Below are 286,972 nucleotides of genomic sequence, written 5' to 3'. Positions count from 1 at the left end.
ACGTGACCATTGTGGCCGACAGCCTCAAGTTTCGAGGCCACAAGGTCATCTTAGCCGCCTGCTCACCGTTCCTGCGGGACCAGTTCCTGCTTAACCCCAGCTCGGAGCTGCAGGTCTCCCTGATGCACAGTGCACGCATCGTGGCCGACCTGCTTCTCTCCTGCTACACGGGCACCCTGGAATTCGCTGTTAGGGACATCGTCAACTATCTTACAGCCACCTCCTACCTGCAGATGGAGCACGTGGTGGAGAAATGCCAGAATGCCCTCAGCCAGTTCACTGAGCCCAAAATAGGCCTCAAAGAGGATGGGGTCCGTGAGGCTAGCCTTGTGAGCAGCGTCAGCGCCAACAAGTCCCTCCTCCCTCCAGCCAGGACCCCAAAGCCAGCCCCGAAGCCCCCACCCCCCACCTCCTCTATCCCCTCCACTCCTGCGGCCAGTGAAGCTGGAGTTCCCACTGGATGAGGACTTGGAGCTGAAAGCCGAGGAAGAGGATGAGGATGAGGACGTATCTGACATCTGCATCGTCAAGGTGGAGTCGGCCCTGGACATCGCACACCGGCTCAAGCCCCCTGGAGGCCTGGGAGGGGGCCTGGGCATTGGAGGCTCCGTGGGTGGCCACCTTGGGGAGCTGGCCCAGAGCAGCGTGCCCCCCAGCACTGTGGCCCCACCGCAGGGTGTGGTGAAGGCCTGCTATAGCCTGTCGGAGAACGCAGAAGGGGAGAGCCTGCTGTTGACTCCGGGAGGCCGGGCCAGCGTGGGGGCCACCTCGGGCCTGGTGGAAGCAGCAGCGGCGGCCATGGTTGCCCGGGGGGCGGGGGGCAGCCAGGGACCCCTGCCTGGGAGCTTCTCAGGTGGAAACCCCTTAAAGAACATCAAGTGCACCAAGTGCCCGGAAGTGTTCCAGGGCGTGGAGAAGCTGGTCTTCCACATGCGGCAGCAGCACTTCATCTTCATGTGCCCTCGCTGTGGCAAGGAGTTCAACCACAGCAACAACCTCAACCACCACAGGAACGTGCATCGTGGTGTCAAGTCACACTCGTGCGGCATCTGCGGCAAGTGCTTCACACAGAAGTCCACCCTGCACGACCACCTCAACCTGCACTCGGGAGCGCAGCCCTACCGCTGCTCCTACTGCGACATGCGCTTCGCCCACAAGCCTGCCATTAGGCGGCATCTCAAGGAGCAACACGGCAAGACCACCGCCGAGAACGTGCTGGAGACCAGTGTGGCCGAGATTAATGTCCTCATCCGCTAGCCGCGCAGGCGTGGAGGCCCGGAGGCTGGGGTCCCTGGGCTAGGTGGGGAAAGGGCTCTTTGGCCCAGGAGAATTGGTGGGTGGGGGGTCTGGGGCAGAAAGGTAAGAGTGGGAGGCTGAGCAGATGCACACATCCTGAGAGAGGGAAGATGATTCCTTGGAGAGAAGACTGTTGTTGCTCTTGAGAGTGCAAGAAGCTGGAGCGGGGGACAGGGTTCTTGGAGTAGGCCAGGGGAATACGGGGTCCCAGAGAAAGATTTCCTTCTCTTAGAGGCGCATGTGTATGTGGAGGGAGGGAAAAGGGTCCTATAGAACGAGGGAAGACAAAAATGTTTTATTCCTGGCTAAGCCTGCCCAGGGGAAGGTTCTGACATTTCTCGAGATAAGAAGGGTGGGGGGGTGGGTGGGAACAGGGAGGGAATTTGGCAGGAGGACATGCTCCTGCTTATAATAGGCCTGGGGTGAGGGAGTGGTAAGGGGAAAAGATTATTGAGTCCCAGAAAAGGAAGGGGGAGACAGTTCTTGCATGCTGGCGAAATGAGACTGCAAGTATGAGGCTTGCTGAAATTTGAGGGAGAAAAAAGTAAGACGCCAGGTAAGAGAACATGGGGTGCACATCCTGGATAGATATTGGGAAGTGGGGGCACAATAGCAAGAACAATGGATAGTCATGGGGGTGGGGGGGTAAGGCACTTAGAAAAGAACACAAGAAGGGCTGTTGGGAGGGAGGGAGAGGAGTAGAGACATACAGTATTTTTTAAGAAAAAACATTTTTTAGGATTTTTTCTGGAGTTTGGGGTTTTAGTTTTTCTACTTTTGTTTTCCACAAAATAAAAAACAAAAAACAAAACGAAAAAAAAAAAAAAACAAAAAGAAACTCCAGGGTTGTTTTAACAGGTCCTCCAGGTGATTCTGATGCACATTAAAATTTGACAAATACTGTTAATTAGGGTGGGCATGGTGGCTCATGTCTGTAATCCCAATACTTTGGAAGGCTGAGGTGGGCAGATCACCTGAACTTGAGGTCAGGAGCTCGAGACCTACCTGGGCAACATGGCGAAACCCCATCTCTACTAAATACACAAAAATTTTCTGGCCGTGATAGTGCACACCTCTAATCCCAGCTATTTGGAAGGCTGAGGTTGCAGTGAGCTGAGATCATGCCACTGCACTCTAGCCTGGGTGACAGAGTGATACTCCATCAAAAATAGATAAATAAAAAACAAACCAAAATGAGATATCACCTAGCACTCGTTAGAACGGCTACTATAAAAACAATGAACAAGTGTTGGTGATGATGTAAAGGAAAGGAAACCCTCGCACACTGCTGGTGGGAATACAAATTAGTACAACCATTATGGAAAAACAGTATGGAGTTTCCTCAAAAAATTAAAAATAGGACCAGGCACGGTGGTTCATGCCTGTAATCTCTGTACTTTGAGAGGCTGAGGCAGGAAGATCGCTTGAACCCAGGGGTTTGAGACCAGCCTGGGCAAGATGGTGAAACCTCATCTCTTTTAAATGCACAATATTCTTTTAAGACATGAGTCAAAACAAAAAGCCAAACTCAGTCCTCAAATGTTCATTCTTGTCTTTCTACTCACCATTTTTTACATTTTTTTTTTTTTTTTTTGGAAACGAAGTCTCACTCTGTCCCCCAGGCTGGAGTGCAGTGGTGCAATCTTGGCTCACTGCAACCTTTGCCTCCCAGGTTCAAGCAATTCTTCTGCCTCAGAGCCTCCTGGGTGGCTGGGATTACAGGCGCCTGCTACCATGCCTGGCTGATTTTTTTTTTTTTTTTTTTGGTAGAGACGGGGTTTTACCGTGTTGGCCAGGCTGGTCTCAAACTCCTGACCTCAGGTGAACCGTCCACTTCTGCCTCCCAAAGTGCTGGGATTACAGGTGTAAGACACCGCAATGGCCCGTCTTTCTAGTCTCACAATAACAAGGGGAAATTCTTTCTCTAATTTCATTTGATAGTTTGAGTAATTTCAAAGAGAATGTTTAAAGGCACATACATATCAAAAGCTACCTAGATGTTATCAGCATAAAGCTGACTTAAACCACCAAAAATAACATAAGGAACACAAAGACAAAATATAACCAATGAAATATACAACACTTAAGTGCACTATTTAATTTTCCAATGGACTTTCTAAGCAATCTAATTTTAAAATCCATGGTGTCACCTGAAACAAAATCTTATGTAATTTTTAATAAAATTATTTATTTAAAGGAAATTTACCTGAATAGCAAAGAAAAATTTTCACTCAAAGGAAGTATTTAATACTAAGGCAACTATTAAACTCATAATATTTATTTTAATTTGAAAGAAAAACATAAAGGCATGTAAAATAAAAGCATCTAAATCTTGCAAGTCCTTCATACTATCACATAGGTAGTCTAACATATATCTCAACAAGGCAATAAACACTTTTCTTGAAAACTGATAATCCTGGGCCGGGCGCAGTGGCTCATGCCTGTAATCCCAACACTTTGGGAGGCCGAGGTGGGTGAATCACAAGGTCAGGAGATCGAGACCATCCTGGCAAACATGGTGAAACTCCGTCTCTACTAAAATACAAAAAAATTAGCCGGGCGTGGTGGCAGGCGCCTGTAGTCCCAGCTACTCTGGAGGCTGAGGCAGGAGAATGGCGTGAATCCGGGAGGCAGAGCTTGAAATGAGTCAAGATCACTGCACTCCAGCCTGGGCGACAGAGCCAGACTCCATCTCAAAAAACAAACAAACAAACAAACAAAACACACACACAAAAAAAAAAACAGAAAAAAAGAAAACTGATAATCTCTCAAATTAGTGAAGCTGGACCCTTACATTATACCATATATAAAAATTAACTCAAAATGGATCAAAGACCTAAATGTAAGAGCTAGAAAGCAAAAACATAAGGGAGAAAACTTCATGACACTGAATTTGGCAATGATTCCTTGGATATGACATCAAAGGTACAGGAAACCAAAGCAAAAAATACGAGAATATGCACGACAATTTTATCAAAGTTAAAAACTCCTGGCCGCATGCAGTGGCTCACACCTGTAATCCCAGCACTCTGGGAAGCTGAGGCAGGTGGATCACCTGAGGTCAGGAGTTCGAGACCAGCCTGGCCAACATGGTAAAACACCATCTCTATTAAAAACACAAAATTAGCCAGGCATGGTGGTGCATGTTTGTAATCCCAGCTACGTGGGAAGCTGAGGCAGGAGAACTGCTTGAACACCCAGGAGGCAGAGGCTGCAGTAAGCCGAGATTGTGTCACTGCAATCCAGCCTGGGCGACAGAGCGAGACTCTGTCTCGAAAAAAAGAAAGAAAGAAAATAATAAAAATTAGAAATAAAAATAAACACTCCTGTGAAGCTGGTGTGGTGGCACACACCTGTAGTCCCAGCTACTTGGGAGGCTGAGGTGGGAGGATCACCTGAGCCCAAGAGTTCGATGCCAGCTTGGGCAACACAGCAAGACCCCACTACTTAAAACAAAAAAACTTCTGTGTTGCAGGAGAAAATATTTCCAAATCATTTATCTGGTGAGGGCTTAATATCCATAATACATAAAGAACTCCTACAACTCAATAACAAAAAAAAAAAACCTGGTTAAAAAATCGACAAGGGATGTGAACAGACGTTTCTCCAAAGAAGATATATAAAGTGTCAATAAACACATAAAAAGATGCTCAACACCACTAATCATTAGGGAAATGCAAATTGGAACCACAATGACCTATCACTTCATATCCATTAGAATGGCTACCATAAAAAAAATGGTAATTGTTAGCCAGGTTGTGGAGAAATGGAACTCTTGTGCACTACTTGTGGGAATGTAAAATGGTGAAAACTCTATGGGAAACAGTATGGCAGTCCCTCAAAAAAAAACAAAAAACAAAAACACACACAGACAAAAACACACACAAAAAACACAGAGTTACTATATAATCCAGTGATTCCACTTATGGGTATACATCCAAAAGAACTGAAAGCAGTAACTGGAGTATTAATATATAAATGTTCATAACAATATTATTCACAATAGCCAGAAGGTAGAAGCAACTTAAGGTTTCCATGGATGGATGAATGGATCAACAAAATGTTTGGCTTTTGTGTATGTGTATGTGTATGTGTGTGTGTGTATGTATGTATGTATGTATGTATGTATGTATATATATATCCTGACTTCAGGTGATCCATCCGCCTCGGCCTCCCAAAGTGCTGGGGTTACAGGCAAGAGCCACCACGCCCAGCCTACTTACTTATTTATTTGAGATGGAGTCTCCCTCTGTTGCCCAGGCTGGAGTGCAGTGGCACAATCTTGGCTCACTGCAACCTCTGCCTCCCAGGTTCAAGCGATTCTCCCTAGTAGCTGGGACTACAGTCGCATGCTACCAGACTTGGCTAACGTTTTTGTATTTTTGGTAAAGACAGGATTTCACCATATTGGTCAGGCTGGTCTGGAACTCCTGACCTCAGGTGATCCATCCATCTCGGCCTCCCAAAGTGCTGGGATTATACGCGTGAGCCACTGCGCCTGGCCCTGCTTATTTGAGACAGGGTCTCACGGTCACTTAGGCTGGAATGCAGTGGTGTGATCACAGATCCCTGTAGCTTCAACCTCAACCTCCTGAGCTTAAGCGATCCTCCAACCTCAGCCTCCCAAGTAGCTGGGACTACAGACTCACGCCACCATGCCTGGCTAATTTTTGTATTTTTTGTAGAGATGGAGTTTCACCATGTTGCCCAGGCTGGTCTTGAACTCCTGGGCTCAAGCGATCCACCCACCTTGGCCTCCCAAAGTGCTGGGATTACAGCAGGCATGAGCCACGATGCCTGGCCTAGTAAATTTTATGCTGTGTACTTTACAAAAATTTTCTTAAAAAGTTTTAAGTAGGCCAGACACAGTGGCTCACGCCTATAATCCTAGCGCTTTGGGAGGCCAAGGCGGGCGGATCACGAGGTCAGGAGATTGAGACCATCCTGGCTAACACGGTGAAACCCTATCTCTACTAAAAATACAAAAAATTAGCCTGGAGTGGTGGCAGGTGCCTGTAGTCACAGCTGCTCAGGAGGCTGAGGTAGGAGAATGGCTGAGGCCAGGAGGCGGAGCTTACAGTCAGCCGAGATCGCGCCACTGCACTCCAGCCTGGGCCACAGAGTGAGACTCTTGTCTCGAAAAAAAAAAAAATTAATAAGTTCTTAGAGATTCAAAAATCCTTATTATAAATACTGTCTATTTCCTCTATTTGCACTGTCTTCCTATTGTGACGACACAATCTACTACAGACTCTAGATTACCATTTCAAGAATCAGAAACTTGAATGAAGAGGAGGTTAAAGAAAAAGAAATCAGCCGGGGGCAGTGGCTCATGCCTATAATCCTAGCACTTTGGGAAGTCAAAACAGGGGTATTGCTTGAGTACCAGCCAGCATGGGCAACATGGCAAGACCCATCTCTACAAAAAGTAATTTTAAAAAATTAGCCAGGCATGGTGGTGTGCACCTGTGATAAGCTGAGGTGGGAAGAATGCTTGGGGCCTGGAAGGTCAAGGCTGCAGTGAGCTGTGATCGTTGTCACTGCACTCCAGCCTAGGCGACAGAGAAAAACCATGTCTGGCAGGGGCAAAAGAAAAAAAGAGAAAAGAAAAAAAAAAAAAGGCAGTTTGCTCTCAAAACCCTCAAAATTGAAAAAAAATCTAGAGCTGCAAATTTAGATACAATTCATAACAATGTCAAAGAGAAAACGTTGTCACTTTTCTGCCTGATTGAATTTTCACAGAATGTGTGAACACGGCTCACTGCAGCCCTGACTTTCAAGGCTCAAGTGATTTTCTCACCTTAGACTACAGGCACGCAACACCATGCCCAGCTAATTTTAAAATTTTTTGTACAGACAGGGTCTTGCCATGTTGCCAGTGCTGGTCTCAAACACCTGGGCTCAAGCAATCCTCCTGCCTTGGCCTCCCAAATGCTAGGATTACAGGTTTGAGTCACTGCACACAGCCAGTTTTAATAATTAATTGTAAGAAAATTAGTTCAATAATTGAGGTCAGGCACGATGGCTCACGCCTGCAGTCTCAGCACTTTGGGAGGCTGAAGCAGGTAGATCGCTTGAGCCCAGGAGTTTAAGACCAGCCTGGGCAATGAGGTGAAACTCTGTCTCTACAAAAAATTAGCCAAGTGTGGTAGCACGTGACTGTAGTTACAGTTACTCAGAAGGCTGAGGTGGGAAGACCAATTGAGCCTGGAAGGTTGAGGCTGCAGTGAGCCACAGCACTCTAGTCTGGGTGGCAGAGTGAGATTCTGTCTCAAAAAATAAAAATAAAAATAAATATCCAAACAAAACCTATTGATATAGTTTGGATATTTGTCCTCTCCAAATCTCATGCTGCAATGTAATTCCCAGTGTTGGCGGTGGAGCCTGGGGAGAGGTGTTTGGATCCTGGGGGCAAATCGCTCATGAATGGCTTAGTGCCACCCCATTGGTGATGACTGAGTTCATGTGAGAGCTGGTTGTTTTAAGTGTTTTGGCTGGGCGTGGTGGCTCATGCCTGTAATCCCAGCACTTTGGGAGGTCAGGTGCACAGATGATCCGAGGTTGGGAGTTCGAGACCAGCCTGACCAACATGGAGAAACCCCGTCTCTACTAAAATTACAAAATTAGCTGGGTGTGGTGGCACATGCCTGTAATCCCAGCTACTTGGGAGGCTGAGGCAGGAGAATCACTTGCACCCGGGAGGTGGAGGTTGCAGTGAGCCAACATCGTGACATTGCACTCCAGCCCGGGTAACAAGAGCGAAACTCTGTCTCAAAGAAAAAAAAAAAAAGTGTTTTAAGGCTGGATGCAGTGGCTCATGCCTTTAACCCCAGCAATTTGGGAGGCCAAGGCGGGTGGATCACTTGAGCCCAGGAATTCCAGACCAGCCTGGCCAACATGGCAAAAGTCTATCTGTATTAAAAACACAAATATTAGCTGGGCATGGTGGCACGTGCCTGTAATCCCAGCTACTCAGGAGGCTGAGGCATGAGGGCACGAGAAGTGCTTAAACCCGGGAGGTGGAGGTTGCAGTGAGCCAAGATTGCACCATTGTACTCCAGCTTGGGCGACAGTCTCCAAAAAAAAAAAAAAAAAAAAAAAAAAAGTGTTTTTTGGCCGGGTGCGTGGCTCACGCCTGTAATCCCAACACTTTAGGAGGCCGAGGGCAGATCATGAGGTCAGGAGTTCGAGACCAGCCTGGCCAACACAGTGAAACACCATCTCACTAAAAATACAAAAACTAGCCAGGCGTGATAGCACGCACCTGTAGTCCCAGCTACTCAGGAGGATGAGGCAGGAGAATCGCTTGAACCCAGCAGGCGGAGGCTGCAGTGAGCCAAGATTGTGCCATTGCACACCAGCCTGCTCAACAGTGTGAGACTGTCTCAAACAAAGTGTTTTAAAAGTATGTGGCAACTTCCCTGCTCTCTGTTGCTTCCACTCTATTTTCTACCCTCATGATGTGAAACAGGCTCCTCTTTCATCTTCTGCTGTGATCATAAGCTCCCTGAGGCCTCACCAGAAATTGAGCTGATGTTGGCACCACACTTCCTATACAGCCTGAAGAATCAGAAGCCAAATGGAACCTCTTTTCCTTATAAATTACTCAGTTTCAGGTATTCCTTTATGGCAATGCAAAAACAGCCTACCACACCTATTTTTCTAACCCTAAATACTATAGACCAGGAGTAGGGGGTCAAGTCTGTAATCTTAGCACTTCAGGAGGCCAAGGTGGAAGGATCACTTGAGGCCAGGTGCTTGAGACCAGCTTGGGCAACATAGCAAGACCCCATCTCTACAATAAGTAAATAAATAAAATAAATTTCAAGATTTATTATTATTATTATTATTATTATTTTACTGAGATGGGAGTCTCGCTCTGTAGCCCAGGCTGCAGTGCAGTGAGGCGATCTCGGCTCACTGCAACCTCTGCCCCTCCAGGTTTAAGCGATTCTCTGCCTCAGCCTCCAGAGTAGCTAGGATTACAGGCGCATGCCACTACGCCCGGCTAATTTTTTATTTTTATTTTTAGTGGAGACGGGGTTTCACCATCTTGCCCAGGCTGGTCTTGAACTCCCAACCTCGTGATCCACCCACCTCGGCCTCCCAAACTGCTGGGATTATAGGCATCAGCCACCACATCCGGCCAGCAACCGGCCTAAAACTTTAAAAAAAAAAAATGAATACTATAGAAACTGTATCTTCGATAATATAAAGAAATGTGTGCAATTTTGGACTGCTCTAATCTAAATTCAGTAATGTGAAAAAGTATATAACTGAAAACATGCTTTTGTTCCATTTCTTCTTCTATTTACAAAGTAGTGATCAAATCTATATTGTACTGATATCTTTAGGATCAGTATATACAATCAACTTAAATCTATTATAACAAATCCTAACAGGCAAACAGGAATATGAAATTTCAAAATGTGTCAATCTTTATAATTTAGAAGATAATATGAATAAATCAGTACCTCATAAATCTATGTCCGGTAAATAAATTTTGCTCAAGTCTCAAATCAGTAAGACATAGTTAATGTGGCTATGTAAATATTCATATATTCATTCATAAGGACTCAGGCCTTACTATGTAGAATAATCATGTGAATTGTTCATACCGTTGACTAACTTTTCTGTTAAGGATCTTCCAACAGATCATCAATAATTAAACCACGTTCATTCAAAACACTAAATGCTACTTAAAGAGGATGGCAGCTTTTATACTAAAGATTTTATTTTTTAAAGAGATTGGGTTTCACTATGTTGTCAAGGCTGGGATGCAGTGGCTATTCACAGGTGTTATCTCACTATTGACTAGCACAGGAGTTTTGACCTGCTCTGTTTCCAACCTTGTCTGGTTCACGTCTCCTTAGGCAATCTGGTGGTCCTCTGTTCCTAAGAGGTCACCATACTTATGCCCAACTTAATGTGGACACCTGACTGGCATAGCACACTTCAGCCCAGACTTGCTGGTCTTAAGCAATCCTCTTGCCTCAGCCTCCTGAGTAGCTGGGACTACAGGTGTGCACCATTGTACCCAGCTGCTATAAATTTTTTTGTTAAAGTTTAAGCAAAGTTAAGATACCATGCAGCTGGATGAATTTTTATATCTGTATATATCCATGTAACCACCGCCTGGATAAAAATAGAGTATTTTTAGCATTACAAAGCCTCACTTCTGCTCCTCCTACTCACAACTCCTGCCCACCCTCACCACTATCGTATTTTTTTATTTGTTTTAATTTTTTTTAATTTTAATTTTTATTTTTTGAGACGGAGTCTCGCTGTAGCTAATTTTTTGTATTTTTAGTAGAGACGGGGTTTCACCGTGTTAGCCAGGATGGTCTCAATCTCCTGACCTCATGATCCGCCCGCCTCGGCCTCCCAAAGTGCTGGGATTACAGGCGTGAGCCACTGCGCTGGGCTATCGTATTTTTTATCACCATAAATTCTGGTTCATCTTCAATTTCATAAAAATTGAACCATACAGTATGTATTCTTTTGTGTCTGGCTTTTGTCACTCAACATGACTGAGTCTCATCCATGTTGTTTGTGTCAATGATAGGCTCTTTTTTACTGTTTATGTAGTGCTCCAGTGTGTGATCACAATGTATCAATTTTCTTGTTGATGAGACATCTAAGTTATTTCCCGTTGGGGCTATTAATAAATCTGCCATAAATATTCTTTTATACATGTCTTTTAAAAAGTAGGCATAGACACTAATTTCTTTTAGATATATACCTAGGAATGAAGCTGATAGGGCATACTGAAGGTGTATGTTTAGCTTTGGTAGATATTACTGGCTTTAAGTGGTTAAACCACATTATTTGTTTTTTTTTTTTTTTCTGTTTTTTTTTTTTTTTTGTGACAGAGTCTCGCTCTGTCACCCAGGCTGGAGTGCAGTGGCGCGATGTCGGCTCACTGCAACCTCTGCCTCCCAGGTTCAAGAGATTCTCCTGTCTCAGCCCCACGAGTAGCTGGGATTACAGGTGCCCACCACCCACGCCTGGCTAATTTTTGTATTTTTAGTAGAGATGGGGTTTCACCATGTTGGCCAGGCTGGTCTTGAACTCCTGACCTCAAGCAATCCACCTACCTTGGCCTCCCAAAGTGTTGGGATAACAGGCATGAGCCACCGTGCCCTGCCTGGTTAAGCCACATTCTTACCAGCAATGCATGAGGTATTTGTGTTTACAGGCATGTAGTAGTTATCTTATTGTGATTTTCATTTGCATTTCCCTGATGAGTAATGATGCTGAGCATACCTTATCGACCAGGCAGATATTCTGTGCCTGTTTGTGTCTTTTAGAAGGGCAGCGTCACTGAGTGAAATTTTTATGTGTTGCCATTTTCTTCCCCAGGTAAGTAGACACCATTAGTCATAGTAAGTGTCAGTGGAAAACATTAGAAAATAGTTTCCACACAGCACAAGTTGTGGAATTAAGAAATAAACCAGGGGCCGGGCACAGTGGCTCACGCCTGTCATTGCAGCACTCTGGGAGGCCGAGGCCAGTGGATCACCTGAGGTCAGGAGTTTGAGACCAGCCTGGCCAACACGGTGGAACCCTGTCTCTACTAAAAATAGAAAAAAATTAGCTGGGCGTGGTGGCACATGCCTGTAATGTAATCCCAGATACTTAGGAGGCCGAGGCAGGAGAACTGCTTGAGCCCGGGAGGCGGAGGTTGCAGTGAGCAGAGATGGCACCATTGCACTCCAGCCTGGGTGACAGAGCGAGACTTTGCCTCAAAAAAAAATAATAATAATAAACAAATATACTAAAATAAGTTAAATATTAATAAAGGTATATCATCACCCCTAGATGCATTAATAAAAGACCAAGATTAACCAATTATTTTCTAGTATGCCTGCTGAAAATTATTTATGTAATTCATTTTTCCTATGATTAAGACTCTGTATTTTTCTCTATCAAATTCCAGTTCTGAAACCTAAACATCCACATTTAAATATGGATATGCACTAAATGTCAATTATACCTCAGTAAAGCTCTGGGAATAAAGTAATGACTTCATGAATATCTAGTCTCACCTATTTTATCTAATGTGTCTTTGGTATATTCTAATATTTCAATTGTACAGATAAAAAACAAGATTATTCACCTGCCTTAGGAAAAGGGAATAGTTGATGTAAAAAATGTTTTGTTCCTGCACATCATATTAGGAGAAAATGTTTTGGTATAAAAATTCAACTTCTCTCTCTATATATACACACCATAATCTTTCAACTAGCTATATAGGAAGATAATTACAAGTAATAGTACTGTTGGCTTAACTCTGGGCAAAAAGAGAAGTCAATGGGAAGTTTTCATCTGCAAACTTTTTCTTTCTTTTTTTTTTTTATTTTTGAGATGGGGTCTCACTCCGTCGCCCAGGCTAGAGTGCAATGGCATGATCTCTGCTAACTGCAACTTCCGCCTCCCAGGTTCAAGCGATTCTCCTGCCTCAGCCTCCCAAGTAGCTGGGATTACAGGTATGCACCACCATGCCCAGCTAATTTATTTATTTTTGGTAGAGATGGGGTTTCACCATGTTGGCCAGGCTGGTCTCAAACTTCTGACCTCAAGCGATCTGCCCACTTCCGCCTTCTAAAGCGTTGGAATTACAGGCATGAGCCACTGCACGTGGCGGCAAGCTTTGTTTTCAAAGTTGTCATTCTGGGTGCTGGGAATAGCCTGAGTAGGTAAAAGCCAGAAGCAGGGAGGCAGACTAATGCAATCATGCAGGCTAGAGGTAATCCGTTTGGAAAAGTGTGGTAGTAAAGCTGCTGTTAAGATGTTGGGAGGTTTTGCCAATAGATCTGCAGACAGGGCATGGGGTACCAGAGAAAGAAATGCCAAGGATCATGATGTGATTTTGGCCTGAGAAAATGCAAGGACGTATTTGCCAATAACTTAGTTGGGGAAGACTATAGAAGCAGGTTTCAGGTTAGGAGACTATCAGTTCAGTTTATGTTTGATATGTTCGTTATATAGTCAAGTAAAGATGATAAGCAGGCAGCAGGATAGGAGTCTCAAGTTCAGGGAAGATAATTTGTGAGTTTGCAGTATGTAAAGGTGAAGTTATGATGAAATCAGATGAGCTTACCAAGGAAGTGAGTGCAGCTAGAAAGGAGCAGAAATCCAAGACTTATCCCTGAGGCATTCTAATACACAAAGATGCAAGGAACTGGTTAAGGAATCTGGGAGTGAGCATAGGAAAGGGAGAATAGAAAATCTAATGTCCTAGAAGCCAAGTGAAAACAGTACAATGTCTCTAATACTGCAAATATGTATTCATATCACTGAATCTTAGAGCTTTTAGAGGCCTTGGCGATAACCTAATGGATTAAAAACACTGACACTTAAGAAGTTCAATAAATTGGTAAAAGTCACAAATCAAAAGAGTAACAGAGAAGATAAAAAGTAAGTCTATTCCACACTGCTTTATGTTAGAAAGTCTTGATCTATATGGAATATAGAATATATTGAAATACAGATCAAGAAACCAGATCCCAAGAGATGATCTACTGAGGGACAGGATTTACTCAGATATACTACTGGAATAGAAAAAAAAAACAAAACAAAACCTGTAACTCTAGTCTGTTCATCCAGTTACTAAGTAAACCACTGGCCATACACTAAATACTGTCATTCCTATTTGATTTTCTTTCAGGTACCTTTTTTTCTCCCCTTTCTTAACAAATCAATCACATAGCTTAGGCCGGGTGTGGTGGCTCATGCCTGTAATCCCAACACTTTGGGAGGCTGAGGCAGGTGGATCACCTGAGCTCAGGAGTTTGAGACCAGCCTGGCCAACATGGTGAAACCTCATCTCTACTAAAAATACAAAAATTAGCTGGGCATGATGGCGCACGCCTGTAGTCCCAGCTACTCGGGAGGCTAAGGCAGGAGAATCGCTTGAACCCGGTAGGCAGAGGTTGCAGTGAGCCAAGATCGTGCCACTGCACTCCAGCCTGGGTGACAAGAGTGAAACTCTGTCTCAAAAAAAAAACAAAAAACAAAAAACAAAAAACAAAAAAAAAACACCCAAAAAAACATAGCTTAAAAATTCTAGTACCAAAAATAATATATAATCTTTAGAAGATTAGGCAGCCAGGCTGGGCCCATTAAACACAGTTTTGGCTCCAAGTCTTCTTACCAACTGCTGTTCTATTTTGTTCTGTTATACCTTCTCTTGTAAAAGAGTAAAATCAGAAGGAAAGGTCATAATAGACACTCACTTAATTGATTTTTTCTAGTTTTATGGTTTTCTCCCACTCCAATTACTTTTCATACCTTTGGTCTTAGTTTTTCCATCTATAAAATCATGTGCTAAATAATTAACTATCATCTTTATCATTGTCAGACTACACAAAGCTTCCAGCCTGGGCAACAGGAACCCTGTCTCTAAAAAAAATACAAACATTAGCCAGGTGTGGTGGTATGCGCCTGTATTCCCAGCTACTTGGGAGGCTGAGGTGGTAGGACTACTTGGGCTTTAGAGGTCAAGGCTGCAGTGAGCTGTGATTGCGCCACTGCACTCCAGCCTGGGCAACAGGGCAAGACCCTGTCTCAAAACAAACAAACAAAAACAAAAGCAAAGCTCTATTCTAAGGGAATTACATAAAGTAACTTATTTAATCCTCTGAGCTCTATGAAGTGGGTATCAACCCATTTTGCAGATGAGGACACTAAGGCACACAGACTTTAGGTAATTTGCTCATAACCATGCAGCTTGGTAAACTGGAGAGCCAAGATGTGAACCTGGTGGCTCCAGAGTAGGAACTCTTAAAACATTTAATGCTGTGCAGAGCAAATCAGACAAAAAAAGTGAAAGCACAATACCGCTATCCAAATGAAGACATCACCTACAAAGGTGCTCCTTGTTAGAATTCATAAACCAAAATCTTAACTGTGCTCAATTAACACAACCTGCAACAATTTTGTAACTTACATTCCATCTAAGGGGGATATGACTACTTCAATACTTACTTTCTACTTTTTTAGTCTTTCACAAATATCTTCTTAAGATAGCAAAGAATCAAATTTACCAAAATAACAAATGAAATCCAAGGCTTTTCAAAGTGTAAAGCTAGCATCTAACATTATCTAACAAGTTTCTATTTAAATATGGATTGTGATCTCAATTATAATGCATTTTCAGTTATGCACTTAAGAGACTTTTAAAGTTACTGCCCAAACAAGATAAAGTATAATATATGTTTTGAGGCAATTACACATTTAACACTCTTACAGTCTTGGTATTCATATGAGAAGGAGAGAAGGTGAATTCAAAATCTCTTACCATTGATCTTTCAGGATATCCAAACAAATAGCCCCTGTGACGGAACTAATATTAGGATGCCATATTTTAGTGATAAACCGGACCTAGAATATAAAGCACACTTGAGTTTTTCAGTAACAGAAATAAAACAGTTTAAGTAGAACTACAAGAAAATGAAATCTTCAAACTAAAAAAAGAAAGGTCCCTATATCTATTACATCATTTTGCCTAGGTGAAAGAAGGGGTGTAGAAGACAAAGGATCCAGTAAGCTGAATGTTGTCACTAACATATGTTGTTTTCAAACTCTTTAATAAATGTTCCGCCTTTAAACAAACCCAACAATTACTAGGAGCTTACAATTTACCTAGAATAATGGTAGATGCTATGAGAATACAACAGAGAATAAAATCCATTTTGGTAAATAAAATAGTACATAAAATAAAAACATAAATAGTAAATGGCACTTTTCTTCATGTGAGGCAGGGTGCAGAATAGGTTTGAGGAAAAAAGTAAGTAAAACCAGTGAATGGAAGCACAAATAGTAAGTGGCTGTGCTTCTCTTAATTTTTCTGTAGAATTTTTTCTCAAATTCTTATTATTGAAATGCCTATTATGATGTAGCAAACACTGAGGAGATACTAAGGCTTAGAGTTTAAGAAATCTAATTAAATAGCTAAACAGAGCACAATGTAAACTCCCACAATCTGATTCCAGATTCTGAGTCCAATCATCTCATTATTTGTCTCATTATGGAAGAATAACAAACCAACAAGTGAAAATGCTAAAACTCTAGGGGAACACCATGAAATTAAAGAGTTCATCAGCTCTTACTCATGAACTTTTGGAGGATCTTGTATTCCTATCTCTGACACATATGACAATGACCAGCTGAGCCCATATTCTTTGACACTTAGTAGATTAATTACTATGTGCCAATTAATGTTCTAAGAACTTCACAAAAATTAGCACTCACACACTGTAATCTCAACATTTTGGGAGGCTGAGGCGGGAGGATCACTTTAGCCCAAGAGTTTGAGACCAGCCTGGGCAACATAGTGAGACCATGTCTCTACAAATAAAAAAATTAGCTGGGCATGGTGGCACACACCTGTACTCCCAGCTACTAGGGAGCTGAGGCATGAGGATTACTTGAATCTGAAAGGTTGAGCTGCAGCAAGCCGTGATCGTGCCACTGTACTACAGCCTGGGCAACAGAACACGACCAACTGGAAAAAAACGGACTCTTTAATATATGCTCCTAAGCTATTTATGGAAAGAAGCTAAGAGTTTCCACTTCTCTCTTCTCTTTGTGACTTCTTGATTTGTTTACACTACCTATTTCTACTTCCTTACCTCCTGCTAACTCATATTCAATCTAAAAAGGCACTTTAATTCGCCAATGACTTTAAAATACCGAAAATAAGATACTTTCCATTCCTTCATTCTTGCTATGCTTGATTCTTTTCAGTCTTAATAATCTTACTACTTTCAAAGATACCTACTTCTCTCCATCCACCTTCTCATTAAAGGAGACAATCATTCATCATCTAGGTTACTACACAGTCTCCTGACTTTACTGCCTTCCCTTCTGTTCCCTCCAATTTATTTTCCGCACCAAAACTAAAGAGAGCCCTTTAAAACAAATCTGATTTGCATCACTATGCTGCTTTAAGGACCATTAATGACCTCTCATTCCCTTCATGTGGGCCCACTCTCTCTCTCTTTTTTTTTGAGAAGGAGTCTCGCGCTGTCGCTCAGGCTGGAGTCTGGAGTGCAGTGGCGCGATCTTGGAGCGCCAACATGGCAAGATGGGGTTTCGCCATGTTGGCCAGGCTGGTCTCAAACTCCTGACCTCAGGTGATCCACCCGCCTCGGCCTCCCTAAGTGCTGGGATTAGAGGCATGGAGCCATCATGCCCGGCCAAGCCCACACTCTTAACCTGGCCTTAGACTACTCCTGAAATCTCAATTTTTACCTCTATCCCACACTCCACTCTCCTGCTCAAAAAGTCATATTAAACTTTTCCCCTGTTCTGGGCCTTCATACATATTTGTTTTCTCAATAACATACCTCTGTGCCCTCTTCTCCCAACTAATTCCTACTCTTCAAGTTTCACTTTCCATATCACTTCTTCCTGATCTATTCCACACACCTGCAGTTTCCTTTGTCATAGTATATTAATTACACTTCTGTGATTTCTGCCTTGTTTGTCCGGTCTTCCCTAAAAGACACTGTATCCATCCTACTTAATAAAGCATCTCCAGATGTAAGCGACTCACATGGAATGAATGTGCACTTAATATTACGGCAAAAATGTTATTATAAGGCTAAATATCAAATACAATGCAAGCTAAGTAAGACAGTAATATAGGGCTTATGTACAACAAACATTTCTCCCTTTTTTCCCCCCCAGAGAAGGTCTCACTGCTGTGGCTCACTGCAACCTCAACTTCCCAGACTCAGGTGATCCATCTTAAAAGTAGCTGTGACTATAGGCACACACCACCACACCCAGCCAATTCTTTTATTTCTAATAGTGTTGGGGGTTTCACCATATTACCCAGGCTGGTCTTGAACTCCTGGGCTTAAGAGATCCACCCGACATAGGCTCCCAAAGTACTAGGATTATAGGCGTGAGCCACTGAGCCCACATCAAACATTGCTTTGTAAGAGATATAACCACACATTTCACATCTTAATACAGGTTGAGTATTTCTTTTTCTTTCTTTCTGTTTTTTGGAGACAGGGTCTCACTCCCGTTGCCCAGGCTGGAGTGGAGTGGTGCGATCATGGCTCACTGCAGTCCTAACCTTCTGGGCTCAGGCAATCCTCCCCTCTCGGCCTCCCAAACTGCTGGGATTACAGGCATGAGTGGGCCACAGTGCTTGGCCCATGCTGAGTATTTCTTATCTGAAAATCTGAAATCCAAAATGCTCCAACGAGCATTTTCTTTGAGTGACATGTAAACACTCAAAAAGTTTCAGATTTTGGAGCATTTCAAATCTCGGATTTTTGAATTTTGAATAATCAACCTCTATTTACTATTGAGTTCAATTCATAAACAAGCATATGCCATAATGTCAGAACTCAAGGAATTCACAGCATTTTATAACTTTAAAATGGTGGCTGGGCGCAGTGGCTCATGCCTGTAATCCCAGCACTTTGGGAGGGCGAGGCAGGTGGATCACAAGGTCAGGAGATTGAGACCATCCTGGCTAACACGGTGAAACCCCGTCTCTACTAAAAATACAAAAAATTAGCCGGGCGCGGTGGCGGGCGCCTGTAGTCCCAGCTACTCGGGAGGCTGAGGCAGGAGAATGGCGTGAACCTGGGAAGCGGAGCTTGCAGTGAGCCGAGATTGTGCCACTGCACTCCAGCCTGGGCGACAGAGCCAGACGCCGTCTCAAAAAAAAAAAAAAAAAAAGAAAAAAAAAGAAAAAAAAAAAAATTAGCCAGGCGTGATGGCGGGCGCCTGTAGTCCCAGCTACTGCAGTCCCAACTACTCGGATGGCTGAGGCAGGAGAATGGCGTAAAGGGAGATGGAGCTTGCAGTGAGCTGAGATCGTGCCACTGCACTCCAGCCTGGGGGACAGAGCGAGACTCCGTCTCAAAAACAAAACAAAACAAACACATACAAAAAACCCCATGTGGTTTAGTATTTTCAACAAGATTAGAAAATATAATTTTAAAACACTATTGAAGATGTCAGAAGGATTACGGTTCAGTCAAGTGAGCTGAAGATATGTGAAGTGTATTTTGCCTTTTGTTTTAATCTTATTTTTTTACTTTTATTGAGACAGAGTCTCACTTGGTTGCCTGGGCTGGAGTGCGGTGGTGCGATCTCGGTTCACTGCAACCTCTGTCTCCCGGGCCGAAGTGACTCTCCCGCCTCAGTCTCCCCAGTAGCTGGGACTACGTGTGTGCGCCACCACACCCGACTAATTTTTCTATTTTTTAGTAGTGACAGGGTTTCACCATGTTGGCCAGGCTGGTCTGGAATTCCCAGTGATCCGCCCGCCTCAGCCTCCCAAAATGCTAGGATTACAGGCATGAGCCACTGCGCGTGGCCTTTTTTATTTATTTTTGAGACAGGGTCTTACTCTGTCACCTTGGCTGAAGTGCAGTGGCGCAATCTCGGCTCACTGCATCCTCGAGCTCCTGAGCTCAATTCTTCTGCCTCAGCCTCCTGAGTAGTTGGGACTACAGGCGTGCGCCATCACTCCTGGCTAATTTTCATATTTTTTGTGGACACAAGAACAGGGTTTCACCATGTTGCTTAGGCTTTTCTCGAACTCTTGGGCTCAAGTGATCCACCCACCTCAGCCTCCCACAGTGCTAGGATTACAGGTGTGAGCAAAAAGCAGGATATGGCGTTCAGCACTGCTTTTTAAAGAAGGGTCTTCTATACAGAATTCTCTGTAGATACATAGGAAAAAAGCCAAGACCCAATTAAATTACTGAACTAATTCTTACTTTGTACTATAATCTATAGTTAGAAATAAATAATTTTGAATTTGGGCTGGGAATGGTGGCTCATGTCTATAATCCTAGCAGTTTGGGAAGCCAAGGCAGGTGGGCTGCTTAAGCTCAGGAGTTCGAGACCAGCCTGGGCAACATGGTGAGACCCCGTCCCTATTTGAAAAAAAAAAACAAGAAGAAAAGAAAAAAGAATTTTGAATTTGCAGATGATCCAATAAAGAATTTAATCTTCAGGGGCCAGGCGTGGTGGCTCATACCTGTAATCCCAATACTTCAGGAGGCTGAGGTGGGTGAAATCACTTGGACCCAGGAGTTCGAGAGCAGCCTGGGCAACAAGGTGAAACCCCATCTCTACAAAATACAAAAAAATTAGTCAGGCATGGTGGGGTATGCCTGTAGTCCAAGCTACTCGAAGGCTGAGGTGAGAGGATCGCTTGAGCCCAGGAGGCAGAGGTTGCAGTGAGCCATGATCATGCCACTGTACTCCAGCCTGGGCAACACAGCAAGACCCTGTCTCAAAAAATAAAATAAAATAAAAATTTTGTAAAAAAAAAAAAAAAGAATTTAATCTTCAAGATTATCTCCGTGGCCCAGCACAGTGAATCAAGCACGTAATCTCAACAATTTGGGAGGCCAAGGTGGGAAGACTGTTTGAGGCTATGAGTTTGAGACCAGCCTGGGCAATGTAGCAAGACCCTGTATCTATTAAGAATATAATAATAATGTCTCCTTATTTTTATATACAAAACTAGTAGTAGCGTTGTCTGGGAACTTCAGAACACTCACTAGCTTTGGGAAGCACTCAATGAATAAAAACGGAAATCTGAACACTATGTAACAACAGATTCTCAATGTTCCCAGACAGAAATGAAGGAAACTATTCTTAAATTATCAATATTGGCATAGCATCAACGGTTCTTATCTCTTCCTACAGGATGCACTGTAAATTTCATTCACTCTTTAGTTTAACACTTCAGCTCCCACTTCATTGTAGATGTGAGTTCATATTTCCATCTGTAACTTCCAGTTTTAAGACCTGAAGATATGTGAAGTGTGTTTCTTGCTTTTTTTTGTTTTTGTTTTTTTTGAGATGGAGTCTCACTCTGTCGTCCAGGCTGGAGTGCAGTGGTGCGATCTTAGCTTACTGCAACCTCCGCCTCTTGGGTTCAAGCGATTCTCCTGCCTCAGCCTTCTGAGTAGCTGGGATTACAGGCACGTGCCACTACACCTGGCTAATTATTTTTAGTAGAGATGGGGTTTCACCATGTCGGCCAGGCTAGTCTTGAACTCCTGACCTCTGGTGATCCACCCACCTCGGCCTCCCAGAGTCCTGGGATTACAGGCGTGAGCCACCGCGCCTGGCCGTATCTTATTTTTATTTATTTTTGAGACAGGGTCTCAAAGCATATTATATTATTAAGCCAGCTTTAACTCCCTTATCATACAAAAGAAAATGCTATTTTGAATATGCATGTACAGATGAGCATACGCTCATTAAAGATTATTAGCATTGGTATGTATATACAACTTAACATGTAAAAAGTATGATGATAACACCAAAGAAAAAGAGCAAAATTCACAACTTAATTTCTTTTTTTTTTTGAGACAGAGTCTTACTCTCTTGTCCAGGCTGCAGTGCAGTGGCATGATCTCGGCTCACTGCAACCTCTGCCTGCCAGGTTCAAGCAATTCTTGTGCCTTAGCCTCCTGAGTAGCTGAGACTACAGGCGCATGCCACCATACCAGACTAGTATTTTTTGTTTTGTTTTGTTTAGTTTTTGGCATTTTTAGTAGAGACAGGTTTTTGCCATTTGGTCATGAACTTCTGAGCTCAAGCCATCTGCCTGCCCCCTGCCTCCCTAGGTGCTGGGATTACAGGCGAGCAAACCACCGCATCCAGCCTGCTCTATTCAAGCAGGATACACCACTGGACTATATTTTTACTAATGATTTTTTCACTAACACAATATACATTGCAATTTAATGCTAGAAATCATATTGGTTGTATGCATTTAATCAAATTCCTTCTACACTATTATCACCTGATTCAAAGATATATTTTCTCTGTTTTAGAAGTAAGCCTACTCTTCCGGTCAATAATTTATTGCATAATAATAAACACAAAACATTCTGTGACCATGGTAAGACAAATGTGAATTTTTCATCTTTTCTCAAATTTTAGCTGCACAGTAGTAATGAGAATATAACCAGCTACCTTGATAATTTTACCTCATAAGACTTAAAATTAAGCCTGAGTCCAAACACATGTGAACACACAATTCAGCAAGAAATTTACATAAATATTCCCCATTCTTCTCATTTTATTTACCAATCAGTAAAAATTCAAATCAACGTAGTATACATCTAGAACATATTTATCATGTTCATTAACATTTACTGCAAGAGCGTAATGCCACAAGTAGGGTATATAACATTTTCTTGTTTGTTCTTTATTTTTTTTTGTTATTTAAAAAAATTTTATTTCATATATACCGTATTTAAAGAACACTAAACTGCAACTATGACTAATTGGTTGAGGTCACAGTAATACAAATTGGGGTTGAACCTAAGAAGATGTTTCTAAATGTCAAAGCTACCTCCAAACGGAACAGCTAGAATTAGAGATGTAGAGGCTTTTCTTTTTCTTTTTTTTTTTTTTTGGGACTAGAGACAGGGCCTTGCTATGTTGTCCAGGCTGAACTCAAACTCCCGAGCTCAAACGCTTCTCCTGCCTTGACTTCCTAAAGTGCTGGGATTATAGGCGTGAGCCACCATGCCTGGCCAGGTAACAGTGGCTTCAATAGCAAGATGAGGTAGTAGCAAAAACATCAGACATACTTCAGTTATTATGTTTTGAGTCTATTTTTCTCGCTTTAATAAAACAAGGGAGTGGATGTGGTGGTTCACGCCTGTAATCCCAGCACTTTGGGAGGCCAAGGTGGAGGGATCACTTGACCCCAGGAGTTAAAGGCTGCACTAAGCTATGACTGTGCATGCCACTAAACTCCAGACTGAGCAACAGAGTAAGACCCTGTCTCTAAAAAAAAGTGGGGATGAGGTGGGAGAGATTTAATAAAATATTTATTTCAAAAATTAAATGAAGTTACAGGTTGAACTGCCTAAAACAGAGCCACAACTATGCAATTACTTTGAAGCTATTATACACTATAAAGGCTACACCTTTACTGAGACATAATTCACCCACTTAATGTGTATGACTTCCTTTTCTTTTCTTTTTTTCAGATGGAGTCAGTAGTTCAAGACCAGCCTGGCCAACATGGTGAAATGCCATCTCTACTAAAAATACAAAAATTAGCTGGGCTTGGTGGCGGGTGCCTGTAATCCCAGCTACTCAGGAGGCTGAGGCAGGAGAATTGCTTGAACCCAGGAGACAGAGGTTGCAGTGAGCCGAGACCGCGCCACTGTACTCCAGCCTGGGCGGCAGAGCGAGACTCCATCTCAAAAAAAAAAAAAAGAAAACAACAACAACAACAAAATTAGCCGGGCGAGGTAGCAGACGCCTGTAGTCCCAGCTACTTGGGAGGCTGAGGCAGTAGAATGGCGTGAACCCAGGAGGCAGAGCTTGCAGTGAGCTGAGATTGTGCCACTGCACTCCTGCCTGGGAGACAGAGCAAGACTCCATCTCAAAAAAACAAAAAACAAACAAACAAAATCCAAATATCCATTAACAGCTGAATAAGAAAACAAAATATGGTCTATACTTATAATGGAGTATTATTCAGCCTTAAAAACAAAGAAATTCTGACACATGCTTTAACATGAATGAACCTTGATGACATTATGCTAGGTGATATAAGCCAGACACAAAATGACATTTTATGATTCCACTTACATGAGGTTTCTGAATTAATCAAACTCGGAGAAACAGAAACAGTGGTTACCAGAAGCTGGGAGCGGGGAATAATGGGGAGTTATTGCTTAATGGGTACGAAGTTTCAGTTTGGGAAGGTGAGAAAGTTCTACAGACAGATAATGGTAAAGGTTAAACAACAAGGTAAATACACTGCCACTGAACTGCACACATAAAAATGATTACAATGGTAAATTTTATGTCATGCATATTTTATCACAATAAAAAAATCGACCAGACTTATCAGAAAATAGATGTACATAAACAATAGACTAATAGGCAGCCCATAATGCTAAGTGAGCCAAAATCACCCTGGAACTTCCATTATCATATCTATTCTTAAACTGGAACAACCAATAGGTTGAATGAACAAATTCTAGAACATTCTGAGTGACTGCTATCATATGCCCAAGGGACACTATACTATTGGGAATTACTGATAATATATAGGTGTAAAAGACCTATATGACTCAGGAGCATAAAAGCTAGAGAAAGATACATATCCAAAATAATACATGAGTTGGAACTATATTTGTGTTGCCACTATATAAATTGTATAAAATGCTACTGAGAGAGGAGAGGGAGAAACATTTGATGAACTCAGCTTAATGAAGAAAGTGATACTCGGGCCTCATAGAAAACTAGAATTTTAAATAATAGGGACAAAGATTTAAGTGAAACTGATAGAAAGCTGTGGAAGAATAAGCATCACCTACAAATAAACAATCTAAGATGGAAAATGAGACCCACATTGTGGGTGGAAGTGGTAGAAGATTAGAGTGGGAAACAAGACTGGGGTCAGGTTCTAGGTTTCAAGTGCCAAGCCATGGAGTTTAGACTTTATTCAGGGAAAGAAAAGCAGCATGATCAAAACTGAACTCTAGGAAGATTTCTAGACCAACAGTGCAGAGAATGAGTAGAAATGGAAAAGATGGAAGGGTGATTAAATAATAGACAAAACAGGGAATAAAGTTGAATGCCTAAAGTGCTGATGACAGTAAAAGCAGAGACATAAAGAAAGTGGTTCAATCCAAAAATAAGTTTAGGTTGGGTCCCCCTGTTATACATGATCTTAGGGTATTCCATACTCCCTTTCAACATTTATCACAGTTGCAATTCCATGCTCAGTTTTTTTTCCCCACTATAATGTGAGCTCTATGAAAGCAGGAACAGTATAAGTCTTAGTTACTGCTATAGTTCTTGGCACAAAGTACTCAAATAATGACTGAATGTAGAAGGTACTCTCCTAAAACACATACTTCTTTGAGTCAAGTAAGAACCTCTGTCTATGTGTAAAAGGGCTCTCTAAATTTGGGAACACTGCCACGTATTTCTAGATCTAGTATATGAGCCATTGTCAGATGTACATCCTATTCCAGTTTTGAGCCATTACTGGCTGCCTTTGGGTGAGTTTGCTTTTCATTCTAATTTCAGAAGCCAGCCACCTGCCATTATCTAAAATCCTGTCCACATCAAGTTTACACAGTAAGCAATTCATAAAGCTGTGACTTTAATAAGCCCTAAAATATATATTAATAAAATGAGGTCAGAAATATAAAATATTTTGTAACTTCATGCACAAAAATAGGCTTACAATACCTTAGGGGGATTAAATGGGTATGTTTCTGGTATTTTTATCTCTAGTTGGTATCTTCCTCCTAAAAAAATGGGGAAAACAAAGTTAAGAATGCTGCTCAATTCAAATATATAAGACAAATATACTGATGAGCTTTTCAGAGCAGCTATTTTATATTCAATTATAAAAATTCATTTTAAAGTTGAAATCCAGAAAGAAAGTAATCAAAAGCACTAGTTTTTAATTTAAAGGTTGTTTAAAGCATACAGAATATCCATTTCATACAACTGTATTAGTTTATCAGTGAGTAACAAGGCCAGAGATAAATACATTTAATCCAGACAATGCAATGCCAACATTTCATCAGGACAATTAACTATTGGAGTTTTAATCTCCACTGTGTCCTCTAATCCATCCTGTTAAGAATTGCTAAATAACAACAACAACAAAAGGGTCAGAAAAAAAAAAGAAGGCAAGGAGGTATAAAAGTACAGATGATACAAAGGACAGAGATTATGCCATAAACAAAATTCTACTTCTAGCTGGTTCTCGCAAATGAAATAAGGTCCCAATCTTTTCATTTGTGCCCTAAATTAAATGTCAATACTTATTTGTTAATATTTGTGCAATTAAACTGCAATTACTTTTGCACTAGCCTAATAAAAACAAGCTGGGTCCATGGCTAATGCCTTGTAATCCCAACACTTTGGGAGGCCGAGGTGGGAGGACTGCTTAAAGCTAGGCCAGGAGTTTGAGTAGAGCCTGCTCAATATAGCAAGTCCTTGTCTCTATTTTAATATAAAAAACTTTAAATATATTTTTTATTTTTTAAGCAAAATTCAACAAGAGAGATAGACATAAAGACAAACTATTCCTTCATTTATTTATTTATTTATTTATTTTATTTAATTTATTTTTTTTTTTTTTGAGACAGAGTCTCGCTCTGTTGCCCAGGCCGGAGTGCAGTGGCGTGATCTCGGCTCACTTCAAGCTCCACCTCCCGGGTTCACGCCATTCTCCTGCCTCAGCCTCCCAAGTAGCTGAGACTACAGGCGCCCATCACCACGCCTGGCTAATTTTTTTGTGTTTTTAGTACAGACAGGGTTTCACCATGTTAGCCAGGATGGTCTCGATCTCCTGACCTCGTGATCCACCTGCCTCAACCTCCCAAAGTGCTGGGATCACAGGCGTGAGCCACTGTGCCCAGCCCAAATTATTCCTTTAAATGGGTATATAAAATGCAAAATTTTACCAAGGAGCTTTTCTAACCAGTAATATACAAACAGAAGGCAACTTTTTGTTTCGTTTTGAAGTTATCTTGAGCAACTAGCAGCTATACAGCATTTTTAAAAAGCTTATCTAGGCTCGGCGCGGTGGCTCATGCCTGTAATACCAGCACTTTGGGAGGCTGAGGCAGGTGGATCACGAGGTCAGGAGATCGAGACCATCCTGGCTAACATGGTGAAACCCCGTCTCTACTAAAAACACAAAAAATTAGCTGGGCATGGTGGCGGACGCCTGTAGCCCCAGCTACTCAGGAGGCTGAGGCAGAAGAATGGCGTGAACCTGGGAGGCGGAGCTTGCAGTGAGCCCAGATTGTGCCACTTCACAATCTAGCTTCTCACAACTGGGGTACTCAAGGAAAGGATAACTGCCTCTTAAGAAACTCTGGGCTGCGTGCAATGGCTCATGCCTGTAATCCCAGCACTTTGGGAGGCTGAGGTGGGCAGATCACTTGACGCCAGAAGTTCAAGACTAGCCTGGCAAACATGGCGAAACCCCACCTCTACCTAAAATACAAAAATTAGCCGGGTATTGTGGCATGTGCCTACGATCCCAGCTACTCAGGAGGTTGAGGCACAAGAATCGCTTGAACCCAGGAGGTGGATATTGCAATGAGCCAAGTTCGCACCACTGCACTCCAGCCTACGTGACAGAGCAAGAATCTATCTCAAATAAACAGAAAAGAGAAAAAAGAAAAGAAAACACTGAAGGGGTAAGTCTTACACTGGATGAGAGGCTGGATTCAACTCTTAACTCTAAGATTAATAACATAGAATACTATTACAAAATATAGTAAATAAAACTGTTCTATTGAAATATTTATTTATAAGACTATGAGATTTTGTTTCAAGATAATCAAAGAATAAATTAGATCACAGATGGCCGTGAGCTGATAGTTATTAAAGCTGGCTGAAGAGGTTTCATTATATTCTTTTTTTTTTTTTTTGAGACGGAGTCTCGCTCTGTCGCCCAGGCTGGAGTGCAGTGGCGGGATCTCGGCTCACTGCAAGCTCCGCCTCCCGGGTTCACGCCATTCTCCTGCCTCAGCCTCCCGATTAGCTGGGACTACAGGCGCCCGTCACCACGCCCGACTAATTTTTTTGTATTTTTAGTAGAGACAGGGTTTCACCGTGTTAGCCAGGATGGTCTCAATCTCCTGACCTTGTGATCCACCCGCCTCGGCCTCCCAAAGAGCTGGGATTACAGGCATGAGCCACTGCGCCTGGCCTATTCTTCTTTTTTATATATCTGAAATTCCCTGTAATAAAAAGTAAAATAAAAAACTGTGTGCTAGGAACATTATCTTCAAAATTCTATACACTCAGCTCTTCAAAAAGTCAAACAAGAGACTTTCTTCAGTATATTCTAGACTCTCTCAAATGTATCTCCTCACTCCTCCATTGTTATGAATGGATGGATGACTATGAATCTGAGGAAAAAATAAAAGTGGTACTATTTTCTTCAAGCCCTTTTTGTTTCGAATCCTTCTCTTTTTTTTTTTTTCCTGAGACAGGGTCGTTCTGTTGCCCAGGCTGGAGTGCAGAGGCACAATCTTGGCTCACTGCAACCTCCACCTTTCAGGTTCCAGCAAATCTTGTGCCTCAGTCTCCTGAGTAACTGGGTTTACAGGTGCCCACCACAATGCCCAGCTAATTTTTGTATTTTTAGTAGAGATGAGGTTTCACCATGTTGGTCAGGCTGGGCTTGAACTTCTGGCCTCAGGTGATCCGCCTGCCTCAGCCTCCCAAAGTGCTGGGATTACAGGCATAAGCCATTGCGCCTGGCCTCTCTTCTGGCTACTTTTTATTTGAGGCGGATTCTCACTCTGTTGCCCAGACTGGAGTGCAATGGTGCGATCTCGGCTGACTGCAACCTTCACCTCCCAGTTCCAGCAATTCTCCTACCTCAGCCTCCTGGGTAGCTGGGACTACAGGTGCGCGCCACCATGCCTGGCTAATTTTTTAATTTTTTTTTAAGTAGAGACAGGGTCTCAGCATGCTGGCTAAGCTGGTCTCAAACTCCTGACCTCAAATAATCTACCCGCCTCAGCCTCCCAAAGTAATGGGATTACAGGCATGAGCCGTTATGCCTCGTGGCTAGTTCTTTTTAATAGAATCCCATAGTGATTCATGCATGAGTTGAACTAAATGCCTGAATCACAGAACATATAACAATAATGAAATTTAAAGAAAAGTAGTGGAAAGAAAAAAAAAACTGACAGGTAAGAGAAGGGTACCTGAAGAAATTTTGTGACAATAACTGTCTATACCCAGAATTAGAAATGCCAGCTTCAAATATAGTTATAATAAATTTGGCTTCAGCACTACATAGGCTTTTCTTTTTCCTTCCTAAGAATTTTTTTTTTCTGATTAAACTCCAGATTAAACCATCTCTATAACCCATCATACAAAGTTCTTTGTTAATGGCCAAAATAATCTCTTAGGAGCAGTGTGAGGGCCCACAGATATTATATAAATAATGCTGGACTCGAGAGTCTCTAAAATCTTATTTCTATCCCTTATGTTACACGCTCTGACAACTTTCAATATATGACCACTTAGCATTAATCATAGCATTATTTGATCAGGGTAATACAACTAAGGAATCCTTATGATAACTATATTATTCATATTATAATAGTTTTTACTTTAAAACATTAACTTCTTGAAGAATAGCTTTTAATATTAAAAATTAACAATCTTTAAATTTAACTTAACCCAAAGAGGAGATGAGGAAGGAATGAGAATTTTTAAGCTGTCAACAATGATTCCATAAACCTAAAAGAAATTTTAGGAAGAAAAGCTCAAGAACTAAACTGTTCCTTTGTCATTGAATTATTAAGGCAAAAGAAGTGAAGAAAATTGAGTTAAGTAACATCCACAATATGGCATTTTCCCGTGAGTACTCTACTTCACAATCTGATTCTTTAAATACTACAAAAACAGCTGCCTCATTACTTAATAATGGTTATAAATTGCTTAACATTCCACATGTAAACTTTTGCTTTAGCATTTAAGTTTAGATTTTTAAAAACTCAAAAAACTGCAACATCCTTGCAATAAACATTTAACCTATCGTCACATTTAAAAGAAAAAGCATTAAAGTTTATGTCCTTGAATGGTGTTTTCCTTAACAAAATGAACTTCTCTCAATAGTTTTATATAAAATAACAGAATTCAAGTTACTCTACCTCAAATATATAAAAAGCATATTAAATCTAATCTTATCAAAATATTCATTTAGCAGCAGCAGCAGCAGAAATAAGCACTTTTTTTTTTTGAGATGCAGTCTCCCTCTGTCGCCCAGGCTGGAGTGCAGTGGTGCGATCTCAGCTCACTGCAACCTCCGTCTCATGGATTCAAGGGATTCTCCTGCCTCAGCCTCCTGAGTAGCTGGGATTATAGGCGCACGCCACCACACCCAGCTAATTTTTGTATTTTTAGTAGAGATGGAGTTTCACCACGTTGGTCAGGCTGGTCTTGAACTCCTGACCTCGTGATCCACCTGCTTCAGCCTCCCAAAGTGCTGGGATTACAGGCATCAGCCACCCCGCCCAGGCAGATATAAGCACTTTTAAATGACCAAACTTTTGGTCCCATTCTCGGTATCGGGAAAAAGAAAAGAAAAAAAATGACCAAACTTGTTTCTAACCAATAAAGAATATATCTTTTTTTTTTTTTTTTTTTTGAGACGGAGTCTTGCTCTGTTGCCCAGGCTGGAGTGCAATGGCACAATCTCGGCTCACTGCAAGCTCCGCCTCCCGGGTTCACACCATTCTCCTGCCTCAGCCTCCCAAGTAGCTGGGACTACAGGCGCCCACCATCACGCCTGGCTAATTTTTTTGTATTTTTAGTAGAGACGGGGTTTCATCGTGTTAGCCAGGACGGTCTCGATCTCCTGACCTCGTGATCTGCCCGCCTCAGCCTCCCAAAGTGCTGGGATTACAGGTGTGAGCCACCGCACTCGGCCATAAGAATATATCTTAATGTATCTTTTTTTTTTTCTTTTTGGGACAGAGTCTCGCTGTCGCCCAGGCTGGAGTGCAGCAGCGCGATCTGGGCTCACTGAAGGCTCCGCCTCCCGGGGTTCACGCCATTCTCCTGCCTCAGCCTCCCGAGTAGCTGGGACCACAGGCGCCCACCACCTCGCCCGGCTAATTAGTGTATCTTAATATATCTTAATGTATATAAGTATACATTATCCAATTAAAAAAATTAATCTACCTATTAAATATTGCTTCTATCTAATTTAGCTCAGGAAGTGCCTTGTTTATAAAAATCAATGAAAAAATTTAAAACTTTGCTGACAGACCTCTAGAATAATGTCACTGCCCTACTATCTTCCAAAAATACTTCAAAACAACCTAAAAAAAAATTCAAGAATAACTATAAGGTCTGACTTCAAGAAGAAGCTAGTATATTATTATATAAAAACATCTGCTATTAGGACAAGCATCTGATTTTTTAAAGATAACTAAAGGTCTCCTCTACATTTAATGATTGCAAAAAGGACTAAATGAAACAGCATCCATGAAAACTGCCAGACCAAGCCAAGCAGATAGGAAGCACTCGATAAACAGCATAAAAAATTAAATATCTAGAAATGGCTCGTATGAACTATAAAACAAAAAATAAAATTTTATCACTTAAGAATTGGTACAAGGTTGGGCACAATGGCTCATGCCTAGAATCCCAAGACTTTGGGACACCAAGGCAAGAGGATTGTTTTAGGCCAGGGGTTTGAGACCAGCCTCGGTAACTTGGCAAGATGCCATCTCTCCAATAAAGAAAGAAAAAAATGGGCTGGGTGCGGTGCGGTGGCTCACGCCTGTAATCTCAGCACTTTGGGAGGCTGAGGTGGGCAGATCACAAGGTCAGGAGTTCAAGACAAGCCTGGCCAATATGGTGAAACCCCGCCTCTACTAAAAATACAAAAATTAGCCGGGCATGGTGGCGGGCGCCTGTAGTACCAGCTACTCGGGAGGCTGAGGCAGGAGAATTGCTTGAACCCGGGAGGCGGAGGTTGCAGTGAGCCAAGATCGTACCACTGCACTCCAGCGTGAGAGACAGAGCAAGACTCTGTCTCCCAAAAAAAAAAAAAAAAAAAATGAATAAACAGAATTGGTATAATATGCTAAAGACATTCTAGGGTCTTAAAAAATCTGGATTAAAAACAAGAAAATATTCAAGAATATTAGATTTTTAAAAAGTGTTTTGGGTAGCCGGGCACGGTGGCTCACTCCTGTAACCCCAGCACTTTGGGAGGCCGAGGCTGGCAGATCACGAGGTCAGGAGATCGAGACCATTCTGGCTAACACGGTGAAACACCGTCTCTACTAAAAAAATACAAAAAAAATTAGCCGGGCATGGTGGCGGGTGCCCGTAGTCCCAGCTGCTCGGAAGGCTGAGGCAGGAGAATGGCGTGAATCCAGGAGGCGAAGCTTGCAGTGAGCCGAGATCGCGCCACTGCACTCCAGGCTGGGCAACAGAGCGAGACTCCATCTCAAAAAAAAAAAAGTGTTTTGGGTAACTGTTCATTACAGAATTATAGAACCACTCGAAAGTATTTAGCTGGTGGCCGGGATTGGTGGCTCACGCCTGTAATCCTAACACTTTGGGAGGCCAAGACAGGCGGATCACCTAAGGTCAGAAGTTCAAGACCAGCCTGGCCGTTATTGTGAAACCCTGTCTCTACTAAAAATACAAAAATTAGCCGGCATGGTGGTGCGCCTGTAATCCCAGCTACTCAGGAGGCTAAGGCAGGAGAATCACTTGATTCTGGGAGATGGAGGATGCAGTGAGCCAAGATTTCACCACCGCACTCCAGGCTGGGTGACAGAGAGACTCAGTCTCAAAAAACAAACAATCAAAAAATGAACAACAAAAAACACACACAAAGTATTTAACTGGATATGGTGGCATGCACCTGTAGTACTAGCTACTGAGGAAGCTGGAGGATTACCTGAGCCTAGGAATTCAAATTTATAATGAGCTATGACCATGCCACTGCTCTCCAGCTTGGGTAACAGTAAAACTTTGCATATAAAAAAATAGATAAAACAAAACAGACATCACCACCACTTCCAATATTAAGTCAATTCTGATTTACATAAAGTGATTAAAAGCACAGGCTTTGAAGACAAAGGCTATCAGTTGTGCTACTTAGATGGTTGACCTTAAACAAGTTACTTCTCTTAACTTGTTTCTTCATCTATGAAACAGCAATCGTTGTATTTACCTAGTAAGATTTGCTGAAAGGATTAAATGAGAAAATACATGTAAAGACTGTATAATTAGGGTTACCATATATTGTTATATGTTTTCTAATAAACAAATATTTGAATAGTTATTAATGCAAGAGCCTTGGTTATATGCTATATAATCTAAATTTACAGTAATATTAATTAATGAAGACTCACCTAATAAGAAAGTAAAATGCTATAAGGTTTATTTCTGTATCTTACCACCCGATTCCATGGTCTAAAGTAGCTACAGACTTAATTTGTGAACACCAAGTTCAGCAAAGCCACCTCCTTTCTATGGCTTGAAATAATCACTAAAAGCTTTCCTGAATAAAGAAAATAAACATTTGGACTACAGCCTGTATGAAGACATGAGTGAATGAAATGCTGAATGACAGAAAGAAGAACTTTAAAAACAAAAGCAACATTTTACCAATGAGATATTTAAGGCAAGGTCTGTTTTAGATACCATATGAAGGGTAACTGAGTGTCTACAGTCCATATGATTTAGAGGTTTACCATGCCAGATCTTTTATTCTATTAAATTCTAACCTATAATACCTGTAACAAAGCTCTGCTAAAACTGTTTTATGGAAAGAAAAAAATTAGCTAAAATTCAGTAAGAAATACCAGTCTATATTCAGTATCTAAATTTAGTATTTTTTAAATTGCTGTTTATCTAAACCAAATGAAGTTACCCTCCATATAATTTATAGATGTTTAAGATTATTCTGATTAAATGTTTCAGACAAGTTCTAATACGCACAATATTTTGATACAGAAAAAAGTACTTGCCTTCATATGGTGTGTCTGGAGGTCCTGCTATTTCTCCTCTTAATTCTGTAAAATTCTCATCTACAAGATCTACTTTAATTTGATTTTTGCTCGTCTTAAAAATAAACAGAAAATAAATGTTAGTTATGTCAGCAAGAAAAACGCCTAAAGTATTACCTATAAAAAATCTTGAAACCCCCTCTTTCATAAGCTTGATTATCTGCTCTAGTAAAATAAGTCTCGGCTTTTCTAGGACTTAATTATCCAGTTTTAAGAATATTTAAAACAAACTAATAAATTCTAACTTCATTGTTTTAAACGAAATAACACCACTATGAACAACAATACAATGGCTTCTTGACTTTCTAGGAATGTTATTAGGGAAAAATAGTATAAAAGCTATTTTATGTTTGCCAATTCCATGTATATCAGGCCCAAAGCGATAAATCTAATCATCCACAGATGAACACTAAGATATTATATTCTGCACTATACCCCCACGATACATGGGTTCTGCTTAAACAGAAAATTCAGGGTCATTAAAAGCCATTTAGGCCATAAACTCTCACTTGAACTAACCATAACAACTTTAAATGTTTAGTTTAACTGACTGAAATAGTACACTATCCACCAGAATGGTGAAAGCTCTAGCTACCTAACAGATTCTCCTTTCCATGAAAAATTCCAGAGGACTAAATGCCTCAAAAGAAAAGGCCTTCTTCAATTTGTTTTTCTGCTTAGTTTATTAAAACGGCAACTACCTACTTCAAAAAACCAGATTTCTACTTTAAATTTATCTACATTGACTTATTTTGCACTTTAAACTACTCCAAGTACTTTCCTATCTATAGCATTACTGAGTCTCTTAACCTTATGACAGTCCATTCTCAGAGCCATGATAACCTTAAATGATTCAGAAAACCATCCAGTGGGACTCACATTAACATTCGTAAGTGCCTGCCAGCAAATGGGCTCTCCACTTATATTCTCAAACCTATGTTAAAAATACAGTAAATCCTCTCGATTTTTTAAACCAAAATCCCTAAAGAACAGGTTACATCTTCCTTTTTTTGAGACGGAGTCTTGCTCTTGCTGCCCAGGCTGGAGTGCGATGGCACGATCTCGGCTCACTGCAACCTCCACCTCCTGGGTTCAAGTGACTCTCCTGCTTCAGCCTCCTGAGTAGCTGGGATTACAGGCACCCACTACCATGCTCAGCTAATTTTTGTTATTTTTAGTCAAGACGGGGTTTCGCCACGTTGGCCAGGCTTGTCTCGAACTCCTGACCTCGCGATACGCCCGCCTTGGCCTCCCAAAGTGCTGGGATTATAGACGTGAGGCACCGTGCCCGGCCTATATCTTCATTTTTTTTGGTTAGAATTCCATATTGTTACCTGATTGACACAACATATCTACTCTTATGTTTTTTGCTTTTAGACTGACTTTCTTAAACTTGATTACTAGATGAAACAGTGTAAGAATTACTGTCTTTGGCTTCCTCCTCCAACCCAAAAAAAAAAACCACAATTTTTACTCTTTTTCTATGTTAAATATTTTTTAGTACAGAACGTTTAGTTCATAAACAATACATGACTTAAAACCCATATTTTTCAAAGTTCACATCACTCCAAATTAATCCTGTTTTTTAATAAAAACATAGGATTTAAAAACTTACTTTCTAATTAGTACTTTTTTTTACATTTTTCTGAAAATATTTTTTATCCAAAAACTAAATTTAACTATAAATATGTACAATAAGAAACTACTTCTTATGCCCTAAAAAATCATTAACAACTTTGGTATTTGTGGTAGAGGAGAAAATGTACATTTTAGCAACAGTAAAACTACTCTGATGGCCGGGCGCGGTGGCTCATGCCTGTAATCCCAGCACTTTGGGAGGCTGAGGCGGGCAGATCACGAGGTCAGGAGATCGAGACCATCCTGGCTAACACGGTGAAACCCTGTCTCTACTAAAAATACAAAAAAATTAGCCAGGTGTGGTGGCGGGCACCTGCAGTCCCAGCTACTCGGGAGGCTGAGGCAGGAGAATGGTGTGAAACCAGGAGGCGGAGCTTGCAGTGAGCCGAGATCACGCCACTGCACTCCAGCCTGGGTGACAGAACGAGACTCCGTCTCAAAAAAACCAAAAACACAAAAATTTAGTTGGGCATGGTGGTGCACACCTGTAGTCCTGCTACTCGGGAAGCTGAGGCAGGAGAATCACTTGAACCAGGGAGACGGAGGTTGCAATGAGCCAAGATCGTGCCACTGCACTATGGCCTGGGTGAAAGAGCGAGACTCCATCTCAAAATAAATAAATAAATAAAAATAAAAAATTGTCTAGTATCTATGCATAATGTTAAAAGAAAATTGGAGGCATCCAACTTTCACTGACCAATTTAAGAAGCCAGTGTTAACTTACACTTGCATTTCTCCTCTTAAGGCTTCTTACAGGAATAATCATCTTGCTAATCATCAATGCTTTCAAAGATCTCGATAGCTTTCCACAATCCCCCCTCCAAAAAGTAGTATGTAAATAACCCAAAGATGATAGGATACTAAAGGATCTGATTAAAGTTTTTTGGGAAAGGAGAGGGAGATTAGAAAAGCTGCTTTTTGGGACTGCCCAAATCTCTGGCTAGTAAAATGCTAAATAATTATTCCTTTTCATACCTCTGTCCTTATTTCTGTCTACATCACCCCCAAATTATTATTATTTGTTTAAGACACGGTCTCACTCCCATCACCCTGGCTGGAATGCAGCAGTGCGATCTCAGCTCACTGCACCTCAACTTCCCAAGCTCAGGTGATTCTCCCACCTCGGCCTAACCAGTCGCTGGGACGAGAGGTGTGCACCACCATGCCTGGCTAAAGTTTTAAATTTTTAGTAGAGAGGGGGTTTTGCCATGTTTCTCAGGCTGGTCTTGAACTCCTGGGCTCAAGTGATCCACCACCTTTGGCCTCCTGCCTTGGCCTCCAAAAGTGCTGCGATTACAGGTGTGAGGTACCGCATCCAGCCCCCAAATTATAAGTCAGAAAAAAATTGCTCTTTTTTTCACTCTATAGAAAGAACATTATTATTGTATGAAAAAATGTACTAAATAAGCTCAAGAAAATACCATCATCATGATGAATTACATTATGAAAAAGCATTCTGGTCAGGTGCATGCGGTGGCTCGTGCCTGTAATCCCAACAGTTTGGGAGGCCAAGGCAGATCACTGAGTCAAGAGTTTGAGGCCAACATGGTGAAATCCGGAAAAATTAGCCGGGCATGGTGGTGTGTGCCTGTAGTCCCCGCTACTTGGGAGGTTGAGGCACGAGAATCGTTTGAATCCAGGGTGTGGAGGTTGGAGTGAGCCGAGATTTCGCCATTGCACTCCAGTTTGGGTAACACAGTGAGACTCTGTCTCAAAAAAAAAAAAAAAAAATTCTAGAGGGCTTAGAATAGGGTCTTTATTTGCACAGAACTAAAGATAAAAAGAAAACAAAGTTAAGCCAAAAATTTTTCACAGCTCAATTTTCCATCAAGCAACAATTATTCTTTATACCACCACAGTTTAATTCAAACATCCAGTTATTTCACAATCTAAAACTCCAATCCCCCTGCTCCCACAAGCGAACTTAAAGTCTTACTTTAAGAGTCAGGAACTATAAGCAAGACATGGAGAATGGTGAAAGATGACAGTATTACAAAAGTCATGGCCTTTGGAGTAAGACATATGTGTGCTGAATCCTAGTTCTGTCGCTTACTTGTGGTATTCATTCAGGTATAACACTTAACACCTAACTCTCAATTTTATTACTGTAAAATGAGAATACTTTCAGAATTAAGTTTCTTGGATAGAAGTAAGCAGCATAGTTCCCCTTTCCCTAACAACATTAACTATAAAACCTTTAATTTGGCTGGGTGCAGTGGCTCACGACTGTAATCCCAACACTTTGGGAGGCCAAGGCGGGTGGATCATTTGAGGTCAGGAGTTTGAGACTAGCTTGGCCAACATGGTGAAACCCCATCTCTACTAAAAATACAAAAATTAGCCAGGTGTGCTGACAGGCACCTGTAGTCCCAGCTACTCGGGAGACTGAGGCAGAAGAATGGCTTGAACTTGGGAGGTGGAGGTTGCAGTGAGCCGAGATTGCACCACTACATGCAGCCTGGATGATAGACCGAGATTCTGTCTCAAAAAAAAAAAAAAAAAAATTAAAGCCCGATTTTACAAAATTAATTTCACAGTCCTGTTTCCACAGTCTAAGAAAAAAATGTAGTATCTAAAAATAAATAATAAAATAATGTGTTATTCACTTCAATGACTGCAACAACCAAGGCAGCTGTAGCTTTTGGGTGAAATTCTGAAGAATTGTGTTATCACTGTAAATTTTTCATAAGGATAGGTCAAAGATTGCTTTTCTAAACTTTCTTCTCCCAACTCAGCTAAACACATAGCGGGACCTCTGGTTGTTTTTTTTTTTTTTTTTTTTTTTCCTGATGTTCCCTGGGGGCTTCAAGGCATTTCTAATGCACAAAAGGAACAGAGATATATAAAAGCTATAGCAGCTAGGCCAGGCAGGATGTTTCACCCCTGTAATTCCAGTACTCTAGGAGGCCGAGGCAGATGAATCATTTGAGGCAAGAAACTTGAGACCAGCCTGGCCCATATGGCAAAACCCTGTCTCTACTACAAATACAAAAATTAACTGGGCATGGTAGCACATGTCTGTAATCCCAGCTACTCAGGAGGCTGAGGCATGAGAATTGCTTGAACCCGGGAGGCAGAGGTTGCAGTGAACCAAGATCACACCACTGCACTCCAGCCTGGGCTACGAAGCAAGACTCTGTCACCAAAAAAAAAAAAAAAAAAAAGAGGGAAGAAGCTATAGAAGTTAGCAATTTTCAAATCAACTATTTTATTAAGATATACATGAAGCATGCAAAATAGCACATAACGTTGAAGCTAATTTGAATGAGATAAAAAAAACATTATTGTCAACAACCAACAGTGAAGAACTCAAAGCGGTTCTAATGTATTTCCAAGGCCATCTCTCAGTGAAATGATATTGTCATTGTTACCATCATCACTGTAAAAATTCTTTCAAATAATGACTAGGTTCTAGTATATGCTATCTCAAATGTTAGTGAACAAAACCTAAGTCCCTGCCCACTTGGAGCTTACATTCTAGTGGGAAAAACTAAACACTGGAAGATTTTATCATTTAAGGACTAAATACAAAGTATATTGTTGTTTAACCTTTTTAAAACTTACTAGCTATGAACAAGTTAATTAACTACTTTGTACTCCAGTTTCATCCTCTGTCAACTAAGGATAAGATAGTTCCTCATAGGGTTCGCTGGTGAATTTAACGAATAAAGTATATAGAACAATGCCTGCCACACAGTAAATGCTAAATTTATCATTGTAATATGCTGACTCTTGATAATGATGTTGGGGCAGAAAATTTTAACCCAAAGCAAATACTGTATTTTTTAAAGAGAATAATTAACAATATTAGCCTCACTTCTATTTATTTTTTAAAAAATGCTCTAAAATAAAATTTAAATCCAAATCTCAAATAAGACAAATATAATTCTAAATGCCCCCTAAAGTTACAAGTAATTCTTATTGATATAAAAAAATTATTATTTGTTTCCTAGTCAAGCCACAACTGTTTTAGGAGCCCTGCTCATCATTGTCATGCATATGTAAAAGTGAAATTTAGTTCTTCCTAATTTAGTTGGAAATAATACTTTAAAAGCTTAACAGTTGCCATTATTTTCTCATAATTTAATATAAATGACTTATCTTTCCCCTATTATTCAAAGGCCTAAGAAATACACTCGATTTCTACCTTCTAGGCAGTTAAATTTTTTTTTTATTTTTTTGAGATGGAGTCTTGCTGTGTTGCCCAGCTCACTGCAACCTCTGACTCCTGGGTTCAAGGAATTCTCCTGCCTCAGCCTCCCAAGTAGCTGGGATTACAGGCGCCCGCCACCACGCCTGGCTAATTTTTTTGTATTTGTACTAGAGACAAGGTTTCATCATGTTGGCCAGGGTGGTCTCAAACTCCTGACCTCTGGTGATCCACCTGCCTCGGCTTCCCAAAGTGCTGGGATTACAGGTGTGAGCCACCGTGTTTTCTGAAGCTTATGGCACATAACAGTCCCAAAGCAGAAGTGACATGAAAACAAAGGGATTGGGAGAATAATGAAAAACTGAGGCCATGGAGACACATGTATGATCCTTACTAAAAACAAGTTCTAGACGAGCAGTATCCAATACAATATAATGTAAGCCACTATGTAAATTTAAAATTTTCTGATATCCACATTGAAAAGAGTACAAGATGGCCGGGCGCCGTGGCTCATGCCTGTAATCCCAGCACTTTGGGAGGCTGAGGCAGGCGGATCACCTGACGTCAGGAGTTCGAGACCAGCTGAGGCAGGAGAATCGCTTGAACCCGGGAGGCAGAGGTTGCAGTGAGTTGAGATCGTGCCACTGCACTCTAGCCTGGGCGACAAAGCAAGACTCTGTCTTGAAAATAAAAGATAAAAATAGTACAAGAGACTGGACATAGTGGCACACTCCTGTAAATCCCAGCTACTTGAAATTCTAAGGCAGGAGAACTGCTTGAACCCGAGAGGCGGAGGTTGCAGTGAGCAGAGATCACGCCACTGCACTCCACCGGACAACAGAGTGAGACTCTGTCTCAAAAAAAAAAAAAAAAAAAGAAGCTATAGCAGCTAGCAATTATTATTATTATTATTTTTTGAGACGGAGTCTCACTCTGTTGCCCAGGCTGGAGTGCAGTGGCGCAATCTCAGCTCACTGCAAACTCCACCTCTTGGGGGTTCAAGCGATCCTTCTGCCTTAGCCTCCTGAGTAGCTGCAATTATAGGCGCCCACCACCATGCCCGGCTAATTGCTGAATTTTTGGTAGAGATGGGGTTTCACCATGTTGGCCAGGCTGGTCTTGAACTCCTGACCTCAAGATCTACCAGCCTCAGCCTCCCAAAGTGCTGGGATTACAGGCTAAGCCACCACACCAGGCTGCAGCTAGCATTTTTTAAATCACACCTGTAATCCCAACACTTTGTGGGGCAAAGGAGGGAGGATCACTTGAGCCCAGGAGCTTAAGACCCGCCTGGGCCATATAGTGAAACTCCCATCTCTACAGCGTGGAAAAAAAACAAAAAAAACAAAAAACGTGTGTCTGTAATCCCAGCTATTCAGGAAGTTGAAGTGGGAGAATCACTTGAGCCCAAGAGGTCAAGGGTGCAGTAAGCTATGACTGTGCCACTACACACCAGCCTGTGTGACAGAGTGAGACTCCATCTCTTAAAAAAAAAAGTTAAGTTCTGGACTTCTGTCAAACTTTACTCAATCTACAATGAAGAGTAATTCAAGTCTGAATTTATCAATTCCATGAATATTTACTAAGTACTTGCTATTTGCAAGGCATTATAACAGATATTGGTAGTATAATGATCAACTAGAAATTTTCTCTAACCTGTATCAATAGTTATTTCATTCTAAGGTACTGAAGAACTAATTATATAATTTTTAAATGAAGTACAGGATACTATGAAGAACATTTAGCAGACAGAAAATCTAGAAAGTAAGAGGAAGCTTCCTTGAGGAAATTAGTTTTAAAAGACTTAACTTTAGGAAAAGCCAGCACTTAAGGCAGAGCGTACACGCTGTGCAAAATGGAGGCAAACGAGGACTTGACAGGTTTAGGAATTGAAATGCCGCCAATGTGACTACAATACAAAGAATGAAAATGATGAAATGAGGCAGGAGAAGCAGTCAAAAGCCAGATTATTCAGGGTCATGAAGAATAATAAAAATTTGAAGTGTTGTAACAATCAGATCTGGGTCTCTTAGAGATCACCTGGCTGGAGTAGGGGGAAATGGCTGGAGGGGGATTAGAGAGAATACTTAGGAAACCAGTGAGAGATGCCAATAAAGTCCAGTGCAATGAAAAGAAGATGAATTAAGGCAGACAGGAAGTAAAATCTAAAGGACTTAGTTACTAACTAAAAGCTATGATCTTAGAAGAGGGGATTTTTTGCTGGGTGGATGACAGTATAATAAAGATAAGGAAACAAAGAATTGAGAAGTCAGGGTTTGAGGGAGAGGGGAAAAATCAGTTTGAGACATGTTGGATACAAGGTATCTGTGAAAATCCAAAGAACCAAGTAGGTAAATGAAAAATTCAGGTCTCGGGTTCAGGAGTGATCTGAAGATACAGTCAGAAAGATAGGAAAGACCGGGCGCCATGGCTCACGCCTGTAATACCAACACTTTGAGAGGTCAAGGTGGGCGGATCATCTAAGGTCAAGAGTTCGAGACTAGCCTGGCCAACATGGTGAAACCCCGCCTCTACTAAAAATACAAAAATTAGCTGGGGGCATGGTGGTGCGTGCCTGTAATCCCAGCTACTCTGGAGGCTGAGGCAGGAGAACTGCTTGAATCCAAGACACGGAGGGAGCAGTAAGCCGAGACAGAAGCACAGTACTCCAGCTTGGGCGACAAAGTAAGACTCCTTAAAAAAAAAAAAAAAAGGTGGGGGGCTGTGCGCGGTGGCTCACGCCTGTAATCCCAGCACTTTGGGAGGCCGAGGCGGGTGGATCACGAGGTCAAAAGATGGAGACCATCCTGGCTAACACAGTGAAACCCCGTCTCTACTAAAAATACAAAAAAAAAAAAACAAAAAAAACAAAAAAAACCTACTAGCCGGGCGTGGTGGCGGGCGCCTATAGTCCCAGCTACTCCGGAGGCTGAGGCAGGAGAATGGCGTGAACCCAGGAGGCGGAGCTTGCAGTGAGCCGAGATCGCACAACTGCACTCCCCACCTGGGGGACAGAGCGAGACTCTGTCTCAAAAGAAAAAAAAGAAAAAAGGAAAAAAGGAAAGGCAGGAGGAAGGGGAGGGAAAGGGAAAAGGAAAGAAAGGAAAGAAGAAAGGAAGAAAAAGATATTTGGATAGTCTGATATCACTGACACTACAGGAATAATATTTCAAGGAAACAGTGGGTAATGTTGCTGAACGATCAACAATAATACCTAATACATCGCTTTATCATCCAGACAGGAGGTACAGTGGTACAATCATAGCTCACCGCTGCCTCAAACCTCTGAGCTAAGGCAATTCTCCCGCCTCAGTCTCCCAAACTGTTGGGATTAGAGGCGTAAACCACCACTCCCAGCTCAATATCTATATATAATTTACAGGCAATATTTTAACTGATGTACATGTAATAACTCAATCTTAAAACAAACTTACGTGCTTACCAATAAGGAAGCTGAGGCAACAAAGTCACAAAGCTAATAATCAGTGAAGCCAGGTTTTAAAACTGATTCAAGAGTCAAGACAGAGCTTTTCTTTTACTTATTTTTTTTTTTGAGATGGTGTCTTGCTCTGTCGCCCAGGCTGAAATGCAGTGGGGCAATCTCGGCTCACTGCAACCTCCACCACCCGGGTTGAAGCGATTCTTCTGTCTCAACCTCCTGAGTAGCTGGGACTACAGGCGCACAGCACCACGCCTGGCTAATTTCTTACATATTTTTTAGTAGACACAGGGTTTCACCACATTGGCCAGGCTGGTCTCGAACTCCTGACCTTATGATCTGCCTGCCTCAGCCTCCCAAAGTGCTGGGATTACAGGCGTGAGCCACTGCACCCGGCTCACTTCTAAGATTTCAGTTAGAGGACATCTCAATGTATGCCAGTAAGAAAAAAACACTGCCATTTACACCATGACACAATACTTTATCACTCAGTTTTTATTATACACTTACTCAACTTTTAGAATTTATATACTTCAATCCTAAGATTAGGCCAGGCACAGTGGCTCACACCTGTAATCCCAGCTCTTTGGGTGGTGGAGATGGGCTGATCATTTGAACCCAGGAGTTCAAGACCAGCCCATCTCTATCCTTATGGAAAAAAAAAAAAAAGATCAGTCCAGACAACATGGTGAAACCCTGTCTCTACAAAAAAATTAGGTAGGTGTGGGTGTGGTGGTGCATGGCCATAGTCCCAGCAATGCGGGAGGCTGAAGTGGGAAAATCACCTGAGCCCAGGAATCCCAGGCTGCAGAGAGCCGTGATCTTACCACTGGCACTCCTGCCTGGGTGACTGTGGTGTATCCTGTCTCAGCGCTCCCCCCATAAGAAACCTTTAAGATTATTAAAGAGAAAAGAAAAACAGTCAAAGCTACTCCTCAAACTTCTTCACATCAAGTCCTACTCTCCAGTATCACCTTTTCAATTCAGTCTTTGTTGTCCATGTTTTTCCTACACAATACAATCCTCTGTATGTGATATAACATTTGTACTCTAAGACTGCTTGTGACATAAAAGGACTAGAAAGTAAACTAAATGATTACAACCATTAAGAAGAATAATGTAACTGTAAAAAGGTAAGTCAGAAGTCAAGGAAACCTGAGCATGTACTGTGTCATTACATATTCAAAAATTAGTGTTTCTTTTGTTGGACATAATAAGACAATTGATTTGGTTTCATAAAAATGTCCTTGTATGTTAAAGATCCACAATGAATTATTCACTGTACAATGACAGAATTCTGGGGTTTGCTGCAAAATAACTCAGAAGATTTGTTTCAAAATAATCTAGAAGGGGACAGGTACATTGGCTCACGCTGGTAATCCTAACACTTTGGGAGGCTGAGGTGGGTAGATCACCTGAGGTCAAGAGTTTGAGACCAGCCTAACCAACATGGTGAAACCCTGTCTCTACTAAAAACACAAAAAATTAGCCAGGTGTGGTGGTGCACGCCTGTAGTCCCAGCTACTCAGGAGGCTGAGGGAGGAGAATCGTCTGAGCCCAGGAGGCAGAGGTTGCAGTAAGCCGAGATCGCACCATTGCACTCCAGCCTGGGAGACAGTGAGACTCCATCTCAAACAACAAACAAACAAACAGCAAAATAATCTAGAAGGGAGTGGGAATCTGACAGACAAACTAGCCACATGTTCATAACTACCGAAAGTGGAGGCCAGGAGGAGTGGTGGCTCACACCTGTAATCCCAGCACTTTGGGAGACTGAGGCAGGAGGATTGTTTAAGCCCAGGAGTTCAAGACCAGCCTGGGCAGCAAAGTGAGATCTCCGTCTCTACAAAAAAGAAAAAGAAAAAGCAACTGGGTGATGATATCTATTATGCTATTTTCTCAACTTCAGTACAAGTTTAAAAATTTTAGCAGAAAGTTAAAAAGTAAAAACAGGCCAGGCACGATGGCTCACGCCTGTAATCCCAGCACTTTGGGAGGCCAAGGCAGGTAGAACACCTGAGGTCAGGAGTTCGAGACCAGCCTGGTCAACATGTTAAGACAGACATATAGGGAGGATGCCACATAAAGACAGATTATTGGGGTGATGCATCTACAAGCCAAGGAACACCAAAAACGCTGGCAAACCAACAGAAACTAGGAAGAGGCAAGGAAGGATTCCCCAGAGGTTTCAGAGGCAATCTGACCCTGCTGACACCTTGATTTCCAACTTCTAGCCTCCACAACTCTGAGAATAAATGTTTTATTTTAAAAACCCAAATATTTACAATACTATTTTAAAAAAAAAGGCCAAGTGTGGTGGTACATGCCTGTAATCCCAACACTTTGGAAGGCCAAGGTGGACAGACTGCTTGAGCCCAGGAGTTCAAGACCAACCTGGGCAACATGGCAAAACCTGCTCTCTACTAAAAATACAAAAATTAGCCAGGTATGGTGGTGTGCACCTGTAGTCCCAGATACTCAGGAGGCTGAAGCAGGAGGGTCACTTGAACGCAGGAGGTTCTCACAGTGAGGATGGAAGAAAATTCCCTGCATGCTTCTGGCAGGGGGAAGGGGGAAAGTAGCCATTCTGAAGTAATTCCAAAGTAATCTGTTCTTTTTAAAAAGGCCTGCCTTCAAGAGAAAAGATTTCACCAGAGGTTAACCAACTGGAGTTTTATCAGAGCTAACTGACCCAAGGGAAGTGAAAAACCCAATCCCAGCCTTCCAATCTCAACTAAGGAGGAAGTGTGAACTGAGAAGCAACTGTGAATATCACAGCCCAGGTACACAGATTCACTAAAAGACTACAACAGAATACTGAAACCTTACTATCAAGAGGTGTTTTTTTTTTTTTTTTTTTTTTTTTTTTTGAGACAGGGTCTTGCTCTGTCACCCAGGCTGGAGTGCAGTGGCATGATCATGGCTCACTGCAAACTGCCTCCCGGGTTCAGATGATCCTACCTCAGCCTCCTGAGTAGCTGTGAGTACAGGTGCATGACACCATGCCTGGTTAATATTTGTATTTTCTGTAGAGACGGTTCGCCATGTCTCCATTTGTCTACAAATCTCAAATTCTTGGGCTAAAGCAATCTGTCTGCCTTGGACTCCCAAAGTGCTGGGATTACAATTGTCAGCCACCATGCCTGGCCACGAAGGCTTTTGTATAACAACAGGACGTTACTCAAAGAACTGCATTTGTGCAATACTTGCAAGGAATTAAAAAACTAAAAAAGAAAAATATATAACTGCATGTCTCAGATCTTATTTAAGAAGTCTCTAAGGAACCCCAAGACAACAAAGTAAACAAAAATAAGAACACTGGAGGAAATATTAGTTCTCACACCTACAGCTACAAAAAATGTTAATACAAAACACAGCCCAATCCTAAGTCAGATAAACGTAATGCCTCACACTAAAGGCTTATGTATCTCAGTTACTTTTACCTAGTAAAACATGCCCAGCATTTTTTTTTTTTTTTGAAACAGGGTCTCACTCTGTCCCCCAGGCTGAAGGGCAGTGGCGCCATCTCAGCTCATTGCAACTTTTGCCTCCGGGGCTAAAGTGATCCTCCTGCCTCAGCCCCCCCAAGTAGCTGGGCCTACAGGCATGCACTTACCATGCCTAGCTAATTTTTGTATTTTTTTTTTTTTTTTTTTTTTTTTTTGCAGAGACGGGGTTTTACCATGTTGCCCAGGCTGATTTTGAACTCCTGAACTCAGGCAATCCACCTGCCTCAGCCTCCCAAAGTGCTAGGATTACAGGCATGAGCCACCATGCCCGGCCCATGCCCAGCTTTCAATAAAAAATTACAAGGTGTACTAGAAGACAAAAAAATACAGTTTGGGCTGGGTGCAGTGGCTAATACCTGTAATCCCAGCACTTTGGGAAGCCAAGGCAGGAGGATTCACCCAGGAGTTTGAGACTAGCCTAGTCAACACAGCAAAACCCCACCTCTACAAAAATACCACAAAAATTAGCCAGGTGTGGTGGTGCGTGCCTATAGTCTCAGCTACTTGGGAGGCTGAGGTTGGAGGATCACTTGAGCCCAGGAGTTCCAGGTTGTAGTAAGCCATGATTGTGCCACCGTACTCCAGCCTGGTGACAACAATTAAAAAAAAAAAAAAAATTAAAAAAGGACTGGGCATGGTGGCTCATGCCTGTAATCCCAGTACTTTGGGAGGCTGAGGCGGGTGGATCACCTAAGGTCAGGAGTTCGAGACCAGCCTGACCAACATGGTGAAATCCCATCTCTACTAAATACAAAAAAACCAGATGGGTGTGGTGGTGTGTGCCTGTAGTCCCAGCTACCTGGGAGGCTGAGGCAGGAGAATCGCTTGAACCCCGGAGGCAGAGGTAGCAATAAGCCGCGATTGTGCCATTGCACTCCACCCTGCGCAACAAGAGAGAAACTCTGTCTCAAAAAATATATTTTTTAAAAAAGGAAATTAATTGTACAGTACCCATTATTAACACAGAGAAACAATTATTTTAAATGTTATTATTTTCCCTTAACAAAAATTTAAATTACAAAGACATTCTGAGTTTTCCCTCTAATTTATTAATCTCTTTAAGAGCAGACAGGCCACGTGCAGTGGCTCACGCCTGTAATCCTAGCACTTTCGGAGGCCGAGGCAGGCGGATCAGGAGGTCAGGAGATTGAGACCACCCTGGCTAACACAGTGAAACACTGTTTCTACTAAAAATACAAAAAATTAGCAGGGCGTGGTGGTGGATGCCTGTAGTCCCAGCTACTCGGGAGGCTGAGGCAGCAGAATGGCATGAACCTGGGAGGCAGAGCTTGCAGTGAGCAGAGATCGTGCCACTGCACTCCAGCCCGGGCAACAGGGCGAGACTCAGTCTGAAGGAAAAAAAAAAAAAAAAAAAAGAGAAGACAGCAGGGCTGGGTACAATGGCTCATGGCTCATGCATGTAATCTCAGCACTTTGGGAGGTCGAGGCAGGTGGATTGCTTGAGCTTAGTTCGAGACCAGCCTGGGCAATATAGTGAAATCCTGTCTCTACTTAAAAAAAAAAAAAATTATCTAGGTGTGGTGGCATATACCTGTAGTCCCAGCTACTCAGGAGGCTGAGGTGGGAGGATTCCTGGAGTCTGGAAGGCAGGGGGTGCAGTGAGCTGAAGTTGTACCACTGCACTCCAGTCTGGGTGACAGTGAGACACTGTCTCAAAAAAAAAAAATTAAAGAAAAAAGAGAGGTGAGTGGATCACCTGAGGTCAGGAGTTTGAGACCAGCCTGGCCAACATGGTGAAATTCCATCTCTACTAAATTAGCCGGGTGTGGTGGTGCGCGCCTGTAATCCCAGATACTTGGGGGGCTGAGGCAGGAGAATCACTTGAACCTGGGAGGCGAAGGTTGCAGTGAGCCGAGATCATGCCACTGCACTCCAGCTTAGGTGACAGAGGGAGACTCCATCTCAAAAAAAAAAAAAAGAGAGAAAAAGAGAATACAGCAGGTCCTTGGATAACATCATTTCCTTATAACATTTATGAGGAAAAAAAAATCCCACACGGGCTGCTGTCTTATGTGGAGCTTGCCATGTTCTCCCCACGTCTTTGTGGGTTTTCTCCGGGTACTCAGGTTTCTTCCCAAATTCCAAAGATAAACATGCTAGATTAACTGGCATGGTTAAACTGTACCAGCATGAGTGAGAGTGGGGGTGTGTGTGAGTGCACCTGGTAAAAGGATTTTGGGAATAAGATTATTTCCAGGATGCCAAAGAAGTAATCCATCCTTTACTTGCTAATTGCAAAGAGCATAAAATGTACCTTTACAAAGAAATCTTGTAGTTCCCACCTTAATCAAATGATTAAACAAGTGACCAAGCATCAATAACAGTAAGAAAATCTGATATTACACATGTACTAATATGATTCAATATGAAGTATACAACATCACTTGGGATCTTCTTACCAAAATGTTTAACCTGAAGCTAATCAAACCTTTACACCTAAACTAGGAATCACAGACATCAGGATTTTCAGTATTAATGAGATGAGAAAAAAAGAAAGGTATGTGAAGGGGTTAACAATCATAAATTGTAAAAGACCCAAGAATACAATTATATACAATCTGTGAACGTTACGTAGATAAGACTTTTTTTTAAGTCAACTGAAAAATAGAAGTTTGGGGTTTTTTTTGGAGACAGGGTCTTACTCTGTCACCTAGGCCGGACTGCAGAGGCTGCAGTGAGCCATGATCATGGCACTGTACCTACTGGGCTCAAGCAATCCTCCGACCTCGGCTGCCCAAGCAGCTGGGACCACAGCCACATGCCACCACACCCAACTATTTTTTTCTATTTTTGTCGAGACGGGCTTTTGTCATGTTGTCCAGACTGGTCTCAAACTCCTGGGCTCAACTTATCCTCCTGCCTCAGCCTCCTAAAGTGCAAGGATTACCAGAGTGAGCCACCATGCCCAACCAAAAGAATATTATTTTTAAGAGATGCATGCTCAAGTTTTTGGTAGTGAATTATATTCATGAGAGCAACATGATCTTAGCTAGTGGGGATACAAGTGTACTGTCCTTTCGACTTTTCTCTTCAAAATTTTATTGATAAAAAGTTAAAAGTTGACTGGGTATGGTGTCTCATGCCTGTAATCCCAGCACTGTGGGAGGCCGAGGCAGGTAGATTGCTTGAGCCCAGGAGTTCAAGACCAGCCTGGGCAACACGGTGAAACCCCATCTCTACAAAAAAAAATATGAAAATTAGCAGGGCGTGGTGGCACGTGCCTGTAGTCCCAGCTACTCAGGAGACTGAGGTAGGAAGATCACTTAAGACCAGGAGTTTGAGGCCGCAGTGAGCTGTGATTGAGCCACTGCACTCCAGCCTGGGTGACAGAGGGTCTCCCAAATACTTATAACTTCTCTTCGGCTCCCTATTCAACTCTAGCCCCATACTACAATAATTTCTTGCCTAAGCTACCTAAAAAGGTTTCCTAAATGATCCTGAGTTCATTCTTGCCCCTCTACCCTCTACATGGCTAGTTGTCTAATCAACTTTCTTTTTTCCTTCTTCCCTACTAAAGAAACTCTCATTTTAATTGAGGAGTACTGTGCTCAACTAAAGAAGATTTCCTAGCCTCCCTTAAACCAAGAAGAGGTTATGACGCAGTTTTGGTTAAAAAAATAAAAACAGTCGTAGGACAGTCCATCAGGAAAAGAAAAAAAGAAAAACAGAAGTTGGCCAGGCAGGGGCTCAGGCCTGTAATCTCAGCATTTTAGAAAGCCAAGGCAGGAAAATCACTTGAGGCCAGGAGTTCAAGACCAGCCTGGGTAACATGGCAAAACTCAGTCTCTACAAATAATTTAAAAATAATTAACTGGGCACAGTGGTGTCTACCTGTAGTACTAGCTACTCGGAAGGCTGAGGCAGGAGAATCACTTGAGCCCTGGAGTTCAGGGTTACAGTGAGCTATGATCATACCACTGCACTCCAGCCTGGGCAACAAACTGAGACCTAGTCTCTAATAAATAAAAACATATATACATAGAAAAAAACAATAAAATGTTTTTCCATTATTCATTGTAAAATGATTATTAACTATCTATACGTATACAGAGTTGATCATGGTCATTCTAATTTATCCTGTAAGTATCAGTTACCGGTTATTCCCAAGAAACTCTTTCCCTGAGGCTAGAATACCCAACTTCCATAGGTCCCCTTACTTAAAGTCAACAAACACACTTATTAGCTGTTCAATTTCTCACTGCCTTACTGAGCCATAATTTATTCCATAACAGCAAGGATCATGTCCATTTTATTAACATAGGTAGCATTCAGTAAATATGTGAATAAATAAAAAATGTAAAGTTACACTAAAGAATTGAACCACAGATGATGTCATATATACTAAATAGATGCCAGTGAGATCTTCAAAAGGGAAAACTACAGAAAAAAAAAAAAAATTACCTTCCCACTATCTTGTTTCCCAGTTTTGGGCTTGGACATTCCATCATCCTAATTCAAGACCTGACTACATTATTAACACTTACATGCAACAGAAATCCAACTTTACCTGGAGGCCACCTTTATCAATATATTCAACTCTTCCTAGTCCCAGAATCAGGATGAAACTTTCACAATGGTTGGGGATGAGCTCTCTAGAGCTTAGGAATATCCTTAAACTCATTCAGGAAAACAAGTATCTCCTGCTTAGCAGGCAATGGTGCTAAGCAATGGGGAATGGAAGATCAGTGAGAAAGAACTCTGCTTTCAATGACTCACATTCACAGTGCCTATGGGCAGATGGAAAGAAAGCACCTAACAATATAAACACCTAAAATTTCATCCAACACTCAATGACCACTCAGTATGTATCACTTTCAGAGATATACACTCAAAATTCTCACACATGTACACTATCAAGAAACTGGAAATAACTGAATGTCTAATAGGAGGCAAAAACTGTGCTATATTCTATACAACAAAAACTAAGTCACTACAGTGATTTAAGAAAAAGCATAAAATGTTTTATTATCAGCTCGCTGAGAAGCAACAGCATCAGACAACCCAAAATTGGGTATGACAAAACCAAGTAAGATGCTTCACTTGAAACAAAGAAACCTAAAAGCAAGACACCCATAGTTAACTGAGAGAAAAGAGTACATAGACTAGCTGGTCCTACATTTCTAATCACTAGAAAAATCCATAATCACACATTTGCTAAAAGTAACGGAAGCCTGCCCTAAACCTATGTCCTAAGAGCACTTTTAGCAGCAGCTCCTCAAAATTAGATACCTATCAAAGACTTTTTTGGTGTGCTTTAAATTACTAAGGCTTCTACATTCAAGGAACCCTACAAGGTGCTAAAGAGAAAAAAATGAATATGAGCCCTCAAGGAGTTTAATCTACCAGGAGTAGAAGGACATATGTACAATTATCAATAGTAAGATAACTGCTCTCATGAAGTCTGACAATGAAAAACAGAAGGAAACTTTGGCTTCAAGAAAGGCTTACCAGGGGTGGTATTTTAGGACAAGTAGGTTTCGAAAGGTAAAGAAAAAAGATAAGGGCTTATTCCAGACAGATGAAACAACTAAATAGCAAGCAATTTTGTATTGCTGAAGGTTTGAGGGAGACTGAAAGTCTGAGGTATGTGTAGGAATGCAAGTGTGTATCTGTGACTTAACAGGAAATAGGTCAGGAAAGGTAGGTCAGAATGAGAGGTGACAGCGTGCTGGCAGCCCTCACAGCCCTTGCTCACTCTTGGTGCCTCCTCGGCCTCAGTGCCCATTCTGGCCACACTTGAGGAGCCCTTCAGCCCACCGCTGCACTGTGGGAGCCCCTTCCTGGGATGGCCGAGGCCGGAGCCAGCTCCCTCAGCCTGCAGGGAGGTGTGAAGGGAGAGGCACGGGTGGGAACCGGGGCTGCGCACGGCGTTTGCAGGCCAGCTAGATTTCCAGGTGGGCGTGGGCTTGGCGGGCTCAGCACTCTGAGCGGCCGACTGGCCCTGCTGGCCCTGGGCAGTGAGGGGCTTAGCACCCAGGCCAGCAGCTGCGGAGGATGCGGCCGGGTCCCCCAGCAGTGCTGGCCCACCAGCGCTGCGCTCAATTTCTCACCAGGCCTTAGCTGCCTCCCCACGGGGCAGGGCTCGGGACCTGCAGCCCGCCATGCCTGAGTCCTGCCCCCCTGCCGTGGGCTCCTGCGTGGCCTGAGCATTGTCCCCTGCTCCACGGCACCCAGTTCCATCGACTGCCCAAGGGCTGAGGAGTGCAGGCGCATGGCGCAGGACTGGCGGGCAGCTCCACCTGTGGCCCCGGTGCGAGATCCACTGGGTGAGGCCAGCTGGGCTCCTGAGTCTAGTGGGGACTTGGAGAACCTTTATGTCTAGCTAAGGGATTGTGAATGCACCAATCGGCACTCTTTATCTAGCTCAAGGTTTGTAAATGCACCAATCAGCACTCTGTGTCTAGCTCAGGGTTTGTAAATACAGCAATCGACACTCTGTATCTAGCTAATCTAGAGAACATGGAGAACTTTTGTGTCTAGCTCAGGGATTGTAAACGCACCAATCAGCACCCTGTCAAAACGGACCAATCAACTCTCTGTAAAACAGACCAATCAGCTCTCTGTAAAATGGACCAATCAGCAGGATGTGCGTGGGGCCAGATAAGAGAATAAAAACAGGCTGCCTGAGCCAGCAGTGGCAACCCACTCGGGTCCCCTTCCACACTGTGGAAGCTTTGTTCTTTTGCTCTTTGCAATAAATCTTGCTACTGCTCACTCTTTGGGTCCACACTGCCTTTATGAGCTGTAACACTCACCGCAAAGGTCTGCAGCTTCACTCCTGAAGCCAGCGAAACCACGAACCCACCGGGAGGAACGAACAACTCCAGACGCGCCGCCTTAAGAGCTGTAACACTCACCGCGAAGGTCTGCAGCTTCACTCCTGAGCCAGCGAGACCACGAACCCACCAGAAGGAAGAAACTCCGAACACAACCGAACATCAGAAGGAACAAACTCCGGACACGCCGCCTTTAAGAACTGTTAACACTCACCGCAAGGGTCCGTGGCTTCATTCTTGAAGTCAGTGAGACCAAGAACCCACCAATTCCGGACACAAGAACAACAGTATAAAGGTTTTGACTTTATCCCCATAGGCACTGGAAAACCTAACAGAGAATGATGTAACATTGTATTTTTAAAATTAAATCCAGTGGCATGGCACCATTAGGGTTGACTAGAAAAGCTGGGAGAGGCTGGGCGTGGTGGCTCACGCCTGTAATCCCAGCACTTTGGGAGGCTGAGGTGGGCGGATCACAAGGTCAGGAGTTCAAGACCAGCCTGATCAACGTGGTGAAACCCTGTCTGTACTTAAAACACAAAAATTAGCCGGGTGTGGCAGCATGCATCTGTAATCCCAGCTACTCAGGAGGCTGAGGCAGAATTGCTTGAACACGGGAGATGGAGGTTGCAATGAGCCAAGATTGTGCCACTGCACTCCAGCCTGGGCGATATAGCGAGAGTCCATCTTAAAAAAAAAAAAAGAAAGAAAAGAAAAGCTGGGAGAGACTGAAGGCAGAAAAATAAATGTACATAAGCAAACTTTTATTCTATTTTATTCTTTAAAGACAGGGTCTTGGCTCTGTGAAGTGCAGTGGCAAAGTCAAAGTTCACCGCAGCCTCGATCTCCCAGGCTTAAGGGATCCTCTCGCCTCAGCATCCAGAGTAGTTTAGGACTACTGATGCGCACCACCCACCCCAGGCTTTTTTTTTTTTTTTTTTTTTGAGATGGAGTCTCACCCTGCCACCCAGGCTGGAGTGCAGTGGCACGATCTTGGCTCACAGCAACCTCCGCCTCCCGGGTTCAAGTGATTCTCCTGTCTCGGCTTCCCAAGCAGCTGGGATTACAGGTGCACACCGCTGTGCCCTACTAATTTTTTGTATTTTAGTAGAGACAGGGTTTCACCGTGTTGCCCAGGCTGATCTTGAATTCCTGAGCTCAGGCAATCCACCCGCCTTGGCCTCCTAAAGTGCTAGGATTACAGGCGTGAGCCACCGTGTCTGGCCTCATTTTTTAAATATTCTGTAGAAACAGGGTCTCACTATGTTGCCCAGATCGGTCTCAAACTCCTGGGCTCAAGCAATCCTCCTGCTTCAGCCGTCCAAAACGCTGGGATTACCGGCTTAAGCTATTGCAAGTTGCCAGGAAACGTTTAATACAAATAGTCCATCTGGGCTGGGCGCAGCGGCTCATGCCTGTAATCCCAGCACTCTGGGCGGCTAAGGCGCATGGATCACTTGAGCCTAGGAGTTTGAGACCAGCCTGGGCAACATGGCAAAACCCTGTCTCCACAAAAAGTAAAAAAAATCAGCCAGGCATGGTGGCAAATGCCTGTAATGCCAGCTACTTGGGAGGCTGTGGTGGGAGGATCACTTAAGCCCAACAGGTTAAGACTGCGGCGTGAGCTGTGATCACAACACGGCACCCCAGCCTGGATGATAGATAGACAGACAGACACCATGTTTCAAATAAATAAATAGTCCATCCTGAGATATAAAAACCTGACCTATGGTATTAACAAAAGGAATAAAAAAGAGAAAACAAACATTCCAGAGACAAGTGGAGGATGAAAGGTAAATCAGTGACAATATTTTATAAAGGATAGTAACAGAGGTTAGAGGAAAATCAGAAAAGAGCAGTATCAGAGCAACCAAAGGAGGAGAGTTCTAAGATGGAAATGGAAATGCTGAAGGAACATGTACAAAATGGATGATCACGAGAACTCACTCTGTGTTCTGTAATTGGGAAGGTACTGCCTGAAGGAGCAGTTTCAGTATGACATGGTAGAGAGAGAAACCTGAGTACAGAAGTTAAGAAAATGAATTAACTTTTAAAAACCAAATACAGAAGAATGTCTTTAAAAAAATAAATAAAAAAAAACGGGTCCTCCGGCACAGTGCCTCCAGAGCAGGAGGTCAGGCCAACCAGTGACCTGGGTCCGAGAATGCCTTTATTAATATCAAAGTAGGAGAAGACTTCTTAAAATGCAAAAAACACACCATGTAGGAAAAGATAAAATCTGAATACCTTAAAATTAAACTTCTGTAAGACAAAAAGGAGGACAATAAGTAAAATACACCAGAAAAAAATTGACTACTTTAAAATTAAACAGGGCCAGGCACGGTGGGTGACACCTGTAATCCCAGCACTTTGGAAGGCTGAGGCGGGTGGATCACTTGAGATCAGGAGTTGGAGACCAGCCTGGCCAACATCGTGAAAAACCCTATCTCTACTAAAAATACAAAAAAGCAGACGGGCATGGTGGCCCACACCTATAATCTCAGCACTTTGGGAGGCTGAGTTGGGAGGATCCCTTGAACCCACGAGTTCAAGATCAGCCTGGGTAACATAGGGAGATTCCCATCTCTACAAAAATTTTTTTTAAAAATTAGCTGGCCGGGCGCGGTGGCTCACGTCTGTAATCCCAGCACTTTGGGAGGCCGAGGCAGGTGGATCACGAGGTCAGGAGATTGAGACCATCTGGCTAACATGGTGAAACCCCATCTCTACTAAAAAATACAAAAAAAAATTATCCGGGCGTGGTGGCGGGCGCCTGTAGTCCCAGCTACTCGGGAGGCTGAGGCAGAAGAATGGCGTGAACCCAGGAGGCAGAGCTTGCAGTGAGCCGAGATCGCGCCACTGCACTCCAGCCTGGGTGACAGAGTGAGACTCCGTCTCAAAAAAAAAAAAAAAAAATTAGCCAAGAGTGGTGGCTTGTACCTGTAGTCCCAGCTACTCAGGAGGCTGGGCTGAGGCATGGGAAAATCACTTAAGCCCAGGAGTTCCGGGCTGCAGAGAGTCATCATTGCACCATTGCACTCTATCCTGGGTAAGCGTGTGAGTGAGACCTGTCTCTTAAAAATAGAACTTCTGGGCCAAGCACGGTGGCTTACGCCTGTAATCCCAGCACTTAGGGAGGCCAAGGTGGGCACATCACGAGGTCAGGAGATCGAGACCATCCTGGCCAACATGGTAAAACCCGTCTCTACTAAAAATATAAAAAAAAATTTAACTGGGGGTAGTGGCACATGCCTGTAATCCCAGCTACTCGGGAGGCTGAGGCAGGAGAATCACTTGAACCAGGGAGTCGGAGGCTGCAGTGGGCTGAGATCACGCCACTGCATTCCAGCCTGGCAACAGAGAGAGACTCAGTCTTAAAAAAAAAAAAAAATATATATATATATATATATATATATATATATATGAAACTTCTAAAAGACAAGGAGGACAGTTAAGTGAAATAAACCAGTCACAAAAGGACAAATAATGTGCTCAGAGGATAATTCTGCATAAGCCAACTCGAAAAGCTGTACAAAAAATAAGCAGAAGTGTCCCAGGAGCCCTATTCTGACAGGCGTGCATGACATAATCCTTGAGGGCTTGGTCTTCCCAAGTGAAATTGTGGGCAAGAGAAACTGGATGGCAGGCAGCTCATAAAGGTTCATTTGGACAAAGCACAGCAGAACAATGTTGAAAACAAGGCTGAAACTTTTTCTGGTGTCTGTAAGAAGCACAGGGATTTGATGGCTCCGGTGGCTCATGCCTATAACCCCAAAACTTTGGGAAGCAGAGGCGGGAGGATCACTTGAGTTTGACATCAGCCTAGGCTGAGACCTCATCTCTACAAAAAGTAGTGTGAGACCTCATCTCTACAAAAAATACAAAAATTAGTCAGGCATGGTGGTGTACCTGTAGTCCCAGCTACTTGGAAGGATGAGGTGGGAAGATCACTTGAGCCCAGGAGGTTGAGGTTGCAGCAGTGAGCCATGATTGCACCATTGCACTCTAGTCTGAGCAATAATAGAGCAAGACTCTGTCTTAAAAAAAAAAGCTGCTCATGGGCAAGGATGTTATTTTTAACTTCCAGAGTTTCGGTTTTAAACAAAAATGAAGAAAGTATACTCAGAGTTTTTTTTTTTAAAGGGACAAATAATGAATGATAGAGCAGTCACACAGATTGAGATACAAAGTAGAAATGTGACTGCCAGAAGCTGGGTGGTAGGGGGATAGGGAGTTAGTAATATTGGGTACAGAGTTTCAATTTTGCAAGATGAAAAGTTCTGGAGATGGATGGTGGTGATAGCTACACAATGTCCTTAATGCCACTGAACATTTAAAATGGTTAGAATGATAAATTTTATGTTATGTGTATTTTACTACAACTTAAAAAAAAGCATAAAAAGATAAGCCAAAATTAAAAATCAAGCCACATAATGTAAGATAGACAATATCATATAAATAACATAAAGAATTCCTACAAATCTGGCTGGGCACAGTGGCTCACGCTTGTAATCCCAGCACTTTGGGATGCCGAGATGGGCAGATTGCCTGAGGTCAGGAAGAGACCAGCCTGGCTAACAAAGCGAAACCCTGACTCCAGAACAAGACTCCAGCCTTACTCCAGAGCAAGAACTGTCTCAAAAAAAAAAAAAAAATTTCCTACAGAAGAAGGAGAAAACTACAAACCACCTAATTTTCTTTTTTGAGATGAAATTTCACTCTTGTTGCCCAGGCCAAACCATCCAATTTTTAAAAAAGCAGTTAAAGAATGTAAACATGGCCGGGCATGGTGGCTCACGCCTGTAATCCCAGCACTTTGGGAAGCTGAGGCAGGCGGATCACCTGAGGTCAGGAGTTAGAGACCAGTGTGACCAGTATGGCAAAACCCGTCTCTACTAAAAATACGAAATTAGCCAGGCTTAGCGGGGCATGCCTGTAATCCCAACTACTTGGCAGGCTGAGGCAGGACAATCGCTTGAACCCAGGAGGCAGAGGTTGCAGCGAGCCAAGATCGCGCCACGGCACTCCAGTCTGGGCGACAAAGCGAGACTCCGTCTCATTTAAAAAAAAAAAAAAAAAAGTAAACACTAAATTTACAAAAGCCTAATGGCCAATAAACACAAAACATGCTTAATATCTCTACTGACTAGGGAAGTAAAAATTAGAATAAACCACCATTTCACATCCATCATAGTGACAAAAACATAAGTCTTAAAAATGTAGGCCGAGTGCGGTGGCTCACGCCTGTAATCCCAGCACTTTGGGAGGCCGAGGTGGGCGAATCACAAGGTCAAGAGTTCAAGACCAGCCTGACCAACATGGTGAAACTCTGTCTGTACTAAAAATACAAAACTTAGCCAGGCGTGGTGGCATGCGTCTATAATCTCAGGAGGCTGAGGCAGGAGAATTGCTTGAACACAGGAGATGGAGGTTGCAATGAGCCAAGATTGTGCTACTGTACTCCAGCCTGGGCGATAAAGCGAGAGTCCATCTTAAAACAAAACAAAATAAAACAAAAAAAACACGGAGAAACCCTGTCTCTACTGAAAAAAAAAAAAAAAAAAAAAAAAAAATTGGCCGGGCGCAGTGGCGGGTGCCTGTGGTCCCAGCTACTTGGGAGGCTGAGGCAGGAGAATGGCATGAACCCAGGAGGCGGAGCTTGCAGTGAGCTGAGATCTTGCCACTGCACTCCAGCCTGGGTGACAGAGCGAGACTCGGTCTCAAAAAAAAAAAAAAAAAAAAAAAAGGTTGTCGGTGCTATTGCACTCCAGCCTGGGCAACAGAGTGAGACTCCATCTCCAAAAAAAAAAGGGGGGGCGGTTTCAAGTAACTACGTTTTTTTTTTCCCTTCCTCTTTTTTTCCTGAGATAGTCTTACAAAAAATAGTGACTATTTTTTTTTGAGACAGAGTCTCCCTCTCTTGCCCAGGATGGAATGCAATGGCGCAATCTCGGCTTAATGCAACCTCTGCCTCCCCAGTTCAAGCAATTCTCCCACCTCAGCCTCCCAAGTAGCTGGGATTACAGGCATGCACCACCATGCCTGGCTAATTTTTTGTATTTTTAGTAGAGAGACGAGGTTTCTCCATGGTGTTCAGGCTGGTCTGGAACTCCTGACCTCAGGTGATCCGCCCGCCTTTGCCTCCTAAAGTGCTGGGATTACAGGAGTAAGCCACCTCTCCCGGGCAGAACTCTTTTAGTGGGAATGTAAATTGATTCAATCATCTGGAGAACAGTGAAGCAATGTCCAGTCAGGCAGAAGCTGAAAATACGCTCAGGTCTTACAAATCTACTTCCTAGAAAAACTCTTACATGTTCCCCAAAAAATTATAAAAATGTCCAGTACATCCTTTTATCTAAAAGTTGGAATTAAATGCCATCAATAGGGAAATAAACTTTAAAAACTGACATGGAATACAATATAGTCTGTATTAAAGAACTAGCACAACATGCACTATCACAGATCTTTAAAAAATAATGCTGCCGGGCGCGGTGGCTCACACCTGTAATCTCAGCACTTTGGGAGGCCGAGGCGGGCGGATCATGAAGTCAGGAGATCGAGACCATCCAGGCTAACACGGTGAAACCCTGTCTCTACCAAAAATACAAAAAATTAGCTGGGCTTGGTGGCGGGCGCCTGTAGTCCCAGATACTCGGGAGGCTGAGGCAGGAGAATGGCATGACCCCGGGAGGCAGAGCTTGCAGTGAGCCGAGATCACACCACTGCACTCCAGCCTGGGCGACAAAGTGAGACTCCGTCTCAAAAAAAAAAAAAAAAAGAGAAAAAGTTTCCAAGAGACATACATTACAATCATTCATAAAAACTGTTTTTAAAAAAAACTTTAAAAAAAAAAGCAAAAAAGTATTTTATTTTTAAATTCAGGAGATATTAACAGTAAAAACAAAAATATGAAGGGGAAGGATATACACTAACTTCACATAGCAGATACTCCTAGAAAGAAAGAAAAAATGGAATAAGAAAAAAGTTATCCAGTGAGCTTTACCTCTATGTTTTACAGTATTTGGGTAGAGGCAGTTTAGCCCACAGTATGAGAAGATTACTATCTGTTAAATATGGACCACAGATATAAAGATGTTCACGTATTACTTTTAAAACTTCTAAGTATAAAGTATTTCTTAGTTTTAAAAAAATCTTCAAAAATGTAGGGAGCAAGCAGCAGATATGAGTATAACTCTTTCTACCATAACCACCAATATTTTGGACGCACAGACCTGGTTTCAAACCTCTGTTCCACCACCAAGTTACTGATACTGAGAAAGTTACTTAATTTCTTCACAGCTGCAACTGTTGGATCTGTGAAACAAGAATACTATCAATCCCATAAAGCTGCCATATATAAAAAATGTCAGATAGGCAGGGTGCAGTAGCTCATGCCTGTAATCCCAGGACTTTGGGAGGCTGAGGCAGGAGGACTGCTTGAGCCCAGGAGTCTGACACCAGCTTGGGCAATATAGTGAGAACCTCAACTCCACAAAAAATTTTAAAAAAGATAATTTAGCCAGGTGTGGTAGCTACTAGGAAGGCTGAGGCAGGAGGATCACTTGAGCCCAGGAGTTCAAGGTTACAGTGAGCTATAAGGTCTTGCTCTGCTGCCACTGCACTCCAGCCTGGGCAACAGAGCAAGACCTTGTGTCTTAAAATCAATCAATCAATCAATCAATCAGACAGTAGGCATTCAACTGTAGGCAGTTATTCTAAATTTGGAGTAAAAGCAAAGAACTAAAGGGAAGAGAAAGAAAAAAAGGGTTTTGCAGTGGTGTTTACAATTAATTGATCATAACCAGTTACAGACTTTTTTCCTTTTCCATTTCCACTGCTTCGTTTGACTAGCCTTAAAAAAATAAAAAAATTTTAAAAAAGCATGTTCAATGAAATAAAGTTCTCCCACCTTTTCAGATTTATGTAAGAGAATAAAATGGATGTCAGATGAATGAGACTGCCTATTTTCTGGCTCCCAAAGCCCACTGAAAAAGGGATTTGCAAAGGGATCCAAGATTATACACCACAGGATTAGAATCTAGATTCTTTGGTCTAGTTTCAGGAAACCCAGAGCCATGTCAAGAAATTCAAAATAATCCCATTATCTCTATATCATTTGAGAGTTTCCCAAATGAACTTTTTCATTCAGGAAGGCAACATTTTAACACAAACTTTGAACGATTTATAACTGTCTCCTAAAGAAAGATTAAATAAATCACATCTGGAGAACAGAGCCCACATATATTCCTTTGTATTAATATATCCCCTCTTATCCACAGGGGACACGTTCCAAGATCCCTAGTGGATGCTTGAAACCACAGATAGTACCGACCCTATACGTACATACATATCATAAAGTTTAATCTATAAATTAAACACAAGAGATTAACAATGGAGTAATTATAACAATATATTGTAATGAAAGTTACGTGAATGTGCTCTCTCAAAATACCTTATTGTACTATACTCACTTATTTTTGGACGATGGTTGACAATGGGTAACTGAAACTGCAGAAAATCAAACTGCAGATAAGGGTGGACTACTTGGCCACTAGCCCCATGGATTATTGGCACACAGGTGACAAAGAAACACTATTAGAAGTACCTTAACCCTCATCTTGAGCTTTTCTTGAGGCATATTTACATCCAATAATCACTAAACCATTGAACAATACCTTTATAATCCAAGAATAATAAGCACGACAGAATATGAAAACATAGCTAATTCTGACATCTAACAGCTATCCGTTTACTGAATGTTTAATTATGTCCCAAGGTTGTTCTAAGCACCGCAAGGACTCTCCTAATCTTCCCACATTTTTACAGATTAAAAAAATCGAGATACAGAGCCAGTACTTCAGGTTTTAAGAAGAAAAGCCAGGACTCAAAGCAAATCTAATTCTAAAGCCCACGCCCTTAATTACTAAGCTAACTTAACTAAATTATGCTTCAGGAGTTAAAAAATCTCTACCTCCTTGGCAAGTTCAAGTTCTCATACTAAGAGGAAAAAAAAAAAAAAAGACACAAATAATACTGCATTGTTATCCCCTTCTGTAAAGTTGTATTAGCAGTCAGCTTTTATACTATCATTTATGAAAAGGATATTCCCAAAAACCAACTACTTATTATGACTAAACTGGTATGCAAAAAGCCTGGGTTCACCATTAACCAGCTCTGTTTCTCTGAGAAACAATCAACCTCCTTGGGCCTCAATTTCCTGATTTTATAGATGAGAAGTTTGGCCTAGATCTGTTTCAGCTCTGAAATTCAATACATTTTGGCACATTTTCTAAGACACTATATTTTTCTTAAGAAAGATTTTGAAAAGCATCTTTTGAAAACTTTCAAACTTAAAATACATAATATATACTCACATCTATTCTTTTACTCAAACATACTCAAAACTAATCGGTTATTAGAAGTCAGGAAAGTAACTAGAAAGGCAGGCAGATTCCCATGGTACTGGGAAGGGTCTGTTTCTTGATTTGGATGCCAGTCACACTTTATTACGTACACATTTTACTTTAATATGAAAAAGGGTGGTTTTCCTCCCCAAAAGGTAACCATGAAGAAAGTTAAGATCATGATCTAACTCTAAAACTATGTTTGAGTATGTAAGAGCTGTGCAACCTTTCTGTTCTAAATATGCAAATGTGCTTCTTGAATAATTGTATCAATAATCTCTTTGTTCCATAGTTCCAATTCATGTGCCTAAAGAAAAGTTCATTTACTTAAGAATCTCGGCCAGGCGCGGTGGCTCACGCCTGCAATCCCAGCACTTCGGGAGGCCAAGGCTGGCAGATCACCTGAGTCCCGGAGTTCGAGACCAGCCTGACTGACCACCATGGAGAAACCCGGTCTCTACTAAAAATACAAAATTAGCTGAGCGTGGTGGTGCATGCCTGTAATCCCAGCTTCTCGGGAGACTGAGGCAGGAGAATCGCTTGAACCCGGGAGGCAGAGGTTGCAATGAGCTGAGATTGTGCCACTGCACTCCAGCCTGGGCAACAAGAGCAAAACTGTCTCAGAAAAAAAAAATTGCAATATTACCAGAATTCCTTTGGGACTGTCTCCTGAAATTTGAGGTCAGTCTTAACTTTCCTCTAGAACTCAGCTCAAGAAGGCTGGGTGAGGTGGCTCATGCCTATAATCCCAGCACTTTGGGAGGCTGAGGCAGGAGGACTGCTTGAAGCCAGGAGTTCAAGACCAACCTGGGCAACACAATGAGACCCCATCTCTACAAAAAATAAAAATTAGCCAGGTGTGGTGGCACACACCTGTAGTCCCAGCTACTCGGGAGGCTGAGGTGGAAGGCCTGCTAGAACCCAGGAGGTCAAGGCTGCAATGAGCTATGATTGTGCCCCTGGGCGACAGAGTGAGACCCCATCTCAAAAAAAAAAAAAAGGCACCTAGCTCAAGAACCTCCCTCATACAGTCATACAGGCCAGGCACGACGGCTCATGCCTGTAATCCCAGCACTTTGAGAAGCCAAGGCAGGCGGATCACCTGAGGTCTGAAGTTCGAGACCAGCCTGGCTAGAAACCCCATCTCTACTAAAAATAGGAAAATTAGCTGGGTATGGTGGCATGCGCCTGTAATCCCAGCTACTGGGTCAAGCAGGAGAACTGCCTGACCTGGGAAGCAGAAGCTGCAGTGAGCCAAGATCATGTCACCGCACTCCAGCCTGGGTGAGAGAGTGAGATTCCATCTCAAACAAAACAAAACAAAAAAACTCCAGGTGGGGTGGCTCACACATGTAAGCCCAGCACTTTGGGAGGCCAAGACAGCCAGATCACCTGAGGTCAGGAGTGTGAGACCAGCCTGGTCAACATGGTGAAATCCAGTCTCTACTAAAAATACAAAAAAAATTAGCCGGGTGTGGTGGCGCATGCCTGTAATTCCAGCCATTCTGGAGGCTGAGGCCTGAGAATCACTTGAAGCCAGGAGGCGGAGGCTGCAGTGAGCCGAGATAAAGCCACTGCACTCCAGGCTGGGTGACAGAGACTCTGACTCAAAACAAAACAAAAACAAAAAAGAACCTCCCTCATTCAAATACCCTCAGAATCCCATAGCATTTACACTTTGCCCCTCCCATTTTTATCTATCCTTTGTCCTGTATCTCCAACCAATTAAGCCTTTTGGGGCTGTGGTCAACATGTTCGGTAACTGTTAATAATGTATTCACTGGGAAATAAGAGTATATAGTCTTGGCTGGGCATTGTGGCTCACACTTGTAATCTTATCACTTTGGGAGACCAGCCTGGCCAACATCATAAAACCCTGTCTCTACTAACAATATAAAAAATTGGCTGGGCGGTGGGGCGCGCCTGTAATCCCAGCTACTTGGTAGGCTGAGGCAGGAGAACCGCTTGACCTGGGAGGTGGTGGCTGCAGTGAGCTTGGATCATGCTACTGGACTCCAGCCAGGGTGACACAGTGAGATTCCATCTGGGAAAAAAAAAAAAAAAAAGTCCAGGCATGCCAGGCATGGTGGCTCACCATTTAAGCCAAGCACTTTGGGAGGCCCAGGCAGGCAGATCATCTGAGGCCGCGAGTTTAAGACCAGCCTGGCCAATACAATGAAACCCTGTCTCTACTAAAACTACAAAAATTAGCTGGGTATTGTGGCCGGACAGGGTGGTTCACACCTGTAATCCCAGCACTTTGGGAGGCCAAGGCAGGCAGATCACGAGGTCAGGAGATCGAGACCATCCTGACTAACACGGTGAAACCCCGTCTCTACTAAAAAAAAAATACAAAAAATTAGCTGGGAGTGGTCGTGGACGCCTGTAGTCCCAGCTACTCAGGAGGCTGAGGCAGGAGAATGGCATGAACCTGAGAGGCGGAGCTTGCAGTGAGCTGAGATAGCGCCACTGCACTCCAGCCTAGGTGACAGAGCGAGACTCCGTCTCAAAAAAGAAAATTAGCTGGGCATGGTGGCGCATGCCTGTAATCCCGGGATCCCAGCCATTCCAGAGGCTGAGGTATTGGTTGAACCTGGGAGGCGGAGGTTGCAGTGAGCTGAGATCGCGCCACTGCACTCCAGCCTGGGTGACAAAGCGAGACTCCGTCTCAAAAAAAAAAATTAGCTGGGCGTGGTGGCGCATGCCTGTAATCCCGGGATCCCAGCCATTCCAGAGGCTGAGGTATTGGTTGAACCTGGGAGGCGGAGGTTGCAGTGAGCTGAGATGGAGCCACTGCACTCCAGGCTGGGTGATAGAGCCGAGACTCTGTCACAAAAACAAAACAAAACAACAACAAAAAGGAATCTCTCTCATGCAGATACCCTTTAGAATCCCATAGCATTTACTCTTTGCCCCCACCATTTTTATCTATCCTTTGTCTGCCCTGTATCTCTAACCAGTTAAGCCTTTTGGGGCTATAGTCAATATTTTCAATAACTGTCAATAATGTATTCACGGGAAATAAGAGTATATAGTCTTGGCTGGGCACGGTGGCTCACGCCTGTAATCCCAGCACTTTGGGAGGCCAAGGCAGTTGGATCACTTGAGGTCAGGGGTTCGAGACCAGCCTGGCCAACATGGTAAAACCCTGTCTCTACTAACAATACAAAATATTAGCTGGGCGTGGTGGGGTGCGCCTGTAATACCAGCTACTCAGGAGGCTGAGGCACGAGAGTCGCTTGAACCCGGGAGGCAGAGGCTGTGGTGAGTTGAGATCGTGCCACCATACTCCAGCCTGGACAACAGAGCAAGACTCTGTCTCCCAAAAAAAAAAAAAAAAAAACCCAGGTGCAGTGGCTCATGCCTGCAATCCCAGCACTTTGGGAGGCCGAGGCGGCAGATCACAAGGTCAGGAGCTCGAGACCAGCCTGGCCAATACGGTAAAAACCCGTCTCTACTAAAAATACAAAAACAAAAACAAAAAAAAACAAAAAAAAACATTAGCCATGCATGCTGGCACATGCCTGTAATCCCAGCTACTCAGGAGGCTGAGACAGGAGAATTGCTTGAACCCGGGAGGCGGAGGTTGCGGTGAGCCGAGATGGCGCATTGCACTCCAGCCTGGGCGACAGAGGGAGACTCCGTCTAAAAAAAAAAAAAAAAAAAAAGGTGTATAGTCTTTAAGAAGGGGTGACAGGCCAAGCATGGTGGCTCACGTCTGTAATCCCAGCACTTCAGGTGGCCAAGGCCGGAGGATCACTTCAGTCCAGGAGTTCGAGACCAGCCTGGGCAACATGGTGAAACCCCGTCTCTACAAAAAATTACATAAATTAGCTGGGCATGGTGGCAGACGCCTTTAGTCCCTGCTACTTGGAAGGCTGAGGTAGGAGGATCATCTAAGCCTGGGGAGTTCAAGGCTGCAGTGAACTGTGATCACGCCACTGCATTCTAGCTTTGGTGACAGTGAGACTCTGTTTCAAAAATAAATAAATAAAAAGGGAAGAAGCTAGGGAGCCCAGATGTGTCTAAACCTACGCCCAATGGACAGAGCTCAAAGTCTTTGTAACACTGTATACAAGGAATTCACCCCAAACATATTACCTGCACAGACTTTGATTTTTTTTAACCCAATCTATAGGCTTTCCTTGCTCAACCCATTCCAGAAACCATAAGAAATACTATTTAAATATTACATAAAACTGTAACTTACATAACTTTCAAACACACTTTTGAAAAAATAAAATAAAAATAAAAACTTTAAAAACCACTTTTTTACTATTTGGAGACAGTGTGTTGCTCTGTCACCCAGGCTGGAGTGCAGTGGCACAATCACCGCTCACTGCAGCCTCGACCTCCCAGACTCAAACGATTCTCCTGCCTCAGCCTCCCCAAGTGCTGCAATTACCGATGTGAGCCACCACGCCTGCCTCTAGTCTTAGAAACAACTGTTCAAATTCTCGTTACATTCATTTTTGGTAGAAAATTTTACCTTTTTATTAAAATCAAAAGCGAGAAATTTTAAAAGAAAAACACTAAAAACGGGAAACAAACTTAAAAGTTTTAAAAATAAAACATTCAAAGCCAGTATATATTTTTTGTCTTTACTGTCTGTGTCCATTTATTCTTTAGATAAATTATCTTACACATCTGATACAGTTAAGTCTCAAAGTATTCTTTTTTTTTTTTTTTTTTTGAGATGGAGTCTCGCTCTGTCGCCAGGCTGCAGTGCAGTGGTGCCATCTCGCTCACTGCAACCTCCACCTCCCCGGTTCAAGCAATTCTCCTGCCTCAGCCTCCCAAGTAGCTGGGACTACAGGCACTCACCACCATGCCCGGCTAATTTTTGTATTTTTAGTAGAGACGGGGTTTCATCATGTTGGCCAGGATGGTCTCGATCTCCTGACCTCGTGATCCACCTGCCTAGGCCTCCCAAAGTGCTGGGATTACAGGCGTGAGCCACCACGCCTGGCTGTGTTCTTCTTATATAGTTAATAAATAGCCAGGAATCATTTTCTTTTTTCATTTATGAGACAGGGTCTCGCTGATGCCCAGGCTAAAGTGCGGTCACATGATCACAATTCACTGCAGCCTTGACCTCATGGGCTCAAGCATCCTCCAGCCTCGGCCTCCCGAGTAGCTGCCACTATAGGCACATACCACCAGGCCTGGCTGATTTTTTTTAAATGTTAGTAGTAACAAACTCTCACTATGTTGCCCAGGCTGGTCTTGAACTCCTGGCCTCAATCGAGTCTCAGCCTCCTAAAATGCTAGATTACAGGCATAAGCCACCCCACCTGGCCATAAACACTCTTTTAAAGAGTTTTGTCAGGCCAGCCTGGCCAACATGGTGAAACCCCCGTCTCTACTAAAAATAAAAACATTAACCGGGCATGGTAGTAGGCGCCTGTAATCCAAGCTACTCGGGAGGCTGAGGCAGAATGGCTTGCAACCAGGAGGTGGAGGTTGCAGTGAGCTGAGATCGTGCCACTGCACTCCAGCCTGGGTGACTGAGCAAGACTCTGTATCAAAAAAAAAAGTTTTGTCTACATAGTTCTCAACATATGGCAGTCTGGGGACATTTTTAGTTGATGCATCCAGCAAGAAGAGATAGTGGGGACATGCGCTGGGGCTCTGCAGTGCTACCTGCATATACTGGTAGAGGTCAGGGATGTTGCTAAACATCCCACAATGCACAGGAGAGCCACTCAACAAAGAACTATCTGCCCAAAATGTCAGTAGTGCCAAGGTTAAAAAATCCATGGTCTACAGAAATCAAAAGACTTACTTTTAGAGATTTACAACTACTTCTATTACAGAATAATCTAGATCAAGCTAGATCAAGTACATTAAAATTTTAAAGGAAAATAGACACAAAAATCTATTTAAATGATGAGGGAAAACTTAATGTACTATATAGTAATTTTCACGAAACCAATTTGTTTATGCCATAGATTTAAACACGCCCTATGAGACTAGAAAATGTTGGCCAGGTGCAGTAGCTCACTCCTGTAATCCCAGCAATTTGGGAAGTCGAGGCGGGTGGATCACCTGAGGTCGGGAGTTCAAGACCAGCCTGACCAACATGGAGAAACCTCGCCTCTACTTAAAATACAAAATTAGCCAGCCATGGTGGTGCATGCCTATAATCCCAGCTACTCAGGAGGCCGAGGCAGGAGAATTGCTTGAATCCAGGAGGCGGAGGTTGGGGTGAGCCAAGATCGCGCCATTGCACTCCAGCCTGGGCAACAAAAGCAAAACTCCGTCTCAAAAAAAAAAAAAAAAAAAAAAAAAAAAAAAAAAAAAAAAGAAAAGAAAAGAAAAGAAAAGAAAATGTTACCAAAGTGCAATTACAACATGAAAAACCAACAGGTGCCATATAGCATAAGACCAACAAGAGAGTGCACTGATTTAAGGGTGTTTTATTTCATTAAGTTTCAAATTTTAAAATATTTGGTATATTGAAATTCAAGTAAATCTGGCTGGGTGTGGTGGCTCATGCCTGTAACCCCAGCACTTTGGGAGGTTGAGGCAGGCGGATCACTTGAAGTTAGGAGTTCAAGACCAGCCTGGCCAACATGGTGAAACGTCGTCTCTACTAAAAATACAAAAATTAGCTGGGCGTGGTGGCGGGCACCTGTAATCCCAGCTACTCAGGAGGCTAAGGCGGCAGAATCTCTAGAACCTGGGAGGCAGAGGTTGTGGTGAGCTGAGATCGCACCACTGCACTCCAGTCTGGGCGAGACAGCGAGATTCCTTCTTAAAAGAAAAAAAAAAAAACATGAAAGAAAGAAATTCAAGTACATCTTAAAGTTAATTATAGGTAACACTTATTTCAATGAGTTTAAACTAGCAAATTAAACTGTGTTTAAATCCTTTAACCAGTAATACAAACCAGGCTCGATTTTTTAAATTAATTAAAAGCATGCCTATCCTTAGCAAGTCATGACAGCGTGGGACAATATGAACACAAGCAGACCTAGATCCAAATCCCAGGCTCTGTGATTGCAGACAAATAATTTAACTTCTCTAAATCTCTATTTTCTCATCTAGGAAATAGGACATCTAAAGAACTGTGCTTAAGAATTAGCAATAACGTAAAAACAAATGATACTAAGAACAACTAGCCATTCTACAAATGGCAGCTAGTTATTAACAGCAGCAATAACTAATAGTAAATAATAAAACTTATGAATAAAACATTGATTATGGGTTTATATCCTCACAATTAATAATTTACTTATGTAATCCTACTCATAAAATAACTAATTATAAAATGTACTTTACATCAATATTCCATGCCTAACAACTTTGGAATATTATTTAAAACTACTTAAAATTCACACTCATATTTAAAAACAAACATCTAAAACAAAGAAAATAAATATTAATTAATAAAAAGAAACATCTGACAAATTTCCAAACACTGTCTTAAGGGAAAGAGGCCAAATGATGCCTTTAAGTAAATCACATTTGTATGACACAAAATTCAAAAAATATCTATACCCCAGACACCCAACTCTCTACACAGAAAGCAATCAATTTTACCAATTTCTCATGAAACCTTTTACCCATACAGGCAAATACACACATGCCCTTCTTTTTGACACAAATGGCCTCTTCCACACTATTCTGCACCTTGCTTTTTCACATTTATCTTGTTGGCTGTATTTTAACACACTCTAAGAACGGCCACTTATAATCTCTCATAACCAGAATCCAGTAAGCGTCAGCTATCTTTACAAAGGCTCTTATAAGGCCACCCCAAAAAGTCCTTAAATCAACCAGTGTTCTTAGTAAACACAAGCATACAAACACATGAAATAAACTTCGGTAAAGTGCTGATTTACCAAAAAAGTGACATGATGAAACATTTATTTGATCAGCCATTCAAAAGACTGTATTTACACCCTTAAAAAGGAAACACATGGACTATACTACAAGTCTTCAATGAGTTGAAAATAACAATACACTTATAGAACTGGGGCTACTAAAATATCAAAAAATACTGGTGAAAATAAGCTATTTATTGGTTATATTTATTCCAAGATTAAATGATGTGACCCTTTCCTAAATGTTCTTTCCAACTTATTTTCCCAGAAGTTTCCTTCCATATTTATACAGGTACTGTTCTAAACAAAACAAAACAAAACAAACAAACAACAAAAACAACAAAAAACCTGTCTGTTTGCATTTCCTGTTTTCTTCTTCTGAAACACTTTTGATGCTTATCTGAAGTAAGGCTTCAACATCCCTTACGTATAAAGAGCAGTGTTTTTTTAATATGCATTACTAGAGAGCAATACAAGTATTTCTGGTAATCTTCAACTTAGTACTAAGAATACCACGGTGAAAAGTCAGCTCATAAAAAGCAAAGAGACCACATTAATTACCAGAGCAGTAACTTACTGTTTCTGTTACCGTAAGTAACAGAAAATAAAGCATTAAAAGTCTATTAAGTTTCAGGCTTGTACAACCTTATTAAACAAGAAATGTTTTCAGTTGTTGGCAACAACAACTGCTTTCATTAGGAGTATATATGTCAACTAACCTGGAATACATTTTCATATTAAATAAGTTAAAATTGCTGTTTCATTGTATCAGTACAGACACTTATGACTCTATTTCTGCATTGTACCACAAAATACAAAGTCATCCTTCCATTCAGAGTTTTGGCATATGAACAAACATAGAGGTCAGAGTTCATACACATGCTCTGTAAAACCGACCATGACTTATATACTACTTTCAATAAGTCTGTTGTCATTTTTGAATTTTAAATAATTTTTTCTCCATGTATACTCATCACATACTTAGAATGCTGAATTTCACAAATTATTATTGACACTATTAAAGTACTAACTGTAAAAGAAAAACACAAATAGCAATGATATATTCAATAATGGTATGTGAATCTTGAAAATAATCATTTTCTGTATTACTTTTTGTTTAATTCATGTGGGGAAGACAATCTGGCATTCTTGTTGATCTTGGTATGAGAAACTGTACTAATACTTGCATAATTTTGAGTCAAATTACTAGAGCACTGTGAATATCTTACATAAATAAACGTAGTACAAATGTATCTAAATTCTGCAGGACTTAAGAGCAACGGGAGGCAACTTTTTTGAAAATCTGTTAAGTCGTGATAAATCTCAATAAGGAGATGAAACAATGTATTAATCTGGTGAAATTTCACATTTTTAATAGGTCTGCTTTTCAAAAGTAAGAATCAAGTTAACTATGAGGGACATCATAATGAAGTTTCGTGGCACAACACGAGTCACAGAGGCACTGTCTTAAGACAGTCTCTCTGATCTGTAACTTGTAAACAATATTTTGAAATAAGCTACTCATACATTCCATTATTTGTTTCCTAACTAAAAATATTTACATGTCTTTAATACACCAAACACCTTGCCTTTGCCCACTCAAAAGATTGAGATGTCAATAAAGATGAGGCCTAGGAATTTGGGGGTTAAGTGGAAAAGAGATAATTATCTTATTTGGAATTAACTTGCTAACTCAGGTGAAAATTCCCTTACCCCTGCCACCAAATAAGACAGTATTCTATTATGTCTCCCTTTGACTCCTAACACCCAACTAAGAAGGACTAACTCTGAATGTCCTTCCTTTTTAATCAATACCTAAGGACTCACTGCTCCTTCCCCAAGAAAAGAACAGTGAAGGCCTGACAGGCAATAACCCCGAATACCCTCAAAAGTGTGGGCCTTCGAGCAGCACTGCTCTTGGGATCCAGTTACCACCTTTCCCCTTCCCCCAACCCACTTCCCGGGTTTTCTCAGGCTCGGCCTGCTCCCTCCCCACCCCACAGCCACATTTCCAGCTGCGGCCACCGCCTCGGGTTCTCTTGTGAGCTTCCATCCCTCCGAGGAGTTGCCCCCTGTCCATCACCTCCCCAAACCATGTTCCACCCCAGACCACCCGCCCGCGAGACCGTCCATCCTAGCGCTCTGGGAGGGGAGGGGAAGGCGGCGGAAGGAGGAGGGGAACACTGCTGCTTCCTCACAGGCAGAAGGGCGGCCGCAAGGAGGACCACCCAGGGACTACCGGGGATATCGGGGTCGCAGCTGGGAGGACCCTCCCGCCCCAGGCAGAGGTGGGGGATATCCGGGAGTTCATTTCTGACCTCCTCGCTCTTCAGCACCTCCTTGAACTCCCGCTTGATTCGCTGCACCGCGATGTTGGCCATGTCTCCGCCCGCAGCTGATTCGTACCCGCCTCCTCCGCCACCGCTACGACCACCGCCACCGCCGCCACCTCTTCCTCCACCGCCTCCTCCCTCGGCGATTCAGACCTGAGCACACGAACACTGCCACTACCACCCCGGCCGCCGCGCTCGCCTCAGTGTGGAATCACCTCCGCGCCCGGCCACCAAAATGGCGCCGGGTCGGCGCATGCGCACGACGTTGACCCGGCCGGGCGGCGCAGCCGCTCCCGTTGGAGCCCCCATACGCCCGAGCCACGAGCTCGCGTCTCGGCTGGGGCTGCGGCCGCGTGGCTCCGCCCTGCCGGCGTCTGGGGCCGCGAGGGTGCGGCTTCCAAGCTGGCCGGCCCTAGCCGGCCCCCCCGGCCCTTCCCGGCGCCTCCGCTCCTGTTTAAACCCGGGTGCTGTGGTCTGGGCTTCCAGCGCTGGCCTCTGACCGAAGGTTCGGGCGCAACCGAACGGGTTTCCGACGCCGCACTCGGCTGGAACGCCGCCCTGACTCAGCTAGACCCGGAACCCGGAGGCTGAACGCCGTGTCTAGCGCAGGAAAACGCTCTCCCGGATCTCGGTCCGGCCCATTTTCAGTTGGTGTAGCCCCAGAAAATCTACTGCAGTCGTTTTTGTTCTGCAACATTTATAGTACCACGATTATTCCCATCATCTCAGGTAGCACAGATTATTGAATTAAGGCTGGTTATTGTTGGATCAGATTGGGTTTGAGACAGGTACTCGGTGGAGAGGCCTGAGGGTGGGTTTAGAAGCCAGATGTTGCTCTTTGACCTATTTAATACCGAGCTTGACACACACACACAATCTCTCTCTCTCTCTCTCTCTCTCTCTCACACACACACACACACACACACACACACACTCCTATGCCCATCCCTAGAGTGTAGGGTGGGCCTAAGACTGCGCTTCTAACAAGTCTCCCAGTTGCTGCTGCTGTTGGTGCTGGTTCCGGGACCACATTATGAGAACCACTGAACTGAATGAAGCATGTGAAAATTCACATATATTAAAGTGAAAATTGGAGAAATGGAAACAATTACAGTACCCTTCAGGGGACTCGGGGTGGGGGAGGGGGAGCCTTATTTCTGTAAACCTAGGCCTCAAAGGTGCCTGGTGATAGTAGGCACTCAATAAATATTGAATGAGTAAATGAGTACAGATAAGACTAAAACGTTTTTGCTGGCGCGGCGGATCGCTTGAGGTCAGGAGTCCGAGACCAGTCTGGCCAACATGGTGAAACCCCATCTCTACTAAAAATACAAAAATCAGCCAGGTGTGGTGGCAGGCACCTGTAATCCCAGCTATTCTGGAGGCTGAGGCAGGAACATCGCTTGAACCTGGGGGTCGGAGGTTGCAGTGAGCGAGATCGCGCCACTGCACTCCAGCCTGGGCCACAGTGCAAGATTCTGTCTCAAACAAAACAAAACAAAACAAAAAGTATAAAATATTTTAAGTGGAAAGTAAGTTTGAAAGTGGTTTCTGGGCCAGGTGCGGTGGCTCACGCCTGTAATCCCAGCACTTTGGGAGGCGGAGGCGGGCGGATCACGAGGTCAGGAGATCAAGACCATCCTGGCTAACACGGTGAAACCCCGTCTCTACTAAAAAAATATAAAAAAAATAGCTGGGCGTGGTGGCGGGCGCCTGTAGTCCCAGCTACTCGGGAGGCTGAGGCAGGAGAATGGCGTGAACCCGGGAGGCGGAGCTTGCAGCGAGCGAGATTGCGCCACTGCACTCCAGTCTGGGCAACGGAGCGAGACTCCGTCTCAAAAAAAAACAAAAAACAAACAAACAAAAGAAAGTGGTTTCTGGTCGGGCGCGGTGGCTCACGCCTGTAATCCCAGCACTTTGGAAGGCCGAGGGGGAGCAGATCACTTGAGCCCAGGAGTTTGAGACCAACCTGGGCCCTATGGTGAAATCCTGTCTCTAAAGATAATAATTTTTAAAAAAGAAAGTGGTTTCTAAGGTGCATAGTAATAATGGTTTGGTACTGAGAAGCATTTTGAATAGAACATTTTGGAATAAGTAATAAGGGTGTCATTTCAGAAGTTTATACTTCATGCACTTTCTTCACCTAGCCAATCAGTAAAATATCTATTATAAAAATATCACAAATACATGGTTTTACCAAAAGTAATTAAAATTGTGGTGGCAAACATGGAAATAGCCAATGGAGGCGAATCAGTGGGGGCACAAGGCAAAAGAGAATTTCTTAAACTCCCGCCCCAGGAACCAAGAGGAGATTTTAAAATTCCAGTTCTCTCCCATGGCAGTTCTCTTGCCAGCTTTTATTTCCTCATCTACGAAACGAGAAAACTGGATTAGATTATCTCTCTCAAGTTTTAAGAGTTCAGAATTCGAAAATATCATCTCAAAACATTTCCCCTAAGTGGGCTGACATAAATTATATAAACCCTTCTAGCAGAGCCCCCTAGTGGTCCTAAGAGGACTCAACCATATACGTAGGTCATGGTACAAGGAATTATTGGTGTAATGTAAATCACGCAATGCTATATGTATTTGTGCCAGTAGACTTAAAAAAATTATTTTGAAGAGTGCAAAAACTTTTTGAGCACTTTACATTATCACTGTCCAATCCTAATCTTGGAATGTGAAGAAACTTGGAATACTCAAAGGGGGACCAGTTAGAAGGGTCCAGGCCGGGCGCCCTGATTTATGTCTGTAATCCCAGCACTTTGGGAGGCCGAGGCGGGCGGATCGCTTGAGCTCAGGAATTCGAGACCAGCCTGGGCAACATGGTGAGACCCCCGACTCTACTAAAATACAAAAACTTAGCTGGGTGTGGTGGCGTGCGCTGTAGTCCCAACTACTTGGGAGGTTGAGGCAGGAGAATCGCTTGAACCCAGGAGGCGGAGGTTGCAGTGAGCGGAGATCACACCACTGCACTCCAGCCTGGGTGACAGAGGGTGACTCTGTCTCAAGAGAAAAACCACAAAAAGACAATTCCCCCTCTCCAAAAAAAGGTCTGGTAATTTCTTTCTTTTTTTTTTTTTTTTTTTTTTTTGTCTTTTTTCCCCCCTTTCTGTGGAGAACGGGGTCTCGCTATACTGCCCAGGCAGGTCTCAAACTCCTGGGCTCAAGGTATCCTCGCGCCTCTGCCTCCCTGAGAGCTGGGATTAAAGGTGTGAGCCACTGCACCGGACAAGGGTCTGGTAATTTCTTCAAGGGAGAGGGTTTGGTAATCTTTAAATGCACATAATCACTGCTCCTGCAATTTCACTTCTAGGAATTCATTCTGTAGTCCTTCTAATGAGACAACTGCATATTAACTGATATGAAACAATCTCCAGGATATATTTTAAGTGAATAAGAAGCGCCATGCGAGGCCAGTCACGGTGGCTCACACCTGTAATCCCAGCACTTTGGGAAGCTGAGGTGGGCCGATCACTTGAGGTCAGGAGTTGGAGACCAGCCTGGCCAACATGGTGAAACCCTGTCTCTATTAAAAATACAAAACATTAACTGGGCATAGTGGCGGGCACCTGTAATCTCAGCTACTCGGGAGACTGAGGCAGGAGAATTGCTCAAACCCAGGAGGCGAAGTTTGCAGTGACCCAAGATTGCACCACTGCACTCCAGCCTGGGCAACAGAGCCAGACTCTGTCTCAAAAAAAAAAAAAAAAAAAAAAAGAAGCACCACGCTAAATGCAATGTGGTATCCTGAATTGGATCCTAGAACCAAAAGGGCATACCTAGTGAAATATAAATAAATTCTGTAATTTAGTTAATGGTATTATAACAATGCTAATTTCTCAGTTTTGACATAGCCATATGGTAATGTATGATGTTAACATTAGTGGAAGTTGAGTAAAGAGTATACAAGAATCTCTGTACAGGGCCGGGTGCGATTGCTCAAACCTGTAATCCCAGCACTTTGGGAGGCCAAGGCAGGCAGCTCACCTGAGGTCAGGAGTTCGAGACCAGCCTGACCAACATGGAGAACCCCGTCTCTACCAAAAATACAAAATTAGCCAGGCATGGTGGTGCATGCCTGTAATCCCGCCTACTCAGGAGGCTGAGGCAGAAGAATAGCTTGAACCCAGGAGGCGAAGGTTGCAGTGAGCCAAGATCACACCATTGCACTCCAGCCTGGGCAACAAGAGCGAAACTCCGTCTCAAAAAAAAAAAAAAAAAAAAGAATCTCTGTACTATCTTTTCAACTTTCTTGTAATCTAAAATTATTCCAAGGCCAATTGTGATGGCTCATGCTTGTGATCTCAGCAACTTGGGTGGTGGAGGTGGGAGGATCACCTGAGGCCAGGAATTCTAGACCAGCCTTGGCATCACAGAAAGACCCCATCTCTAGCCAAGTGCGGTGGCTCATGCCTGTAATCCCAGCACTTTGGGACGCCAAGGTGGGCAGATTACGGGGTCAGGAGTTTGAGACCAGCCTGGCCAGCATGGTGAAACCACGTCTCCACTAAAAATACAAAAAATTAGCCAGGTGTGGTGGTGCACGCCTGTAATCCCAGCTACTCGGGAGGCTGAGGCAGGAGAATCACTTGAACTCAGGAGGCAGAGTCTGCAGTGAGCCGAGATCGTGCCACTGCACTCCAGCCTGGGCAATAGAGACTCAGTCTCAAAAAAAAAAAAAGACCCCCATCTCTCTCTTTTTTTTTTTTTTTTTTGAGACGGCATCTCGCTCTGTCGCCCAGGCTGGAGTGCAATGGCGTGATCACGGCTCACTGCAACCTCTGCCTCCCGGGTTCAGGAGATTCTCCCACCTCAGCCTCCCGAGTAGCTGGGACTACAGGTGCCCGCCACCACGCCCAGCTAATTTTTTAAAATATATTTTTAATAGAGACGAGGTTTCACCATGTTGGCCAGGATGGTCTTGGTCTCTTGACCTTGTGATCCGCATGCCTTGGCCTCCCAAAGTGCTAGGATTACAGGCGTGAGCCACCACACCCAGCCAAAAAGACCCCCATCTCTACAAAAAAAGTAAAAAACTAGCCAGGGGTGGTGGCATGTGCCTGTAGTCTTAGCTGCTTGGGAGGCTGAAGTGGGAGGCAGGTTTGAGCCCAGGAGTTTCAGGCTGCAGTGAGCTATAGTTGCACCACTGCATTCTAACCTGGTGTCAAAGTGAGATCCTGCCTCTAAAAAAGATAAATAAAATAAAATTATAAAATAAAATTATTCCAAAAGAAAAAGTTTACTTATTAAAGGGTATGTCACAGCCCATATGTATATAGTATGCCACCATATTTGTAAGGAGAGAAAGGAATATGCCTGTATATGTAATGTTTGTGAACCATAAAATATCACTGGAAAAATGTGGAAGAAACTGATAACAGTGGTTACCTCTCAGGAAGGAACTTAAGTACTTTGGGGGAAGCAAAGTGGGAGAATTTTCACCATGTCTCCTGTTGTATTTTTTATCCATCCAAAAACAAATTTTTAAAAATGTGTTTCCAATAATGGAGAACATAGCTCTTCCGTAATATGATCTAATTCTGATTAACTTCGTTAACTAAATAATTAAATAAGTATTTATTGAATGCCTACTATGGGCTAGGCCCTGGAGGCATATCAGTGAACAAGAGATTAAAATCCCTGCAATCGTGAAATTTACATTTTAGCAGGGATGAAGAAAATTAACCTCAAACTATAGTCTACAGACACCTGGGCAATCCCTGAGATGTTTTCAGGCAGTCAATCTACCATCCTTAAAGTATGGCTTTTTTTTTTTTTTTTTTTTGAGATGGAGCCTTGCTGTATCGCCCAGGCTAGAGTGCAGTGGCGTGATCTCTGCTCACCGCAACCTTTGCCTTCAGGGTTCAAGAGATTCTCCTGCCTCAGCCTCCCGAGTAGCTGGGATTAAAGGCACGTGCCACAATGCCCTGCTAATTTTTTATATTTTTAGTAGAGACAGGGTTTCGCCGTGTTAGCCAGGATGGTCTCGATCTCCTGACCTCATGATCTGCCTGCCTCGGCCTCCCAAAGTGTTGGGATTACAGGCATGAGCCACCGAGCCCAGCCCATGCTTGAACTATTATTATGATACTAAGATATTATCTGCCTTTTTTCCACTTTGACATTTGCACCAATACTGTAAAGCAATAGTACTGTACAATTACTGTACTAGTAACAATTAATGTAACACATTCACTGTTTAAAAAACTGCCAGTTTCACTTTGGAATGTCTTGATGGAACAGTAGGAATTATTAATTTTATTAAACCTAGTGGAGACTAAAGCAGCTCCATCTTGGATACTAATCTGCCACATTAACTTCCAATTGACCCCAGTTCCAGAAATGCCTCTAAGATTTATATTTTATCCTTTTTAAAAATTTTTTTCAATTTTGAAACAGAGTCTCACTCTGTCACCCAGGCTGGAGTACAGTGGTGCAATCATAGCTTATTGCAGACTCAAGCTCTTGGGCTCAAGCAATCCTCCCACCTTCGCCTCCCAAAGCACTGGGAATACAGGTAAAAGACATCACACTGGGCCTCTAATCCAGTGTTAGTTAATTTTTTTTTTTCCTTTTTAGAGACAGGGTCTTACTCTGTCATCCAGGCTGGAGCACAGTGGCATGATCATAGCTCACTGTAGCCTCAACCTCCTGGGCTCAAGTGATCTTCCTTCCTCAGCCTCCCAAGTTGCTAGGGCAACAGGTGCACACCACTATGTCTGGCTATTTTTAAAAATTTCTTGTAGAGTCAGGGTCTGATTATGTTGCCCAGGCTGGTCTTGAATTCCTGGGCTCAAGAGATCCTCCTGCCTCAGCCTCCCGAAGTGCTGAGATTACAGGTGCCCTGCCACTTTAATTTTTTTTTTTTTTTTGAGACAGAGTCTCCCTCTGTCACCCAGGCTGGAGTGCAGTGGCATGATCTCGGCTCACTGCAACCTCCACCTCCCGGGTTCAAGTGATTCTCCTGCCTCAGCCTCCCAAGTAGCTGGGACTACAGGTGCACGCCACCACGCCCGGCTAATTTTTCTATTTTTAGTAGAGACGGGGTTTCCCCATGTTGGCCAGGCTGGTCTCAAACTCCTGACCTCAGGTGATCCACCCGCCTCGGCTTCCCAAAGTGCTGGGATTACAGGTGTGAGCCACTGCGCCCAGCCCCATCCCAAGCTTTTAATACAGAAAGTTATTGTAACCTTTTCTTCCCAGACAAAGCTTTATATTGAAGAAAAGCAGCTGTAATTATCAACATTTATGGAAGTTCAAGTCACTATGTTAGATGCTAGGAATGCAAAGAGAAATGAAATACATACTCTGCTCATAAAATTAATAACTTATTAGGGGCTGGGCACAGTGGCTCACACCTCTAATCCCAGCATTTTGAGAGGTCAAGGTGGGAGAATCACTTGAGGCTAGGAGTTTGAGACCAGCTAGGGCAATATACTGAGACCTCATCTCTACAGAAAATTTAAAGATTAGCCGGGTGTGGTGGTGTACACCTGTAGTCCTAGCTACTCCGGAGGTTGAAGTGGGAGAATCACTTCAGTCCAGGAGTTCAAAGCTGCAGTGAGCCATGATCACAGTACTGCACTCCAGCCCGGGCAATAGAGTGAGACTCTGTCAAAAAAAAAAAAAAAGCAACAAAAATGAATTTATTGCAGGAGGCTGGGCCCAGTGGCTCATGACTGTAATCTCAGCACTATGGGAGGCCAAGGCACAAGGATTGCTTGAGTCCAGGAGTTCAAGAGCAGCCTGGGCAACATAAGTGAGCCCCCATGCCAGGCATGATGATGTGTGCCTGTAGTCCCTGCTACTCAGGAGGCTGAGGCAGGAGAATGGCTTGAGCCCAAGGAGTTTGAAGCTGCTGTGAGCTATGATTGCACCACTGCACTCCAGCCTGGGTAACAGAGTGAGATCCTGTCCCCCATTCCCCCTCCACCAAAAAAAAAGAAAAAAACTAGTTTATTGGAGAAGATAGAAAATTTCATTGTAAGACAAATACAGGATAGCATATGCCAATTTTTAAATAAGTGGCAGAGAAATTGTGTGTCTTGGGAGTTCAGAGGTTGTGATTTAATAATGGGCTTTGTATATATATACACACACGCGTGTGTATATTATATATACATATGTGTGTATATATATTATATATACATATACATGTGTGTATATATTATACATACGTGTGTGTGTATATTATATATACGTGTGTGTATATTATATATACGTGTGTGTGTATATTATATATACGTGTGTGTATATATTATATATACGTGTGTGTATATATTATATATACTTGTGTGTGTATATATTATATATACATATGTGTGTATATATTATCTATACATATGTGTGTATATATTATCTATACATATATGTGTGTGTATATATTATCTATACATATATGTGTGTGTATATATTATATATACATATGTGTGTGTATATATTATATATACATATGTGTATATATATATTTATATATATATATATATATATATATATTTTTTTTTTGAGACAGAGTCTTGCTCTGTCGCCCAGGCTGGAGTGCAGTGGCACAATCTTGGCTCACTGCAGCCTCTGCCTCCCGGGTTCCAGCGATTCTCGTGCCTCAGACTCCTGAGTAGCTGGGATTACTGGTGCACACCACCACACCTGGCTAATTTTTGTATATTTAGTAGAGACGGGGTTTCACCATGTTGGCCAGGCTGGTCTCGAACTCCTGACCTCAGGTGATCCACTCACCTTGACCTCCCAAGGTGCTGGGATTACAGGCGTGAGCCAGCACACCTGGCCGATTTTGTATATTAAGATACCAATCAGCTGAGCACAGTGGCTCATGCCTGTAATCCTAGCACTTTGGGAGGCTGAGCAGGAGGATCGCTTGAGGCTAGTTCAAGACCAGGCTAGGCAATATATAGCAAGACCCTGATTCTATCAAGAAAAAAAAAGAGAGAGAGAGAGAGAGAGCCAGGTGTGGAGGCGTGTGCCTGTAGTCTCAGTTACTTCGGAGTGAGGTGGGAGGATCACTTGAGCTGAGGAGGTCTAGGCCACAGTGAGCCAGGATCGCACCTATCTCAAAAAAAAAAAAAAAGATACCAATCAGTATGTACACAAATGTTCATAGCAACATTATTTATAATAGCCAAAGAGTGGAAGCATCCCAAATGTCTAGCAATGATGAATACATGGTATATCCATATGATGGAACATTATTCAGCAATTAAAAGAAATGAAGTACTAATACATGCTGTAATATGGATGAACCTTGAAAACATTATCCTAAGTAAAAGAAGCCATCACAAAGGGCCACATATTGTATTATTCCATTTATATAAAGTATCCAGAATAGGGAAATTCATACAAACAGGTTAGTGGTTGCCTAGGCTAAGGGTAGGAATGGAAAGTGATATGACTGCTAATGGGTACAGGGTTTCTTTTTGGGGTACTAAAAATGTTTTAAAATTGATTATGGGGGCAGTTGCAGAACTCTGTAAATATACTACAAACCATGGAATTGTACGCTTTTTTTTTTTTTTTTTTTTGATACGGAGTCTTGCTCTATTGCCCAGGCTGGAGTTCAGTGGCATGATCTTGGCTCACTGCAACTTCTGCCTCCTGGGTTCAAGCAATTTTCCTGCCTCGGCCTCCCGAGTAGCTGGGATTACAGGTGCGTGCCACCATGCCCAGCTAATTTTTATATTTTTAGTAGAGACAGTGTTTTCCTGCTTTGACCAGGCTGGTCTCAAACCCCTGACCTCAGATGATCTGCCCACCTCGGCCTCCGAAAGTGCTGGGATTACAAGCGTGAGCCACTGCACCCGGCTAGAATTGTACACTTTAAATAGGTGGCTTGTATGGTACGTAAATTGTATCTCAATGAAGGTGTTATTAAAAATTAAAATAAACAGTCTCACCCAGCCCCATTACTCCTTTAAAAAAATGTGAATTTTATTGTATGTGAACTACATCTCAATAAAGTAGTTGACAGAGAGAGACAGAGAGAAAATAAAAAAAATACCAACCAGTAATCCATAAACAACTATTGTCTGGACCAAATGAGCTGTTTTCCTTAGCTTTATAGAATCCCCAAAGTTTTTGATTAATGTAGTTATGTACTGAAACTCTGCTTAGGAGGATTAATACTGGCAGCTCTCAGTAGGCTAGACTGAAATGGAGAAGAATTGGAGGAAGAAAGCCTGCCTGGTATCTGTTAAAATATTCTAGAACAGCACCAGCATCAACTAGGAAATTGTTAGAAATGTAAATTATTGGTTCCCACTCCCGAACTACTGAATTAGTTCTGGGATCCGGTAATCTGCATTTTTATTCTCCAGGTGATTCTGATGCAGAGAAACATTTAGGAAGCACTGCTCTAGGAGACAAGTTATGAGTACCTGAAAGAGGGTGGCAATAAAGTAAATAGAGAAAAGCTTATGATGTGTAGGCAGATTATTTCCAGTATGTCTTGCCAACTATTTGGATTTAAAGGGCAAGGGTAAGGAAGGAAGCAAAGAAAATGCACAAGTTTTCTTTGATACCATTAACAGAAATACGGAAGATAAGAAGAGGTGCAGGTGTAAGAGGAAAGACAAGGAATTCAAATTTGTATACATTTTGAGTTGATACATGAAGCAAACCCTGTTAATTGCCTACCCAAATCCATTTCCACCACCTGCCCATCCCCCTTCTTCGCAGAGTCTCAGTTTGTTCATGTGTTCATTCTCCATGTGACACCCCTCCCAAGATCCAAAGGTGAATGTTGATTGGCCAAAGAATCATAGGTGTCTTAAGTATTTTTGTGGGTAATTAAATTAGGCATGAGCATACGCCATAATTCTGGCCAGGGAGCCATGAAAAGAAATCTGATGGGGGACCCATATAAGAGAAGAAGTCTTCCAGAGCACAAAACAAGTTATTTTCTTTTCCCTGCCTCTGGATATCAAGCTGAAACTGCAACAGCCATCTCATGACCATGAGAATACTATTTAACAATGTTGAAGTTCTATACAGTTCAAAATTCCAAGAAAAAAGTAACATTTGTTGAGTGTTCATTTAATGTCAAACATGTGTCCAAGAGCTGTACATATGTAATTAAGTTACAAAATGTAAATTAACTCATTTACTGGCCATGAGGAAACTGAAACTAAGCAAGTTAAGTAACTTACCCAACCCCAAGTTAAACACTAGGGACTGAAAGAGACAGAATTCTCACAGATCTTTTGACTACAGAGCTTACACCCTTAACTTCAGTGCTCCAAATTACAATGATCAGGAAAAGGGACAAAATTACCTTCTTTTTTTTTTTTTCTTTGCTTTTCTTTTTTTGGCAGGGTCTTGTTTTTTCACCCAGGCTGGAGTGCAGTGGTGCAATGACAGCTCACTCCAGTCTCGACCTTCCAGGCTCAAGTGTTCCTCCTGCCTCGGCCTCCTAAGTACCTGTGACTACAGGTGTGAGCCACCACACCTGGCTAATTTGGAGTTGTTTTCTTATTGCTCAGTTTTAAAAGTTGGTTGTGTATTTTACATACAAGATACCAGATATATACGATATATCAATATATCTGTTATATCAGATGTATGTTTTGCAAATTTTTCTTCCAGTTTATGACTTTTCATTCCCTTACTAGTGTCTTATACAGGGCAAAATATTTTACAATTCATCTATTGTTTCTTTTATAGATTGTGCTTTTTATGTTGTATCTAAAATTTTGCCAGGCATGGTGACTCGAACCTGTAATCCCAGTAATTTAGGAGGCCAAGGCAGGAGGATCCCTTGAGCCTGGGAGATTTAGGCTGCAGTGAGCCATGATCACACCACTGCACTCCAGTCTAGGTGACAGAGCAAGACCCTGTCCCCTAAATAAATAAATAAATAAATGCCAGGTGCAGTGGCTCACGCCTGTAATCCCAGCACTTTGGGAGGCTGAGACAGGAGGATCACTTGAGCCCAGGAGTTCAAGACCAGTTTGGGCAAGATGGTGAGACTCTGTCTTTGCAAAAAATTTTAAAATTAGCCAGGTGTTTTAGAGACAGCAGCTATCATGATGCCAATGCACTGCAGCCTGGGCCACAAAGCAAGATCCTGTCTCTAAAAATAAAAAATAAAAATGAAAATTCAATGCCAGATAAAGAAAATATGGAATACTATACAGCCATAAAAAAGAAGGAGATCACGTGGTTTGCAAGAACATGGATGGAACTAGAGGCCATTATCCTTAGCAAACTAAGACAGGAACAGAAAACCAAATACCACATGTTCTCACTTATAAGTGGGAGCTAAATGATGGGAGCATATGGACACATAGACAGGAACAACACACACTGGAGCCTTTCAGATGGTGGAGGGTGGGAGGAGGGAGAGGATCAGGAAAAATAACTAATGAGTACTAGGCTTAATACCTAAGGTGATGAAGTAATCTGTATAACAAACTCCATGCCGTAAATTTATCTATATAACAAACCTGTATGTTGTAGCCCTCAACTTAAAAGTTAAAAAAAAAATGTAATGCCAACCCAAGGTCACCTAGATTTTCTCCTATGTTATCTTCTAGAAGTTTTATGGTACTGAAAGATGTAAGGTTAGTGTCTAAGTGCATGTTTTTGCAACTAGATGTCCAATTGTTCCAGCATTATTTGTGAAAAGACTATCTTTTCTCCATTGAGTTGCCTTTGCTCCTTAAAAGATCAGTTTACTGTATTTGCATGGGTCTATTTCTGGACTCTCTATTCTGTTCCATTGATATATGTATTTGCCTTTTCTTTCTCCAAAACCACACTGTCAATCCTTGTAGAATTGTTGTAAGTCTTTAAGTGTCTTTAAAGTCTTTAAGTGTTTCTCCAACTATGTTCTCCAACTTTGTTCTTCTTCAGTATTGTGTTGGCTATTCTGTGCTAGAGCATTTTTTAGAGCATTTTAAAATAAGGCTGCCCAAGGATCATCTGACTCAGAAAATGTAATTCCGACTAATAATTGATTAGGGACTAGATGCCTTCCAATCCTCTAACAGTAGAGCTTAATTTATAGAAATGAACAGGGATGCAATATTTTTTTTTTCTTTCTGTTGGTAGTGAGGATGACCATTTACAAAGGTTGTGTTTTATTGCCCCTTAGAACACTGATCAGTTTTAGGGCTGGGCGCTGTGGCTCACGCCTGTGATCCCAGCACTTTGGGAGGCCGAGGCGGCCGGATCACGAGGTCAGGATATGAGACCATTCTGGCTAACACGTGAAACCCCGTCTCTACTAAAAATACAAAAAATTAGCCGGGCGTGGTGGCGGGCGCCTGTAGTCCCAGCTACTCGGGAAGCTGAGGCAGGAGAATGGCGTGAACCCAGGAGGCGGAGCTTGCAATGAGCCGAGATTGCGCCACTGCACTCCAGCCTGGGCGACAGAGCGAGACTCCAACTCAAAAAAAAAAAAAAAAAAAAAAAAGAACACTGATCAGTTTTGTATCTAATGTAGCAATCCTATTTCGGCATTCCGAAATAGGATTGACTCTGTATCTGTATGATAATTTTAAAAATCAGTTTAACAATTATGTCTTCGTCTGTAATCCCAGCACTTTGGGAGGCCGAGGTGGGCGGATCATGAGGTCAGGAGATCGAAACTATCCTGGCTAACACAGTGAAACCCCGTCTCTACTAAAAATATAAAAAATTAGTCCCGCGTGGTGGCGGGCGCCTGTAGTCCCAGCTACTCGGGAGGCTGAGGCAGGAGAATCTCTTGAACCCTGGAGGCAAAGGTTGCGGTGAGCAGAGATTGCGCCACTGCACTACAGCCTGGGAGACAGAGTCAGACTCCATCTCCAAACAAAACAAAACAAAACAAAAAATAATTATGTCTTCGCAAAAGAAAACTAAAAGCTGGGTGCTGTGGCTCACACCTGTAATCCCAATACTTTGGGAGGCCAAGGCATGAGGATTGCTTGAGCCCAGGAGTTCAAGACCAGCCTGGGCAACACAGCAAGACCCCATCCTTACACACACGAAAAATTAAAAATTAAAAAATCAGTCAGGTGTGGTGGCACACGCCTGAATTCCTAGCTACTGAGGAGGCTGAGGTAGGAGGATGGCTTGAGGCTAGGAGTTCAAGGCTGCAATGAGCTATGATAGTGCCACTGCACTCAACCTGGGCAATAGAGCAAGATCTTGTCTCTAAAAAATAATACATAAATAAAACTTAAATAATTATCTCACAATAAACATTATCATTTTGCAGTACATACATTAAAAAAAACATGAAACTTTACTGAGAAGCCTTGAAAAAATAAAAGGCACATTTCCCTATCGGAAGACCCAAATTTTTAAAGATTTTCACATCTCTCTCAAATAATGTACAAATTTCATACCCAGTGGTTCACACCTGTAATCCCAGCACTTTGAAAGGCTAAGGTGCATGGATCACTTGAGACTAGCAGTTTGAGACCAGTCTGGGCAATATAACAAAATCCCACCTCTACAAAAAATACAAAAAATTAGCCGGGCATGGTGGCATGCTCCTATAGTCCCAGCCATTCAGGAGGATGAGGTGGGAGGATTGCTTGAGCCCAGGAGGTTGAGATTGCAGTGAACGTGATTGTACCACCGCACTCCAGCCTGCGACAGAGAGAGATCCTGTCTTTAAAAAAGAAAAATGGGTGGGCCAGGCGGGGTGGCTCACGCCTGTAATCCCAGCACTTTGGGAGGCTGAAGCGGGTGGATCACAAGGTCAAGGAGATCCAGACCATCCTGGCTAACACGGTGAAACCCCGTCTCTACCAAAAATACAAAAAAATTAGCCGGGCGTGGTGGCAGGTGCCTGTAGTCCCAGCTACTCGGGAGGCTGAGGCAGAAGAATGGCATGAACTCGGGAGACAGAGCTTGCAGTGAGCTGAGATTGTGCCACTGCACTCCAGCCTGGGCAACAGAGCAAGACTCCATCTCAAAAAAAGAAAAAAAAAGAAAGAAAAAAGGGCTAGGCACCGTGGCTCACTCCTGTAACCCCAGCACTTTGGGTGGCTAAGGCAGGAGGATTGCTTGAGGCCAGGAGTTGAAGATCAACCTGGCCAACAAAGTGAGACCCTATCTCTAAAAAAAAAGAAGAAAAAAGAAACACACTATTAGATATCAAAGTATACTTTAAAGCTGTTAATCAAACCAGGGCTGGGCGCAGTGGCTCACGCCTGTAATCCCAGCACTTTGGGAGGCTGAGGCAGGGGGATCACCTGAAGTCAGGAGTTCAAGATCGGCCTGGCCAACATGGTGAAACCCCATCTCTACTAAAGTAAATACAAAAAAAAAAAATTAGCCGGGTGTGGTAGCACAGGCCTGTAGTCCCAGCTACTCAGGAGGCTGAGACAGGAGAATTGCTTGAACTCAGGAGGCGGACATTGCAGTGAGCTGAGATCGCACCACTGTACTCCAACCTAGGCGACAGAGCAAGACTGTTTCCAAAAAAAAAAAGAAAAAAAAAAAAGAATCAAACCAGACAATATAGCCAGAACAGACAGAGACACCACTAATAAAGTTTTAATATGTGATAAATGTGGGATTTAAATTTGGTAGATAAATAATGAATTGTTTAATAAGCAGTGTTAGGATAATTTGGGCAAGCCAACAATATCTTCCACCCTACAACGTGCACCTTGAACAATGGCTATGTCATTGTATTTACTGCTTACCAGACATTACCAGAGATGCTATTTTCATGCTTCCATACCATTGCTTATGCTGTTCTCTCTGCCTGGAATTCTTTCTCCCTTTCATCCCCTTGTTGAAAGCCTATCCTTCTTTCAAGATCCAAATTAGTCATCTGTAGCCTGGGCAACATAGTGAGATTGCGTCTCTACAAAAATTTTTTTAGAAAAATTAGCTGGGCATGGGGGTGCACGGTTGTAGTCCTAGCCTCTCAGAAGGTTGAGGTGGGAGGATAGCTTGAACTTAGGAGTTCAAGGCTGCAGAGAGCTGTGATCTCACCATTGCACTCCAGGCAGGGCAACAGAGTGACACCCTGTCTCGAAATAAATAAATAAAAATAATCTGTGAAACTTGCCTGACTTCTCCAAACAAAGTTACATCCTCTTTCATGTGGCCACAACATCTGCCACATATCTCTACTGTAGTACTCATCATGTTCTGTTGCAGTTATTTATTTATATTTCTGTACCCTTTACTAGGCTGTAAGCATTTTATAATCAGGAACCAAGTCTTTTCATTGTTGTATCCTGATACCTAATACAAAGTTCTTCATAATGAGTGCTCAGTAAGTATTTGATATGATAGGGTTAATAATGAATGAAATTAAATGTGATGGTACTTTGAGAGTATAAAGTGATAAATAAATGAAAGGCTATCAAAAGCCCATGTGGTAGTCATGACCATGGGCTCTGACACCAGATTGCCTCAGTTTGAATCTTATCTCCCTACTTACTAGCTGTGTGATCTTGGGCAAATAAGTTAACTTCTCTATACTTGAGTTCCCCTATCTGAAATGGGTCTAATAGTGATTACTACATAGGATTATTAGGAGGATTTTAAAAGTTAACATAGGCCGGGCGCAGTGGCTCACACACTTTGGGAGGCCGAGGCAGATGGATCACCTGAGGTCAGGAGTTCGAGACCAGCTTGGCCAACATGGTGAAACCCTGTCTCTACTAAAAATACAAAAATTAGCTGGGTGTGGTGGTGGGTGCTTGTGATCCCAACTGCTCAGAGGCTGAGGCACGAGAATCGCTTGAACCCAGAAGGCGGAGGTTACAGTGAGCCAAGATCGTGCCATTGCACTCCAGCCTGGGGGACAAGAGAAAAACTCCGTCTCAAAAAAATAAAAATAAAAATAAAAACAAATAAATAAATAAAATTAACATAGACTTCTCCTTCTAGGAAGAAATTGAATAGATGCACTTTTCCCTATTTCTTCTATTAGTTGCAACTAAGATCCTTGGACATTGAATATAAAACAAAATATAAGAAGACACTTAAAAGTCTAGCAGAGAAAGCAGACCAGCTAGAGACCTTGATACCCAAAGAACAACATGGTACTGAGTTCCCTGGGTTTTCTTTTACTGCATATATCCCAGACTAGACACTGAAAAAGCAAGCAACCTAGAAACAGCAATGGCCACAGACAAAAAAGAAGGCATAAGAAAAGCCTGCACAAGCCCCGCCCTCCCCTCTCTTTTTTTTTTTTTTTTTTGAGACAGGGTCTCACTCTGTCATGCAGGCTGGAGTGCAGTGGCACAATCATAGCTCACTTCAGCCTTGAACTCCTCTTCCCTATCTCAGCCTCCCGAGTAGCTGGGACCACAGGTGCATGCCACCATGCTCAGCTAATTTTTGTATTTTTTGTAGAGACTGGGTTTTGCTATGTTGCCTATGGCTGGTCTCAAACTCCTGGGCTCAAGGGATCCACCCACCTCGGCCTCCCAAAGTGTTAGGATTACAGGCGTGAGCCACTGCATCTGGCTAAGTCTGCTGTCTCTAACCAAGGGCCAAATGATCAGGAAAGGAGTGGCCTAGCAAGACAGAAAACCTTTAGATCAAGCTTGTCCAACCCATAGCCCACAGGCCACATGCAGGCCAGGACAGCTTTGAATGTGGCCCAACACAAATTTGTAAACTTTCTTAAAAATACTATGATATTTTTATGCAATTCTTTTTTTTTTTTTTTTTTTTTTGAGACGGAGTTTCTCTCTTGTTGCCCAGGCTGGAGTGCAGTGGTGCGATCTCGGCTTACTGCAACCTCTGCCTCCCTGGTTCAAGTGATTCTCCTTCCTCAGCCTCTCAAGTAGCTGGGATTACAGGCACCCACCATCACGCCTGGCTAATTTGTGTACTTTTAGTAGAGACGGGGTTTCGCCTTGTTGGCCAGACTTGTCTTGAACTCCTAACCTCAGGTGATCCACCTGCCTCAGCCTCCCAAAGTGCTGGGATTACAGGCCTGAGCCACTGCGCCCGGCTCCTCTTTTTTTTTTTTTTAAGCTCATCAGCTATCATTAGTGTTATTGTATTTTATGTGTGGCCCAAGACAATTCTTTTTCTTCCAATGTGGCCCAGGAAAGCCAAAAGGTTGGACACCACTGCTTTAGATAATAGATGCTCTACTCTAGTAAAGCATAACAGAAGAAAACAAAACAAAACAAAACAAAACAAACAGAAAAACAAAAAAACCCAAACTGTGGCCACCTACATGATTAGCAGCAAAAGCCCACTGGAGAGCCTAGACTTCTATTCTTTCCAAGCTGTGATGTGTCAGCCCAGCTCTCCTGTAGGGTAGTGTTAGAGAAAGTCAAATGGAAATTGACTTTCATCTCTGCCTGGTGGTAAAGAATATTGAATGCCCCATGGTGTCAGTGGAGACCACACAGGGAGCCTGGACTTCCATCCACACCCGTCACCCTTCTTCCTTGTAAGTGATGTCAGAGGAAGCCTAGTGGAAAGTCAGGACCACTAGGTCCTTTCCCCATCTCTCACTGGTAACAAGGCCACACATATCCTTACTGTCTCAGTGGAGACCATGTGGGGAGCCAGCACTCTAATGAAATGTCCCTCTTCCACCCATAGTATCAACAGAGGAGAACCGGGACTTTCACCTGGTTCTCCTCTGTTGATACTGTGAGCGGAAGAAGGGACATTCTTCCACCCACCTTAACCCACCCTGTGTCAGAGGTAGGGCTGATCCCAACATGAGATTTAATTAAATAAATAAGATCTACTCCAAATACCCAGGTCTCAATTAAAAAGTCACTCATCAAAACCCAAGAAGATTTCAAAATGAATGAGAAAAAGACAATTAATAGATGCCAACACCAACATGTCACAGATGTTAAATCATTTGGCAAGGATTTTAAAGTAGGCATCATAAAAATACTCCAACAAGCAATTATGAGCATGCTTAATGCAAATGAAAAAATAGAAAGTCTTAGCAAAGAAATAGGAAATCTTAGAAAAGAAATAGAGTATATAAAAGAGAACCAAGTGGGAATTTAGAACTAAAAAAATGAGGCCGGATGCAGTGGCTCATGCCTGTAATCACAGCACTTTGGGAGGCCGAGGCGGGTGGATCACTTGAGGCCAGGAGCTTGAGACCAGCCTGCCCAAAATGGTGAAACCCTGTCTCTACCAAAAAAATTAGCCAGGTGTGGTGGCTGGTGCCTGTAATCCCAGCTACTTGGGAGGCTGAGGCAGGAGAATGGCTTGAATCTTGGAGGCAGAGTTTGCAGCCAGCCAAAATCGTGTCACTGCACTCCAACCTGGGCAACAGAGGGAGACTCCATCTCAAAACAAAACAAAACAAAACAAAACAAAAACACAAATAAAAATCTTAATGGGTGGGCTCAACAGAAAGAATGGAGAGAAGAAAGAATCAGTGAACTTGATGACAGAGCAGTTGAAATTACCTAGTCTAAACAACTGAGAAAAAATGGGTTTTTGTTAATTAACAGAAACTTGGGGACCTGTGGAACTGTAACAAAAAAATCTAAACTTCATCTCATAAAAGTCTCATAAAAAGAGGAAGAAAGCAGCGCTAAACAAGTATTTGAAGAAATAATAACTGAAAATGTCCAAATTTGGCAAACAAACCATAAACCTACAAATTAAAGCTGACTGAACTGAAAACTGGATAAACTCAAAGAAATCCATGCAAGGCACGCCATGGTTAAACTTCTGAAAACTGAAGACAAAGAGACATCTTGAAAGCAGTCAGAGAGAAATGAAACATTACCTCCCAGTGGGAGAAACAACTGGAATAACAGCAAATTTCTCATCAGAAACCAGAGGCCAGAAGGAAGATGGCACAACACTTTTGAATTACTAAGAGAAAATAACTGTCAATCTAGAATTTTATATCCAGAGACAATATCCTTAGATATGAAGGCAAATTAAGACATTCTCAGATAAAGGAAAACTAAAAATTTGTCACTAGTAGACCTACCCTGAAAGAATGGCCAATGATCGCCCCATTGCACTCCAGCCTGGGCAACAAGAGCGAAACTCCGTCTCAAAAAAAAAAGAAGTTCTCTAGACAAAAAGGAAATAGTAAAAGAGAACATCTTGGAACATCAGGAAGGAAGATAAAACATGGAAAGAAGAAAACTGTAGGTAAATACAATAGACTTTCCTTCTCTTGCATTTTCTAAGTTATGTTTGGCAGTTGAAGCAAAAATAATAACCCTTTCTAATGTGGTTCTCGATGTACATAGAGGAAATACTTAAGACAATTAAATCATAAATGAGGGAGGGTAAAGGGATGTAAAGGGAGGTAAGGTAAAATCTCAGAACTAGTGACTTGATTGTAGTGGTGGTTACACAAATCTACATATGTGATAAAATGACATAGAACTATGCACACGCATTGCAACAATGTCAAATTCCTTGTTTTGATATTGTACTGTATTTATGTGAGAGGTAACCACTGGGGGAAACTGGGTGAAGGGCACATGGAACCTCGCAACCTCCCATGAATCTATAGTTATTATAAAGTTAAAAATTGTAATCCCAGCACTTTGGGAGGTCGAGGTGGGCAGATCACTTGAGCTCAGGAGTTCGAGACTAGCCTGAGCAACATGGTGAAATCCTGTCTCTACTAAAAATACAAAAATTAGCTGGGCATGGTGGTTTGTGCCTGTAATCCCAGCTACTTGGGAGACTGAGAAGAGAGGATCACTTAAACCCAGGCAGCGGAGGTGGCAGTGAGCTGAGATTGCACCACTGTACTCCAGCCTGGGTGACAGAGCAACACTGTCTAAAAAAAAATTAAATTAAAAATTATTAAAAAGTTGGCCAGGCACGGTGGCTCACGACTGTAATCCCAGCACTTTGGGAGGCTGAGGCGGGTGGATCACGAGGTCAGTTCAAGACCAGCCTGGACAACATGGTAAAACCCCGTCTCTACTAAAAATACAAAAAATTAGCCAGGTATGGTGGCGTGTGCCTGTAGTCCCAACTACTCAGGAGGCTGAGGCAGGAGGATTGCTTGGACCTGGGAGGCAGAGGTTGCAGTGAGCCGAGATCATGCCACTGCACTCCAGCCTGGGTGACAGTGTGAGACTGTGTCTCAAAAAAAAAAATTATTAAAAAGTTAACCTTATATATGCTCCTGTCATACAGTAAGCCACTATAAATCTGTTAGCTACCATTTTTTTCTTCTAGACAGAGTCTTGCTCTGCGTCCAAGCTGGAGTGCAGTGGCGCCATCCTGGCTCACTGAAGCCTCTGCCTCCTGGGTTCAAGTGATTCTCCTGCCTCAGCCTCCCGAGTAGCTAGGACTACAGATGCACACCACCACGCCCAGCTTATTTATTTATTTATTTTTTTGAGATGGAGTCTCAATCCATCACCCAGGTTGGAGTGCAGTGGCACGATCTCGGCTCACTGCAACCTCCACCTCCTGATGCCCAGCTAATTTTTTTTTTTTTTTTTTTTTTTGAGACGGAGTCTCGCTCAGTCGCCCAGGCTAGAGTGCAATGGCGCGATCTCAGCTCACGCAAGCTCCACCTCCTGGGTTCACTCCATTCTCCTGCCTCGGCCTCCCAAGTAGCTGGGACTACAGGTGCCTGCCACCACGCCCGGCTAATTTTTTTTTGTATTTTTAGTAGAGACGGGGTTTCACTGTGTTAGCCAGGATGGTCTCAATCTCCTGACCTCGTGATCCGCCCATCTCGGCCTCCGGAAGTGCTGGGATTACAGGTGTGAGCCACCGCGCCCGTCCGATGCCCAGCTAATTTTTGTATTTTTAGTAGAGACGGGGTTTCACCATGTTGGCTAGGATGGTCTTGATCTCCTGACCTCGTGATCCGCCCGCCTCAGCCTCCCAAAGTGCTGGGATTACAGGTGTGAGCTACCGCACCTGGCTGCTACCACTATTAAGAAATGTTTGCAGCCAGGCGTGGTGGCTCATGTCTATTTTCCCAGTACTTTGAGAGGCCGAGGTGGGCAGATTACCTGAGGTCAGGAGTTCGAAACCAGCCTGACCAACATGGCAAAATCCCATCTCTACTAAAGATACAAAAATTAGCTGGACATGGTCGTGGGCACCTGTAATCCCAGCTACTTGGGAGGTTGAAGCAGGAGAATCGCTTCAACCCAGAAGGCGGAGGTTGCAGTGAGCCGAGAACGCAACATTGTGCTCCAGCCTGGGCAATAAAAGCAAACTCTGTCTAAAAAAAAAAAAGAAAAGAAAAGAAAAGAAAAGAAAAAGAAATATTTATTTGCAAGCATATTATTAGCTGAGCATCATTAAACCAAACCAGGGAAAATTATTGGTCACTGCCACTTCTTTGGTTCTACTTTTAGTTTGCTTATTTTTGTGTGTGTGTATTTATTTATTTTTTCCAGACAGTCTCGCTCTGTTGCCCATGCTGGAGTGCAGTGGCACGATCTCCGCTCACTGCAACCTCCACCTCCCAGGTTCAAGCAATTCTCCTGTCTCAGCCTCCTGAGTAGGTGGGATTACAGGAGCGGGCCACCATGCTCGGGTAAATTTTGTATTTTTATTTTATTTTATTTATTTATTTATTTATTTATTTATTTATTTATTTATTTATTTATTTTGAGATGGAGTCTCGCTCTGTCACCCAGGCTGGAGTCCAGTAGCGTGATCTCAGCTCACTGCAAGCTCTGCCTCCTGGGTTCATGCCATTCTCCTGCCTCAGCCTCCAGAGTAGCTGGGACTACAGGCGCCCGCCGCCACACCTGGCTAATTTTTTTTTTTTTTTTGTATTTTTAGTAGAGACGGGGTTTCACCACGTCAGCCAGGATGGTATCCATCTCCTGACCTCATGATCCACCCACCTCGGCCTCCCAAAGTGCTGGGATTACAGGCGTGAGCCACCGTGCCCAGCCAAATTTTGTATTTTTAGTAGAGACGGGGTTTCGCCATGTTGGCCAGGCTGGTCTCAAACTCCTGGCCTCAAGTGATCCACCTGCCTCGGCCTCCCAAAGTGCTGGGATTACAGGCATGAGCCACTGCATCCGGCCCTACCACTTGACTTTACGCAAGTTTCTTAAAACACTCTAAACTTCAGTTTCTATACTTTTTGGTAAGGATTAAAATAGATAGATTTCTTGAAATAATTTAACACAGAACCTGACACATAGTAGACATTCAGCAAAGCTTAGTTCTTGCTCCTCTCCCTTCTGCTTTCTGTAATTCATCGGCCAAGGCTGGCTTTCACATCCAAATCAAGTAACCAATTTCAAATCTTACTTTTTTTTTTTTTTTTTTGAGACGGAGTCTCGCTCTGTCGCCCAGAGACTGGAGTGCAGTGGCAGGATCTCGGCTCACTGCAAGCTCCGCCTCCTGGGTTCATGCCATTCTCCTGCCTCAGCCTCCCGAGTAGCTGGGACTACAGGCGCCCGCCACCACGCCCGACTATTTTTTTGTATTTTTAGTAGAGACGGGGTTTCACCATGTTATCCAGGATGGTCTCGATCTCCTGACCTCATGATCCGCCCGCCTCCGCCTCCCAAAGTGCTGGGATTACAGGCGTGAGCCACCGCGCCTGGCCGTCAAATCTTACTTTTAAACCTTACTATCTTAGTGTGAATATCAGGGTTCCCAAGGCTCAGCTGAATCTCTGTCCTTCCCACTGTTTCACTGCTTAACCATTTCTTGAATTCTAAGAGCCTATAGAATCCTGTTTTGCCTGCAATAATTTGAATTGGATTTATACCATTTACAACCACTAATGTATCCATTATCTAAAATGGCAATCAGTTAATCTGCTAAGCTAAATTGCTTAAAATAACTAGTGGCTTTGAATTAAATAATTGAAATATAATTTCATGGCCAGAAGTTTTTTTCAGAAATAATTTAGTCCTGGCCAGGTCCAGTGGCTCATATCTGTAATCCCAACAATTTGAGAAGCTCAGGCAGAAGGACCCCTTGAGGCCAGGAGTTCAAGACCAGCCTGGGCAATATAGGGAGAGTCCATCTCTCCAAAAACTTGAAAAAAATTAGCTAGGCATCATCTGGCGGGTGCCCCTCTGGGATGAAGCTTCCAGAGGAAGGAACAGGCAGCAATCTTTGCTGTTCTGCAGCCTCCACTGGTGACACCCAGGCAAACAGGGTCTGGAGTGGACTTCCAGCAAACTCCAGCAGGCCTACAGCAGAAGGGCCTGACTGTTAGAAGGAAAACTAACAAACAGAAAGGAATAGCATCAACATCAACTAAAAGGATGTTGTCCACACAGAAACCCCATCAAAGGTCACCAACATCAAAGACCAAATGTAGATAAATTCACGAAGACGAGGAAACACCAGTGCAAAAAGGCTAAAAATTCCAAAAACCAGAACGCCCCTTCTCCTCCAAAGGATCACAAGTCCTCACCAGCAAGGGTATAAAACTGGACAGGGAATGAGTTTGACTAATTGACAGAAGTAGGCTTCAGAAGGTGGGTAATAACAAACTCCTCTGAGCTAAAGGAGCATGTTCTAACCCAATGCAAGGAAGCTAAGAACCTTGGAAAAAGGTTAGAGGAATTGCTAACTAGAATAACCAGTTTAGAGAAGAACATAAATGACCTGATGGAGCTGAAAAACACAGCACGAGAACTTCGTGAAGCATACATGAGTATCAATAGCTGAACTGATTAAGTGGAAGAAAGGATAATCAGAGACTGAAGATCAACTTAATGAAATAAAGTGTGAAGACAAGATCAGAGAAAAAAGAATGAAAAGGAATGAACAAAACCTCTAAGAAATAGGGGACTATGTGAAAAGACCACACCTACGTTTGATTGGTGTACCTGAAAGTGACAGGGAGAATGGAACCAAGTTGGAAAAGACTCTTCAGGATATCATCCAGGAGAACTTCCCCAACCTAGCAAAACAGGCCAACATTCAAATTCAGGAAATACAGAGAACGCCACAAAGATACTCCTTGAGAAAAGCAACCCCAAGACACATAATCATCAGATTCACCAAGGTTGAAATGAAGGAAAAAATGTTGAGGGCAGCCAGAAAGTTCAGGCTACCCACAAAGGGAAGCCCATCAGACTAACAGCAGATCTCTCTGCAGAAACCCTACAAGCCAGAAGAGAGTAGGGGCCAATATTCAACATTCTTAAAGAAAGTTATTTTCAACCCAGAATTTAACATCCAGCCAAACTAAGCCTCATAAGCAAAGGAGAAATAAAATCCATTACAGACAGGCAAATGCTGAGAGGTTTTGTCACCAGCAGGCCTGCCTTACAAGAGCTCCTGAAGGAAGCACTAAATATGGAAAGGAAAAACCGGTACCAGCCACTGCAAAAACAAGTTCTGAAATTGAGGCAGTAATAAGTATCCTACCAACCAAAAAAAGTCCAGGACCAGATGGATTCACAGCCAAATTCTACCAGAGGTACAAAGAGAAGCTGGTACTGTTCCTTGTGAAACTATTCCAAACAATAGATAAACAGGGACTCTTCCCTAACTCATCTTATGAGGCCAGCATCATCCTGATACCAAAACCTGACAAAGACACAACAAAAAAAGAAAATTTCAGGCCAATATCTCTGAAGAACATTGATGTGAAAATCCTCAATAAAATACTGGCAAACCAAATCCAGCAGCACATCAAAAAGCTTATCCACCATGATCAAGTCGGTTTCATCCCTGGGATACAAGTCTGGTTCACCATACACAAATCAATAAAAGTAATCCATCACATAAACAGAAGCAATGACAACAACCACAGGATTATCTCAATAGATGCAGAAAAGGCCTTTGATAAAAATTCGACAACCCTTCATGCTAAAAACCCTCAATAAACTAGGTATTGATGGAATGTATCTCAAAATAATAAGAGCTATTTATGACAAACCCACGGCCAATATCATATGGAATGAGCAAAAGCTGGAAGCATTCCCTTTGATAACTGGCACAAGACAAGGATGCCCTCTCTCACCACTACTATTCAACATAGTATTGGAAGTTCTGGCCAGGGCAATCAGGCAAGAGAGAGAAAGAAAGGGTATTCAAATAGGAAGACAGGAAGTCAAATTGTCCCTGTTTGCAGATGACATGATTGTATGTTTAGAAAACCCCACTGTTTCAGCCCAAAATCTCCTTAAGCTGATAAGCAACTTCAGCAAAGTCTCAGGATACAAAATCAATGTGCAAAAATCACAAGCATTCCTATATACCAATAATAGAGAGCTAAATCATGAGTGAACTCCCATTCACAATTGCCAAAAAGAGAATAAAATACTTAGGAATCCAACTTACAAGGGATGTGAAGGACCTCTTCAAGGAGAACTACAAACCACTGCTCAAGGAAATAAGAGAGGACACAAACAAATGGAAAAACAGTCAATGTTCATAGATAGGAAGAATCAATATCGTGAAAATGGCCATACTGCTCAATTTATAGATTCAATACTATCTGCATCAAGCTACCATAGACTTTCTTCACAGAATTAGAAAAAACTACTTTAAATTTCATATGGAACCAAAAAAGATCCTGTACAGCCAAGATAATCCTAAGTAAAAGAACAAAGCTGGAGGCATCACGCTACCTGACTTCAAACTTACTACAAGGCTACAGTAACCAAAACAGCATGGTACTGGTACCAAAACAGATATATAGACCAATGGAACAAAACAGAGGCCTCAGAAATAATGCCACACATCTACAACCATCTGATCTTTGACAAATCTGACAAAAACAAGCAACGGGGAAAGGATTCCCTATTTAATAAATGGTGTTGGGAAAACTGGCTAGCCATATGCAGAAAACTGAAACTGGACCCCTTCCTTATACCTTATACAAAAATTAACTCAAGATGGATTAAAGACTTAAACATAAGACCTAAAACCATAAAAACCCTAGAAGAAAACCTAGGCAATACCATTCAGGACATAGGCATGGGCAAAGACTTCATGACTAAAACACCAAAGCAATGGCAACACAAGCCAAAATTGACAAATGGGATCTAATTAAACTAAAGAGCTTCTGCAGAGCAAACGAAACTATCATCAGAGTGAACAGGCAACCTACAGAATGGGAGAAAATTTTTGCAATCTATCCATTTGACAAAGGACTAATATCCAGAATCTACAAAGAACTTAAACAAATTTATAAGAAAAAAAACAAACAACCCCATCAAAAAGTGGGCGAAAGATATGAACAGACACTTCTCCAAAGAAGACATTTATGTGGCCAACAAACAGATGAAAAAAAGCTCATCATCACTGGTCATTAGAGAAATGCAAATCAAAACCACAAGGAAATACCAGTTAGAATGGCAATCATTAGGGCTGGGCATGGTGGCTCATGCCTGTAATCCCAGCACTTTGGGAGGCTGAGGCGGGCAGATCACAAGGTCAGGAGATCAAGACCATCCTGGCTAATATGGTGAAACCCCGTGTCTACTAAAAATACCAAAATTTAGCTGGGCGTGGTGGCAGGCTCCTGTAGTCCCAGCTACTCGGGAGGCTGAGGCGGGAGAATGGCATGAACCCGGAAGGCAGAGCTTGCAGTGAGCCAAAATCGTGCCATGGCACTCCAGCCTGGGCAACAGAGGGAGACTCCGTCTCAAAAAAAAAAAAAAAAAAAAAGAATGGCAATCATTAAAAAGTCAGGATAACAATAGTTGCTGGAGAGGATGTGGAGAAATAGGAACACTTTTACACTGTTGGTGGGAGTGTAAATTAGTTCAACCATTGTGGAAGACAGTGTGGTGACTCTTCAAGGATCTAGAAACAGAAATACCATTTGACCCAGCAATCCCATTACTGGGTATATACACAAAGGATTATAAATCATTCTACTATAAAGACACATGCACACGTATGTTTATTGCAGCACTGTTCACAATAGCAAAGACTTGGAACCAAACCAAATGCCCATCAATGATAGACTGGATAAAGAAAATGTGGCACATACACACTATGGAATACTATGCAGCCACAAAAAAGGATGAGTTCATGTCCTTTGCAGGGACATGGATGAAGCTGGAAACCACCATTCTCAGCAAACTAGCACAGGAACAGAAAACCAAACACCACATGTTTGCACTCATAAGTGGGAGTTGAACAATGAGATTACATGGACACAGGGAGGGGAACATCACACACCAGGGCCTGTCAGGGGATGGGGAGCAAGGGGAAGGATAGCATTAGGAGAAATACCTAATGTAGATGACAGGTTGATAGGTGCAGCAAACCACCAAGGCATGTCTATACCTATGTAACAAACCCGCATGTTCTCCACGTGTATCCCAGAATTTAAAGTATAATTAAAAAAAAAATTAGCCAGGCATGGCTGGGCATGGTGGCTCACGCCTGTAATCCCAGCACTTTGGAGGCTGAAGAGGGTGGATCACCTGAGGTCAGGAGTTCGAGACCAGCTTGGCCAACATGGTGAAACCCCATCTCTACTAAAAATACAAAAATCAGCCGGGCATTGCAGCGCGTGCCTGTAATCCCAGCTACTAGAGGGGCTGAGGCAGGAGGATCGCTTGAACCTGGGAGGTGGAGGTTGCAGCAAGCCGAGCCCGTGCTACTGCACTCCAGCCTGGGCAACAGAGAGAGACTCTGTCTCAAAAAAAAAAAAAAAAAAAAAAAATTAGCCAGGCATGGTGGTGCATGCTTATAGTTCCAGCTACTCAGAAGGCTGAGGCAGGAGGATTGCTTGAGCCCAGGAATTCAAGGCTGCAGTGAGTTATGATTGAACCACTGCACTCCAGCCTGGGTGACAGAGTGAGACCCTGTCTCATTCACACACAAACACACACACAAACACAAAGTAATAAATTAGTCCAAACTCTCCTCCCTACCTCTTTTGAATTTCAGGGTTAAGACTCAGAAAATTTCACCAACATGCCCAAGGTCATGCAGCTAGTAAATGCTGGAGAGCCAAAACTAGAACGTGGGATCTTCAGGCTATGACACCACTACTTGATGCTGTAGGGAAATAAGAACATAGGCTGGGCATGGTGGCTTCATGTGTGTAATCCCAGCACTTTGGGGAGGCCAAGACGGAAGGATTGCTTAAGCACAGGAGTTCAAGACCAGCCTGGGCAACACAAGAATACCCCATCTCTATTTCCTTTTTAATTAAAAATTATTTTAGAAAAGAAAAAAAAAAAGGAAATATTCTGTGTGTAGGGCCATCATTGTTGCAATTGCTATTTAGCTTTTATACAACGACAGATGGTTCATTTTTGAGCTTGTAGTCAACAAGATGTTCCAGTATTTTTTCACTTGCAATACTAGTAAATCCAAGTCTCATCATTCTGTTTTTATGCAGCAGTTATGTTTTTCAAGCACACATACTCAGCTTTAAATTCCTTCTTGGCTCAGCCTTTTTAGATCTCCTGAAATGTGCATTCTGTCATTCAGCCGTTCATCCATCAAGCCCTCCCTGTTTTGTATTATCTGCAGATTTGACAAGCATGCTTCCTCCATGCTTGTTCATGCCAAGTCATTCATAAAAAGGCTTAACAGTAAAGGGTCATAGAGGCCTTTGACAAATTGCTAGAAATTTCTATTTCAACCTTTGCATAATCTCAGCTTCCAATAAACTGTGCTATCATCCAGCCCTCCTTCTTCATGAAGATTTGTCAAATGCCTCTAAATAAGAAGGACATAGGTTCCACACCATTTTCTTGATCTACCACAGTAGTAAGAACAGTAATGAATAATAAAAACTATCATTTATTGAGTGGCCAGATCAAGCTTTAAGTGTGTGTGTGTGTTTGTGTGTGTTTGGGGTTTTTTTGAGACAGGGTCTTGCTTGCTCTATCATCTAGGCTGGAGTGCAATGGCACAGTCATGGCTCATTGCAGCCTGAACCTCCTAGGCTCAAGCAATCCTCTCGCCTCAGCTTCCCAAGTAGCTATGACTACAAGTGCATGCCACCACACCCAGCTAATTTTTAAAATTTTTTTATAGAGGCTGGACATGGTGGCTCTTGCCTGCAATCCCAGCACTTTGGGAGGCCGAGGCAGGTGGATCACTTGGGATCAGAGTTTGAGGCCAGCCTGGCCAACATGGTGAAGCCCCCTCTCTACTAAAAATACAAAAATTAGCTGGGTGTGGTGGTGCATGTCTGTAATCACAGCTACTTGGGAGGGTGAGGCACAAGAATCGCTTGAACCTGGGAGGCAGAGGGTGCAGTGAGCCAAGATCGTGCCACCGCACTCCAGCCTGGCTGACAGAGCAAGGCATTGTCTCAAAAAAAAAATCTGTATATATCTATATATAGATATATATAGATATAGATATATATTTTGTAGAGACAGCGTGTTAGTGTGTTGCTCAGGCTGCTCTTGAACTCCTGGCCTCAATCCGTCCTACGGCCTTGTCCTCCCAAAGTGGTGGGATTATAGGTGTAAGCCATCACACCTAGCCTTGATAGATTACTTTTAACTTAGTCCCCTCAAAAACTTTCTAAGTATTATTGTTTTAATTTTTATTATGGGAGAAGGATTGAGGACCTGTAATGCCTACATGAGTGTGGTCTAGTTTTAGCTAACCACGTTTGTTTTTCCAAATATTGTTGGCTGCCTTTTCTTTTAATGACCACTGGGAAAGCAGAAAGAGAAGTATGCCTGGAGAAGTTGTAGAGAAAGTAGTAGCTGCTTTTTTTTGTTTTGTTTTGTTTTTGTTGTTTTCAGGGAGTTAAGAGGTGAAGGAAATGATGTAGATTCCTAAGGGAAGAATTTTAGGGAAGGAGTCAGGTTCTATTTTTTGCTCTGTTGCCAAGCCTGGAGTACAGTGGTGCAATCACGGCTCACTGCAGCCTTGACCTCCTGGGCTCAAGTGATCCTCCCACCTCAGCCTCCCTGGTAGCTGAGACTATGGGTGCCCACCATCATACATAGCTTTTTTTTTTTTTCCGAGACAGAGTTTCACTCTTGTTTCCTAGGCTGGAGTGCAATGGCATAACCTTGGCTCACTGCAACCTCTGCCTCCTGGGTTCAAGGGATTCTCCTGCCTCAGCCTCCCAAGTAGCTGGGATTACAGACATCCGCCACCAGTCCTGGTTAATTTTAGTATTTTTAGTAGAGACATGGTTTCACCTTGTTGGCCAGGCTGCTCTCAAACTCCTGACCTCAGGTGATCCACCTGCCTTGGCCTCCCAAAATGCTGGGATTACAGGTGTGAACCACCGTGCCTGGTCTAATTTTTGTATTTTTGGAAGAGACGGGGCCTTCCTATGTTAACCAGGCTGGTCTTAAACTCCTGGGCTCAAGTGATCCTCCTGCCTTAGCCTCCCTAGTGCTGGGACTACAGGCACCCACCATCATTCCTGGCTAATTGTTGTATTTTTTGTAGAGATGGGGTTTTCCTATGTCGCCCAGGCTGGTCTGGAACTCCTGGGCTCAAGCGATCTGCCCACTTTGACCTCCCAAGGTGCTGGGAATACAGGTGTAAGCCACTGCACCCAGCCAGACCCAGGTTATAGAAGATGATTTTTATGAATATTTTGCTTTGTTATGTATAATATAATCCCCATTATTTATTAATGCCTCCAAAATTGGGGTTTTTGTTGTTACTGTTTTGTAATGAGACCATGTGTGAAACTGGTCTCAAGGAAGGCCCTGGGGGAGAGAGAGCTAACCCCAAAGTAGCTCCACTAAATTTGCATTACAGGAGGGTCTCAGAGAATTTGGTGTCCAAGTGTCACTTTTGGAGTGGTGGAACTGGAATTGGAATTCAGCCTCAGCTGACTCCAAGGCCCATACTTGACCCTGCAGGTGTCAGACCAAGGAAAGTAGGATTCCTATCAGGAAGAAAGAATGCTTAGTTTAGGTCCACTTATTTTTTAGTGAATTTATGCTGTGCCTTGTTTTTGCCACTTTTCTAAAGATTCACAAACCATTTGTCTAATTATCCATTCCAGAATTTTGCCAAAGAAAAATGTGCTCAGAGACTTATAGGTTCTTCTTTTAGAAAACAAGGAGATTAGTCCATCTTCAAACTTCTGGCACCTCTCCTGTCCCCAGTAAAGCTACCACCACATTTCACATTCTTTCGGTAAGACAGAGAATGAAGTTGTGTGAAGGGGCTGGATGCTCTCTTACTTCCTCATCTGCCTTGCACGTAAATTTTTTCTTTACCATGTAGGTCCTACTCCTTCTAATTTGAGGATAATTCTCTGTAACGGAAAAATGATGGAAAAGTAGGAGTTGATTGAGTCTGCTTTTTCCTCTCTCATCTGTTATCATTATACCTTCTGTTCCTTGTTCTTCTTGCTCAGAACATTGACTTTCCTGAAATTGCCATCACATATTAGTGTTACTAAACACTTTTATTACAAGTTAATATTTTTATGACAGGTGCTTTGAGCTAAAAAAAAGAAAAAAGAAAAAAAAAAGAAAAGAAAACCAAGTTAGTATTTTTGGACTAACCTATTACAATGCATCACAGACAGTTCAATACAAAATCTTGCTTTTCAAAATGTCTTACCTATTTCGATGCGTTTTTATAGCTGTTCCTTTATGTAACAAGTAACTGCAATTCACAAAATATCCTATTTATAATATTTCATCTAAAATGTAGAGTTTCAGGCAGTAATTCAACCAATTTACTGCTAAAATAGAGGCCTTATAAAATGGTAGGAACAGAAAGTGAGTTCTATCTCTTAGAAAATACAAAATGATAATGCAGGAAAAAGAAGAGATACTATCCTAATAGAAATTTTTAGACCATTTTTTCCTCTTCCAAGTTATTCATTCTCTCTGAGGAGGTGAACTAGCCTTACATTTTAATACTTGATTTGAATTTCTATATATTCTTTATTTTAAAAAGATATTTGCATCATTTTGTATTTTCCTGAATGGCTAGCAAGAAACCCTCTTCAAAGTAAGTGGTTAAATTCTATGTTCAGTTGCTTCATTTGTGTGATTTTGAACCTCAAAAGAGGTGACTCAGAGCTGACTCTTTGGGTGAATTTCTTACAATTCAGCCACTGCAAAGTTTATGCTTGGCATTTTCAGCATTCTATCTCTTCTCTGTCCTTCCTAAGCTCTCTTTATGTGGCAGGATTTTCAGTTCAGTTCAATAAACATTTCCATAACAGCACTGTCCTTTGCATTAGATTGTGACTGGCGTCAGTCCCAGCCTTTAAGGTGCTCAGAGCCTAGTTGTGAAGACAGCCATGTCAATACGTAACACAACAGTGTGTGATGTATGAAACAAATGAACTATGTGCAAGGTCGTGAAATAGTGCAGAGGAGGATATTCTCACTGTGAGATTCAAGAAAGTGTCACAGAACACCAGCAAGTGGTTGCAGGCACCAGATTTGAAAGGATGAATAGGTATGCAGCAAGAAGTCAAGGTGGAAAGGACATTCCAGGCAGCAGAACACCATGTACAAGAGCATGATGTGTGCAGGAAACAAAGAGATTTACAATGTTCCAGTGCAATGCATAAGGTGGAGAATGGGATTCAGATGTAAAGGAATTTGAACTTTGTCCTGTCCTGCAGAGGGTTTTAAATGGGGAAATGACATAGTTAGAGAAAGATCTCAGAAAGAACACCCTGGCAACAACACACAGGATGATTTGTGAAGAGCTGACTCTAGGCAGAATCACCAATTAAGAGATTATTTTATTAGTCTAGGCAGTGATCTAAGAATTGGTACTGAAAAAGAGAGAATGCCAAAACTTAAGCTGACTTAGAAGTTACATTAACAGGATTCAGTGATTGTTTGGATGTGGGAAAGGGAGCTGGTAAGATGGTGTGATAGTTAATTTGGGGTCAACTTGGGTGGACTAAGGGATGCCCAGATAGCTGGTAAAACATTATTTCTGGATGTGTCTGTGAGGGTGTTTCTGGAAGAGACCAGCATTTGTATCAGTTGACTGAGTAAAGAGGGTCTGCCCTCATAAATGTGGATGGGCATCATTCAATTCATTGGGAACCCAAATAGAATAAAAAGGTGGAAGAAGAGGCTGGGCGCGGTGGCTTACGCCTGTAATCCCAGCACTTTGGGAGGCTGAGGCAGGTGGATCACTTGAGGTCAGGAGTTCGAGACCAGGCTGACCAACATGGTGAAACCCTATCTCTACTAAAAATACAAAAATTAACTGGGTGTGGTGATGCACACCTGTAGTCCCTGCTACTCAGTAGGCTGAGACAGGAGAATTGCTTGAATCCAGGAGGCAAAGGTTGCAGGGAGCCGAGATTGCGCCATTGCACTCCAGCTTGGGTGACAGAGTGAGACTCCGTCATGCGCGCGCGCGCGCGCACACACACACACACACACACACGTGGAATAAGGGCAAATTCACTCTCTCTCTTTTTGAGCTGGGGCATTCATCTTCTCCCATGCTTAGACATTGGAGCTCCTGGTTCTTGGGGTCTTCAAATTCCAGGACTTTTGAATTTCTATATCTTTATTTTTGCCTTGCTATATTTGATAAGACCTCTGATACAATATAATGGAAGTAGTAAATGTGGTTATCTTAGCTTTATTCCCAGTCTCGAGGAGAAAGCATTCACTATTTTACCATTAAATATACTAGTTGTAATTTTTGTACATGTTTCTACTTAAACTTCAAAGGAAGTTCTCATCTATTCCTAGTTCCCTGATAATTTATGTCATGAATGGTTATTAAATTTTGTTGAATGTTGGGCCGGATGTGGTGGCTCACGCCTGTAGGCCCAACACTTTGGGAGGCTGAGGTGGGAGGATTGCTTGAGCCCAGGGGTTCTAGACCAACCTGGGGGTAACATACTAAGACTCCATCTCTCTCTCTAAACAAAACAAAACAAAAAAGGCCAGGTGCAGTGGCTCACACCTGTAATCCAAGCCCTTTGGGAGGCCGAGGCAGGTGGATCACTTGAGGCTTGAGGTCAGGAGTTCAAGACCAGACTGACCAACATGCTGAAACTCCATCTCTACTAAAAGTACAAAAAAAAAAATAATTAGCCGGGCGTGGTGGCGGGCGCCTGTAGTCCCAGCTACTCAGGAGGCTTAGGCAGGAGAATCACTTGAACCTGGAAGGCGGAGGTTGCAGTGAGCCAAGATCATGCCACTGCACTCCAGCACGGGTGACACAGCGAGACTCTCTCTCTCAAAAAAAAAAAAAAAAAAAAGCATCTATGTAGTGTGGGGAAAAAAATGAAAAAAAAAAAAAAGAAATTTTGTCAAACGCTTTTTCTGTGTTGATAAAGACTTTTCTGCATAGCTTGGTTCCTCTCTAATGCCTTGCCCCAGAGATTTCACTTAGCTCAGTGGTCCCAGACTCTCGTATCTACAACCTCAGTCAGCAGGACCGCTATGCTCTGCTCAGAATCAAGCCCTCTGCATTATAGTTAGGGAGTTGTCCCCAGGCAGACAGCTGATCAATCATGGGGCTCACCTCATGAGTTTCCTTTCTCTCAGAAATTGCAGTCTTCTGCTGTTTACTTTATTCTGCCTGAATATAGTTACTACATATGTTTTGTCCAGTTTTACAGTTGATTTCAGTGGGAGAGCTATCCACTATCAATTGTTCCACCATGGTCAGAAGTATAAGGCAAACACAGCAAAATTTCTTTTTGAGACAGGGTTTCACTCTTTCACCTCGGCTGAAGTGCAGTGGAATGATCATAGCTCACTGAAGCCTTGACCTTCTGGGCACCAGGCCCGGCTAATTAAAAAAAAAAAATTGACCGGGTGCGGTGGCTCACACCTGTAATCTTAGCACTTTGGGAGGCCGAGGTGGGCGGATTAGCTGAGGTCAGGAGTTCAAGACCAGCCTGGCCGACATGGTGAAACCCTGTCTCTATTAAAATACAAAAAAAATTAGCTGGGCATGATGGCGGGTGCCTGTAATCCCAGCTACTCAGGAAATTGAGACAGGAGAATCGCTTGAACATGGGAGACAGTGGTTGCAGTAAGCCGGGATCCTGCCACCACACTCCAGGCTGGGCGGCTGAGCGAGACTCCCATCTCAAAAAAAAAAAAAAAAAAATTATAGGCCGGGCGTGGTGGCTCATGCCTGTAATCCCAGCACTTTGGGAGGCCGAGGTGGAGGGATCACAAGGTCAGGAGTTCCAGACCAGCCTGGCCAATATGGTGAAACCCCGTCTCTACTAAAAATACAAAAATTAGCCGGGTGTGCTGGTGGGTGCCTATAGTCCCAGCTACTTGGAGGCTGAGGCAGGAGAATCGCTTGAACCTGGGAGGTGGAGATTGCAGTGAGCTGAGATCACACCACTGCACTCTAGCCTGGGCAACAGAGCCAGACTCCATCTCAAAAAATATATATAGAGAGAGAAAGATGAGGTCTCACGACATTGCCCAGGCTGGTCTCAAACTCCTGGGCCCAAGCAATCCTCCCAGGTTGGTCTCCCGAAATGCAGGGATTACAAGGCTGAACCAACCACCGTGCCCAGCCCAAACACAGCAAAATTTCAAAGATGGTTTTCTCCTTCTCCTAATTATGGAATGACAAGCTGCTGCTGCTTTTTTTTTTTAATTTTTTATTTTCCTGTATTTTCAGTTCACTGCAGCCTCCACCTCCCAGGTTCAAATGATTCTCCTGCCTCAGCCTCCCGAGTAGCTGGGACTACAGATGCATGTCACCACACCCGGCTAATTTTTGTATTTTTAGTAGAGATGAGGTTTTGCCCTGTTGGCCAGGCTGGTTTTGAACTCCTGAACTCAGGTGATCTGCCCACCTCGGCCTCCCAAAGTCCTGGGAATACAGGCATGATCTACCATGCCTGGCTATGGTTAATCTTATGTATCAAGTTGATTATGCCATGGGGTGCCCAGATATTTGGTAAAACATTCTCAGTGTGTCTGTGAAAGTGTTTCTAGGCACATTTGAGGGCTGGGTGAGGTGGGTTATGCCTGTAATCCCAGTGCCTTGGGTGGCTGAGGTGAGAGGATCACTTAAGACCAGGAGTTTGAGACCAGCCTGGGCAACACAGCAAGATCCTGTCTCCCTAAAAAAAAATTAGCTGGACATGGTGGCACGGGCTGTAGTCCCAGCTATTTAGGAGGCTGAAGCAGAGGATGGCTTCAGCCCAGGAGTTCAAAGCTGCAGTGAGCAAGGATCATACGACTGCACCACTCTGGCCTGGGTGACAGAGCAAGACTCTGTCTCTTAAAAAACAAACAAACAAACAAACAAACAAAAAACAAAAAAAAACAGACTGGGTGTGGTGGCTCACGCCTGTAATTCCAGCACTTTGGGAGGCCAAGCGGGTGGATCACGGGGTGAGGAGTTCCAGACCAGCCTGGCCAACACGGTGAAACCCTGTCTCTACTAAAAATACAAAAATTAGCCGGGTGCGGTAGTGGGCGCCTGTAATCACAGCTACTCGGGAGGTTGAGGCAGGAGAATCACTTGAACTGGGGAGGTAGAGGTTGCAGTGAGCCGAGATCGTGCCACTGTACTCTAGCCTGGGCGACAGAGCAAGACTCCGTCACAAACACACACACACACACACGAAATTAATATTTGAATCTGCAGGCTGAGTAAAGCAGATTGCCTTCCCTAATGTGGGTGGGTCTCATCCAATCAGTTGAAGGCCTGAACAGAACAAAAAAATTCACCAAAAAAACTATCTCAAATACAAGATAATTTTTCTTCCCTTTAGATTCAAACTGAAACATTGCTGTCCTGGTTCCCAGGCCTTCAGACTCTGACTGGAACTACACCATCAGCTCTTCAGCTTGCCACCTCATCCTGCAGATCATGAAACTTGTCACCCTCCACAATCACATGAACTAATTCCTTATAATAAATCTCTTTATATATCTGTATGCATATATATACATGTATATACACACCCTATTAGTTGTTTTTCTCTGGAGAACCCTGCCTAATATTATGGATATAAACACACACATACCTCTTCTCACATTTTCATGATAGTCAACAAGTGAGAATCCATTTCAGGGAATGCTTATACAAACCCACAGGAAGCTGGGAAATACAGGGCTACAACTAAATTCTCACATCTGGTAAATCTCTTAAGGAATATGTCTGCTTCTCTGAGAGCGTGGTTCTTTTCCAGAGAAACATGACAGTTCTAGGAGAAATAAAGGTGACTCAGGAGCAGCAGAACCAAAGAAGACATATCTTCAATCACTCCTAAAAGGGTTACCTTGAGAGATTAGAGTTTGAGCAACCCTCCCATAACATTTCTTGTTCATGCAACTGTCCTCCAACAATCAGCTTTTGCAATTCTCTTTCTGTGGCATCATCTTCGTGGGTTTGGCATTATTATGAATCATATTTTTGTGATCTGTCTTCTCACCATTTGATGACTGATGGCAGCTGAGTGGGGAATGTTTTACAAGAAACGCATCTTTTTTTTTTTTTAATGAGACAGAGTCTTGCTCTGTCTCTCAGGCTGGAGTGCAGTAGTGCAATCCCGGCTCACTGCAACCTCCGTCTCCCAGGTTCCAGCGATTCTCGTGCCTCAGCCTCCCAAGTTGCTGGGATTACAGGCACACACCAACATGCCTGTCTAATTTTTGTATTTTTAGTAGAAATGGGGTTTCTCCATGTTGGCCAGGGTGGTCTCGAACTCTTGACCTCAGGTGATCTGCCTGCCTTGGCCTCCCAAAGTGCTGGGATTACAGGCGTGAGCCACTGTGCCCGGCCACATTTTTTAAACCCTTTCATATGTTTGGTTTAAGTGCTATCATCAACTCACTAATAAATAAATTTGTTTTTTGATTAAGACATGGTCTCTCTCTGTTGCCCAGGCTGGAGTGTGGTGGCACGATCATGGCTCATTTTAGCCTCAAACTCCTGGGTTCAAGCAATCTTCCCACCTTAGCCTCCTGAGCAGCTGAGACTGTGTGTGCCACCACACTCAGCTGATGTTTTAATGTTTTTGTAGAGATAGTATCTCCCTATGTTGCCCAGGCTGGTCTCGAAATCCTGAGCTCAAGTGATCTTCCTGCCTTGGCCTCCCAAAATGCTGGGATTACAGAAGTGAGACACTGTGCCCAGCCCCTAAATAAATGTTTTATGATTCTAGCTTTTTATCTCTAAAATGGAGATAATAATGGTATGCATATATTTAATAAATATGGCAGGAGAACTTCAAAAAGCATAAAACTTTTTTTCTAAAAAATATTATTTTACTTTTCAGATGAACTGAAATGGTGCAAATACAAATGTTATTGCAATAGCCTGGTATGGTGGCTGGCTCATGCCTGTAATCCTAGCACTTTGGGAGGCTGAGGCGGGCAGATCACATAAGGTCAGGAGTTCGAGACCAGCCTGGCCAACATGGTGAAACCCCGTCTCTACTACTAAAAATACAAAAATCAGATGGGCATGGTGGCAGGCACCTGTAATCCCAGCTACTAGGGAGGCTGAGGCAGGAGAATTGCTTGAACCCGGGGGCAGAGGTTGAGGTGAGCCCAGATAGCACCACTGAACTCTAGCCTGGGCGACAAGAGCAAAACTCCGTCTGGAAAAAACAAAAAAACAAAAACAAACAAAATAAAACAAAACAAAAAGAAAACCCCACAGATTGTTGCAAACACTAGAAGGCACTATTTCTCTACAGAGGCAGAAAATGAACCTAACACAAATTTCTTATATCTTAAACTTCTCCTCTTGCCCCATTTTTATTCAAGACACAGAACAAAAAGTGCAGTGTGGCAACTTTTTAAATATAAATATCTACAATGTAATAAGCAGTGGAAAGAAAAATGAAAAGGAGGACCAGTGAGACAAAGAACATATTGAAAAAATGTAAATCCAATAAAAAGAAACAAAAAAAGCTGTAGGCCGGGCGTGTTGGCTCACGCCTATAATCCCAGCACTTCGAGAGGCCAAGGTGGGCGGATCACGAGGTTAGGAGATTGAGACCATCCTGGCTAACACGGTGAAACCCTGTCTCTACTAAAAATACAAAAAAAATTAGCCGGGCGTGGTGGTGGGCACCTGTTGTCCCAGCTACTTGGGAGGATGAGGCAGCAGAATGGCGTGAACCTGAGAGGTGGAGCTTGCAGTGAGCTGAGATCGCGCCACTGCACTACAGCATGGGCGACAGAGCAAGACTCCGTCTAAAAAAAAAAAAAAAAAAGCTGTAAAAGGTGATAAAGGAAAAAAGGGATGAGAAGAAAGGGAAGTAGAAGCAAATTTCCTCCATACAATATAATATATGGGAACTGTTTTCCCTGTCATTGCCCTATGTCATATGTTGAAAATGTTAATTTATAATTACTCAGTGGTTTTCTAGGTCTGCATTGCCTCCCCTTTCCAATCTTCTCACTCATCCTATTTCTCTCAACCATACCTTTCAGGAAGGTTACTGGATGTGTATCAGGACCCATAATGGAGTAAGACAAGGATGAGGGATTTGGAGTTACCATGGAAATGCAAAAATTGTTTTGAAAGTACTGTCTAGCGGCCGGGCGCGGTGGCTCACGCCTGTAATCCCAGCACTTTGGGAGGCTGAGGTGGGTGGATCACGAGGTCAGGAGATTGAGACCATCCTGGCTAACACGGTGAAACCCCGTCTCTACCGAAAATACAAAAAATTAGCTGAGTGTGGTGGCAGGCGCCTGCAGTCCCAGCTACTCGGGAGGCTGAGGCAGGAGAATGGCGTGAACCCGGGAGGTGGAGCTTGCAGTGAGCTGAGATCAGTTTACTGCACTCCAGCCTGGGCGACACAGCGAGACTCCGTCTTGAAAAAAAAAAAAAGTACTACCAGAAAGCAGAAGCAGACAAATTCCTGCTTATTCTTCCCTCCATGGTCATGTCTGGACACTTACCTGGGTGAGACTTACAAAGTGATTGAGATTCTGAGTGATAGAGAACTAGACTATTTGGTTAGGGACTTTTTTTTTTTAACTTCATGGAACTTTAGGTTTCACAGTAGCTTGACTTTCATTTCCTCTCTCTCTCCCTCTCCCCTTCTCTCTCTGAAGAAATGCCTTCTACACCTTTTAATTCTTGACAATTAAAGGAAACCAGGACGAGGCAGCAGAGAACTGGCTGTTTAGGTTTTGATCTCGGTTTAAAGAGCGAACCTGAGGTTGACTTCTATTAGTCCATCTTTGTTAATCAACTTAGGGTGAAAAAAAAAATCCCAGAACTTGAAAATCCCAGATGTATCCAAATCAAACACATGGCTTGTAGCTTTACCTCAGAATAGTGAGAATTCCAAGAGCCCAGGCAATAGTTGTTTGAGTTTCCAATAAAATTTTGCTGGCCGGGTGCGGTGGCTTACGCCTGTAATTCCAGCACTTTGGGAGGCCGAGACGGGCGGATCCCTTGAGGTCAGGAGTTTGAGACCAGCCTGGCCAACATGGTGAAACCCTGTCTTGAGTGAGCATTACTGCCTGAGTTCCACCTCCTGTCAGATCAGCGGCAGCATTAGATTCTCGTAGGAACACGAACCCTATTGTGAACCGTGCATGTGAGGGATCTAGGTTGCGTGCTCCTTATGAAAATCTAATGCCTGATGATTTATAGTTGACAGTTTCATCCTGAAACCATCCCCCTCCCCCTGTTACCCCTACCCCAGCCGGTGGAAAAACTGTCTTACACAAAACCAGTCCCTGGTGCCAAAAAGGTTGGGGACTGCTGAGCTACAGCATTATTGGGAAAATTATATACTATGCCCAACGCATAGCACAAGACCTGGCACATCAAAATTGCTCAAGATGGCCTGGGGCAGTGGCTTACGCCTGTAATCCTAGCACTTTGGGAGGCTGAAGTGGGTGGATTGCCTGAGCTCAGGAGTTTGAGACCAGCCTGGGCAACATGACGAAACCTCATCTCTACTAAAAATACAAAAAATTAGCTGGGCGTGTTGGTGTGCACTGTAATCCCAGCTACACAGGAGGCTGAGGCACAAGAATCACTTGAACCCGGGAGGGGAAGGTTGTAGTGAGCCGAGATCATGCTCCAGCCTGGGTGACAGAGTGAGACTCTGTCTCAAAAAAAAAAAAAAAAAAAGGCCAGGTGCAGTGGCTCACGCCTGTAATCCCAGCACTTTGGGAGGCCAAGGCGAGTGGATCACTTGAGGTCAGGAGTTCGAGACCAGCTTGGCCAACATGGTGAAACCCCCTCTATACTAAAAGTACAAAAAAAATTAGCGGGTATGGTGGCAGACACCTGTAATCCCAGCTACTCGGGAGGCTGAGGCAGGAGAATCGCTTAAACCTGGGAGGTGGAGGTTGCAGTGAGCTAAGATTGTGCCACTGCACTCCATTCTGGGTGACAGAGCAAGACTCCATCTCAAAAAAAAAAAAAAAATTGCTCAACTATTGCTGGCTAATGACTATTAAGTTTCACTTTACCCTGTCCCTGATGGTCTATTTACTCTGCTTGCAAACAACTGGCGGGCAGAGTCATCCATAATTTAATGGCAGTCATTGCTTATGATTTTCAGTATTTGGGTGGAGAACTACTTATCAAAGCCAAGTACTGTGTGTTCTGTTTCTATGTCATGTTTATTCAATCACTAAATAACCACAGTTTCTGTCCTTGGCCTTATATTACTCAGTAGTTCTATGATTTAATCATCGAAATTGTATCTGGTCTTAAATTATGTTTGTAAGTAGTCTTCCAGTAGGAAAAGCAGGCCTCCACCCGTTATAGATCATTCTGCCTAGAAATTTTAGTCATAGATTTTGTCCAGTCCAAATACAAATATTAATATATTGTTTTCTATAATTTTAAGGTAAGACTGCTTAATACTATGTTTTCAAAATATTGCCAAATATCATCTCTTTCATTCTTATCTGCTGGATTCAACTGATCTTATGCTCTCTCAAAACTTTTGCTCTGGCCCTAGTTAATTAATACTCAAGAACTAAAAGTGATTTCTTGGTAGGTTTCTGTTTCCAACTTCTTCCCATTTCAATTCACGTTGGATGCTACAAAACATTTCACAAAACATACCAATTTATCCATGAACACCTTTCTTTACATTTTCTCACACTCTCAGTTTAGATATGAACCATGATGCCCTTAGCTTGGAGTTAGAGGAGACTCTAGATTATGTTTAAACTATATTGTATGTTTGACTATCATAACATCATTTTTTGGAATCTGACCACACTCTTGGCCAACTACATCCTGATATCATAGCAACTGAAAGTGTAGCCAAGTATTTTAATGTCAAGTAAACTGCTATGTGTTGAGGATGGTTGGAATTGGAATTGGAACAGCCAGTTTTGACTTCCCTCTTAAGTAGTGGGGTTCTGAAGTCAAAATATTCTGCTTATTAGTTTTTCTCCATTTCCCCCTAAATTAGGTAATATTCTATCCTTAATATATTTTACCTTTTTTTTTGTTTTCCTTTTTAAAAAAAAAAATAATAGACACAATGTTGCCCATGTTGATCTCAAACTCCTGGGCTCAAGTGATCCTCCTGCCTCAGCCTCCCAAAGTGCTGGGACTATAGGCATTAGCCCAGACTTTTTAAATCTTTTAAACAGGGCACTGATGATAATCTAACTGCATGCCTGTATTGTCTTAGAATATTTTTAGTTAATATTGCTGGGCGCAGTGGCTCACGCCTATAATCCCAGCACTTTGGGAGGCTGAGGCGGGCAGGTCACGAGGTCAGGAGATTGAGACCATCCTGGATAACATGGTGAAACCCTGTCTCTACTAAAAATACAAAAAAATTAGCCGGGTGTGGTGGCACATGCCTGTAATCCCAGCTACTTGGGAGACTGAGGCAGGAGAATCGCTGGAACCCAGGAGGCAAAGGTTGCGGTGAGCCAAGATTGTGCCATTGCACTCCAGCCTGGGTAACGAGAGTGAAACTCCATCTCGAAAAAAAAAAAAAAGAATATATTTAGTTAATATTAATATCTGGCTGGGCACGGTGCCTCACACCTGTAATCCCAGCATTTTGGGAGGCAGAGGTGGGTGGATCACCTGAGGTCAGGAGTTCTAGACCAGCATGGCCAAAATTGAAAAACCCCATCTCTACCAAAAATACAAAAATTAGCCAAGCTTGGTGGTGGGCACCTGTAATTCCAGCTACTTGGGAGGCTGAGGCAGGAGAATCGCTTGAATCCAGGAGGCAGAGGTTGCAGTGAGCCGAGATTGCACCATTGCACTCCAGCAGCCTGGGAGACAACAAGACTCCATCTCAAAAAAAAAAAAAAAAAAAGGAATCATAACCTATCATTAACCAAGTCTATATCTTCCTTAGGCAAATTCTCCTCTAGCAATAATGTCCTGTGAAACAAAAACCAAAAGACATACCCACATTAGCATTTTCTATAGTCATAGTTGGAGCTCCCCTTTTTTCATTCATATTGAAAATATAGACTACTCCTGATAATTTTTGCTGTTTTCATTCAGCTTACTTCTTGGCTCTTCAAAAGAAGTTGTTTTGCTAGAGTTCTTCTCCCCAACAAACATGTGAGTCCAAGCTAAGACTATTCTCTTGTTCTAAGCCTCTCTTTATGCCTCACCAAAATTGTTAGTTTTTTCCTTTTATACAACACATTTATTGACTTTCCCTTCAGCAACAATTTCACCTTTCTTTCCTTAATCATTAATTTTAATCTGAACATTTTCCCCTAAGTAGGTCCCTCTGGCTCAGCCACTGGACTAGTCCATATGTCTGGTAGTAAGATGAGATACACACTGACTTCCCTTCTAGTCCATTATTAATCATAGAAGGCAAATTGGATAAGTGGAGAAAATGCAGCTATCCTCTCCACTAGGCAACAAAACATTTGCACAGTTAGCTCCAACTCTGCAAGACTGGGGAAGGAATAATCTGTCTCATCAAGCCCTTTAGGATTTTTGCAGTTAGGTTCAAATGAATACATATGGTACATTGTTTTAGAATACTATCAAACCTCTGGGACCCTTAATTACAGACCCAGTCCAGTGACTACTGAGTTAGCATTGAAAAATAAACTTGTAGTAAACTAGGAAAGTCTTGTATTCAAGTTCCTGTATCATCCCGGTCAAAGGACAAATTACAACAAATGCAAAGATCTCAACTGACTTTATTGCAGTTCTAGAATTGGGCAGGCTGAGTGTGGTGGCTCATACCTGTAATCCCAGCACTTTGAGAGGCTGAGGTGGGACAATCTGTTGAGTTCATGAGTTCCAGACCAGCATAGGAAACATGGCAAAACCCCATCTCTACAAAAAACACAAAAGTTAACCAGGCGTGGTGGTGAGCACCTGTGGTCCTAGCTACTCAGGAGGCTGGGGTGAGAGAATTGCTTGAGCCTCGGAGGTGGAGGTTGCAGTGAGCCAAGATGGCACCACTGCACTCCAGTCTGGGTGACAGAGCCAGAATTTGTCTCAAAAAAAAAAAAAGGCTGGACATGTTGGTTCACATCTGTAATCCCAGCACTTTGGGAGACCAAGGTGGGTGGATGGCTTGAGACCAGGAGTTTGAGACCAAACCAGCCTGGGCAACATGGCAAAACCCCATCTCTACAAAAAATACAAAAATTAGCTGGATGTGGTGGCACACGCCTGTGGCCCCAGCTACTCGGGAGGCTGAGGTGGGAAGATGGCTTGAGCCTTGGAGGTGGAGGTTGGAGTGTTCCAAGATCGTGCCACTGCATTCCCGCCTGAGCAACGGTGCACGACCCTGTCTCAAAAAAAGCCAGAATTGGGTAACACTTCATTCCATAAAATAGAATAAGTGGGCCAGGTGTGGTGGCCTGGGCATGGTGGCCCCGGCACACTTATTCTATCCCAGCACTTTGGCAGGCCAAGGAAGAAGGATCCCTTGAGGCCAGGAGTTTGAGACCAGTCTGGCCCACATAGCAAGACCCTGTCTCTACAAAAAAAAAAATTTTAAAAATTAGCTGGGTATAGTGGTGCAAGCCTGTAGTCCTGGCTGCCAGGGAAGTTGAGGCAGGAAGATTGCTTGAGTTGAGGAGGGTGAAGGTGCAGTGGGCCAAGACTGCATTAGTACTCTCCACTCTCCAGCCCGGGTGACAGAGTGAGACATTGTCTCAAAAAATAAAAATACAAATAAAAATAAGTGTTGCAGTGAGCTGTGCAAAAGAAGCTGGCTTTACAGACAGAGAAGGGCTGAAGAAAGCAGAAGCAAAAAACGAATAATGTTATTAGTCCTTTCAAAGTCACTTTTCTTGTAAAGTGGGGACAGAAAGACAAAATGATAGAAAAATAACTGATGAGTGGCCAGGCGCGGTGGCTCACACCTGTAATCCCAGCACTTTGGGAGGCCGAGGGGGGTGGATCACAAGGTCAGGAGATCGAGACCATCCTGGCTAACACGGTGAAACCCCATCTCTACTAAGAATACAAAAATTAGCCGGGTGTGGTGGCAGGCACCTGTAGTCCCAGCTACTCGGGAGGCTGAGGCAGGAGAATGGCGTGAACCCGGGAGGCGGAGATTGCAGTGAGCCGAGATTGTGCCACTGCACTCCAGCCTGGGTGACAGAGCAAGACATTGTCTCAAAAAAAAATAAATAAATAAAAATAAAACTGATGAGTTAATATCAGGTTATTTAAGGCTACTTTTTCGTGTGTAAGGATTAAATCAGAGGGAACTTCCTTATCATGCTTACAGGAAGATTTAAACTGGCCTGTTTGGGAAACTGGCAGTTATCTATCTCTTCTCATTTCCAGAAGGTCAGATAACAACTTAGTTTAGGTTTGGTGACTTATAGGTATGAACCACTGTGTGGACCATTTGAGTTTTTGTTGTTCCAGCTGCAGAGAGACCATTTGCTCTTTGACACAGATGGTGGTATAGAAACATTTAAAACATTTTGACTGGGCGTGGTGGCTCATGCCTGTAATCCCAGCAGGCTCCCTGCCTTGGGAGGCCAAGGCAGACAGATCACTTGAGGTCAGGAGTTCGAGATCAGCCTGGCCAACATGGCAAAACCCTGTCTTTACTAAAAATACAAAAATTAGCCGGGTATGGTGGCGGGCACCTGTAATCCCAGCTACTCGGGAGGCTGAGGCAGGAGAATCGCCTGGGGGGCAGAGGCTGCAGCGAGCAGAGATCGCACCACTGCACTCCACCCTGGGCGACACAGCAAGACTCCATCTCAAAATAAATAAATAAATAAATAAATAAACACATAAATAAAATAATAATAAAAATACAAAACTTAGCCGGGTATTGTGGCACACGTCTGTAATCACAGCTCTTTGGGAGGCTGAGGCAGAAGAATTGCTTGAACCCAGGAGGCAGAGGTTGCAGTGAGCTGAGATCACACCACTGCACCCCAGCCTGGGTGACAGAGCAAGACGCCATCTGAGAAAAAAAAAAAAAAGAAGTTAAAAAGTCACAAAGCTATCATCTTTTTCAAAAACAATCTTTCTTTAACACCAGTAAATACCTGGTCAGTGTTCATATTTCCTCAACTTCCTCAAAAATTTTTTAGCAGTTGGTTTATTTATACCCTCTTACAAATTTTTGACTATTTTTGTCTTTCCCCAACTTTTAGATCTATTTAGTCTTATCATATTTTCTTTCAATTTTAAAACAACTTCTAAAAACCTCTAAACTGGCTGGGCACAGTGGCTCACACCTGTAATCCTAGCTCTTTGGGAGGCTGAGGCTGGTGGATCACTTGAGGTCAGGAGTTAGAGACCAGCCTGACCAACATGGTAAAACCCTGTCTCTACTAAAAATACAAAAATTAACTGGGCATGGTGGCATGCGCCTGTAACCCCAGTTACTTGGGAGGCTGAGGCAGGAGAATTGCTTGAACGTGGGAGGCAGAGGTTGCAGTGAGCCAAGATCACACCACTGCACTCCAGCCTGGGTGACAGAGTGAGACTCCATCGCAAACAAAACCCAAAAAAAACAAAAAACAAACAAACAAAAATCCCACCTCTAAATCATACAAAATTATCTTCCCTTTAACAAAAACCACACTTTCATGTCTTCATAAGCAAGTATCAAAAATATCATAGAAGCAACAGTTTTATGGCATTAAAACATCTAGCAGTGACAGCATAAACCTACCTAAACAATAGAGCCAGGCAAAAAATACCTGAATTAAAATTTGAATATGTTTTTATTTTATTTTACCAACAATTTAAAAACTATATTTACTGACTTTGGGAGGCCGAAGTGGGAGGATCACTTGAGCCCAGGAGTTTGAGACCAGCCGAGGCAACATAGCGAGAGTTCATATCTATAAAAAAGTAAATAAATAAAAATGTTTTTAAAATAAAGAGAATACAAAACAATGTTTATTTACCAGAGATTGCTAAAATCACACTTGAAAAGCATTTGGGCTTATTTGCTTAATTAACGAGGACTTCTTTATTTATAAGCCCATTTGGTACCATAGACAATATACAAACAGATATACACATAAAGATACAGACAGTTGTGTCCTGCATGAGGGGAAAAAAAAAAGGATACAAACAGATGCAAACGAAGACTCTACAGCCTTGATTTCAAAACTCTAGCCATGAGACTGGCAAAACTCACTAGTCCAAAAGGACAGTTGGATTCAAACTATGCCCCTGCAAATATAACAAGTCAAAGTTCACTTGTCCCACACAGCCCAAGTCCTCAATGAGCCCCAGAGAAATCAGAATAGCAATCCACATCTCTTCTTTTTATTATTATTATTATTTTGTAAAGACAAGGTCTCACTCTGTTGCCCAGTCTGGTCTTGAATTCCTGGCCTCAAGTGATCCTTCTACCTCAGCCTCCCAAAATGCTGGATTTATAGGCATGAGCCATCATGCCCAGCCACAATCCACATCTCAAAGCAGAGAGAGAGAAAGAATCCAAGTGTCTTCAAGAAGGAGTCTGGCTGTGCTAGTGGAAGACTAAGAAAGGACACCAAGGCAACACAAATCACAGAAATTCACCACAGGACTCTACAAGGAGACCAACTTCATTTAGATAAATAGCTTTTAATTTAGCCTGTTTCTCCAACTGGACCACTGAGCTCCAGACAGAGCCCATTAAGGAACAGGGCCAATTAAGTACTTGCAGCTTTTAGGGCCCAACTATCCAAATATGTGAAAAATAGTCAAAGTTGGAAGGCAGAACATCCAGGCCTTTAAAAATCAAGGACTTTATACTGAATCCCAAGTCCCCCAAAAGAGGGAAATGCCACGACACTAGGCTGCACAGTGCCTTCACAGCACACCTGCCATGAAGAGCGCTCTTCTTAAACAAATGCACAAGGAAAGGAGCAGCCCCCTGTGGCAATGACCATCTGCCACAAACAGTGGTTGTCAGCCACCTCTAAAACTGCACAGTCTCATCAGCAACAGCAACCTCCAGCTCTCCCAAAGGACCAGCTCCGAGTACAAGAAATGTCCGCAGAATTTCCCCAGGGCAGCTCCACAGCCACTCTAAAGGTCCAGGTGGACAAGCCTCACCAAGATTCAACTGCAGCCATGGCTGACATCCATAGCAGCGCCTCTTGATATGCCCAGGGTGCCCACAAAAGAAGCAGGCACCCTCTTCACCCAGAGCCAAAGAACCAGTTGGCACCTGAGGAGACTGGAGGCCCACTGAAACTGCTGCAACAGCAGTGCCACCAGGCGGGCTCCACACTCCTGGTGCTCCCCCTCCATGGTTCCTGCCAAGCAGCCAGCCAAACCAGCAACCTGACAAGGGGTTCCTGTGGCCCAGTTAGGGCCATGTTGCCTGAGGGTACAGCTTTATGTAATCCTGAGTGATAGAGATCTGGACATCCATGTTAAATTATAAACTAAATTCCTACCATGGGTAGCTTGGCTTTTGCCCAGGAATGAGCAAAGATAGCCAGCAAGGATAGCAACAAGATGGAGTCAACCATGTTAGACTTCTCTGTCATAATCTTTGCAAAGGCAGTTTCACTAAGGTTACTGAGTGTTTAAAAATTATAATATATGTAAATAAAACTACTAGAAATAGGGCTGGATGTAGTGGCTTATGCCAGTAATCCCAGCACTTTGGGAAGCTGAGGTAGGAGAATCACTTGAGACCAAGAGTTCAAGACTAGTCTGAGCAACACAGTGAGACCTCATCCCTACAAAATTTGTTTTAGTTAGCTGGGCATAGTGGCACATGCCTGTAGTCCTAGCTACTTGGAAAGCTGAGGCAGGAGGATCATTTGAGCCCAGGAGTTCAAGGTTATAGTGAGCTATGATTGCGCCACTGCACTCCAGCCCGGGTGACAGAGCAAGACTGTCCCAAATAAAACAAACTAAAAATGAGGAAAACAATAATGCACACAAAATATACAAGAAAAGTAAGACGTTGTTTTTAAATTTTTATTTATTTTTTTAGAGATGGGGATCTTGCTATGTAGTCCAGGTTGGTCTCAAACTCCTGTGCTCAAGCCATCCTCCCACATCACCCTCCCAAGTAGCTTGGACTACAGGTGCATGACACCATGCCTGGTGTAAGATATGTCTTTTTTTTTTTGAGATGAAGTCTCAGAAAAAAAAAACAACAACAACAAAAAACCCCTCCAGAGTCTCACTCCATCACCTAGTCTGGAGTGCAGTGGTGCGATCTTGGCTCACTGAAACCTCCACCTCCTGGATTCAAGCGATTCTCCTGCTTCTGCCTCCCGAGTAACTGGGACTACAGGCATGTGCCACCACACCCGGCTAATTTTTGTATTTTTAGTGGAGATGGGGTTTCACCAGGTTGCTCAGGCTGGTCTCGAACACCTGACCTCAAGTGATCCACCCACCTCGGCCTCCCAAAGTGCTGGGATTACAGGCGTGAGCCACTGCGCCCAGCCCCCATCAGCTTTTTATGTAAGTGGTTTGCAGTCATTGATAACCATTGTCTGGATCCATTATTTCATTAGGGGTTGCAAAATGATGACATTCAAACTCTGTCATTTCTTCTTTATTTTTAAGCTGGAATTACTTTCCTTTACCAACTATTTATTCTGGGGTGTAGTTAATACAGGAAAGTCAGGACAAATACTTGATTGTTTACATGTATTTAAATTTCAGAATGGGTTTGTTCCCTGGTCCCTCACAAAGGCAACCAAAAAAGTTTTTGAAATGTTTTAATATTAGGAACACACAGAGTTTAATATATAAGATATGTTGCAATCCAAAAAAATTATTTTGTCTGCTTTTTTTTTTTAAACCTGAAAAATCTCATGTCTTTTTTTTTTTTTTTTTTTTTTTAAACAGGGCCTCACTCTGTCGCCCAAGCTGGAGTGCAGTGGTGTGATAATAGCTCACTGCAGGCCAGGCGCAGTGGCTTGTGCCTGTAATCCCAGCACTTTGGGAGGCCGAGGCGGGCAGATGACCTGAGGTCGGGAGTTCGAGACCAGCCTGACCAACATGGAGAAACCCCGTCTCCACTAAAAATACAAAATTAGCTGGGCATGGTGGCGCATGCCTGTAATCCCAGCTACTAGGGAGGCTGAGGCAGAAGAATCACTTGAACCCAGGAGGCGGAGGCTGCGGTGAGCCGAGATTGCGCCATTGCACTCCAGCCTGGGCAACAAAGAGCGAAACCCCGTCCCAAAAAAAAAAAAAAAAAACAGCTCACTGCAGCCTTCAACTCCTGGGTTCAAGCAATACTCCCACCTCAGCCTCCGAAAGTGCTGGGACTACAGGAGCACACCATCACACCTGGCTAATTTTTGTATTCTTTGGTAGAGATGGAGTCTCACTATGTTGCCCAGGCTAGTCTTGAACTTCTGGACTGAAGCAATTCTTCTGCCTCAGCCTCCCAAAGTGTTGAGATTACAGGCGTGAGCCACCAAGCCTGGCCAAAAGTTATTCTGCTTTTTGATTCTCAAATTGACATATCATTGGTCAATGTGAGACGCTTCAAGTTGGACCTTATGTCCTTTTAACATGATCTTGATAGCTTTGATAGCTTCATGGTATAACAAAATGTTTTGGGCCCATGTGGAACATTTCCTTCCCTAAGCTTGCAAGGAGTTCAGTGGGAAATCATCTTCAGAGACCATAATCAGGGTGATTGGGGTGCTTATCACCACTGAGTTGATGACTGTTTCCAAGCTTGTTCAGTGGTCTACAAACGACTGTTTAGGTTCAGGTCCATTAATGTGTAATGGAGGGAAAGTCTGAGCAATAAGATTTAGTTTAAATAAAAGAGGTAGAAATTAGGGATCTGGAGCTGGGCAAGGTGGTTTATGCCTGTAATCCCAGCACTTTGTGGGGCTGAGGAGGGAGGATTGCTTGAGCCTACGAATTCGAGACCAGTCTGGGCAACATAGTGAGGCCCTGTCTCTCTTATATAAAAATAAAAAATAAAATAAAATAAGGAAATTAGGGATATGGCTATAAAAGGCAAAAATTTAAAGATTATGTTATCTTTCTTTCTTTTTTTTTTTTTGAGATGGACTCTCACTGTCACCAGGCTGGAGTGCAGTGGTGTGATCTCTGCTCACTGCAACCTCCGCCTCCTGGGTTCAAGCGATTCTCTTGCTTCAGCCTCCCGAGTAGCTGGGACTATAGATGCCCGTCACCACACCTAGCTAATTTTTGTATTTTCAGTAGAGACGAGTTTCACCATGTTGGCCAGGATGGTCTCCCTCTCTTGACCTTGTGATCTGCCTGCCTCGGCCTCCCAAAGTGCTGGGATTACAGGCGTGAGCCACCGCGCCTGGCCCTTCAATTTCTATTATAAAAAAGCTTGAAAATTATTCTATTACTGGTTTAGTTTAATTTTATTACTTTCTAAAAGGTTGATAAACAATATTGTCTATTACTATACAGCAAAAAAAATGAATGTATAAAATCTTGTGGCCGGGTGCAGTGGCTCATGCCTGTAGTCCCAGCACTTTGGGGGGCCAAGATGAGCAGATAACCTGAGGTCAGGAGTTTGAGTCCAGCCTGAACAACATAATAAGATTCCATCTCTAAACAACAACAACAAAAATCCTTTAGGTCTGAGATAAAACATCAGTCTCATATACTCTTTGGAACAGACGGGATTAATTTTAAGAATGATAACCAATACCTTAGAATATTACTATTAAAAACACAATAATTCTTAATATGCTAAGTTCCAACTATAGTTCAGCAACTGAAATATTTTTAAAATTCCAAGGGGAGGGTGGGAGGAGGGAGAGGATCAGAAAAGATAACTATTGGGTACCAGACTTAATATCTGGGTGATGAGCCAGGCGTGGTGGCTCACGCCTGTAATCCCAGCATTTTGGGAGGCTGAGGCAGGCGGATCACCTGAGGTCAGGAGTTCGAGACCAGCCTGGTGAAACCCTGTCTCTACTAAAAATACAAAAAAAATTAGCCAGGCATGGTGGCGCACACCTGTAATCCCAGCTACCTGGTTGGCTAAGGCAGGAGAATTGCTTGAACCCAGGAAGCATAGGTTGCAGTAAGCCAAGATCGCACCACTGCACTCCAGCCTGTGTGACAGAGTGAGACTCCATCTCAAAAAAAAAAACCAAAACCAAAACAAACAAAAAAACCTGGGTGATTAAATAATATGTACAATAAACCTCTGTAACATGTGTTTCCTATGTAACAAACCTTCACATGTACTCCCAAACTTTAAAGTTTAAAAAAAAAAACTGGCCTGGCGCGGTGGCTCATGCCTGTAATCCCAGCACTTTGGGAGGCCGAGATGGGCGGATCACGAGGTCAGGAGATCAGACCATCCTGGACAACATGGTGAAACCCTGCCTCTACTAAAAATACAAAAAATTAGCTGGGTGTGGTGGCGCACGCCTGTAGTCCCAGCTACTTGGGAGGCTGAGGCAGCAGAATCGCTTGAACCTGGCAGGTGGAGGTTGCAGTGAGCTGAGATTGAGCCACTGCACTCCAGCCTGGTGATAGAGTGAGACCCTGTCTCAAAAAAAATAAAAAAACCAAACCAAAACAAAAAAAATCCAAAACATGATAAAATGAAGATGTATCTCATTACCGATTTTCACTTGCCTTCTTTAGCATTTATCCATCTGCAAAATATGTATATATATAATGTATATATATATATAGTGTATATATATACACACACACACATACATATATATATATACATTTTTTTTTTTTTGAGACAGCGTCTTGCTGTGTCGCCCAGGCTGGAGTGCAGTGGTGCAATCTCAGCTCACCATTCTGCCTCACGGGTTCAAGTAATTCTCCTGCCTCAGCCTACCGAGTAGCTGGGATTACAGGCATGTGCCACCACGCTTGGCTAATTTTGTATTTTTAGTAGAGATGGGGTTTCTCCATGTTGGTAAGGCTGGTCTCGAACTCCCGACCTCAGGTGATCCACCTACCTTGGCCTCCCAAAGTGCTGGGATTACAGGCATGAGCCACCGCACCCGCCTGCAAAATATTTTTTACCCAGATGTAGTCATAGTGTGCAAGTTGTATCATTTTTCCCCTTAACAATATGTCCATAACATTTCTCCATATGCTGTAGGGTATTTGTAATTTCAAATTATTTAATGATTTTTTTTTTTTAAGGAGACAGAGTTTTGCTATGTTGCCCAGGTTGGAGTGCAGTGGCTAGTCATTGGTGTGATCCTACTACTAATCCACCAAAAAAAATTTAGAACTAATAAATTCAGCCAAGTTGCAGGCTACAAAAGCAATACTCAAAAATCGCCTGCATTTCTACATACTAACAATGAACACTCTGAAAAGGAAATTAAGAAAGTGACCAGGTGATGTGGCTCAATGCCTGTAATCCCACACTTTGGGAGGTGGACGTGGGCGGATTACTTGAGGCCAGGAGTTCAAGACCTTGGTGTTCAAGCCCATAGTGAAACCCTGTCTCCACTAAAATTACAAAAATTAGCCGGGGTGGTGGTGCGCACCTGTAGTCCCAGGTACTCAGGAGGCTGAGGCATGAGAATTGATTGAACCTGGGAGGTAGAGGTTGCAGTGAGCTGAGATAGTGTCATAGCACTCCAGCCTGGGTGACAGAGCGAGACTCTGTCTCAAAAACAAAAAACAAGCAATTCCATTTATAATATCATCAAAAAGAATAAAATAGGCTGGGTGTGGTGGTTCATGCCTATAATCCCAGCACTTTGAGAGGCCAAGGCGGTGGGATCACTTGAGCCCAGGAGTTTGAGACCAGTCTAGGCAACATAGTGAGACCCTAGCTCTATTTTCAAATATGAAAAAAAGAAAAATTTTTTGAGATAAAGTCTGGCTCTATCGCCCAGGCTGGAATACAGTGGCGCAATCTTGACTCACTGCAACCTCTACCTCCTGGACTCAAGCCATCCCCTCCCACCTCAGCCTCCTGAGTAGCTGGGACTATAGGCACCACCACAATGTCTGGTTAATTTTTTTTTTTTTTTTTGTAGAGACAAGGTTTCACCATGTTGTCCAGGCCTGGTGCAGTAGTTTGCACTTCCCTTGAGGCTAGGAGTTGGAGACCAGCCTGGCCAACATAGTGAGACTCCTGTCTATTAAAAGAAAAAAAAAGGCTGGGTGGCACATGCCAGTAGTCCCAGCTACTCAGGACGCTGAGGTAGGAGGATTGCTTAAGACCAGGAGTTCAAGGTTGCAATGCACTGTGGTCACATCTGTGAATAGCCACTGCACTCCAGCCTGGGTGACAGAGCAAGACCCCATCTCTAAAATAAGTAAATAAATAAATATATTTCCTTAATGTAGTAGCCAAAAAAGAAAATCATTTTAATTTGCATTTTTTGATTACTAGTGAGATGGAAGATTTTCAAATGTCAAACATTTGTATTTCCTTTGTGTGTGTGAACCATCAGTTCATACTTTATACCTATGCATGTGTGGCAGGCATTAATTTTCCCTATTGATTTGTATGAGCCCTTCATATATTATGGTATTTCTCCTTTAACTATCAGTATTTGTTCCAAATTCTCCAATTGGTGTTTCTTTTTTAATTCTGTGTCCATTCAACAAATATTTATTCAATGTTTACTATGCTCTCGGTTGTATGGTAGGAATTCTATGTTATTCTTTACACATAGAATTACACACTTTTTAGTTCTTCCATTGTTTAGTTTAGAAAAACTGCACTTAGGGGCCGGGCACAGTGGCTCACGCCTGTAATCCCAGCACTTTGGGAGGCCAAGGCAGGCGGATCACCTGAGATCAAGAGTTCGAGACCAGCGTGGCCAACACGGTGAAACCCCATCTCTACTAAAAATACAAAAATTAGCCAGGTGTGGTGGTATGCACCTGTAATCCCGGCTACTAGGGAGGCTGAGGCAGGAAATCGTTTGAATCCAGGAGGCGGAGGTTGCAGTGAGCCAAGATTGCACCACTGCACTCCAGCCTGGGCAACAGAGCAAGACTCAAAAAAAAAAAAAACAGCCTGGCGCAGTGGCTCATGCCTGCAATCCAAGCACTTTGTGGGGCCGAGGCGGGTGGATCACCTGAGGTCAGGAGTTTGAGACCAGCCTCAACATGGAGAAACCCTGTCCCTACTAAAAAATACAAAATTAGCCGGGCGTGGTGGTACATGCCTGTAATCCCAGCTACTGGGGAGGCTGAGGCAGGAGAATTGCTTGAACCTGGGAGGCGGAGGTTGTGGTGAGCTGAGATCACACCATTGCACTCCAGCCTGGGCAACAAGAGCAAAACTCCGACTCAAAAACAAAAACAAAAACAAACAACAAAAAAGGGAGAAAAAACTGCTCTTAAAGATCAGAACAAAAAAGCATATAATATCCCATATCAGTGTCTGTGGGTAAGAGCTAGCCTATTCTAGCTCTCAAAAACTTGCAATCAAATGTTGGGCAGGGATGCAGTCATCTGAATGCTTGATTAGGGCTGCAGGATCAATCAAGTTAGTTCACTCACATGGCTGGCAAGTTGGTGCTGGCTGTTGGTGGAGGCTTTTTCTCCTCTCCACATAGGCCTCTTCATAGAGCTGTTCGAGCACAGTGGTGTGGAGACTGCCTTCCTCCAGGGCAAGCAATCAAAGAGAATGAGAGGGAAAGCTGCAATCAGTGTCTTTGTGACCTAACCTCAGAAGTCACACACATTCAATTGTATTCTATTGGTAAAACATAGTAGTCCTGATTCAAAGGGTTGATGCAGACCACCAGCGGTGACAATCACTGGGGGTCCTCTTAGAGGCTGGCTACCAAGGATCCCAACATCTTTTTTGTTTGTTTGTTTCTGAGACAAGGTATTGCTATGTTGCCCAGGTTGGAGTGCAGTGGCTATTCAAAGCCTCTAACTCCTGGGTTCAGGCAATTCTCCTGTCTCTGCCTCCTGAGTAGCTGGGACTACAGGCATACAGCACCTCGCCAGGCTAATCCTAACATCTTGGTTTTCCTGTAATTTACTTTATAAAGCAAGTACTGGGTGTGCACAGTGACCCATGCCTGTAACCCCAACACTTTGGGAGGCTGAAACAGGAGGATCACTTCAGACCAGGAGTTCAAGACCAGTCTCAACAATATAGCAAGATCCTATAACAAATTAAAAAAAAAAGTAGCTCACTGTGGTGGCATGTGTCTGTAGTCTTAGTTATTCAGGAGGCTAAAATGGGAGGATCACTTCAGCCCAGGAGTTTGAGGCTGTAGTGAGCTATGATTGCACCACTGCATTCCAGCCTGTGCAACAGAGCAAGACCCTATCTCAAAAAAAAAAAAAAAAAGGCCAGGCGCGGTGGCTCACGCCTGTAATCCCAGCACTTTGGGAGGCCGAGACGGGCGGATCACGAGGTCAGGAGCTTGAGACCATCCTGGCTAACATGGTGAAACCCCGTCTCTACTAAAAATACAAAAAATTAGCCAGGCGTGGTGGCGGCGGGTGCCTGTAGTCCCAGCTACTCGGGAGGCTGAGGTAGGAGAATGGCGTGAACCCAGGAGGCGGAGCTTGCAGTGAGCCGAGATCGAGCCACTGCACTCCAGCCTGGGCAACAGAGCAAGACTCCATCTCAAAAACAAACAAAAACAACAACAACAAAAACAACAACAACAAAACCAAGTACTGAGAATTTTGCAACAACCAGTACAATTCTAGTTTTGTACCATACTGTTCTCTTAAACACAGCTGTGTTCTCAAACACATACGTGCCCATGGGTGCACTCAAGCATAACAGATTTTGTTTGGAGTTGCACAAATTAAAGACCCTTTGGTACAGTGTCAGCTCATTAGGGCACCAGATTCCATCTCAAACTCTGAATTTGAGTAAGCAGAGTTCAAGGTTGCAGATTAAGGGCCAAAATCTTTATTCTTTGTATCTACTTTGCAATTAGTTAACTGGGAAACACTTCAAGTTTTACCAGAAACCTTTAATTTTCTAGAAACCTTTACCTGTGTTCAATATCCACTTTAATTAAAAAGCTCTTGTAAATGATACTTATTTGGGGAAGGTGATTCAGCTTGTCGAGGGGTAATTAACCAAATTGCTGAGGTGGAAGTCTGGGTAAGTGAAAAGGTCATCAAATCTGAGTAAGAAAGCTTGCAGCTTTCACCTCTCCGTCAAGACTGGCAGAGAGGCACTTTCGTAAAATCTTTGTTTGGGATTCACTTTTACTTCGCCACTTGTCCCATTTTAATTAAAGCTTGCCAACTGAAGGACCTAAGAAAACAATATAGTTCTGCATTTTGCCAAATTGGGAAATTTCCAGGGCCCCCAAAATTTAGCGGGGAGACTCAGAGACTAGAATGGGAGAATAGGAAGCACCAACTTGCTCTAAAAGGAAGATTGGGTAAAAGCAGCACTCTTATTCCAGCTCTACAACCAAAGCAACTAAGACTTGGGCTGGCTGGCTGCCTAGCCACAGCATTCCCTCCTACTTCCCCATTATCTCCTGACCAGCAAGTCATCTTTGGTCACATATCTTTAATTATTTAGTTTGAGACAAAGTCTCACTATCACCCAGGCTGGAGTGCAGTGGCGCGATCTCGGCTCACTGCAACCTCCGCCTCCCGGGTTCAAGCGATTCTTCCACCTCAGCCTCCCGAGTAGCTGGGACTACAAGCGGGCACCACCATGCCCGGCTAATTTTTGTGTTTTTAGTGGAGATGGGGTTTCACCATGTCGGCCAGGCTGGTCTCGGACTCCTGACCTCAAGTGATCCGCCCACCTCTGCCTCCTGAAGTGCTGGGATTACAGGCATGAGTCACCAAGCCCGACTACATATTCCTTTTATTAATATTCCTGTTGAACTTAATTTTGGTCGTTTCCGGTGCAAAAATGTTAAGGTAAAGGGAATCAATAACAGCCACATTTGATGTATTTTTGTAATCCCCATCTCCAATTTCCATCCGGGCCTGAGTAACCAAAAACACTTTACAGGGGTAGACTGTCTCAACAGACATCAATTTGTAACCGCGTCTACCTCTACCACGGTATTCTAAAGACTCCGTCGAGGAAAACCTTTAGCTCGGGCAACGGGAGACACATTACAGAACACTGTCCGCCGCCGAAGAAACAGACGATACGCGGGAGAGTTGAACAGACACCCGGCCTCGCCCCGATTGCTTCACAGTCCTCAGCCACGCCCCTCCCAACCGGAACTACATCCCCCGCACTCCGCGCCCCCACGCACAGCGTGTCGTAGGCGTCCGAAGCCGCAGGCTCCCGCCCGGCTTCCCGGGACGCACAGGGCAGGCGCTGGGCATGCGCATGCTCGGCAGGCGGGGCAGCTGGAGTCTCCAGGCGCTGCAATCTGTTGCGCCGCCGCCCGCGGGAGCCGGCAGATCCGGGTCTTGTGGCTAAGAGTGACGTGGTCACTCGAATCAAAACAGAGGAGGGGGAGGAAGCCGGCGGCCAGAAACGGCAGTGGCAGCAGCGTCCGGAGCAGCCGCAGCCTTCTGGAAGCTCCAGGCGGTCTTTCTGCCGAGCCTCGGTCCCGGCCCCCATCCTCCCCGCCCCATCGGTTGTTGTCTGGGCGGGTGAGTGTCTCCCCCTCTCCCACCAGCGTTTGCTGGCTCACCCTCCCCTCGCCCCAGTTTTTCCTGGGGGCTCCTCAGGCTCTCGGGGACTGCGGCGGCTGCGGCAGAACAGGGCTGTTTCTCGGGCTTGGCGTTTCCTCGGCCGGGCTGGCGATTCTGCACCGGGAGAAGCTCCGCTGCTGCCGAGCCCGCGTCCCCCGCGAAGAGCCTGCAATTGGGTATTCTCTGCAGGATGTCAGAGTCGGGGCTTTGCAGGCAAGGGCAAGGTAGCCACGGGTGGTTTTATTTTTAGGATCAGATTGTCGACGGGTGGAGGCGTATCATGGAGTAAAAAGAGAGTCGTAGCTGGAAGGAAAAACTCACAAATCCTGAAATCCACACTATCTTGTTTACCGTCTCCCTCAGCCCTTTCTGGGTACGGTGAAGTCACTAGGATGCGTCCTTTGTTGTGATAAGTGAGACGAGAAAGCTGACACCCTGAAAGCGAGAGCTTTTTAGCTCCTATTGTGTCGCGAATTTAAAGGATCCCCTTTTTCTGTTTGCTCAGTAAGTGGAACCAAGGCTGACAGTAAAGAGGTAGCAGCACCCTTTATTGGAACTAATAGTGTGTGATAAACTGGTTACCGGCTCTACCCGAAGTCCCGTGTTGCTGTTTAAAGGCAGACTTCACCAAAGTGGCTGTTTATATGTGCCAGGATTTTAGCCGAGATGGTTTGCTAGCTGTAGAGAGTCGGTAGGATGTTTTCAGTTGCCCCAGTTGGCAAAACCGAGGCTGTGGCCTTAATAGAATGTGTTACTTTTGCATCGAGAGAGTCGGATGAGCTTCACACACGTAATAGCTACATTTGCAGAAGAGACCTTCCAGTTTGTGTGTGTTATTGTCAGAAACAGCAGCTGTACATATTATAACTTGGAAAGCGTAAGACCTTCCAGGTGTTGGAGTGTTGGGACGCTTAGGAGGCATTCTTGCTGCCCAGCGCTGTGGAGGTTGCAGGAGGCTTTGCATTCCCTTCCACTTAGGGTGGCTGGCCGCGCAGATTCCTTTAGTGTAGCCTGCTCCGAACTTGCCGCTCTCCGCGGCCGTCGACAGCACTGCGACCAGAAAACCAAACCTTTTTGTCCTAACTTTTTTTTTTTTTCCAACGTGGTGTTTAAGAACACCGCTTCACCCCCGAGAACTCATTAATTGAGGTGTTTCAGTGGTTAACAGCAAGAAAGAACAACAGTACGTGATAGTTAATTGCTCCTTATCAAACCCAGGAAGAGTTATGAGTTTAGATTATTTCCTTGAAGGGTATGTCCTTGTGGTATAACATGAACCCCTTAACGAATCTTTTCTCCAGTGTTTGCCGTTGAGATATTTTTTCTTACTACTGTAGTTGGAATCCTTCTGATTTAGAAGAAGGAAAGATTTCTTGAAGTTCTTTTTCAGCTTTTTACCTTTTATGCTAGCCTATAACTAATATTTTTGGTTATACGAAATACTTTGTGTAATAGAGAAGATGTTGATAAAAGCAGATAGGAAAAAAAAATCAATAATCCTGCCACCCAAAGATCACCAAAATGTTAGTTTATACCCTTCTAAACTACTTTTTTGCATTTATATATTTTATACAAATATGGTATCATACCACATATGCTTTTCAGTACATAACCTGCTTTTTCACATTCTAGTACTTCTTTTTTGAGTAATAATTTAAATTTTTCAGACATGGACTTTGGACCTTAAATTTTAGAGCGTATTCACTACACAGTAGTGCCCCCTTATCCGTGGTTTCACTTTCAGGGGTTTCCCGAGTTTCAGTTTCTGTGGTCAACCGCAGTTTGAAAATACAATCATATTTTCAGAGACCACATTCACATAACTTTTATTATAGTATATTGTTATAACTGTTCTATTATTAACTATTGTCAGTCTCTTACTGTGCCTAATTTATAAATTGAATTTTATCGTAGGTGTGTATAGGAAAAAAACAGTCCATATATAGGGTTCTGTACTATATGGGCTTTAGGCATCCACTGGGGGGGGGTTGTTTTATAATTTTTTAATTTTAAAATTTAATAGAGACGAGATCTCACTGTGTTGTCCAGGCTGGTCTCAAACTCCTAAGCTCAAGTGATCTTCTGGCCTCAGCCTCCCAAAATGCTAGGATTACAGGGATGCTGAGACACCAGGTCCAGCCCACTGGAGTTTCTTTGAATGTATCCCTTGTGGATAATGGGGGACTTCTATGTTTGGCAAACCATAATTATTAAAAGCATGGTTTTAAAAGATTTCCTCACAAATCTCTATGATAATGTAACATTTAAGAAATTAATATGCATTGTGTGGCAAAGTAAGACCTCACTTGTTTGGCTCTTGGGAAAGAAAGCACAGCCTGAGGATAATATGAAAGTTTAAGTAGTTTTTGCTACTCAGTGGTTTGATTCGGGTAAAGATTTAGTTCTGTTCCATAGTTATACTCTATTCCAAATGCTGATCAGATGTTCAGGCCCCAGGCAGTAAGGTCCTGGAAGATTTTAACTTTACACGTCACACTTTTTTTTTTTTTTTTTTTTTTTTTTGGGAGATGGAGTCTTGCTCTATTGTACAGGCTGGAGTGCAGTGGTGGATCTCAGCTCACTGCAACCTCTGCCTCCCGGGTTCAAGTGATTCTCCAGCCTTAGCCTCCTGAGTAGCTGGGATTACAGGTGCACACCATCACGCCCGACTAATTTTTGTATTTTTAGTAGAGACGGGGTTTCACCATGTTGGCCAGGCTGGTGTCAAACTCCTGACCTCAAGTGATCTGCCCACCTTGGCCGCCCACGGTGCTGGGATTACATGCGTGAGCCACTTCACCTGGCCCACATCACACTTAATATGCATTGAGTCTTGGTGTGTGCCCATTTAGTCCAGTGCTTTACCAGTTGGCACCAAAAGAGCCTGCTATGGAAGGAAACGTCCTCTTCATCTCAACTTCAGAGGATAAGTACATGCCATGAACTATCCTAAATCTGCTAATAACCTATTTTGAGTTTGAGCCTCATAAACTTACCTAAAATCTTTAAATCTCTATTTTCATTTTGCATCTCTTGGATGATTAGTCCTAGATGTTTACTACTTATTACATAATCTAGTTTCTTTTTCTTTGATTTGGCTTATAGTATTCAATATGTATTCTAAATTTGTCCACTTCTTCCCATCCCTACTGCCATCAGCTTTGCCAGGCTATCTTCATCTCTTACCTGATCTGTTGCAGCAACTCCTGGTCTCCCTGCTTCCACTTTGGCTTTTTATTATGCATTTCCCTTACCAGCCTAAGAGATCCTTTAAAATGTAAATTACCTTGACACCCCCTTGTTGAAAGTTTTCCATCCATATTCAGAATAAAATCCAAACTCTACCAAAGCTTGTCAGGTGCTACATGTTTCAGCACTGCCTTCCTCTCTTATCTTACCTTGTATCCTTCTACTTAGTTCAGTACCCTGGAGCCTGGCCATGTGAGTTTCTTCCTGTATTCTAATCCCACTTGCATTTTTGTCCCTGGAACTTGCCAAGCTGGTTCTTGCTGTAGGGCCTTTGCATTTGCTGAACGCTGGGGCTTCAGTACTCTTCTCCCAGATCTTGCTGTGGTTGATACCATTGTGTTATTCAGGTGTTAGGTCAGATGTTGCCTCTTCAAGGAGACTGACCAATCTCTCCCTTGTATTTTATTTTCTTCACAGCATTTATCAATATATGGAATTTTAAAAAAATGTTCCGTCTCCTACCCTGGAAATTAAGCTCTGTGAATATGGAACCTTGTCTGTCCTTTTCACTGCATAGTAGGTACTCAGTGAATGTTGATTGAATAAATGAACTTAGTGAACATGTCTGTATTCCTCTTGAACATACTGTCTATTGTAGGCCATTTTTTTTTCCCATGGAAAAGTCCTAATTTTCAGCCTCTTTATTGGGCAGTGCCTTATTCTCTTTGGTGTTTGGGTCAGAGTACACTTATATTCTACTTTAGACCTGTGGAATTAATTTCTGTGAGAAATGGGTTCTTAGAATCTGTATTTTCAATAAATCTGTCAGGTGATTTTAATGCATATCAAACTTTGAGAATCTCTCAATGTTTTAGTGGCTTTTCCTTGGAAGATTGCTTCTTTATAGTAGTAATGATAGCTACCATTTTTTGGGAACACTACTTTATATGTCAAGTATTATGCTAAAAATTACTGTTACATGTTTTCATTTAACTGCAAAGCAACTCAGATATGTAGGTATCATACAAATGAAGACAATGAGACACAGTAAGTGGCAGAAACTTGAATTTGAAACCCAAATCTTTTTAATCACTGTACCCTACTGCTTCTGAACTACAGAGTTTAGAATTGTGTTCAGTACTTTAAGAGAGGCCATGTTTTTGTTCAGGACAGGATAGTGTTTTCTGTCCCTTTTCCAATCCTGTCCTTAATGAAGTCCGTTGTTTTGTTGGTCTTTTTGCCTGAAGTTGCACAGACAGATGACCTTAAAAAACATTCTGCGGCTGGGCGCGGTGGCTCATGCCTGTAATCCCAGCACTTTGGGAAGCCGAGGCCGGTGGATCACGAGGTCGAGAGATTGAGACCATCCTGACCAACGTGGTGAAATCCCGTCTCTACTAAAAATACAAAAATTAGCTGGGTGTGGTCATGCGCGCCTGTAATCCCAGCTACTTGGGAGGCTGAGGCAGGAGAATCACTTGAACTCGGAAGGTGGAGGTTGCAGTGAGCCATTGTGCCACTGCACTCCAGCCTTGCGACAGAGCGAGACTCCGTCTCAAAACAATAAACAAACAAAAAACATTCTGCAAAGACTCCTAGGTCTTGCATTGTTGTATTGAGTGCTGAGAGCCTACCAGGCTTCAAGTAAATTTGTAGCATTTTCTTCTTCCTTTTGTATTACCTGCTCATTCCCCACACCCAAAACCTATTACTTTGTATTCGTTGATACAATCATCAGAGTTCTTCCTACATTTTCTCCTTTGATTTGTGTTTTACTATTTGAATTTAGTGGCGTGATCATGGCTCACTGCAGCCTCAACCTTCTGGGCTCATGCGATTCTCCCACCTCTGCCTCCTGAGTAGCTAGGACCACAGGTCCATACTACCACACTAATTTTTTTTTGTTTGTTTTCTGTAGAGACAGGCTCAGGTTGGTATGGAATTCCTGGGCTCAAATGATCCTTCTGCCTTGACCTCCCAAAGTGCTGGGATTACAGGCATGAACCACTGCATCCAAAGATATTTTAAATAAACAGATTTATTTGAAGTTTTCCTTTAATATTGGGCATGAATGTAGTTTCCAGTTTTTCACAATTATAAATAATATTATGGTGAACCATGGCCTTAAATAGTTAACCTAAAAACTGAATAATTACAGCAGCCAGTCTAATTACAAATAGAAGCTATATTAAAGACTTCTTAATTTTTTTTTTTGAAACAGAGTCTCACTTTGTTGCCCAGACTGGAGTGCAGTGGGGTGATCTCGGCTCACTGTAACCTCTGCCTCCCGGGTTCAAGCAATTCTCCTGCCTCAGCCTCCTGAGTAGCTGGGATTACAGACGTGCGCCACCATGCCCAGCTAATTTTTGTATATTTAGTAGAGACAGAGTTTCACCATGTTGGCCAGGCTGGTCTCGAACTCCTGACCTTAGGTGATCCACCTGTCTGGGCCTCCCAAAGTGCTAGGATTACAGGCGTGAGCCACTGCACCCAGCTGAGACTTCTTAAATTATTTTAATCATAATTCAACAAGTATATATAGCATATATATATATATACATACTTGCATATGCTTAGAAAATGTTACATGAAGTTTTAAAATATTTTTTTAATTTATTTATTTTTGGTATTTTTTGAATTCTAAAATCTTCCTGAGACATAAAGGTTTTTCTTTTTCTTTTGTGTGTGTGTGTGTGTGTGTGTGTGTGTGTGTGTGTGTGTGTGTGTGTGTGACGGGAGTCTCACTCTGTCATCCAAGTTGAAGTGCAGTGGGGCGATCTCGGCTCATTGCAGCCTCCACCTCCCAGGCTCAAGCTACCAACCCACCTCAGCCTCCCTAGTAGCTGAGACCACGCCTGGCTAATTTTTGTATTTTTTGTAGAGTTGGGGTTTTGCAATGTTGCCCAGGCTGGTCTCGAACTCCTGAGCTCATGCAGTCCACCTGGCTTCGCCTCCCAAAGTGCTGGGATTACAGGTGTGAGCCATTGCACCTGGTCAGACATGAAGGTTTTTTTTTTTTTTTTTTTTTTGAGACGGAGTCTCGCTCTGTCAGTAGGCTGGAGTGCAGTGGCCCGATCTCTGCTCACTGCAACCTCTGCCTCCCGGGTTCAAGTGATTCTCCAGCCTCAGCCTCCTGAGTAGCTGAGATTACAGGCGCGTGCCACCATGCCCAGCTAATTTTTGTATTTTTAGTAGAGACGGGGTTTCACCATGTTGACCAGGATGGTCTTGATCTCTTGACCGCCTGCCTTGGCCTCCCAAAGTGCTGGGATTACAGGCATGAGTCACCGTGCCCAGCTGACGTGAAGATTTTTAATAGAAGCTATCTCTGAGGAGAGGAAAGTACCTGCATTTTTCCATTTTTTTTTAACTTTTGGTATTTAAATTTTAAATTATAAATGCATATTTTATTTTTAAAGAATTAACTCTTTGGAAAAGTACATTTTTCTAAACTAAACCAATTTTTAGGTGTATAGTAGGGCTTACATATGTATTTGATAACATTTACGACCTCTGTTCTTTTGTTTTGGAGAAAGTTACCTTCTTATTGCTTATTTTCATATTGAATTTTCATTTCCTTTTTTTTTTTTTAAATTTAGGCCAAAGCACAGATGTGTCTCAGCTTTGTAAAAATACAGAATGACAGAATGAAGCTGGTTTATGCCTGACTGCACTCATTGACAAGTATTACAAGTGCAGAGCTTTCAAAATTTAATAGCTAATAAAAGTATTTCAAATTGAATTAGGGATGCAGTAAGCATCTTCCTGGTATATGCACCAGACTTAGAAGTCAGTGTTCTGGCTGCTATCATCTTTTATCTTTTAACATATTTATTTTTTTTTTTTTTTGAGACGGAGTCTCGCTCTGTGGCCCAGGCTAGAGTGCAGTGGCGCAATGTCGGCTCACTGCAAGCTCCGCTTCCCGGGTTCATGCCATTCTCCTGCCTCAGCCTCCCGAGTAGCTGGGACTACAGGTACCTGCCACCATGCCCGGCTAATTTTTTTGTATTTTTAGTAGAGACGGAGTTTCACCATGTTAGCCAGGATGGTCTCGATCTCCTGACCTCGTGATCCGCCCGCCTTGGCCTCCCAAAGTGCTGGGATTATAGGCATGAGCCACTGCACCCGGCCACAACATAGTTTTTAAAAACAAGTTTGCTCTTTTTTTTTTTTTTTGAGATGGAGTCTCACTCTGTCACCCGGGCTAGAGTGCAGTGGCACGATCTCAGCTCACTGCAACCTCCACCTCCCGAGTTCAAGCGATTCTTGTGCCTCAACTTCCTGAGTAGTTGGGATTACAGGCACCTGCCACCATGCCCGGCTAATTTTTGTATTTTTAATAGGGACGGGGTTTCACTCTGTTGGCCAGGCTGGTGTCGAACTCCTGACCTCAAGTGATCTGCCCACCTCAGCCTCCCAAAGTCCTGGGATTACAGCTACCATGCCCTGGCAAAAACAAGTTTGCTTTTTATACAATATATATTTTGCTGCTTTGTTACTCTTGGGAAAGGTAATGTAGAAGAAACTGACTTGCTTGAAATTTTGAACAGACTTTTAAAATCTGTTTGTTTATTTTATTTGTTAATCCTTGCTTGCTTGCTTGCTTTTCTTTCTTTCCTTCTTTCTTTTTTTTTTTTTTTGACAGGGTTTTGCTCTTGTTGCCCATGCTGGAGTGCAGTGGCACAGAGCATAGTCTCGGCTCACTGCAACCTCCACCTCCTGGGTTCAAGCAATTCTCCTGCCTCAGCCTCCCAAGTAGCTGGGACTACAGGCACCCACCACCATGCTCAGCTAATTTTTGTATTTTTAGTAGAGATGGGGTTTCACCATATTGGCCAGGCTGGTCTTGAGCTCCAGGCCTCAGGTGATTCGCCTGCCTTGGCTTCCCAAAGTGCTGGGATTACAGGTGTGAGCCACCGCGCCTGGCCCAATAATTGCTTTCTTTATCACAGTAGTTCTAAGCATTTTTCCCAGTATGACTAATGATGTTTATGCGCATCTTTGTGCACATGTCATCTCAGCTATGATATGGAAGAAAGAGGCTGTGAGTTACTTAGTTTGGAGAGCAGTAGCCATAGTCCGCTTCTTTCATTTTTATTTTAATTAGAAACAGGGTCTCTGTCACACAGGTTGGAGTGCAGTGGTGTGATCATAGCTCACGGTAGCCTTGAACTCCTGGGCTCAAGTTATCCTCCCTTCTCAGCCTTCTGAGTAGCTGGGACTACTACATAAGAAGGCACATGCTAGCATGCCTGGCTAATTATTAAAGTTTTTTGTAGAGACGGTTTCACCACCTTGGCAGGCTGGTCTCAAACTCCTAGGCTCAAGCAATTCTTCTGCCTCAGCCTGTCAGAATTGGTTTTACAGGTGTGAGCCACTGCGCTCAGCACTCTGCTTCTTTCTGCTCAGAGAAATCATATAGACAAGCATGTGAATGAAATATTAAGGAAAAGTCTTGATTCTGTTGTAATTTATTTAGATAACATTCATCTTTAACAAACTGGTACCATTGCTTGTAATATACCTCTCAAGTTTAGAACACACCAGTATTTTGTAATACAGCTGTTAAAAACTGCTTTCTGGCCAGGTATGGTGGCTCATGCCTGTAATCCCAGCAATTTGGAAGGCTGAGGTGGGGAGATCACCTGAGCCCAGGAGTTCAAGACCTACCTGGGCAACACATCGAGACCCCCTCTCTCTACAAAAAAGTAAAAAAATTGGCTGAGTGTGATGGCATGCACCTGTGGGCTCAGCTGCTCCGGAGCCTGAGGTGGGAGGATTGCTTGAGCTGGGGAGGCTGAGGCTGCAGGGAGCTGTGATCACGCCACTGCACTCCAGCCTGGGCAACAGAGACCCTATCTCAAAACAAAAACCTACTGCTTGCTTAACATTTATAAGCGAAGCCATTGTGGTGGCACACACCTGTAGTCCTAGCTGCTTGGGGGGTTGAGGTGGGAAGATGGCTTGAGCTCAGGAGGTCAAGGATGCAGTGAGCCATGATTACACCACTGCACTACAGCCTGGGCAATAGAGACCCTGTCTCCAAAAAAAAAAAAAATCATTTATAAGTTACTTGTATGCACTATTATGTGGGATCAACATAGTATGGAATATATATATATATGTATCTTTTTTTTTTTTTTTTTTGAGACAGAGTCTTGCTTTGTCACCCAGGCTGGAGTGCAGTGGCACGATCTCGGCTTGCTGCAACCTCTGCTTCCTGGGTTCAAGCGATTCTCCTGCCTCAGCCTCCCAAGTAGCTGGGATTACAGATGTGCACTACCACGCCCAGCTGATTTTTGTATTTTTAGTAGATATGGGTTTCCACCATGTTAGCCGGGCTGGTCTCGAACTCCTGACCTCAGGTGATCCACCCAGCTTGGCCTCCCAAAGTGCTGGGATTACAGGCCTGGCCTGGAATTTTTATATTTTCTGTTAAATTTTTCTGTTTCTGATTTATGGAAAACATTTTCCTGGTCGGGCACAGTGGCTCACGCCTGTAATCCCAGCACTTTGAGAGGCTGAGGCAGGTGGATCATCTGAAGTAAGGAGTTCGAGACCAGCCTGTCCAACATGGCAAAACTCCGTCTCTACTAACCATATAAAAACTAGCTGGGTGTGATGGCACGCACCTGTAATCCCAGATACTTGGGAGGGTGAGGCAGGAGAATCACTTGGACCCAGGAGGTGGAGGTTGCAGTGAGCTGAGAATGTGCTGCTGCACTCCAGCCTGGGTGACAGAGGGAGACTCCGGCTCAAAAAAAGAAAAAAGAAAAAAAAAAAAAAAGAAAAACATTTTCCTGAGTTTTTGTTTGTTTGTTTGTTTGAGACGGAGTCTCGCCTTGTCACCCAGGCTGGAGTGCAGTAGTGTGATCTCGTCTCACTGCAACCTCCTCCTACCAGGTTCAAGCGATTCTCCTGCCTCAGCCTCCCAAGTTGCTGACTTGGGACTACGCGTGTGCCACTATGCCCGGCTAATTTTTTTAAAAATATTTTTAGTAGAGACGGGGTTTCACCATGTTGGCCCGGCTGGTCTTGATTTCCTGACCTCGTGATCTGCCCGTCTCAGCCTCCCAAAGTGCTGGGATTACAGGCGTGAGCCACCGCGCCTGGTCACATTTTCCTGATTTTAAAATGTTAAAATTTAGAATATGACTAGTAAATATTCTTGGGTAGAATTTTTTTTCTTTTTTTTTTTTTTGTGATGGAGTCTCACTCTGTTGCCCTGGCTGGAGTGCAATGGCTTGGTGTTGGCTCACTGCAACGTCTGCCTCCCAGGTTCAAGCAGTTCTCCTGCCTCAGCCTCCAGAGTAGCTGGGTGTACAGGCATGTGCCGCCACACCTGGCTAATTTTTGTATTTTTAGTCGAGGCGGCGTTTCACCATGTTGGCCAGGCTGGTCTTGAATTCCTGACCTCGTAGTCCTCCTGCCTTGGCCCCGCAAAGTGCTGGGATTATAGGCGTGAGCCCCCACGCCTAGCCTTTTTTTTAGGATTAAAAAATTTTCTCTCCATGACACAGGAGGTCCTGATGACATGTGCCCTCTTGGGTGGAAATTTTAGAAAACGTTTTCAAATTATGAAACTTATGGTTATGATATTGAATACAAACAAAGATGATTTAATTGAAAAGCTTTCCTTTGTTTGACTCTTTATGATCAGTTTTACCCCTGGACCTTGACCAGGCACAGAGAGAATTCTTAGGATTGTACAAGAGTAAACTGCGGCCAGGAAAGGACAGGACATTAGTAGGTGAGAGACCAAGATTAAGAACAGAAGACTTCTTTCTTTTCTTTCCCTTTTATGCAGATGAGTGATAACTTTGGCCCCAGTGGAACACACACACTCCAGAGCACTATACAGAGAACTTGGGCTAAGGGTTAAAGATACTTTGGTCTTCAACTGACCCCAAGTTTTAAAACTTTTTCAGTTTATTAAGTACTGTTACAAATTCTCACTTGATCTTTGCGCAACTGTTTAAAATGAATAGTTTCAATTATCACTCTTGTTTTATAGATAAACTGAAGTCACAACAAGGCTAAGTGATTTATCTATTAATATTTCTCAGTACTGCCTTAAGTTTTTTGTCTAAGGATGTTCTTTCTGCTGTCCCATGATGTTTTGGCAAGTGTTGTCTAAAGTGATCCTAGAATAGGAGTCAGATAGAGGTAAAGAAAAAAGGGTCGCCAAGGAAAGAGAAGGTAATGTTTAAGACAGTCCTTTGGTCTGAATGCTTGTGTTCCCCACAATTCATATTTGAAATCCTAACCCCCAGTGTGATAGTATTAGGAGGAGGTGGGCCTTTGGGTAGTGATTAAGTCATGAGGGTGGAGCCATCATCATGAGGAGTAGTGCCCTTATAAAAGAGGGCTCAGAGAGCTGCTTGCCCTCTTCCACCATAGTAGGACACAGTGAGAAGGCACCATCTACCAACCAGAGAGTGGGTCCTCAGCAGACACTGAATCTACCAGTGCCTTGATCTTGGACTTCCTAGCCTCCAGAACCGTGAGAAGTAAATTTCTGTTTGTAAGTTACCCAGTCTGTGTTATTTTGTTTAAGCATCCCAATAGACTAAGGCACCTGAGAAAATAGGGTCACATTTAATGAGAATTTCTAGAAAAATGGTGGCCACCTGGGGGATGAATCTTAACAGAATCATGTGTTGCAGAGAAATGGAAACATTAAGGAGATGAGGAAATTCTCTCTGACCTTGAAGAGTTAAGCCTAGTAGTGATGGAATAGAAGGTCAAGGAGAAAAGCGTTCTCCTTTCCTTGAGTTTTGAGCTTTCTCCAAAGTAGTGATCACAAAGGTAATTTGTAACATTTATTTAGTTGTTAATTATCTATTGGTATGCAATTATTTAATTTAAATTAACAGTTAACTTGATTGCAAGCTCTTGATGGTAAAAGCTACCTTTGTTTCTTCTGTATCCTCCTCTGAACTCTCTTGCTGGTTACTTTGTCCCCTGAGAATTTGTTAGATACATCCTTTTCAAGAAAGGAGAAGTGAGAGAAGACAGGGCGTTTGAATCCCACCTCCTGTGCTGTGTGACTGGGCAAATTACTGAAGCTTTCAGAGCCTCAGTTCTTTCCTCTTTCCAATTCAAGTGATTCTTAATTGAGTGGGCGAGAACTGCTGTATCTCCAAAGTTGTAATAGTGCCACTTGTGAAGTTGTGATTTGTTGAATATAAATAAATGAAGACTTGGTATACTCTAATCCAGTGGTCCCCAACCTTTTTTGCACCAGGGACCATTTTCATAGAAGACAGTTTTTTCAGTGGGCTGGGGCAGGGGTGGGGGGCGTGGGGAGAATGGTTTTGGGATGAAGCTATTCTACCTCAGATCATCAGACATTATTTTTTCATAAGGATCGTGCAGCCTAGATCCCTCGCATGCAGTCGCTCCAGTGAGAATCTAATGCCACCGCTGATCTGATAGAAGGCAGAGCTCAGGTGGTAATGCTCAGGTGGTAATGCTTGCTGGCCCGCACCTCACCTCCTTCTGCTGTGCTGCCAGGTTCCTAACAGGCCACAGACCAGTACCAGTCCATGGCCTGGAGGCTGGGGACCCCTGCACTAATCTATACCTGATCTATACAGTGGCCTCTGGCCATGCTGACGTAGTTGCTTCTGTATATTCCTGTTGTATTCTGTGGAAAATAAACTTCTGTTGTCCTTTCTTGCCTGCTGTAGTCTCTTCCTTTTGAATAGTATGCCCTCTGAAAAGGGTGTCTTTAAGCTTTCACTTTCTTGTAAAATTATAAGAATTTCAGGGATTGGCTGGGTGCAGTGGCTCACGCCTGTCATCCCAGCACTTTGGGAGACTGATCACCAGAGGTCAGGAGTTTGAGACCAGCCTGACCAACATGGTGAAACCCCGTCTCTACTAAAAGTACAAAAATTAGTTGGATGTGGTGGCGCGTGCCTGTAGTGCCAATTACTCGAGAGATTAAGGCAGAGAATCACTGGAACCCGGGAGGTGGAGGTTGCAGTGAGTCTAGATTGCGCCACTGCACTCCAGCCTGGGCAACAGAGCAAGACTCCGTCTCAAAAAAGAAAAAAAAAATTGTAATGATGAGTTTCAGGGAGTTTTAATCCTGCGTGAGTTTAGATCACAGAGAATTGTGACATCAAGGGCATGTAATGGGGTTTATTTCAACATTTAAATTTTGTATGTCTTTAACTTCTCCCAGGTATAGCTTTAGAATAATTTTTAGCAAACATTAATTGACCAATTTGAACTTGAGTCTGCATCCTTTTCTTTTTCTTTCTTTCTTTTTTTTTTTTTTTTGAGATGATGTCTCACCCTGTTGCCCAGACTGGAGTGCAATGGCATGATCTCAGCTCACTGCAACCTCCACCTCCTAGGGTCAAGCAGTTCTCCTGCCTCAGCCTCCCGAGTAGCTGGGATTACAGTCATGCACCACCACACCCAGCTAACTTTTGTCTTTTTTTTTTGTATCTTTAGTAGAGATGGGGTTTCATCTTGTTGGCCAGGCTGGTCTCAAACTCCTGACCTCATGATCTGCCTGCCTCGGCCTTCCAAAGTGCTGGGATTATAGGTGTGAGCCACCATGCCCAGCCAAGTCTGCATCCTTTTCTTGCCTACTTCCCATCAGAGAAGCAAATGTAGTTTAAGAGAAAAGTATTTCGTTACTAAGAACGAATAGGAAGTTTTTTTTTTTTTTTTTTCGAGATGGTGTCTTGCTCTGTTGTCCAGGCTGGAGTGTGATCTCAGCTCAATGCAACCTCCGCCTCCTAGGTTCAAGCAATTCTTCTGCCTCAGCCTCCCAAGTAGCTGGGATTACAGGGACACACCACCACGCCCAGCTAATTTTTGTATTTTTAGTAGAGATGGGGTTTCACCATGTTGGCCAGGCTGGTCTTGAACTCCTGACCTCAGGTGATCCGCCTGCCTCAGCCTCCCAAAATGCTGGAATGACAGGCATGAGCCACTGCGCCTGGCCAAACTAATAGGAAGTTATTTGATAGTTATCTAATTTCTGTACTGCTCTAAAGTTGTCTTTGTAAGGGTGAAAGAAACATAACTAGCATGATTGGTCATATCTGGCAGATGGGGAATGAGTCCTGCTCAGGATTTTACAATGTGACTTCCTGTATAAGATCTGTCATATACTAGATGTGCGATCATAGTGAAATTACTACCTTAGCTGGGGCTATGTTCCTCATTTTAAAAACAGAAAATTTTCCTGCTTTGATTTTTATCAGAAGGGCTTTTGTTAAGATGTGAAAGTAGTAAAGCTACATTAGAACATAAACTAGGTGTGGTAATATTTGAGAGCCATTTGTGTTAAAAGAATAACCAGTTTTGAGTATTTTGTAAAAAGTATTGTGTATGAGTAGGTTTGAACACCTCATTATACTGAGACTTTGGGTAATCTGATAAAAGTCATCCCAACTACTTATTGATGCTTTTTAAGATAAAAATGCATAGAATGCTTCCTCTGGCCTCCCATTTCATTGACCAGTATCTCTGTTTTCTGTTATGTAAAAACTAATTGCATACGTTCTATTTTTTTAAACTTTCTTTTTTACTGACCAGACAACAGTTATGAATAATTGCATACATTCTAAATTGTTACTGTGCATTTTCTTCTTGCTGAGGGTTTTTATTTTTTCATTTTTTCAGATGGAGTCTTGCTCTGTCACCCAAGCTGGAGTGCAGTGGTGCAATCTCTGCTCACTGCAACCTCTGCCTCCTGGGTTCAAGTGATTCTCCTGCCTCAGCCTCCCAAGTAGCAGAGACTGCAGGCATGCACCACCACACCCGGCTAATTTTTTTGTATTTTTAGTAGAGATGGAGTTTCACCATGTTGGCCAGGCTGGTGTTGAACTCTTGGCCTCAGGTGATCCAACCTTCTTGGCCTCCCAAAGTGCTGGGATTACAGGCATGAGCCACCGCGCCCGGCCTATTTTTAACATGGAAAGAATTATGATATTGTTCTTCATCACTGTGAAGATTTGGCTGGCTATGTGAAAAGTAATTTTATTATAAATCATATTCTTTAAAATCACAATAAAAGAATTTTCATATTCTGACCTTGAATTAGCCAATGTTATCCCTGCCTTCTCAGGAAGAGCTCTGTTTGCATGGAGTCGGGGAGAGGGGAAGAGATAATTGTTTGTTTTTCTATAAAAATGTATTTTTAAAAAACCTTTTATGTATTAATAATTTGAAATTTTTAGCACTAAAAGGTAGAATGGTGTAATGAATCTCTGTGGACCCATCACTTGCCTTCAACAGTTAAACTCATGGTGGTTTTGTTTCATCCATACCTCTCCCCCCTTGGCAGGTTTATTTTAAACTAGACCCCAGGTATTGTATCACTTTAACTGAAAATACTTAGTGAGATTCCTAAGAGATAAAGACTCTTTTTAGATGTGATCGTTGACATTGTACGTATGTAACAATGTCATTTAAACAGTGTTCAAAGTTCCTGATAGTTCATAAATGTCCTTTTACTAGGTTGGTTTGAATCAGGATTGGTATCTCTTAATTTTGTTTTAATCTGTAACCGTTCCCCTGCCATCTCTTAAGATTTATTTATTTTTTGCCATTTATTTGTTGAAGAAACTGAGTGACCTTCCCTGGATTTAGCTGCTGCATCCAAAAATTTTTTTCCTGATTATAAAAGTTAATATGTAACCATTATATGATATTTGAAAACTGTACAAAGTGAAAAGTAAAATCCTGCCACCCAGAGATAACAGATGTTAAAGTTTTATGTTTTCTTTCAGCCTTTTCATTTGTATGTGTTTTCCTATGCCTTTAAAAACGAACATTTGCAGGCCAGGCGTGGTGACTCATGCCTGTAATCCCAACACTTGGGGAGGCAGAGGCGGCGGATCACTTGAGGTCAGGAGTTTCAGACGAGCCTGGCCAACATGCTGAAACCCTGTCTCTACTAAAAATAAAAAAATTAGCTGGGTGTGGTGGCACACACCTGTAATCCCAGCTACTTGGGAGGCTGGGGCAGGAGAATCACTTGAATCCGGGAGGTGGAGGTTGCGGTGAGCCGAGACCGTGCCACTGCACTCCAGCCTGGGCAAAAAAGCGAGACTCCGTCTCAAAAAATAAATAAAAATAAAATAAAACATGCATTTGTGGCCGGGCGCGGTGGCTCACGCCTGTAATCCCAGCACTTTGGGAGGCCAAGTTGGGGGGATCATGAGGTCAGGAGATCGAGACCATCCTGGCTAACACAGTGAAACCCCGTCTCTACTAAAAATACAAAAATTAGCTGGGCACGATGGCGGGTGCCTGTAGTCCCAGCTACTCGGGAGGCTGAGGCAGGAGAATGGCGTGAACCCGGGAGGCGGAGCTTGCAGTGAACCGAGATCGTGCCACTGCACTCCAGCCTGGGCAACAGTGCAAGACTCCGTCTCAAAAAAACAAAAAACAAAAAACAAAAAAGTGCATTTGCTATGTTTATTTTTATGCCCTTTTAAATATACTTTTAACATTATGTTGTGATCATTTCTCCATATTATTAAGAAAGAAAATGAGGCCGAGTGCGGTGGCTCATTCGTGTAATCCCAGCACTTTGGGAGGCTGAGGCAGGAAGATGGCTGGAGCCTGGGAGTTCGAGACTAGCCTGAGAAACATAATGAGACCCCGTCTCTACTTAAAAAAAAAAAAAGCCAAGCATGATAACATGCGCCTCCGTAGTCCCAGCCACTCGGGATGGGATCACTTGAGCCTGGGAGGTCAAGGATGCAGTGAGTCATGATTGCTCTGCTGCATGCCAGCCTGGGTGACAGAGCAAGAGCCTTTCTCAAAAAAAAAAAAAAAAAAAAAAAAGAAACGTTTGGCTGTATAATACTTTACAGTGTATATCACAATTTAAATATTTCTTTTTAGCTGGATATTTAGATCATCCCCATTTTTCACTACTTTAAAGCCATGATAACCATCTTTGTATATAAACCTTTGTATTTCAGATTATTTTCCTTGATAGTCTTAGAACTGGAATTATTCAGAGGGCATGCACGTTTTTTTAACATCTGGATTTGTATTGCCAGAAAAGTTATCATAGTTTGTAATTTCAAATGCAGTGTATAAATGGTTCCATCTTACTAAAGAATTGGTTTGCATATGCTCTGTATTTTTAAAATGTCTTTGCCAGCTATATTAGTGGAATGTTTGGAGTTTTTTTCCCCTAATTCTTTTGCTCTTTTAATTTTACTTGGGATTTTTTTTAAATGCACAGTCTTATGTCCTAAATTTGATATTTTTCATTGTATTTATCTTTTTTGTTTTCTCTCTGTACTTTAATGGATGGAAAGTTTGTATGTATCTGTAGGGGGTCCTTCCCTGAAGATCAAATAAATGTTAACCTTACTTATCTGGTAGAATTGCTGATTTTTTTCCTCCTTAACTGCTAGTAGGTTTTTTCTTTTTGGAATTTTTTCTGGGGAGCTTTCCAGCAAAAACCGGAAAGCCTGCTAGACAAATTCTAAAAGAGCTGTAACACTGTAGGTTTTCCTAGCACTGAATTTATTGAAATTGCAATCCCTTCCCCATTTATTTGTGATTCCAATTTTGATATATAAATATAAATAGATATATTTTGAGGTGAATTTGTTCAGAAAATTCTATAATCTGATTTGCTGGTTGTAATTATGTATGTGTGTGTGTGTGTTTGCACACCATTTTTGAAAAACTTGTTTATTCCTGCCAGGACCAAAGAAGACATTTGGCCTTAAAGATTTAACACAGGGTCATCAGGACTTACTCACCACTTCCCACATAAAAGTGAATTGTTGTAGAAACAGTAATAGTAAAATATCGTTTTCATTACATTCCTATAGTACATAGCAGCTCACAAGCACTTTTATATTCAGCATATTCCAGCCTGGGCACAATGGCTCACGCCTATAATCCCAGCACTTTGGGAGGCTGAGGCCAGAGGATCAGCCTGGCCTTGCTATGTCGACCAACCTGGGCAACATAGCAAGACCTCTGTCTCTACAAAAAAAATTATTTTTATTTTTAAATAATTTTTTTTTTGATACAGTCTATCTCTCTCGCCCAGGATGGAGTGCAGTGGCGCGATCTCCGGCTCACTGCAGGCTCCACCTCCCAGGTTCACGCCATTCTCCTGCCTCAGCCTCCCGAGTAGCTGGGACTACAGGCGCCCGCCACCATGCCTGGCTAATTTTTTGTATTTTTAGTAGAGACGGGGTTTCAGCGTGTTAGGCAGGGTGGTCTCCATCTCCTGACCTCGTGATCCGCCCGCCTCGGTCTCCCAAAGTGCTGGGATTACAGGCGTGAGCCACAGCGCCCATCCGAATTTTTTTTTTTTTTTCTTAATAGAGATGGGATCTTGCTGTTTCCCAGACCAGTCTTGAACTCTTGGGCTCAAGCAGTCCTCCCATCTCAGCCTCCCAAAGTGCTGGGATTACAGGCATGAGCTACCATGCCCAGCAAAAATATTTTTTTAAGTAGTTGGGTGTGGTGGCCTGTGCCTCTAGTCCCAGCTCCTCAGGAGGCTGACATGGGATGATCACTTGAGCCATGAGTTTGAGGCTGCAGTGAGCTATGATTGCCATTGCACTCTAGCGTGGGCCACAGAGCGTGAGTCCCTATCTTGCTCTTAAAAAAAAAAAAATATATATATATATATAAATATATATAAATATATATATACATTTATATATACATATAAATATTTTTGAGAAAATTGAGATATATATAAATATATATAATAAATTATTTATTGATATATATATAATAAATTATATTTATTGATATATATAATTATATTTATTGATATATAGAATAAATTATATTTATTGATATATAGAATAAATTATATTTATTGATATATAGAATAAATTATATTTATTGATATATAGAATAAATTATATTTATTGATATATAGAATAAATTATATTTATTGATATATAGAATAAATTATATTTATTGATATATAGAATAAATTATATTTATTGATATAGAATAAATTATATTTATTGATATAGAATAAATTATATTTATTGATATAGAATAAATTATATTTATTGATATAGAATAAATTATATTTATTGATATAGAATAAATTATATTTATTGATATAGAATAAATTATATTTATTGATATATAGAATAAATTATATTTATTGATATATAGAATAAATTATATTTATTGATATATAGAATAAATTATATTTATTGATATATAGAATAAATTATATTTATTGATATATAGAATAAATTATATTTATTGATATATAGAATAAATTATATTTATTGATATATAGAATAAATTATATTTATTGATATATAGAATAAATTAAATTATATTTATTGGTATATATAATAAATTAAATTATAATTATCTCAATTTTCTCATATATATTTAATTATATCTCAATTTTCTCTTGAACTGAACATGCTAAATTATCTAAACCCTGTCTTACCCTCTATCATCACTTAATTTGTTGGTTAGAGATAGTATATCACATATATTCCAAAGACAGGCTTGTGGAATATAAAGGATCTATCAGCCAGGAGAGGTGAGTATGTGGTGTATATGCATCCCTGCTGCCATTTTATGCCCAAATCTCTACTCCATAATGCTGCTTCCTACTGAGTCTATTCACACTCACTTTCTTCTCAACAGGGGGCTTGACACCCCTGCAAGGTCCAACATGCAGGTTGAAAAAAGTGTGCAGTCCTTTCTGTAAATTACCAGACCTAAAAAATATAAAAGCTATTATGCAATGGTACTTGCTGCTTGGGAAGTGTAGTCAGTGAGAGTGGGTAAAAGAGAATGAGAATGAGTGAGTTTCATTACACTGGGCTTTGGTTTTTTTTTTTTGTTTTTTTTTTTTTTTGAGATGGAGTCTCGCTCTGTCGCCCAGGCTGGAGTGCAGTGGTGCGATCTCAATTCACTGCAACCTCTGCCTCCTGGGTTCAAGCAAGTCTCTGCCTCAGCCTCCTGAGTAGCTGGGATTACAGGTGCCCACCAACCACCAAGCCTGGCTAATTTTTGTATTTTTAATAGAGATGGGGTTTCACCATCTTGGCCAGGCTGATCTTGAACTCCTGACCTCGTGACCCACCCACCTCGGCCTCCCAATACTCTGGGGCTTTCAAGTGCAGTTCCTGGAGCCCCATTTTAATTAGACTGAGGTTATCTTGAGAGTGGTGATCACATCTTGCTCATCGTTTTTCCCATGCCTGTTACAGTGTTCAGTATCAAGGTGTTCAAATGAGTTGGGCTCGATTGAATGCATTTTCCTTTTTCTTTATGGTGTAAGTTCTCCTCAGCAGCCCCTGGTGATAATTCCTCTCTTGATGTTTTGGGGGCCTTTTCTGTATTTGCCAAGACTTGAGTAGATGTCACTGATAGTTTAGGTTTCTATGCTGGCTTCACTTGTTATTTCTGAAGAAGTGGGCTTGCTTTGGCAGGAGTAATATTCTCTCTTACTTCTCTCCTCTCTCTACCATTTTTTCCGTTTGTCATCTCAACTATGGTAAGCATCCAGATGATGTCTTTGATTGCAGATGCACCTTGGGAGAAGATAAAAAACAAAACTAGTTTAGGCATTGTCATTTTCCTGATTTTTTTCCGTCTTATATGTTTTTAAAATGAATTTCCATTTGCTTTTATTTTAAACTTAATTTAACAAAATACTATACCAACATTAATAGTTTATGGTAGATACACTGTTTTAGATACACTGTTTCATTGTTTAGATTCTCTTCCGCTGTTAAAGCTTCCACCAGAGAGTGAGTAGGGCAGGGAAGAGTAAACTTTGAAAACTGATTTTTGCAAACAATGTTTGCCTCAGATTTAGGTGAAAGGCTGACTTTAGAAGTATCCATGATAGGGCCTGTTTACATACTTTTTAATATCTTCATTGATGATGGGATATGGTTAATTTTGTTACATTTACCTATGGAGTTACAATCCCTTTTATGCTATATTTAACCAACAAATTCAGTGATGATAGAGGGTAAGACAGGGTTTAAACAATTTAGCATATTCAGTTCGAGTAAATTGAGATATAATTATTTTTCCCTAGAGCTAATGGCTATGGTTGAGAGAACAAGAAACTTACTGTAAGATTATTCTTTTACAAAGTTAATACTCTTTGAATAGTTAAAATATTCAAATGGTGTAATTTCAGAAAACACATAATCGTATACAGTGAAAAGTCTCCTTACTAATTCTGTCCCCAGGCCACTTAGGTCATCTTTCAAAAACTAAAATCTTAAGGTTTGGGACTATTTGCAAACATCTCTCCATAGATAAAAACTTGGCCTTAAGTTACTAATGTTATTGGAGTTTTGACATCAGCATTTATTTTTATTTTGGGTAGTATCTGTTGTTTACACATGTATGTAATTTTGTACATATATGTAAATATTTACACATTCATATGTAAATATGTAATTTGGTTCAAAAAGTAATATGTATAGAAACATAGGAAAACAAGAAAAAATCAGTATCTGATCATCTTAACAATAACCGGTATAATGAGTTTAATGTACAATAATTCTTCCCCAAGTTTAAATTCTAGGTAGATAGTAATTCTAAATACTTTTAAAAACCTTAATCACAGGAATTTCACACTGAGCATACTGGAATTCTGACTCATTTCTTAGGAGGGAAATGAATATCTTAGTATTGTTGCTCTTGGAAAAAAAGCTGGGAACTAACCTTTTTGAAGGAGAGAGGAAACCAGGGATTGGCAAAAAGAGTAGAGAGGTTTCAAAGGGTACATATTTTTATACTACAGCCTTGAGAAAAATAAGGAAAAAATCCAGTTGCAGTAATTCTGGGTCCTTAGAATCCTGCTTTTCTTTTTTCTTTTTCTTTTCTTTTTTTTTTTTTTTAAATGTAAGGAATGGATTGGAAGATGTATAGAGAAGATAAGCTCACAGTCAGGTTACACTATTCTGTTACGTTTTGATGTGGGTACCAGGGAGGATTAACTTAAAAAGGAAAGGAAAAGAACTTTCCAAATCATGCTTTCAGTTTATGTCTGTTAGCACAATGGAGTCTGAGAAGCAAGAGTCAGAAACTCCCAAGTTATAAAATGTGGCCAGGCGCGGTGGCTCACTCCTGTAATCCCAGCACTTTGGGAGGCTGAGGGAGCAGGTCACTAGAGGCCGGGAGTTTGAGACCAGCCTGGCCAACATGGTGAAACTCCGTCTTTACTAAAAATACAAAAATTAGCCAGGTATGGTGGCACACGCCTGTGTTCCCAATTACTTGGGAGGCTGAGGCAGGAGAATTGCTTGAACCCAGGAGGTGGAGGTTGCAGTGAGCCAAGATGGCGACACTGCACTCCAGCCTGGGTGACAGAGTGAGTCTCAGCCTCAAAAATAACAACAACAACAACAAAATTGGGAATATTTAACCCTTTTCAGGGATGTCCCTTCCTTGTTTTCAGTGGAATAGCCTAGCAGAATAAGCCAAATCTACTATAGAGATACTATTAGCAAGAGGCCAGTTTTGCTAGCTATACCATGTTACTACATAGTATGTTTCATTGCTTGAATGTACCATAGCTTTAATTACTAACATTTGGGTTCTTTATAGTTTTTTAAATTTTCAGTAATCCACAATTCAGACAGTCCCTTAGGACAGAGTGATAGAAATATAATTCTTAAGGATACAAGCTTTGTAAAAACACTTTTTATTATAGGTTTAAAAAATATACACAAAAGTAGGCTCAACAGTTTTCAGTTACCCATGATCCAGTTTCAATGGTCTTTAACTCCTGGCCAGTCTTGTTTCATTGATCCACATCCAGTTTTTTAGTTTATTTTTTTAAAATATCATTTTTTTAGAGCAGTTTTAGGTTCACAGGAAAATTGAGAAGAAAGTATAGAGTTCTCATATATCCCCTGCCCCCACACATGCATAGCTTCCCTACTATCCGACACCAGAGTGTTAAACTTTGTTATATAGTCAACGAACCTAACATTGAAAAGTCATTGTTACCTAAAGTCCATAGTTTACATTAGGGTTCACTCTTGGTATTGTACATCCTATGGGGTTTGACAAATGTATAATGACATGTATCTACCACTGTAGTAGTATACAGAATTGTTTCACTGCCCTAAAAATCCCCCCATTCATTTATTTATTTTTTAAAGTTCTTTTGGACTTGACATTTTTTAAGTAAATATTTTTATTTTGGGATAAATTTAGACTTACAGAAAAGTTGCAAAGGTAATACAAAGTTACAGTATACTCCTCACCCCGCTTCCCTTAATATTAATATCTTACATTCGGGCCGGAGGTCGTGGCTCACGCCTGTAATCCCAACACTTCGGGAGGCCAAGGTGGGAGGATCACTTGAGCCCAGGAGTTCAAGATCAGCCTGGGCAACACAGCAAGACCCTGTCTCTATAAATAAATTAAAAAAAAAACATTTTAGAGACTCTATCGGCTATTTTAACTCCCTCTGTCTCTTAGAGACTTGCATGAGCTGGAGTGTTTAAGGTTCTAACAGCAATGATAAATTGGTTAACAGCACTGGAAAATTCCCTCACCACATATAGCAACAGTATGACTCAACTGAGTTATTACTGCCAATCCCTACCAGGAAAGGTTGTATTAGTTGTAGAGGAGAGAAAATGACCTGGACCTGCAGAATAAGGGGAATTGCTTTTTGCCTTCCCAACATTCATGTTCTTTCACTGCTTTTCTGTGCTAAGAATTGTTTGAGAGCTTCAGACATGTTTGTTTATTTTGCCCTTAATGCTACATAGAAAGTCACTTATAAACCATGTTGCTTAATATATACCTGGAGTCAGATTGCTATCACAAAAATGGGAAAATGCTGACATATAAATTAAATGACTATTATGGAAATATAAAAATATTTTTAAAAAGTAGCATAGGGGCCGGGTGCAGTGGTTTACGCCTGTAATCCCAGCACTTTGGGAGGTTGAGGCAGGCAGATCACCTGAGGTTGAGAGTTCAAGACCAGCCTACCCAACATGGTGGAACTCCATCTCTACTAAAAATACAGAAAATTAGCCGGGCGTGGTGGCACACACCTGTAATCCCAGCTACTCTGGAGCTGAGGCAGGAGAATCGCTTGAACCTGGGAGGTGGAGGTTGCAGGGAGCCGAGATTGTGCCACTGCACTCCACCTTGGGCAACAAGAACAAAACTCTGTCTCAAAAAAAAAAAAAGTAGCATAGGAACTCCCCAGAACCTATAACCCAACTTCAATAATTATCAACTTATTGTCCGTTTTATTTCATCTATGCCTATGTTTGCTTCCCTTACTGCTCCTCGATTATTTTGAATTTTCTTTTTTTTTTTTTTTTTTGTAATGGAGTTTCGCTCTTGTTGCCCAGGCTGGAGTGCAATGGTGCCATCTCGGCTCACTACAACCCTCCCAGGTTCAAGCAATTCTGCTTCAGCCTCCCAAGCAGCTGGGATTACAGCCGTGCACCACCATGCCCAGCAAATTTTTGTATTTTTAGTAGAGACTGGGTTTCACACCATATTGGCCACACTGGTCTCAAACTCCTAACCTCAGGTGATCTACCCACCTCGGCCTCCCAAAATGCTGAGATTACAAGCATGAGCCCACCGTGCCTGGCTATTTTGAATTTTGTTAGTAAACTATTTATGTTTTCATGACTTAGACCTTTGTGACCTGTTGCACATTTTTGAGAAACAAGTCTTGAAGCTGCTTGTCCTCAAGGATCAAGCCCCCCGTGACTTTGGTATTAGCATTGTTCTCTAACATTAGCGATATATATCGGGGAGATGAACAAGTCAATGAAACATACAAGATGAAACTTTGTTTTAAATTACTTTCTATCAAAGACCTCATTGAGGCAGATGTACTAAAATTCTGATTCAGTAAAACTGTTCTGTCTTGCCTAGGATAGAGCAGCTTCTTAATGTCTCTGGAGACCAAGGGATTTAAATGTGCGGTGGGACTGGTTAAGTTTTTTTCTTCTAGTGCCTAGCTGCTGGTTTGTGTTGACACTTGTTCTTGGGTCCTCACCAAAAGAGAACTGTGTTCATTCTATTTTCAAAAAAACCCCCAGTGATTTTAAAATGGAAACTGTTAACTGAAAACGGAGTAGTACTTAAAACAGCTCAAGTGTACAGGAAGAAAGTTCCACAGAAGTGTAGCACTATTGAGGAATGTCCTATTTATAAATATACTTTCTCATTTTACTGGAGGCTAATTAAGACTGAAGTATAATTTAAAATTCTGGTTGATTTACTTGTTCCTGGCACATATAGATGTAGAGAAAATAAACATTGTCAAGAATTCAGTAAATATTTATTCTATGAGTGCTGTGGCTAAGCAATATAGGTGGTGTTCAGAGATGATGATGACTAAGATTTCTGCCCTCCAGAAGCTCTGTTTTTTTTAGGGGTGGTGGTGGAGTCTGATTTTGTTGATTTAATGAATTAAAAAGAGATTTTAAAATAGCCATGTTTTACAATTTTGATGGATAATACATTGATAAAAACAAGTCTCCCTTTCTTTATAAAAGCCAATGTGCTTGTGCTTTCTTAAATTTCTGTGTTCAGAGGCTACAGAGGTGGTCATTTCTGTATTTAATTTCTTTTATAAAAATCTTAGTAAAAGGCCATGCTTGTTGGTTCATGCCAATAATCCCAGCACTTTGGGAGGCCAAGGCAGGTGGAGTTCTTAACCTCAAGAGTTCAGGACCAACCTGGGCAAATGGCAAAACCTCGTCTCTACCAAAAATACAAAAATTAGCCAGGCATGATGGCAGGTGCCTGCAGTCCCAGCTACTGGGGAAGCTGAAGTGGAAGGATTGCTGGAGCCTGGCAAGTCGAGGCTGCAGTGAGCCATGATTGTGCCACTGCACTCCAGCCTTGGTGACACAGTGAGACCCTGTCTCAAATTTTTAAAAAATAAGAAAATCTTAGTAAAATATCTTTTCATTTTAACCAACACAGTATTGGCCTGGGGGGATACACGTCAGGAGTAAGGAAGGATGGACTAGTATTTCATTTTAACCAACACAGTATTGACCTGGGGGGATATACATCGGGACTAAGGAAGGATGGACCAGTATCTGTAGTTAACACTTGCTTATATCCAGACCAGCATAGCGCATGTGTGTAATCCCAGCTACTTGGGAGGCTGAGGCGGGAGAATTGCTTGAACCTGGGAGGTAGAGGTTGCAGTGAGCCGAGATCACACCATTGCACTCCAACTGGGGTAACGAGTGCAACTCCATCTAAAGAAAGAAAAAACAAAAAAAGAAAAGACAGTTGAGAAACAGGAATTTACTGGTGAACTTTACATATAAGGGTAGGTTATATTTACTTTCAGAGTTTTCTGTGTTGCATATGTACAATCAGTTCTCTAATGTGAAAGCTAATCACCCTTTTTTTTTTTTAAAGGTGTTGACAGAGTGGCCTCAGACAAAACTGTGAAGTAGAGTTTGCATATGGTGTTGCTTACCTTCTGGAAAGTGAGCCTCTCCAGCTCAGGCCGCATCTCCATCTCCCTTTCCAATTCTCACCTCCCCTTCTCCCCTTAGCTCAGGCAAGCAGATCTAGAAGGATATTAGATGGAAAGGTTTGCCCTGTTTACAGCTTGATTTCATCTCAATATATGTTGGTTGGTTCACCAAATCACCATGTAGAAATCTACCTTATTCTTTCTAACAGCTGTATAGGATCTCATGTACTCATTGTATCATTTAATTGGAACAACACTGATAAATACTTTGCATTACTTTTTTCTTTGCTGTTACAGTATTCCAGTAAACATGCTGTACAGAAATTTTGCATACTTGTTTGAATATGAATATTCAAATTAACCAGGATGAATTATTATTATTATTTTTAGATGGAGTCTTGCTCTGTTGCCCAGGCTGGGCAATCTCGGCTCACTATAACCTCCACCTCCTGGGTTCAAGCGATTCTCCTGTGTCAGCCTCCTGAGTAGCTAGGATTACAGGTGCATACCACCATTCCTGGCTAATTGTTTTTTTTTTTTTTTTGAGATGGAGTCTTGCTCGGTTGCTCAGGCTGGAGTGAATTAGTGCTATCTTGGGTCACTGCAACCTCCACCCCCCGAGTTCAAGCAATTCTCCTGCCTCAGCCTCCTGAGTAGCTGGGATTACGGGTACCTGCCACCATGCCCAGCTAATTTTTGTATTTTTAGTAGAGACGGGGTTTGGCCATGTTGGCCAGGCTGGTCTCGAACTCCTGACCTCAGGTGATCTGCCTGCCTTGGCCTCCCAAAGTGCTGGGATTATAGGCGTGAGCCACCGTGTCTGGCTGGATGAATTAATTTTACCAATCTCCTGATAGGTATAAGATTGTTTTGATTTACACTTCCATTTTTTATTTGCTTATTGGTTCTGTATTTTCCTGTGAATGTAATCTTCGCTCACTTTTCTTCTAGGTTGCCATTTTCATACTGATTTTTTCAGAGTTCTCTGTAAATTAAGGAAACTAGCCCTGATATTGCACATGGTTTTTCAAGTTTGTTGTATTTTCATTTTATGGTGTATTTTTGGTTTTATAGAAACTTTTATTGGTTTTGGTTGTTAAAATTATTGGTCCTTTCCTTCATGGTTTCTTGGACTTATATTCTATATGTATCCCAGTCATCTTCTTGTAGTTATGTATGTGTGCCTTTTTAAAATTAAAATTTATATTTTAGAAGTCTTAATGCATAAATACATACTCATAAGAAATGTAAAAATTGACAACGAAACTCTAGTCCCTAAAATTTTATTCTCTTCCCCAGAGCTATTCACATATTAAGTCTGTTGTATGTTCTTTCAGTTTTTTTTTTTTTTTTAAGAGACCAGGTCTAGTTCTGTCACTCAGGCTAGAGTGCAGTGGTGTGATCATAGCTCACTATGGTCTCAATCTCCTGGGCTCAAGCGATCCCCCTACTTCAGCCTCCAGAGTAGTTAGAACTACAGGTACACGCCACCACACCCAGCTAATTAAAAAAAATTTTTGTGTGTGGAGATGGGGTCTTGCTATATTGCTCAGGCTTCCAGTGCTTTATGTATGTGTCACAGTTTACTTTAAAAAAAAAGACAATCACCCTGCCATTTATTAAATAATCCATGATTTTAAATGGCACCTTTTGCATATTTTCAATTTCAGTAAAATCATGGGTCAATTTGTGGATACTGTGTTCTAATCTGTTGCTGTAGTTGACTAATTTTATGTGTGACTTCATTTTTAAAAGTTAAATTGGACCAGGCGCGGTGGCTCACACCTGTAATTTCAGCACTTTGGGAGGCTGAGGAGGGAGGATCACTTGAGCTCAAGAGTTCAAGACCAGCCTGGGCAACATAGGGAGACCCCGTCTTTACAGAAAATTTAAAACTAGCAAGATGGGGTGTGTACCTGTGGTCCCAGCTACTTGGAAGGCTGAGAGGGAAGGATCACTTGAGCCTGGGAGGTTGAGGCTGCAGTGAGGTGTGTTCGCGCCACTGCACTCCCACCTGGGTGACAGAGCCAGACACTGTCTCAAAATTAAAAGTTAAATCACTCATGCGTCTAGAATTTATTTTGGCATAAGGAATGAGAATAGGGAGGGAGCTAACACCATTTATGAAATAATTTGTCTTCCTTCCAGTGATTCAATATGCTGTCATTAAAATATCATTCTCCAAGGAGCCCCGCCGTTGTCGCTGATCTGTTGAAAGAGCATTTTAACTAGGTTCCCTCTACCTACTGTGGCTTCCCTTTTCTCAGTTTTCTATCGTGCAGCTGAGGTGGTCTTTTTAGAACACACCAGGATGAAAGCACATTGCTTCACATTGTTCTTCACATTGCTCTTGGGGTAACGACCTAATCATGAACATAGCCGGAAAGACCCTTTGTGGCATGACTCCCTCTGACCTCTCCTGTGTCATTTTAAACCACTTTGCTATCCAGATTCTAGCACAGTGTGGCTTTCTTTCAGTTCCTCCAACATGTCATACTCTTACTCATAAAGGACCTTTGTACTTCTTTTCCCTTTGTGTCTAGAATGCCCTCAACCCCCAAGTCTCACACCTTCTACTTCTACCTCTCCCTAATGTATTTAACTCATTCCTTCACTCTCAACTTCTAGTTAATTTCTTCAGTAAAATCTTCCCTGACTCTCCGGATGAGTTTAGAACATGTATATGCTCTCTAGGCACCATTTATGTAACAGCTTTTTTGAGATATGATTTACATACCATACAATGCACCCGTTTAAAATGTACAATACAGGCCGGGCACGGTGGCTTATGCCTCTAATCCCAGCACTTTGGGAGGCCAAGGCGGGCGGATCGCTAGGTCAGGAGTTCGAGACCATCCTGGCTAACATGGTGAAACACTATCTCTACTAAAAAAAAATACAAAAAATTAGCCGGGCATGGTGGCACGCGCCTGTAGTCCTAGCTAGTCTGGAGGCTGAGGCAGGAGAATGGCTTGAATTCGGGAGGTGGAGGTTTCAGTGAGCCGAGATCATGACACTGCACTCCAGCCAGGGTGACAGAGCAAGACTCCATCTCAAAACAATACATAAAATAAAATAAAATGTACATTACAGTGTCTTTTAGTATATTCACAGAGTTGTGTGATTATCACCATAGAACAGTTTTTTCAGCCCCCCTGAAAGATCCTATACACATTAGCAGTCACTCCCTATTTCCCCTGCAAACTTCCCAGCTCTAGGCAACCAGAGTGATTGTTTTTAATGGGGTAAAATATAACAAAATTTGCAGTTTTAACCATTTTTAAAGTGTACAGTTTGGTGACATTAATTACATTCACAGTGTTGTACAATTATCACCATCATTTTGAAAACTTTTTTATTACCACAGATAGAAACTCTTTAAGCAGTAACTTCCCATTCCTTTCTTCCCTAAGTCCCTAGAAGTCACCATTCTACTTCCTGTCTCCATGAATTTGCCTATTCTAGCTAGATATTTCATATAAATGGAATCATAGCATATTATTTTTTGTCTGGCTAATTTCAGTTTGATGAATGTTTTCAAAGTTCATTCATGTTGTAACATATCAGAACCTCATTCCTTTTTACAGCTGAATATCCCCATTGTATGTGTATACCACATTTTGTTTATCCATTTTTCACTTGATGGACACTTGGGTTGTTTCTGTCTCTTGTCTATTGCAAACAATGCTGCTCTGAATATTTGGTAAACAAGTATCTGTTGAAGTTCATGTTTTCTTTTTTGTTGTTGTTTATAAATACAGACAGGGTCTTGCTCACCGTGTTGCCTGGGCTCAAGTGATCCTCCCACCTCAGCCTTCAAAAGTGCTGGGATTATAGGCGTGAGCCACCATGCCCAATCTTGAGTCTATGTTTTCAAATCTCTTAGGTATATACCTATGAGTAGAATTGTTGAGTCTTATGATAATCTGTGTTTAACTTTTGAGGAACTTTCAAACTATTTTCCACAGCAGCCACACCACCATTTTACATGAGGGTTGTATGAGGGTTCTAGTTTTTCTACATCACTCATTTTCCATTTTGATTATAGCCATACTAGTAGGTATGAAGTGGTATCTAATTGTGGTTTTGATTTGCATCTCCCTAATGATTACTGACTTTAAGCATTTTTAATATAATTATTAGCCATTTGTATATTTTCTTTGAATAAATGTCTGTTCAAGTTCTTTGCCATTTAAAAATTGCTTATCTTTTGTTATTGAGTTATAGAAATTCTTTATATGTTGTGAATACTAAACCTTTATCAAACAGATGATTTGCAAATATTCCATTCTGGGAGTTGTCTTTTCACTCTTTCGTTTATCTTTTATAGCATTTATCAGTTTGTATTTATAATTTAAAAAACATTTAGATTAGTATCTGTGTCTACTACTGGAATGTGAACACCATTAGGGTAAGAACTATCAGTTTTTGCTTACTTTAAATTTCTTTTTTATTTTTACAGAGATGAGGTCTCACTATGTTGCTCAGGCTATTCTTGAACTCCTGAGCTCAAGTGATCCTCTTGCCTCAGCCTCCCAAACTACTAGGATTACAGGTGTGAGCCACCATGCTCAGCCTACTTTTAAATTTCTAATAGGCTTAGCATAAGCACTAAATATTTTTGAGTGAATTTATGTTAATCACTCAATTTTTAATTTTAAGTTAATTTATGAATTGTTTTATTGATCTGCCTATTCCACCTTTTAACCAGAATGGTTTTCCATGGCTAATGCTGTATATAAGCATAATTTTACTCGTTATTGAGATATAATTGATAAACAATAAACTATGCACATTTAAATATACAATTTGATAAGTTTTGATGGATGTGTCCACAATTCACATATATTAGACCATTTGAAGTTGTCCCACAGCTCACTAATGGCCTATGTATGTTTTTGTTTATTTTTTTCAGAGATGGGTTCTCACTGTGTTGCTCAGGCTGGCCTTGAACTCTTGGGCTCAAATGGTCCTCCTGCCCCAACCACCCAAGTGGCTGGGACTACTGGTTTATCCACCCCTTTTTCTATTATTTCATTTTTGATAGCTACTGTTATTATGTCTTCAAGTTCAGTAATCTTTTCTTCTGTAATGTCTCCTATGCTGTTAAACCCATCTGGTGTATTTTTCATTTCGGACACTATTGTTTTTATCTCTACCAGTCCAGTTGGATGATTTTACTATCTTTAATGTCTCTCCTTAATATAGTCATTCTTCTAGTTTCTTCTCCCCAACTTAGGGATACCACTGGGCTCTGGTCTGGGTTTTCCCACCACATACTTGGAACTAGAGTCTCCTCGAGGCAGTAAACTGGGCCAGTGATAGGGCTCATCTCATTTGTTTTTCCGTCTCTCAGGTGTCACTATTCTTTGTAGCCTCATGTTCAATGTCTTTTTTTTTTTTTTTTTTTGAGACGGAGTCTTGCTCTGTCGCCAGGCTGGAGTGCAGTGGCGCGATCTTGGCTCACTGCAACATCTGCCTCCCGGATTCAAGCGATTCTCCTGTCTCAGCCTCCTGAGTAGCTGGGACTACAAGCACACGCCACCACGCTTGGCTAATTTTTGTATTTTTAGTAGAGACGGGGTTTCACCATGTTGGCCAGGATGGCCTCTATCTCCTGACCTTGTGATCCACCCACCTCGGCCTCCCAAAGTGCTGGGATTACAGGTGTGAGCCACCACACTCAGCCCTTTTTTTTTTTTTTTAAACATGAACTCACTGTGTTGCCCAGGCTGGAATGCAGTGGCGTGATCATGGCTTATTGCAGCCTTGACTGCCAGGGCTCAAGCAATCCTCCCACCTCAGCCTTCTGAGTAGCTGGGACCACAGGTTTGTGCCACCATGCCCAGCTAATTTTTAAATTATTTGTAGAGGTGAGGTCTCACTAGGTTGCCCAGGCTGGTCTCAAACTCCTGGGCTCAAGTGATCCTCCCGCCTCAGCCTCCCAAAGTGCTGGGATTACAGGAGTAAGCCAGTGCGCCTGGCCTTAATATCTTAAAAACAATTGTTTCTGGCCGGGCACGGTGGCTCACACTTGTAATCCTAGCACTTTGGGAGGCCGAGGTGGGCAGATCACCTGAGGTCAGGAGTTCAAGACCAGCCTGGCCAACATGGCAAAACCCCATCTCTACTAAAAATATGAAAAGTAGCCGGGCGTGGTGCATGCCTGTAATCCCAGCTACTCCGGAAGCTGAGGCAGGAGAATCTCTTGAACCCAGGAGGCGGAGGTTGCAGTGAGCTGAGATCGTATCACTGCACTCCAGCCTGGGCGACAGAGCGAGACTCTGTCTAAAAACAAAACAAAACAACAGCAAAAAACAATTGTTTCATGTATTTTGTCTAATTTTTAAAAAATTGTTTTAGGCAGAACAGTAAATCTGGTTGCCAATACTCCATCTTGACCTCTCATTTGTTTCTCTTTATTTTTTGAAATCTACCTAGCTATTTTTTAGCTATGTCATTAATTTCCCCCCATAAACCTTGGTATCATTTTAGATACCTTTTCAGATGTCTTTCTTGGTGAGGGTAAAGGCTGGTTTAAATTATTTGCATACTGGAGCTAATAAAGTCAAATAATTGAGTAATTAAGCAGAGTAGGTTCTAGCATCTTCAGCATCACAGGTGGGGCCAGTTTAGAGCATTGAAGACATTTGTATTTATGGGCTGATGGCAGAAGGGGTAGCCAATCACCTGTATAGATTCATAATTCATATAAGATTAATAATAAATTAATAGATACAAGTCAATAAATACAAACTATACATAGTTTAATACTATTGTGAATGTAATCAATATCAGAATTTTTCATAGCTCAAGAGAAAGAGTAATTCTGAATTGTAGACTTAACAGTATTTTTTCCTTCCTCCTAGATTTAAACAGTCAAGTAAAATCAAGCTGGGTAATCATGGCAGAAGGTGGATTTGATCCCTGTGAATGTGTTTGCTCTCATGAACATGCAATGAGAAGACTGATCAATCTGGTGAGATGCAACAGGACAATCCTATTCTGAACTGATCTGTATCCCTTGTATCCTCTTTTCATGAAAATACTGGTTATTGGAGGGTTTTCATCTGATGGTCACTAAAGAGTATTTCATAATTGAAATTCCACATTTGTTTAAGTTGTAATGATTAAAATGTGACCGGGCACAGTGGCTCACACCTGTAATCCCAGCACTTTGGGAGGCCAAGGTGGGCGGATCACTTGAACTCAGGAGTTCGAGACCAGTTTGGCCAACAAAGCAAAACCCCATCTCTACTAAAAATATAAAAATTTGCCAGGCGTGGTGGCACACACTTTTAATCCCAGCTACTCGGAAGGCTGAGACACGAGAATTGCTTGAACCCAGGAGGCAGAGATTGTTGTGAGCCGAGATCATGCCACTGCACTCTAGCCTGGGCGACAGAACAAGACTCTGTCTCAAAAAAAAAAAAGTTTGCTAGCAATTATTTCATTAGAGATGAAAACAGACTACCGTCTTTATTATTGTTATTATTATTATTATTATTATTTTGAGATGGAGTCTCGCTCTGTTGCACAGGCTGGAGTGTAGTGGTGCTATCTCGGCTCACTACAGCCTCCACCTCCTGAGTTCAAGCGATTCTCCTGCCTCAGCCTCCCGAGTAACTGGGACTACAGGAGTGTGCCACCACGCCTGGCTAATATTTGCATTTTTAGTAGAGACTGGGTTTCACCATGTTGCCCAGGCTGGTCTCAAACTCCTGACCTCAAGTGTTCTGCCCACCTTAGCCCCCCAAAGTGCTGGGAATGCAGGTGTGATCCACCTCCCCAGCCCAGACTACTGTCTTTATGGTAGATTTATGTTGGTGACATTTGCCATCATGGGTAGATAACACATATGTATATTGCCTTTTCTACTTTATATCAATACAAATAAAATTGTTTTTAGCTGTGTGGAGCTTGTTTGCCTGCTAAGCTGCTATTGACAGTTCCTGTTATGATATAGTTCATATCCTACACCAACATATGGCATGACAATACGAATCTCTATGTAAAGCATTTCTTTTTTTTTTTTTTTTGAGACAGTGTCTCACTCTGCCACCCAGGCTGGAATGCGGTGGTGCGATCTCGGCTCACTGCAACCTCCACCTCCTGGGTTCAAGTGATTCTCCTGCCTCAACTTTGCAAGTAGCTGGGATTGCAGGTGCGCACCACCATGCCCAGCTAATTTTTGTATTTTTAGTAGAGACGGGGTTTCACCTTGTTGGTCAGGCTGGTCTCAAACTCCTGACCTCAGGTGATCTGCCAACCTCGGTCCCCGAAAGTGCTGGGATTACAGGCGTGAACCACTGCGCCTGGCCTATGTAAAGCATTTCTGAAAACAAATCAATTATTTGACAGAGGTAGATTTCTGAACAACAAGATTTGAATAGTCTCATTGAGTCGATTGTAGTGAGTCTATAAGCTTAAATACAGGGCTGTTTATATTATACTTTATTATTGTTATTATTATTTTTTATTTATTGTTTTTGAGATGGAGTCTCGCTCTGTCACCCAGGCTGGAGTGCAGTGGCGCGATCTTGGCTCATTGCAAGCTCCGCCTCCCAGGTTCACGCCATTCTCCTGCCTCAGCCTCCCAAGTGGCTGGGACTACAGGTGCCCGCCCCCATGCCCAGCTAATTTTTTGTATTTTTTAGTAGAAATGGGGTTTCACCATGTTAGCCAGGATGGTCTCAATCTCCTGACCTCGTGATCCACCTGCCTCAGCCTCCCAAAGTGCTGGGATTACAGGCATGAGCCACCGCGCCCAGCTATATTATACTTTATACTTTTTATGTGCAAAAGGAAAAATTTGACCATTATTAACAGTGAAGTATATTCTTATATTACACATTATACTGGTTGAGTATCCCTTATCCGAAATGCTTGGGACCAGAGGTGTTTTGGATTTTTTTTGCATTTTGGAATATTTGCATTATACTTACTGGTTTAACATCCCTAATCTGAAAATACAAAATGCTCCAAAGAGCATTTCCTTTGATCATCATGTTGGTGCTCAAAAAATTTCAGATTTTGAAGCATTTTGGGTTTCAGATTAGGGATACTCAACCTGTAACATTTTATTGTTTTAAAATACTCTTGTATGTCAGTTAATAAAGGTACGTACAAACATTTGCTCAAATATTTAAGTTGTCAATAACTAATAAGCAGGTTTTCTGCTTGCTTAGTGTTGCTACATATAGTGATCAGAAATGTGTTTCTTGTGAATGATGTACTTTTTTAGAGTCAGCATGCACTAGGACTTGTGATCCTTAAGAATGCCTCAGAAGGAAAGGAATAAAATAAGAACTTATACATTAAATCAGACTCTTGAGGGTATAGAAATATAATGGTAATGTGATGGCTCTGATAACTTGGTGTAAAAATAGATGAGTCTAAGGAGAGAATATTTGTTTATGAAGCAAAGAGCCGATCGTTTTTGTTTGTTTGTTTTTTGACATGGAGTCTGCTCTGTTGCCCAGGCTGGAGTACAATGATGCAGTCTAGGCTCACTGCAACGTCTGCCTCCTGGATTCAAACGATTCTCATGCCTCAGCCTCCCAAGCAGCTGGAATTACAGGCGCCTGCCACCACGCCCAGCTACTTTTTGTATTTTTAGTAGAGATGGGGTTTTACCATGTTGGCCAGGCTGGTCTCGAACTCCTGACCTCAGGTGATCCGCCTGCCTCGGCCTCCCAAAGTGCTGGGATTACAGGCGTGAGCCACTGCGCCCGGCCAATATTCTTTTCTAATAGGCTTTTCCACCTCTCATGCATCCATTATCATCATTTTTTTTTTTTTTTGAGACATGACTTTGCTGTCACCCAGGCTGTAGGGCAGTGGCACGATCTCTGCGCACTGCAACCTCTGTCTCCCAGGCTCAAGCAATCCTCCTGCCTCAGTCTCCTGAGTAGCTGGGACCACAGGCACCAGCCACCACACCTGGCTAATTTTTGTTTTTTTTATAGAGGTGGGGTTCTACCATGTTGCCCAGGCTGGTCTTGAACTCCTGAGCTCAACTATCTGCCTACCTCCCCCTCCCAAAGTGCTGGGATTACAGGCATGAGTCACCAAACTAGCATTTTTTTTGTTTTTTTTTTTTAAGATAGGGTCTTATTCTTTTCCCCCAGGCTGAAATGCAGTGGTGTGGTAATAGCTCATTGCAACCTTGAACTCCTGGGCTCAAGCAATCCTCCCACTTTAGCCTCCCAGGTAGCTAGGATTACAGGCATGCACCACCATGCCCAACTAATTTTTTACATTTTGGTAGAGATGGGATCTCCCCAGGTTGCCCAGGGTGGTCTCGAACTCCTGGCCTCAAGTGATCCTCCCGCCTTAGCCTCCCAAAGTGTTGGGATTATAGGCATGAGCCACTGCACCCCACCTCATCCATTATCTTCTACTTTTATACTTCAGAGGACCTTTTTTCTTAGTACCTGTTATCTGACAGCTTTATAGAACTCTAAGTTAACTCCCAGCCTGTATTTTAAAAGCAATTTATCTGAGGGTATAATTTTTTGCCGTTAGTTATAACTACGAGAATTTAAATCCCTGTGTGCTTAGGAAACTCACAGATGTAGTTACTGATACAGTATAATGACAGAACAGATTTATTCTCACTTTCTAAAAATGGACATTTAATTCATCTTTGTAATAGAGTAAAATTTCAAGTACTAATTGTGAATTTTTGGGTTTTTTTGTTGACCTCATGTAATGTAATTGGGTTTTTTTGAAGGCCAGAATATCATCAATTTTTAAGAATTTAAAGTTCTTATAGCAAGTAGACACCTGGAGAAACTTGAAGATTTTAATGATGATTTACAGGTTAGGTCATTAGTTATATGCTGGGCTGTGGTTTAGTTTTTGCCTATTCTGTAGAAATAGATGAGCTTTGCCAAGGAATATACACAACTTAGGAGCAGTTAGGATTTTATTATTAGTTCCTTTTCATAAATAATAAAGTATACTATGTACTACTATAAATAATGCCTAAGAGTATGATACATAAATCTGTTATGTTAAATTTTTTTTAATAAACTTTTTTTTTGCTTTCTGGGAGCATACACTCAAGTTGCCCTGAATATACATTCCCTATTTTTAATTTTTAAAATAAAATTGTATTTATTCACAATTTAAAACTTCTTTTCCTGCTTTGTTTGTTTATTTATTTATTTATTTTGAGATGGAGTCTCCCTCTGTCACCCAGACTGGAGTGCAATGGCGCGATCTCTGCTCACTGCAACGTCCGCCTCCCGGGTTCAAGCGATTCTCCTGCCTCAGCCTCCCGAGTAGCTGGGACTACAGGCACACAGCACCACACCTGGCTAGTTTTTTCTCTTGTTTTGTTTTGTTTTTTCTTGAGATGGAGTTTCGCTCTTGTTGCCCAGGCTGGAGTGCAATGGCGCCATCTCGGCTCACTGCAACCTCCACCTCCTGCATTCAAGCGATTCTCCTGCCTCAGCCTCCTGAGTAGCTGGGATTACAAGCGCCTGCCACCACGCTCGGCTAATTTTTGTATTTTTCGTAGAGATGGGGTTTCACCATGTTGGCCAGGCTGGTCTCAAACTCCTGACATCAGGTGATCCACCCGCCTCGGCCTCCCAAAGTGCTGGGATTACAGGTTTCAGCCACCACACCCGGCCCTTTTCCTGATTTAATAGTGTTATCAGTTAAGGTTCTTCATTATGAGTAATAGAAATTCTGGATGATTAGGCTGGGCACGGTGGCTCATGCCTATAATCTCATCACTTTGGGAGGCTGAGGCAGGTGGATCACTTGAGGCCAGGAGTTTGAGAAAGGAGTTATTAAAGTGTATTTTGTAGCTCACATTGGAGAGCCTGGCATGGGAAATAGGATAAAAGGGAGGGTAAGTTGTCAAAACAAGAGCCAAAGTCATGCCCCAATGCCAGCTGGGCTAAGATGCTCATGCTTCTGGATTCCAGGTCTTTGTATATCCAAATGTTGACACATCTTTTCCATTTAGAAACTAATAGGCATTTTAAATTTGACATGTGTGTAACCAAATTTATCTTGCCCCTAAGCTTATTCTGAATGTTCAGGTAACAATTTCAGTTCAATTATCTTTTACCCTCTTTTTCTTTTTTTTTTTTTTTTTTGTTGTTGTTTTTGAGACGGAGTCTCACTCTGTTGTTCAGGCTGGAGTGCAGTGGCACGATCTCGACTCACTGCAACCTCCGCTTCCCGGGTTCAAGCAATTTTCCTGCCTCAGCCTCCCAAGTAGCTGGGACTATAGGTGCGCGCTACCATGCCCAGCTAATTTTTGTAATTTTAGTAGAGACGGGGTTTCATCATGTTGGCCAGGATGGTCTCGATCTCTTGTCCTCGTGATCCACCCGCCTCAGCCTCCCAAAGTGCTGGGATTACAGGTGTGAGCCACTGTGCCCAGCCTACCCTCTTCTTTCAACCCACATCTGATGCAGAACCATCCTTTGGGTCAACCTTAAAAATACATCCAGAATCCAGCCATTTTTCACACCTCCAGTGCAACACCTTGGTCTAATCTACCATCATCTCTTGCCTGGATTGCTGCATTTAGCCTCTTTATGGATCACCTTGTTTCTGCCCTCTTGCTACCCCCAAGCCCCCTCAAGTTTAGTCTCACTACAGCAGTTGAAGTGATCCATTTTAGTTAAGTCAGTAATGTTTCTCCTTTGCTCAGAATCCTACAGTAGCTTCCATGAGACTCAGAGTAAAAAAAAATGAAATTTACATGGTCCTGTGTGATCTATCCCCTTCCACCCTACTCTTCTCCTTTGCCCACTTTGTTCTAACAATTCTGGCCCCCTTGCTGTTCCTGGAAAACAGGTCACACACTAAGGGTCAAGAATCTAAACGACTTTAGACTTCTCAACAGCAAAACTGGAAACTAGAAGGCATTGGCACAGTGGCTTCAAAATCCTGAAGGGAAGTCATTACCAGTCCAGCATTCTGTATCCAGCCAATCTCTCAATCAAGTTGGGGGAGTATGCTTTCATAGGAAGTTCCTAGAGGATGAGCTATTTTTCACCGAAATGAAGGCATAAGCCAAGAAAGAAGACTAGGATTTTGAGTGTAGAAAGCAGATCTAGCACATACGAGAAACAAAGTACCTTCCAGGATAATGGTGAAGGGACATCCCAGGGTGGCAGCTGTGCATCAGGACTACAGGGAGCTGGCTTAGTTGCAGGGGGGCGGTGGATGGGGGTGTGGGGGTCACATGGCTCTGGGAGAGACTTTTTTAGAAAGATGAATTGGTAGAATACCTGGTGAGTCTAGACATCTTGTGATCTAGGGAACTGTAAACAAGTTTTGAAAAGTCATAGAAAAATGCAAAAAAAGTACTAACTTTAAAGAAACACATTAAGTAGTACAGAAAAGAAAAAGTAATTACAGTATAGTTTACTGTGTGGCTCAACTGTGAACGTTTATGTAGTTATAATTGATAACTGAGTACTGAACTAAACAACTTTATGATACAACCATTATTAGGGGATGGAAAGAGTATACACGGGGTCAGGGAGGAGAAGCAGATCTTCATACTCTATACTGGTACATCTATGGGTATTTAACATGGAAAAATCAAGAAGTAGCAATAATGCATATTTATATATAAAAGACATGGAGGTAAGCAGTAAAACAATCAGCTAAAAGTTGAAAATGGTTGCCTCTGGAGGGAGAAGTGGGTAGGAGGATGAAAAATTACTGTTTTTCAGAACAAACCTTATAGAACTGTTTGACTCTAAATTGTGTACACGAATAACTAAAACAATTAAAACTACCACACAAAACAGAAAGCAAAACCTTTCAGTGAGTACAAAAAGGAGGAATAGGTCTATTGAGTAGCTGGATCTGTTGTGCCTCTTTTCCCTTCTATGCAGTATAAGGTAACTGGCTTAGGCCTTTGCTACCAGGCTAAAACCACGAGAGTTGCTGTCTAAGACAAGTAGAAAACTTTTTGTGGGGAGGACTCCTAGTTGCATGTTAAGGACCAAGAGGGAAACCAAGGAAACCCTGAACTCTATAGTGGTTGTAAATAAAGTGAGAAGGAAGAGAAAAAACACTTGGTTTTGGAATGAAATATGATATAAAGTCTTGTAATGAAGTCTTCCCTATTTTGAGAGTTAAGAGGCTCTTTAGCCTGCCTGCATACTTCCTTGATTAGGGAAGCTGTTTGTATGCCCTAACTGTTCATTGAGCTAGTCCTTCATTAATGTGAGCAGAAAAACAGGCAAAGTAGTTGAAGAAAATAAAAGGACCATGATGTAGTGAGGTACAGCTACATTAGAAGACAAGATGAAGTAAATACTTACTAATAGGAAAAATCATGAACATTACGGTTATAAATGCAGACTCATACATGTTTGTTTTGTTGGGTTTAAATACCACCAGTGACAGTCTGGCCAACATGGTGAAACCCTGTCTCTACTAAAAATACAAAAATTAGCTGGGTGTGGTGGCAGGTGCCTGTAATCCCAGCTACTCGGGAGGCTGAGGCAGGAGAATCACTTGAACCCCGGAGGCAGAGCTTGCAGTGAGCTTAGATGGTGCCACTGTGCTCCAGCCTGGGCAACAGAGCCAGACTCCGTCTCCAAAAAAAAAAAAAAAAAAAAAATACCACCAGTGACAATGACTTTCTGAAATGGAGGACAGGTCTTGGTAGAGCTTTAAATAAAACTAAGTACAATTTTCCCTGATTTAAATGCTAAAGTCCAGTTTAATTCCTTGAAAAGTCAATACCATCTGAAAATTATATTTTTCTGTCAGATGAAGTTAGATTATAGGCTCAGGGTTTTCATTTTTGTGAGTGTCTAGTAGGACATTTTTAAGCCATGTAGGATGCAAGCCAATCACAACAACCAAAAATCTGCTTCTCAGATGTCCAGAATACTCTAGGGAGTCATATGGATGCACTGGGGAACCTTAGAATGATAGAAGAAGTAGGCTAAAAAAAAAAAAAAAAAAAAAGGGAAACCTGGGCCGGGCACCGTGGCTCATCCCTGTAATCCCAGCACTTTGGGAGGCCAAGGCAGGCAGATTGCTTGAACCTAGGAGTTCAAGACCAGCCTGGGCAATACGGCAAAATCCCTTTTCTACAAAAAATACAAAAATTAGCGGGGCATCTTGGCACATACCTATAGTCACAGCTCCTTCAGAGGCTGAGGTCAGAGGATTGCTTGAGCCTGGGAAGTCAAGGCTGCAATGAGGTGTGATTGCACCACTACACTCCAGCCTGGATGACGGTGAGAATGCAAAACTATTAGAAATACAAAGAGAATTTGATAAACTGATATTTTAGAAGTATCAGAGAAGTGCTAGTGAGTGCCATAACGAAGACTTTGTAGGCTTGTGTATTGCTGAAGTCAGTACAATGTTTTTGCAAATAGTAAAAAAGGTTCAAAGGGATATACCTCAAACAGTGGTTACAGTGGGGAGGGTTTGAAGGGGGCCTAGTCCATTGAAAACCTCTAATGTAAGTACTAGGATTTCTTTTTACAGATAAGGAAACTGAAGTAAGTTAGTTTTCCCAGGTGTTGGAACTGACCAGAGAGTGGCAGAGACATGTTCAGTCCTGACCATTTAGTTTTAGGCTGTTGCTTCAGCATCATGTTCTTCTTGGTTGGTCTCCTTTAAGCACCTTAAAAAGCACTATATATGCGGCCGGGCCCGGTGGCTCACGCCTGTAATCCCAGCACTTTGGGAGGCCGAGGCAAGTGGATCACCTGAGGTCGGGAGTTCGAGACCAGCCTGACTAACATGGAGAAACCATGTCTCTACTAAAAATGCAAAATTAGCCAGGCGTGGTGGCACATGCCTGTAATCCCAGCTACTTGGGAGGCTGAGGCAGGAGAATCGCTTGGACCTGGGAGGTGGAGGTTGCGGTGAGCCGAGATCACGCCATTGCACTCCAGCCTGGGCAACAAGAGCAAAACTCCATCTCAAAGAAAGAAAGAAAAAAAGGCACTATATATGCAATCAAGGGTGGGGTAGAGGAGTAGGAGGAAGGAGCAGGAGGCATACTCTTCAGTGTATTTTTATATTTTAAAACCATGTGAATGCATTACCCACTCAAATAATTAACCTAAAAATAAAACTTCTAAGCACCTTGTACAGATATATACAAAAATTAGTAATTACAGGCCTGGCATGGTGGCTCACCCCTGTAAACTCAGCACTCTTCCCAAAGGAGGCAGAGGCCACCGATCACTTGAGTCTAGGAGTTTGAAACCAGCCTGGGCAACATGGTAAAACCCCTTCTCTACCGAAAATAAAAAAAATTAGCCAGGTGTGATGACGCGTGCCTGTAATCCCAGCTACTCAGGAGGCTGAGGTGGGAGAATCGCTTGAGCCCAGGAGGCAGAGGTTGAAGTGAGCCAAGATTGTGCCACTGCACTCTGGCCTGGGCCACAGAGTGAGACTCTGTCTCAAAAAAAAAAAAAAAAAATCGTAGTTACAGAAAACGTTTTCATTGAAGAAGAAACTCTTTTATTTTATTATTATTATACTTTAAGTTTTAGGGTACATGTGCACAATGTGCAGGTTAGTTACATATGTATACATGTGCCATGCTGGTGTGCTGCACCCATTAACTTGTCATTTAGCATTAGGTATATCTCCTAAAGCTATCCCTCCCCCCTCCCCCCACCCCACAACAGTCCCCAGAGTGTGATGTTCCCCTTCCTGTGTCCATGTGTTCTCATTGTTCAATTCCCACCTATGAGTGAGAATATGCGGTGTTTGGTTTTTTGTTCTTGCAATAGTTTACTGAGAATGATGATTTCCAATTTCATCCATGTCCCTACAAAGGACATGAACTCATCATTTTTGATGGCTGCATAGTATTCCATGGTGTATATGTGCCACGTTTTCTTAATCCAGTCTATCATCGTTGGACATTTGGGTTGGTTCCGAGTCTTTACTATTGTGAATAGTGCCGCAATAAACATACGTGTGCATGTGTCTTTATAGCAGCATGATTTATAGTCCTTTGGGTATATACCCAGTAATGGGATGGCTGGGTCAAATGGTATTTCTAGTTCTAGATCCCTGAGGAATCGCCACACTGACTTCCACAAGGGTTGAACTAGTTTACAGTCCCACCAACAGTGTAAAAGTGTTCCTGTTTCTCCACATCCTCTCCAGCACCTGTTGTTTCCTGACTTTTTAATGATCGCCATTCTAACTGGTGTGAGATGGTATCTCATTGTGGTTTTGATTTGCATTTCTCTGATGCCCAGTGATGGTGAGCATTTTTTCATGTGTCTTTTGGCTGCATAAATGTCTTCTTTTGAGAAGTGTCTGTTCATGTCCTTTGCCCACTTTTTGATGGGGTTGTTTGTTTTTTTCTTGTAAATTTGTTTGAGTTCATTGTAGATTCTGGATATTAGCCCTTTGTCAGATGAGTAGGTTGCAAAAATTTTCTCCCATTTTGTAGGTTGCCTGTTCACTCTGATGGTAGTTTCTTTTGCTGTGCAGAAGCTCTTTAGTTTAATTAGATCCCATTTGTCAATTTTGGCTTTTGTTGCCATTGCTTTTGGTGTTTTAGACATGAAGTCCTTGCCCATGCCTATGTCCTGAATGGTAATGCCTAGGTTTTCTTCTAGGGTTTTTATGGTTTTAGGTCTAACGTTTAAGTCTTTAATCCATCTTGAATTAATTTTTGTGTAAGGTGTAAGGAAATGATCCAGTTTCAGCTTTCTACATATGGCTAGCCAGTTTTCCCAGCACCATTTATTAAATAGGGAATCCTTTCCCCATTGCTTGTTTTTCTCAGGTTTGTCAAAGATCAGACAGTTGTAGATATGCGGCGTTATTTCCGAGGGCTCTGTTCTGTTCCATTGATCTATATCTCTGTTTTGGTACCAGTACCATACTGTCTTGGTTACTGTAGCCTTGTAGTATAGTTTGAAGTCAGGTACCGTGATGCCTCCAGCTTTGTTCTTTTGGCTTGGGATTGACTTGGCAATGCGGGCTCTTTTTTGGTTCCATATGAACTTTAAAGTAGTTTTTTCCAATTCTATGAAGAAAGTCATTGGTAGCTTGATGGGGATGGCATTGAATCTATAAATTACCTTGGGCAGTATGGCCATTTTCATGATATTGATTCTTCCTACCCATGAGCATGGAATATTCTTCCATTTGTTTGTATCCTCTTTTATTTCATTGAGCAGTGGTTTGTAGTTCTCCTTGACGAGGTCCTTCACATCCCTTGTAAGTTGGATTCCTAGGTATTTTATTCTCTTTGAAGCAACTGTGAATGGGAGTTCACTCATGATTTGGCTCTCTGTTTGTCTGTTATTGGTGTATAAGAATGCTTGTGATTTTTGTACATTGATTTTGTATCCTGAGACTTTGCTGAAGTTGCTTATCAGCTTAAGGAGATTTTGGGCTGAGACAATGGGGTTTTCTAGATATACAATCATGTGATCTGCAAACAGGGACAATTTGACTTCCTCTTCCTAATTGAATACCCTTTATTTCCTTCTCCTGCCTAATTGCCCTGGCCAGAACTTCCAACACTATGTTGAATAGGAGTGGTGAGAGAAGGCATCCTTGTCTTGTGCCAGTTTTCAAAGGGAATGCTTCCAGTTTTTGCCCATTCAGTATGATATTGGCTGTGGGTTTGTCATAGATAGCTCTTATTATTTTGAGATACGTCCCATCAATACCTAATTTATTGAAAGTTTTTAGCATGAAGGGTTGTCGAATTTTGTCAAAGGCCTTTTCTGCATCTATTGAGATAATCATGTGGTTTTTGTCTTTGGTTCTGTTTATATGCTGGATTACATTTATTGATTTGCATATATTGAACCAGCCTTACATCCCAGGAATGAAGCCCACTTGGTCATGGTGGATAAGCTTTTTGATGTGCTGCTGGATTTGGTTTGCCAGTATTTTATTGAGGATTTTTGCATCAATGTTCATCAAGGATATTGGTCTAAAATTCTCTTTTTTGGTTGTGTCTCTGCCCGGCTTTGGTATCAGGATGATGCTGGCCTCATAAAATGAGTTAGGGAGGATTCCCTCTTTTTCTATTGATTGGAATAGTTTCAGAAGGAATGGTACCAGTTCCTCCTTGTACCTCTGGTAGAATTCGGCTGTGAATCCATCTGGTCCTGGACTCTTTTTGGTTGGTAAGCTATTAATTATTGCCACAATTTCAGAGCCTGTTATTGGTCTATTCAGAGAGTCAACTTCTTCCTGGTTTAGTCTTGGGAGGGTGTATGTGTCGAGGAATTTAACCATTTCTTCTAGATTTTCTAGTTTCTTTGCGTAGAGGCGTTTGTAGTATTCTCTGATGATAGTTTGTATTTCTGTGGGATTGGTGGTGATATCCCCTTTATCATTTTTTATTGCGTCTATTTGATTCTTCTCTCTTTTCTGAAGAAGAAAATCTTTAAATGCACCATAGTTATATGATTTGAAAAGAAAATGTACACTACAATGTAGCTGTTCAATAATTCTTAATAAAACTTCTCATTACCTTGATTTATAAATTGGTAGGATTTGTTCTCATCAGAATGTTTTAAAAAATCTATAAAAATAGAAGAAAAGTATCCTCTCATAAAGCTTTATGGGCACTAACAGCAGTTGGAACTTCTCTTACTACTGCCTCATCACTGGTTATATATAAGTTTTAGTACAAAGACTATAAATCTGGCTGGGCTCATGCTCATAATCTCAGCACTTTCGGAGGCAGAGGCGGGAGGATTGTTTAAAGGCAGGATTTAGAAACCAGCCTGAGCAACAAAGTGAGACCCTGTCTTAAAAAAAAAAAAAAAAAAAGAGGCAAATGACCATCTCTGTGACTATCTATCTATCTGTCTATCTATCTATATTTTTCCTTTATTTTTATTTTAAGAGACAGGGTCTCATTGTATCATCTAGGCTGGAGTGGAGTGGTGTAATAGATCACTGCAGCCTTGAACTCCTGGGCTCAAGCGATCCTCCCACCTCAGTCTCCAGAGTAGCTGGTTCTACAGGTACACACCATTGTGCCTGGCTAATTTTTGTATTTTTTTTTGTAGAGATGGGGTCTCACTGTGTTGCCTACGCTGGTCTCACACACCTAGCCTCAAGCTTCCTCCTGTTCCACCCTCCTTAAGTGCTAAGATTACAGTCGTGAGCCACCTCACTAAGCTTCTCTGACTATGTTATTATAGGGTTATTTTAAAGTACACATTATAGGGCCGGGTGGGGTGGCTTACGCCTGTAATCCCAGCACTTTGGGAGGCTGAGGCAGGCAGATCATTTGAGGCCAGGAGTTTGAGACCAACCTGGCCAACATGGTGAAACCCTGTTGGTAGTAGTCTCTACTAAAAATACAAAAATTAGCTGGGCCTGGTGGTGGGTGCCTGTAATCCCAGCTACTTGGGAGGCTGAGACATGAGAATCACTTGAGTCTGGGAGGTGGAGGTTGCAGTGATCTGATATCACACCACTGCACTCCATCCTGCGTGACAGAGGGAGACTGTCTCAAAAAAAAAGTACATATTATAAACTAACAGTGTTCAAGTTCAAGACTGATATGATTGCAGTACAAAGAATGCCCGTTTTGGGGTGCTGGTGACAAGGTTTTACTTACTTACTTGGCATGGGTCCTTTCTATGATTTAATTACATCACCGAGTTACAGCGAGTGTTAGACTATTCTTAATGCAGTTGCATTTTGCCAGGTGTATGTATACTTCTGCTTGTCTCAGGAATGTTCAGAAACACTTAAAAAATTGAGGTATTATCTCATATCACGGACTTTTTTCTTTCCTAATCTAATACAGTTGGCCCTTCATACCTGTGCTCTCTGGATTCATGGATTTAGCCAACTGTAAATCAAAAATATTTAAAAAATAATAATACAAATAATAAAACAATAGCATAACCACTGTTTACATAGCCTGTACATTGTATTAAGTATTATAAGTAACCTAGAGACAATTTGTCTATGGGAGGATGTTCATAGATTGTATGTAAATACTATACAATTTTATATAAGGGATTTGAGTGTCTGGATTTGGAATCTGAGGGGGGTTCCTGGAACCAAGCCCCTGCAGATACCAAGGGACAACTGTACTTTAATTAGAGATTTAGTGCTTTATAATACTGCCTAAAAGGACTTAAAAAGGTAGATAAGGATAGACGGTGAGTCTCTTTCAGTGACAATCTGGGTATCTTCATCATGTTACATATAATTCTGTGTTATTTAATATAGGAATATGCCCCGTGATAACTATGGAATTTTTTTTTTTTTTTTTTGAGACAGAGTGTTGCCCTGTCTCCCAAGCGGGAGTGCAATGGCGCAATCTGGGCTCACAGCAACCTACGCCTCCTGGGTTCAAGCAATTCTCCTGCCTCAGCCTCCCAAGTAGCTGGGATTACAGGCGCCTGCCACCACGCCCGGCTAACTTTTGTATTTTTAGTAGAGACGGGGTTTCGCCTTGTTGGCCATGCTGGTCTCGAACTCCTGACCTTAGGTGATCCGCCCACCTTGGCCTCCCGAAGTGCTGAGATTACAGGCGTGAGCCACCACGCCCAGCCGATAACTATGGATTTTTAGTGATGTAGTAGTAGAATACTAGTATATGTATAGAAAGTTGCCTACACAAAATCCCCGTCTAATCATGAATCATTCTTTTTTTTTTTTGAGGCAGAGTTTTGCTCTTGTTGCTCAGGCTGGAGTGCAATGGCGCATTCTCGGGTCACCGTAACTTCCACCTCAATTCCACAAGCAATTCTCCTGCCTCAGCCTCCTGAGTAGCTGGGATTACAGGCAAGCGCCACCACGCCCAGCTAATTTTGTATTTTTAGTAGAGACGGGATTTCACCATGTTGGTCAGGCTGGTCTCGAACTCCCAACCTCAGGTGATCCACCTGCCTTGGCCCCCCAAAGTGCTGGGATTACAGGTGTGAGCCACCGTGCCTTGCATAAATTATTGTTTTAAGTTGTCTAGTATTCTTTATAAAACAAGAAAAAGAAAAATCAGATATTTCCTTGTAACTACTTTAGTATTCTTTTTTTTTTTTTTTTTTTTTTTGAAACAGAGTCTTGCTGTGTTGCCCAGGCTGGAGTGCAGTGGTGTGATCTCGGCTCACTGCAGCCTCTGCCTCTCATGTCTCAGCCTCCTGAGTATCTGGGATTACAGGTGCACGCCACCACACCCGGCTAATTTTTTGTATTTTTAGTAGAGACGGTTTCACTATGTTGGCCAGACTGGTCTCGAACTCCTGACCTTGTGATCCATCCACCTCGGCCTCCCAAAGTGCTAGGATTACAGATGTGAGCCACTGTGCCCGGCCGCCTAGTGTTCCTTTTTAAAAAGTAACTCATATCCTTATACCAATGAAAACAACCTGGAGAGGGGATTTTTCTTCCATTGAAATAATTTGCTTCTGGCTTCGCCGTCTTCTCCTGTTGTTCTGCTTCACTGGCTGTCACTTGGCATATAGTTTCTTCTATTAATGATAGGAATTCTAGAAAGAGAAAGCAGATGGATTTAGAAATGCGAACTTGGATTATGCTCATGTGTTTTTCCTGTTCTGTTAGAATCTAAGATTTTGGAATGCAGGTAATCCTCTTCATTTTTATGTTTTAATTGTTGAGCTCTGTATTTCAACTCTTAATCTAAACAGCATAACTAAAACTTCTACATCTTCACTGAAATTTGTTTCTGGGCCAGGTGCAGTGGCTCATGCCTGTAATCCCAGCACTGTGGGAAGCTAAGGCGGGCGAATCATTTGAGGTCAGGAGTTTGAAACTAACCTGGTCAACATGGTGAAAACTCATCTCTACTAAAAATACAAAAATTAGCCAGATGTGGTGATGGGCACCTGTAATTCCAGCTACTTGAGAGGCTGAGGCAGGAAAATTGCTTGAGCCCAGGAGGCAGAGGTTACAGTGTGCAGAGATCGCGCCATTGTACTCCAGCCTGGGTGACAGAGCGAGACTCTGTCTGAAGAAAAAATAAAGTAAATTTGTTTCTGTATTAAAGTACTGTAAAAATGTGATTTGGGAGACCCTTGGTCAGATTCCTTTTTATCAGCCTGAATGCCCTGTAAATTGTGATGTCTACTGTACTTAAATAAATCACTTTAAGGCCCATCGGACCTTTCCTGGAAGAAAAATATCTGTGTCTGGAAAGTTTCTTTGAGAGACTTCTCTATGCAGCAAATGTATTTTTGCTAGTTGTGTTAAAACTTTTGTAAAATATTTGTTTTTCTTTTTAAAATATTTAATTATTTATATAAATAATATATGAATATGTGTTTTCAAAAAATATCAATACATTAAAAGTAAGGCTGAACTCCTTTCCCCATACTTAGCTTTTATTTCCTACTTTCCTAGATGAATTGGTGTGTATCTTCCCAGATCTTTTTAAGAAATATGTTTTTAGATACTATGGAATATGTATATTTTCCTCAATTTAATAATATTTTGCATTTTTCATGTTGCTATGAAAGCTTTTTTAATCGTGTGATTAACTTTTGAGTTTTATTTTAGTCAATAAGGAAATTTCAGTGGACTACTTTGTTTCAAATCTTAATCCTTTTTTTAAATCAATATGCAGGCACTGGAAGACATAAAAGGCACATAGCCTTCTATAATTAGCAATACAATTGGTCTTACCAATTTTGAACTGTGTATTTAGGATGTATAGTTACGTTTTATTTATTTATTTAGAATAGAGATGGGGTCTCTCTATTTTGCCCAGGCTGGTCTCAAACTCCTGGCCTCAAGCACTCTTCCCTTCTTGACCTCCCAAAGTGCTGGGATTACAGGCGTGAGCCACCACCCTCAGCCGACAGTTTCTTGTGTATTGTTCCCATTATTATTATTGTATAACAAATTTCCCCAAAACTTAGTTCCATAGAACAACCATTCATTAAGCTGACAGACTGTGTCTGGAATTCACACAGCTTGTCTGCTGATCATTGTTTGTGTTCTTAGCTAGAAGACATAGAAGCTGAGGGCAGGAAGTATCTGGAAACTTGGTTACTCACTGTCTGATAGTTGATGCTGGTGAGTAGCTGGAACCTTAGCTAGTATTGTCAGTTAGAATGTCTACATACGGCCTTTTCATGTGGCTGCTTGGCTTCCTCATAGAATGGTGGCCTGGTTCCAAGGGAGAACATCCCTCCTGAGAGGAGATGGGAGAGGGAGAGAACTTAGTGTAAGAAGTCATAACACCTTTCCTATATTCTTGGGTGTAGCAGTCACAGGCCTGTCCAGGTTCAAGAGGAGGGCAAACAGATTTCTCTCTTTCCTTCCTCCCTCTTTCCTTTCTTCTTCCTTCTTCCTCCTTTCTTCTTTGACAGGGTCTTGCTCTGTCACCCAGGATGGAGGGCAATGGCTTGACCATAGCCTGGGCTCAAGCGTTCCTCCTGCCTTGACCTCCCAAAGTGTTAGGATTACAGGCATGAGCCACAGAGTCTGGCCAGATTTCACCTCTCAATGGGGAGTGGCAAGATTCTAGAAGAGCATGTTTGGCTTTAATTCTGTGGCTGTTTTTGGAAAGTATAGACACACATCTTTCTAGAATTTTTTTTTTTTTTTTTTTTTTTTTTGAGATGGAGCCTCACTCTGTCTCCCAGGCTGGAGTGCAGTGGCGCGATCTTGGCTCCTGCAAGCTCCACGTCCCTGTTTCATGCCATTCTTCTGCCTCAGCCTCCCGAGTAGCTGGGACTACAGGCACCCGCCACCATGCCTGGCTAATTTTTTTGTATTTTTAGTAGAGACGGGGTTTCACTGTGTTAGCCAGGATGGTCTCGATCTCCTGACCTCGTGATCCACCCACCTCGGCCTCCCAAAGTGCTGGGATTACAGGCGTGAGCCACCGTGCCTGGCTCCTTCTAGAAATTTAATATGCATATACGTATGTATATAGTTTATATTTTTGTTTTACATAGAAGGGATCATAGTATATATACATGCTATGGACTAAATGTTTGTGTACCTTCCCCCCAAAATTCATATGTTGAATTCCCTAATCCCCAATGTGCTAGCATTTGGAGGTGGGACCTTTGGAAGGTAATGAGTTCATGAGGGTAGAGGCCTTGTGATAGGATTAGTGCCCATATTAGAAGAGACAGAAAAGAGATGATCCTCTTCTCTACCATGTGAGGATGGAGGAAGAAGACCTCTATCTACAAGCCAGTAAGAGGACCCACACTGGGAACCAAATCAGCTAGAACTTTGATCTTGGATTTCCCAGCCTTCATAGTTGTCAGAAATAAATGTTTGTATGTAAGCTACCTGGCCCATAGTATTTGTTATTGCAGCCCAAACTAAGACAAAAAGTGTTACTAAAAAGTGGGATGCTACTATAACAAATACCTAAAAACGGGTAAGTGACTTTGCAACTGTGTAATGGATATAGGCTGGAAGAGTTTTTAAGTGCATGCTAGAACAAGCTGATATTTGCTGTGAGGGACTGTTGGTAGAAGTAAGGGCATTAAAGGTGATTTTGGAGAGAGCTCAGCAAGAAGAGAGGAGAATGGTAGAGCAAGCTTCCATCTTACAGAATACATAAATAATCATGTACAGAATTTTAGTAGAAAATAAAGGCCATTCTGATATGGTCTTAGAAATGAAGAACGTTACTGGACAATGGAGAAAAGGCAATCTTTGTTACAAAGTAGCAAAGAACTTGGCTGAATTATGTTTGTGTTCTAGTGTTTTCTGGGTGGGAGGTAGAACTTGTGAGTGATGAAGTTGGATACTTAGCTGAGGAGATTTCTAAGCAAAATGTTGAAGGAATGGCTTGGTTCCTCCTGATTGTTTATAGTAAAAATTGAAAAGAGGGAAGCCAATTGAAGATGGAATTATTAAGCAAAAAGGAACCACAACTTAAAGATTTGGAAAATTCTCAGCCTGTCCACATAACAAAAAGTAAGAAAGTTCACAAGAGAACACTAAAGGTATGGTAGACTAACCACTTGATAAGATTTGTGTGGGTGAGAACTGCAGAATCAAATCACCAGCCCCCAGCAGGAAACTGCCAGGTTGAACTAAAAGGGAGGGAGACTGGATGGAATGAAGGAGAAATAGAGGTCGGAGTTCTTTTATTTTACAGGACAAGACCGTAGAGCTATTGGGCTGCAAGTGTACATTATTCTTCAAGGCAAGGGAAGAATGATCTGGACATTATTCTTCATGACAAGGGAAGAGCGACCTTAACAGCAATTCAGAGATGATCAGGGCTGCCTCTTTGGTTTCAAAGGGGGTGGACCATCCCTTCTGTATCAGCACACCGGTTGGCCTCTGCCCAAAGCTTTTTGGTCATCAAAGCCTTGGGGTTGGTGCTACCTGGAGCCTTGCAGGACAATACATTTCTGCAACTTTTTTTTTTCCCACTTCGTACATCTTCACTTTAATCTTTTGATATTAGCAAATCAAAGTCAGGCTCCTTTTTAGCAGTGTCATAGTATTGGAATTCTCTGTCTTTTCTTTTAATAATAGAAGTAGGCTGGGCGCAGTGGCTCATGCCTGTAATCCCAGCACTTTGGGAGGCCAAGGCGGGCAGATCACCTGAGGTCGGGAGTTCGAGACCAGACTTACCAACATGGAGAAACCCCGTCTCTACTAAAAATACAAAAATTAGCTGGGCATGGTGGCGCACGCCTGTAATCCCAGCTACTCAGGAGGCTGAGGCAGGAGAATCACTTGAACCTGGGAGGTGGAGGTTGCAGTGAGCCAAGATTGCACCACTGCACTCCAGCCTGGGCAACAAGAGCAAAACTCTGTCTCTAATAATAATAATAATAATAATAGAAGTAATATGTGAATATCTAGACCATGAAAGCCTGAAATAATGTAGAAATATGGAGCAAAATGTAAACATGTCCCTTTCTATTGCTCCCCACTCATCCATCCCACTTCATGGCCACTATTACTTGTTTTGTCAGAGGTCACATTAAGTTTGTGGACCTTTTAGTCACATTTCTAGGCACTTATATACTTTTATATATAATTGAAATAAACTGTTTCATAGGGTATGGCTATGCATTTACTGTTATGTCTTTAATGACAGTAAATTGCATCATTTTTGGTTCAATAAAGTAAACTCAAATTCAGAATGTGCTTTGTAGAGCTGGGGAAAGTATATGAGAAAATCTGGAGTGGTTGCTCAACCTGCATATCATTTAGGCAAAGTAGCCCAACCTATTAGTGTTAGACATTCAAAATATATTTAGATTTGCCTTTAACCTGATTATTTGTAGTCTTTACAAAAATTTTTTTTTCTTTTTTCTTTTTTTTTTTTTTTTTTGACAAGGTCCTGCTTGATTACCCAGGCTGGAGTGCAGTTGCATGATCTTGGTTTACTGCAACCTCTGCCTCCTAGGTTCAAACCGTCCTCCCACCTCAGCCTCCCAAGTAGCTGGGACTATAGATGTGTGCCACCACACCCAGCTAATTTTTGTATTTCTTGTAGAGACAGGGTCTCCCTATATTGCCCAGGCTGGTCTTGAACTCCTGGGCTCAAGCAATTTGCCCACCTAGGCCTCCTAAATTATTGGGAATACAGGCATGAGCCACTGCGCCCAGCCTGTTTGTCTTTTTTTTTTTTTTTTTTTTTTTTGAGACAGTGTCTTACTCTGTCGCTCAGGCTGGAGTGCAGTGGCAAGATCTCGGCTCACTGCAAACTCCACCTCCCAGGTTCAAGCAATTCTCCTGCCTCAGCCTCCTGAGTAGCTGGGATTATAGGTGCACACCAGCATGCCCGGCTAATTTTTATATTTTTAGTAGAGACAAGGTTTCACCATGTTGGCCAGGCTGGTCTCAAACTTCTGACCTCAACTGATCCACCTGCCTTGGCCTCCCAAAGTTCGAGGATTACAGGTGTGAGCCACTGTGCCTAGTCCAAATTATTTTCATTATGGAGTACTGCATAGAGATGTTACTTAATCAAAATGTGATCAGATGTAGTATTAGGTTCTAGCTGGTTTCCCAGTTGAAACACTGGGCTTCTGCAGAGATGTGATCATCCAGGAAGACTTGAATTGAACGTACTGTATTTGTATTTCATCATTAAAAAAAATTCTCCTATTGTAGTTTGGCTATGTGTATCAAAACTTACAGTGTGCATACTTGTGTTCTAGCAATTCTTCCCTGAGGAGATTAATCAGGTGTGTAAGAATGTATTTATAGGAACATATACACAGCATTGTTTTTCATATATAAATTTGGAAATGATGAAATTAAATGAAATACTGGTGCAGCATTGAAAGATAAGTTTGAGCTATTTGGAGGCATCAGTTTGTGACTGATTGGTAAGTGTGGCAGAAAGAGCAAAATAACTCAGGGTCTTATCTTGTAAAATCTGTGCCATCATATATACTGTGTTAGAAAAATGTGTACACGTATGTGGAACACATTAACTAAAATGGTAACAGAATGGTTATCATTGGATGGTGGGATTTTGTCCATTTTGTTCACTGCTTTATCCATAACAACTAGAACAATAGGGAGCCACATTAGAAAGAAGGTCATGTTTGCGTTATTTTTATAGGGGCTTTATGTTTTATTTTCCATGTTGGGCTCCTTCTAGATCTTTGGATCTGTAATACAGCCTCCCTCGTTTTGTGACTATGTTTCCAAACCCCAATTTGGAATGAATGACCTGAAGCTGATTATCGGAATACTTAAAACCAGTTAGAATAATAGCCCAGGCAAGTTGGCTCACACCTGTAATCTTAACACTTTGGGAGTCTGAGGTGGGAAGATTGCTTGAGCCCAGGAGTTTGAGACCAGCCTGGGCAACACAGTGAGACCTTGTCTCTAAAAATAATAAAATAAAATAAAAAATTAGCCCAGTGTGGTGGCATGTGCCTATAGTCCCAACAACTCAGGAAGCTGAGGTGGGAGGATTGCTTAAGCCTGGGAGGTCGAGGCTGCAGTGAGCCATGATTGTGCCACTGCACACCAGCCAGGGCAACAGAGTGACACCCTGTCTCTTAAAAAAACAAAACGGCTGGATGCGGTGGCTCACGCGTGTAATCCCAGTACTTTGGGAGGCTGAGGCGGGTGGAACATCTGAGATCAGGAGTTCAAAACCAGCCTGGCCAACATGGCAAAACCCTGAACTACTAAAAATATAAAAATTAGCCGGGTGTGATGGTGGGTGCCTGTAATCCCAGCTACTTGGGAGGCTGAGGCACGAGAATTTTGGACCCGGGAGGCGGAGGTTGTGGTGAGCTGAGATCTTGCCACCACAATCCGGCCTGGGTGAAAAGAGCGAGACTCTGTTGCAAAAATAAATAAATAAAAATAAAAAATTAAAGGTGAAACACAAATGCCATTTAAATGAATACTGAAGTAGAATTTAGCTACTGGTGGACCAGTACAACTGGAATATATAGCTGGTCTTTTTCTATAAGACCCTTTCTTTTTTTTTTTGAAATGGAGTTTCACTCTTGTTGCCCAGGCTGGAGTGCATTGGCACAGTCTTGGCTCACTGCAACCTCTGCCTCCTGGGTTCAAGCGATTCTCCTGCCTCAGCCTCCCAAGTAGCTGGGATTACAGCCGTGCACCACCACACCCAGCTAATTTCGTATTTTTAGTAGAGACAGGGTTTCACCATGTTGGTCAGGCTGGTCTGGAACTTCTGACCTCAAGTGATCCACCTGCCTCGGCTTCCCAAAGTGCTGGGATTACAGGCATAAGCCACCGTGCCCGGCCAAGACCCTTTCATATTCAAAAAGAATCCACTTCTTCCCCTTTTTTCTCTTATGAATTATTTGCTGCAAAGGAAAGATCCAGTTAAATACAAGTTATGGGGGAAGCCAGACAACACAGATACTGTAGGCAAAGTGATAATAACCTTTAGGTTTCAGAGGGTACTCTTCTTCCAGTGTGTTGGTTATAGTTTATCTAAGAAAAGACATTTGCTAGACCAGGCGCGGTGGCTCATTCCTGTAATCCCAGCACTTTGGGAGGCCGAGGCGGGCAGATCACCTGAGGTCGGGAGTTTGAGACCAGCCTGACCAACATGGAGAAACCCTGTCTCTTCTAAAAACACAAAACTAGCTGGCTGTGGTGACACATGCCTGCAATCCCAGCCACTTGGGAGGCTGAGGCAGGAGAATCACTTGAATCCAGGAGGCGGAGGTTGCAGTGAGCAGAGATCGTGCCATTGCACTCCAGCCTGGGCAACAAGAGTGAAACTCAGTCTCAAAAAAAAAAAAAAAGAAAAGACATTTGCTGGGCATGGTGGCTCACGCCTGTAATCCCAGCACTTTGGAAGGCCCAGGTGTGTGGATTCCTTGAGCTCAGGAGTTCAAGACCAACCTGGGCCACATGGTGAAACTCCGTCTCTACTAAAAATACAAAAACAGCCAGGTGTGGTGGTTGTGCGCCTGAGGTTCGAGCTACTCCTGTGGTCCCAGCTGCTCAGGAGGCTGAGGGAGGCTGAGGATCGTCACTTGAGCTTGGTGCTGGGGTAGGGGGTGGGTGGGGGTGCAGAGGTTGCAGTGAGCCTAGATCACACCACTGCACTCCAGCCTGGGTGACAGATCAAGACCCTGTCTCAAAAAAAAAAAAAAAGAAAAAGAAAAGGAAAAAAACGAAAAAAGAAAAGACACCTACTGAGTTAAAGTTAACCAGTGGAAATCTGTGTGTGTGTCTTTTAATTCTGATGATCCTAAGAAGTTATGATAATTAAGTAGCCTGCAAAAACAAAAGCAAAAGTATGATTTCAGGTTCTGGTTAAAGTGAAGAGACAAACTGTGTAAAACTCCATTGTTAACAGGCAGATCTGCTCATTAATAGAGAAGGAACTTAAACATTTGAATTTTAGAGGGAGAATATAAAATGTTTAGGCATAAAATATTTAAAAAACATTTTGTTGGACAGTATAGAGAAAAATGCACAATATAAATAATACTAAAATCCAAAATATTAAAGACTAAGGTATTTTAAAGGTTTTTTTCCTTCTTAAGCAGAAAGGCCAAATTGAAGATTAAGGATAAGTTCTAGGATGATGTACAATAAATTATGCTCATTAGGAAACACTAGAGTTCTGTTAAGACACTTTCTTAATTAAGCACGTGATATTAGCTATAATATTGCAATGATGTGAAAAAATTCTGTGGGCCATGAGCTGAGTTCTTTATGTACATTAATATTTTATTTATATATTTAATTATATCACTTAATCCTCATGGTGAATTTAAGGTTGATAATAGGTTGTGTTTATCTTTTTCATAGTTTGAAACTTTGCCTTAGAAACAGAGACAGGGGCTGGGTGCGGTAGCTCACACCTGTAATCCCAGCACTTTGAGAGGCTGAGGTGGGCGGATCATGAGGTCAGGAGTTCAAGACCAGCCTGACCAACATGGTGAAACCCCGTCTCTACTGAAAATACAAAAATTAGCTGGGCCTGGTGGCACACACCTGTAATCCCAGCTACTTGGGAGGCTGAGGCAGGAGAATTGCTTGAACCTGGGAGGCAGAGGTTGCAGTAAGCCAAGATCGCACCACTGTACTCCAGCCTCGCCTGGGTGACAGAGTGAGACTCCATCTAAAAAAAAAAAGAAAGAAAGAAACAGAGACAAGATTTGAACCCAGATACCTCTGACTTTTTGGCTGGGTGTGTTGGTTTATACCTGTAATCCCAGCACTTTGGGAGGCCAAGGTGGGAGGATTCCTTGAGCCTAGAAGTTGGAGAACAGCCTGGACAGCATAGGGAGACTGTCGCTACAAAAATAAAAATTTAAAAACCGGGTGTTGGTGGCACGCATCTGTGGTCCCCACTACTCAGGAGGCTTGAGGTGGGAGGATCACATCAGCCTGGGAGGTCAAGGCTGAGGTGAGTTGTAATCAAGCCACTACACTAGCTCGGGTGACAGAGTGAAACCCTGTCTCAAAATAATAATAATAATAAAACCACACACAAAATATTTTTTAACCACATTTTTGTACCTCACTGTTTGTCAGTTCATTGGCAGCTCTGTTGAATGAGAAAGAAGAACATCTCCAACACATATGAGGTTCTTGAGCAGATGTTAAAGAATAGCAATTAAGTTCTTGTTTAGGTATGTTTCAGTAACTCTAGAGAGAGATTTTTTGTTCTTTGTAATTTTTTTTCGAAGAATTTCCCCAGCCTAAGTTTCCTCATGGAAGCTACATTTGTCCACTTGTTGTCATTAGAATCTTCTTTGATCTACATTTCCCCCTAAGCCCATGACTGCCAAGGCTTTCTTTCTTTTTTTTTTTTTTTGAGACGGAGTCTCACTCTGTCACCCAGGCTGGAGTACAGTGGCATGGTCTCGGCTCACTGCAACCTCTGCCTCCGGGGTTCAAGCGATTCTCCTGCCTCAGCCTCCCAAGCAGCTGGGACTACTGGTGCGCACCACCACACTTGGCTAATTTTTGTATTTTTTAGTAGAAATGGGGTTGCACCATGTTGGCCAGGTTGGTCTCAAACTCCTGACCTCAAGTGATCTGCCCACCTCGGCCTTTCAAAGCGCTGGGATTACAAGCATGAGCCCTGTTCCCGGCCTGCCAAGGCTTTCTAATAGGCTTTCTAGATATCCTATTGGACTATTTTAGATTCTATACTTTTCCCTAGCATATCTCTGTGGCAAGTCTTCCATTCTCTTAATCCCTTTTTGTGCCTTTTTCTTTTCTTTTTTTTCTTTTTTTTTTTTTTTGGAGGCACTGTCTCACTGTGTTGTCCAGACTGGAGTGCAGTGGCACAAACACAGCTCACAGCATCCTCGACATCCTGGGCTCAAGCAGTTCTTCCACCTCAGCCTCCTGAGTAGCTGGGATTACAGGTGCACATCACCACATCCAGATAATATTTTAACTTTTTTGTAGAGATGGGGTCTTTCCATGTTGCCCAGGCTGTTCTCAAACTCCTGAGCTCAAGCGATCTTCCCACCTCAGCCTCCCAAAATGCTGGGATTACAGGGATGAGCCACTGCACCCGGCCTTTTATGTGTTTTAATCTCTTTTTCTTCTGCCTCTTCTCCCACTGAAGAAATAACTACTTCATATTATTCTACTCATATTATTCTATTACTGCTTTACTCATATTATGCAGTCTCTGCTTTTTTTTTTTTTTTTGACAGTCTCACTGTGTTGCCCAGGCTGGAGTGCAGTGGTATGATCTCGGCTCACTGCAACCTCCATTTCCCCAGGTTCAAGCGATTCTGCTGCCTCAGCCTCCCGAGTAGCTGGGATTACAGGTGTGCGCCACCACGCCTGGCTAATTGTTGTATTTTTAGTAGAGACAGGGTTACACCATTTTGGCCAGGCTTGTCTCGAACTCCTGACCTCAGGCGATCCACCTGCCTCGACCTCCCAAATTGCTGGGATTACAAGCGTGAGTCACCGTGCCCAGCCCATTCTCTGCTATTTTGAAGTTTCCTCACCTCAAGAACTTTCACGACCATCCTTGTTTAGATGGGGAGATCGAACTCTACTTTTACTTCTTTCTTGGCATCAGTGTTAACATGAATGGTTTCCTGGACAGCAACTACTGTCAGTAAACTGTCCACATGTGGCACCCATCCCCACATTACTATAATATAGAAGATATTTAAAGTCTATATTTCTATAGATACTGTGGGTATTATCTTTGGTTTTTCTCTAATTGTTGTTTTTACAAATTGTTTCCCTTTGGAGTAGACAAAATCAACATCAGTGGTACCAATGTTTTCTCCAAGTAAGTCAAGAGAAAATTGAGATACATTGTAAATTAGGCCTCTCTGCTTAAGAGTTGCATCAAAACTGTGAGATTCTCAAGTTGGGTGTGGTAGCACACACCTGTGGTACCAGCTACTTGGGAGCCTGGGGCGGGAGGATTGCTTGAGCCTGGGAAGTGTAGGCTGCAGTGAGCTATGATTGTGCTGCTGCACTTCAGCCTGGGCACCAGAGAAGACCTTGTTTCTTAAAAAACAAACAAAATTCCCAGAACTAAAATTCTCCTGTTTTACTGGATACTGGACACATGGTTTTTGAATGCTTTAAAAGACTACGATTTACCCATTGTAGGTGTTTGAATTCAACACATTGAATATACATTCCAGCACACTCTGCTTTGCCAAAAACCTTAAGTCCTGGACTAGGAATATGGTTGTGGTACTTCGGCATTTCATTATTCAGAGCCTAGAGCATAGCCTGTTTGTGAATATGAGGAATGTAGCCGTCAAGCCACAGAAGGGCAGGATCCAACACCAGCTCTTGGCAAGATGTCCCAAAGACTTACCGTAGCTTGGTCTAAGATGAAGTTGCTTCTCTTAGCCAGGCTCCTGATAATTTCTTTCATTCTTGATTGTGTTTGTGAGTACGTGTACAAAGGCACTCATTTTTCATTTAAAACTGAAAGGAGGCCAAGCACAGTGGCTCACACCTAAATCCCAGCACTTTAGGAGGCCGAAGTGGGAGGATCACTTGAGGTCACGAGTTCAAGACCAGCCTGGCCAACATGGTGAAACCCTGTGTCTCCTAAAAATACAAAAATTAGCTGGGTGTGATGGTGCAGGTCTGTAATCTCAGCTACTTGGGAGGCTGAGGCAGGAGAATCACTTGAATCCAGGAGGTGGAGGTTGCAGTGAGCCGAGATTGTATCACTGTACTCCAGCCTGGGAGACAGAGTCAGACTCCGTCTCAAAAAAAAAAAAAAAGGCTGAAAGGGCTCCTGTCTGCCCAGCAGTGAGCTAAAAACTGTATTCTTTTCTACTGAAAGGCATAATTTGACTCCTGCTTTTCTGGCTCCCTTTACCTAGGAGAAACACTTATGAACCAACACACCTTCCATATTAAACTGGCATAATTTCTCTAATTACCAATTGTGTGTGAGTAATTGGTTCTATAGATACTCATATAGCAGGAAAAATTGTACATTACTTAGCATCAAAGGGAAGCCTCCTCCTCCTCCTCCTGGTGGAAGGAGGAGAGATTAGTGCTGAAGAAAAACACTGGTCATGTTCACCTGCCTTGGCCTCCCAAAGTGCTAATTTTAACATTTGTGTTAAAATATATCAAATATTATATAATGGAAAAAATATTCCTATTCCACAGTGTTAAAAATATATAGGTATTCCAGCCAGGTGTGGTGGCTCATGACTGTAATCCCAGCACTTTGGGAGGCCGAGGCGGGCAGATCACTGGAGGTCAGGAGTTCGAGACCAGCCTGGCCAATATGGTGAAACCCTATCTCTACTGAAAATACAAAATTAGCCGGGCGTGATGGCAGGCGCCTGTAATCCCAGCTCCCTGGGAGGCTGAGGCAGGAGAATCGCTTGAACCCAGGAGGCGGAGGTTGCCATGAGCTGAGATTGTGCCACTGCACTGCACGCCAGCCTAGGCAACAGAGCAAGACTCCGTCTCAAAAAAAAAAAAAAAAAAAAAAAAAAAAAAAAAAAAAAAATATATATATATATATATATATATACACATACACACACACATAGGTATAAGTTATATACATTGGTAGGTCTTAGAGTTGGAGGCAGTCAGAGAAATTACAACATGACATTGTGATGATCTGAGCCTTTGTAGAGAGCATTTGGTTCTGAGGTTAACTACATGCAGCAGCTAAGTAACATGTCTCAGACGCTTCAACCACAGTGGCCTTTTGGTTCCTTGATACTGACTCACAGGCAGGGCACCTTGTCACCTAGGGACCTCCTAGTCATGTACTTTGCCTGAAATGTGCCTACCCTTGATCTTTACTATCTTGTAAATAGCACTTAAGTGTCACTGCCTCTGTCTTCCTAATTTAAAGTGGCTACTCAACTGCCCTTCTGTCATACCATGCTATTTTCATTCTCTGCATGGGTCTCTGACATTTAAAAAATATGTGTTCATTCCAGAAGCTTTGTAGAACGTGTTATATAAAAAGAAAGAAAAAAAAAAAAGACCAAGCATGGTGACTCACGCCTGTAATCCCAGCACTTTGGGAGGCCGAAGCAAGTGGATCACTTGAGATCAGGAGTTAGAGACCAACCTGGCCAACATGGTGAAAACCCCATCTCTATTGAAAATACAAAAATTAGCCAGGCATGGTGGGGCATGCCTGTAATCCCAACTACTTGGTAGGCTGAGGCAGGACAATCACTTGAACCTGGGAGGTGGAGGTTGCAGTGAGCTGAGATCATGCCACTGCACTCCAACCTTGGTGACAGAGTGAGACTCCATCTCAAAAAAAAAAAAAAGTAGGCTGGGTATGGTGGCTCACGCCTGTAATCCCAGCACTTTGGGAGGCTGAGGCGGGTGGATCCTTTGAGCCCAGGAGTTCAAGACCAGCCTGGGTAACATAGCAAAACCCCATCTCTACAAAAATACAAAAAAAAAAAAAAAAAATAGCTGGGCATGGTGATGTGCACCTGTAGTCCAGCCACTCAGGAGGCTAAGGTAGGAGGATCGCTTGAGTCCAGGAGGCAGAGATTGCAGTGAGCCAAGATTGTGCCAGTGCATTCTAGCCTGGGCAACAGAGCAAGACCCTATCTTAAAAACAAAATAAGAATGTGTAATTTTAGTAAGAGTTTTTTGATTCACTCCTTTCATATTTAGAAAGGGTTAAGATATACAGCATATTTTTACATTAAGATCTGGCTGGGCATGGTGGCTCATGACTGTTTGTAATCGCAACACTTTGGGAGGCTGAGGTGGGTGGATTGCTTGAGCTCAGGAGTTCGAGACCAGCCTGGGCAACATAGACCCTGTTTCTATTTCATTAAAATTAATTTTTTAAAAAAATCTGTTTTCTTCACTGGGCTTGGTGGCACATGCCTGTAATCCCAGCACTTTGGGAGGCGTAGGCTGGCAGATCGCTTGAGCTCAGGAGTTCAAGACCAGCCTAGGCAATATGATAAAATCCCATCTCTACCAAAAAATACAAAAATGTGGCGTCTGTAGTCCCAGCTACTTGGGAGGCTGAAGCAGGAGGATTGCTTTGAGCTGTGATTGCGCCACTCATCTCTAGCCTGAGTAACAAAGTGAAACTCTGTCTCAAAAAAAAAAAAAAAAAAAACTATTTTCTCGTTCTTATTAAAACAAGACTAGTTTTTTTGTTTTGTTTTGTTTTTGTTTTGAAACAAGGTCTACTACCACCAGGCCTGGCTAATTTTTCTATTTTTTTGTAGAGATGAGAGGTTCAGCATGTTGCCCAGGCTGGTCTCAAACTCCTAGGTTTAAGCTATCCTCCTGCCTTGGCTTCCCAAAGTGCTAGAATTACAGGCATGAGCCACCGGGCCTGGCTCCAAACAGGACTACTTTTAGTAGTATACACCAAAGCAAGCCTGATCATCTTAGAGAATAATTTACAAAATGATTCGTTTAGTTGTTAATTCCAATAGTTGTTTAGTTGAAGTCATAATTTGTATGGCACAGTAATAAAAGCTAACATTTCTTGAGTCATTACTGCATTTCACATTTGTTATCCATTTTAATTCTCACTAGTACTCTTAGATATAGGTGATATTATATCCTCATTTTACCAGACGAGGAAACTGAAGCTTAGAGGTGTTAAATTACTTGCCCCAAGGTCTTGAAACTTAGAAAGTTGCAGGGCCAGGTGCTGTGGCTCACGCCTGTAATCCCAGCACTTTGGGAGGCTGAGGTGGGCAGATTGCCTGAGCTCAGGAGTTTGAGACCAGCCTGGGCAACATGGTGAAACCTTGTCTCTACTAAAATACAAAAGAAATTAGACGGGCATGGTGGCATGCACCTGTAGGGAGGCTGAAGCAGAAGAATTGCTTGAACCCGGGAGGCAGAGGTTGCAGTGAGCCGAGATTGCGCCACTGCACTCCAGCCTGGGCGACAGAGCGAGACTCCGTCTCTAAGAAGAGAAAAGAAAAAAAAAAAAAAAAAAAAGAAAGTTGCAGAACCAGACTTTAAATCTAGGCCTGTCATTCTGCAGAGCCATGCTGAACCATCTAAGCACTACTGCACCATAGTTGCCGTCCCAAACAATTCCAAGTGTGGATTACTACTCTAATGGAGAGGGTGTAGTTAGTAATAAGACTAACTTGGAAAGTTATATGCCCCTCATTGTCTTTACTATTTATTCATCTCTATTTTAAGGTTTATGAGATTTTCGTTTTTAAACATCGTAAAAGGTCTCAGCATAGGTTGTATGCTTATAAAAGGATGGCTTATAATATAGATAGATGGGACTTTTCTTTTTTAACTTTCTTTTTAAAATTGATAATCACATGATTCTAAAATTATATAAAAAGACAGACATTGAAAACTTCAGCTCCTATTTCTGTCACTCTTCTCTACTCCCCCATTGTACCTTCACTCCTTGTGGTAACTCCTTTTATTAGTTTCTTATCTATCCAACCACTGATTCTTTATGCTTCCTTTCAAAGATGCATTTTCTACAAATAGAATCTGGTTTTTTTTTCTTTATCTGCTTCTAATTTTCAATGAGAAGAAAAATCTCTTTAACAAAGGTTTACTCTTCTAGTTCTCTACAGTTTAGCACTTTCCCTTTGGGATGCCTAATTATATATTGGCAGCAAGAATTTGTGTCATGGGTGATTTTTTTAAAATTATTTAATGAAATGGGTCAGTTGTAACAGATCACAGTATATTTGAAAATTATTTTGGGTAGGAAAAAAAGTAGACAGCCCCTCAGAGTATTCTGTGTTTGTGTATGATTTTGAAGATACGTTCTGTGACAGCATTCATTAAAAACCAAAACATGGGTCACGGGCATGGTGGCTCATGCCTGTAATCCCAGCACTTTGGGAGGCCGAGGCAAGTGGATCACTTTAGGTCAGGAGTTCAAGACCAGCCTGGACAACATGGTGAAAGCCCATCTCTACTGAAAATACAAAAAAACTATCTGGGTGTGGTGGCGGGTGCCTGTAATCCCAGCTACTCAGGAGGCTGAGGCAGGAGAATCGCTTGAACCTGGGAGGCGGAGGTTGCAGTGAGCTGAGATCGCATCATTGCACTCCAGCCTGGGCAACAAGAGCGAAACTAAATAATAATAATAATAAAATAATAATAATAATAATAATAAAAACCAAAACATGGTTTGTCACTAGACTGGTCAACATAGTAAGACCCCCATCTCTACAAAGTGATTTTTAAAATATTACCCAGGCATGGTGGCACACACCTGTAGTACCAGCTACTCAGGAGGCTGAGGCAGGAGGATCATTTGAGCCCAGGAGTTTGAAGCTGCAGTGAGCTAGGATTGCACCCCTGCACTCCAGCCTAGGCAACAGAGTGAGACCCTGTCTCAAAAAAACAAAAGAAAACATGATTTTTTTTTTTAAGACAAGGTCTCGCTCTGTCACCCTGGCTGGAGTACAATGGTGCCATCTTGGTTCACTGCAACCTTTGCCTCCCAGACTCAAGTGATCCTCCCACCTCAGCCTCCCTAATAGCTGAGACTACAGGCACACACCACCACACCTGGCTAATTTTTGTATTTTTTGTAGACATGGGGTATTGCTGTGTTACCCAGGCTGGTCTTGAATGTCTGAGCTCAAACAATCCACCCACCTCAGCCTCCAAAGTGTGGGATTACAGGCGTGAGCCACCGCACCCGGCCAAAACATGATCTTTCTAATAATTATGGTCCACTTTTGTTTAAGTCTAATCACTAACTTCCCTTTCTTATTCATTGTAGTTACGGCAGTCCCAGTCCTACTGCACAGACACAGAGTGTCTTCAGGAATGTAAGTACCACTGAGACAGGAGGAAGGATGGCATTGGGGGCAGAATTAGAGGCCAGATGCCTGTGAATATTTGTCAGAATTTATTCTTACATTGCCTATTCTAGTGGTTACCAAAAAAAAAAAAAAAAAAAAAAAAAGCGACACATACGCACAAAAGAAATTATTCTCATAGTTTGCTCTTTAATAAGAAAATGGTTCTCAGTAATGTATTTGCTACTTGACTATTTCATTTTTTAACTTAAAATTTTTTTCATGCCTCAAAAACCCTGCTTATTGCAGAACATTATAAAATAAGTATAAGGAAAAAAAAAGGCTGGGTGCAGTGGCTCACACCTGGAATCCTTGCACTTTGGGAAGCTGAGGCCGGTGGATCGTTTGAGTCCAGGAGTTTGAGATTACCCTGGGCAACACGGGGAAACCCTGTCTCTACAAAAAATACAAAAATTAGTGGGGCATGGTGGTGCATGCCTGCAGCCCCAGCTACTCCTGAGGCTGAGGTGGGAGGATCACCTGAGCCTGGGGAGGTTGAGGCTGCAGTGAGCTGTGATCGCACCACTGCACTCCAACCTGGGTGACTGGAGTGAGACCCTGTCTCAAAAAAAAAAAATAGAAGAACTTCCAGAATAGTTAAAGATAACCACTGTTGACAAATTCGGGTATATCCTAGTCTTTTTTTCTTGGCAAATAAGTCTGTAACAGGGCACTGTGGGCAGGTGTAACTGGGACATCAAAGCTGCTTGCGCAAACCATTCACTCTCTCCCTAACATCTATTTGCATCTGTTGGCAGGCTTGAGAATTCTTTTTTTTTCTTTAATTTAAAAAAATTTTTTTTTAAGAAACAGTGTCTTGCTTTGTCGCCCACACTGAGCGCAATTGTGCGATCATGGCTCACTGCAGCCTTGACCTCCCAGGCTCAAGTGATCCTCCCACCTCAGCCTCCCTAGTAGGTGGGACTACAGGGATGCACCACCATGCATGGCTAATTTTTTAGAATTTTTTGTAGAGTCACGGTCTTCCCATGTTGCCCACATGGGTCTTAAACTCCTGGGATCAAGTGATCCTTCTGCCTCGGCCTCTCAAAGTGCTTGGATTACAGGCGTGAGTCACCATGCCCAGCCACTTGAGAACTTCTTGGTGGGGAGGCCATTCTTTTCCATGTGTGGAAACTTTGGGTGCCTGTGGAGTTCATTCCTTTGGCTCTGACATTAACATGCGCATCAGAGAATTTGGCAGTGGAGAAGTTTCTCCACATGGCTTTATGGGCAGTAGTGATGGTAAAGTGAGAATCAGTAGGAAGATGAATATTGCATGGTATATGTAGGTGACAGACTTAGTGACCATTATGTGACACATCTTTTTTCAGGATACTCAGAAATATTTTGAGAGATGCTTTAAGGGGAACTAGTAAAATAGTATTTAAACCAATCCAGTCTTGTATCAGAAGACTGCAAGAAGGAAAGTATGACATTCACAAGATGGTGAAGCCTGGCATAATTAGATTTCATATAAACTTACAGAAATGGGATCACATTGTATATGTTATTTTTCACTACTTATAAAATATCAACATATATTTGTCTTACTATTTATTGAGCCAGGCATGGTGTCATGCTCCTGGAGTCCCGGCTACTTGGGAGGCTGAGGCAGAAGGATCACTTGAGCCCAGGAGTTTGAGGCTGCAGTGAGCTATGTTCATGCCACTGCACTCCAGCCTGGATGACAAAGTGAGATCCCATCTCAAAAAAAAATTATTAATTAAATAATAATTCATTGTGGGGAAGCACCAGCGTTTAAATGATTTCCTTTTACTAGAACCTTAGGTTGCTGATATATTTTTTGCTATTATAAACAACACTTGAATAAACATTCTTTGTGTGCATATGTTGGGGAGGACAAATAATTTTTTCTTCAACCTCAGAGTTCTTTGCTGAGACACCCTGTAACAAAGGATAGATTGCCGGGCACGGTGGCTCACGCCTGTAATCCTAGAATTTTGGGAGGCTGAGGTGGCCAGATCAGTTGAGGCCAGGAGTTTGAGACCAGCCTGGCCAACATGGAAACCCTGTCTCTACTAAAAATACAAAAATTAGCTGGGCGTGGTGGCACGTGCCTGTAGTCCCAGCTGCTCTGGAGGCTGAGGCACCAGAATCACTTGAACCCAGGAGGCAGAGGTTGCAGTAAGCTGCGATCACACCACTGCACTCCAGCCTGGGTGACAGGGCGAGACTCTCTAAAACAAAGAAAAAAAAACAAAAAAAAGATAGATGAACAAGGAAAAAGCAAATTTATTAATGTGTGTGGCATCACATGGGAGAAAGCTCAATGCAAAGTAACTCAAAGCAGTGGCTCAGAACTCTGGCTTATGTAGCATCTTCAACAAAGAACAATACATTTGTGGAAAAAGGGCAGAACATAGGAAAGAGATTTTAGGCTTCCAAGGATAGGAAACTGGGAAAGTAAATATTTGGGAGGAAACTAATGGAGTAAGGTTTGTTTATAGACTCCTCTGGTGCTGTCTCTGGACTATTAAGTCTGTAGGGTTGTGTATAAAGGAGAATTTGTATCCTACCTTTAGGCAGAAAAGAGGGGAATAGAGGGAGCTTTTCTTCTGTTTGCTACTTCCTAATTGCCTACAGCTCAAAAATAATTTCTTTTTTTCTTTTTTTCTTTTTTTTTTGAGACAGAGTCTCGCTTTGTCGCCCAGGCTGGAGTGCAGTGGCTCAGTCTCAACTCACTGCAACCTCCGCCACCCAGGTTCAGGCAATTCTAGTGCCTCAACCTCCCAAGTAGCTGGGATTACAGGCATGAGCCACCGTGCCTGGCTTCTCCAAAATAATTTCTATGTCAAAAAGGCATATTTTGGAGTGATACGTTCTGGTTTTCTTCACACATTTTAAGGCTATTTACATATTGCCAAATTGCATTTATTAGTAGGTTAGTTGCTGATACGTAACATCTCTGAAGCAGAGCTGCCTGTTTATTATATATATGAAACTGAAACAAGACGCAGTAAGGTAATTGTAAAGAGACTTGTTATACATTATGATTTTTATTACTTTGTGTACTGGGTGTCCCATCAAATTCCACAGATATAACAGCTTAGAGAAGTGGGAGCTAGTGCAGTGCCTAGCCTAAAGTAGAAATTTTGTGGGAACCTAGTCCATTTGGGTGATATATATGCCTTCAAGACAAGAAAGCAATAGAAATGTGCATTGTTAGGACAATGGGTGGTGGTTCCCTCCCTCCAGACTTCTTTACTTCTCCAGTAGCATTCATTAATCTACAATGTACAGCTCAAATATTTGCCTCAACAGGTAAAGCTAAAACCTGTTTTCCTAGTTGAAAATAATTTTATTGAACCTCCCCATGGGAAAACACGTGTTTATTACATGTGCGGCTTTTGTGACTCTTTAACCAGCCCCGCCTATAACCAAATATAGTCATTCCTGTGGGTAAAATGTCACTTCCTAACTCTAAAAAGAAAGGTGAAACTTTGAACATTCATTTAGGCATATTGGCAAGTTTTTCTTTCCCCCCAGTTCTTTTAGCAGTTGGTAAAAATCCTTTCTGAGAGCTAGGCTTTTAAATGGTTAAACAGTAGTTTACTGTGAGGGATAGAATTATTTTTCTTATATTCTAAATTTTCTCCAGTGAGCTTATACTTTTTTCTTAAAATAATAAAACATATTTTGTAGCTATCTTTATATTTAGATACTACTATTCAATTGGATAGTATTGTGCTACTATTCAATTGGAAAAAGTTATTTTTTAAAATTAAATATATGTTTTAGGATCGTGGGAATTTGAGGCTTCTTAAGAATTGAAATAAGCCTTGAAGAAATACGTTTTATTCTCTTCTGACTTTTTTAAATTGGTTGCTTTCGTTCATTTCTGCCTTTTATTTCTGTAGTTGTATTTTGTATATATTCCATTGTCTTATTTTTTTACTCTTCCCCTTTTCATAGGTGTTATTCCATTGTTTTAGAACAGTGTTTAATCATTGTGATATCAGAAATATCATTTATTCATTTAGTCATAGAAGCAGCTGCTAGGTAGAGTCAATGTTGTTAAAACACAGACCAAAGAGTAAATGGTGGAGAAATATATACATGTATATGTTCTTTTTTTTTTTTTTGAGAAGGAGTCTTGCTCTGTTGCCCAGGCTGGAGTGTAGTGGCACAATCTTGGCTCACTGCAACTTCCGCCTCCCAGGCTCAAGCTATTCTCCTGCCTCAGCCTCCCAAGTAGCCAGGATTACAGGAATGCACTACCACACCTGGCTAATTTTTTGTATTTTTAGTAGAGATAGGGTTTCGCCATGTTGGCCAGGCTGATCTCAAACTCCTGACCTCAAGTGATCCACCCACCTCCGCCTCCCAAAGTGCTGGGATTACAGGCGTGAGCTACCGCGCCCGGCCTGTATGTTCTTATTTATACAATCTATTTGGGCTTTAACATTTGGCACTGAATATGGTTTGGGGTGTTTTTGTTTGTTTTTTGTTTTGTTTTGAGACAGGGTCTCACTTTGTCACCCAGGCTTGAGTGCAGTGGAGCAAACAGGGCTCACTGAATCTTGACCTTCCAGGCTCAGTAATCCTCCCACTTCAGCCTCCTGAGTAGCTGGGACTACAGGAGCATACAACCATGCCCAGCTAATTTTTTTTTTCCTTTCTTTTGAGACGGAGTCTTGCTCTTGTTGCCCAAGCTGGAGTGCAATGGCATGATCTCAGCTCACTGCAACCTCCACCTCCCAGGTTCAAGCGATTCTCCTGCCTCAGCCTCCTGAGTAGCTGGGATTATAGGCGCCTGCCACCACACCCGGCTAATTTTTGTATTTTTAGTAGAGATGGGGTTTCGCCATGTTGGCCAGGCTGGTCTCGAACTCCTGACCTCGTGATCCGCCCACCTCAACCTCCCAAAGTGCTGGGATTACAGGTGTGAGCCACCATGCCCGGCCTAATTTTTGTATTTTTTGTAGAGACAGGGTTTTGCATGTTGCCCAGGCTGGTCTCGAACTCCTGAGCTCAAGCAGTCCACCTGCCTTGGCCTCCCAAAGTGCAGGGATTACAGGCATGAGCTGCCACACCTGGCCCATTTTGAGTACTTAGCATACAATTCTTAGCCTTCTGCTTCTTCCTGATAAAGTTGTAATCTGAGAAATTATCTAGTTTCAGCCTTTAATAACTAAATCTTCTCCATATTTCCCATGTCACATTTTTTTCCTATTGTCACATTGCGGCTTCCTTTTTTTTTTTTTTTTTTTTTTTTTTCTTTTTTTGAGATGGAGTTTTGCTCTGTCGCCCAGGCTGGAGTGCAATGGCGCAATCTCGGCTTACTACAACCTCCACCTCCTGGACTCAAGCAGTTCTCCTGCCTCAGCCTCCCAAGTAGCTGGGATTACAAGCGTGTACCAGCATCCCCAGCTAATTTTTGTTTTTTGTTTTTTTTGAGATGGAGTCTCACACTGTCACCAGGCTGGAGTGTAGTGGTACAATCTCAGCTCACTGCAACCTCCACCTCGCAGGTTCAAGCGATTCTCCTGCCTCAGCCTCCCGAGTAGCTGGGACTACAGGTGCACGCCACCACGCCTGGCTAATTTTTGTACTTTTAGTAGAGACAGGGTTTCACCATGTTGGCCAAAATGGTCTCGATCTCTTGACCTCATGATCCGCCTGCCATGGCCTCCCAAAGTGCTGGGATTATAGGCGTGAGCCACCACGCCTGGCCTAATTTTTGTATTTTTAGTAGAGACAGGGTTTCTGTATGTTGCCGAGGCTGGTCTTGAACTCCTGACCTCAGGTGATCCACCCACCTCAGCCTCCCAAAGTGCTGGGATTACAGGCATGAGCCATTGTGCCTGGCTGCATTGCGGCTATCTGCTGTCTTCTTTCTCGGTGCGTCTGTCTGTCCTCCAGACCTCTTAACTTTTATCCTTGGAATGCTCCAGGACTTAGCCCCTGGATTATTTCCTTTTCTAGACATTCACTCACTTGGTGATCTCATCTGGTCTCATGACTCATTACTTGTATGCTGATGACTGTCTTTTGGGCATTTCCACTGGGATGTCTAACAAGGCACCTCAAATTCAACATCTTCAGAATTTCTGCTTCTCTTGAGATCCTTCCTATAACAGTTAATGGCAGTTCTATCCTTCTGAGACTCATCCTTGGCTTCCCTTTTTCTCACACTGTCCAGTCATCTATCAGCAAGCACTATCTTGAAGATACATCCAAAATTCTACCACTTCTCACTATCCCACTGCCTCCTCCCTGTTCTAGGCCATCATCATCTCGTATGTTAATAGATTATTGCAACAGGTTCTTAACTGTCTGTATTAGTCAGTCTTCACACTGCTAATTTAAGACATACCCAAGACAGGGCAATTTACGAAAGAAAAGGGTTTATTGGACTTACAATTCCACATGTCTGGGGAGGCCTCACAATCATGGCGGAAGGTGAAAGGCATGTCTTACATGGTGGCAGTCAAGAGAAGAGAGCTTGTGCAGGGAAACTCCCCTTTTTAAAACCATGAGATCTCGTGAGACTTGTTTACTATCATGAGAAGAGCGCAGGAAAGGCCCGCCCCCCATAATTCAATCACCTCCCACCAGGTTCCTCCCATGACATATGGGAATTGTGGGAGTTACAATTCAAGATGAAATTTGGGATGGGACACAGCCAAACCATATCACTGTGTTTCTGTTTCTCGTTTTTCAAAACACAACAGATGGAGTGGTTCTGTCAAAATGAGAGTCAGATATCATCTGCATTTTGCTCAGAACTCTTCAGTGGTGTCTGGGCACAGTGGATCACACTTGTAATCCCATTTTAGGAGGCCAAAGCAGGCAGATCACTTGGGCTCAGGAGTTCAAGACCAGCATAGGCAACATGTTGAAATCCTGTCTCTACAAAAAATATAAAACTTAGCTAGGCGTGGTGGCCTGTGCCTATGCCCCAGCTACTCTGGATGCTGAGTTAGGAGATCACTTGAGCCTGGGAGGTTGAGGCTGCAGTGACTGTAATTGAGCCACTGCACTCCAACCTGGGTGACAGAGTGAGACCCTGTCCAAAAAAAAGAAAAGCCCTCTTCAGTGGTTTTCTATTTAATATGTAATAGAAGCTTATTATGACCTATAAGGCCAACATGATCTGAATCCTGTTACTCTTTTGATTTAATCTTTTTCTTTTCTTTTCTGGAGACAAAGTCTTACTCTGTTGCCCAGGCTGGAGTAAAGTGGTGCAATCATGGCTTGCTGCAACCTCAACCCCTTGGGCTCAAGCAATCCTCCCACCTCAGCCTCCTGATTAGCTGGGACCACAGGTGTGTGCCACCACACTTGGCTGATTTTGTTTGTTTTTTATTTTGTAGAGATAGGACCTCATTATGTTGCCAAGGCTGGTCTTGAACTCCTGGCCTCAAGTGATTCTCCCACCTCAGCTTCCCAAAGTGCTGGGATTACAGGCGTGAGCCACCACACCCAGCTTAATCTTTTTCTTATATCCCACCTCACTATACCACCAATCCCAGGTCACTTCACTTCAGCCACATTGGCCTCCATGAACATCCCACAGGCTCCTGAATCAGGAGTTCTCGCTGTTCCTTGTGCCTGAAATGTGCTTCTTTCGGATAATCTCACAACTGACAGCCTCACTTTCTTTACATTTTCACTCCAGAGTGCCTTCTTAGTGAGGCTTCCCTTAGCCCCCTGCTTAAAAGTCATGTATTTCATTTTTAATAGAATCCTTTAAACAAAAGAGAGGATGCTTTCCATTCAGGTTATCTTTATCTAAAAAACGCTAATCTGAAATAACACTATGGGGCACCCTCGCAGAACACAATATGAAAGTATAGGTTGAATATCCCTTATTTGAAATGCTTGGAGCCAGAAGTGTATTCAGTTTCAGATTTTTTCAGATTCATTTACCAGTTGACCATCCCTAACCTGAAAATGTGAAATGTTCCGATAAGCATTTCTTTTGAGCATGATGTCAGCTCTCAAAAAGTTTTGGATTTTGGAGGATTCTAGATTTTTAGAGTAGGAATACTCAGCCTGTAGGAGAATAACAGATCTACATTAGGGAATGATAGAGATCACCCTTGACTCAGCTTGAAAACTGGTAGCTGTGCTTAGGATAATGTAATTACTGTATAGGACCAAAAACTACAGGGTTAGAGCATACCGGTGTATTGTCCACTTTCACTGCTGTTCTGTTTTTGCTTTCCCCAGCGGAAACCTATATAAGTTTATACAAATAATCTTCTGAGGATGGGCCAGCTCTTAGAGCCTCTGTCTCTACCTTTTCATCCTCTTGGTATCCAGCTAAGTTAACAGCTTCATTGTGAATATTCCATTTGGCATTTTATTTGTGAGGCAGGGGAATTGCTTGAAACTGGGAGGCGGAGGTTGCAGTGAGCCAAGATGGTGCCACTGCACTCCAGCCTGGTGACAGAGCAAGACTCCGTCTCAAAATAATAATAATAGAAGAAGAAGAAGAAGAGGAAGAGAAGGGGAAGAAGAAGAGGAGGAGGAGGAAGAGGAGAAAGAAAAAAGAAAAAGAAACTTGAGGCTCAGGGATTATATACCTAAGAGGTGGTACAGTCAAACAGCTATGAGATGGTCTCAGTTCTTAAAAAGTTAATTAGGAGAGACGGGAAACCATTCCTTCAAACTAGAAATGCTATACTAGTCCAGAGAAGGCAGAGGAAAAAGTGGGTGGAGGAAATGGAGATTTTTATGGAAGAGGGATGTAGGTTATAGGTGAATAAATGGAGTTAGTTGTAAGAACATGCCAGACAGGGAAATAACGAGTACCCCAGGAAGACTGAATTTGCATAGTTGGCAAATGCTGCCAGACAAGTTCGCATTCAACTGTTGCATCAGATTCATTTGGAAAGCTTTTAAAAAATATTGTTGGCTCCTGATCCCACCCCGAAGCTGCTCCTGAATCAGATGGTCTTAGGCAGTGCCTTAGAATCTGTGGTGTTGATACTGTCACAGGCTATTCTGATGCATAGCCAGGCCAGGGAATCCTTGGCTAGAGAAAGAAGAGGGGCCGGGGGCGGTGGCTCATGCCTGTAATCCCATCACTTTGGGAGGCTGAGGTGAGTGGATCACCTGAGATCAGGAGTTCGAGACCAGCCTGGTCAACATGGTGAAACCCAGTCTCTACTAAAAATACAAAAAATTAGCCGGGTGTGGAGGCGAGCACCTGTAATCCCAGCTACTTGGGAGGCTGAGGCATGAGAATCACTTGAACCCGGGAGGCAGAGGTTGCAGTGAACAGAGATTGTGCCATTGCACTCCAGCCTGGCCAGCAAGAGTGAAACTCCGTCTCAAAAAAAATAAAAAAAAGAAGAGGTATGGGGGTGACTAGAGCAGAGGATGCATTTTCTGAGAAGTGGTAAGAGGTAAGATTAGATGAGTAAGGCCCAATCATATGAGGAAAGGCTGAGCTAAAGAACTTAGAGTTGCTGGGCACAGTAGCTCATGCTTATAATCCTAGCACTTTGCGAGGCTTAGGTGGGTGGGTTGCTTGAGCTCAGGAGTTAGGGACAAGCCTTGGCAACATGGCAAAACACCGTCTCTACTAAAAATACAAAAATTAGGGTCAGGTGGGGTCGCTCATGCCTGTAATTCCAGAACTTTGGGAGGCCAAGGTGGGCAGATCACTTGAGCTCAGGAATTCGAGATCAGCCTGGGCAACATAGTGAGACCCTGTCTCTAAAAAATAAAAAAAGTTTTAAAAATATAAAAAAATTAATTGGGCATGGCAGCATGCGCCTACAATTTCAGCTACTCAGGAGGCTAAGGTGAGAGGATCACTTGAGCCTGGGAGGCAAAGGTTGCAGTGAGCTGTGATTGTGCCACTGCACTCCAGCCTGGGAGACAGAGTGAGACACTGACTCAATAAAAACAGAAAAACCCCAGAGTTGAAACAGTAGGCAGTGGAAACTGAGTTACCACATTGATCAGCAGAGATGTGTTAAGAGCAGAGGGGATTTTTTGTTTGTTTGTTTGTTTGTTTGTTTGGGGGTTGAGACAGGGTCTGTCTCTGCCACCCTGGCTGGAGTGCAGTTGTGTGATTACAATTCACTGCAGCCTTGACCACCTGGGCTTAAGTGATCCTCCCACCTCAGCCTCCCGAGTAGCTGGGATTACAGGCCTGCACCACCACACTCAGCTAATTTTTTAATTTTTTTTGTAGAGACAGGGGTCTCACTATGTTGCCCAGGCTGGTCTCAAACGCCTGGGCTCCAGGGATCCTCCTGCCTCGGCCTCCTAGAGTGCTGAGATCACAGCCATGAGCCACTGTATCCAGCCAAGAACAGTTTTAAGCAGACTTTTCTGGCAGCAGTAAGCAAGAAGGAAAAGCTGCAATAGGAACCAAGCTAGGAGATAGTTAAGGGAACTACGAGTCATATTACTATTGTGAGATTCTAAAAAAGAAGTGGACATTACTATTTGGTTGTTGTTGTTGTTGAGATGGAGTCTCACTATGTTGCCCAGGCTGGAGTGCAGTGGCACGATCTCGGCTCACTGCGACCTGTCTTCCGGGTTCGAGCAATTTTTCCGCTACAACCCCCCAAGTAGCTGGGATTACAGGTGTGCACCACCATGCTTGGCTAATTTTTGTATTTTTAGTAGAGATGGGCTTTGGTAGAGATGGCCAACACCATGTTGGCCAGGCTGGTGTTGAATTCCAGACCTCAGGTGATGCACCTGCCTTACCTTCCCAAAGTGCTGGGACTACAGGTGTGAGCCACCGTGCCCGGCGTGAGATTCTAAAAAAGAATCAGGGATCCTTTGTCTAGAAATAAGAATTAGTAAACTTGGAATCTGAGGTTTAACTCTCTTAAGCTTCAGAATTTTTTACTTGCAAAGAATATTAAAAAGTCATGGCTGGGCATGACTACTGACTGACACCTGTAATCTCAGCTCTTTGGGAAACCAAGGCAGGAGGATTGCATGAGGCCAGAAGTTCAGCACCAGCCATTTTGCCCAGGCTGGTCTTGAGCTCCTGAGCTCAAGGGATCTTCCTGCCTTGGCCTCCCAAAGTGCTGGGATTACAGGCATGAGCCCCATCAGGTCTGGCCTTAACTATTATTTAAAATAAAAATAATAGTATAGGTTGAATATCCCTAATCTGAAAATTTGAAGTGCTCCAAAATCTGAAACTTATTCAGTGCTGACATGATGCTCAAAGGAAATGCTCATTGGAACATTTCAGATTTTGGATTTTAGGATTAGGGCTGCTGAACCAATAAGTATATTGCATATATCCCCAAATCTGAAAAAATCCGAATTCTGAAACACTTGTATTCCCAAGCATTTCACACAGGGAAACTCAACATGTATTTGCTTTTAAAAAAAAAGAAAAAAAAATCACTCTGGAAACAATATAGAGCACAGGGGAAGCAGGAGTAGATATAGGGAGATCCCTTAAGAGGCCACTGCAATAGACCAGATAAGAGGTTATGGTAGCTTGAGCAGGTGGGGACATGGAGCTAAAAGTGGGCAGATACAAGTGATATTTAGGAGGAAAAATTGCAAGAAACTTCATGATGGATTAAATACAGGGCTGTTGAGAAAGAAAAAAGGTGTTTTCTTAGGTTCTGCCCTGGGCAACTGGATGAACAGAGATCCAGTTTGGTAGTTGGGGTGGAAGGGGGTAGGGCGGGGGAGATGCTCATGATTTTTGTTTGGAATACTAAAGTACTGAATATGTTAAGTGGAAGGTGGGATTTCTGCATTTTGTTTTGTTTTGTTTGAGACGGGGTCTTGCTCTGTCGCCAGGCTGGAGTGCAGTGGCGCGATCTCAGCTCACTGCAACCTCTGCTTCACGGGTGATCTCTTGACCTCGTGCTTCCTGGATTTCTGCATTTTTAAGAAGTTTTCAGTTGACTCTGATATATACCATAGTTTAAGAACTATTGATGTTGGCTGATTGCGGTGGCTCATGCCTGTAATCCCAGCATTTTCGGAGGCCAAGGCAGATGGATCACCTGAGGTCAGGAGTTTGAGAACAGCCTGGCCAACATGGTGAAATCCCAGCTCTACTACAAATAAAACCCAGGAGGCAGAGGTTGTAGTGAGCGGAGATCGCGCCACTGCACTCCAGCCTGGTGACAGAACGAGATTCCATCTCAAAAAAAAAAAAAAAAGAAAAGAAAAGAACTGTTGATATAAAGAAAAAGAGAATTATTGATGAAGGAGTGTCCAACTGTTAGACAATGGTAGTGACACAGAAGACAATGGAAGAAAGTGTTTGTTTTTGTTTTTGTTTATGTTTTGAGACAGTGTCTGGCTCTGTTGCCCAGGCTGGAGTGCAGTGGTGCAATTACAGCTCACTGCAACCTCCACCTCCTGGGCTCAAGCCATCCTCCCACCTCAGCCTCCTGAGTAGCTGGGACCGCAGGCACACACCACCACACCCGGCTATTTTTTTTTTTTAATTTTTTGTAGATACGGGTTTTTGTCATGTTGCCCAGGCTGGTCTCAAACTCCTGAGTTCAAGGGATCTGCCCGCCTTGGCCTCTCAAAGTGCTGGGATTACAGACATGAGCTGCCACGCCCGGCCTGTTTAGCTGTTTCTAGGGAAGTGACTGGGTTTGGAACAGAGGCTACATTCCTATCCATCCTGCTCTTAGGCCAGCTCAGCTCTTTTTAATATATATTTTGTACTAATTTGTTTGCCATAAGACTTCGTTGCAGCAGGGCCAGCGCAACTCTTAACTTGACTTTGTCCGCTTTTATCACTAGCCTTTTGGCCTCAGCAGTGCCACCAATTCCTTCCCTTTTGTGGAATTGAGCCCTGGACCCACTGACCCAATGCAGTGTATCAGATTAGTTTCAACATCTTATCTGGATTTCTTTTACTTTTTCCTGAGGCAAGGAGATCAAAACCAAACAGCTGTGGTCTTGACAAGCTGTTTTAGTAATCACCTAGGGATACTACATTTTCCTCTAGAAATCTAATCTATAATTTTTATTTCTTTTTCTTTTCCTTTCTTTTCTTTTTTTTTTTTGACAGGGTCTTGCTCACTCGCCCAGGCTGGAGTGCAGTGGTGTAATCTGAGCTCACTACAACCTCTGCCTTCTGGGTTCAAGCAATTCTCGTGCCTCAGCCTCCTGGGTAGCTGGGACTACAGGCTCACGCCACCCCACCCAGCTAATTTTCGTAGAGATGTTGCAGTCTCACCAATGCACCTTCATATATTGGTTTCTCTTGTGAGGTATCACCCTGAGTTCTTTGTCTCGCCTCTAAAATGATTAAGGAGCATGGTCACAAGGGTGAAGTTGGAGCGAAAATGTAATAAGCAAAAGGAGAAAGCTCTCTGCAGAGAGGGGAGTCCAAGTGGATAGCTTGGTTACAGCTGAATGCAAAATGCTTTTATAAGAAACTGCAGCCAGGCGCGGTGGCTCATGCCTGTAATCCCAGCACTTTGGGAGGCCGAAGCAGGCAGATCACGAGGTCAGGAGTTTGAGACCAGCCTGGCCAACATGGTGAAACCCCATCTCTACTAAAGATACAAAAAGTTAGCCAGGCATGGTGGCATGTGCCTGTAATCCCAGCTACAGGGGAGACTGAGACAGGAGAATTGCTTGAACCCGGGAGGTGGAGGTTGCAGTGAGCTGACATGCCATTGTATTCCAGCTTGGACGACAGGGCAAGACTCTGTCTCAAAAAAACAAACAAAAAAAAGAAACTGCTCTCCTCCTTGTAACTGATTGAGTAATTTTTCTTTTTCGAAAAGCTGTCTGTGCAACTCCCTTTTTCCAGCTGTGGGATTGTTTCTAAGCACAAAGCACAGCTTCTCTTCTTTGTATAACTGGGTTTTTTTAGGTAAGCCCACTCCGCCCTATGCAAGTTCCCACGGAGCCCACTGTGTATATGCCTGAAAAGGGGAGGAAACTTTTTCCTGGGAGCTCACTGATTGTACAAAGAACAAAAAGGCTTGTTTGCTTTACTGGCTGCTTATCTGTCCAGGCTTATCTGTGCAGCTGCAGCAGCTGTGATTTTTCAGGCAAGCACTTCTAGGGGCCCAGCCTTAACTGTTTACCTAATGGATTTTTCCTTTTCTTCTCCCTCAGAGATGGGGTTTCACCATATCGCCCAGGCTGGTCTCGAATTCCTGAGCTCAAGCAATCCACCCATCTTGGCCTTCCAAAGTGCTGGGATTACAGGCGTGAGCCAGTGCACCTGGCCATTTTTATTTCTGAAAATTGAGTTCTCTAATATACTTCAATAAAAAATCTACGTTTCATTTATTAGAAATTTGTTAACCTCATATCATGGGTCAGGCACTGTGCTAGGCACTTGTTATTTCAAATTAAATAAGACGTGGCTATGTCAAGGAACCAGGAAAAACTGATGCCTGTATACGCACATACATCCCTGTCTAGCATTTTTCTCTTGATAAATAGAAAAAATTGATAGAAGAGAAAAATTGATAAAATTTTAAAATATCTAGATCTGAATTCAACTCCTTTGTGTGAAAAAGAAGGTCAAATTAATCTCTTTGGTTGAGACTGTAATTCAAGGGGTCTTTTAATGTATATATTACGCAGCCCAGATGTCCCCTTTCTTTTTCATGATGCCTCTGTAATTAAGAAGCAGATTTTTCCCCCCAAAGGAGAGTGTTTTTTCTGTGGTCTTAACTTGGATTCATATGGATTCGTGGCTTTGTGGGTTCTTAAACCTTCCACAATTATATACAAAATTGTGGAATTTGGTATACATGAGTGCTTTTCATATTTATTTTTAATCCAGAATGGATCAAAAAGAACAATCATGAAGGATGTAGGTGCCAGACACAGGGCAGAAGGTAGCTAGAAAAGTAGATCTTAGGGAAGTTAGGGCCCCTAGCCTCATTAATCTACAAACATGGCATGGCCGGCTTGCCTTGCAAGACCTCAGTTGAAGACCCCATGAATTCTTAAAATGGAAAGAGTTCTTAATTTTTATCAAATTCTCAAATGATTCTGTTACCCCAAAATATTAAGAATTATTATACTATTAAAAAATGTGTTAGAGACTAGTCCAGGCAACATAGTGAGACGTCGTCACTACTAAAAATTTTAAAAAAAATTAGGGGTGTGGGGCAGGACACAGTGGCTCACACCTGTAATCCCAGCCCTTTGGGAGGCCAAGGCAGGTGGATCACCTGAGGTCAGGAGTTCGAGACCAGCCTGGCCAACATGGTGAAACCCCGTCTCAACTAGAAATACAAAAATTAGCTGGGCATGGTGGCGCATGCCTGTAATCCCAGCTACTCAGGAGGCTGAGGCAGAATTGCTTGAACTTGGGAGGCAGAGGTTGCAGTGAGCCAACATTGTCCCACTGCACTCTGGCCTTGGCAACAGAGTGAGACTCCATCTCAAAAAAAAAAAAAAAAATTGTTAGAGACCAGCCCAGGCAACATAGTGTCTCTACTAAAAATAAAAATTAAAAATTAGGTGCATGGGGCATGGTGGCACACACCTGTAGTCCCAGCTACTCAGGAGGCTGAGGTGAGAGGATCCCATGAACATAGAAGGTTAAGGCTGTAGTGAGCTATGGTTGTGCCACCGCACTCCAGCCTGTTTGATAGAGCAAGACCCTGTCTCAAAAAACAAAAACAACAAAAACTTACTAAGTTTTGGTTTATGACTATTTAACATCATTTACTTTTTAGATGTTCTCACTGGGGGAAAGGGAAATTGAAGATATAATATGTACTTTTGTAATTTATCAATACAATTTTTATATTAATACAGTAATTGAAACTGACATTTAAACATTAGAATTTGTTTTTACTTTTAACAATATTGTGAGCATGCTACATTTTTTGTTTGTCTTTAGTACCGGGACCCTCTGGTGATAATGGCATCAGTGTTACAATGATCTTGGTAGCCTGGATGGTTATTGCATTGATCTTGTTCTTACTGAGACCTCCTAATCTAAGAGGATCCAGCCTACCTGGAAAGCCAACCAGTCCTCATAATGTAAGTGTTGCAGATTTTAAATGCTTTTTGGGTAAGGGAATGTATGTGGCCTGGGGCAGGGAAGGACTTGGTTTTGACTAAAACACCTAAATTAGTTAAATTATATTTAACTCATAGAGTATTCTACCTATGTAGTTCTATTAAATATTGCAATTCCAAGATTTAATTGACAGCTTAATCTTTATGGAGTTAAATGCAGAAAGAAGCACAGACCAGAAGCCCAAAATTAATTTGAAAATGAATTCCAATCCTTTTTTTTTTTTTTCAGACAGGGTCTTGCTGTGCCGCCCAGGCTGGACTGCACTGGTGCGATCTTAGCTCACTGAAGCCTCCACCTCCTAGGCTCCCACCTCAGCCTCCCAAGTAGTTGGGACCACAGGCATGCACTAGCACACCTGGCTAGTTTTTTGTATTTTTTTGTAGAGATGGGGTTTTGCCAGGTTGCCCAGGCTTGAATTCTAATCTTTACTCACATGAGAAGCATCAAAAATAATCCATTTCATAATCCACAGCAATATTGCTCAAGTCTCAATCCTCCACTACCCAGTTCTGTCCACCTCACAGTTGATCCCTTGCCTCTCATGCTTCCAGCCCCTAAACTCTTAGTAGCTTTAGTTGAAATGTTTGACCCCCTTCTGTCCTAGCTATTCAGTAGAGACACTGAGCCTGTCTTATTTTATTTTCCTCATTTTCCCATCCTATTTCTCTCAAACCCATTTTCCATTTCTGTACCACAGTAAATCAGCTGAGCTGGCAAAAGGAGAGGTCGGAATCATTCATGTTGATAAATCTTGATAGTCATGATTACAACCATTTTTAGAACCTTCTAAATTAAAACTATGATAAAGTGACCCAATAGGGAGTTTTCAGGACTATCTTTAAGAGAACCTCTGTTGGCCAGGCACTGTGGCTCACGCCTGCAATCCCAGCACTTTGGGAGGCCAAGGGGGGCGGATCACCTGAGCTCCGGTGTTCAAGACCACCCTGGGCAACATGGTGAAACCCTGTCTCTACTAAAATACAAAAAATTAGCCAGACATGGTGGCATGCGCCTGTAGTCTCAGCTACTCAGGAGGCCGAGGCATGAGAATCGTTTGAGCTCAGGAGGCAGAGGTTGCAGTGAGCCAAGATCACACCACCACACTCCAGCTTGGGCTACAGAGTGAGACTATGTCTCAAAAAAAAAAAGAACCTCTGTTAAAGGATTCCTTTTAATCCTTTTCAGAACCAGTATTTATGTTTTTTTTTTAACACTGAATTTGAATATTATCTCTTTAAAAATATTTCCATGAGGCCGGGCGCGGTGGCTCATGCCTGTAATTCCAGCACTTTGGGAGGCCAAGATGGGCGGATCACCTGAGGTCAGGAGTTCGAGACCAGCCTGGCCAACATGGTGAAACCCTGTCTCTAGTAAAAATACAAAAATTAGCTGGGCCTGGTGGTGGGCACCTGTAATCCCAGCTACTCGGGAGGCTGAGGCAAGAGAATTGCTTGAACCCAGGAGATGGAGGTTGCAGTGAGCCAAGATCGTGCCATTGCACTCCAGGCTAGGCGGTGAGAGTGAAACTTCGTCTCAAAAAAAAAAAAAAAAAAAAAATTCCATGAATTTGCCAGTTACCTCTATTTAGCCATTCTACAAATGTATACATATTTCAAAACATGTTGTATATGACAAATATATACAATTTTTATTTGTCAATTTAAATAAATGTTAAAATTTATAATTAAAAAACTATAAGGTAATAGAGCATCAAAAAAAAAAAAAAAAAAAAAGGAAAATTTCCATGATAGATTTGCTTGTTTTTGTTGTTTTTTTTTTTGAGATGGAGTCTCACTCTGTCCTCCAGGCTGAAGTGCATTGGTACAATCTCAGCTCACTGCAGCCTCTGCCTCCCAGGTTCAAGTGATTCTCCTGCCTCCACCTACCGAGTAGCTGGGATTACAGGTGCACGCCACCACATCTGGCTAATTTTTGGATTTTTAGTAGAGATGGGGTTTCACCATGTTGGCCAGGCTGGTCTCAAATTCCTGACCTCAAGTGATGTGCCTGCCTCGGCCTCCCGAAGTACTGGCATTACAGATGTGTGTCACCACACCTGGCTAATTTTTGTATTTTTAGTAGATACAGGGTTTCGCCACGTTGGCCAGGCTGGTCTTGAACTCCTAACCTCAGGTGCTGTGCCTGCATTTGCCTCCCAAAGTGCTGGTATTACAGGCATGAGCCACCATGCCCGGCCAGATTCACTTGTATACCAAATTATCCCACTAATTCTCTTTTCCAACCTTTACCTTGTGGAATTCCTAAAATAATTGTTTCTTTTCTCCAGTGTTGTGGTGTTGATATCAGAAGTTCAGTTAGACTCATTTTTTATATAAGAGAAAGCAAATGTGCAGTGTTAATTGGTCAATGTTTTGCTTTGTTTTTTAAGGAATAGAACATTTAGATATGTAGCATAGAAAGAAAAAAAATCAAAACGAAAAACATACACAAAAAAGATACGTAGCATGCTAACTTTAAGAAAGAAGGCATTATAGACCAGGCGCGGTGGCTCTCACCTGTAATCCCAGCACTTTGGGAGGCTGAGGCGGGCGGATCACCTGAGGTCAGGAGTTCAAGACCAGCCTAGCCAACATAACCAAACTCCGTCTCTATTAAAAGTACAAAAATTAGCCAGGCATGGTGGCGCGTGCCTGTAATCCCAGCTACTTGTGAGGCTGAGGCAGGAGAATTGCTTGAACCCAGAAGGTGGAGGTTGCAGTGAGCTGAGATGGCGCCATTGCACTCCAGCCTGGGCAACAAGAGCGAGACTCCATCTCAAAAAAAAAAAAAAACCGGCATTATTAGCACTATATAAAAAGCCTTACATTTATTTTTATTTTTTCTTGGAGAAGAGAGTATTTATAAAACAGCTTGCATATTGTCTTGATAAAGTGTTTATTCCTTAGCCTTCTTTCTTACTTTCTTTGTATAGCTTTGTTACTTTCATATCAAAGAGTAAATTCCTCAATGTTTGGAGCTAAAGAAATAGAACTCTTAATAACCTGACTTAGAAATCATTACAGTGGGCTGGGCACGGTGGCTTACACCTGTAATCCCAGCACTTTGGGAGGCTGAGGCAGGTGGATCATTTGAGGTCAGGAGTTGGAGACCAGCTTGACCAACATGGTGAAACCCTGTCTCTACTAAAAATACAAAAAAATTAACCAGGTGTGGTGGCACATGCTTGTAATCCCAGCTACTCGGGAGGCTGAGGCAGGCGAATCACTTGAACCCGGGAGGCGGAGTTTGCAGTGAGCCGAGATCTCACCACTGTACTCCAGCCTGGGCGACAGAGTGAGACTCTGTCTCAAGGAAAAAAAAAAAAAAACTATTAAAATGACAGAAATGCAAGATTACCCTCTCCTGGACCTTAATTCATTGTAGGCCAGTGTTTCTAGGAATAGTAGTTCCACTATCTTAGGAATAAGTAAGAAAATGTGTTGAGACTAATTCCAAGGAGAAATATTGATCACCCCCAACTCGGGCGTCATGTATCATTTCAGGGTAAATAAATAAAATCTTGAGAATCTTAAAAACTCTGATCTTTCCTTTACAGTTCACTTGCTTTCTATTGCAAGTTAACAAAAGTCAATTCCAAGTGGTTTAAAACAAGTGGCTTCATTGATTTACACGTCAAAAAAATTCAGAGGTAGGGTCAGTGTTAAGAAAGTTTCAACAGTGTCATCAAAGACCTAGTTTCTTTCCTCATACTAACAACTTCATTCCAAGATGGGCTCCCCTTAGGGTTATAGGATGACTACCAGAAGCAACTGCAGCCACATGCATCCTCGTAGACATTCAGTATTGAGAAACAAAAGTCCCTAGCTTCATTTTAAATATACAGTACTTTGCTTAGCCAATCGACTTTAGCAAGAGGGATGAAGATATTTTCATAGGTTTGAAGATCACTCCTGGGGTTGGCAGGAGTGATAACATCACTGTTGTACAAATTCCCTCTCTCTTCCATTCTACAGGGAAAAATGAGACAAATGGTGGAAAATCACAGTGTTATTTAATCTAGTGTTCCCTCATGTAAAAACATATGAAAAGTCCAAATAAGCATATATTTGGGATGGGATGGTTGGGGGCATTGCTGCTCAGTTGTTTCTCTATGTGTTAGATTGGTTGCACTGGGATTTAATAAGTCAATTTTTAAAAAAGTAATAAATTTTAAATTTTTTTGAATTTTTAAAAAGTCAATTAAATAATTTATTTCTTTCTAATGCCAGGGACAAGATCCACCAGCTCCTCCTGTGGACTAACTTTGTGATATGGGAAGTGAAAATAGTTAACACCTTGCACGACCAAACGAACGAAGATGACCAGAGTACTCTTAACCCCATTAGAACTGTTTTTCCTTTTGTATCTGCAATATGGGATGGTATTGTTTTCATGAGCTTCTAGAAATTTCACTTGCAAGTTTATTTTTGCTTCCTGTGTTACTGCCATTCCTATTTACAGTATATTTGAGTGAATGATTATATTTTTAAAAAGTTACATGGGGCTTTTTTGGTTGTCCTAAACTTACAAACATTCCACTCATTCTGTTTGTAACTGTGATTATAATTTTTGTGATAATTTCTGGCCTGATTGAAGGAAATTTGAGAGGTCTGCATTTATATATTTTAAATAGATTTGATAGGTTTTTAAATTGCTTTTTTTCATAAGGTATTTATAAAGTTATTTGGGGTTGTCTGGGATTGTGTGAAAGAAAATTAGAACCACGCTGTATTTACATTTACCTTGGTAGTTTATTTGTGGATGGCAGTTTTCTGTAGTTTTGGGGACTGTGGTAGCTCTTGGATTGTTTTGCAAATTACAGCTGAAATCTGTGTCATGGATTAAACTGGCTTATGTGGCTAGAATAGGAAGAGAGAAAAAATGAAATGGTTGTTTACTAATTTTATACTCCCATTAAAAATCTCTAATGTTAAGAAAACCTTAAATAAACATGATTGATCAATATGGCAGATGATTTACAGTCCATTATATGACATTTGTAAGCCACTCAACACTAGCCTTACAAGGTTCATGAAAGGAGGAAAACATTAATTCTTTCTGCCTTTGCTGATATAATCCACATAGTAATAATTTAAGCTATAATTTATTTTTAAAATGAGTGCCTCTTGGGAAGCTTCTTTTCTGTTCTAACAGTTCCCTGTTAAAATGAAAATCTTAGGCCAGTGCAGTGGCTCACACCTGTAATCCCAGCACTTTGGGAGGCTGAGGTGGGTGGATCACTTGAGGTCAGGAGTTCGAGACCAGCCTGGCCAACATGGTGAAACCCTGTCTCTACTAAAAATACAGAAAAATTAGCCAGGGTTGGTGCATGTGCCTGTAATCCCAGCTACTCAGGAGGCCAAAGCAGGAGAATTGCTTGAACCCGGGAGGTGGAGGTTGCAGTGAACCAAGATCGCACCACTGCATTCCAGCCTAAGCAATAGAGCGAGACTCCCTCTCAAAAAAAAAAAAAGAAGAAAATCTTAAAGCTGTATTAGGGCCTGTTAGGTTACTGATATTTGAATGCCTATTTACTTATTTACTACATTGAGTCTTTTGTTATCCTCTGACCTATAAAATATTTTAATAAATTACTGGTTTACTTCAAGGGAAAAGAAGGAAAATGAGAAACATACATCTTTTTTTCACTCCTTATCTCATTCCTGTTTGGTGATGGGATGGATTGGGGTAGGAAGGAATGTTAATATGAGAGAAATTTTAAAATGTATAAAAAAGTAAAAGGTTGTATTGTTTTGCTCAGTTTGAAATAAAGTGAATACCAATAGCACTTAAAAATGTCTGCATGGGCTGGGCACGGTGGCTCACGCCTGTAATCCCAGCACTTTGGGAGGCCGAGGCAGGCGAATCACCTGAGGTCAGGAGTTCGAGACCAGCCTGACCAACATGGTGAAACCTTATCTCTACTAAAAATGCAAAAATTAGCCAGGCATGGTGGTGTGTGCCTATAATCCCAGCTACTGGGGAAGCTGAGGCAGGAAATTGCTTGAACCTGGGAGACGGAGGTTGCAGTAAGCTGAGATCGTGCCACTGCACTCCAATCAGGGCGACAGAGCGAGACTCTGTCTCAAAATAAATAAATAAATAAAAATGTCTGCATGACCCATATGGTTATGAAGTTTTTTTCCTAGCAAATGATTGCAGATTATTTATGGGGGCTAGAAGATATTTTGCTATCAATGTAAGGATTTTTTTCCCCTTAGGTCAGTCTATTCACTGTTTAGATCTGGTAAATTACTTGTATGAATTGAATAAATTCTCTGTATCATTGTACTGTTTAATAGTCTCTGATACAATTGTGATACTCATAAGGTATTTTCCCCCCTTTATTATGATTACATTCTAGATCATAAACATTGTAAGGGCATCTTTTCATTATATAATCCAATATTGATTGTTTGAATTCCTCCTTGTACATCCTGGCTTTGTGCTCAATTTCTTGAAATAATATAACCAACTCTAAATTACTTGTGTTAATAGATCGGTAACATGACACAGGTAAGTTAAATCCTGGATAAATGAGCCCCACAGAATAAAGGTTTTTCCTCTTGCTGTGGCCTACTGGAAGCCTTCCTAACTCTATAGCTGGTAAAGTAGAGCAGAAAGGGCCAGAATGGCTTAAGATGGAGCTAAATCCCTATAGCATTCCATTTTCTGCTCTTGCCTCTTGAACTTAGAAGGCTTGCCCATATATCCTAACAATCTGTTCTCTGAGCTGTTAGGCCAATCCCTGGCAAGAGATATTGATGTAGTCACTGAATCTATGGCTCACAAATAATTGAAAATTGGCTTTGGGAGCTGGGCGCAGTGACTCATGCCTGTAATCCCAGCACTTTGGGAGGCTGGGGCAGGTGGATCACTTGAGGTCAGGAGGTTGAGACCAGCCTGGCCAAGACGGTGAAACCCCGTGCCTACAAAAAATTAGCCGGGTTTGGTGACACGGCCTGTAGTCTTAGCTACTCGGGAGGCTGAGGCAGGAGAATCGCTTGAGCCTGGGAGACAGGTTGCAGTAAGCCAAGATCACGCCACTGCACTCCAGCTTGAGTGACAGAGTGAGACCCTGTCTCAAAAAAAAAAGGCTTTAGAAGGCTTTATTGGATGAAATGGCTGAAACTTGGATACAGAATGTCTAGTATTAGACACCTAAAAATCTGGATTCTTTTTGGTTGTTGTTTTGAGATGGAGTTTTGCTCTTTCGCCCAAGCTGGAGTGAAGTGGCGCGACCTTGGCTCACTGCAACATCCACCCCCAGGTTCGAGCGATTCTCCTTCCTCAGCCTCCTGAGTAGCTGGGATTATAAGTGCCCACCACCACGCCCAGCTAATTTTTGTATCTTTAGTAGAGATGGGGTTTCGCCATGTAGGCCAGGCTGGTCTCAAACTCCTGACCTCAGGTGATCCACCCACTATGGCCTCCCAAAGTGCTAGGATTACAGATGTGAGCCACCGTGCCTGGCCAGAAAATCTGGATTCTTATTCCTAGTTCTTCATTTCTGTCACATGCACTTAGTTGACATTACATCTACATATATTAGCTTTTTCCTACATGAGCCATCTATTTACTTAGTAACCAGTGTTCTTAATGAAGTATTTAGTCTTGGGTTTCTTGTAAAATTTCTCTGCATTCCTTAGACAGTGTACTATACATGAAATATTCTTGTTGACCTAGTAATTTATATTATTCCATTTAATTCTTAAACCTATGGCCTTTTTATTGAGCACACTCTTAAATCATTATTTGGCTTGTAAACATTCATCTGAAGTGTGGCTACAATCCTCTTTAAATAATCTAGGAAAAAAGAAAGATAAAGCTTACATTTTCACAGTTTTGGCTCTTAAACACATTCCACAAATGCCATTAAGAATTTATTTTGTTTTAGGCCAGTCATGGTGGCTCATGCCTGTAATCCCAGCAATTTGGGAGGCTGAGGCAAGAACTGCTTGAGCCCAGGAGTTTGAGACTAGCCTGGGCAACATAGCAAGACCCTGTCTCTACCAAAAAAAAAAAAGTTTATTTTGTTTTAGAGTCATTTAATGTGTTTTTATGCACAATAATAGTGGGAGGTTGTTTTGTTGCATTTGTTTGTTTGTTTTGTTTTGTTTTGTTTTGCTTTCCATGTGGGAAAAGTTAACATTGGAACTGTTTCTAGTAAAAGATTTTTTTCAGGCTGGGCACGGTGGCTCATGCCTGTAATCCCAACACTTTGGGAGACCGAGGGAGCTGGATCACCTGAGGTCAGGAGTTCGAGACCAGCCTGGCCAACATGGAAAAACTCCATCTCCACTAAAAATACAAAAGTAGCCTGGTGTGGTGGCACATGCCTGTAATCCCAGCTACTTGGGAAGCTGAGGCAGGAGAATCACTTGAACCTGGGAGGTGGAGGTTGCAGTGAGCCAAGATCACGCCATTGCACTCCAGCCTGGGCAACAAGAGTGAAACTCCGTCTCAAAAAAAAAAAAAAAAAGATGTTTTTCATTTTTTTCATGTTATCTATCCAAGCACTGTTCCATGGTCAGCAAGTCATATTTCATAATGTGGATTTTCCAAAATAATTATTGAATACAGCTATTCTATGGCTACTTTTAGTGTTTTTGTGGTATGTGGTGTGGGAGTGTTTATGGAATTACCAGTATCTTAAATTTTCAAAGGAACCTTGGAAGTCTATCACTCTAAATGAAAGTCTGTCACTCTACATGAATTATGTGCTCAAATTTGACCAACTCAGTTTAAGACACAAAACAGTAATTTGAAGAAGGAAAAATGAAGAGAGTTTCTAGTTTAATGGGTTAAATTTTTGTTGTTGCAATAGTAAGTTTAGTCTTCTTATAATATTTCTAAATGAAAAATCATAGGTATTTGTTACCATGTGTGAAGATTAGTTTGTTAAAAGCAAAAGTGGTCGTGTGATATGCTAAATGTTAATTACTGATTTTATATGTTTAAATCACGCCAAACAAATTATGTCTGTGCCATCCAGGGTCTGTTGTTAATCTTTTTCTGAGTACTTGGATTGGGATAAAGGGCTTGTACTATGCACTTTTTATTAATGAATAAATAGAAAACGTTAGTAACACTTTGTGTTTTCTGTTTGGCTTTTGTGGGAAGAGAAGCAAGCATCTTTTGCCTAGTAGATGTTAACATTGTGTATTAAACAGTTTCTTTGTAAGACCTAACTAAAGACATTCCTAAGAGAGAACTTAAGTTTTAAGAAAAGTTGTGAGAAAAATATTCATAAAATATGCAGTATGGGGCCAGTATTCAGAAGTAGAGTTTCTCTCTTGGAAATTAGATTGCAGTCACATTTCTTTGGTTATTTTCTTTCTCTCTCTCTTCCTAGAATACCAGGTAAAATAGACATTTACTTTGAGGGACTAATATCCAATAGTGTTAATTATTTAAGCAGATATATCTAGCTCAAAAGGAACCAGACATGTCACTGTACCAAAAACACACAAAAGTGAAAATTTGCTTCTGTTCTGTGACCTAGAATGTGTCCAGACATTAAAGGTCATGAATACTCATATACATGTAAAAATAGTAACACTGCTCTGGCATGATTTTGACGTCAGTGTTTATGTAATAACTTCAGTGTTATATTTAAAATAGATAAATTTGTGAAATAACAATTTCTTGGAGACAGTCAACTTTTTATGATTTAATCTAAAGATTGTCATGTACATGTCAACGGATATCTGAATCCTCAGTGAAACTGTTAAGTTTTCATTAAATGACTCTGCTGCAATACTAGTTTTCTTCTCAGAAAATGGAATTCAAATAAAATAAGTTTTTTGGTCTTGGCATTTCACCTGATGACTTTCTCTGTTCTGGATCTCAATTTGTAGAGTTGTTGGGGGTTCCCCCCCCTCCAAAAGATGCTCCATAAACACCAACTACAATTATCTTTCATGATCATATTTTTAAAAATTGGAGTTACCTGTGTGATCTTTTCCCATTAGTTGCTTGTAGGGGACTTTAGTGTGCGTATCTCTTCTCAGACAAATGTATTATGTTCGTTCAATAAACACTTCAACAAATTTTTATACTTGTTTCTTAACTCTCTATAGGCTTTAAAATGGATTTTATTCAGGATTTGATTACAGAAACTATTTCAAACCATCAGATGCCAAATTGTCTACTGACGTTAGTGAGGAGATGTCTGGGAGGCAAGGACTATGTAGGGGTGAAAACAATATATATAGTTTTAAAGATAAAGCAACTTTCTTTCTTTTTTCTTTTTCTTTTTTTTTTTTTTTTTTTTTTGAGACATAGTATCACTCTGTCACCCAGGCTGGAGTACAGTGGCACAATCTTGGCTCACTGCAACCTCTACCCTCCTGGTTTCAAACGATTCTCCTGCCTCAGCCTCCCGAGTAGCTGGGATTACAGGCGCCTGCCACTGCGCCTGGCTAATTTTTGTATTTTTAGTAGAGACGGGTCTTCACCATCTTGGCCAGGCTGGTCTTGAACTCCTGACCTCGTGATCCACCTGCCTCAGCCTCCCAAAGTGCTGGGATTACAGGCGTGAGCCACTGTGCCCTGCCAGGATAAAAAAACTTTGATATCAATACATGGTTTTGGTTTTGATTTTTTGGTTTTTGGTTTTTTTTTTTTTTTTGAGACAGAGTCTTGCTCTGTCGCCAGGCTGGAGTGCAGTGGCACGATCTCGGCTCACTGCAACCTCCGCCTCTGGGGTTCAAGCAATTATCCTGCCTCGGCCTCCGGAGTAGCTGAGACTACCGGCGCGTGCCACCACACCTGGCTAATTTTTGTATTTTTAGTAGAGACAGGGTTTCACCATGTTGGCCAGAATGGTCTTGATCTCTTGACCTCATGATCTGCCCGCCTCGGCCTCCCAAAGTGCTGGGATTACAGGCGTGAGCCAAGTGCCTGGCCATCAGTACATGTTTTATTGGGAGGTGGGAGGATCACTTGATGCCGGGAGTTCAGGACCAGCCTGAGCAACATAGACTCTGTCTCTACAAAAATAAAATAAAACTTAGCGGGACATGATGGCCTGCATCTGCAGTCCCAGCTACTTGGGAGGCTGAGGTGGGAGGATGGTTTGAGCCCAGTAGTTCCAGGCTATTGTGTGAGCTGTGATGATGGCACCACTGCACTCTAGCTAGGGCAACAGAGCCAGATCCTGAGTCAAAAATAAATGTTTTAAAGAGTATTATTTCCTTTTACAAATCTCCACTTGTTTCTAGGAAATTTAGAAATGAGAAAAGTATTATTTGCAATGTCTGGAATGCCAGAGTCTAACCTCTTAAATATGTGCTCATAACCTCAGATACTTGGTCTATGCTTGATAATTAATGGTTTTGAATTGCAGTGTTTATTAGTTTTGAAAATTTGACCAGAATTAAACATAAATACCACACAGCAGGTTCAGCATTATAGAAAAAGCCTCTTAAATTGTTTTTAAATAAATGAATCTGTTATGTATGTAATTCAGTCAGTGTCAGAAAGAGAAGCACTTTTCATATACAAAAGGCATCTCAGACCCTGGGTTGAATGCAGCTTTTCATGACAACTAATTAGTATGTAAACAAACTTTGGAAGTCTAGATGTGTTTAAAGGGACTTCCTTACAATTAATCCAGCCAGGACAATTTTGTGGTTACAAAATACAGGACAGATGGAAATCTGACACCAGAGCCTATACCCCCAATAAATGGGTTAAGATTTATATCCTTGCAAATGTTGTTTGTCTTCATTTTTATCTAACAGCCGTTTTTTTTTTTGAGATAGTCTCACTTTGTCACCCAGGCTGGAATGCAGCAGCACCATTATGGCTCACTGCAGCCTCGACCCCTGGAGCTCAAGCTATTCTCCCGCCTCAGCCCCACAAGCAGCTGAGACTACAGGCGCACCCCACCACACCAGGCTAATTTTTGCAGAGATGGGGTTTCACCGTGTTGCCCAGGCTGGTCTCCAACTCCTGAGCTCAAGCTATCCTCTTGCCTCGGCCTCCAAAAGTGCTGGCATTACAGGCATGAGCCTGTTACAGGCCGAAAGAATGAGGGTCGTGACCAACTCAGTATACCACTGGAGGCTATATGAGCAAATAGAAAACTGTTCTCATGAAAGCAGGATGTTGGAAAACTAACAACTGTGTCTGCTGCCAGAAGGGTTGCTGAGGGCAGTCACACCCCAAGCACAGTGTTCCTTGTGATTATCTATAGGAACATCTGAAGCCTGTTGTACAAAGAAAGCAATTATGTATACCTGTGATAAATCAAGCAACTGACCAACTGCTACCTCTCCCTCCCTGCTCTTTCTACCTAATAAATACGAAGGGCTGTAGAAGCTCAGGGCCCTTGCTCACTAGAAGGAGCCCCCTGACCCCTTCTTCCAAAAATACTTTTTGTCTTTGTCTTCGTTTCTGCATTCATCCCCCTTCGTTCACTCCCATAACAACCAACAGCGACAACTGGCACCTAGGACAGGGACGTGAGTGAAGGTCTGCTGGAGCAGAGAAACTGACACTGACAAGAAGAACGAGAATGAGAAACCCTGCGACGAGTCTGCTGACAGCTAATATAAGGTCAGTGCCCTAAAGAGGTACTGGGAACGGGAAGTTTCTGAATCAGGGTAACATGGGGGAAGAATTTGGCTATTTTCTTTTTTATATTTGGAGTTTAGTTCATCCTGCCATTATTCATTTCTTATTCTGCTAGACAGCAGGAGTCATGTTCAGAGTCAAAAAATTTGAAAGAATCTTTCTGTTCTCTCAACAGCGCCAATTAAAAATAATAAACAGGAGCAGGAGGATGAAAATTGGCCTGTGTCACCCCCTCTAGTAGCAGAAACATCTGAACCGCCTCCTTCAGTAGCAGAAATAGAGACCCCAATACAAAGAACTTTACACTCTACTGCTATGGCTGGAGAACCCTTAGGACCTTGAGCTTTTCCTATTTCCGTAAGGCCTGATCCACATAATCCACAGCAGTTTATTCATGAACACACCCCACTAGAATTTAAGTTGCTGAAGGAATTAAAAGCTAGTGTAGTTAATAATGGAATACAAAGCCCATTTACTTTAGGACTGCTAGAATCTATTTGGCGCTATGCGCCTTCCACCCTTTGATGTAAAGCATTTGGCTTGCACTTGTTTGTCTGCTAGTGCATACCTGATATGGTATTTAAATTGGCAAGAACTGTGTGCAGACCAGGCTAGATAGAATCGTGCTGCTGGACACAGAGACATTACAGAGGATGCTGTTAGGCAGTGGCCCCTATTCAGACCTAGAACATCAAATAGCACTCCCAGACGCTGCTTGTAAGCAGTGTGCCTTGGCTGTTAAACGCACCTGGGCCACAATTCCAGAGGAAAGGGTCCCAGTACAATCTCTTACATATCATGAAAGGGTCACAGGAGCTCTATGCACATTTTCTTGCAAGATTACCATAGGCAGTGAAGTGTCAGATTTCTCTTACCATGGCTACAGAAATGCTAACCTTAACTAGCTTTTGAGAATGCAAACACGGACTGTAAACATGCATTGGCATCTGTGAGATGTATAAAAAGCTTAGGAAATTTTATCAAAGCTTGTCAGGATGTGGGAACTGAGCTTCATCGCTCTACGATGTTGGCTGAAGCAAAGGAATAATAGATAATCATTATCCATCAGACAAAGTTTTGCAATTTTATAAAGTTTACCCTTTTATCCTCCCTGTGATTACTCATCACAAGCCTATTCCAGGTGGCCAGACTTATTTCACTGACGGCTCTTCCAAAGTCTGAGCATCTATTTATGGACCTAAGCATATTAAAACAATAAAAATCCCTGGTGTTTCAGCTCAATGCTCAGAATTAATGGCAGTTATTCAGGTTTTACAGCTCACTGCTTCCTCTCCTATTAATATTGTCTGTGATTTAGCCTATGTTGTAAATGTAGCCAGTCGCATTGAGACTGCTACTATTAAAAGCACCCTAGAACCAGAGCTGTTTAACTTGTTTCTAAGACTTCAGCGAGCTGTTTGCTCTCATGCTGCTCCTTTTCAAATTTCTCATATTCGCTCTGACACACAACTTCCTGGACCACTACCTCTAGGTAATGATAGAGCAGATAAATTGATTGGTTCTGTGTTTCAGCAAGCTGAAGCCTCTCATGCATTACTGCATCAAAACACCTCTGCCCTTACTTGTATGTTTCATCTGCCTCGAAGCCAGGCTCGAGCTATTGTGCAAGCCTGCCCCACTTGTCAGCATGTCCCTGGTGTTATACCGGTAGAAGGATGTAACCCACGAGGCTTAGCTCCAAATGAAATCTGGCAAATTGATGTTACACATATAGCAGCCTTTGACAAACTTAGCTATGTTCATATGACTATAGACACTTATTCTCATATGCTGCATGCTACATGTCAAACAGGTGAAACAGCTGGCCATGTCCAATGACATTGTCTGTTGTCATTTGCCGATATGAGGGTCCCTAAACAATTAAAAACTGACAATGGACCTGCTTAAGTTAGTCATGCTTTTCAAAATTGTTTACAGTTATAGGCAGTCACTCACAAAACAAGAATTCCTTATAACCCTCGAGGACAAGGAATTATAGAGCAGGCACATCAAACATTACAACATGCGCTGAAAAAACAAAAAGGAGGTATAGGAGACCAGTTACCACCTCAAACAATACTACATTTAGCATTATTTACTTTAAATTTTTTAACTCCTGGTACAGATAATAAGACTCCGGTAGAATGACACTGGCAAATGTTAGAGGGAAAAAGGAAAGTTTACCCAAAAGTATTATGGAAATCCCTGGAAGAAGGACAATGGAAAGGCCTGGTAGATTTACTGACATGGGGATGAGGGTATGCTTGTGTTTTACAGATCAAGAAAACCACACAAGAAGATGAGAAACTGCTGGAGCATCAGGGTCAGGCAAAAACCCCTGACTCCATGTTTATGGCCATGCTAGCTATGATATCCTGTGTGCTATGTTTTCCCTGTGCAGAGGCAAAAACATATTGGGCTTATGTTCCTAACCCCCCGGTAGTATGACCGGGGTGACACTCCTCCTGAGATATATCATGATCAAGGAGCATGGGCACCGGGACCCTTAACTCCCCCTGACACAGAGCAATTAGACTCTCAGAACAATGGTATCAATTATACCACTCCATTGGAGGGCCTTTCTTTATGCATCACCCAGGATACACTGCTCAACTGCAGTTGCCTTGCAATTCAATCCCAGGCATGGTTGAGTTACCATGGAAAATTTACGTACCTATTGGGCCTTAGTTCTACTAATATTACTGGTGTAGTTACTAATCACTCCCGGCCCCATCACCCAAATTGTATTAATTATATAGAATGGGCTCCCTTTGATAATTCTAACCCCCCTCCTTGGACCCCGTGTCTTAGCTCCCTAGCTAGACAACAGTCCATGCTAATGGGAGACATTATTTACTGGGGTCCCCATGGTCATTTGGTTGGGAGACATGAGCATCAGACCTCATGGCATTAACTTTGCTGGAACTGGTGGCAAAACTTTAACATCTCCCACTACATCACATTGCAATTCAATCTCAATCTGCTGCCCAAATTGCTTGACACAGCACATGCTTTAGCTCACCTTTGCCTCAATGGCATTATCAAGGAAAGAGAGGTCCAATTCAGGAGTCAATATGGAAAGCAGCACTCCCATTTATGAATGGCAGCATTTGGATTGGGACACTATCCAATAATAGTAATTGTGCTAAACACAGTTTTAATGTTACCCTTGTAGAAAATATTACCACTCAATTTACAATTTGTTTTTAATCCTTATATTTTCTTAGCAGCAAAAAAAACCCACCTCCAGGTAGATGATGCCCAATTGACTTGTGATTCCTGTCAACTGTATCATTGCCTTAATCATAGCACAATACAAACACATGACATATCCACCCTAACAATTCTAGGTCATGTTCCTGGATTATGAATTCCTGTAAATTTATCTTAGCCTTGGGCAGCCACCCCCGCTTTACATCTTATGAAACTCCTTTTTACTCCGCTTACTCATCGTGCTCATAGAGCCTTAGGCATGATAATTTTTGTTATAGTCTCCTTAGTTACATTAATAACCTCTGTTGTGTTGTCCTCAGCAGCAACGCACAGCTCCATTCAAACAGCTCAATATGTGGAAAACTGGACATGCACAGTCGACCAGGCATGGATGCTTCAAAATAAAATTAACACCGAAATACAAACAGAGGTGGCAATGTTAAAGACTACTGTTCTATGGCTAGGGGAACAAGTACAAAGTTTGCAGTTGCAGCAGCAATGCGTTGTCATTTTAATCATACTCATATTTGTGTGACCAATTTGGTATATAACCAAAGTGAATATCCATTGAGCCTTGTAAAAGCCCATTTACAGGGAGCTTTCACATTCAATGTTACTTTTGATATTAATGATTTACAAAGTAAAATCCTTAACTTGAATAAGCAGACTCAAGCGTTTCAGCCCTCTTTAAAAGCTTGGGCAGAATTCCAGCAAGGTTTAGACAGCCTTAACCCTGGGACCTACTTCAAATAGCATCTCAATGTCTTTTTTGTAACTATGGGATTAATGTTATTATATTTTTGTTTTTTGTTAACAGTCTGCAAAATCAGCTGGACCACCAAACGGCAATTGAGAGCTGCACAACCTGCAATTACCTTTATTCAATTAATGCAAAAACAAAAATGGGGAGATGTTACAGGCCGAAAGAATGAAGGTCGTGACCAACTCAGTATACCACTGAAGGCTATATGAGCAAACAGAAAACTGTTCTCATGAAAGCAGGATGTTGGAAAACTAACAACTGTGTCTGCCGCCAGAAGGGTTGCTGAGGGCAGTCATGCCCCAAGCGCAGTGTTCCTTGTGATTATCTATAGTAACATCTGAAGCCTGTTGTACAAAGGAAGCAATTATGTGTACCTGTGATAAATCAAGCAGCTGACCAACTGTTACCTCTCCCTCCCTGCTCTTTCTACCTAATAAATATGAAGGGCTGTAGAAGCTCAGGGCCCTTGCCCACTAGAAGCAAGGAGTCCCCTGACCCCTTCTTCCAAAAATACTCTTTTTGTCTTTGTCTTCATTTCTGCATTCGTCCCCCTTCGTTCACTCCCATAGCAACCAACAGCAACATGAGCCACCATCACACCCGGCAACATTTTCTTAAAAATTACATTTTACTTTGCTTTGTCTCACATTACACTTATGTCAACATCTTCTCATCTTTCCAAAGAGTTTCACTAGTAACTGCCTGTTGAAAGCTGGCAGTCTCAAACTTCAAGCATGATTCTGTAAGCCAAAGCTGAATTAGAAAATACAAAGCTTAAGAAAATCTTGGGCTAAATAAAGTAATATTGTAAATTTTAGTTTCTCCATTAAAGAATGGATAGGACTTACAAAATTTTCGTCCTCCATAACATCCAAGGAATTTTTTCATTGTGTCACATTTTTAAAACTGAGTCACATAGTCACACCTATGTAGGTGTCCACTGGCAATGGCTAATTCCTTGTGCCCTCTAGTATTAATAATTCTCTGATGCTAATCTCTAAAAGCATTAAAGATATTCAAAGAGGGCCAGGCACTGTGGCTCATGCCTGTAATCCAGGTACTTTGTGAGGCCAAGGCAAGAGGATCCCTTGAGCCCAGGAGTTCGAGACCAACCTGGGCAATATAGTGAGACCCTGTCTCTGTAAAAAAAATTCATAAAATTAAAAAAAAGAAAGATATTCAAAGAGCTTTTGATTGAAGATAGGTAACAATTGTCACCCTTTATCACTTCTGCTATAATTTTCATAATATACATGCTCTAACACAGTGACTCATAGTTCCCTTAATCAACTCTTCATCTAATTCTCAACTTCTTGTTTTCATTGTAGCAATTTTATCATTTGCATTACAAACATTTAGTATGCTGTCAATTTTTTAAAATAAAAAATAGGTTGGTGGGCATGGTGGCTCACACCTGTAATCTCAGCACTTTGGGAGGCCGGGGTGAGCAGATCACTTGAGGCCAGGAGTTCAAGACCAGCTTGGCCAACATAATAAAACCCTGCCTCTCTGCCTCTACAAAAAATACAAAAATTAGCCGCGTGTGGTGCACACTTGTAATCCCAGCTACTAGGGAGGCTGAGACATGATAATCGCTTGAACCTGGGAGGCAGAGGTTGCAGTGAGCTGAGATTGCACCACTGCACTCTAGCCTGGGCAACAGAACAAGACTCTGTCTCAAAAAATAAATAAATAAAATAAAATAAAATAAAAGGCTGGGCATAGTGGCTTACGCCTGTAATCCTAGCACTTTAGGAGGCTGAGACACTTGCATCACTTGAACCCAGAAGTTTGAGACCAGCCTGGGCAACATGGCGAAACTCCATCTCTACAAAAAATTTTAAAAATTAGCCAGGCATGGTGGTGCATGCCTGTAGTCCCAGCTACTCAGGAGGCTGAGGTGGGAGGATCACCTGAGTTCAGGAAGGGTGAGACTGCAGTGAGTGGTGATGGTTCACTGCACTACAGCGTGGGTGACACAGTGAGACCCTGTCTCAAAAATAAGTAAAATAATTTAAAAATATATTTAGTATTGTCAATAGTATTGTCAGTAGTTCCCAATTTAGCCTCGGGAAAAAAAATGCTAAGTAAAATAGCTTTGTGGGCCCATGGTGGCTCATGCCTGTAATCCCAGCACTCTGGAAGGCCGAGGTGGGCAGATCAGAGGTCAGGAGTTCGAGACCAGCCTGACCAACACGGCAAAACCCCATCTCTACTAAAAATACAAAATTTAGCCAGGCGTGGTGGTGCACGCCTGTAATCCCAGCTACTCAGGAGGCTGAGGCAGGAGAATCGCTTGAACCCAGGAGGCAGAGGTTGCAGTAAGCCGAGATCCCACCACTTCACTCCAGCCTGGGCAACAGAGCAAGACTCTGTCTCTAAAATTATTTTATGTATTTATTTATTTATTTTGAGACTCAGTCTCGCCCTATTGCCCAAGCTAGAGTGCAGTGGCGTGATCTCAGCTCACTGCAAACTCTGCCTCCTGGGTGCAAGCATTACTTGCACAATGCCAACAAATGCCAACAAATAAGGTAAATTAATTTCAGGGACTTCTAATTGCTGAAGGGAAATTAAAATATAATCATGGTGAGATACCTTTTTCTTTTTGACAGGATCTTGCTATATTGCCCAGGCTGGCCTCAGACTTCTGGGCTCAAGAAATCCATCAGCCTCAGCCACTCGAGTAGCTGAGATTACAGGTGTGCACCACCACACCTGGTTCTGAAAGAATTTTCTAAAGAGATGATATTTGAGTTGGGATCTGAATAATTCAGCTAAGGAAAGATCTGGGCAGTTTTCCAAGAGAAAAGAAACAATAGTAACAAGCACAAAGGCCCTGAAATGGAAATAGACTTGGCATTTTCAAGGGACTGAAGATCAAATGATGGGTACAAGATGAGAAGTAAGGTCTCTATCTTGTAGGATCTTGGAAGCCAAATAAAGGTTTTGGATTTTATTCTGAGTATAAAAGATAGCCATTGGTACAGGGGGTAGAAGTTATATGATCTGATTTATGATTTTATCTTACTCTGGCTGCTATGTAGAAAGATGAATTGTGTCAAGAAGAGAGGCAGAAAACTAGTAAACCACTGGAGTTCAGATAAGAGATATTAGTGGCTTTGACTAAGGTTGTAGCAGTACAAATTATAAGAAGAGATCAGATCTGGGATATATTTTGGAGGTACAGCCAATAAGTCACAACGATGGCCTGGCTATGAATGGGAAGGAAAAGAGAAAACAAAAGTGACATCTGGTTTGTGGGCTGAGCAACTAATGATATAAATTGATATAGAAAAGGTTTATAGTAAGGGAAAGAGGGGTGAGAAAGAACAGACTGGGAGTAAATATTAGTTGGATATAGATTCACTTGCTGGAATAAAGAGATCCAGTGGTTTAAACCAGATTAAAAGTTCTCTTTCATGTAACAACAATATAAGCAGTCTAGAGCTAAAATGTATGCTTCAGGTATTCAGAACCTACACTCTTTCTATTGTTGCTCCCCCAACCCCTAGAGCAGTGCTTCTCAAACTGGTTGTGCATGGTCCACCCAATGCTGCACTTCTCTGCCTGGTCAAAGAAAGTTCACCACAACATCCATTGGGTTAGTGTTCCAGCTAGAGGAGAATGAGGAGGGGATATTTTATAAGATGTGTAGACAAAACTAGAGAGCTCAAAGCATAAAGATAACTACAATCCCAGCTGCTATCCAGAGTGTCTGAATCAGTGTGATTAAACAGCTTGGAAATTGGAAGAATGGGTCTGAGTTCTGCCAAACTTCTCACATTTTAAGTTGGCATTTAATATGTTTCCAGGTGTAGGTTTAATATCCTTGACAAAAATAGAAAATATTAAACATTGCATAAGATGAAGTGGGAAAAATGGTTCATTATAAGGTTTGATATACCAAAGCTAAACTGCTTTATTGAATACATCTTGTAAATTTTGTAAGTTGCTTTTAAAAGAATCAAATTCACTGATTTACATGGCATCTTCTGTTGGAATTCAGAACCTCTCAATAGGCCAAAATGTCCTGATTCTAACTCTAAACTTCAGCCTTAACAAAAATACGTATTAAATGGGTGGCAAGACAGACTTGAGGATTCTTGATTCATCATTACAGGGGACTTACCCAAAACCCAAATGTAGTTTATCTCTGTTTGACATTCAGGAGAATTTTACCCTAGGTAATGGATCATTGTATGAGTCCATTTTCATGCTGCTGATAAAGACATACCTGGGCAATTTACAAAAGAAAGAGGTTTATTGCCGGGTGCAGTGGCTTACGCCTGTAATCTCAACACTTTGGGAGCCCAAGGTGGGCGGATCACAAGGTCAGGAGATCGATACCACCCTGGCTAACACGGTGAAACCCCGTCTCTACTAAAAATACAAAAAAATTAGGTGGGTGTGGTGGCAGGCGCCTGTGACAATGCCTGCTACACGGGAGGCTGAGGCAGGAGAATGGCGTGAACCTGGGAGGCGGAGCTTGCAGTGAGCCGAGATCGCGCCACTGCACTCCAGCCTGGGCAACAGAGTGAGACTCCGTCTCAAAAAAAAAAAAAAAAAAAAAAAAAAAGAAAGAGGTTTATTGGACTTACAGTTCCACGTGGCTGGGGAGGCCTCACAATCATGGTGGAAGGTGAAAGGCATGACTCACATGGTGGCAGACAAGAGAAGAGAGAAATAACTCTCATTTTTAAAACCATCAGATCTTGTAAGACTTATTCTCTATCATGAGGACAGCACAGGAAAGACCCACTCCCATTCTTCTTTTTTTTTTTTTTTTTAAGACTAAGTTTCACTTTGACGCCCAGGCTGGAGTGCAGTGGTGCGATCTCGGCTCACTGCAACCTCCGCCTCCAGGTTCAAGTGATTCTCATGCCTCAGCCTCCCAAGTAGCTGGGATTACAGGTGCCCACCACCGTGCCTGGCTAATTTTTGTATTTTTAGTATAGATGGGGTTTCACCATGTTGGCCAGGCTGGTCTCAAACTCCTGATCGCAAGTGATCTCCCCCTTGGCCTCCCAAAGTGCTGGGATTACAGGCATGAGCAACCGCATCCAGCCCACATGATTGAATTACCAGGTCCCTCCCAAGACACATGGGTTATGGGAGCTACAAGATAAGACTTGGGTGGGGACACAGAACCCAACCGTATCCTTCCACCCCTGGCCCCTCCCAAATCTCATGTCCTCACATTTCAAAACCAATCATGCCTTCCCAATAGTCCTCCGAAGTCTTAACTCATTTCAGCATTAACTCAAAAGTCCGCAGTCCAAAGTCTCATCTGAGACAAGGCAAATCCCTTCTGCCTATGAGCCTGTAAAATCAAAAGCAAGTTATTTACTTCCTAGATAGAATGGTGGTATAAGCATTGGGTAAATATAGCCATTCCAAATGGGAGAAATTGGCCAAAACAAAGGGGCTACAGGACCCATGCAAGTCTGAAATCCAGCAGGGCAGTCAAATCTTAAAGCTTCAAAATGATATCCTTTGACTCCATGTCTCACATCCAGGTCACACTGATGCAAGAGGTGGATTCCCATGGTCTTGGGCAGCTCCACTTCTGTGGCTTTGCAGGGTAAAGCCTCCCTCCAGGCTGCTTTCATAGGCTGGCATTGAGTGTCTGCAGCTTTTCCAGGCACACGGTGCAAGCTGTCGGTGGATCTACCATTCTGGGGTCTGGAGAACGGTGGTCCACTTCTCACAGCTCCATCAGGCAGGGCCGCAGCGGGGACTCTGTGTGGGGGCTCCGACCCCACATTTCCCTTCTGCACTGCTCTAGCAGAGGTTCTCCATGAAGGCCCCACCCCTACAGCAAACTTCTGCCTGGGCATCCAGGAATTTCCATATATCTTCTGAAATCTAGATGGAGGTTCCCAAACCCCAATTCTTGACTTCTATGTACTCGCAGGCTCAACACCACATGGAAGCTGCCAAGATTTGGGACTTCCACCCCATGAAGCAGCAGCCCGAGCTCTATGTTGGCCCCTTTCAGTCACCACTGGAGGAGCTGAGACGCACGGCACCAAGTCCCTAGGCTGCACATAGCATGGGGACCCTGGGTGCTGCCCACAAAACCACTTTTTCCTCCTAGGCCTCTGGACCTGTTGATGGGAGGGGCTGCCATGAAGACCTCTGACATGTCTGGGAGATATTTTCCCCATTGTCTTGGATATTAACATTCGGCTCCTTGGTACTTATGCAAATTTTTGCAGCCAGCTTGAATTTCCTCTCAGAAAATGGGATTTTCTTTACTATCACATTGTCAGGCTGCAAATTTCCCAAACTTTTATGCTCTGCTTCCCTTATAAAACTGAATGCCTTTTTTTTTTTCTTTTTTTTTGAGACAGAGTCTCAGTCTGTTGCCCAGGCTGGAGTCAGTGGCATGATCTTGGCTCAATGGAACCTCCACCTCCCGGGTCCAGGCGATTCTCCTGCCTCAGCCTCCCGAGAAGCTGGGACTACAGGCGCACACCACCATGCCAAGCTAATTTTTGTATTTCCAGTAGAGACAGGGTTTCACCATATTGGCCAGGCTGGTCTTGAACTCCTGACCTCTTGATCCACCCTCCTCGGCCTCCCAAAGTGCTGGGATTATAGGTGTGCACCACCGCACCCAGTCAAAACAGAATGCCTTTAACAACACCCAAGCCACCTCTTGAATGCTTTGCTGCTTAGAAATGTCTTCCACTGGCCAACATAGTGAAACCGTCTCTACTAAAAATACAAAAAATTAGAAGGGCGTGGTGGCGGACGCCTGTAATCCCAGCTACTCGGGAGGCTGAGACAGAATTGCTTGAACCCAGTAAGCTGAGATCAGACCATTGCACTCCACCCCAGGCGACAATGCAAGACTCCGTCACAAAAAAAAAAAAAGAAATGTCTTCCACCAGATACCCTAAATCATCTCCCTCAAGTTCAAAGTTCCACAAATCTCTCGGGCAGGGGCAAAATGTCACCAGTCTCTTTGCTAAAACATAACAAGAGTCACCTTTGCTCCAGTTCCCAACAAGTTCCTCATCTCCATCTGAGACCACCTCAGACTGGATCTTATTGTTCGTATCACTATTAGCATTTTTGTCAATGCCATTCAACAAGTCTCTAGGAAGTTCCAAACTTTCCTACATTTTCCTGTCTTCTTCTGAGCCCTCCAAACTGTTCCAATGTTTGCCTGCTACCCAGTTCCAAAGTCACTTTCACATTTTCAGGTATCTTTTCAGCAACACCCCACTCTACTGGTACCAATTTACTGTATTAGTCCATTTCCATGCTGCTGATAGACATACCCAAGACTGGGCAATTTACAAAAGAAAGAGGTTTATTTGGACTTACAGTTCCACGTGGCTGGGGAAAGACTCACAATCATAGGGCAAGGAAGAGCAAGTCACATCTTACATGGATGGCAGCAGGCAAAGAGAGAGAGCTTATGCAGAGGAACTCCTTTTTTTTTTTTTTGGAGACAGAGTCTTCAATTTTGCCCAGGCTGGAGTGCAGCGGTGCAATCTCGGCTCACTGCAACCTCCTTCTCCCAGGTTCAAGCAATTCACTCTGCCTCAGCCTCCCTAGTAGTTTGGATTACAGGTGCCCACCACCATGCCCAGCCAGAACTCTTTTAAAAACCATCAGATCTCATGAGACTTATTCACTATCACAAGAACAGCACAGGAAAGACTTGCCCCCATGATTCAATTACCTCCCACTGGGTTTTAAGATGAGATGTGGGTGGGGACACAGCCAAACCATATCACAGCTACTGTGAAAGCAGAGTTGGAGGGTCACTTCAGCCTGGGAGGTTGAGGCTGCAGTGAGACGTGTTCATGCCAATGCATTCCAGCCTGGGTGACAAAGTGAGACCCTGTAAAAAAAAAAAAAAGAAAGGAAAGAAAGGCTTATGTTTTACCCAAACAATACCTTACTATGACTGGCTCTGTGTCCCCACCCAAATCTCATCTTGTAGGTCCCATAATTCCTACATGTTGTGAGAGGGACCCGGCAGATGATAATTGAATCATGGGGGCAGGTCTTTCCCGTGCTGTTCTTGTGATAGTGAATAAGTCTCATGAGATCTGATGGTTTTAAAAATGAGAGTTTCCCTGCACAAGTTCTCTCTTCTCTTGTCTGCTGCCATGTGAGACATGACTTTCACCTTCCACCATGATTATGAGGCTTCCCCAGCCATGTGGAACTGTAAGTCCAATAAACCTCTTTCTTTTGTAAATTTCCTAGTCTTGGGTATGTCTTTATCAGCAGCATGAAAAAGAACTAACACAGTAAATTGGTACCAGTAGAGTGAGGCACTGCTAAAAAGATATCCAAAAATATGGAAGCAACTTTGGAACTGGGTTAACAGCCAGATGTTGGAACAGTCTGGAGGGCTCAGAAGAAGACAGGAAAATGCAGGAAAGTTTAGAACTCCCTAGAGGCTTGTTAAATGGCTTTGACAAAAATGCTGATAATTATATGGACAATGAAATCCAATCAGGTGGTCTCAGATGGAGATGAGGAACTTGTTGGGAACTGGAGCAAAGGTGACTTTTGTTATGTTTTAGCAAAGAGGCTGGCGGCACTTTGCCCCTGCCATAGAGATTTGTGAAACTTTGAACTGGAGAGAGATGATTTAGGGTATCTGACAGAAGAAATTTCTAAGCAGCAAAGCATTCAAGAGGTGACTTGGGTGCTGTTAAAGGCATTCAGTTTTTAAGGGAAACAGAACATAAAAGTTTGGAAAATTTGCAGCCTGACAACATGACAGAAAAGAAAATCTCATTTTCTGAGGAGAAATTCAAGCTAGCTGTAGAAATTTGCATAAGTAAGGAAGATCCGAATGTTAATCACCAAGACAATGGGGAAAACGGGCATGTCAGAGATCTTCATGGCAGCTCCTCCCATCACAGGCCTGGAGGTTTAGGAAGAAAAAATGGTTTTGTGGGCCGGGCCCAGGATCCCTCTGCTGTGTGCAGTCTAGGAACTTGGTGCCTTGTGTCCCAGCTGCCCCAGCTGTAACTAAAAGGGGCTGAGGCATAGCTTGGGCTATTGCTTCAGAGGGTGGAAGCCCCAAGCCTTGGCAGCTTCCACTTGGTGTTGAGCCTGTAGGTACACAGTAGTCAAGAATTGAAGTTTGAGAGTCTCCACCTAATTGATACAAAAAGCAGATAAACAGGCCAGGCATGATGGCTCATGCCTGTAATCCCAGCACTTTGGGAAGCCAAGGCAGGTGGATCACCTGAAGTCAGGAGTTTGAGACCAGCCCGGCCAACATGGCAAAACCCTGTCTCTACTAAAAACACAAAAATTAGCGTGATGTGGTGGTGCGCACCTGTAGTCCCAGCTATTTGGGAGGCCTAAGCAGGAGAATCTTTTGAACCTGGGAGGTGGAGGTTGCAGTGAGCTAAGATTGCACCACTGCATTCCAGCCTGGATGACAGAGCGAGACTCCGTCTCAAGAAAAAAAAAACAAAAAGCAAAAAACAAAAAACCAGATAAACAGAGAAAAATTGAACTGCCATTAGAGAAGACGGGGAGATGTGGGAACCCAGAGCCTTGTCTTTAACTTCCTACTGATTCTCTATCCTCACAGATTTCTGACACACTACCAGAGGATTCAGGGCTCCATGAAACATAATTTGAAAATAACTAGCCTACCTTGGCAGTTCTCAAAGTTTGTAGTATCAAGACCCCTTGGCATGTTTAAAAATTGAAGACTCAAAGAAGTTTTTTTCATGTGGATTGTAACTATTGGTATTTACCATATTAGAAATGAAAACTGATAAATTATATATAAAAGATTAATTCCTTAAAATTGACAATAAGCCCATTACATGTTAACATAAATATCATATTTTAATGAAAAATTACTATATTTTAAAAACAAAAGATAAGATTGGCATTGTTTTACATTTTTGTAAATCTCTAATATCTGACTTAAAAAACAGCTTAATTCTATTTGCTTTGATAGCACATTATAGTCTCCACAAAACTTCATTGTACACTTCTGAGAGAACAAGAGTGAAAAAAGCAAGTAACACATGAAAACTTTTTGACCTCATGGATCCCAGAAAGAACCTCGGAGATTGTCTACAGTCCCCAGCTCACATTTGGAGAACCTCTGTCCTAAATCCAAAGGTCCATTCTAGCTGGCACTGAAAATTGACTTAATTTCTGAAATCCTATTAACCGTTTTGAAGAGTCTGATTCTACCAAAATACTAAAAAAGAATGTGAGGTGAATACTAAATAGAAAAATGTTGAATTCAAAATGAAGGGACTAAGATAAGTGGTTTTTATTACAAAGCAAACTGTATTAGATAACTTAAATCTATGTATGTTCAAAAAGATGTACTTGTCATATCTAGTGCAATTACTTGTTTACATATCTCTTCTACCCAACCTGTGAGCTTTGCAAGAAGGAAATGAGTCTTTTTTGTTTGGTTATTTTTCTGAGACAGTGTCTCGTTCTGTTCCCCAGGCTGCAGGGCAGTGGTGTGATCTCGGCTCACTGCAACAGGGAGCCTCCTGAGCAGCTGGGATTACAGGTGCCCACCGCCTCACCCGGCTAACTTTTTGTATTTTTAGTGGAGCCGGGGTTTCACCATGTTGGCCAGGCTGGTCTGGAACTCCTGACCTCAGGTGATCCGCCCGCTATGGCCTCCCAAAGTGCTGGGATTACAGGCGTAAACCACCGTGCCTGGCCAAAGGAATTGAGTCTTAATCCCTTTTGCATCTTCAGTCTTTAGGATAACGTCTGACACACAACAGGCATTAAATATTTGTTGGATGAATGAACTGAACTGCATAGAATGCAGAAAGCCTACATATACTGGCCAGGCACAGTGGCTCACACCTGTAATCCCAGCACTTTGGGAGGCCGAGACGGGCGGATCACCTGAGGTCAGGAGTTTGAGACCAGCCTGGTCAACATAGCAAAACCCGGTCTCTATTAAAAATATAAAAATTAGCCGGGCATGGTTGTGGGCGCCTGTAATCCCAGCTACTCGGGAGGCTGAGGCAGGAGAATCGTTTGAATCTGGAAGGAGGAGGTTGAGGTGAGCCGAGATCGCACCACTGCACTCCAGCCTCGGCGACAAGAGGGAGACTCCGTCTCAAAACAACCAACCAACAAGCCTACATATCCTGCCACACGTGCTACAATCCACAGCAAACTGTTTCATCCACATTCAACCACTTTCTTAAAGTCACCATCATGATCCTATCAAGAAAACCGTAATTTATATGGTATTTTAATGTGCCTTTATAAATTACTAATCACTTTCTTCATGATGTATGTTAAAATGGCTTATGTCACCTGATGTAATCCTTAATGAGGGAAATAAAAGGCCATGATTATGCCTGGCTTTTTTTCTTATATGTTAGATTTGAGTGTTAAAATGACCTCGAAGCGGCGAAAGAAAGGAACGGAACTGCCCTCCACATTAAAAATGAGCAGGCTCCATAGGTTAATTTTACTCTTCCTCACGCACGGCACTTACATGTTGCAAACTCTCTGCTCCACAGCACGCACAGACATCCCAAATCCCGGATTGGGCCTGAGGAACATCTCTGCAAAGAGCGCCAGGAGGGCGTGGGGGTCCCGCCTCTCTCGCCAGGGACCAGGGAGTGGACACTCACTGGTCCAGTCATGAGGAACTCAGCATCCTCCTGACGGGAGGCGCCTCTTTCCCAGAAGCGGTGGGTCAGGAGGAATCTGACTAAACCCTGGGTTGCCGGCCCGGAGGGCGCGGTTGACCCCGGGGCCTCGAGGTTGTGGGCGAGGAGTAATCCGCCCGCCGAGACCGACCCGCAGATCCAGGAGACCGAAACCCGAGGGCGGCGCTCCAGGGTGCTGAGGAGACCGGAAAGGCGGCCAGGACCTTCCGGTCGCCTCGGCCCACCACCCACCCAGTGTCCGCGCAGCCCTAAAGCCTGGCAGACGCGGAGCGCACGCGGCCTTTGCCTCGGCCAGGACAGGGCAGCGGGGAGAGGGCTGCTAGACAACAATTCTTGACCCCTCCTCGACCCACGACCGCCAGGTAGGCGCGCAAAGCTCCTACACCTGCGGCGCGCCCCCGTCCCCTGGTCCAGCGGACACGCCACGCACGCAGCCCCGCCCAGCGCCGCTCGCGGTAGGGGCGGAGCCGCTGAGCTGGCCAAAGCGGATTTGCCCAGCTAGGCCAGGGGCGGGGCAGGCCCTCCCAGCCAGGACCAGCCCCAGTCTCCCCGCCCCTGAGCCGTGAAGGAAATAGGGACCTGGCCCTGGGCCTTGTGTAGCGGGAGGGGGAGCTAGGAAGCAGCTGAGGGCAGAATCCAGGAGGGCCTGGCTGCGGGGGAATGAAGCCTCCGCCTTCGCAGGCAAAAGCCTTTAAATACGGGCTCAGGCCCGGGACTCAGAGTGTAACGCGTGGCAGCCTGAGGGAGGGGCGTGCGCCGAGAGGGAGCTCAGATCGAGCGGGGCGCGGGTGGAGAAGCTGCGGCGGCGCGGCCCGTAGGAAGGTGCTGTCCGAACGATCGGGATAGGAGCGGTCCCTGCGCTTGCTGCTGGGAAGTGGGTAAGCGCCGCTCCCAGGCTGGCCCCGCCGCCCGGGCGGGATGCTCCCAGGTCTGGGCGGGATGTGGAGGGAGCGGGGCTGGGGTGTGCGCGCTGCTCCCGGTCGCTCGCTGCGCTGGGTCCCGGGCTTCCCGTCTCACGACCTTCGTCTCTTTGGGGCTTAGGGCGGGAACCGCATTTTGGAACTGCTGTCCTGGGGATGTGGTCGTCTGGGCTTCTTATTCAAGACTCGTGAGTCTTCCAGCCCCTTCTCTTTCTGCCTTTACCCACTTTCCTGACTTGGATGAGATTTCCCTGCCGCCTCCAAAGCCGAACGCCCACCACAGGAAGCGGTTCTCTCGTTGGGGACCTCATTTTGGCCGCAGAGTCGTAGTCTTTTGTTTGTGTTTAAGAGTCTGCTCACCTGAGGGGCTCCTGCTTTTCTCATGCCGCCCCTCTTAAGAAACCAAAGAGAAACGAAGCCAGAAAGCCCTCTTGAGAGCAAAATACTAAGACTGCCGTGATATCTGTCCGGGATGTCCTGGAATCCATTGTTGGCCCCCTACACCACAGAATTGCTCTGTTTGATGTCGGGGAAGGCCTTTCCTGGGTGCCTCGGGAGACCATGTTTGTGTGAGATCTTGAAAAATTATACGTCCTATAAATATATAGGAAGATAACTTAGTAGGGTTAGGAATTCTAGTATAGAGAAAAGAGGGGTTCGCTGGTAGGGATCTATTCATGGGCATACAGAGCAGTAGCTGTCTATCGACAGACCTCAAAGACACAGTGAGCCTTTGAGTTTCTTCAAATCCCTTAAGAAATGGAGAACAGTAGTCTTTCTTCAGGGGGGTTCTGGAAATGAAAGAGCTGACTGTCTGCTCTGAGATGTGCTTATTAGTGGCCAGGATCCAGTTTAAGGTAAGGGGTAGACAACCCTGATTGAAAAGATCTCATTTCTTCTCCCGTTGCTGTACTCCTTTTTCTAACAAAATCTATAACTGGATAAGCATAATCCATCTTCCTTCTTGTTTACTTCCACAGCTTTACATGATAACCCTTAGACATAAAATTAATACCGGCTTTCTTACTGATTAAATATTTTTCTCTGGTCAGGCATCTTTTACTGTTTAATTTCTGGAAATGATTAAAATGTGTGAAGCTGATGTATCCAACTATAATGCCCATCGTTAGCTCCTGGGTACCTATGCAAAATATGCTGTAGAGAGCTGGGGCTAGAAGGATTATATTCCGTTTAGATTGTAGTAGGGCATTTGTTATTTGTTAGTGACCCCTTCTGGGTTGGAATGTTTATTTGAATTTATGAAATTTTACATGAAGAGTAGTTTTGGAACGGTTTGGTTTGTTGTGACTCTCCCAAAATACAGAGGTAAAAACTCATTTCAAAATAACCCATTTAATAAGGAAACACTCCTATGTCTCTGACAGCAGAATAGAGGGCCAGAGGGTACATAAAAGTAGAAATAGAAAATGGGGGCCGGGCGTGGTGGCTCACGCCTGTAATCCCAGCACTTTGGGAGGCCGAGACGGGCGGATCACGAGGTCAGGAGATCGAGACCATCCTGGCTAACATGGTGAAATCCCGTCTCTACTAAAAATACAAAAAAAAATTAGCCGGGCGTAGTGGCGGGCGCCTGTAGTCCCAGCTACTCGGGAGGCTGAGGCAGGAGAATGGCATGAACCTGGGAGGCAGAGCTTTCAGTGAGCCGAGATTGCGCCACTGCACTCCAACCTGGGCAACTGAGCGAGACTACGTCTCAAAAAAAAAAAAGAAAAAGAAAAGAAAATGGGGCTGGGCGCAGTGGCTCACGCCTGTAATCCCAGCACTTTGGGAGGCCAAGGTGGATGGATCACCTGAGGTCAGGAGTTCGAGACCAGCCTGACCAATATGGTGAAACCCCGTCTCTACTAAATATATAAAAACTAGCTGGGCGTGGTGGTGGGCACCTGTAATCCCAGCTACTCGGGAGGCTGAGGCAGGAGAATTGCTTGAACCCAGGAGACGGAGGTTGCAGTGAGCCGACATGGTGCCACTGCACTCCAGCCTCGGTGACAGTGAGACTCCGTCTCAAAAAGAAAAAAGAAATAGAAAATGGAGTTGGCAGACATCTGTGTCATGCAAAGTGTGTCACTAACACTATGTCAAACTCCATGTTAAAGCTTATTGAAGATTTTATTGAAACTTCCAAGTGAGCATTTATTTGGACTTGCACAGATTGTACATCAGCCTTTTCATTGATTCTCCCATTGTCATCGGTAAGCCGTATTTCATGGGAAATAGCAAGGCGAGAATACCCAAAATAAAGCTTGTGTAAAACACATCCAGTTCTGTGATACAAGTTCACCTGCCATCAGTAGTCTATCCCAGCTGATGTATGTAAAGCAAGTTGAAATGTGGTCTCACAATCAAGGCAGATAAGAAGTAACTCTGGGGAAACATGCTGAAGTTCTTTAGGTAACTCAAAAAAAGAACTTGGCCAGATGCGATGGCTCACACCTGTAATCCCAACACTTTGGGAGGCTGAGGCAGGTGGATCAACTGAGGTCAGGAGCTTGAGACCAGCCTGGCCCACATGGTGAAAACCTGTCTCTAGAAAAAATACAAACATTAGCTGGACATGGTGGCGGACACCTGTAGTCCCAGGTACTTGGTACTTGGGAGGCTAGGTGGGAGACTCACTTGAACCTGGGAGGCGGAGGCTGCGGTGAGCCCAGATTGTGCTGTTGCACTCCAGCCTGGGCAACAGAGTGAGACCTTGTGTCAGAAAAAAAAAAAAAAAGTTGATAGTATTCTGGTCAATTACTGCAAAAATACTATGATCGGCAATCTGAACTAAAGCTATTTACACAGAAGTCTTCATCTCAAAAAGAGACGCCCTTGTGGAGAGTTACTCATTCATTCAATTAATAATCATTGAGAGGCTGCTATTCTAGGAGTCAAGGATACAGCAGGGAGCAGCAGCAAATAACTGTTAGCCTGGCTGTGCCTTATTAAACTATGAACTCCTTAAGCCCAGGAGCTGCAACGAGTAGACACTGATTCTACATTTAATAAATGTGTTAGCAGAACCTGTCCTGGTTGAGATTAAGAGTAAAGGCTGCCCTAATAACCTTTTGGCTAGGAGATTAAGTGGTAACCCTAAAAGATCCTCTGGTCCAACATTACTTTGAGATTCTACTCTTTAGGTATTCTAGATATACTGGGTTTAATTAAGTGAAAAAAGCCAGGTGTTAATAGTATATATGGTATTCTATTGAATTTAGAAAGACAAGATTATTAGAATATATATGTATATTTACTTGTAGCTGGGAGGATATACAAGAAAACGGATTGCTTGTGTGGAAGCAAAGTAGGGGATAGCAAAGTAGATAAGGAAGGGGTTGGAGTGAGACTTCTCATGTGTACCTTGTTACAACAGATTTAATTTTGAACCATATGAACATTATTCAGAATCAATAATTTTTTTTTTTTTTTTTGAGATGGAGTTTCGTGCTTGTTGCCCAGGCTGGAGTGCAACATGGCACGATCTCAGCTCACTGCAACCTCCGCCTCCCGGGTTCAAGCGATTCTCCTGCCTCAGCCTCCCAAGTAGCTGGGATTACAGACATGTGCCACCATGCCCCGCTAATTTTGTATTTTTAGTAGAGATGGGGTTTTGTCATGTTGATCAGGCTGGTCTTGAACTCCTGACCTCAGGTGATTCAGCCTCCTCGGCCTCCCGAAGTGCTGGGATTACAGGCATGAGCCACCGTGCCTGGCCAGAATAAATAATTTTTAAAAATTTATTTCATATGGCTAAGAATACTATTTGAATACAGATTCAAATAGAATACTGTTCTATTTAATTGAATCATATAATTCAAAATTCTGTCCATTTTTACTATTTTACCAAAGTTCTATTTCTTTTAATTGTTTTTTAAAAGTCATGAGGGGCCTGGCACAGTGGCTCGTGCCTGTAATGCTAGCACTTTGTGAGGCTGAGGCAGGCAGATTGCATGAGCTCAGGAGTTCGAGACCAGCCTGGGCAACATGGCAAAACCCTGTCTCTACTAAAAATACAAAAATTAACCTGGTGTGGTGGCATGCACCTGTAGTCCCAGCTACTTGGCGGGCTGAGGCACGAGAATCAAACCCAGGAGGCGGAGGTTGTAATAAGTGCAGCTGAGATGGTGCCACTGCACTTCAGCCTGTGTGACAAAGTGAGATTCTGTCTCAAAAAAAATAAATACCGTGGTGGCTCATGCCTGTAATCCCAGCACTTTTGGAGGCTGAGGCGGGTGGATCACGAGGTCAAGAAATCCAGACCATCCTGACCAACATGGTGAAACCCCATCTCTACTAAAAATACAAAAATTAGCTGGGCATGGTAGTGTGTGCCTGTAGTCCCAGCTACTCGTTAGGCTGAGGCAGGAGAACTGCTTGAACCCAGGAGACGGAGGTTGCAGTGAGCCGAGGTCACATTGTACTCTAGCCTGGCGACAGAGCAAGACTCTGTCTCATTAAAAAAAAAAAAAAAAAGTCATGAGGGATCAGACTCCATGAGTTGATATCTATACCACTAAAGATCAATGCATAAGCCAGATTGGTAGTTTATTAACACAGGCTACAAACAATCCAGGATACCTACATGGATTAGTCAGCTCATTTTCTTCTAGTAGGGAAATCTATCCAGAGAACCAAACGAAAATTTAGAATATTGTTTAATACAGATTCAAACCAAAAAGAATTGGATAATCTTAATTATATGATTTGTCTTTTTTCATAATAGGGATATTCTTCTTGCCAGGCATTCAAATTAGGCCAGCCTTCCAGAGTGCGTTCTCTGATCCATACAGGAGTATACTAAAAAATTCTTAAACTCTCTGATTACCATTTTCCTTCTCTTTGGAATCTGTGAATGGGTTAGATTAGATGATGTCTGAGGTCTTGGCAAGGCAAAACCATTCTTTGCTTTTAAGAATCTGATCAGTTTGACAGTTCTCATTATAACGGATAAATGAGCATACTTATGTATAAATCAGTTCCTTGTCATTTTGATTAGTGTGAATCAGTTCACCTAATGCTTTTGAAAATCTATCAAAATCTGTGTAACCCACTTTTCTGCTGGCATTGGGAAGGAAAAAAATCTGTGTAACAGCTTTGGTAATTACAGAAATTACATTTTCTTTAACCACCTTATGGTTTCTGATTAAAGTTGAAATGGAGTTTAAGATTATTGCCTAGTACCTAAAAGTAAACTTTGAAAGCCAAAGTAGTGTGTAGGGCATATAATCTCATCAGAGGCCAATTCTGGACTGTGGAACTAATCTTATTCTATATCATCGTAATCTAAACCTGTTATAAACTCATCTTTGTACACTAGCATTTATTTAAGCAAGAATCGTACAAGTATGTTCATCCTGGAGCTTTCTCTCAGCAATCAAAGTTGTCCTAGTGTATTATAGACCTAAGGAAGGTTTTACTTTGATTCTTTACTTTCTAAATATTAGGTCATTATAATCTTTGTGGCTCCCCTTCAGTAATATCAGTTACTGTAATTATTTCCATATGTTTCATGCTAGTGCAGCTGAGAACAGGCTAGGTCATCCAATTGGAATGTTATTTTTTAAATCACTATTTCCATAATTCCTCAGAGCGAATGTAGGAAATCTTTCCAGATATCTGTCACCTTGACAGTTTTTATAAAGTATAATTAATGTACAATATTATTTCTTTAAATTTTCTGTTTTCAATACTAGAACAGTCTTACTGTTTTCCTTCTAGTACAATCATGTTTGAAATTAAGAAGATCTGTTGCATCGGTGCAGGCTATGTTGGAGGACCCACATGTAGTGTCATTGCTCATATGTGTCCTGAAATCAGGGTAACGGTTGTTGATGTCAATGAATCAAGAATCAATGCGTGGAATTCTCCTACACTTCCTATTTATGAGGTAAACATATTAAACATCTCTTTGTTTTTATGCTTTTTTCTTACTGTCTTTATTATATCATTTATATGCACTATTAATATAAAAATCTATAACAGCAACTGGTAAGAAATTAAATGAAAAAAATCTGGATACAAAACACATGGACATTAAAACACATTACTTCGGGTAATGTGGGTAGGAAAAATGACCAGAAAGAAGTCTATCAGAATGGTGTATTAGTGCAGTGAGATTATGGATAATTTTTTCTCTTTCCTGTTTTCTTTTTTTTTTTTTTTTTTTTTGAGACGGAGTCTTCCTCTGTCGCCCAGGCTGGAGTGCAATGACGCGAGCTCAGCTCACGGCAACACCCACCTCACGGGTTCAAACAATTCTGCCTCAGCCTCTTGAGTAGCTGGGATTACAGGCGCCCACCACCACACCCAGCTAATTTTTGTATTTTAGTAGAGGTGGGGTTTCACCATGTTGGCCAGGCTGGTCTTGAGCTCCTGAACTCAGGTGATCTGCCCGCCCCGGCCTCCCAAAGTGCTGGGATTACAGGCGTGAGCCACTGCACCTGGCCTTCTTCCCTGTTTCCTAATTTTGTCTGTTAGTATCATTACCATATTATAATAAAATTAAAAAGTGGTATCCTGTAAAAATAAAATAAATACAACTTTTAATAATATTAATATAAATTTAATATATTTTTGGATTATTTTACTAACATCACATAAACATTAGATGGACAAATGGCATCTTTCATATTTAGAGTTTGGTGCCACAAATATTTTTAACTGGAATTTCAAAATTTTGTGAATTTAGAGAATTTAGAAAAATATGCTTCTAACTATTTTACTGAGCTATCTGGTTTCCTTTTTTTTTATTATTTCACTGTAAAATGAGTTCATCATATTATGCTTTTGAAACTCAACAGAAAAGCATTTGCAAATTTGATGGTAGCATTTTCTAGCTAACATTAATATGTTTATATTTTTCCCCAAGAAAAGCTTGGTTATTTTTTATTTGTTTTTTGAGACGGAGTTTCACTCTTGTTGCCCAAGCTGGAGTGCAATGGCCCGAACTTAGCTCACTGCAACACCTGCCTTCCGTGTTCAAGCGATTCTCTTGCCTCAATCTCGTTAGTAGCTGGAATTATAGGTGCCCACCACCACTCCCAGCTAATTTTTGTATTTTTAGTAGAGACGAGGTTTCGCCATGTTGGCCAGGGTGGTCTTGAACTCCTGACCTCAGGGGATCGCCCCTCCTCGGCCTCCCAAAGTGCTGGGATTACAGGTGTGAGCCACCATGCCCGGCTGAAGCTTATTTCTTTATGACTATTATCAACCATAGACTTTAGTTGCCTTAGACTTTTAGAAGGAAAGTCTCAATCCAGTTTTATCTCTAAGATAGGTCTGCCTGCTATCTATAGGAATATAAGATATGGAAATCTATGAAAAAGCATCTATAGACTAATAGTCACTCAAAAACACAGATTTACTTATTATATCTGAATCAGATTTAGGATTGAAATATTGGCGGCACGGTGGCTCACACCTGTAATCCTAGCACTTTGGAAGACCAAGGCAGGCGGATTACCTGAGGTCGGGAGTTTAAGACCAGCCTGGCCAACATGGTGAAAGCCCGTCTCTACTAAAAATACAAAAAATTAGCCGGGTGCAGTGGTGCGCACCTATAATCCCAGCTACTCGGGAGGCTGAGGCAGGAGAATCGCTTGTACCCAGGAGGCAGAGGTTGCAGTGAGCCGAGATCACGCCATTGTACTCCAGCCTGGGCTACAGAGCAAGACTTCGTCTCAAAATATATATATATATATTACTACTATATTTGGTTTAGGGTAATTTTTAAAAATGTTTTAGAAAGATAACTTGATGGTGAGTTCTATAATGCTGATATTGATAAAAGGGTTGCAAGTCATTTGAAACCCCATAAACCATACTTATATCCAAACATTCAGTAATGAATTCTGCCAGCAGTGTATTCTAGTCTTCACAAATAAGCCAGGCATGGTGGCATGGCCTTGTAGTTCTGGCTACTCAGGAGGCTGAGACAGAAGGATCATTTGAGCCAAGGGTTTCAAGTCCAGCCTGGGCAACATAGTGAGACTCCCATCTCCAAATTAAAAAAAAAAAAATACGGCCAGGCACAGTGGCTCACACCTGTAATCCCTGCACTTTGGGAAGCCGAGGTGAGCAGTTCACTTCAGGTCATGAGTTCGAAACCAGCCTGGCCAACATGGCAAAACCTCGTCTCTACTAAAAATACAAAAATTAGCCAGGTGTGGTGGCTCACGCCTGTAATCCCAGCTACTCAGGAGGCTGAGGCGAGAGAATTGCTTGAACCTGGGAGGCAGAGGTTGCAGTGAGCTGAGATCGCACCACTATACTCCAGCCTGGTTGACAGAATGAAACTCTGTCTCCAAATAAGTAAATAAATAAATTAGAATAATGACACCCATCAGAATGGTTAAAATGATATTACTGACAATACCAAGTGTTTAGCAATTAGAATTTTATGCACTGCTTGGTAAGAATATCAATTGGTACAGTCACTTGGCAGACGTGTTTGATAGTATCTACTAAAGCTGAAAATATAGGCCAGGCACAGTGGCTCATGCTTGTAATCCCAACAGTTTGGGAGGCCGGGCGAGAGGATTGCTTGAGCCCAGGAGTTCAAGCCCAGCCTGGGCAACATTGCAAGACCCCTGTTCCTTTTCTTTTTTTTTTTTTTTTTTAAAGGCCAACCGCGGTGGCTCACACCTGTAATCCCAGCACTTTTGGAGGCCGACTCCATCCTGGTCAATATAGTGAAACTTTGTCTCTAAAAAATATTTAAAAATTAACTGGGCATTGTGGCATGTGCTTGTGGTCCCAGCTACTTGAGGAGTTGAGGCAAGAGAATCACTTGAGCCCAGGAGGCTGAGGCTGCAGTGAGCCCTGTTGGCGCCACTGCACTCCAGCCTGGGCAACAAAGTGAGACCCTGTCTCTTGAAAAAATAAAAAAAAACTATTAGTCTGTGATCCAGCAATTCCAAGTGTATATCCAACAGAGATGCATACATATGTGCACTAAAAGACAGAAGGAACAACCTAAATATTAATCAGCAATAGAATGGATGCATGAGGCTGGGTGCGGTGGTTCACGCCTGTAATCCCAGCACTTTGGGAGGCTGAGGTGGGCGGATCACCTGAGGTCAGGGGTTCTAAACCAGCCTTGACAACGTGGTGAAATCCCATCTCTACTAAAATAATACAAAAATTAGCCAGGTGTAGTAGCACATGCCTATAGCCCCAGCTACTCGGGAGGCTGAGGCAGGAGAATCACTTGAACCTGGGTGGGGGAGGTTGCAGTGAGCCGAGTTTGCACCACTGCACTCCAGCGTTGGTAACAGAGTGAGACTCCGTCTTAAAAAACAAACAAACAAACAAAAAGAATGGCTACATGAATTATTTTATAATACTGCAACAAAATACTGTACTGTGTTGAAAATCAATGAAACTACTCCTGCACTTAAGAATATGGTTAAAATCTTACAAAAGTAGTGTTGCCAGACACAAAGGAGTACATACCGTATAATTCCATTTGCGTAAGTTTCAAAAATAGGCAAACTAATCTATGATTATAGAATTCAGCATGATGGTAATTTGGGAATAGTAGTGACTAGGAGAGGGCATACAGTGGGCTTTGACTTACTGTTAATGTTCTTTCTTCTCTCATTACATGAATTACTGAGAAAATAGTAGATTCTATTAATATTTAACAGTTAAAACACTTCCTTTTGTGTTGTCGTGTTTATTGAATAGACATTGCTTTTTAAACTTTGTTCTTTAAAAAATACAGTTTAGGCCGGGTGTGGTGGCTCACACCTGTAATCCCAGCACTTTGGGAGGCCAAGGTGGGTGGATCACCTGAGGTCAGAAGTTCGAGACCATCCTGGCCAACATGGTGAAACCCCGTCTGTATTTAAAAAAATACAAAAAAAAATTAGATGGGTGTAGTGGCTCGCGCCTGTAATCCCAGCTACTTGGGAGGCTGAGGCAGGAGAATCGCTTGAACCCAGGAGGTGGAGGTTGCAGTGAGCCGAGATCGCGCCACTGCACTCCAGCCTAGCAACAGAGTGAGACTCTGTCTCAAAAAAAAAAAAAAAAATTTAGTAGTAACTACTTTAAAAAAAAATGGATAATTTGCTTTGCTTTTTTTCTGGGTAAAATTTTTATTTTACTGAGGATAATTTTACCCTGTGAAAGGATTTGAGTTCTTCTAATAAAAGTACCATATAAATTCTAAATACCAATTATGATAATTACATAATGAACCTAATAACAGATAGAACCTATATTATTAACTGCTTCTGCATCAGTTTTGGCTTTAATATAATTATGTAAGTCTTCATTTTGAGGTTTTATTATATGTATATGAATTCTGCATTGCTCTGATTTTAGTAACTTTAAATATTAGGAGATTATACACAGGACTGAATTAAATTTTATTCTCTGCAAATCCTGACTCTATAAAACTTTTCCCTCATTTTCTAGAATCTAGCCAAAATAACCAAGGAAACCCATTACTGTGATTGGTGACATCATATTCATGGTTGTAGTGGTTCATATATCTTGCTTGTCCTGTTATTTTAATCAAACTAATGGAAATTCATATGTACATTTTTCACATCCTCCAATTACTTATGTTAAGAGACCTCGGAACCATTGGAGAAAAGGGAGTTGCCTCTATATGTAATGCCAGACCTATGGCCCCTGAAGGGCTTTCACTTTGCTATAGACATAGTTTTCTAAACATCCATAATATTATGGATGGATATTGTTTGAAGTTTCTCCCCTAAGAGTGAGCTTCAGTGGTTTAGGTATGTTTTCTTTTTGCTTTTTGTTGTGGAAGATTTCAAGCATGTAATTAAAGATAACAGTACAATGAATCTCCGTGTGCCCATCATCTTGTTTCAACAGTTATCTACGTGGCCAGTCCTCCTTCCCAACTACCACCATGCTGATTATTTATAATTTCATCCATAAATACTTTATCATGTATCTCTAAAAGATAATTTTGTTTTTCTTTGAGACAGGGCCTTGCTCTGTGGCCCAGGCTGGAGTGCAGTGGCCCGATCTTGGCTCACTGCAACCTCCGCCTCCTGGGCTCAGGTGATCCTCCCACCTCAGCCTCCTGAATAGTTGGGACTACAGGCAAGCGCCACCATGCCCAGCTATTTTTTAAAATTTTTTTAGTAGAAATGGGGTTTCGCCATGTTGCCCAGGCTGGTAGCCCACAATAGTTGTGCTTCAACCAGTATCTATTGGTTGAAGAAACCAGTTTGTTTATTGGCTAGAAATTATCACAGTCTAGGCCAGGCACAGTGGCTCATGCCTGTAATCCCAGCACTTTCGGAGGCTGAGGCGGGTGGATCGCTTAAGGCCAGGAGTTCGAGACCAGCCTGGCCAACATGGAAAAACCCCGTCTCTACCAAAAATACAAAAATTAGCCAGGTATGGTGGTGTGCGCCTGTAATCCCAGCTGCTTGGGAGTTTGCGGCACGAGAATCACTTGAACCTGGTAGGTGGATGTTGCAGTGAGACGAGATGGTGCCACTGCACTCCAGCCAGGGTGACAGAGCAAGACTGTCTCAAAAAAAAGAAATTTTTCAGTCTAGATTTTGCTGGTTCAGTTCCTTGGAGTTTTTCAACTTATTCTTTATTTAATGTAAATTGGTAGTTAGATCTAAAGGTACAGGTCCAATCAGATTTAGGCTTGATTTTTTTTTTATAAGAATATTTGTTAAGTGGTTTTATACCCCTCCATATTCTTAACATAAATATATCTCCTGTTAAACTGGGATTTTTTTTTTAAATAAAAGGGTTCCTTGCAATAGGACTTAGAAAAATTTATATTTATTTAAGCATATAGAAAAATTTATATTTATTTAAGCATATATGGAGTAAATTGACTTTCACAGCCAGTTCTATGGCCTGAATTATTGGGAGTAAAAATGTGCATTCATAATGACAATGCAAAATCATATATTTGCTTGAAATCACAGAAGACCTTGAATTTTCTGAAAATTGTGTTGATACTCATAGTTAATGGTTAACTCTTATGAGTTAGTCACATGGTAAACAATGACAAAGCATTAAATGAGCTGCTCTTCTGATTGTAGCAAGTTTAATGGCAATTTCCATTTTACTTTATTTACTTAAGTGTACTTATGAGGCAGGGCGTGGTAACTTACTCCTATAATCCCAGCACTTTAGGAGGAGGAGCAGGGAGGATTGCCTGAGCCTGGGAGGTCAAGGTTGTAGTGAGCTGTTACGCAACTGCACTCCAGCCTGGGGAACAGAGCGAAACCCTGTATGAAAAAATAAAATAGGCCAGGTGTGGTGGCTTGTGCGTGTAATCCCAGAACTTTGGGAGGCCAAGGCAGGTGGATTACCTGAGGTCAGGAGTTCAAGACCATCCTAGCCAACATGGTGAAACCCCATCTCTACTAAAAATACAAAATTAGCCCAGTGTGGTGGTGCATGCCTGTAATCCCAGCTACTTGGGAGGCTGAGGCAGGAGAACTGCTTGAACCCAGGAGACGGAAGTCGCAGTGAGCCGAGATCATACCACTGCACTCCAGCCTGGGTGACAGAAAGAGGCTCTGTCTCAAAAAAAAATAAAATAAAATAAAATAAATGGGCTGGGCATGGTGGCTCACTCCTATAATCCCAGCACTTTGGGAAGCTGAGATGGGAGGATTGTTTGAGCCCAGGAATGTGAGACCAGCCTGGACAACCCAGTGAAACCCCAAAACCCCATCTCTGCCAAAAAAAGATACAAAAATTAGCCAGGCCTCATGGCTCCTGTGGTCCTAGCTACTTGGGAGGCTGAGATGGGAGGATCATTTGAGCCCAGGAGGCGGAGGCTGCAGTGAGCTGAGATTGCACCACTGCACTCCAGCCTGGGTGACAGAGTGAGACCCTGTCCCTATTTAAAAAATGAGATGTGCACTTATGGCCTTTGGTATATGATCCTTAACTTGTCTACAAAGGTAATTTGAGCACAACCTAGACCTTTAAATTACAATATTACCATGCCCTTTAACAAATGTAATTCTATACTATTAGGTTATCTCATATCACTGGCAAGCTATATGTACAATTCCTTTTCTTTTTTCTTTTTAGCCAGGACTAAAAGAAGTGGTAGAATCCTGTCGAGGAAAAAATCTTTTTTTTTCTACCAATATTGATGATGCCATCAAAGAAGCTGATCTTGTATTTATTTCTGTAAGTATTTTCCTTTGTTGTGTGAATTTTAATGTATTCTTGTCTATATAAAAGTTTCATCATACTTTAATAGTAAATCCATTGGTATTAAGCCTCAACATTGCTTAGTATAGAGTTGTCCGGTGAATTTTGGTTGTCACTTTGTCTGACAGTTCACAAAACCCCGTAATCATCTAGTCAAATATGTCATTACAAGTCATTGAACAAGTAAACTCAAAGTTCTAATTTGAGATTTAGAACTAGGAAATGGGCGGGTGCGGTGGCTCACGCCTGTAATCCCAGCATTGTGGGAGGCCAAGGTGGGCAGATCACAAGGTCAAGAGATTGAGACCATCCTGGCCAACATGGTGAAACCCCGTCTCTACTAAGAATACAAAAATTAGCTGGGCGTGGTGGTGTGCACCCGCAGTCCCAGCTACTCAAGAGGCTGAGGCAGGAGAATCGCTTGAACCAAGGAGGCAGAGGTTGCAGTGAGCCGAGATCGCGCCACTGCACTCCAGCCTGGTGATAGAGTGAGACTCTGTCTCAAAAAAAAAAAAAAAAAAAAAAAAGAACTAGGAAATGCTGGTAACATGAGAGCACATGTGATGATAGTATATTTCATATTTATTTCATTATTTCTTGTTTCCAGTGGTTGGCAGAGGTGAGATGAAGAAAATCAGTTTGCAAACTTACAGGCATCTCCTCTCTAAATGAATTTTACATTAATTGTTTGTAACTTGGCATATGTTGGTTAGATTATCAGGCTAACCAACAGACACCTTTACCTCATAATGTGGCTGAACTGTCCTACCTTTATAATGAAAAAAACAGAACCAACACTTGAGATTAAACTCTAGTAAACCACTATTTGAACCAAAGCAACTTACATCTTGCTGTCCTAGTAACCATCTACTCAAATATTCTGTATGTAATGATATAGCTATCACCAGTTGGAAGCTGAGTGAGGGTGTTATATGACTTAAGATCTTTACGAGCTGGGCATGATGGCTCATGCTTGTAATCCCAGCACTTTGGGAGGCCAAGGCAGGCGGATCGCTTGAGCATAGGAATTTGAGACCAGCGTGGGCAACATGGTGAAACCCTGTCTCTACTTAGCTGGCCGTGGTGCTGTATGTCTGTAGTCCTGACTACTTGGGAGACTGAGGTGGGAGGATTGATTGAACCCTGGAGGTTGAGGCTGCAATGAGCCATTATTGTACCTTGCACTCCAGCCTAGGTGACAGAAGGAGACCCTGTCTCAAAAAAAAAAAAAAAAAAAAATTCAGTCTCTTCTTTTTGACCTCCTTAATCACTTCAGAGAAATTGATGCAGCTTTTATGACTTACCTACCCATCCCCTATTTAAACTTGCAGAAAGTTAGAGTGGAGGCATAAAAAAATAAGAAAATATTTTGGAGTAGCTAGGTACCTGGAAAAAATCAATGAGTTACTTAGTCTAATTTTTAGGTGACCAGAGCCTAGAATGGTAATAGAATAATTTTCTGCAGAAAGGACATTTAAAAATAATCTGTTTTTGAATGCCAGACAGGAATTATTTTGTAGCAATCAGTTTTCAACTGTTGTTTTCAAAGCTCCTTTACCAGGGGAAGCTGTCTGATCATCTCCCATCTCTAGCCAGTTTCACCCTACATCATGAGCTGTCTTTGCCTTTCCGTACACCATTACATGTAACTCTTGCCCTAAGTTGTTCCATGCATGTAAACAACTTTTTCCTCCTGCTTTTCACACCTCAACTCAATCTTCAAGTTTTGATTTATTTTCACTTGATTCCTTTATTTAGTCTCCCATTGGGTTATAATCTCATCAAGAGAAGAGAGTTAGTACTACTTACTATTAGTTCAAAAATAATTCCTATTCCCTTTAAGTTTTAGACTTTTCAGAGCACTTTCATTTTTGTCAGAGCATTATAACATTCATGTGTTAGTTTTTAGAGAGCTCACTATCCTCATTTTCCAATGAGGTCACTGAGGCAGAGGCAGCCACACTTCTCCAAGGTTACATGTAATCCAAAACTAAATGCCTAGACTCTGGGCCCATGATTTTTTTTTTTTTTTTCTAAATGAAAGTCTTCGCCCATTGGCCAGGTGCAGTGGCTCATGCCTGTAATCCTAGTACTTTGGGAGGCTGAGGCAGGCAGATCACTTGAGGTCAGGAGTTTGAGACCACCCTGGCCAACATGGTGAAACCCCGTCTAAAAATACAAAAATTAGGCGGGTGTGGTGGCGCACTTGTAATCCCAGCTACTCAGGAGGCTGAGGCAGGAGAATCGCTTGAACCCAGGAAGCAGAGATTGCAGTGATCCGAGATCGCGCCACTGCACTCCAGCCTGGGTGACAGAGCAAGGCTCCATCTTAAAAAAAAAAAAAAAAAGCAAGTCTTTGTCCACATAGTATTCTATATCCTGAAGATGATAGGTAATGTCTAGCTTTAATGAACTCAGAAAGCATTTGTAAATGATATTGCAATATTTTAAAAGACTGTTGATATAGGACTGTAAAAATAGGGGAATAAGAAAGGAGGCCAGGTGCGGTGGCTCACGCCTGTAATCCCAGCACTTTGGGATGCTGAGGTGGACAGATCACCTGAGGTCAGGAGTTCGAGACCAGCCTGGACAACATGATGAAACCCTGTCTCTACTAAAAATATAAAAAAAGTGGTGGGGTGTGGTGGCGCATGCCTGTAGTCCCAGTTACTTGGGAGGCTGAGGCAGGAGAATCGCTTGAACCTGGGAGGCAGAGGTTGCAGTGAGCCGAGATTACACTACTGCACTCTAGCCTGGGCAAAGAACAAGACTCCATCTCAAAAAAAAAAAAAAGACTTTAAAACTTATTTTTAAGGACTATAATAATATATTATGTACAATAAAGAAAGGGAATAAGAAAAGGCTTACATTTCATTTCAGATTGTGAAGTCCTTTAGGATAACCGTCTCATTCATTTATGTATCTTCAGGGCTTAGCTGGAATCTGCCTGCCCTAGTTATCCGGCATATAGATAGTAGCTTCCTAACAAAAATTTATTGAATGAGTTCTCTAGATGCTTCAAGCTATTTCTTCTGATTATTATATTTATAAAATGTATTATTTCTATGGAACTAACAGAGGATTAAATCAGGGCTACTGATGATTGTTAACTCCACACTTTAACCAGTAGTTCAGGGTATATCTTGAAATCCCTATCTCACAGGCACTCTGTTCTTTATCCCATATACTTACATCAGGTGAATACTCCAACAAAAACCTATGGAATGGGGAAAGGCCGGGCAGCAGATCTGAAGTATATTGAAGCTTGTGCTAGACGCATTGTGCAAAACTCAAATGGGTACAAAATTGTGACTGAGAAAAGCACAGTTCCAGTGCGGGCAGCAGAAAGTATCCGTCGCATATTTGATGCAAACACAAAACCCAACTTGAATTTACAGGTATAAAAAATGAAGCATTAGAATCTGGTTATTCTTATGTAAATACTGATGTGTTAAAGTTGCCCATAATTAATTCTAGCTTAAAACTTTCCTTTGCATTGGGATTCTAGGTGCTGTCCAACCCTGAGTTTCTGGCAGAGGGAACAGCCATCAAGGACCTAAAGAACCCAGACAGAGTACTGATTGGAGGGGATGAAACTCCAGAGGGCCAGAGAGCTGTGCAGGCCCTGTGTGCTGTATATGAGCACTGGGTTCCCAGAGAAAAGATCCTCACCACTAATACTTGGTCTTCAGAGCTTTCCAAACTGGTTAGTATATAGCATTCAACTCTTCATTAAATTAAAGCCAAATATTTATTTATTTCAAGCCTGATAAACTACACAGATACTTTTTTAATAGTAGTAAGAGGTTATGCTTTTGAAGATCATATTCTTGCACATTCAAATTATGAAATAATTTTCACAAGGGAGATCATATATGAGGGTATAAAAGATTCTGAAAAATTCTGAAATCTTAAAATAGTAATTTGGTTTTTATCACTCTTTCCCTCTTTACCCTTTTTCTTAATCATCTGTCCTCTCTAATTTAAAACATTTTCCCTTTCTAACCCATCCATTGTCTCCTCAAATTGAGCTCATCAGTATCTTATATATCTCCCTCAGTAATTTGCGTCAACGCAATGAAATATAAACTAGATGTATAAAATTGCTGTTTTAGCTTATCTTACTCTTCTCTATGTTTTTTTTTTTTAAGGCAGCAAATGCTTTTCTTGCCCAGAGAATAAGCAGCATTAACTCCATAAGTGCTCTGTGTGAAGCAACAGGAGCTGATGTAGAAGAGGTAGCAACAGCGATTGGAATGGACCAGAGAATTGGAAACAAGTTTCTAAAAGCCAGTGTTGGTAAATTCAAATTTTTCTCTAGTAGAAAGAGCTAGTGTTTATTTACTGAAGGCATATTATTTGCTGGTACCAGCGCTTTATATATCTCATTGAATCCTTATAACCTGTTAGGTAGATGCTGTTATTTTCTTTTTTAGAGATGATTCAGACTCAGGGAAATTTGTGCAACTTGCTCAAAGTCATGCAGCTGAGTGACTAGATGTTTCTAACGCCAAAGCCATATTATTCCTTACTGCATACTGCATTGCACTAGAGCAAGGGTGGGCAAACTATGGCCTTTGGGTCAAATCCAGCCCACAACTTGTTTTTGTAAATAAATTTTATTGGAACACAGCCATGACCATTAGACTACATATTGTCTATGGCTGCTTTTGAGCTACAGTGGCAGTTTAATAGTCTCCTCAGAAACTGAATGGTCCACAAAGGCTGAAATACTTACTGTCTGGCCCTTTACCATGAAAGTTTGCTGACCCAGGCCAGGCACAGTAGCTCATGCCTATAATCCCAGCACTTTGGGAGTCTGAGGCCAAGGCGGGCAAATTGCTTGAGCCTAGGAGTTTGAGACCAGCCTGGGCAGCATGGTGAAGCCCCAGCTCTGCAAAAAAAAAAGACAAAAAATTAGTCAGGCATGATGGTGCACACCTGTAGCTCCAGCTACCTGGGAGGCTAAGGTAGGAGGATCACCTGAGCCCAGGAGGTCAAGGCTGCAGTGAGCCATGTTCATACCCCTACACTTCAGCCTGGGCGACAGAGGGAGACTCTGTCTCAAAAAGAGAAAAAGTTTGCTGACCCTGTGCTAAAGAATGTGGGGCAGTCATACTAGATGAATGAGAAAAAAAAGGAGATAAAAGGAAACAATATAAAAAGTTAAACGTAGCCATAATGAAATTTTAGTTAGAAAATTATTTGGAAGTTACTTGTGGAGTTGTTTAGTTGCCTGCAAATTTTACATAATTTATAAGCCCATTATTTATCCATCTGAATTTTATTATTAAAAAATCTTAGTATAAGCTTTCTGATTTAGTATAAAGAAATTTGTCACATGATTGAGTTTTCTCGTTCTTACATGAAAATATTGTTCATTTTTTTCTTTCTGCAGGGTTTGGTGGGAGCTGTTTCCAAAAGGATGTTCTGAATTTGGTTTATCTCTGTGAGGCTCTGAATTTGCCAGAAGTAGCTCGTTATTGGCAGCAGGTATTAATCTCTATAGGTAATAATTTCTGTTTAGCCAGGCATAGTGGTTCACACCTGTAATCGCAGCACTTTAGGAAGCCAAGGCAAGAGCATCACTTGAGGCCAGGAATTTGGGACTGGCCTGGGCAACATAGTGAGACCCCATCTCTACAAAAATTTTAAAAATTAGCCAGGCATGGTGTTGCACACCTGTAGTCCTAGCTACTTGGGAGGCTGAGGTGGGAGGATCACTTGAGCCTAGGAGTTGGAGGCTCCAGTGACTGACTTATGATCGCTCCACTGCACTGTAGCCTGGACAACAGAGTGAGACCCTGTCTCTGACATAATAATAGTAACAGCAATAATAATAGCAGTTTCTGTTTAGCTTCTCATTAAGCATGTCACTTTTTGTCCATGAAATGTTTTTGATGGAATTTATTTATTCCAGGAAGTCAAAAATTAGTATATTCAATTTGCTTATTTTATGTTTATTTATTGGGTATCTGTGTTTTTAATTTATCTTTCCTGCTAATCAATGTTGATGGAAGTTTGTGATAAGCCAGTATTCTAATTTGCTCCCAGAGTAAAACAAAAACAATTATCCTTAATTATAACTCTTCTCTCTTTTTTTTTTTTTTTTTTTTGAGACAAGATCTCACTTTGTCACCCAGGCTAGAATGCAGTGGTGCCATCGCTGCTCACTGCAGTGACCTCCTGTGCTCAAGCAATCCTCCCACTTCAACCTCAACTTCAGGAACGCACCACCACATTGGCTAATTTTTTTATTTAAAAAATTTTGTTTGTAGAGACAAGGTCTCACTATATTGCCCAGGCTGGTCTGAAACTCCTGGGCTCAGCAGTCCTCCCATCTTTGCCTCCCAAAGTGCTGGGAATATAAGTGTTAGCCAGTGAACCTAGCCTAATTCTTCTCTATCTTGAAAGGCATAAAATCAAAATAAAATAAGAACCTATATTATAACGTTGGTCGGGCATGGTGGTTCACACCTGTAATCCCTGTACTTCGGGAGCCTGAGGTGGACAGATCACTTGAGGGTTGGGAGTTCGAGACTGGCCTGGCGAGGCTGAGGCATGAGAATTGCTTGAACCCAGGAGGCGGAGGTTGTAGTGAGCCAGGATTGTGTCACTGCACTCCAGCCTAGATGACAGAGCGAGACTTCGTCTCCAAAAAACAGAACCTATATTGTCATGCTTTCAAGTGGTTTTGTATCTGCTGATATTTGTTTTGGACCTTTCAGACTCACAGAGCTAAAATTAGAAACCCCTTCCAAATTGGAAGCATTAAGTGAGCTCTGGGAAGTAGAGTTGATGTTTATTGAATGCTTACCCTGTACTGGGTACTCTTTTGGGCACTTTGCATACAGTATCTCATTTAATCCTCATCACTAACATTATCCTCTTTATTTGATGAGGGAACTGACATGGAGATATTAAGTAATTTGCCCCAATTACTAGTCGGTATATGTGCCTTTCCCAAATATTTTCCCCGAGTTTATAATTTTTCAGGTTTCAGCAGTAGATATGGGAGGGAATCTAAAGAAATGCACGTTTCTTTTTTTAAAATGTTTTACTTTTTAGAGACAGGGTCTCACTGTGTTGTCCAGCCTAGATTCCAACTCTTGGGCTCAAGTGATCCTTCCACCTGAGCCTCCTGAGTAGCTGGGACTACAGGTGCACCACCCTGCCTAGCCGGAAATGCACATTTTAAAGTGAAAACAGATACAATTAGTGTCATTCCAGTCAATCCATCATGATGGCTTTATCTCACTGTTCATTGTGTGAAAAATGCAGATAAACTCTTGATTTTCCAACACTTTGGGCTAATTGCTTAAGCTCTCAGGGTTTGATTGAGATGGTCCCTGAAAGCTTAAAGCCTTAAAAAAGTTTCTTTTGCTTCGCCCACCCGGTTACCAACCTAAATTTAACAGATTAAGTGATCAGAGACTCTTATAACATTTAGTTAGTTAAAAAACCTTGTCAAATAGTTGTGGTGTTATGGTTCATCCAGAGGCAGCTAGAACTCTGCACATTGTTTGTTGCCTGTCCACTTTCCACTGAAACTGAATTTTTGTGAATAGTGGGGCACAAGCAAATGAAGGAATACTTTGGGGTTTCATTGCTTGTAGCTTGTTTCCACAGAATTTGGAGACACGGACTAAGGATAGTATGGTTTCCTATGTGCCTTATTTAGGTTGGTCTCATAGCTGAACCTCAAATGCGCTTAGAATTAAAACTTGGTTGTGCGCTCCACTTTTGGCATCCATCCTAGCCTTATGCATAGAAAATCAAGCCAAATGAAATTAGAAATTTTTAGAATGGCTTTTTTTTTTTTTTTAAATTTACGGCAGGGTCTGGCTCTGTCGCCCAGGCTGGAGTGCAGTGGCATGATCTCGGCTCACTGCCACCTCTGCCTCCTGTGCTCAAGCCATCCCACCTCAGCCTCCCAAGTAGCTGGGACTACAGGCACATGCCACCTTGCCTGGCTAATTTTTGTATTTTTTGTAGAGACAGGGTCTCGCCGTGGTGCCCAGGCTGGTCTTGAACTCCTGAGCTCAAGCAATCGCCCACCTCGGCCTCCCAAAGTGCTGGGATTACAGGTATGAGCTACCACTGCTGGCCTAGGATGGCTTTAAGGAAGGGGATGAGTGATTTTTTTTTTTTTTTAATCCATAGGCACTAGAGTTTGGTTAATTTTTGCCTCTTGTTAATATGTAAGCATTGTATTTGTACAATAGCACTCACCATAAAATTCTGAGTAATGTGTGTCATAGGCTGTGCCTCTTTTAACTAATCATTGCACAATTGTACATGTAATTTCAGGTCATAGACATGAATGACTACCAGAGGAGGAGGTTTGCTTCCCGGATCATAGATAGTCTGTTTAATACAGTAACTGATAAGAAGATAGCTATTTTGGGATTTGCATTCAAAAAGGACACTGGTGATACAAGGTATCAGTTTTTAAAAATATTTCAACCCTTTTGAGATTGTGTTAACTCCTCATCTTAATTTTTTGATTGGGGTAGGTGTACATAAAATACATGTATATATATAAAATATAAAGAATAAAAATAAATATCCATATCTTCACCACTCTACCAGCTTCAGAAATATAATTTTACCTGTATCTTAAACTCCCTGGTATTAGAATATAATGCCACATAAAGCTTACCAATACTGATTTTTTTTTTCCTATAGAGAATCTTCTAGTATATATATTAGCAAATATTTGATGGATGAAGGTGCACATCTACATATATATGATCCAAAAGTACCTAGGGAACAAATAGTTGTGGATCTTTCTCATCCAGGTGTTTCAGAGGATGACCAAGGTAAGGCTTTGAGTCTCATGAATCATTTTGAGTCCAGACCTGAAAACTTTTTATCTTTTGGAAACCTTAGGTTGTTCAGTTTTATCATGTATATCATTGGTAGGCCCTCTTTTCAACCTCATTTCTCTGAAATTAAAGTCTTAGGCATAATGTCATCAACATTGATTTGAAGTGATCAGCTGTGGATTGGTCCATTGATTTTTCCAACATACTCCACAAATCCCCAAAATTCCAAAGAGATGCTTCCAAAGCAGGGTTTGGGGCCTCCCACCATCACTCCCATTGATACTGCAATCAGATTATTCCCAACTCTTCCTGCAGTCCTAGTGTTAGAATACCTATAGTACTATCCCCTTATGTGTGGTTTTGCTTTCCACGGGTTCAGTTATCTGCGGTCACTTGCAGTCTGAAAGTACTAGAAGGAAAATTCCAGAAATAAACAATTCATAAGTTTTAAATTGTGTGCTGCTTCATCCTGCCTGGGACATTTATCATTCCTTTGTCCAGCATATCCACATTCCATATGCTACTTAGTCACTTAGTAACTTTTGGCAATCAGATTCAAAAAACAGGTATGTGTGTAAGTATATATAGGGTTCAGTACTCTCCACAGTTTCAGACATCTACTGGGGGTCTTGGAATGTATCCCTGCAGATAAGGGGGGAACTACTGTAATGTCATATAACTCCTTTCTTATTTCTGTTTTTTTGTTGTTGCTATTGTTACAGTGTCCCGGCTCGTGACCATTTCCAAGGATCCATATGAAGCATGTGATGGTGCCCATGCTGTTGTTATTTGCACTGAGTGGGACATGTTTAAGGTAAGGTAACAGAAAAGATACTAAGGAAAATTCTAGAGGTGTTCCACTATCAGCTGGGGTTGAGTATGTGTTCATGTATGTGTTTTTTTGTTTTTTTGTTTTTTTTTTTGAGATGGAGTCTCGCTCTGTCGCCCTGGCTGGAGTGCAGTGGCGCAATCTCGGCTCACTGCAAGCTCTGCCTCCTGGGTTCACGCCATTCTCCTGCCTCAGCTTCCTGAGTAGCTGGGACTACAAGCTCCTGCCACCACGCCCAACTAATTTTTTGTATTTTTAGTAGAGACGGGGTTTCACCATGTTGGCCAGGATGGTCTCGATCTCCTGACCTCGTGATCCACCCATCTTGGCCTCCCAAAGTGCTGGGATTACAGGCATGAGCCACTCCGCCCGGCCCACGTATGTGTTTTAATTGTTCCTGTGGTTTGTCTTTACAGGAATTGGATTATGAACGCATTCATAAAAAAATGCTAAAGCCAGCCTTTATCTTCGATGGACGGCGTGTCCTGGATGGGCTCCACAATGAACTACAAACCATTGGCTTCCAGGTAATCATGATCCTGGATTGTTTTTTTTCTTTTTGTTTGGTCTTTAGTGTTTGATTCAACAACTGGGGACTATAATCTAGTCAAGTTGACATCAAAAGACCATCACAGCAGGTCAGAATATGTTTGGCTAATTAAGATGATACCTTCTTTCTAGGGAAGTTCTTTTGGGGAACCAAATCAATATCAGAAGTTTATTTCAACAATTAGGAAAGTGCTCATTTGCTTTTTAAACCCATTGTGTGGGTTTTAGAATTTTCTTATTTTCTTTAGCAGTAACGTAACTCTGGGGCAACATGTCAGTTCTTTAGGAAGTCCCTATGGGATTTTTCTGACTACTCTACTTCTCTACTTCCTCCCTAAATTTGCGATCTAAAGGTAGAGAAAGAAAGAGGTCTTGGTCAATCAGCAGGTGTTCATCCTATACCTTCTGAGTACTCAGCACTGTGCCAGTGCTGTGAGGGGTCTGAATGAAACATATGGGAGTTTCAATGGTACTGGCCCTCTTCTGATTCAAAGTTTGTCAACTGGCCAGGCATAGTGGTTCACACCTGTAATCCCAGCACTTTGGGAGGCTGTGGAGGTAGACCACTTAAGGCCAGGAGTTCGAGACCAGCCTAGCCAACATGGTGAAACCCCGTGTCTATTAACAAATACAAAAATTGCTGGGCGCGGTGGCTCACGCCTATAATCCCAGCACTTTGGGAGGCTGAGGCGGGCGGATCACAAGGTCAGGAGTTCGAGACCAGCCTGGACAATACTGTAAAACCCCATCTCTACTAAAAATACAAAAATTAGCTGGGTGTGGTGGCACACACCTGTAATCCCAGCTACTTTGGAGGCTGAGGCAGGAGAATCGCTTAAACCTGGGAGGCGGAGGTTGCAGTGAGCCAAGATCACACCACTGCACTCCAGCCTGGGTGACAGAGCAAGACTCCGTTTTGGGAAAAAAAAATAATAAAAATTAGTCAGGCTTGGTGGCCTGTGCCTGTAATCCCAGCCACATGGGAGGCTGACGTGGGAGGATTGCTTGAGCCCAGCAGGCAGAGGTTGTAATGAGCTGAGATCATGCCATTGCATGCCAGCCTGGGTGACAGAGCAAGACCCTGCCTCAAAAAACAAAAAACAGTTTGTCAATTATGGAACATTTGGAAAGCTGACAGAAGCCTCCACCCAGAACAGTGTTTTTGTAGGTTACATCTATTTCAGTTCTCCAAGGAGTCCCAAAGGTATTAATAAGGAGCTATTTTCCATTTCCTCAGAGCAGTATGTATATGGGGATAGGAGGATGGGGAGGTGGAGTAAGTTAGGGAGAATAAAAAAATATGCCAGGGGGTTGTTGTCAATGTAGTGCCCAAGCAAGCAGAAAAGCAGCAGTGTTTGACAGCTTGCTATGCACATCTCAGCACCAGCTATCTTGGAGAGGTATCAGTAAGGCCTAATCTGCTATTCAAAAATATCTGATCTGGTTCTCTTAACCTCTCACCAACTTGTTGAAGGTCCTTATTTAGAATTCAGTGCCCATTTCTCATTCATGAGAGATTTACTTGTGGAAAGAATCAAATGGCATCCTTGTCTGTGAACTCTTCCATCCAAGACCTTGGGGACTCTTCTATTCCACCCCTCCCTAGTGAGTAACAACATGACTGTTTTTCCCAGTCATGACTAAACTCAGGAATGTTATTTTTAAAAGGTTATTTGCAAGGCATAGACACATTTTCTCTCATTCCTGTTTTACTCATCTAAGGGAAAAGATATGTAGAGAAATACATATTTTAAATGATTTTAAGTTATTGTAAAAGTTAACTTTCCTAGTGAGAAATTAAAAAAAAACAGGAATGGAATCACTAAATAAGGAGAATTTGTAAGTCACTGAGACAACTGGTTAATATAAAGCAGAAGCCCTTTCTTTGTGGTACGAGTCAGAATTAAATATTAGTTTTTAATTCAAAAGACATGAAAAGTGAGTAGTATGTTTATCTCTGCTGTGGAGGGGAGATAAATTCATGACTGTTGAAGTAGTAGTGTTTTTAATGATAAGATGATGATTTTGAATATATGGAATAAATGAAAAATGTAATAGGCAAAACCAAAATTGATTATCATTTAGTGAAGGCTGGCTTGCTGTATGCTAAGCACTTTACCTAATTTAATACTTACCACGACCCTTTGAGTTAAGTGGTGGTAACACAATTTACAAGTGAGGAAGAAAGACCTAGAGAGTTTAGGTAATGCAGCAAGTGCCAGTCAGGATTCCAGCTGGGGCCTTTCAGACTCTGAAGTCTGAATTCTTAAGAATTATGCTGGCCGGGTGCGGTGGCTCACGCCTGTAATCCCAGCACTTTGGGAGGCCGAGGCGGGCGGATCATGAGGTCAGGAGATCGAGACCATCCTGGCTAACACGGTGAAAACCCATCTCTACTAAAAATACAAAAAAATTGCCGGGCGTGGTGGCAGGCACCTGTGGTCCCAGCTGCTCGGGAGGCTGAGGCAGGAGAATGGTGTGAACCGGGAGGCAGAGCTTGCAGTGAGCCGAGATCACGCCACTGCACTCCAGCCTGGGCAACAGAGCGAGACTCCATCTCAAAAAAAAAAAAAAAATTTATGCTGTTGGCAGGGCACAGTGGCTCACGCCTGTAATACCAGCACTTTGGGAGGCCAAGGCGGATGGATCACGAAGTCAGGAGTTCGAGACCAGCTTGGCCAACATAGTGAAACCCCGTCTCTACTAAAAATACAAAAACATTAGCCTGGTGTGGTGGCGGGCGCTTGTAATCCTAGCTACTTGGGAGGCTGAGGCGAGGAGAATCGCTTGAACCTGCGAGGCAGAGGTTGCAGTGAGCCAAGATCGTGCCACTGCACTGCAGCCCAGGCAACAGGGCAAGACTCCATCTCAAAAAAAAAAAAAGCATTATGCTGTTACCATTCGGGCACAGTGGCTCACGCCGGTAATCCCAGCACTCTGGGAGGCCGAGGCAGGCAGATCACTTGAGGTCAGGAGTTCGAGACCAGCCTGGCCAGCATGTAAAACCTCATCTCTACTAAAAATACAAAAATTAGCCAGGTGTGGTGGTGCACGTCTGTAATCCCAGCTACTCAGAAGGCAGACAGGAGAATTGCTTGAACCTAGGAGACGGAGGTTGCAGTGAGCCAAGATCAGGCCACTGCACTCCAGCCTAGGCGATAGAGCAAGACTCCATCTCAAGAAAAAAAAAAAAAAAAAAGAGAATTATGCTGTTAGCTTTTGCAGGTTTTTTAGTACAAGGGAAATTGAAATGAGAATGGAGTTTGAAATAAAATATGAACTCACTGGAAACTGGTAGGTTAATTTCATACATGTTTCTAAAGACAGTGGTGGCACATAATTGACTACTTTGAGGGAGTCAGGTGTGGGGAATGGCAGGAGTGAGAAAGTCTAGATATGAATATTACGATGGAGTACAGATTAATTCTAGGAACAAAAAATAGGGAAGAAACCAAAGATCTCTCATAGCAACTCAGACAACTTGAGAATCCTTTTCTAAGAAAAAAATCTAGATTCCCCCTGCTCCCATTTCAGTACATTATAAATTCTTACACTTATATAATTGTTAATAGTTCTCTTAAATTTTATTTTTTTTTCAGATTGAAACAATTGGCAAAAAGGTGTCTTCAAAGAGAATTCCATATGCTCCTTCTGGTGAAATTCCGAAGTTTAGTCTTCAAGATCCACCTAACAAGAAACCTAAAGTGTAGAGATTGCCATTTTTATTTGTGATTTTTTTTTTTTTTTTTTGGTACTTCAGGATAGCAAATATCTATCTGCTATTAAATGGTAAATGAACCAAGTGTTTTTTTTTGTTTTTTTTTTGAGACAGAGTCTCACTGTTGCCCAGGCTGGAGTGCAGTGGTGCAATCTCGGCTCACTGCAAGCTCTGCTTCCCAGGTTCACGCCATTCTCCTGGCTCAGCCTCCCAAGTAGCTGGGACTACAGGCACCCGCCACAGTGCCTGGCTAATTTTTTGTATTTTTAGTAGAGACAGGGTTTCACCATGTGAGCCAGGATGGTCTCAATCTCCTGACCTTGTGAACCACCCGTCTCGGCCTCCCAAAGTGCTGGGATTACAGGTGTGAGCCACCACGCCTGGCCCATGAACCAAGTGTTTTTAAGGAAACAAAACTATTTTTTTAATCATCAGATTTATACTAGCTATATGGATATTAGCATATCTGGTAATTATGAATCTAGAATTTTTTTACATATTTTTATAATACTGTTAGCTCAGTTATTGGATGAGTGAAAGATAATCATGTTGGTTTTAATAGTGTCAATTTTTGTAAAATAAAAATTAAACTTCAAACTCTTTACTTTATAAATTGTCCATAGGCCACACTTTAATATCACATTATAAAGGGAAGGACAGTCTTCATTCCTCCTGGTTATTGGTTTGTTTGTCATTAAAGATATATTTTGAATCCATGAAATTGCTATGCTAAACAGCCTTTACATGTATGGTCTGGTTAAAGTTCCTTTGTTCCTTTTGTTTTAATAAAATGTGTCACTGATTTTTTAGCTCAAAATCATCACTGTTAATTTCCAGTCACCCCAAATATGGTTAAAAGATTTTTTTTTTAATCATGAAGAGAAAATTAGTAGCATTTCTTTCTCTCCCCATTATTTATTGGTTTTCCTCACTAATCTTTTTTTTTTTAGTCCAAAAGCCAAAAATATTTATCTTGGTTTTACATTTTAATTTCCATTCTTAATTGTAATTTTTTTCTTTAAATAAGGAAACCAATATAATCTCATGTATAAAAACTTAAATATTTTACAAGTTACATATAGCATCATTCTAAAATAAGAATTTTTTTTGTTTTCTGTCTGCTTTTTTCTTATGTCTCTTGTTGAGTTTTATATTTTCAGTGGTTATTTTTGCTTGTGTTAGATCATTATTAAAATATATCCAATGTCCCTTTGATACTTGTGCTCTGCTGAGAATGTACAGTTTGCATTAAACATCCCAGGTCTCATCCTTCAGGAATTTTGCAGTTCAATGAGAAGAGGGAGACAAATATAAAGATGAGGACAGAAGCATCTCTACAGATGAAAATTACATAAATAAAACATTCTCCATCAACAACTATATGGGTGTAATTTTTGTCAATTCACAAGTAACTGAGTCATGACAGCCTGACATTAGATGGGAAAAAAATGACACCTCACTTTTTAGAGAAAATGGTATATCATTCTCTCAAATGATGCAACAAAGGGAGAGAATTTAGCAAATAAACATTGGCAAACTGTAGCCCCTGGGTCAAATCTGGCCAGCCATGAGTGAGCTAAGAATGGTTGTTACATTTTTACATGGTCATATGTTAAATGGTTTGACCAGGCATGGTGGCTCATGCATGTAATCCCACCACTTTGGGAGGCCAAAGAGGGAGGATCACTTAAGGCCAGTTTGAGACCAGCCTGGGCAACTTACTGCCTAGGCAATAAGTAAGACCCCATTTCTACAAACAAACAAAGCACAAACATTTTAAATGGTTATACAAATCCCTACATAATATCCTCAACTTTACCTCTTGGCTGGCAAAGCCTAAAATATTTCCTACCTGGTCCTTTAAGAAAGTCTGCATACCTCTGAAAGAGACAAATGCTAGAGTTCGAACATAAGGTGAGCCTTTACTCATAAGACTTTGAAGTGAGGATGAGTTTATTAATTAGAATTTGCTTTACATTTCTGCTTGAAAATATTATTGTATTCTGCTTAGTAATTTTATATTCTAGTAAAGGCATTGTAAGTCCAAAGATGTATGAAGATGTATGCTAAAGCAGATAGAATTAGGCACTTGTCCTGTCCAAATGAGGAATTTTTAAATTTTTAAATGGTTTTTTTTTCTATTTTTAGACATCTAATGCTATAGATTCAAACTTTTTCTACTCTTGTCTAGATATGCCAAATGCTGGCAAAAAATTGCTTTTGTTGTTGTTGTTGTTCTTTTTTTTTGAGACAGAGTCTTGTTTTATTGGCCAGGCTGGAGTGCAGTGGCACCATCTCGGCTCACTGCAACCTCTGCCTCCTGGGGTTCAAGCCACTGTGCCCAGCCTAAGAATTGCTATTTGGATGTTGCCGAATTTGTAAAAACACAGCAATAAGCAAAATCCTTTTGAACAAAGAAGTCCTGAGTTCATCTCATTGGTGGACTGAAGCAATTCTGTAGCAAATAAATCCTTTGAAAGAGCTCCAAAAAGAAGAAAAAAAGAAATAGGTACTTGTGCCGGGTGCAGTGGCTCATGCTTGTACTTTGGGAGGCTGAGGTGGGGGATCACCTGAGGTTAGGAGTTCGAGACCAGCCTGGCCAACATGGTGAAACCCCGTCTCTACTAAAAATACAAAAAAACTAGCCAGGCGTAGTGGCACGCGCCTGTAATCCCAGCTACTCAGGAGGCTGAGGCAGGAGAATCACTTGAACCTGGGAGCAGAGGTTGCAGTGAGCCAAGATGGCGCCATTGCACTCCAGCCTGGGCAACAAGAGCGAAACTGTCTCAGAAAAAAAAGAAAAGAAAAGAAAAGAAAGAAATAGGTACTTGTTTTAAATTGCAAGATGTTTCAATGCCTGGAACTGATAAGTAAACAATTATTGTAAGATATAATTACTGGCCGGGTGTGGTGGCTCATGCCTGTAATCCCGGCACTTTGAGAGGTCAAGGTGGGTGGATGCTTGAGCTCAGGAGTTCAAGACCAGCCTGGGCAACATGGCGAAACCTCGTCTCTAAAAAAATACAAAAAATTAGCCATGAGTGGTGGTGCATGCCAGTAGTCCAAGCTAACTGGGAGGCTGAGGTGGGAAGATCACTTGAGCCCAGGATGTCAAGGCTGCAGTGAGCCGAGATTGTACCACTGCACTCTAGTCTGGATGACAGAGTGAGACCCTGTCTCAAAAAAAAAAGAAAAAAGTTACTGGTAAATGGAGGAAAATGGGCAAAAGAGGGCTCATAGAGCCAGATAAACTTGCTGTTTGAAATGGGAGGAAAAACTCAGTAATTAGGCATGTAACTTAACAGCAATTTGAGACTTTCATGTGAAAAGTTGAAAGAAGGTGGTTAGTCTTTTTTTCTCTCCTCAACCAGTTAAAGACAATTGTTGTTTTTTTTAATCATACAAACTTTCAGTTTTTAAAAATATATATATTTAAATTTTTATACCTGATCCCTACCACCAGGAAAAGTTTCAATTTTTTATTAGCTAATATATTTTTGGTAGGGCAGAGGAATATTGGTAAGATTACTAACTGTACTTAAAATTGAAAATAATAGGCCGGGCGCTGTGGCTCACGCCTGTAATCCCAGCACTTTGGGAGGCCGAGGTGGGTGGATCACCTGAGGTCAAGAGTTCGAGACCAGCCTGACCAACATGGAGAAACCTCGTCTCTACTATAAATACAAAATTAGCCGGGTGTAGTGGTGCATGCCTGTAATCCCAGCTACTCAGGGGGCTGAGACAGGAGAATCGCTTGAACCCGGGAGGTGGAGATTACGGTGAGCCGAGATCATGCCATTGCACTCCGACCTGGGCAACAAGAGTGAAACTCCTTCTCAAAAAAAAAAAAAAAAAAAATTGAAAATAATATATGGACATGGTAAAAAGACATTCACATAGATACAAAAGGATAAACAAAATCTCTCTCCTACAATTTTCTCTCCTACAATTCCACTTAAGACTTCTTGGCTAAGCTACCTGAAAGCCTTATTTTTCCCATCTGTAAAACAGATAATCCATCTCCAACTCGAAGAATTGTTATAAAGATTACATGAGATGAATGTTTACACAAAGATCTTCTTGGCACAGTGACTGGCAGGCAATGAGCACTCCTGTTAGCACCATAACAAGCTGGTCCCACTGCACCAGAACCACGTGTAGGCTCTGGAATCACTAGAAGGACAGTAATTAACACTGAACATTTTGGACAGGCACTATGCAAAGTCCTTTAGGTGCATTTTCTCATCTGTTCCTCACATAAGTCTTTATTTCATTTCATTTTTTACTTCCCCATGTTATTCTAGGACTCATTTAAGTCTTTTGAGGTAAGTTCTGATCCTGTGATTCAGACTACAGGCAGAAGGCTCGGAAGATTTAGCAGCTTGCTCAGGGTCACACCTTAATAAGTGGCAGAACCAGAATTCAGGACAGACTATGTGACTTTTCTCTCCAGCTTTTAATATTAGTCATTCTGCTTCTCTGGATACATAAAGGTGCCCAGGTAAAAGTCATTCTTCTCAAATGCAAAGAATTAACCAGGCATCAGGCCAATACTTGTCATGCAGACTTAAGCCAATACTTTGTTATGCAGTACTTGTCACTGGTGCCTTATCTTCCTATTTCTCAAGAAAAAGCTAAAAATCTGGATTTGGTGGTGTGGTGTTTTTTGTTTTTTGAGACGGAATCTCTGTTGCCCAGGCTGGAGTGCAGTGGTGCAATCTTGGCTCACTGCAACCTTCACCTCGCAGGTTCAAGCTATTCTCCTGCTTCAGCCTCCTGAGTAGCTGAGATTACAGGCACCCACCACCATGCCCGACTAATTTTTGTAAAAATCTGGATTTTTATATAAAATCTCTCAATTTATAAGTGTTGGCACGATGTTTAAAAACAAATTTTTACACTACACACACCAAAATATCTGTGAAGGGTAGATCTAGATCAAAGGTTGCTAGTTTTTAAAAAAAGAAAACCCTAAATTCTGACATAATTTTAGATTTACAGAAAAGTTGAAAGAATGGTACAAAAATGCTGTATACCCTTCTTATTCACTAAATATTAATATTATATTTGCTTTGTTTTATCCTTCCTGTATACATCACACATAAAATTTATATTTATATAAATTTTTTTCCTGAATGATTTGAGATTAAGTTGCAAGGCCAGGTGCGGTGGCTCATCCCTGTAATCCCAGCACTTTAGGAGGCTAAGGTCAGGAGTTTGAGACCAACCTGGACAACATGGTAAAACCTCATCTTTACTAAAAATACAAAAAATTAGCCGGGCATGGTTGTGCGCACCTGTAGTCCCAGCTACTTGGGAAACTGAGGCAGGAGAATCATTCAAACCCGGGAGGCAGAGGTTGCAGTGAGCTGAGATTGTGCCACTGCATTCTAGCCTGGGTGACAGAGCAAGACTCTGTCTCAATAAAAAAAAAAAAAAAAAAAAAAAAAGAGAGTAAGTTGGAGACATGATTCCCTTTTCCCCTAAATACTTCAGGGTTATCTCAGTTTCTGTGGGTCAGGAATTCAGGAACAGTTTAGCCAAATGGTTCTGGGTCAAAGTCTGGTTGTAATCAAAATGTCAACCAGGGCTTTGGTCATCAAAAGGCTTGACTGGGGCTGGAAGATTGTCTTCCAAGATGGCTTGCTCATATGACTATCAAGTTAGTGCTGGCGGTTGACAGGAGGCCTCAGTTCTTTGCCAACTGGATCTCCTCATAGCACTGCTTGAATATCCTCATGACACAGCATAGCAAGTTGGCATCTTCAAGAGTGAAAAAACCAATAGAGGACAAGACAGAACCTCCAATGTCTTTTATTATCTAGCCTCAGAAATCATACCCCATCATTTCTATAATATCCTATTGTTTAACCAGATAGCTCTATTCACTGTCTGAAGAGACATGGATATCAGGAGGTGATAATCACTGGGAGCCATCTTGGAGGTTGGCTATTGGAGTTTTATTTCCCAAAAAATAAGGAAATAGGGCAGGTGCAGTGGCTAACACCTGTAATCCCAGCACTTTGGGAAGTCAAGGCAGGAAGATTGCTTAAGCAATCTGGCAAAACCCCATCTCTACCAAAAATACAAAAATTAGCCAGGTGTGGTGGTGCATGCCTGTGGTCCCAACTATTTGGGAGGCTGAGATGGGAGGATTGTTTGAGGTGGAGGTTGCAGTGAGCTGAGATCTCACCACTGTACTCCAGCCTGGGCGACAGAGTGAAACTGTGTCTAAAAAACAAAACAGGCCAGGAGCCGTGGCTCATGCCTGTAATCCCAGCACTTTGGGAGGCCAAGGTGGGTGGATCACCTGAGGTCAGGAGAGTTCGAGATCAGCCTGGCCAACATGGTGAAACCCCATCTCTACTACAAATACAAAAATTAGCTGGGCGTGGTGGCTGGCACCTGTAATCACAGCTACTCAGGAGGCTGAGGCAAGAGAATTGCTTGAACCCGGGGGCTGAGGCTGCAGTGAGCAGAGATTGTGCCACTGCACTCCAGCCTGGGTGACAGAGCGAGACTCTATCTCAAAAACAAAACAAAACAAAACAAACAAACAAAAAGATTGTTACTCCTTTAAACTTTCATCCACTAGTTTTAGCATCTACTAATGATTCCTGTCTGAATCAATTATTATAACAATGGTAGCTTCCAGTTTTTGATCAAGTTTGAATCTTGCTTTTACCACTTAGTAGAAATGGGACCTTGGCCCAGATAAGTCAACTTTCTTAAGTCAATTTCTTCATATATAAAGCAAGGATAATACAGTACACTTCAGAAGGCTGTTTGTGAGGATTACATTAGATAAGAGTGTAAAACACTTGGCACAGGGCGTGGTACACAGGAAACACTCCAGAAATGTTAGGGGGACTTTGTTGGTTGCCCATCCAGAGGATCCATTCCCCTTTCTTCCTTCCTAACAGAGCCCCAGTGTTCAGATGTTCATCCCCACCTGCTTACCTCACCTTCAGATCCAAGGATGGTCCGTCTTACTTTTGTTTAACAAATTTCCCTTGCCAATGATTTTTCTTGCCAATGATTGCTTCAGAAACAACCTTGTGACCAATGCTGGCGATTGAGAATTGAGGGGTAGTTTGTTAGTAAGGCTCCTGGGACACATTCCTGAAACAGCTACAAGGAAAGTTGCCCTCTCTTCTCCTTCTGGATGTTGTGGCTGGATATGATCCCTGGATAACAGGTATTTGGTTGTGACAGCCACAGCCACCATCCTACCAGACTGGGGTGAAGCCAACACCAAAGATGGCAGAGATAATAGAAGGAAAAACCTAGATCCTCGATTACTTTGTTGAGTCCCTGAATCAATGAACCTTGAAGACTACTTCCTGTTTGGTGACATAAATGTCCTCCTTAATGACACGATTGAATAGGACATTTCTTATTTGAAGCTGAAAATACCCTACTTTTAGAGGTATTGTATTATCATCATTATTAAGAAGAACGGCCAGTCACAGTGGCTCACGCCTATAATCCCAGCACTTTGGGAGGCCGAGGCAGGGGGATCACCTGAGGTCGGGAGTTCGAGAACAGCCTGGCCTACATGGTGAAATCCCATCTCTACTAAAAATACAAAAATTATCTGGGCATAGTAGTGGGCACCTGTAATCCCAGCTACTTGGGAGGCTGAGGCAGGAAAATCACTTGAACTCGGGAGGCAGAGGTTGCAGTGAGCCGATATTGCGCCATTGCACTCCAGCCTGGGCAGCAAGTGCGAAACTCAATCTTGAAACAAAAGCAAAAACAAAAATTAGCTGGGCATGGTGGCGGGCGCCTGTAATCCCAGCTACTTGGGAGGCTGAGGAGGGAGAATCACTTGAACCCAGGACGCAGAGGCTGCAGTGAGCCAAGATCGCACCCTTGCACTCCAGCCTGGGCAACAGAGTGAGACTGTCTCAGAAAAAAAAAAAAAAGAAGAAGAAGAAAAGAGAAGAACAAGCACCAATGGCTTTAGACAGAATAATGAAATAGCATCTCAAGGAAAGAATCAGAAGGTTGCACTGGGTGCGGTGGTCACACCTGTAATCTCAGTAGTATGGAAGTCTGAGGCTGGAGGATCACTAGATGTCAGGAGTTCCAGACCAGCCTGGCCAATATGGTGAAACCCTGTCTCTATTAAAAAAATACAAAAATTGGCCAGGTGCGGTAGCTCACGCCTGTAATCCCAGCACTTTGGGAGGCCAAGATGGGAGGATCACCTGAGGTCAGGAGTTTGAGACCAGCTGGGCCAACAGGGTAAAAACCTGTCTCTACTAAATATACAAAAATTAGCTGGGCATGGTGGCAGGTGCTTGTAATCCCAGATACTCAGGAGGCTGAGGCAGGAGAATGGCTTGAACCAGGGAGGCGGAGGTTGAAGTGAGATTGCGCCATTGCACTCCAGCCTGGGCAACAAAGCAAGACTCCATTTCAAAAAAAAAAAAAAAATTAGCTGGGGGTGGTGGCAGGCACTTGCAATCCCAGTTACTCAGGGAGGCTGAGGCAGGAGAATCGTTTGAACTGGGAGGCAGAGGTTGCAGTGAGCTGAGATCACGCCACTGCACTCCAGCCTGGGCAACAGAGCAAGACTCTATCTCAAAAAATAAATAAATAAGTAAGTAATCAGAAAGTTGCTAAAGGAAAATTGCTTGAACAGCAGCTGAAATGGAAGTGAACACATGGCCTCCAACCTCCTGGGGACACCCAGAAAGGGTCTGAGGTTCTACAGGAGGTATGGGATAGGGGACATGGAGGAGGGTTCAGTAAGACAACTCAGCTGGTGAAGGTAAGGTCTAATTGTAATGTGTAAAGTAAGCTCATTTGTACTCACCTTTAAGTAACTCTACTTAGAATATGTCAAATTAGGGCCGGGCGCAGTGGCTCATGCCTGTAATCCCAGCACTTTGGGAGGCTGAGATGGGTGGATGACCTGAGGTCAGGAGTTCGAGACCATCCTGGCCTACATGGTGAAACCATGTCTCTATTAAAAATACAAAAATTAGCCAGGCGTGGTGGCATGTGCCTGTAATCCCAGCTTCTTGGGAGGCTGAGGCAAGAGAATCGCTTGAACCCGGGAGGTGGAGGTTACAGTGAGCCAAGATCGTGCCACTGCACTCCAGCCTGGACAAGAGCAAAACTCCATCTCAAAAAAGAATAATATTTCAAATTAGGTGTCTGTGCACCTACTATAATGCAGATACTGTGAGATGCTAACAGAGGGCACAGATGAATGAGAGAGATCTTAAGAGAGGCAGGTACACAAATAACTGGCCCAACCAAGAAAATAGCCATAAGTGATTTTAAAAAATGCTGTGTGGACACAGAGGTAAAGATTACTCCAGCTGAGGAAAACAGGAAGCCTTCCCGGTGGCATTTGAGGTGGATCTTAATAAAGAGACATGATCTTAGTAGGGGAAGGGTGGGTTTGAATTGGCAGGTCCATGGCAGAAGCAATGGGAAGAAAAAGATGGAAGCAGGAAGATTCAGGCTGCTTTTAGGGAAAGCAAGCTGTCTTTTTTTCTGGAGTTGAAGGGAGTAGGAGGAGGAATAGCTGGAGAAGACTGGAAGGTTAGACCAAGGGCAAATTGTGGAAGGCCTTGAACTCTACACTGAGCTTGGGCTTCACTCACTTGTCAAAATAGAGACACTGATGGTTACATAACATTGGGAATGTACTTAATGCCACTGAATCGTACACTTCAACATGGTTAAAGTGGGCTGGGCATGGTGGTTCATGACTATAATTCTAGCACTACTAGGTCCTGACTTCTTACATAGTGTTATCGGGACCTTGTCTTGGCCTGGGCTGTGTCTGTTACTGCTTTTTGGGATGAGACAGCCTAATACAGGAAAACTTGCTTTTCTCTTTTAGTTTTTATTTCTTCTTTCTCTAATTTCTGCCTCATTCCCCCCTTTGATGCTTTTTATAAATGAAGTTTAATAGAAAGCATCACTATTATTTAATTCTTCATGGCAGCATAATTTTCTTCAGTTGGCAATGGCTGGTACTTAGAGCCATTAGTCGAGTGGTGGTTGTTTTGTCTACTAAGTCGATTGAATGCTTCTGACAAGGAGGGGTAAGAGGCAAGGGAGTATTAAGCAACCACTTAACGTAGCCAGCACCACTTCTGTTCATGTTTTAAATCCACCAAAAGACGAAAACCAACCTCTGAAGAGGGAGTCTGGGGACTCTTTTGGTTTTCAGGTTTGGGTTTCAGGTATGAGCTTGGGATTATAGCACATAGAAGGCCGGCCATCTCTTGGGTCACAGACTGAATAGGTTGTCTGGTTGTGCATGCAAGTCCCCAGATGGCTTCCTGTTCACTCATAATACGTATAGTACAATAAAGTCTTATCTATTGTGTTTCTTAACCATGTGGTATGCATGCAGTGAGGGATTCCTCTATGGGTCTTTCTCTTTTTTCTGAGACGGAGTCTCACTGTCTCGCCCAGGCTGGAGTGCAGTGGCGCGATCTCGGCTCACTGCAAGCTCCACCTCCCAGGTTCACACCATTCTCCTGTCTCAGCCTCCAGAGTAGCTGGGATTACAGGCGCCCGCCACCACACCCGGCTAATTGTTTGTATTTTTAGTAGAGATGGGGTTTCACCATGTTAGCTAGGATGGTCTCGATCTCCTGACGTCTTGATCCGCCCGCCTCAGCCTCCCAAAGTGCTGGGATTACAGGCATGAGCCACCGCGCCCGGCCAGCAAAACAATTAATATTATACGGAAAGTTATTGGGCTTAAGATCTCTGGCTACATTTACTTCCCTGATGATGATTCTTCAAGCTTCAGCCGGTGCATAGACTAGTCAGCTTCTGGAGTGACTAGAGCAGGTCTGCTGTCTCTACTGGCAGCTTAGTTTTGTCGCAGGCTGAGTCGGGTCGGGTGGTCTGGGTCCTGGTGGCTGATCTACCGGTCTTGGGCCGCCAGTTTCAGCAGACTGTGGTGGATCTTAGGCACGATTCTCGCAACTTTAACAGCAGTGGGAGTGGACAAGATTACAGTATGGGGCCTATCTCTTATGGGTCCCAAAGTGGTTGGATTCCAATTTTTTAACCTAAAGAAAGTCCCCAGGTTTAAATCGGTGTGCTGGGTCTGTTAGACTTAACAGGTATTCTTTCATGTACCCAGCTATGAACTGTTTACATGGCTATCCCTAAGCCTGCATTTGCTTTCTCAAAGTTAGTTTTCCTAGCTCACGGAGATCACCTCTAACTTGACCTATGATTAGGGATGGCCGGCTAAACAAAATCTCACAGGGCGAATACTCAGTTTGTTTAGTGGGGGTGCGCCTGACTCAGAGGAGGACCATGGGCAAGACTTGATCTAATCTCAGATAAGTCTCCTGGCAATATTTCTTCAGTAGCTGCTTGAGTGTCCATCCAGTTCATGCACTCCACTTTTCCTGAGCTTTGTGACTGGTAGGCCTTGTGTAATTTCCATTTTATTTTTAACAGCCGTGTTAGATCTTGAACTATTTCAGCTACAAATGCCAGTCCATTGTCTGACACTAGAGTTAGAAGCAGTCTAAATCTGGGAATAATGTCTCTTATCGGTACTTTAGTTACTTCCTGCGCCTCTTCTGTCCGGGTGGGGAAAGCCTCAACCTACCCTGAGAAGGTGCAGATGAACACCAACATGTACTGATAGCCTCCTGCTTGGGGCAGCTCGGTAAAGTCCAGAAGCAAGTTTTCACAAGGTGTGGCCTCTATTTCTTGAATTCCTGGGGGCCGGGTAGGCCCCTGCAGAGGGTTGTTCTGAACACAAGTTAGACATTGTTCACAAACGGCTCGGGCAATGGCAGTGAGTCGTGGCACACAGAAATGGAGTCTAAGTAGTGTCTCTAATGCCATTTTTAAAAAATATGAGTTATTTGATGGAATTGTTTTTACAAACTTAGGGGCTACCATTTCAGGAATGGCTAGCCTCCCATCTGAGAATTTCCACCATCCTCCTTCAATGTAATTTCTGGCTTCTTGGGCAAATTAGGCCCGTTTCATTTGGAGAATAATTTGGGACCTCTGGCAGGGGAGGCTCTGGGAGGAGAGGCAAAGCTAGGATCTCCTCTTTACAGTGCGGGGTAGTCATTGCTGACCGTTTTGCCTCCTTGTCTGCTTTTCTGTTTCCTTTGGCCTCTAGTGTTCCTGCCTTTTGGTGCCCTTTGCAATGCATAACGGCTACTTTCTTTGGAGCAGCCCATATAGCATTTAAGAGCTGTAGAATTTCTTCTTTGTACTTTCTTTGCCCCCTACAGTTAAAAGTCTTCTTTCTTTATATATAGCTCCATGAACATGTAATGTAGCAAAGGCATACTTATAATCCATGTAGACATTGACTATTTTTTTTTTTTTTAGACGGGGCTCGCTGTGTCACCCAGGCTGGAGTGCAGTGGCGCCATCTCGGCTCACTGCAACCTCCGCCTCCCAGGTTCACACCATTCTCCTGCCTCAGCCTCCCGAGTAGCTGGGACTACAGGCGCCCGCCACAACACCCAGCTAAGTTTTTGTATTTTTAGTAGAGACGGGGTTTCACTGTGTTAGCCAGGATGGTCTCGATCTCCTGACCTCGTGATCCGCCCGCCTCAGCCTCCCAAAGTGCTGGGATTACAGGCGTGAGCCACCGTGACTGGCCAGACATTGACTTTTTTTGTCTTTTGCTAGCAAAAGGGCTCTTGTCAGGGCTATTAGTTCTGCCTTTTGGGCTGATGTTCCGGTGGGCAGAGACTGTACCTCTGCTGCTGAGTTTAATGTTACTACTGCATACCCGGCTTGTCAGATCCCTTCCAGTACAAAACTGCTTCTATCTGTAAAGTATTCAACATCTGGGGCCCTGAGGGGTTGGTCTGTAAAATCTCTCTGGCTTGAGAACACCTTATCTACTATATCTCCACAGCAATGAAGGGGGCCTCCTGGTTCTGACCCTACTACTACCAGTGCCTGATTTACAGCCAGCCCTGGTGAGTTATCTTCAGCCTATACTCCAGGAATTTTAGTAAGTAACCGATACATTTCATTTACTCCTGGTTCTGGAGTCTTTTTTGCATATAGTCTCCAGTCCTCAGTCTGTGGGACAGTAAGGGTTAACATCATGGCCTTCAGCTCAGTTAGGCTCAAAGTCATACTTCCTTGTGGCCCAAAAGCAATCTGTACTTGGAGTTTTTGGAGTAGGTCTCTTCCCAGCAAAGGAACTGGACAATTTGGGAGGTATAGGAATTCATGTTGGACCTCTCGTCCTCCTATAACACACCTCCTTGACTGACAGGCCTTTTCTCTGAGACTCTAGTGGCTCCTACAATAGTTGTATAGTTCGTGATTAGTGGCCCTATAGGTCAGGTCACTACTGAGTGTTCAGCCCCAGTGTCTACCATAAAGTCCATTAGCTGGCCCGCAACTTCTAATGTGACTATTGGTTCCTGGGGGCCTAAAGAGAAGGAGCCCAGTCTGTCCCAGTCTTCATATCCTTCAGCCCCTGCCAGCCTGATTAGATCAGTATCTAGTTCCCCCAGGGTGCGGCAGCCCTTGGCAGATGGTCTCTTCATACCATGGCCCTGACTACTCTCCTCATTACCTTCTGGACACTCATCCTTCCAGTGTCCCTTCTTTTTGCATCATGTACATTGATCTCTCTCTAGCCTCGGCCGGCTCTCAGATCTCTGCCTAACTTGACCTCTTCCACATCCATGTCCACGTCCACATCCTCTTAGAATACTAGTTTCCCTTTCTACGAGGGCTGCCGCTAACAGATCGGCCCTTTTCTCAAGCCTCTGTTCTGCTTCCTTCTTTGCCTCTTGGTCACGGTTAACATACACCTCAGTGGCCACCTCTATAAGCTGGGTGGCATTCGTGCCTGTAAACCCTTCTAATTTCTGCAGCTTCTGTTTGATGTCACCCTGGGCTTGTCCTACAAATGCTGTGTTCACCATGTGCTGATTTTCAGCTGCTTCAGGGTCAAACGGAGTACAAAGCCGGAATGCCTCATACAGTCTTTCATAAAACTGGCTAGGGCTTTCATCTGCTCCCTGGAGCATCTCTGAGATTTTCCGTATGTTGATTGCCTTTTTCCCACCATTTCTCAGCCTTTGCAGGATTGCCTCTTGGTACCTCTGCAGGTGCTGAAACTGGGTTACATCATTTGGGTCCTCGTGTGGGTCTGCTTCTGGGAGGTGGCCTTGAGCATATGCCTGAGCGTTCATTGTGCCTGCTGGTACATTTGCTTCAAGCCAGTGGAGGGCTGCCTGAGTTATCCTCCGGTGCTCCTCAGTATTAAACAGCATCAGGAGGAGCTGTTTGACATCTGGCCAAGTTGGATTGTGTGTTAGGAAGATGGACTGCACCAGATCTATAAAGGCCTGAGGTTTTTCTGTGCAGGAAGGGGTATGGTGCTTCCAGTTTAGGAGATCAGTGGTTGAAAAAGGCTGGTAAATGAAGGTTCATTCCCTTCCCTGGATTTGACCTTGTTCATTATAATAGAGGGGGGTCCTCTTTTTTACCTGAGAGGCATTTGCATAACCTGAGTGCGGCCATGAGTAGATATAGGGGAATTGGTCCAGGTGTCCCGGCTGTCCTCCGACCCCAGTTACTACCCTAAATACATGACCAATTGCTTCCCTGCCACTCTTGCGTCCTGGGTTGGTTAGGGTGTAAGTTTCCCCAACATTTACGAGCCATTCTCTCATCCTGTGTCGGACTACTAGTTGCACCCTGGAAGGTGATCAGGCTCCCCTTCCCTCCTTATGGGACAGGTCCTGCCTTGGGCCCCAATACCTTACCGTGGTCCTGAAGTGCACTGACCCTGGAATCGTCCTATACCCCTTAGGTTCCGTTGCACTGTCAGCGAAGGGACACTGGGTCGCAGGAGAGCTGATCTCCCCTCCGGGTTGAAGTTCTCCTGATGGCACACCTGGGGTCACAGGTATCCCGCCAGTCTGGGGCTCCAGCCCCACAGGCAAAGGAGACAGCAAACCTGTCATCTCCTCTCCCGGCTGGCTCACCAAAATGTTGTAGGAATCAGAGGACCAAAGAGACCAAATGGGTGTTACAGGAGGATTTTTATTAAGGTGTATGCTGGCTCAGTGGATTCATATCCAAAAAATTGAGGCCAGAACAAAGACAGGGCTCAATTTTTATAAGAAAGCTTACAGAAGCAGAATAAAGACAGTTAATGAAACAGTGACAGGTCTCGTAATCTCTAGCATAGCTTGTGACCTTGCAGTTGCATTGAAGGAGAAACAGGAACTTCTAAAACTTGCAAAATATTTATGGGGAGGTGGTAAAGGGCTAAAAGAGGAATTTTGTTTTTCTTATCCTTATGTTGGGGAGTGCTGGGAGAGCCTCCAGAGCACATTCCTTTTGGGTTCTGACTTCTTAGATAGTGTTATCAGGACCTTGCCTGCACCTGGGCTCTGTCTGTTACTGCTTTTTGGGATGAGACAACCTAATACAGGAAAACGTGTCTTTCTCTTTTAGTTTTTATTTCTTCTTTCTCTAATTTCTGCCTCACTATGGGAGGTCGAGAAGGGAGGATCACTTGAGCCCAGGAGTTCAAGACCAGTCTGGGCAACATAGTGAGATCTCTACAAATAATAGAAAAAAAATTAGTGAGGAGTGGTAGCATGTGTCTGTAGTCCCAGCTACTCAGGAGGCTGAGGTGGGAGGATCACTTGAGCTTGGGAGGTCAAGGTTGCAATGAGCCGATTTGTGCCACTGCACTCCAGCCTGGGTGATGCAGCAAGATCCTGTCTCAAAAAAAAGGTTAAAATGGTAAAAGGAAACA

At 42.5% G+C, this 286,972-nt stretch overlaps 3 protein-coding genes, 2 long non-coding RNA genes and 3 pseudogenes across 32 annotated transcripts in view, besides 22 other annotated features; 3 read left to right on the top strand and 5 right to left on the bottom strand.

Annotated features, from left to right (window-relative positions):
• The window catches only part of ZBTB12BP (zinc finger and BTB domain containing 12B, pseudogene), a 1,943-nt pseudogene extending 362 nt beyond the window's left edge, over positions 1-1,581 (top strand).
• Positions 1-73,202, bottom strand: part of UBE2K (ubiquitin conjugating enzyme E2 K) — an 84,657-nt gene extending 11,455 nt beyond the window's left edge. For 2 of the 9 annotated variants that reach the window (NM_005339.5, NM_001111112.2), the window contains exons 1-4: positions 72,948-73,202; positions 33,825-33,918; positions 25,528-25,586; positions 15,599-15,681 (exon numbers count right to left, since the gene is read on the bottom strand). In NM_005339.5, the coding sequence (NP_005330.1) occupies positions 15,599-15,681; positions 25,528-25,586; positions 33,825-33,918; positions 72,948-73,010 (299 nt within the window). In that variant the 5' untranslated portion in view covers positions 73,011-73,202. Of the gene's footprint in view, positions 1-15,598; positions 15,682-25,527; positions 25,587-33,824; positions 33,919-37,862; positions 47,955-72,947 lie in introns of those variants that run through there. The other 7 variants (NM_001111113.2, XM_047450156.1, NM_001312647.2 and 4 more) reach the window with 6 other exon arrangements.
• Positions 7,112-7,161: a silencer, noted in NCBI's record as "silent region_15372". NCBI's record gives its function as "represses an Ori minimal core promoter by ATAC-STARR-seq in GM12878 lymphoblastoid cells {active_cell/tissue: GM12878}" and the evidence as "EXISTENCE:reporter gene assay evidence [ECO:0000049][PMID:35858748]".
• RN7SL558P (RNA, 7SL, cytoplasmic 558, pseudogene) lies at positions 10,040-10,338 on the bottom strand (annotated as a pseudogene).
• Positions 38,295-38,374: an enhancer, noted in NCBI's record as "active region_21468". NCBI's record gives its function as "activates an Ori minimal core promoter by ATAC-STARR-seq in GM12878 lymphoblastoid cells {active_cell/tissue: GM12878}" and the evidence as "EXISTENCE:reporter gene assay evidence [ECO:0000049][PMID:35858748]".
• Positions 55,405-55,464: an enhancer, noted in NCBI's record as "active region_21467". NCBI's record gives its function as "activates an Ori minimal core promoter by ATAC-STARR-seq in GM12878 lymphoblastoid cells {active_cell/tissue: GM12878}" and the evidence as "EXISTENCE:reporter gene assay evidence [ECO:0000049][PMID:35858748]".
• Positions 57,432-57,561: an enhancer, noted in NCBI's record as "active region_21466". NCBI's record gives its function as "activates an Ori minimal core promoter by ATAC-STARR-seq in GM12878 lymphoblastoid cells {active_cell/tissue: GM12878}" and the evidence as "EXISTENCE:reporter gene assay evidence [ECO:0000049][PMID:35858748]".
• Positions 73,219-73,508: a silencer, noted in NCBI's record as "silent region_15371". NCBI's record gives its function as "represses an Ori minimal core promoter by ATAC-STARR-seq in GM12878 lymphoblastoid cells {active_cell/tissue: GM12878}" and the evidence as "EXISTENCE:reporter gene assay evidence [ECO:0000049][PMID:35858748]".
• Positions 73,589-73,648: an enhancer, noted in NCBI's record as "active region_21465". NCBI's record gives its function as "activates an Ori minimal core promoter by ATAC-STARR-seq in GM12878 lymphoblastoid cells {active_cell/tissue: GM12878}" and the evidence as "EXISTENCE:reporter gene assay evidence [ECO:0000049][PMID:35858748]".
• SMIM14-DT (SMIM14 divergent transcript) lies at positions 104,674-132,198 on the bottom strand. 11 transcript variants are annotated; one of them, NR_183845.1, is made up of 6 exons: positions 132,044-132,198; positions 129,546-129,644; positions 120,884-120,961; positions 117,873-120,072; positions 110,722-110,901; positions 104,674-105,215 (listed from the first exon to the last, which is right to left on the bottom strand). It is a non-coding gene; the product is annotated as an SMIM14 divergent transcript (long non-coding RNA). The 11 variants fall into 11 exon arrangements; NR_183842.1 differs by lacking the exon at positions 110,722-110,901; NR_183843.1 differs by lacking the exon at positions 110,722-110,901 and having other exon boundaries at positions 129,546-129,648; positions 132,082-132,198.
• Positions 113,503-113,703: a silencer, noted in NCBI's record as "peak5027 fragment used in MPRA reporter construct". NCBI's record gives its function as "represses an SCP1 promoter by STARR-seq MPRAs in K562 erythroleukemia cells {active_cell/tissue: K562}" and the evidence as "EXISTENCE:reporter gene assay evidence [ECO:0000049][PMID:32103011]".
• Positions 129,447-130,042: an enhancer, noted in NCBI's record as "OCT4-NANOG hESC enhancer chr4:39642916-39643511 (GRCh37/hg19 assembly coordinates)". NCBI's record gives its function as "activates a minimal SCP1, AML or CMV promoter by ChIP-STARR-seq in naive H9 embryonic stem cells {active_cell/tissue: H9 hESC(naive)}" and the evidence as "EXISTENCE:reporter gene assay evidence [ECO:0000049][PMID:30033119]".
• Positions 131,814-132,531: an enhancer, noted in NCBI's record as "NANOG-H3K27ac-H3K4me1 hESC enhancer chr4:39640427-39641144 (GRCh37/hg19 assembly coordinates)". NCBI's record gives its function as "activates a minimal SCP1, AML or CMV promoter by ChIP-STARR-seq in primed H9 embryonic stem cells {active_cell/tissue: H9 hESC(primed)}" and the evidence as "EXISTENCE:reporter gene assay evidence [ECO:0000049][PMID:30033119]".
• On the top strand, positions 132,473-225,002 carry SMIM14 (small integral membrane protein 14). 7 transcript variants are annotated; one of them, XM_047449746.1, is made up of 6 exons: positions 132,473-132,599; positions 159,228-159,298; positions 166,158-166,267; positions 198,875-198,923; positions 214,768-214,910; positions 219,180-225,002. In XM_047449746.1, the coding sequence occupies exons 3-6, from the start codon at positions 166,193-166,195 to the stop codon at positions 219,210-219,212; spliced, it is 300 nt and encodes a 99-aa protein (XP_047305702.1). In that variant the 5' UTR covers positions 132,473-132,599; positions 159,228-159,298; positions 166,158-166,192; the 3' UTR covers positions 219,213-225,002. The 7 variants fall into 7 exon arrangements, with proteins under 7 accessions (XP_047305702.1, NP_001304825.1, NP_777581.1 ...); NM_001317896.2 differs by having other exon boundaries at positions 159,228-159,372; XM_047449744.1 differs by lacking the exon at positions 132,473-132,599 and adding an exon at positions 144,217-144,354.
• Positions 145,465-145,544: an enhancer, noted in NCBI's record as "active region_21464". NCBI's record gives its function as "activates an Ori minimal core promoter by ATAC-STARR-seq in GM12878 lymphoblastoid cells {active_cell/tissue: GM12878}" and the evidence as "EXISTENCE:reporter gene assay evidence [ECO:0000049][PMID:35858748]".
• RNU7-11P (RNA, U7 small nuclear 11 pseudogene) lies at positions 150,266-150,326 on the bottom strand (annotated as a pseudogene).
• Positions 157,364-157,413: an enhancer, noted in NCBI's record as "active region_21463". NCBI's record gives its function as "activates an Ori minimal core promoter by ATAC-STARR-seq in GM12878 lymphoblastoid cells {active_cell/tissue: GM12878}" and the evidence as "EXISTENCE:reporter gene assay evidence [ECO:0000049][PMID:35858748]".
• Positions 161,318-161,517: an enhancer, noted in NCBI's record as "active region_21462". NCBI's record gives its function as "activates an Ori minimal core promoter by ATAC-STARR-seq in GM12878 lymphoblastoid cells {active_cell/tissue: GM12878}" and the evidence as "EXISTENCE:reporter gene assay evidence [ECO:0000049][PMID:35858748]".
• Positions 161,758-161,857: an enhancer, noted in NCBI's record as "active region_21461". NCBI's record gives its function as "activates an Ori minimal core promoter by ATAC-STARR-seq in GM12878 lymphoblastoid cells {active_cell/tissue: GM12878}" and the evidence as "EXISTENCE:reporter gene assay evidence [ECO:0000049][PMID:35858748]".
• On the bottom strand, positions 176,631-243,499 carry UGDH-AS1 (UGDH antisense RNA 1). Its single transcript, NR_047679.1, has 5 exons — positions 243,000-243,499; positions 239,208-239,369; positions 183,279-183,415; positions 181,619-181,751; positions 176,631-178,665 (listed from the first exon to the last, which is right to left on the bottom strand). It is a non-coding gene; the product is annotated as a UGDH antisense RNA 1 (long non-coding RNA).
• Positions 243,015-243,074: an enhancer, noted in NCBI's record as "active region_21460". NCBI's record gives its function as "activates an Ori minimal core promoter by ATAC-STARR-seq in GM12878 lymphoblastoid cells {active_cell/tissue: GM12878}" and the evidence as "EXISTENCE:reporter gene assay evidence [ECO:0000049][PMID:35858748]".
• Positions 243,455-243,754: a silencer, noted in NCBI's record as "silent region_15370". NCBI's record gives its function as "represses an Ori minimal core promoter by ATAC-STARR-seq in GM12878 lymphoblastoid cells {active_cell/tissue: GM12878}" and the evidence as "EXISTENCE:reporter gene assay evidence [ECO:0000049][PMID:35858748]".
• On the top strand, positions 243,899-272,583 carry UGDH (UDP-glucose 6-dehydrogenase). Of its 4 annotated transcripts, none has more exons than NM_003359.4 (12): positions 243,899-244,055; positions 249,819-249,987; positions 257,154-257,255; positions 260,477-260,677; positions 260,788-260,985; positions 261,431-261,578; positions 262,678-262,772; positions 265,590-265,720; positions 265,968-266,101; positions 266,830-266,921; positions 267,353-267,463; positions 271,085-272,583. In NM_003359.4, the coding sequence occupies exons 2-12, from the start codon at positions 249,826-249,828 to the stop codon at positions 271,193-271,195; spliced, it is 1,485 nt and encodes a 494-aa protein (NP_003350.1). In that variant the 5' UTR covers positions 243,899-244,055; positions 249,819-249,825; the 3' UTR covers positions 271,196-272,583. The 4 variants fall into 4 exon arrangements, with proteins under 4 accessions (NP_003350.1, XP_005262724.1, NP_001171630.1 ...); XM_005262667.4 differs by having other exon boundaries at positions 243,899-244,285; NM_001184701.2 differs by lacking the exon at positions 249,819-249,987.
• Positions 244,005-244,184: a silencer, noted in NCBI's record as "silent region_15369". NCBI's record gives its function as "represses an Ori minimal core promoter by ATAC-STARR-seq in GM12878 lymphoblastoid cells {active_cell/tissue: GM12878}" and the evidence as "EXISTENCE:reporter gene assay evidence [ECO:0000049][PMID:35858748]".
• Positions 256,004-256,148: an enhancer, noted in NCBI's record as "145 bp enhancer 6 fragment used in the MPRA reporter construct; PK_construct_287". NCBI's record gives its function as "activates an SV40 promoter by MPRA in HepG2 cells {active_cell/tissue: HepG2}" and the evidence as "EXISTENCE:reporter gene assay evidence [ECO:0000049][PMID:23512712]".
• Positions 256,004-256,329: a biological region, named in NCBI's record as "HNF1 and NFE2L2 motif-containing MPRA enhancers 6 and 8".
• Positions 256,035-256,329: an enhancer, noted in NCBI's record as "tiled region #12492; HepG2 Activating DNase unmatched - State 5:Enh". NCBI's record gives its function as "activates a minimal TATA promoter and a strong SV40 promoter by Sharpr-MPRA in HepG2 cells {active_cell/tissue: HepG2}" and the evidence as "EXISTENCE:reporter gene assay evidence [ECO:0000049][PMID:27701403]".
• Positions 256,043-256,187: an enhancer, noted in NCBI's record as "145 bp enhancer 8 fragment used in the MPRA reporter construct; PK_construct_3306". NCBI's record gives its function as "activates an SV40 promoter by MPRA in HepG2 cells {active_cell/tissue: HepG2}" and the evidence as "EXISTENCE:reporter gene assay evidence [ECO:0000049][PMID:23512712]".
• Positions 256,069-256,082: a transcriptional cis regulatory region, noted in NCBI's record as "NF1 motif; MPRA enhancer 6 activity is reduced when this motif is scrambled". NCBI's record gives its function as "necessary for full MPRA enhancer 6 activity {active_cell/tissue: HepG2}" and the evidence as "EXISTENCE:site-directed mutagenesis evidence [ECO:0005528][PMID:23512712]".
• Positions 256,110-256,120: a transcriptional cis regulatory region, noted in NCBI's record as "NFE2L2 motif; MPRA enhancer 8 activity is reduced when this motif is scrambled". NCBI's record gives its function as "necessary for full MPRA enhancer 8 activity {active_cell/tissue: HepG2}" and the evidence as "EXISTENCE:site-directed mutagenesis evidence [ECO:0005528][PMID:23512712]".
• Positions 272,584-286,972: the final 14,389 nt, after the last annotated feature.

The sequence above is a fragment of the Homo sapiens genome, chromosome 4, assembly GCF_000001405.40.
Source record: "Homo sapiens chromosome 4, GRCh38.p14 Primary Assembly".
Taxonomy (NCBI): Eukaryota; Metazoa; Chordata; class Mammalia; order Primates; family Hominidae; genus Homo; species Homo sapiens.
Note: the sequence above shows the minus strand (reverse complement) of the source record. Positions and strands in the feature narration are given on the sequence as shown.

Bases quoted from the DNA above. Each gene is read 5' to 3' on its own strand.
- SMIM14 (XM_047449743.1), top strand. From the start codon at position 132,832: ATGTCAGAGTCGGGGCTTTGCAGGCAAGGGCAAG. The intron at 166,268-198,874 runs GTGAGATGCAAC...TATTCATTGTAG, and splicing joins TGAGAAGACTGATCAATCTG to TTACGGCAGTCCCAGTCCTA. The intron at 198,924-214,767 runs GTAAGTACCACT...GTTTGTCTTTAG, and splicing joins CACAGAGTGTCTTCAGGAAT to TACCGGGACCCTCTGGTGAT.
- UGDH (XM_005262667.4), top strand. From the start codon at position 244,254: ATGTGGTCGTCTGGGCTTCTTATTCAAGACTC. The intron at 249,988-257,153 runs GTAAACATATTA...TTTTCTTTTTAG, and splicing joins CTACACTTCCTATTTATGAG to CCAGGACTAAAAGAAGTGGT. The intron at 257,256-260,476 runs GTAAGTATTTTC...TACTTACATCAG, and splicing joins CTGATCTTGTATTTATTTCT to GTGAATACTCCAACAAAAAC.